The sequence below is a fragment of the Labeo rohita genome, chromosome 1 (assembly GCF_022985175.1).
Source record: "Labeo rohita strain BAU-BD-2019 chromosome 1, IGBB_LRoh.1.0, whole genome shotgun sequence".
Classification (NCBI taxonomy): domain Eukaryota; kingdom Metazoa; phylum Chordata; class Actinopteri; order Cypriniformes; family Cyprinidae; genus Labeo; species Labeo rohita.
In genome coordinates, this window is record NC_066869.1 from 37,082,223 (window position 1) to 37,370,580 (window position 288,358).

A 288,358-nucleotide genomic window follows, 5' to 3' on the forward strand; every position below is an offset into this window, starting at 1 on the left:
AGAGATGTGGGTGGGTGAGAGAGCGAGAGTGTTGGGGGCGAACGTAATGCTGGTAAAGGTCTGGTAAATCTGAATGGTTTGCTTTATTATTCCAGGTAAATAGACACAGGTTGGGTTGATGTGCACTGACGTCATCAGGTACGCGGTATGTTATTGTTGCTGATGACTTGGCATATCTCCAGTATACAATAACTTCAGCAACCAGTCTATACATACACACCTTGCGTGACTGACAGATTCAGTGTGTAATCATAATGTCTTAATATGCTTTCACTATGGAGCAGTGTAATGATAACAAACCGCAATACACTGACACACAAAAGTTTGAGATAATTAAGATAAAAAGTTAAATACTTTTTAAAATGCCTTAAATTGGTCAAAAGTCTCAAAGACGTTTAAATTGTTACAAAAGGTTTGTATTTAAACTAAATTCTGTTCTTTTACACTTTATATTCATCAGATAATCCTGAAAAAGTATCACAGTTTACACAAAATATTGTAAAAATGTTTTCAACATTGATAATATAAATAATGAACCAATAATAACTGAGGACCAAATCCGCATATTAGAATCATTTCTGAATGATCATGCGACACTGAAAACTAAAGCAATGACTGCTGAAATAATAAAATGCATTTTAAAATATATTAAAATAGAAATCTGTTCTTTTAAATTATACTAATATTTAACAATATTAGAGTTTTTACTGTGTTTGATCAAATAAAGGCAGCCTTGGTGAGCTGCCTTTATTTGATCAGTTCTTTCAAACTTTTTACCAGTAGTGTAAATATAGCTATAAATCATTAAATTATTTGACTGTTTAATCTAATATTTACCACGGGCCCTTTTGCCCCCAGCATGCTTTATGGACCTTGTACTAACACGATCAAACATTTAACAATAAAAAATTTATGATTTGTAAATTATGTAAGTTTTTTTTTTTCTTCACCCATTGTTACAGATCCATTCGACCTTTATCCAGGCTTGTTAGATCTGTGAAACTCTGTAAGGCGTGTCTTGTCAGGAAGGGAAAGAGGGAGAGATAGAGAGAGACAAACAGAGAAGGAAGGAAAGGGCGGAGAGGGAGAGGCAGGCAGGCACTCACACACCCAGCCCTTTCTCTTCTCTTCTGCCCCCTCCTGTCTCCGGTTGCGCGTATCTGGAGCCACCCTCACCTCCCGCGAGCTCCCGCCCGCCCGGCCCTAATCATGTGATAGACGCTCAATTCACTCAGGACACTTTAAACACTTGGACAAGAAGTTGTTTCGTAACTCTTGGGGAAGTTTTTTCGGCGTCAGTCTAAATGCAAGTGTGTCATTTGGATGTGTTTCATGCCATCGTGATCCGGGTTTGTTGCTGTCGTTTGCGGTCCTTCATAACGGCGCACTTTTAAACTTGAGGAATATTTACTGACAAGTAAGTTGCTTTATTCATTAAATACGATAGTTTGGCTTATAATAAGCAAAATCGAACCGTCCTGCTGTAGTTATTTCAGTCAGTCTTTATTTACTTGAATAAACAGGCTAGATAATGTTCCAATATTCAATAAGTAAAAACAAATCGTGTTTTTTAAATGTCTTCTGTTCGTTTTAGAAGGTTTCATTTTACACAAAGTACAGTGCTATTCTAGATGGTAATGGGTCAATGTCAAATATATATGGCCACAAAAATCTTTTAAGAATCTAGGTTAACGCATGCACCATGTTTATACGGAAACAAAAATGTAAACATTTTTTTCCTGAATGCAAACATGAATTTAATGGCTCTAAAATTACTACATCATACAGAACTATCAATATCATTTTTTATTTTATAAAAAAACTTTTGTAAACAATCCTTGGACAGCTAGACCACCTAGACATGTTTCGTTCAACAATATCACAAGTCAAAATTGCAAAATTAAGTAGGATATCCATCAAAGAAGAGGGGAATTCAAGTCATTTACCAGAATTGCATTTAAACTGTTTTTTAACCACTTTAAAAAGGACCGTGTCATTGACATCTGCTTGTTTGTTGTATTAATAACATTGGCACTTTTTTTTATTTTTTATTATTGTTGACATGAACCGGTACTGGCTCTGCCGTAGTTGTACCGATACTGTATTTATAGCTGGACTTAAATGTGAATCTTTTTTTTATCAGCACAAGTATCTTACATGATTTACAGTCTCTCTGTCCGTTTATGATCAGAGATAGCGCTTATATGCAAAAGTACATTTTAGGCAAATGAAACACGCTGTGTGCAGGATCATGTTGGCAAGTTCCTTTGGCTTAGTTGGATTTTTTTAACTAAACATTTATTTTTTCACCTTTCGGAGTTTCTGAATTTCTCTGCAACACTTTAAAATAAGTTTAAATGTTAACAAACAGTACTGCATTAAAATGCATGGCAGGTCTTTAGTTAATGTACATCCAAATAGTTAGAAATGTCATGACACCTTGATTTATATACTTTACATAATAAGCATGAACTATTGATCTTATAATCATATATGGTCACTTGGATTGTCCATTACAATTAATTAAAGTTTTGCCAAATGGTACATGCCATACAGTCAAAAATGTATTCAGACACCTTCAAAAATTCTCACATTGTCACATTTGCTATAGTTTAGAAAATGGTAATAAAATATGAGAACTAAAGAGTTAAACTGTGTCAGAACAAATTCATCTTGATAATGTTATATAACTTTGATAGAAAGGTATGTAACACAACATGGTCAGGTCAAAGTGTCAAATCACATTTTTTACTAGTAGTCCACTGTATCAAGAATTTTTGGGTGTATTATGTCACAGTTTACTTTATTTTGCTATCCTCACTTACATAAATGAACTATTGTTTCCTGTACCCACTAGTAAAAAAAAATCGCAAAAATCTGGTGTCTGCATAATTTTTGGTTTGACTGTACATAGTTAAAGGAAGAGTCCACATCCAGAACAAAATTTGACAGATAATGTACTCACCCCCTTGTCATTCAAGATGTTCATGTCTTTCTTTTTTCAGCCATAAAGAAATTATTTTTTTTGAGGGAAACATTTCAGGGATTTTTTTTTCCATATAATGAACTGCTATGGTGCCCTGATTTTGAACTTCCAAAATGCAGTTTAAATGCAGCTTCAGTTGATCCCAAATGTGGTTGTAAACAATCCCAACTGAGGAAGAAGGGTCTTATCTAGCGAAGCAATCTATTATTTTTATTAAAAAAATACAATTTAAATACTTTTTAATCTCAGATGCTCATCTTGTCTTGCTCTTCCTGAACTCTGTGTATTCTGGTTCAAGACAGTTAGGGTATGTTGAAAAACTCCAATCGTATTTTCTCCCTCAACTTCAAAAATGATTTTAAAATCATCCTACATTGCTGCAGAAGTACCAAAACAGTCTATGCAAAGTGAGCAAAAAAGGTAAAACAGCGATATAGGACGATTTTGAAGTTGAGGGAGAACATGAATTTCTGAAGAAAGAAAGACATGAATATCTTGGATGACAAGGGGTGAGTACATTATCTGTCAATTTTTGTTCTGGAAGTGAACTTCTCCTTTAATTAAATGGCTTCAAGCCATTTTCTGCAGTAAATGGTTTGTGATCAGCTAGGCCTGAATTTAGAATGTGTGGATTTTCAGCTATTCAAAATCTGAGCATCCTGCCTTTGCATGTTTTGGACTGTATGAAGCTTACGTTTACTGTATGTTCGCACATGGTTGATATGGTGTTTTTGGTGTAAAATCAAATACAATAAAACTAACAGTCAAAGTCCCAGGGTCAGTAAGGCTGTTGTATTCTGAGCTTTGTTTCAAGGCTGAGGTTTGCGTCAGACATTCCATCTGGCACATGGAGCCTCTTTTCCTGTTTTCAGCATTTGAGGGGAGGCTGCCTAGGGGGAGTACACACACACACACACACATACACAGACACACACACTTGCCTAGACCCTCCACCCACTCACACGACTCTTTCCTTGGATCAATACTCTGATGTTATCGCAATACACACACAAACACTCCACTACAAAAGAGGATCATTTTCAGAGCCGCATACCATTGTTCAAATGCTCAGCCCCTCTCTGTTTCCCCATGTCTTTCTTTCTCTGTTTCTTTAGTTTCAAGAAAGGCCAGAAGGGAAACCATGGCCCCCATGTAGCAGGGCTTCTCTATGTGTTAGTCCTACTATGGAAACAATAACACACACGCTGCGGCCTTCTTGTTAAATTTGGACTTGGGCCTAAATCTTTCAGTCAGATAGAAGCCTATCTGTAAAGTTTTTCACATAGTGATCATCAAGTTCAATCTCAGATCTTGTGCATCTCTCAGACACCTGGCACCTGGGTGAAAACCTGTTATCTGAGAGTGGTGGTTGTGTGCATTGAACCAGGTTTTGGTTTTACATGGGTTGGCTATTCGGTTTTGCACTTTGTAATTTTGGTCTTCGCATTTTCTTTATGTAAGCAATCCAGAGCATTTCGCTCCACTAGGAAACTGCATTAGAGCGTAACACTGGCATTCTGTGGTTTGGAGTGTGCGTGTATTTTAATGGATTTGCCTACTTCACCGGTCTGCAATGTTGAGTAAAGAGTGTGTGTAATTTGTAAGGTATCACACTTAGTAGATTTGACAGAAAGAGTTCATTGAACAGCATCAACTGAGGTTAAACGCACCACAACATTGAAGAAAAATAATTAATAATAACACTAAACCCAAAAGATACTTGGAAATATTAAACTTAGCCACACTGTTTAAAAGCTTTAACTTGTTAACAAATATAAAGCTGTTAATGTGATTCAAAAAACATAAACTTTAACTTCTAAATATGTGTTTTCAAGTATATATAACAGAGACAGAGAGACAGAGGATAGAAACATATTGTGCAATTCGCTTACAAAGACTATAATTATAGTAAAATTAAGTATTTGAACACCTCAATTTAATTGCTCATAGAAAACGATAATTGTTGGTATTTGATGTGTTATGAAGTCTTGCGCTAGTTGGCACTTCAGTCTCTCCATACTAACCGCATCTAGTGGAGCGTGCACTAACTTCCCTTTATTTTATGAGACTGTAAAGTTTAATTAACGATCTTGTGAGTTTTTCTTTCTCTGTGTGTGTGTATGTGAGTGTATTTTGTTGTTGTTAACAGTGAAAGGCTTCATGATTAATGTAACAGGTGCACTTGAACTCTGCCAAGCCCGCAGGACAGTTGTGAACACCTCACTTTACTTCACCTTATCATATTGACAGAATCCATATTGAGAAATTCAAAACAACATTTGTTTTTCCTTCCTGAGGACTGTCTGTGTGAGGGCGATATAAAAAATGTCTGTCTCTTATTTGGAAAAGGACTGTTTGTTTGACTAAGATTTCCTAAGAAGGAGCTTAAAACTTTGATGCTACTGCGGACAAGTTAAAAAGAAAAGCTGTGCTTTTTAAGTATACAAAGCACGTAAGTATAAACTACTGTTTAAAAAAGTGGGGGACAATTTTTCTTCCCCCGAGAAAATCTTATATTCAGCAAAAGCGCATTAAATGTTGTTCTTTTGAACTTACTGTTCATCAGAGTATCTTGAAACAAATTTATCACAGTTTCCACAAAAATATTAAGCAAAAATAATGTTTTTAAACACAATCAAGCATATCTGAAGGATCATGTGACACTGAAGACAGCTAAAAAAGTCATCTTTGCCATCACAAGCAAAAATTTTTAAAATATATTCAAATAGAAAACAATTATTTCAAATGGTAATAATATTTCACATAATAAATGCAGCTTTGATGACCATATGAGGGTCATTCTATGGAAATGTCCATTTTTCTGTCCCTAGCCTTTACAGAAATATTACACTTGAAAAACACTTTAAGGTTACAAGTTCTTTGTATTTTAAAATGAAACAATATAGTATTTGAACAATTATACCTTCTTGAGGCATTAATGAACAATATTTGTTTTTAAATCAATTATATAGAATTCCAAGCACCACAAAAAAACGCTCATCCCCACAACCATGTACAGAGGAAAAGTGCTTTATTTTAAGGTCAAAAACAGGTTTTTCCTACTATTTAAAACACAATAATGTATTCATAACTAAATATATGATGTAAATGGCATAAAAAACTAAATGCTGAATAAATATTCTAAAATATATGTATAAGTAGTGGTCCCCTGGAGTTGTGTCACTGGTGATACCGTTAAACAAAAATCATTTATTTTGAAATTAAAATCACACTGATGACATCACTTGACTTGCTGCTTTCTATTTTCTAAAGATCTATGAAAAAAGGCCCATTTTACGTCCACTGTCTCTTTTCAGTTATCAGAAATTTTCTCATTTATCTCATGATTTCATATGAAGCTTTTAGTTGAAATGGATTAAACTACTAAACTAGTGAGTATACCATGATTGACATCATGTGGTTTGATACCTTGCAGCAGCCATTTTGTTAAATGCATTTTTCATGAAATTGTCAGTGGTATTACTGTCACTGGTGTTACATTCCTTACGGGTAACAACAGTGAAGATCAGTATATCAGGTCTTATGTATGTCACTGGTGATTTTTTGTGTTACAGAAAAATATTTTCATTATTTTTCTGTTACTCTGATGACATGTGCTGAAAAAAAATCTAGAAATAATAAAAAAAAACTTAAGTATTGTCAAAGGTTACACCAGTGACAAAAAAATGGTACATGTGGTCTTTAAATAACTGCACAAAAAAGATCTAAAAAATCATTAAGCTGTCATTTATATGTATTCATAAAGTCAAAGGTAATCTAATAATGTAGTCTTAAATGTTAGAAAAATCTTGTCATACCAAAAGTGGACATTTCTGTAGAATGACCCATGACATGAACAAAAACATGAACAAATCTTACTGACCCCAAACTTTTGAACTGTAGTGTAGGCCTTTCTTACGAAGACCCGACTAACAAATACAACCCAATATTGTCATCAAAATATTAAAGAGGGTTCATCTCATGCAGTTTTCTAAACGTAAGGTTAGTTCAACCAATAATAAAATGCCTGTCATTATTTACTCACCCTCATGTCATTCCAAACTTACGTAACTTTTGTTTTTGTTCTAAATGGAACACAAAACAATCCATCCACTTCGGAATTCCGAATGGAATACGAAAGAACTATGATATGTTTTTGTCACTTTTGCTGTTTCAATGTATGGAAAAGAACAGCCTGCACATTCTGCTAAACTTCTCTTTTTGTCTTTAATGGAAGACACAGTCACACAGGCTTAACAAATGATGGCATATTTTCAATTATTGGCTGAACCATTCATTTAAAACACTACAGACATTAAGTAAGAGTCTAGTTACACATCCTTTCACATAGTGAAGTATTCATACTTGACCCTGAACGGCGTTTAACTCATCTGTTGTGACTTGTCTTATGTATTGGTGTGTCTCTTTATCTGTATGGAATTCTATACTCTTGGTTTCAGGTTTGGATGAGTATGTCTGTGTTTGTGTGTATGCTTCAATATGTTGTTTTGTTAACCCACACCTGACCCTGGGGGCAATGGGAGTGTTTCACAAGCTTGTGTGTGTGATCAGCATTGTCTCTTGTGATAGCAGTCCTGTTTATATATGTGTGTCTGAGGACTGAGGAGTGTTCAGTTTGCTGGGAGTGGATCTGGACTCAATGGACCTAGTATAGATTGTTCTGTATGTGTGTGTGTGTGTGTGTGTGTGTGTGTGTTTGTGTGTGCTAACAGCACCACCCTGGGTTAATGATTGTAAAAAGAAACTTTACATTCACCTCTCTCTCTCTCTGTTTCTTCCTCTGTCTCTCAGACTTTGGACTGTAAAAGCACTCACTTATCATTAAGTTAGTCTCATGGCTCACTGATGAAGTGTCCCTCAGCCCATTCCTGCCTTGAGTCCATGCACTCCAGTCCAAAGTTATTTTTAATTTCAGTTACCTTTCAGAAATAGAAATCGATCAGCACCTGTAGTACCTATAGACTGTAGCACCTGCATCTTTGTGTTAGGCTTTGTGGTCTCAAACAAAACACACAGACAGATCAACCAGTAAAACATATTTGTCTCTTTTGTGTTCACAAGACCACATGATCATATCTAAGATATCTGATGAGCTGGTATTGCTGTAGACCTTTTATCTTTTGCTTTATGTTCCTTTGTGCTTTGTAGACTTGTTAGCTGTGTTATTCTTCTACTATGGATGCTTTTGACCCTGTGAACTTTTAGAAAAGTCTCTTATAATTCATACTCTTACTAGCTTATTTAATTTGTTCACTTCCAGTATCAAGCAGTACAGGCATTTGACATTTCTCTGATTTAAACATTTCGGTCGCATCTCAAATCATGTATTGTGATTTAATAGCATTCTGTGGTGGAAATGACTTTTTTGGAATAAAATAGTTGATTTCTTCTAGATTTTTCTTTGCTGATGTCTCATATTTCATTTCCAGCATGCTTTGAGTACATTAACTTTAAATTTTGGCAAAAATAATGAACTGACGAACAATTGTGTAAAATGTTTTATTTTATTTGTAAAATGTAGGTATTTTCACTAAATTAAACTGGGTAACACTTTACAACAAGGTTCTATTAGCTACTGTTAGTTAATGTATGAATGAACTAACATGAATGAACAATGAACCATACATTTATTACAGTATTTATTAATCTTTGTTAGTGTTAGTAAATGAAAATACAGTCGTTCATTGTTAGTTTGTTAATTCACATTGCATTGACTAATGTTAACAAACAACTTTTGATTTTAATAATGCATTAGTAAATGTTGAAATTAGTATTAACTAAGAGTAATAAATGCTGGAGAAGTATTGTTCATTCTTAGTTCATGTTAACTAAAGTAGTTAACTAATGTTAACTAATGAAACTTACTGTAAAGTGTACCTAAAACTGCGTTTAACTCTTTGATTAGGATATCATACTTTACAATGAATTACTTAATATTATTTATATAAAAATAAATTTAAAGTATTTATTTATAAACTACTATTCAAAAGTTTAAAGAAATCAATTATTTTATTTAAAAAGGGCACATTAAACTTAGCAAAAGTTACAGTAAAGATATTTATGATCTTATAAAAAAATATATATATATATTTTTATATTGATTGGTAACACTTTACCATAAGTCTCAAGTCTCATTTTTAGTCTCAAGTCTCAATAAGGTTTATTAGTTAACATTAGTTAACTACATTAGTTAGAAACTAAGCATTTATTATTATTAGTTCATGTTGATTTCAGCATTTACTAATGCTTTATTAAAATCACAGTTGGGGTTTGTTAACATTAGTTAATGCACTGTGAGCTATCATGAACAAACAATAAAGAACTGTATTTTTTTGAATAACATTAACAAAGATTAATAAATAGTGTAATAAACGTATTGATTATTGGTTGTTCATGTTAGTTAATGCATCAATTGACACCTTATTGTAAAGTGTTACACTGTAAAAAAAATATTTCAAAAAGTTGTTTCAACTTAATATAATTTGTGACCCCGCTGCCTTAAATTTTTTATTTTAGTCAACTTGAAATTTTAAGTTACTTAATGTTGATTTAAGTGACAACTGGAATATTTAAGTTGACTAAGTCAGTGAAGTCAGTGGGGTAACAAATTATTTTAAGTTGAAAAATTTTAAGACATTCCACAAACATATGCAAAGGATGGAAGTTATCAGTTAGGTAATAAAAAAATAACTGAGTCAAAAAGCCCCTGTTGAAGCAACACCCTAAAATCAGGGAATTAATCATTATCTAAGAATGAAATAGTAGCATTTAATAGCAATACTGTGATGTGGCCTTTCTGTTTCCCAAGACCACTGGGTAAGTGAGTCAGGTGGAAAAAAGCACACTAATAGTGTTGCAATCTTATGTACAAGCACACACAAACACGGTTCATAGCCCTGGGCATTCTAACTTCCCCTGTACTTTAAGTGTTTAGTGTTTCAGCACCTCTCGCATGCTTCTCTGCTTCTGTGTGCTTGGAATAAAGAATGACTTCCTGATGGCTAACGACATGTCTCTAATTCTGGATTTCTTGTTACTAACTGATATTCTACTCATTGTTCTTTGTATTTTCCAGAATTCCAGCGGCGGCAGCCATGCTCAGGTGTGACCCAATAAAGCCAGACATGGTGAGTACAAGGGTAAATATTCTCAAATAAATTAGTTGTAAAGAAAAGGTTGGTATGATGGTACAAAAAAAGATCCCATCTACGCTATAATTTTTTTTCCAAAGTTTTATAAGAAAATCCTTTTTTTAGTTTTTCTACTTTTTTGTTTAATTAAATGTGTTCTTCACAATTATATGTCAAATATACTAAGTTTATGAGTGAAATGCATTTTTTACATCATTTTTTTTTTTTAGTGTACACTACCAGTCAAAAGTTTTTGAACAGTAAGATTTTTAATGTTTTTAAAAAAATCTCTTCTGCTCACCAAGCCTGCATTTATTTGATCAAAAATACAGCAAAAGCAGTAATATTGTGAAATATGTTTAATATTTAAAATAACTACTTTCTATTTGAATATATTTTAAAATGTGATTTATTCCTGTGATCAAAGCTACATTTTCAGCATCTTTACTCCAGTCTTTAGTGTCACATGATTGTTCAGAAATCACACTAATATGCTGATTTGCTTTTCAAGAAACGTTTTTATTATTATTATTATCAATATTTAAAACAGCTGAGTACATTTTTTCAAGATTCTTTGATGAATAGAAAGATCCAAAGATCAGCATTTTTATGAGATAAAAAGCTTTTGTAACATTATACACAATACCAATTAAGAGCTTGGAGTCAGTATAATTTTTTTTATTTTTGGGGGCAAAGAAATTGTAGAAATCAATACTTTTTTTTTTTTTTTTAGCAAGGATGCTTTAAATTGATCAAAAGTTATGATAAAGATGTATAATGTTACAAAAGATTTCTATTTCAGATAAATGCTGTTCTTCTGAACTTTCTATTCATCAAAGAAACCTGAAACAATTCTACTCAGCATATTAATAATAATAATAATAAAATAATAAGCAGCAAATCAGAATATTAGAATGATTTCTGAAGGATCATGTGACTGGAGTAATGATGCTAAAAATTCAGCTTTGCAGTCACAGGAATAAATTACATTTTAAAATATATTCAAATAGAAAACAGTTATTTTAAATAGTACAAATATTTCAAAATTGTACTGTTTTTGCTATACTTTGGATCAAATAAATGCAGGCTTGGTGAGCAGAAGAGTCTTCTTTAAAAAACATTAAAAATCTTACTGTTCAAAAACTTTTGACTGGTAGTGTACAGACCTTAGTCAGGGTAGCGCATTATTTAGTTTTTGACATGAATGAATCGTCAACACAGTCTGGGACCTTTATAAAGTGCGTGCCATTGTATCCCTCACAGCCTCGTTTTCATCCGTGTTAAATTCAATACGGTGTGTAACCTGATTAAAGTCTGTTAGCCAAAAGAAGTTGTTTTGGACTAATCTGAAATGTTCCTCCACCTTCCTGATACTTGTCTAGTTCTTCGCGTCCGGTTTATGTGATTTTAAAGAAAACAATGCTTCACTTTCCGTTTCCAATAACAAAGCTGCCTTACCAACTAACACACAATGGGCTGCCTGGCATAATGCCATCTGAGCGCCCTGGTTTTGGGTCATCGGTTTGTTTGTTGAAGCGCAGTATCCATGCACAGTCCTTGATTTCTTGGTAATAACACAAGACTCGTTTATAGAGACTAATAAGGATATTTTTAAATTGCATGAGAATATTATTAGGAGGACTTTACAAAACGTATCTCTAAAACTCATCTCGCTTGGTCTTTTTTTTTCTGTCTTCCTCTAGCTGCAGATGGACATGCATTCCTTTCTTATTAGGTTAGGAGTTTATATGGGGTGGGAAGTTGAATTTGGCTCCTACTCAGTCATTCAAAGTTAGTCTTTATAGTCCCCAGACTCACCCAGTGCAGCTGCTTTATATGAGTGCTTGTGTAATTATGTACATGTGAATGTGTAAATATGCTAGCAAGTTCACAGCGTGTTTAATGTCTCTCTCTGTCTTTCTCTCTCAGTCGTTGACTTACCCAGCATATTTGATTAAACCTGGACCTGAGGCATTCGGAGTCGTGTTGTCACCTTCCATGGTCCCTACTTCCACAGCTCACCTATACTCTCATCACTACCACCAAGCACACTACTCCTACATGAGCCCACCTCACACACACCCTTTGTCCCAGGATGTCCATCACTCCCAGAGCGAGCCTGTCGACTTATCCGTCAGCAAAAGATCCTCCGTTTCGTCACCTTCATCGTCTCTGGCATCGTCATCTCCCAGAGCCACTCCCCCATCCCCTTATGAGAGCTGCAGTCCGGTGTCACGTACTCGCCCCGGCTCTGGCTCGGGCTCTTTAACAGGAAGCACTTCCGGGTCTCAGACAAGGCAGTTGACCCCACCTCTGGCACTTCCCATGTCTCCGGTAAGAATAGTGGTGATGCCATAATGCGCTGTGGTAGTAGCTAGATACTGAATGATTACCATATTCCCATGCAATGGTATTTTCATGGTAATCCAGTGTATGTGCACAAAAAAACATTGTATTTATTTTATACAATTACACAATTTTTGTGTACCTACTATAAAAATGCAATTCATATGTACAGTGACTTGAGAAGTTGCAATAGTCTTTTCCTCCCTATTGTGATGTATATCCGAGTGAAATGGCTTTTGGAATGTAGGGCTGAATTTCAGCTTTCGCTGGGAGTTTGATTGACAGGCGATCTGACCAATCATAATACAGAGTCTGCCATTTTGTCCGACAAACAACCCAAACAGGAGAGGTAGATTAACATCAGTGGACTTTTCTGTATTGTTGTCTTTCCACGGTTGAGACAACATATCTGTAATGTTCATTCGTGTTTATTTCGTGCTATAACTTGTAGTAAAGAGGAAGCATTCACACACCACTTGAATTGAGACGATTGTGTTCTCAGGCCACACATGATCACTCAGTGAAAAATATATTGCAGAGTAGAGAAGACACTGACAACATGCCGATAGACAAGACAGAACAGGCTAATTTTGATATTAAAATCTCAGCTTTCAAATTTTGTCATTTTTTAAAGAAATTCAAACAATAAATATAATTTTTGGGGCTATTTAATGTGGCAGATCACTGTAGGGCCTCAGTTCTAGTGGTTCAAACATGAATCGACCTCTTTCTGCTAGTTATAGCATGAAATACACATGAATGAAGATCAGATGGTATGTTGTCTTAACTGTGGAAAGATGTCAATACACCATTTTCAAGTTCGACTCTACTGGCGTTAAATTATTAACTTTACTGTCTGTTTTGTTTGTCGAACAAAATGGTGGATTTGGCGTTATGATTGGTCAGATCATCTGTCAGTCAAATTCCCACTAAAAGGTGCTAAAAGCCTGGTCAGCATAGTCCAACACCTTTTTCGAGTTATACGTCATGAAGAGATGTCGATGAGAGAGAGAAGGGTTAATGTTTTTGATTAAAGATTACAAGTGCAAATGATTTAAAAAAAAAAATTATGTGCATAGTTAAAATCATTTATAATAAATACTTTAACAATGTGTAAAAATGTACAGTTGAACAATTGTAATTTTTTATTTCATTGTGACTAAAATTTCTGTTTTAAATTTATTTAAAAAGTCTTATTTTACTTATTAATAGTTAAAAGTACAGTAAAAAACAGTAATATTGTCAAATGTCATTACAGTTTAGTTTTTTTTCTGATTTCCGGATTTTTTTAAAAACATTTTTTAGGTGTAACTTCATTCCCGTGATGGCAATGAAGAATTTTCAGTGTTCAGTGTCATGTGATTCCTCAGAAATCATTCTGATATGCTAATGCTGATTATTATCAGTGTTGAAAACAGTTTAATATTTCTATGGAAACTGCAATGCATTTTTTCAGGATTCTTTGGTAAATAAAAACTTAAAAAAATAGCATTTATTTGAAATTGTTGTACTGTCTACTTTGGTAGATTTAATGCATCATTGCTAAAATAAAAGTAGATTTGAACAAAACAGTATATCACAGAAGGAATCCCTGTGATGTCTTATCTAAATCTTAGAGACCAATAGACATTTCTTGTGTTGTAATCCATCTGTTCGTTTTTTCTGGTTTATATCTGATGCAGGTTTTGACACCTATTGTTCCAGTACTTTCTATGCTGCAGACGTTACCTGTGCTCTACCCTCCCCCGCTACACCTGTCTCCCTCCATCATGATATCACCCGTCACACCTGAGGATCCTGCTAACCACAAACAGTGTAAGTAGGATTACATTATGTATCACACAGAGGGCTAATGCTTTACAGTAAAGGTACATGAATAATCATTAACTGATCCCTAAATTATTGCTTATTTCAGCAAAAACTAATGGTTAGTGAAGACATGAGCTAATCATGAATCAATTGAGTGAGTGCTATCTTTAACTATGACTGGAGTCATATGAATTCATGCATGAATAACAGCAGTAACTACTGTACATGTCAGTACATGTTTGATAGCTAATGCATTAAAGGGGTCATCGGATGCAAAATTCACTCTTACGTGTTGTTTGAACATAAATGTGTGTTGGCAGTGAGTGTACACATCCACCCTATCTTTTTTAAATCCCTATAAATAATAACTCCTTTCTCAAATCAAGCCATACTCAGATTCTTGGCTGTGTGATGTCACACCGACCAAGGCCGCTCCCACGATTGTTGATTGACACGGTCGTCTACCTTAGACCCACTCTGAGTGAGCTGAGTGACCTGTAATCTGTCCGCCATTGTTTTGACGCTGGAGCAGGAGCAGACGAGAATGTCTCCTAAGCGACTGAGGTGTTTTGTTGTTGGATGTAATAATGATCACAGCAGTCGTCATTTATTCCCGACATCTGAGCCGCTTAAGACATAGAGAATTACTTTTGTTTTTGAAGCGAATGCGCCCCTTGATCTTCCCAAATGCGTCTATGTTCACGCGAATCATTCGTGATCCAGCTTTACCTACAGAAGAAGTGAGTGTAAGGATTTTTATAAATCTTTGCAAATCGCCTTTCCTAATAATGTGCTAGTTAGCAAGTTCCGTGGCTAAATGCGACTAAAGTTTACAGTCTCAGAGAGAACCGCTCACCACCCTACGGAAGAGAGGGGCGGGGTGAGCAGTGCTCATTAGCATTTAAAGGGACGTGAACTTTCACTGTGAACAGAGCCATTTTTGAAGACATTTTAACCAAAGCATGTTATAGACTTTTCATTAAGACCCTAAAGAATCATATCAGCTTGTGGAAAATGGGCATCTGATGACCCTTTTAATTAACATTTAGGGTAAACTGAGTCAAACAGTCTCTAAAAGAAGGAATGAGACATATTTAGATTTTTTTTAAATAAATGTAAAGGCACAGTATGTGTTTTTGTGGTGTTTTTGGGATATTTTAATCAAAAAATCTTTTAATCAAAAAATTTATGCTTCAACAAGGTGTGAGTTGATAATTGTGCATGGGTAGTTAATAATGAATTAGTAATGATACGCCTCTTAAATTAAAGTCATGACACAATGTACTTACAAATCATTATCTAAAATACAAATTAGCATGCACTAAAAGTGTCATTCTTATGCAGGAATAAGCATAAATCCATATGACTCTTGTTGTAGTTAAGGATAGCACTTAATTGATTCATGATTAGCTCATGTCTTCACTAATCACAAACTCATGTTGAAGTCAGCATTAATTTAGGTATTAGTACATATTGTAAAGTGATGGGTGACAGCTGTAGTAAAAGAGCCTTACATATTTTTGTATATTTGATTGATTTGTCTCCTGTCTCTTCTCTTCAGTCTCTATAATGAAGTCAGAGAATCCCCCAGACAATTATGAGCTCCTGAAGCCAATCAAATCTGAGCCCCACCCTGAACCTGAACAAGCTCAGGTCATTACTTCCCACCAGTTATGAGAAATGAACCCTCAAACACACACATATGCTCAATTTGTTCTTCATTATATCACCATTTGTTTTCTTTTCAAACATCACAGCTTGTGCATGTACTATAAGAAGTTAATTCAAAAAATATATCTTACTAATAAGAACAATTTGGTTAAATGAGATGAGTTTGTGTATGTGCACACAGTCGTGCGTTTCTTTGTGAGACAGGTCACAGCTTGTCACTTTAAAGGGTTTTGCCGCATGTTTTACACACTTTTTACTCACTGTACATCTGTGCGTGAAAAGGACCTACTGGATTCCATATAGAAACCTGTAATTAGACACAGAAACAAATGCTACACACACTGTACACATAGTATCTATCTATCTATCTATCTATCTATCTATCTATCTATCTATCTATCTATCTATCTAACTATCTATCTCTTGTCTAGTAGTTCAGTAATACAAATATGCATGTGTGGTGTAATGCATCTATTTCTATATCTGATGTTTCTTGCTGTGGGTCTGATAAAAATCCCCCAGCATGCATTTCAGAGACAGTGTGGCTCCAAGTATTCTTCTAGCCCTCATGGGATGGGAGCATATCTGCGCTTGAGCGCATACAAGTGCATGCTTGAGAGTATGTGTAGACATTTTTGCAATCTTATTTTGTGCACGTTCACAGTGGATGTGTATGTGCGAATTGTCATCGGTTATGGACAGACTGTGTGACTAAGAGGAAAAAAGGTGGTGAAATACAGAGAAAGGAACAATGTTTATGAGGAAGGGAGGAGAAAGTGCTTGATTGAGAGAGGAAGGGAGGAGGCAGAGGTAGAATGATCATTTTATTTTGGGTGCGGTGGCAAAAAAAATAGCTACTTTTAGGGACAAATGTTAGGAAGTGGGAGAGTAAGTGACATTGTAGACGAAGACTGAAAATATGTAGCTTAAAACAGACAGGGAGGGTAAGGTGTACGGAGAGGTTTAATGGAGACATGAGGAAAAAAAAGAGAGAAAAAGGATATATTTAATTATAGGGTGTTTTTAGGCTGGAACTTACAGTTAAAGGTGTTCCTGTTTAATTAAACACATGGGAGTTTTTTCAACTGGTTTACTGTCTGCAAGTCGGAAATCTTAACTTAAAAGTAACAGCCTTTACGCAACAAGCTGCGCTTTTGGATGTATTATTCATGTTCGTTGCACAAACGATGCGGAACAAGTTATTCACTTTAGTTCCTTGTAGGTAAGGCCTAAGTGTGAGCAGTAATAAGGATTCTTGCAGCAAGATGATAGCAAAAGAATGTGTACTACAAATAAACAAAATCGAATGTGGAGCTACCTAAGGTCATAAATACATATAATTCTCCGGTAGCTTAATACAATTGTCTGTCCAGCTCGGCTTTGAGGTAGACTGTATGTTATGGTTCTGACCCCTGGTGGTTAAAGCAAGAGTTGCACTTCAAACACTCATGTTTCTTTTTGTTTATAACAGGGCAAACACACATTCAGTGATTGTACGTCGAAAGGTGGAGTCTCCAGATCCACTGAAGAAGCGTCGAATTCATCGCTGTGACTTCAATGGCTGCAATAAAGTCTATACCAAAAGCTCCCACCTGAAAGCTCATAGACGCACACATACAGGTAAATAGACAATATTTGCATACTTTTGTTCATACACTTAATTATTTTGTGACACTTTTTTGCTGGGATGTATTCTGATGTTTTTGTCAGGGAAACATTTTGTGTTTTTGAAAAAACCTACAGAAAAAAAGTAATTTTATTAAATATTAGTACAGTTTAATATAACAGCTTTTGATTTAAATATACAGTTGAAGTCAAAAGTTTACATACACCTTGCAGAATCTGAAAAATGGTAATTATGTTACCAAAATAAGAGGGATCATACAAAATGTATGTTATTTTTTAATTAGTACTGAATAAGATATTTCACATAAAAGACATTTACAGAGTCCACAAGAGAAAATAATAGTTGAATTGTTTTTTGTTTAGTGATAGTTGTTCATTAGCTGTTCATAGTGAGTCCCTTGTTTGTCCTAAACTGCTGTTCCTTTAGGTCCCACAAATTCTTTGGTTTTTCAGCATTTTTGTGTATTTGAACCCTTTCCAACAGTGACTGTATGATTTTGAGATGCATCTTTTCACTGAGGACAACTGAGGGACTCGAGGGTTCAAACACTCACTGATGTTCCAGAAGGAAAAACCATGCATTAAGAACTGGGGGGTGAAAACTTTTGAACAAATGTACATTTTTCTTATTTTGCCTAATTTCTTCATTTAGTACTGCCATTCAGAAGCTACAGAAGATATTTACATGATCCCCATAAGACAAAATAAGTTACATTTACCCTGATCCTCAAATTCAAAAGTTTTCACCCTCCGGCTCTTAATGCGTCATGTTACCTTCTGAAGCATCACTGAGCATTTGAACCTTTTGTTATAGTTGCATATGAGTCTCTCAAATGTCCTCAGTGTGAAAATATGGATCTCAAAATCATACAATCATTGCTGGAAAGGGTTCAAATACACAAAAAAGCTGAAAAACCAAGGCATTTGTTGGACTCGAAGGATTTTTGTGAAGAACAGCAGGTAGTTTAACTGTTCAGGACAAACAAGGGACTCATAAAACAACTATTACTAAACAAAAAAAAAGTTGTGGATCATTCAGGTAACAAAACAGTATTAAGAATCAAGCGTATGTAAACTTTTGAACTGGTGCATTTGTATAAATTCAACTATTATTTTCTCTTGTGGACTACATGTAAACATCTTTAATGTGAAATATCTTATTCAGGTCAGTACTAAATAAAAAAAACAAGCATTTTGTATAATCCCTCTTATTTTGGTCAAATAATTAACATTTTGCAGATTCTGCAAGGTGTATGTAAAGTTTTTGACTTCAACTGTATTTTCATAAATGAAAGTAAAGACATTTATATTGTTACAAAAGAGTTCTAAATGTCACTTTTAATCATCTTACAGATTATTACTGACTCAAATGAAGATGAAAATGCTCATTTAAATAAATAAATACACTTCTAAATGTTCTTCTCATCTCTTTGTGTGACCGTTTAGGTGAAAAGCCTTACAAGTGCATGTGGGAAGGCTGTACGTGGAAGTTTGCCCGCTCTGATGAGCTGACGCGTCACTTTCGGAAGCACACAGGTGTAAAGCCGTTCCAGTGCCCTGACTGTGATCGCACCTTTTCTCGCTCCGACCACCTCGCCCTGCACAAAAAGCGCCACCTGCTGGTGTGAGCTCAAGACTGCAAACGGTTAACGGAGCAGAAACTGTACCTTCGATTAAGCCGTTGCTCAACGGGAGCTTCATCTTCAGTAATGCCAAAGGCTGTTTTGTCTTTCCCGTCCCCTGCCTGTTCAGGAAACGATGCGTATGAAAAGAAAGAGTGGAGTTGATGAATCATACGATAACTCATACTTCATGAAATACATTATTGTCCAAGTGGATTTTGTCACCCTCACCATGGATATGGAGTAGCGCTGTGGAAATCGAAATCAAATGCCATTCAAATTCAAAGCAATAGGCACCTTTAAGGCTTTATCTTGATACCAAGCACTCTCTCTCTCTCCCTTGTCTTTTTATACACGTGTCTTTTGCCCTCTGCAGGTCAGAGAGCCCTTGTGCCACTTGCAGCACTACACAAACAAGCAAAATACATTTACAATAAGCCAGTAGCCAGTCACACACATATACACAAACACAACTTGGACAGTTTTAACATTGTTTTAAGATGCAAATCGGGTCAAACCTGCACAATGTGAATTTTTTTCTTTTTGTATATTATTCGAAAAAAAATTGAATGTGTATACGCAGATCTTGTATATGTATTCAGCATGTTTGTTTCATGTTCCAGTGTAAGGACCAAAGCTGATTGTCTTACACCCTCATATATTTTCTGAGATTGTTTGATTGGGTCAGTCGTTAAGGTCCATCCACACCAAGAACGATTATTATAAGCATGCATTAGCATGCAACTTTAAACGCTCAAGATCTTTAAAGAAGAATGGATTCTGTCTGGCTGTCAGTGTTTTGAAAGCAACCCCAATGAGATTGTATTCTTTTGGGTTTAGAACTATTTTTAAACTCTATATGTTTATTATAGTTATCGTCCTAGGTGTGAATCGGCCTTTATACTTTGACTCTTAAGAGTTAAGTTTAAAAAAAAAAAGTTTTTGGTTTCAAAAGTCGCTTCTGAGCACCCGACCTATTATTTACCTGGTAAAACAGTGGCTTGTTTTATTAATTGTAATCATGAATTAATACTGTAGTTTATTGCCGTAAGTACTATGTACTGTGTAAGTTCTTGCAACTATGCACATGCACAATTTACGATTTAATAATGACATTTTAGTAACGATTTTGCCCTACTTTTTAAAATACAGGTAGAAAGTGTGAGAGGTCAAAACGGTGTCTTGAATGCTGATAGGCTGGTCTGAGAATTGAACAATTGATCATCCAACACATACACGTTAGTTGCAAGGACTTATAGAAAGCTTAATTTTGCTTAATCTCAGCATTATTCATATTTGAATAATTTCTGTAATCATGAATATTCGTATAATCCTAAATGTTTTTTGTTGTGTCTTGTTGTATGTTATCAAATCCAGTGTCTGAGGCTCAAAAGGGTATAATGTTATTTCACTGAGGGGTGTTTAGGTTGAGAAATGTGATAAATGTGAACCATTCAATAAGGGGCATTATTTTATTAGAGTGAGTTCATCTAGGTTATGGGTAACATTGTCTTACTGCTAACACTTTGTTTGTGAGATATTTGTTAAGCGTGTGATATAATCATGGATATATGCAGGGACGAGTGTACTCTTGTTTTTCTGTTTGTAGGTTTTGCAAATCATTTTTACGTGAACAAATGTTGGGCAATGTGTTAACGGAAACAGTGCACTTTAAACTAGATTTAAAATGGCAAATATCTGTAAATGGGAGTCCATGGATAGCTTTAAGCTTTGGGCTGTGTCTCCGTAATTTTCTCTTTCTTATACAGCTTGTAACAAGACCGGTTTCTGTTTTTCTTTTCTCAACTGAAGGACAATTTTAAAGAACATTTTGAAGGAGGAAAAGAGCATGAGAATGGAAAAAGTCCTTAATGAAATGATTGAGATGAGTCAAACAAAAAATTACAGAGATAAAGGATGAAGCATTTGTTCCTTGGTCTGATGTATAAACCACAGCTAAGCTGTACTACACGTTGCAAAAATAATCTGATAAGATAGGATAATGGAAATATATTAATATATACATATATATATATTTATATATATTTTGAATGGAATAATATGACTGAATGGGCAATTTATAGAAAGCATGATTATGATATATTTTTAATCCAAAACAAATATGTGTTTTTTTTATAAAGATGTGAATTCTCTGTCTTTTCTGAATTACCTATATTTTCACAGTTCAAAGGGAATATTATGCTGTGTCATTATATCAAACTGTGAATTTAATACAAATTGTTCAGACACTTTTTGTATTATATAGATTTAAATATGTATCATTCAATAAACATTTTATGGTGAATATTTTGTACAAATGTGTTGTCATTGTGTTTGATTTTTAATTTAGCACCTAATTGCTTGAAAATGTTAATGTTCAGTGGCTGGTTGCATAAAAGGTTTATATATACAGTTTGTATATAAAGTTCGGGATCAGTAAGATTTTTAAGGTTTCTTGATGGAGTCTTTTATGCTAATTAGTGCTGTATTTATATTGTGAAATATTATCGCAGTTTCTAATATTGGTTTACTATTTTAATATACTTTAAAATATCATTTATTTCTGTTACGCAGCACTGACTTTTCATCAGTCATTACTCCAGTTGTCAATGATCCTTCAGAAATCATTCTAATACGCTGATTTATTATCAGTGTTGAAATTTGTGCTGCTTAATATTTTTTTGGAAACTGGGATACTTTTTACTTTCATTCTTCGATGAATAAAAAGTTAAAAAGAACAGCATTTATTCAAAATAGAAATCTTTTCTAACAATATAAGTCTTTACTATCACTTTTTACACATCCTTGCTGAAAAAAAGTATTAACTTCTTTAAAAAAAAAGAGAAAAAATTTACTGACCCCCAAACGTTTGAATAGTAGTGTATATTGTAACACAAAATTTATATTTTGAATAAACAGTGCTCTTTTTAACTTTTTATTTATCAAGAATCCTGAAAAAAGTGTCACAGGTCCCAAAAAATATTAAGCAGCCCAAGTGTTTCCAACAATGATTATAAATCAGTATATTAGAATGATTTCTGAAGGATCATGTGACACTGAAGACTGGAGTAATGATGCTGAAAATTCATTTTATTTTAAAGTATATTAAAATAGAAAATTATTATTTTAAATTGCAATAATATTGCACAAAATTACAGTTTTTTTCTGTAATACTGGTCTTAAGGCTTTTTTTAAATTGGATACATGAAAAGCTAGAGTGGTCTAATTTAAATCTGAAAAATAAGACTTGTTACTTCTTGGCTAACTGCTGACTGATTAGAATAAGCATTTAAGACTTTGTCTTAACATAGTTTATGCAAGTTTATGCATCTGGCCCCAGGACTTCCACAGTACTGGCTGTACATAATTTATAATGTAAATATTGTATTTCCGACCTGTTGCATACATCAAAACTAGGGCTCGTCCGGGATTTGAACCCGGGACCTCTCGCACCCTAAGCGAGAATCATACCCCTAGACCAACGAGCCACATGGCAAAAGCAAACCTGTATAACAAGTGACAAAACTTTAAGGTGGAACCAGATTTTGTAAATAACGTTTCATCACTACGAATACTGTTATAGTGACTAAACTATTTTCTCAGTGTTAGGAAAACATTTATATAATTTTATAACAGATTACTTATTTCGTTACCTCCAGTTCTCCCACTTGCAAAACCAACTCTGAAACGCAAAGCCACCTTAAAAGCCACCGAGACCAAACCGATTAATACCTCACACTGTTAGGAGTTTGGTTACAGTTACAGTTTGGTTTAACATTTTACTAAATGTGACAGGAATTTGATTTGCTCACTTATTTATATCCCTGTCTCCAAAGTGCCAAAAGTTCACGTGACGTCACTATCCACAGCGGCACGCGACCCTGCTGCCGACGTGGCGCGAGCTCGAGCGGAAGGGTTGCGGGAGCGCGACTGTCAGGAGAACTGGTAAGAAGGGATGAGCCTATGAATTAACTTGACTTATTTCAGAAGAAATACCGCTTGTGTTTATTTTGCCTATGTGTATTTTGCATGTTTATTCTGTAGAGTAGGCTACTTTCATCTGTCGCGTTTGTTGTTATTCTTTCACATCTAGTTAAGTTAAATTCGTTTGTACTGTCGCTTTTAAAGTGCTCGCATATATTTAAAACAAATTAACATTCTTCAAATAAAAAAGTTACAGTAAAAAAGTCAAATATAGCAGGGAAACGAATAAACGCTTTATAATCAAACATGGGCGTTTGATTTGAGCTATGCAGCGTTGGAGACATCATAAAACTGCATGCGTTTTTATTATTTAGAAACTGTAACATGTAACCTGAGGTTTATAATCTACGTTATATGCAGTTTCTGTATATGTGTGTTCATACACTGTACGTCTATTTACAAACTAAAGTTTGAATGTAGCTGTACGTGTATAAAGCAACCGCAAGATGGCGCTGGAATCCACATCAAACAAAGGCGTTTGACAGTGCGGCACCATTCAGGGACAGCGCTGGTACTTAGTGTGTGAATGCTGCACTGTGAGAATGCTTTTCTGTTCACACACACGTATTCAAATTGTATTTATTTGAAAAGTTTACAAAATGTTAATTATCCTAGCAGAATAAGAGGGATCATATAAAATGCATGTTATTTTTTATTTAGTATTTATTTACCTGAATAAGATATTTAACATATAATACTTTTACATATAGTCCACAGTTAAATAATAGTTGAATTTATAAAAATTAGCCTGTTCAAAAGTTTACATACATTTGATTCTTAATACTGTGTTCTTACCTGAATGATCCACAGCTATTTTGTTTTTTTTTTTGTCCTGAACAGTTAAACTGCCTGCTGTTCTTCAGAAAAATCCTTCAGGTCCCACAAATTCTGTTGTTTTTTTTAGCTTTTTTGTTTATTTGAACCCTTTCCAACAATGACTATGATTTTGAGATCCATCTTTTCACACTGAGGACAACTGAGGGACTCATATGCAACTATTACAGAAGGTTCAAACGCTCACTGATGCTTCAGAAGGAAAAACAATGCAATAAGTCAGATGAGGGTGCAGTCGAGGGTGAAAACTTATTGAATTTGAAGGAAAAATGTAACTTATTTTGTGTTCTGGGGAACATGTTAGTATCTTCTGTAGTTTCAAAAGGACAGTACTAAATTAAAAAAATAAATATATTTAGGCAAAATAAGAAAAATGTACAGATCTTCATTCTGTTCAAAAGTTTTCAACCCACGGCTCTTAATGCATTGTGTTTCCTTCTGAAGCATCAGTGAATGTTTGAACCTTCTGTAATAGTTGCATATGATTTCCTCAGTTGTTCTCAGTGTGAAAAGGTGGATCTCAAAATCATAAAGTCATTGTTGGAAAGGGTTCAAATACACAAAAATGCTGAAAAACCACAGAATTTGTGGGACCTGAAGGATTTTTCTGAAGAACAGCAGGTAGTTTAACTGTCAAGTGTATTGTACTTTTAAACAGGGTGATTTTTTTATAAATTCAGCTGTTATTTTCTCTCATGGACTATATGTAAATGTCTTTTGTGTGAAATATCTTATTCAGGTCAGTACTAAATAAAAAAGAACATGCATTTTGTATGATCCCTCTTATTTTGATAAAATAATGAACATTTTGTAGATTCTGCAAGGTGTATGTAAACTTTTGACTTGAACTGTATATCACAAAAGCATTTTAGGTTTTATACAGAGATGATGATAGTTGCTAAACCCAGATCTAAAACCGACCATGACATAAAACATTTGACACGATTGGATTAAAAACAAAATATGATGCCTTACATGCACATGTAGGTGTGTATTCACATTATGTTTGAAGCTATAATGTATTTAACCAACCTGACTGCAAATCTTTTTTCATTAAAATACCAGAATGCCAAGTCATCCTAATGTAATTTCTAGCATAATTTAAAAGTGATTGATTAAAAAAATTAATCCACTAAGACTAAAATTCCGCTAGATAAAAAAAAAAAAAAAAAAACTGAATTTCAGTTATCCAGGAAGATCTCAGCAAATTGTTCTTGATCGTTTTAGGATTGATTCCAAATTGTTATAGAAATTATATTAGCAACCCATTAGCATTAGTCTCCTAAATAATACCCAGTTGTTTTGTATGCACAACACAAGCCAACTTATATCTGCTTTTTCGAAAAATTTGTCTCTGAGCAACATATTTTATAATATGACTTGATATTTCAAAAGAACAACATCATTTTTCTTTTCACTGTGCTTGTGGTTTGTTTTTTCCTAATCGTCTGGGTCACTGATCGATTTCAAGTTATTTTGCAAACCTTAGTCAAAGAGTGTTTAGTCAGATGTTTGTTTGTTGTCAGTCACAGCCAGTCATGGCCAGCTGTTTACATGGCCTCTCATTACACTTTGTTTATCTATTTTTTTCAGAGCATCATGTCGCAAGATGAGACCGTGGAAGACTTCATTACAAAATCTCCCCCTTCCCTTCCCCCGACTGGCTCTGATGAAACAGGCACTATAGCTGCAGCCAATACAGATGAAGTCCCATCTGTATCACAACTCTCACTAGACACATCAGCTCCTGACTTGACTAATGCGGCTGCAGAAGAGCACGGCGCAACCAAAGGTGTTGAAGAGAAGCAGGTCCATCCATCAGAAGAAAAACCTGAGGGTCAAATGGAATGTGTGGATTCAGTGAGTTTGGATCCAGATGTTACACAGGAAGAGGAACAGGGAGCAGAGGTACATTTAATAGGGTTGATCTGTGTTTGCGCCGTGTTGCAAAATCTAAACAATATTTTTTTTTGTGTATTTTGTGGTTGCTCTTCGCCTGTGTGGATGTGTGTTATTAGCCCCTGGATGAGTCTAAACCTAAAGGATGGAGTAGTTGGGGTTCCTGGGGGAAGTCACTTTTGACCACTGCTACATCCACTGTGGGTAAGTCACCATAGCAACCTGCTACAGTGAGGTTGCAATAGTAAATCATACAGTAGATCCATCCACAGTTAAGTGTTAAGGCCAGTTCACATAGCACAAACACCAACAAACTAGTTGGCCATTGGGTTTAGAATTTTGTGAAAAATAACTGTCATGTTCACACTGCATCAGCAGACAATGACAAATGCTGACTGGAAATGTTAACTTGGGTGAAAACAAACTCAGACCAATTTAAAATTAATTTAAAATTAAATTATTTCTGTGATGCAATGCTGAATTTTCATCAGCCATAACTCCAGGCTTCAGTGTCACGTGATCCTTCAGAATCATTCTAATATGTTAATTAATTTTAAATGTTGGAAACAGTTGTGCCGCCTAGTATTTTTTTGAAACATGTGATACTTTTTTCAGGATTCTTTGATTAATAAAACATTAAAAATAATAGCACTTATTTGAAATAGGAGTCTTTTCTAACAATATAAGTCTTTACTATCACTTTTTATCAATTTAACACATCCTTGCTGAAAGAATGAAAGAAAGAACAAACAAATTAACAAATGAATGAAAGAAAGAAATAAAAATGACTGACCCCAACAACAGTAGTGTATATTGTTATGAAAGATTTCTATTTCAAATAAATACTGTTCTTTTTAATGTTTAATAGGGTATCACAGGTTCCAAAAAATATTAAGCAGCAAAACTGTTTCCAACATTGATAATAAATCAGCATATTAGAATGATTTCTGAAGGGTCATGTGACACTGAAAACTGGAGTAATGATGCTGAAAATTCAGCTATGATTCACAGGAATAAATTCAAATTTTTAAAGAATATTAAAATATTAAACCACTATTTTAAATTGCAATAATATTTTACAATATTACTTTTTTTAAAAATATTTTTTTAACAAACAAATGCAGCCTTGATGAGCAGAAACATTAAAAATCTTTTGAACAGCAGTGTATTTGTTGTTAATTTTGATCAATTTAATGCATCCTTGCAGAATTTATAATTTTATTAATAATTTTGTTATGAAAAATCTTACTGACCCCAAACTAATGAACAGTAGAGTATCCTTTTTTAATTTTTTTTTTTTTTTTGCAATGGTCTCCAATGATCAGTTATGTAATTCATGCAGTCAATGGAAAGATTAAGTGATTTAAACATATATTATTATATGCACACTTTCTTTCTTAATTTTCTTTTTAATTTATTTGTGTGTGTGTATGTGAGACCTAAAACTGAGAGACAAGTCTCTGTGATGACTTAAAGCACATCATAAATTAACTGTAATGTAATTTGAATGAACTAAATGCATACAGATCAAGTACAAGTTGCCATTCATATTGCACATGTGAGGCATAATACTAAAGAGCTTCTCAATGCAGAAAGCGCTATTGTCAGCTCAGTGTGTCATAGTCTAATAGTGTGATATTATTATCATCACAGTTGTGTGAATGTAAACTATTGGGACAATAAATCAAATTATGTTTCAATATCGGTTCTGTGCAGACTAAAGACAGCCATAAAGTTAAATGTTTTTCTACCCTTTGATTGTCCATAGGTCAAGGGTTAAGTTCTGTAAAGGAGAAAGCAGGTGTGGCATTACGAATCCGTCAGAGCTCAACATGTGAGGAGGCAGAAGAGGCCCATGAGCATTGTGGGACGGAGACAGCAGAGCACGCTCATTCAGAGGAAGTGCACAGAGGAGTGCTGTCAACCATCAGCAGTGCTGTTCAGAACACTGTGAGTCTGCACACTGAAACATAGACCATTAACCTTAGCATAATTTACCGTGATCACTGATATGTAACAAAATCAGCCGCAACACTTGATGAAATCTTGAGATGCATTTGAAATAGCAATAAGTCTCGGCTGACCGCTTGTGATTAAATCACCTAATGTGAATGAATCTTTCTTGTGCCTCCATTGTAGAAAAAGTGTCATGTTCATAATCATTTTTTCTCTCTCTCAATTTATCAGGGAAAGTCAGTAATAACAGGAGGTCTTGATGCTTTGGAGTTCATTGGAAAGAAGACCATGAATGTCTTGGCAGAGAGTGACCCAGGTTTTAAAAAGACCAAAATACTGATGCAGAGAACCGTCTCTTTGTCTCAGGTAAGATGGTCAACAAATGCTCAAATAACTTTTCTCACCATTATTATGTGTGCCTACAGCTGTCCTACCTCAGATACTAGAAGATACAGTGGTTTGTTGAAAAATTCAGCCATATTTTCAGTGTATGTTTGTGTGGAACTTATATTCTGTATGTGCTTCTGTCTGCAGATGTTAAAAGAAGCAAAGGAAAAGGAGAGAGAGAGACTGAGCAGTCAGATGGTCACAGAACCAACCGCCCACTATGGGATCTTGTTTGATGATTACCAAGGCTTGTCTCATCTTGAGGCATTGGAGATACTTTCCAATGAGAGTGAAGGAAGGGTTAGTAACACACACCACACATTTACCTATAATTTACCTATAATACCTTTTACCAAAGTAAAAACAAGCTTAAAGGAGAAGTCCACTTCCAGAACAAAAATTGACAGATAATGAACTCACCCCTTGTCATCCAAGATGTTCATGTGTTTCTGTCTTCATTTGGAAAGAAATTATGTCTTTTGAAGAAAACATTTCAGGCTTTTTTTCCATATAGTGGACTTCTATGGTGCCCCGAGTTTGAACTTCCAAAATGTAGTTTAAATGCGACTGTAAATGAACCCAGCCGATCGGTTATTTTCATAAAAATAATACAAGTAATATCATACAAACATGAGTGCCGGCCGTTTTCTGAATATTAGCTCGTGAGCGGGATCGCAAATGTTAGTCACAAGTTAATAATGAGTTAATAATAAGTTACATTTTAGACATTTCGCCACAAACAAATCATTCCAAAGATGGAGTAGACCATTTGTGCATCTCAGAGCAACAATGTTTTGTTCCTAAATTAATCTGTTTTTGAATGAATCATTTAAGTCAGTGATTCAATGATCCATTCATAAAGACAGCCAGTTGGGTCCATCCCAAATGGCACTCTTCATGTGCACTTGCGCTCTCGTGCTCAAAACAGCATTGCGACACGAAAGTGTAGACTCGGAGGAAGACTGCGAGGGTTTGGGTGCGACAGGGCCTTGCTTTGGTTGTTAAATGAATCATCTGATTGAAATGAATCGTTTGGTTTAAATGAATGACTCACTGAATCACTCATTAAGACAGGAGCTTCCCGCCATCTACTAGGGTTTTTTGAGTGTCATACTTATTTATCCATGACAGGCTCAAACCAGCATAAAAGCTCAAAATATTGTTTAATTATTGTCATCAAAAAATTTGGTCTTCAGCACCAAATCAGCATATTAGAATGATTTCTGAAGAATCATGTGACATTGACTGAAAACTGGAGTAATGGCTGCAGAAAACTCCATCACAAAATTACAAAGAAAGTTTAATGATAAAGTTTAAAATGTAATAATTCACAATATTACTATTCTACTGTATTTTTAATCAAATAAATGCAGCATATCTAATACAGTGCGTTAGACATGAAAGTCCTCCTTTTCTTCTTTTCATCTTGTTTCTCTATTGATTTCAGGTGCAGGAATTCTTGTCCACTTTGGAGGAGGAAGATTTGGAAGTTATGAAGAAGGCGCTGATTGCAATTAAAGAAATCTTCATCTCTCATGAGGAGGAGGAACCTGAAGCTTCCTCAGAGGAAAACGGTGAACTTTATTCACAAATTCAGTGTTCCACTCCTCTCTGTGAGTCTTCAAATGCCAAAACATAAGTAGACAAGTCAAGATCACAGTGAAATCTGGACCACAATCAAGATCCTGTGCTTAATAAATCTGTGTTACAATGGTCACACTCCCAATTATATTTTTAAAATCAAATCACAGTTATATAATAATCTACATAATTTTGTATTCTATAATTCTGGTTGAAATTACCATGTATTGGAAAACCTAATATTAGCAAATCTCATTGAACAAACACTGATTTGATATGACAGGCGACTCAGTCAGAGCACTATAAATATTTCAGTTCCTCCACATTTTTGCCCTTGGGTATTAAATTTACGTGATCTGTGTGTTTCAGCTGCTGATGGAGAGGAGTTTGTCAGTGTTCTTACAGAGCTACTCTTTGAGCTCCATGTTGCTGCAACTCCAGACAAACTGAACAAAGTACAGCCACACTTATACACACTCACTGCATATCCACATGCAACACAAATGTGTACCTACTCTTTCCAGCACATAAACATACATATGCTATTCACAAGCACAAACACTAATCATTCCGTGTGCCCTGCAGGCCCGCATAAAAGCGCATGACTGGGTGCGAGAAGTGGAGCAATCCTGGGAAGATGTCAAGAACGTAACAGAGAAATTAAAGGAAGAGAGCTCTACCACATCCCCTGCTCCAGAAAAGGAGGAAAGGAAAGAAGAAGAAAACAAAGAGAAGGGAGAAGAGGGAGAGGATGAGGAAAATAATGCAAAGGACCAAAACTCGGACGCTGTTGAGGTGAGAAATGTCTTGAATGTGTTATTATGTCTAAACTATATATATCCACAGATCTGTTTTTTTTGTTTGTTTGTTTAGCGATAGTTGTAGAGTCCATTGCCCACTGATCTTTCAGCATTTTTGTGTATTTTAACCCTTTCCAACAATGACTGTATGATTCTGAGATCCATCTTTTGACACTGAGGACAACTGAGGGACTCATGTGCAACTATTACAGAAAGTTTAAACGCTCACTGATGCTCCAGAAGGAAAAACGATGCATTAAGAGCCAAGGGTGTAAACTTTTGAACAGAACGGAGATGTGTACATTTTTCCTATTTTGCCTAAATATCATATTTTTTTTATTTAGTAATGCACTTTGGAAGCTACAGAAGACAAAATGAGTTAAATCGACCCTGATCATTGGCGCCGATAGCCTTGTGGGCAGTGCGTCGACATACAGCGCTGTTGCGCCTTGGGCGTCCTGTGTTCAAGTCCCGGCTTGCGGACCTTTCCTGATCCCGTCCCCCTCTCTCTCCCACTTAATTTCCTGTCTTTCTACTGTCCTATCAATAAAACAGTGAAAAAAAAATCTTTAAATTGACCCTAATTTTCAAATTCAAAAAGTTTTCAACCCCCGCAACCCAGCTCTTAATGCATTGTTTCTTTCTGAAAATATTATTTTTTTTTATGTTTTTAAAAGAATCCCCTGTTCACCAAGGCTGTATTTATTTGACTAAAAATGCAATAAAAACAGTAATATTGTGAAAAAATATTACAATCGAAAATAACTGTTTCTATTTTAATTTATTTTAAAATGTAATTTATTCAGCAAAGCTGAATTGTCAGTAGCCATAATTCTAGTCTCAGTGTCACATGATCCTTCTGAAGTCATTCTAATATTCTGTGTATAAATGTTTATTTAAATGTGTGTGTTTGTGTACTTAGAAGGTATATCTGTCATCAGTGGGCAGTCTTGCTGAGGTGACCGCTCGTAGCATAGAACAGCTACACAAAGTGGCCGAGTTGATTTTACACGGACAAGAGCTGGAGAAGCCAGCCTGCCAGCAAGCCAGTATACTGGTCAGGTGAGTTCCTCAGCCATTTGCTTAAGATGTTATTAGACAAGATTTTTTATTAGCTTTTTAGTGACTGTTGTATATGCTCAGGTTAACCGGTGCCATGTGTAAGGAGGTCAGATGCCTGGCCCGAAAGTTTTCGGACACATTACTGGCTGTAGGGGTGAGTCTGACTGACCTGAGCTCAGTTCATTCGGGAAGCATTATTGTTATATAACTGACCCTATTTAATTTCTTAATGCACATTCGTAGTCTTATTGTAAATGATGTAGCAGTTGATGTTATTCTGTAGTAAACAAATATTTGTAACCCTAGACCACAAAACATAAGTCATAAGTAGCACGGGTATATTTGTAGGTATATCCAACAATACATTGTATGGGTCAAAAATAACAATTTGTTTTTTTTTTATGCCAAAAATCATCAGGATATTAAGTAAAGATTATGTTCCATGAAAATATGTTGTGTTTCCTACTGTAATTAAATCAAAACTTAATTTTCTATTAGTAAAATGCATTGCTAAGAACTTCATTTAGACAACTTTAACTTAACCAACATTTATCTAATACTAGAAAGAATTTTTTAAATCTTTATTTTTCAGAACAGGTCAACACTGCCCTCTTGTGGTTTGGGAGCATTTCTGTTGTATTGCTTAAATTGTGTTGTATCTTAAAGGAATAGTTCACCCAAAAAATAAAAATTTTGTCATTAATTACTCACCCTCATATCATTGCAGACCCGTAAGACCTTCGTTCATCTTTGGAGCACAAATTAAGATATTTTTGATGAAATCCGAGAGCTTTCTGACCCTGCATACTGCAATAGACAGCAACCCAACTGACACGTTCAAGGCCCAGAAAGGTTGTAAGGACATTGTTAAAATAGTCCATGTGACATCAGTGGTTCAACTTTAATTTTATGAAGCAACGAGAATCAATTTTGTAAGCAACGTACCACAACGCACACGTTCTGTCACGAACACACAGCGAAAACTGACACGGAAGAGAAGAACTTGTTGAATAAAGTTGTTATTTTTGCTTTCTTTATGCACAAAAAGTATTATTTTACAGAACCACTGATGTCACATTTTAATGATGTCCTTACTACTTTTCTGGGCCTTGAACGTGTCAGTTGCATTGCTGTCTATGCAGGGTCAGAAAGCTCTTAGATTTCATCAAAAATATCTTAATTTGTGTTCCAAAGATGAATGAAGGTATTACTAGTTTGGAATGACATAAGGGTGAGTAATGAATAACAGAATTTTCCTTTTTGAGTGAACTATCCCTTTAAGAACCAGATTTACTAAATGGGGCAAATTAGCGCAAGACTACAATCCCATAAAAACACCAATGAGAGTGGAAAATACTACAAGTGATCTACTGACAGTGTGCAAATTACAGAACTCAGCCAGTTCATCTTAATAATTACCAAAGGAAGTGCAAATGAGCAACGTTCACAGCTGTGTCAAGTCACCCAAAAATGAAAATTGTGGCCTCATTTACTCACCCTCAGGTTGTACCAAACCTGTATGAGTTTTTTTTGTTTTTGTTAAACATAAAAGAAGATATTTCAAAAAATGTGGATGATCAAACAGTTGCTGGTCCCCATTAATGTCCGTAGTATAAAAAAATACACAATGGAAATCAACTAGAATCAGATTTTTGGGCCAGTGGTGTTTCACTTTCAAATACGTTACATTATCAAAGCATATGAAATATGGAAATAGGTTGCAAATGCAGTTATGCAAAGTGTTGTTATCATTAACTAAAACTAAAAATCTGTTTTGTTAACTGAAATGTATTTGTTATCGTCTCAAATATATATATATATACTGTTATACCATTATATATAAAATGTGTATACTGTTGCTTTTGGTAAAAGTATACATTTTTGTGCTGAAGTTTAGAATTGACATCCTTTTCTCTCTCTATTTTTTGACCCTTCAGAGTCAGAGAAAAGCAGAAGAAGTAAATCCTCTAGTGGACAGTGTGATGCTGGAGGTAAAACTTAATGTGATATATTTTTTCATAATGCACAGCTAGCAAATGAGGAGACTGTGATAAGGGACTTGATGATGATAATGATAATGACTGCAGTTATGATAATGATGACCCTTTATCACTGCACTATGTGTCTTGTTTTCCCAGGGTTGTAATAGCACTACCTACATTCACAATGCATTCCAGCTGCTGTTGCCTGTTCTTCAGATCTCGCACATCCAGACCAGCAGAACTGCGGCCAAGCCAGTCCCAGAACCAACATCCACAGAGTAGTGCCCTTATTCTGTTTGTGTGTTTCTGTCTGTATTTGTCGGTATATCTATGTTTTGTTTTGTGTTTGGGTATGTTGCTTCAATATGAGAGCTTACACCAAAAAGTGCAATTCTAGTCTATATATAGACTCTTACATTGAGATAATTAGGAAAATAAGATTGAAACTCCTAACTTATTTAGGAAGCTGCTTATGTATCATTCTTCTTTTTTAAGTTACTTTACCAAAAAAATGAAGATTATTAATGGTGTGTTGTATTGTCTGAGCAGATTTGGAAAATCTGCCAATTAATCGCTCAATCACTCATACACCATTACCAGTTTTTTGTTTTAAACAAATGAACCAAGAATATAATCTGTAATATAAATAACAGAAAAATAAAGACTGAAATTCTCAGTACAGTGTGTTTTTTTTATTTAGCATCTGTTGTGAAAATATTCAGTTTTCACAGTTCTCAGTATAAGTTACATATCTCATGTTGCTCATTGGACAGTACTCATTGACAAAGAAGCTTATTTATGTATTTAAGATGAAGTGAAGATAAAAGTGCATTATGGAAACATGAGTACTGCTTTAATAGCCACCACAGGAGCTTAAGACTAGTGCTATTATAATTAAGAAATCACATTAGTGTAGCCATTCTGCTTGCTAAATGGATATCGGAGAACCATGAACCGTGGTTTATGTTTTCAGGCTGGTCATAACAAATTTTTCCCATTCATTTTTTCAGCATTGGGAAAACAGACATTTTTGAGACTGTGTGAGTGACATAACACCATATTGTTATTAATATTCCTGTAGTTAAGATAACTCCAAGACTGTCGATTACAGATCTGTGGAAAGACCCTACAAAACACAACTTCCAGAAATTATTAGTTGAGGTGCTCTTAGTCTCTACCTGTCAATAATGTTGGACAGCGCATATATGGAAAGCTGGAAGATGAGTTTGGTGTGTGAGAAATATTCAAACTTCAGGCACATACTGTAAATCTTTCCAGTTCCAGTTCATGTTGCTTTGGTGGAAATGAAAGTGACAACTGGCACACTGAAGAGGCAACAGCAAGACAACCTCCAAAAAAAGAATGGTTTTGCTGCTGGTGGCCCCAGACAACTGCTTTCTCCTTATCCTTCCTGACTTATTTTTCTCTAGTTTGGTGTTTTGTTAAGAGTCTTTTTTACTACTTGTAACAGGAGGCAGTACCTGCAGCCAAATCAGGTTGAACAGGTAGTCCAGCTCCTCCAGGATGGCTCATCCATATGTGCTGATGCAAGGAAGTTTATGTTTCCAAGCACAATTTTAAGAGCATTTAGAAGATACTGGGGGACAAGGAGAGCAACAATCCAACAGCAGAACTGGTATCTGCTCCTTTGTGCAAGGAGGAACGTGCCAGAGCCCTACAAAATGACCTCCAGCAGGCTTGATAGTTCACCCCATGGTTCACCACTTGTGCCCTGTTCTCTAAACGATGAGAGCGGTGTCACATGTGACAGATGTAATGGAGTCTGGAGATGCTGTGAGGAACATCTTGCAACATCATCCAGCATGACTGTTTTTGTGGAGGGTCATGGTCTGGGAAGGAACATCCTTGAAGGGTCACGCAGACCTCCACACACTAGCCAACAATACCTGTGCTGCTGTTAGTTACTGGGATGAAATCCTCAGAGCTGCTTTCAGAACTTCTGCTGGTACATTGGTCCCTGGGTTCCTCCTGGTGCATGACAATGCCCAGCCAACTTTGGCCAGAGTTTGTAGATAGTTTCTGGATGACGAAGGCATTCATTGACTGGCTCTCAATTTCCCCAGACCTGAATCCAGTTGAGAACGTTATGCTAACGTCACTTACAGCCAATTTAACATGATGTTTTTCCTCTGAAGAAAGCATGATGAAGTTAACTGGCCTCTGTCGTGTTGTAAATAAATACATTTTCTATTTAAATAGATAGTTAATCCAAAAATGACAATTCTGTCATTAGTTACTCACCCTCATGTCATTCCAAACCCATACACTCTTAAAAATAAAGGTTTCTTTCTGTTTCACAAAAGGTTCTTTGTGGTGAAAGAAGGTTCTTCAGATTATAAAAAGGTAAGAAACAGATGGTTCTTTAAAGAACCTTTGACTGAATGGTTCGTTGTGGAACCAAAAACGGTTCCTTTAATTTTAAGAGTGTAATTTGTGTTCTGAAGATGAATGAAGGTCTTATGGGTTTGGAACGTCATGAGGGCGAGTAATTAATGACTGAATTTTAATTTTTTAGGTGGACTATGCCTTTATTAAAGTGCCTTTGCTCTTTTAGATTTAAAGGGTTAAAGCTCTCCATTTTCTTCATGACCAGAACATGAAAAAATGCTTCGATGATGCAGGTAAGCTGGAGATGGAAAAAAGAGAATGGAGAAGGGTGTAAAATGACAAGCACATCAAATGAATACCTCTGCTTCTGATCTGCTTCTACATGATAGTTCATTAATGAGAGACTGGAAACATAGTCACTTACTTGGCGATTCACAGTGGCCCTGTGCTGCCAGATGTTGGAGCTGATGTGATTTTGTAGACTCTGTAAGAATAAGAATATTTATTAAAAATGTATCTTGTAGAATTCTATAACCAAGGCAACATCAGATTGCCAGGAGGCCATCTGTAGTGTAATTTATTCTGCCCTGAGCAACATACTGGCATCAAAGATCTACCGATCATCAGCTTGTGTCATCATCAATGTGACCGGATGAGACATTATGCAATATTCAAAGAGTGTTTCAGGCTATACTGGAAAAGAACAAGTAGTGACATCAAAATACAAAATAAGAGTATACCATCAGACTGTGTTACATCAGCTGATGGATGAGGAAACCAGTGTGGATGTCTTTTTGAAGTTTTAATTTGCTTTGTAAAATCTCCACTTACATTGAATTTAAAGCATACAAATGCTATGCTTAATATTCAAAACACATGGAATGCTTGGGGGTTTTGATTTTGGGGCATTTGTTTTAATCCAAACTAATAAATTATCACTATTATGAAGAGGAAAACTACTTTTATCTTTTATTTATCATTTTTATAATTCACACTTTTTTTTCTTATTTTGCGTTTTTCACTTTATGATGATAGGACAGTTTATGGTTGACAGGAAGCAAAGTGGGAGAGAGAGGAGGTGGGATCAGGTAAGGCCCTCAAGCCAGGATTCAAACTTGGGACACCCATAGCACAACAACACTGTATGTCGGCACACTGGCCAAAAGGCTATTGTCGCCCGACATTCACACTTTATTTTAAGGTCCAGTTCTCACTATTAACTACAACTTCTGCCTTAGTGCTAACTTTTCATTTTAATGAGGTGCACACAGATCCTTTTATAGATATATTTACCTTCCTTTGTTACTGAGGCATCGCATTGCTTCCTTTCCTCATCTTCATTTTGCTGTTCTCCATCTGATGAGTTTTCTGGAAACAAGTAAATTAAACAAAAAGGATAAGTTCACTGCCAGAATAAAAATGTACTGAGAATTTACTCACCCCCATGTCATCCAAGATGTTCATGTTCTTTCTTCAGTTGAAAAGAAATTAGGTTTTTGAGGAAAACATTCCAGGATCTTTCTCCATATAGTGGAGCGACCGGGTCCACATTGCAGCTTCAAAGGGCTCTACACAATCTAGTAATGGTCTTATCTAGTGAAACGATCCATCATTCTCTAAAAATGTTTTTAAACTTCTACAATTTTTAACCACAAATGCTTATCATGCACTAGCTCTGCAATGTACGTCTATGACTTTATACATTGCGTAATCACGCTGGAAAGGTCACGTGAGGTTAATTCTTTGTCTGTGTACTCCAGTCGAAAAGGCAGGGTAGTGGTCTCATTTTCTTCAACTGCAGAATCATCTGACATCATTGTTTTACCTTTTTTTGTAAAGGGTGTTAGACTTTCTGTGCACATTTGCTTTGTAAACACTGGGTCAGTACCTTTGCCTATATCATGTGTGACCTTTCCAACGTGGCTACGTAATGCGTGAAGTCGAGCTAGTGCAAGACGAGCATTTGTGGTTAAAAAGTATATAATTTTTTTTTTAAAAGAAAATAACCGATAACCCTTGTTCCTCAGCTGGGATCGTGTAGAGCCCTTTGAAGCTGCTCTGAAACTACAATTTGTGTCTTCAACCTGTTGTTCCCCACTGAAGTCCACTATAAGGAGAAAAATCCTGCAATGTTTTTCTCAAAAACCTTAAGTTCTTTCGACTGAAGAAAGAAAGACATAAACATCTTGGATGACATGGAGGAAAGTAAATGATCTGGAAATTTATATTCTGAAAGTGAACTAATCCTTTAATTCAAAGCAGGTTTTAAAGCAACTTTCCAGGAAGTCATGATCATAATGTGCTTTATAAGGAATAGTTGCATTTAACAGATTAGAGCTGGGTTATAATATATTATTTGTTTACATTTTGTTTAAAGTTACTCTGTATGTAAGATCATTTCCAGCAAAATGACAAATGTGAAATTTGATTTGTTTATGTGTTGCATGTCCCATTCATACCTGTAGTCTCATAGATTGGTGACAATCCTAAAACATCAGAGACAATGACAAAAATTACACATATATACCATGACTATATTAAGGAATATCTGAATATATTGTATAGGAGTCCAGATACAGATACAATATACATACACATATGTTTTTAAGTATGTGACTGTATGCATGTGTGTGTGTGTGTGTGTATAGTTAAACCAAAAAGGAACAGAAAAGAATCATTCATAGCAAAATGTCTGTAAATGGTGACCACAACCCATAAAATGGCACACAAAGCTATCATATGACTCCATAAAAGTCACATATGTGCTTTAATGTCCCTTTTAAGCTTGTCATCCTCTGAACAACATCTACTTTCATTATTAGGAAATGAACAGCATAACCATTCTCAAAACTTCTTTATTTCTATCCCACAGAAGAAAGTAAGTCAAACTGGTTGGAACCGCATGAGGTGAGTAAATGATGACAGAATTTTCATCATGAGTGTCATCATTAAATTGCTCAAAGACCTAATCTGTTTGCCAGGCACCCGAAGTAGTTTAAGGTAGAGTTGCTTTTCGGGACTTACAGGCAGTTCATCTGTAATTATTGTACTCTGTCACACTGTATAAAAAATATCCACAAACTTACTGGTCTTGTGCATGAGGTCAGGTGCCTTCAGAAGTTTTCCTATGAAAATATAGAGAGTTACTGGTCTGGAGAATTTCTGTTCAAGTAAGGAAACTCAGTGCTGGTTAAAGATGTAAGGTTACTTCACAGCATTGTAATAAAGCACAGATGTCTTCTGGGTAAAAAGAGTGTAGAATGATAGTTTGTTTACCTTCTGTTCTCTTGCCCATTGAAGAGATCTCAGAGAATACTTCACCATCTGTAGAAATAATGGAGACTGAAATCTATCAAGCGTAAACTGATAGTTCACCCAAAAATGAAAATTCTGTCATTAATTACTCACCCTCATGTCGTTCCAAAACTGTAAGATCTTTGTTCATCTTCGGAACACAAATTAAGATATTTTGGATGAAATCTTCTTGTAGCTTCATAAAAATTACAGTTACATGGACTTTTTTAGAAACGTCCTTACTACCTTTCTGCACCGTAGTAGTTTCATTGCTGTCTATGCAGGGTCAGAAAGCTCTCAGATTTCATCAAAAATATCTTAATTTGTCTTGGGGGTTTGGAACGACATGAGGGTGCGTAATTAATGACAGAATTTTGATTTTTGGTATTGCCCTTTTACATATTCAGATATACCTTTTTGTAAATTATTTATTTACACAAATGAAGAACAATTGCTTTAACAAGGACACATTTGCTGATCACAAGACTTCAAGATTTTGCTTACCACTTATCTTGCACATTGCTATGGACACATCAGGGACTTTACTCGTTACTGAAAGTAAAAATGAGAGAATTAATTAGGACAGTTATAAAAAAGCATTGCAACTCTATAACTTGTCAGTGTCACTCACAATTTTCTTTTTGTTTACCAAGCTCTTTGAGCTGATGCCCACAGGCTAAAACGGGTACAGATGCAACCAAATTTGACCTTCCTAAAGCGAGAAGACCAAAATCAGATCCACATAGCATTCTCAATTACATTGAAAACATCCATGGACTGTTTGGCCTAACTAGATTTGTTTTGTAGACGTGATACTCACCTTTTCTGCTCCTAAAGATCAGGTTGCCAACACTCAAAAGGGTTACTACAACCACAGTCAGTACCAGAGCCAACCATATCGACGTGATCACACACCACCGGCCATCTAACAACAAGAAAAATAAAGTACAACAGCAACAGAAAACTTCAATGAGAGTACAGTAACATAATACATGAATGAAACATGAAGAAACAATACAGCATATAATATCACAATACTTAAACATCAGACGCATCAAGTTAGTTTTACACATACATTAACTTAAATGACCTTGTATGAGTCTGGAAGCGTGCTGTCTTAAAGGATTTGTGGTTTCGGAAAAGTCAAACACTGAGTAGCCTGGTTTGATGTTTTCCTATAATATATTTATCAAAAGTTAGGTTGAATTATGAAGTCCTGCTGTCTCCTTCCATGCCTGAATCAATAGACAGGATAAAAGACAGACTCAGCTCTCCTTCAGAAGGAATTTATGAGGAATGTTGAGAGACAGTGTAGCAGTGTGTTTTGGGGGAAAAAAAATATTGTTACATATTGTAACTTTATGTTGTAATGGCTGAAAGAAATATGTTTAGAAAATAATTTAATTATTATTACTAAAGTTTATTTATTTATTAACTATGTGTCTGGGTCTGGGAAAATTTCATTTACTTTGCTGTCTATGGAGAAAATATGGAGAAATATTTCATTTTGTGTTCTGAAGTGTGTAGAATGTTCTAGTGTGTAGAATGACAAACCGTTTTTTTGACCGTTTCTCACCTCTTCTTGTTTGCTGCACTGGTAATGCGGCAGATCTCGCTGTCTTATTGTGCTCCTGGTAGTAAAAGAGGAAACTGCTGGTGGTTGGTTGACACTTAAACTCATCTGTAGAAGCTGTTGCTCGGTAAGATTGTATAGATGTTGTGAGCGAAGAGGCCGTTGGGTTTGCAAAAGTAGTGTCTTGTGTTGGAGGGCTGGTGTTTTCTTGCATGGATATGTTCAGATCTGGACAGTTGCTGTTGTCTGGTGGGAGGTAGCAGTGGAAGAGTCTCTGGTCGTTTTGGGGTCCGGTGTATAGATCAGTGTTGTTGAGAACCGCAAACTCACTAATGTTCCATCCTGAGAGATTGCCTCCCTTCATTGCCAATACCACCATCAAATACTCGTCTATGAAATGAACAAACATGCACACAGTTACTGTTATTGGTTAATACTACACCAGGGTCAAAAATTAACTTTTTCATTAAGGGGCAATTGATTTCCAGGGGCATTTTTTTTTTTTTTTACATTCGTAACACCTTATATTCACCTTATTATTATAATCACCATATTATGTTGTCTTTAATGTCAAATGCTTAAATGTGGCCAGTTACTTTAATCAATATTTTAAACTATTGTCAATAGTAGACTGTTTTAACCTGTATAACCTGTAAAAAACATTATTGTAGAATAAATTATTGCTCTTTATATTGTAATAATGATTATTAACATCGATATAGAAAACAATATAAAACGTTTTTGTTTCGTTTTGGGCACTTACATTCTGGCTTCACAGACAAACATGTTGGTCCATGAAGTTAGCCTAGTCTAGCACAAATTATGCAAAAACTCCCGTTATAATCACCGAAGCTACAAAATTAATCTTTTATTTACATCGTATGTACACTGTTTTGTTTATAATGTTATTATAAAATAATAACAATTATAATTGTTTAAAACGCTTCTGATTGGCCAATGCAGTCCTAAGTTCAACAGCAATGCATTTGATTGGTTAAGGCTCAACGCTGCAAAGCAATCTCATGTAGTGTGAGCAAACACTAAATGTAATTCCCGCGAACTGACACTTTATATTCATTTTCATATATCATTTTAATCGCAACAGCCGTAATACATTGTTTAAAGGGGCATTTGTCTTGTATTTATGAGGCATCTTAGTTCACTTTCGTGCCCTGGTTAATTTCCCAGCCTGCTCTAGACAATACAGCAGTAATATTCAAACATAAAATAATAATAAACAACTATCCCACCTGACTGCAAGGTAAGAAGCTGCAGGTCCGTTTCAGTCTTACACAGATACCAGGCTTCAGCACATGGAAGGTCTACTGGAGCACACACCTTTGCATCATTCTCAGGTGTGCAAGGGTTAAATGGTTCACAGAGAAACTCGATTTGTAATATTTCTGATAACCAAAAAAAAAAAAAAAAAAAAGATTATTGTAAGATTGTAATAATTAACAACACATTCTGTATAAAATACATTCTGTGCCTACAGAAAAAAAAAAAGGAAAATCCTTTTTAAACCCATGGGCCCAAAATTAAAACCCATGTTAAACCCAAGTTCTGAAAAAATGTACCCTTTGTATTCATGCTGGTTTCATACATTTTATAGCGTTTAAAGAATAGTTATATTTTTATTTAAAGACTAGGTATTGTGGTATTAATAATAATTTTTCCCCTAACACTTTGAATACATACAAGTGTATGCATGTTAATCATCAGGTATCTGCTTTTGCACACACACACAAAAATAGTTCTACAGCCTTTCTTTGGGATGGTTGAGCTGCTATATAGCAGCACTACCATAAAGAACCTGTTAAGCCTAAATTGGCTCTTCAACAGTTCTTCGGAGTGGTTAAGGTGCTAAAAAACAGTGTATTTCATAAAGATAATAAGGTTCTCAACCTTTGACCTTTGGCCTTATAGCCCCCCTATTATTCCAGGGCCCCCACAAAACAGCTTTTGCTATTGTAGTGAATTTCCATTCAAAGCAAACATTTGAGAGTGCTGTAATATATATAAAATCTAAAGAGGAGAACTGGGTTCCTCTTATGGTTCTACTTAGCACCATTTGACAAAGGTGCTGTAGAGCTATGTAGCACTTAAAGGGATAGTTCACCCAAAAATGAAAATTCTGTCATTAATTACTCACCCTCATGTTCCAAACCTGTAAGACCATTGTGACGGATGTCACATGGACTATTTTAACAAAGTCCTTACTACCTTTCTAGAACTTGAATGTGTCAGTAGCATTCCTGTAGAAAGCTTTCAGATTTAAAAAATATCGTAATTTGTGTTCCAAGGATCAGCGAAGGTTTTACAGGTTTTGAACGACATGATGGTAAGTAGTGAATTTTCATTTTTGGGTGAACTATCCCTTGGTTCCCTTATGATTACAAGCCAATGAACCACTTTTACCACTTTTATATAATTTCCTGTTATTATTTTTGTTTCTCTGTATATTACTAAAGAGTGTTTCTGGTCACAGATGTATGCTTGTATGCATTTACTTATTTATTTACTTTTAATTAATAGATCATTGGCCTATCTATTATCAGACATTTGTTATTTGCCTTTAGCAGTATTAACAATAACACATCACTTACAAACTCTACAAACTCTAATAGAAAGGTTACAGCAAAACTGAACCCTTAATCACATGTACAAAATAACTACTTTGTTGCAGTTGCTCTTCCTGTTTTCTCAAACACTAGACACTGCCGCTGTTAGTAAGTTACTGTGACATTTCCTGTCTGAAAGTTACAAAACAACACGTCAACCTGACATAGCTTATATCAAAAGGAAAGAATGACAATGAGTAACTTACTCCGAGAAAACCATGAAAAAATGTATGCAAATATATTGGTATGTGTATCCTATGTGGTATTTGTGCACAGAATCTATAGACACACACACACACACACATTGAGGTTTTTAACACCTCTTACCATCCCATTTCCAGACCACAATGATGTAGTCAAGAGCAAACTGTTTTATCTTGTTTTAAACTTAGACGTACAAAAGGTACAATACACATACTACATCATGTATCTCTAAAAGACACTGACAAGTTTCACACTGTCAATCATACAAACATTTAACACACTTTGCTCTGAAACGCACATGCTCACACAAACCCATGCCACTGCCACGTTGCCCTCACTCATGCTTGCTCAAAGACCCCAAGCCATCTTACTCCACTGTTTATACTTACTTGGAAAAAACTCTGGTAGGCACAGGATGAAGGTGATAAAGAAGAGGATGCTGAGTTTGAAGGCACCTGATCTCGTCATGGTAAAAGGCAGTTTTGACAGAAGCTCCACAGTAAGGTCACCAACCTCTGAACTTGTTGACCACACATTGGAAATCTCATACAACCTCACCTTTGGCTTGTCCACTTCACCTGGAAAATAATCCTACATACTTAACATACAGACTTTTTTAGCGTCTCTCCTTCACGACTAACTAAGTCTTGATTACATGAAATGCTCTACCACTTCCTGCCCGTCTTCCTGTTTTGTGTAATTTTAAAAACAGAAAGAGCAAAGAAAGCATTTCAGACTGTAAATGTGTTGGCTAGTCTCATAAGGAGTTAAATAATTTTAAGAAATTACTAACTTAGTTGTATGATAAAATTATAAATAAAATAGACTTTTATTACATTATATTATATTATATACTGCTGTCATGCAGCGGTTTCATTAATTTAAAGAGATAGTTCACCCAAAAATGAAAATTCTGTAATTAATTACTAACAATTACGTCGTTTCAAACCCATAAGACCTTTGGAATCTTTGGAAATTAAGATATTTTTGATGAAATCCAAGAGCTTTCTGAATCTGAAGAATGTATATGCATTCATCGTGGTTCTCTTGATAATGGAGGAAGATGGTGACGCGGAAGAGAAGAATTGTTGAATAAAGTCATTATTTTTTATTTCTTTGCACACAAAATGTATTCTTGTAGCTTTGTAAAATTACGGTTGAACCTCTGATGTCATACAGATTTCAGTTACGTTTCTGGGCCTTGAACATTTCAGTTACTTTGCTGTCTAAGGAGGGTCAGAAAGCTCTGGGATTTCATCAAAAATATCTTAATTTATGTTCTGATGATGAACAAAGGTCTTACAGGTATGGAACGACATGAGGGTGAGTAATTAATGACAGAATTTTCATTTTTGGGTGAACTATCCCTTTAAATCATTAAAATGATTCATTTATAAAGTAAAATCAATACGGGTGAAAATCAGACTTACCAGCAGCTTCTACTTACTTATCTTACATACTTTTTTTTTTTTTTTTTTTTTTTTTTTTTTTTACATATTATTGTAGTAGCATGTTGGCTGGCTCATTATTTTAATCTGTTGACAGCCCCATTTTTTAAAAGTTAGATTCTTTTTAAGTGGTTTAACAAAGCAAAATCATTCAGGTACCCTCTGGCGCAGATATCCATAAACTCTTGGCAGAGTGAGTGTGTAAGGTTGTGTGTGATAGAGCCTGACGGACATTACCACTGCAAAGCAAACAGGTTTGATCAGGAACAGGAGTCTGAAGCATCCAGTTATCGTGGCAGGACAGGAGGAAGGCTCTCATCAGGACTCACACTGGGATTAGGAGGGCTCTCAGCAGCAAACACCTTATCAGCATCATCCAGTGAGCTGACTGTAGTGGACTACTGCTGCATTTAAACCTCATGAGCTGTATTTGAACTCTCACTGTTAAAATTCACATCAAAATATGAGACTTTCTCTCTCTCTCTCTCTATATATATATGATAAAAAATATAGTAACTATATTGTGAACTATTACAATTCAAAATAACTATTTCTATTTTAATATATTTTAAAATTTAATTCCTGTGATGCCAAAACTGAATTTTCAGCATCATTACTCCAGTCTTCAGTGTCTCATGATGCTTCAGAAATCATTCTAATATACTGATTTGCTCAAGCATGTTTATTTACTATCACTGTTAAAAACAGATGTGCTGGTTAATATTTTTGTGGGTTTTTACAGCATTATCCACCTTATTCTTCAATGCAGAAATATGCCTATAGGCAAGACTTCTGGTTCATTAGCCGCTATAGGGAAATAAAGAGAAGAATAACAACATGCAGTAAACAGTAAAACTGTTTGCACTACAAACCCATTGTGTTTATAATTAAGATAATACATTAAAATAATATGGTAAGACACACCAATTTGCAATATCAAGCAGCAAAACAAGCTGTTCTGTACAGCTAAAAATAGCTGAATGAGGATAAGACCGGAAGCCAGACCCATAACATTTACAAATGGCTGTGCGCACTCTTACTGCAAACATAAGGTGGATAAATGTATTTACCATCACCTGATTCACTAAAATAATTTATACCATGGTCTGTCTGAATACTTAATTCTGATTGGCTGGTATGTATGCATTAAAATGATTTAATGCACAAGTAGTTTCAAGTCTATTAGTTCTTTATTAGTGTGCTGCTTTAATTGAAGCACATAAACACACACACAGACGCATCACTTGCATCATAGTCTTTGCTTGCACACACACACACACACACACACACACACACACACGTTTGTTTTTGTGAATTGTGGGGACTTTCCATAGACTTATATAGTTTTTATACTGATTAAACGATATTGTCTATCCCCTAACCCAACCCTAACCCTAAACCTACCCCTTACAGGAAACACCATTTACTATTTTTACCGCAGGCCGGTCCCCAGAATGTCAGTTCTCTCTCTCTCTCAGTAATTGGTTAATTAAAATAAATGTTATAATTCTTTCATTCAGTAAATGTGATCTTACAACACTATTTCATCACTGTGTCTAATTTGAAGCGGGCCAATGAGCCGTAACTGACGAAAATAACATTCATTTTTACCCTTCCGGTCAAATATTGCACTGAAAATATCATTATGCTGGCAAATGACCATGTTATAAGTGATCATTAAATGATTTTAATGCACGGCGTGGAGTCCAAGAACCACCGACACAAAGTTATAATTTAATGCATCTTTGCTGAATAAAAAATAAATAAATACATAATCATTCTGACCGACCTTTCCACAAGGAAAGAATAAATTAATGCAATGCAACATGTTAAAATACTATTATTAAATATCAAAGTTGTATTACAGTAGTGGTTATCCAGTGCTTTCCATCAAATTATTTTAAATTATATAATTCTTATAAATTATACAAGCAAAATAGCATGTGAAACTTTAATAATAAATATTTTATGTTTGAAAACACTACTTAATAAACTCATTCCAAATTTTGCTGCTCGGGCTTTTCCCAAATAATGAATCAGATGTTTTAAATTCACTAAGGAGCTCAACACAAACAGTGAAATATGAGTTAGCATGTCTTGCTCACTATCATATTTAGGTCTTTTGAGTTCAGCTCTTGTGACCTATATAAGAGAAACCTGTGTAATGTATTCATGATGGATCATGATTTTTACTCATTTCCTTTCACTTCACTTTCAGATGGATGGATGATGATACTCACCCATGTAATGATCTTGACTGCTGCATCTGTAAGAATGTATTATGCATGCAAAGTGTCATGAGAAATTGAGTGCTTTTTTTTTTTTTTTTTTTTTTTTTTTACATTTCTAACAGTTATAAAAAAAAATCTTTAAAACTTTATATTAAAACTAACTATTTTGGATCTTGAGAATCAATGTGTGCCCATATGTGCAGTATCCACTAGGTGGAGGCACTGTTTTTCACCCCCTAAAAGTGTAAAAAAAGATAAAATTGATTACTGGTGTATGATATTGAATAGTGGGGAACTCTTTGTTCACCGCATTATCTATGAACAGTTGTCACACAATAACACGTGCAACTTCGATTTGAAAGTGCAACTTTTGTATTTAAATAGACAATCATAAGTAAACCCATGCAAAATAAAGTAACTCCCCCTTAAATAAAGTTACAACGTGAGGTGATAAGTCCACGTTTTAAAGCATGAGTTAATATGTTTTTTTGCATAACGTTACTTAAAGAATAATTCTACTTAGAGATGTACTGTTACAGCTTTGAGGGCTAGTCTTTACTCCACGCCTTTTCATCCAAAAGTGAATCGCGCGATTATAATCAGAGTTTAAAGAGCCGGTCTCTGTTCAACTGCTAAAAGTGCAATTTACATCCGAAATAAGCGATAAGAGCAGCTATTAACCCGGCAGGTAAGAGATCTCATTTCATGCGCTGTGATGTGGGGTTATTTTGGGTGACAGCCGAAGCCCATTAGAAATACGTGCAGCTACAAGTTCGCAGACAGTTATGCGGTTAAAGCGAAATGAATCAGCCCATAAACGCTTTTAAAACGCGGACTCATTCAGCAGGAAAGCACGGGGTTCTGACTGGCCTGCGAGTGCCGATAGTTTAGATAGAAAGAATGGATACATTAATGAACTAAAAGTTGTTTCATATGCACGATGAATTATTTCCTGCTTGGTCCAGCTATTCTAGCCAAGGACGTACAGAGAGTTGGGTTTTGCTGACACACTTAACAGGAAACGAAACTGTTTTGAAAAGTGTGTTGAGAAATACGTAATTATTTATTTATTGTAAACTTTAGTCTCGCGTACATGTGTTTACAATGGCAAGCAAAATTGATCACAATAGAGCTTGGAGCACAAGTACATGCATTTACGTCAGTATTGAAACGTCAACAGCATATACACTGTGTGCATAATTATTAGGCATGTTGATAATCAGGTCATATTTTTTTTACCAAGCACATTTTACCAATTCCAAACCACAATAATCTTAATAACTACTATTAATTTTGTATTTAATCATTTGTAAGTGATATATAACTGTCCGTGAAGGCTGCAAGTGAAAAACTCCTTATATTCAGGTGTGCATAATTATTAGGCATGTTTTCTTTTACAGATAAAATGAGCCAAAAAATTTAACCCAGACTGAAAAGTCCAAATTATTAAATGTCCATGAGAAGAATGCAATACTAATGCATTACAAGAATTTGCAAAGTTAAGGCTTGACCATTGGACAGCGAAATGCTTGTAGAGTCTGCATGGTCAGAAGAAACAGGTGGAGAAGAAAAGATGCATGTTAACTGCAAAAGAATTAGGAATTAATAGTTTTGGGAGTTCATGTTTAGCCTCCTATCCTGAAAAGTCTGACTTGCAGAGGTGGACTAAAATGAACTCCCAAAACGTACTGCCAGATTTTGGAAGATAAATTCTTGAATCAGAGGTACAAGAGGATGTGATGCTTGTCCTTCAAGAGTCACTCTCAACTTATCTGTCTATAAAGCCTATAAAAAAAAAAAACTGTCTTCATGTATTTCACAACACGTCAGCTTGTTATTCTTAAGTCAGGGGTATTTTTTAGGATTTTTTACCAAGCAAAGTCTCTGAGAACCTCACACATTGTACTTCTGAAGACTCCAGATAGGTTGCAGTTCTGGAAAATGGTGGCGCTGGAGACTAAACGGTTCCTGATGGTGTCACACCTAATTCTTCACCTTAATTCCTAATTCTTCTGCAGTTAACATGCATCTTTTCATCTCCACCTGTTTTTTCTGACCATGCAGACTCAACAAGCATTTCGCTGTCCAATGGTCAAGCCTTAACTTTGCAAATTCTTGTAATGCATTAGTATTGCATTCTTCTCATGGGCATTTAATAATTTGGACTTTTCAGTCTGGGTTAAATCTCTTTTTTGGCTCATTTTGTCTGTAAAAGAAAACATGGCTAATAATTATGCACACCTGAATATAAGGAGTTTTTCACTTCCAGCCTTCACGGACAGTTATATATCACTTACAAATGATTAAATACAAAATTAATTGTAGTTATTAAGATTGTTGTGGTTTGGAATTGGTAAAATGTGCTTGGTAAAAAAATATGACCAGATTATCAACATGCCTAATAATTATGCACACAGTGTATTTGAGCTATTTTCGAATTCCATAGAAATGTTTCTTTAAAAGGGGGAAAATAGTTTAATCTGTTTTCGTATAATCTAAATCTGTGGATTCACCAAGGCATGAGGCAAATCTCCTGTTTTCTGTTTGTTAAGCTGTGGATTTCTTGGGAAACATTTTTCTAGTTAGATGTTATAAATAGAGACGTTTAAGGGTAAAAAAGTCTAGGTTATTTGACACTAAGATGTCATATATACATCTCTGTGGACAGATGTTGGACGGATTTCAGGTGGATTGATATAAGCAGAAGATGAGGAAAAGAAAATAAACGCTTCCGTACCAGATACACCCACAGGAGCCCAGGTTTCCAGAGCCCTGTGTTTGTATTTTTAATTAGCGTCTGACTATAACCCAGCACTAAAGATAGAACAGAGAGAGCAGAGAAACAAGCAGAATGGAGATGTGCAGCATGTCCTTGCATTTGTTTGTTTTTTGTCCTTTATTCTGTGCCCCTTGTTTAAGCAGCAATGTTTCTCCTCTTGCATTGGTACCCAGGCTATGCACTAGGAAAACAAACAAAATTGTGTAAGTGTTTTTACACATTAGTGGTTTAGCTAAGTCACCATGAAATCAAATTGACATTTTTAATGGAATAGCGCAGTGCTTGTTATAAATGATTCATAAATTTTATGTGCCATCTAATGATTAATCAAAACATCGCTGCAACCCAATTTGCATACCATCAATCCTAAATAGTTTTCGAAATTAGAATTGGTGTGTCTCAAATCATAGTGTGCTGAAATGGAGGGCCGGTGTCTTGCAGAGTTTAGCTCCAACGTGCCTCAACACACCTGCCTAGACGTTTCTAGCATGCCTAGTAAGAGCTTGATTAGCTGGTTCAGGTGTGTCTAATTGGGGTTGGAGCTAAACTCTGCAGGACACCGGCCCTCCAGGACTGAGTTTGGGCACCCCTGGTTTACTATTCCCAGTGAGAATTTCAAGTGCAGATCCGACATACTCTGATGGTGAATAGTACCCACAACCGACTGTGTGTTGGATGAGGATTCGGTTAGAACTGCAAACACAAATCAAAAGAAAAATGAAAAAAATTTTAAATTACAAACATGGTTTATATGAGAGACCGATGGTAAAATAGAGTTTTAGATAAAGGGGTTTGAGTGATAAATAACCAGAGTATCTAACCTGATAAAAAATATTTATTTAATGTTATCTGTGTTTCATCTGCAACAACACTGTAAATGAATGTGGTCATTTTTAACACATGAGAAGAGTTCTTGGCATGAAAGATACACAACTGGCATATCAACATGCTACTGAATTTCTCTCCAGTACTGTAGGAAATTAAATTAAATGAAATATGGAGGATGTTAACTGTGACGAGATTATTGACTGGGCAGTTTAAATGATGATGGGATGCATGCCTACTAGGCAACAGAGTGGTCTGTTAAGGAGGCCTATATAGCGAAGTATTACTGTAAGTACTGTATGTCCCAAACCTGCAGCCATTAACTTCCCCTCCCCTTCACACTGACATCTCCTCTTTGATGGCAGGACAATTCAGCTCTTCCAGCAACTTGTCACTCATTTGAGATCACAGCAGTTAGCATGAATAAATGATCCAGTCCACTCCTGATGGATAAAATTACGTCCAACCACAGACTTTATGATGTCGCGATTGCGTTCCTGTGTAAGGGAGGGGTTGTGGGCGTTGCATGGTGGGTAAACATGCTACTTAAATATAGGACATTTATGGGACAGTTATTATTAGATTTTGTTTCTAATTTCTAATTTACTAAATTTAATTAGTTTGTTATTTAAACTTGAGTGTGGCAAACCATTTTTGAGTTCCCCATTTAAGTAGATAGGACTTGATATTGGGTGCTCAAAATAGTGGCAAACATGGGCAGAGTATGGAAGCCTTTTCCCACCGAAAAAATTGGAACTGCGAGATTTAAACTCGTGATTCTGAGAAATAATGTTGCAATTCTGAGAAATAAAGATCTAAACTCAAAATTCTGAAAAATAAAGTGAGAATTGCATAATATAAACTTGAAATTGTGAGAAAAATCCCCCAGCGTTGCAAGATTTAAACTTGGAATTCAGAGAAATAATGTTGGAATTTCTGAGAAATAAAGATCTAAACTTGCAATTCTGAAAAATAAAGTGAGAATTGCATAATATAAACTTGAAATTGTGAGAAAGTAACTCAGAATTGTGAGATTTAAACTCGGAATTCTGAGAAATAATGTTGCAATTCTGAGAAATAAAGTCAGAATTGCGATATATAAACTTTAGTGTTTATAGAGTTTATACCTCACAATTCTGACTTTATAACACAAAATTGCAAGTTATTAAGTGAGAATTGTGAGATATAAACTCACAATTCTGAGTTGAGAGTTTATATCTTACAATTTTGAGAAAAAATCAGAATTACTTGATATTAATTCAAACTGTGAGAAAAAATCTTTATTGCGAGTTTATATCCCGCAATTCTGACTTTAAAACTCATAATTGCAAGTTTATATCACACAATTCTCAGAGGAAAAAGTCATTTTTAAAAAGTGTGATTTTGTATCAATTCTGAAAAAAAAAAGAAAAGAATTGGGAGATAAAAAGTACCTTTTTTGTGTTTTTTATTCAGTGGCAAAATGGGCTTCCACTACACTTGAATAGACTTTCATTAAACAAACTTTTCATTGAAAGGTTATTGCAACTTCTGTTTCATGCTGGCATTAAATTCTGTGACTTTTTTTTTTTTTGAACCAAAAAGATTAATTCAGATTTGTTCAGTGATTTATAGAATTTCCAATTAGTCGCAATTGTCTTTTTATTTTGTGTACTCTGGGGTGTAAATGATTATTTCTGCTATTTTTCCTATTGGCCTTCTCTGCAGGAAACTTTGACACCCTAGTTTGGTGGCGAGTCAGTGAATTATTCATGTAACTGATTCTTTAAAATAACACTTTCATGCATTGAATGTTGATCTCTTGTTCAGCTGGTCAACATACCATTGTTCATGGACAAGATTTGTTTATTTTTGTTTACAAAAGAGATATTTTATTCAGCCGATGGCAGGCTTTCTTCCACACTTCTGATCAATTTTGTAAAATTCAGTGCTCTATAAAATGGTCTGATTCCAACCTTGTTGCAAAGGTTTGGAAAGGGGCCTTTTTCTGTTCCAGCATGACAGTACCCCTGTGCACAAGGCGAGGTACTGAATCTGGAGTAGAACCTTGACTAGTCCACACAAAGCCCAGACCTGGACCTCACTGAACACCTTTAGGATGATTTAAAATGCAGACTGCAAGCCAAGGCTCATCAGCCAACATCAGTACTTGTCTTTACTGTGTGTGAATTGGAACAAATCCCCACGGCCATGTTCCAACATAGTGCAAGCCTTTCCAGAGAAGTGGAAGCTTTCACAGTTAAGGAAAGAAGAACTTCTTATTAATGCCAGTGGTTTTGAAATTAAATGTCAAGCATATGGGCAAAGTGTTCGGCTGCCCGCAAACTTATAGCCATATGTTAATAGTAATCTAATCAATGTGTTTTCAAACTGTTCTCCTATAATCCTCAGAGCTCCTCGGGATTTGTTGATTTCTCACTGTGTCTGTCTGTGAAAAGAGACATTAATAAGTCATAGCAGATGAATTATGGATTGAAGTGAATTCAGCCTTGGAAGTACTATATAAAGGATGGACTGCTGGATTATTACATCATTGCAAAATGTGTTTGTAGAACACGTGCACTGAAAACACATGTGCATGAAAAGGATTTGAAGTCTATACAGCATAATATATAATGATAATAATATGATAATGTATTTCTTAACCTCTTAGATATGGCTTCCGAAGCAATATTTACGGCATCCATGCTGCATAGTGTTGTGAAAACTGGAAAAGATATTTTCCCAAAAATCTAAAAGTCCAAAAAAGCTGTAATGTGTCAGAATTATCGCATCATAACTTAAACTAGCAGCCCCTGCTCTACTAGTTTCCTGCTGATCCAGTACGGCTGCTGCTAACACTGGACAGATGTGCAGCCATTATGGCACATGTTTTCCTCCATGACAGCTCATGACTAATCTGTCCCAGTGGGCTCTGCTCTGCACTGTGTTACATACAAAACGCTACCTAATATATGCGTTATTGTTCGGCACAAATTGCCAGTTTCAGTGCTTCCTGTTCAGACATACTGTAGCATTCATAGTTGTTTCATATTTTGTTTAGCTAAAGCATTGTTCTCCAAAGTTTAGCTTCCATCTAAGAAGTTGAAAGCAGTTTGTATGCAGTTTTAGCCTCGTGCGCACATCATTTGCCTGAGTGGTTTTATTCAGTAGGTCACTGCTGCAGTAGATGTACTTCGTCCTCTGGAGTCAGATTCATTCTCTCTCTCTCTCTTTCTCTCTGATCAATTCAGCAGGCTTTAAGGTGACCTTTGTGGAGGAATGTTGGTGTGTTTGGCCCTCTGCATTTGTTCAGTCATCAAAAAGGTGGTTCAATACAGCAGACAGTTGCTCAGTAGACCAGCTTTGCATCGCACAGACTGTATTTCACAGGGTAATCGGAGACTCTGTGGCTTTTTTTAATAATATCTTTATGGATTTCTTCCTTGTCAGGTTTGGATCTAAAAATTCAGCCTTGATTATTGTTGCACAAAAGAAGGAATTGGTTTTCTCAGAACTTTGGCCTTGTGGTTAGTACATATTATCAGACAATAGAGGTTTGAATCTGTTAGTAATATAAGTTCCCTGTCCTTTCTCCACACATCATTTACAAAAACGGCATTTAAAAAGTGTTGACTTGATGGTTAGTGCATGTGCCCTACTACATCTCTGAGCTTTGGTTCATGTGTTCAAATTTGTCTGGCGTATGAGACTTTACAGTTATTTATTTATTTAAGATTTGTTTTTGGCATTTTCACCTTTTTTTGATAGGACAGATCAGAGCTGACAGGAAACAAAGTGGGAGAGAGATACTGGGCGGAATCGGGAAAGGTCCTTGAGTTGGGATTTGAACTCGGGACGCCCATAGCACAATGGTACTGCCCACAAGGCTATCATTATACATATTGGAAATTAAACTGCAAACATGATATGAAAGGTTTTTGGTTTTGGGAGTCCCCAGCAAAAGGCTGACATGCTTACAAGGTCAAAACACACTTTCATCGTCTTATAATATGCATTTATTTTTACCTTATTTGCTCAACGACTCCCAAACGATTCACTCAGTGATGCATTTTTCCAAACCCCTCCTTTGCTTGAAGCTAATCTGCGGTGATTGGTCCAATGACCCAGTCTGTTGTGATTGGTCTACTGCGTGCAGCGCATGTCGGAAACAGAACCCCCATCACCATTACATTAAACACCCAAACAGCCATGGTATATGCGTTAGCCCAACATAGAAATGTATTGATAAATCATTGCAGTTTGTATACCAACGTATTGCTCTATTCTTTATCATAACTCCAAGTAATAACAACAACAAACATTTCTAGATCATCATTTCTAGACAATTACGAGCGAACAGATATCGCTGTTAGCAGGTTAGCCAGAAACCTACAAGCTGCATGGAGCAAACACAACACACACAACTAAATATGTATTTTGCATACTACGGAGTACATAAGAGCAACAATTTTTAAAGGATTACTCCACTTTCAGAATAAAAAATTTACTGATAATTTACTCACCCCTTGTCATCCATGATTTTCATGTCTTTCTTTCTTCAGTCGTAAAGAAATTATGTTTTTTTGGGGAAAACATATTAGGATTTCTCCTTATATAGTGGACTTATATGGTGCCCGTGAGTTTGAACTTCCAAAATGCAGTTTAAATGCAGCTTTGAAGGACTCTAAACGATCCCAGCTGAGCAAGAAGGGTCTTATCTAGCAAAGCGATCAGTTATTTTACAAAAAAATATATATATATAGAGTTTATATACTTTTTAACCTCAAATGCTCATCTTGTCTAGCTTTGCGTGTACTCTGTGTATTTCAGTTCAAGACAGATAGGGTAGGTCAAAAAACTCATCTCATGTTCTTCTCCAACTTCAAAATCAATCTACATCACTGTTTTAACTTTTTTGTAAAGGCATTTGATCTTCTTTGCTTGTTCACTTTGTAAACACTGGGTCTGTACTTTTGCAGCGATGTAGGATGATTTTGAAGTTGGAGGAGAAAATGAGTTGGGAGTTTTTCGACATACCCTAACTGTCTTGAACCGGAATACACAGAATTCACGCAGAGCTAGACAAGATAAGCATTTGAGGTTAAAAAATATATATATTGTCAATTTTTTTAGAAAACAACCGATCATTTCGCTAGATAGGACCCTTCTTTCTTGGCTGGGATCTTTAAGAGCTCTTCAAAGTTGCATTTAAACTGCATTTTGGAAGTTCAGACTCACAGGCACCATAGAAGTCCATTGTATTAAGAGAAATCCTGAAATGTTTTCCTCAAAAAACATTATTTCTTTACATGAACATCTTGGCAAGGGGGTGAGTAAATTATCTGTAGATTTTTGCTCTGGAAGTGATCTTCTTTAATATAATACATTAAAATAATACAATACGACACACCAATTTGCAATATCAAGCAGCAAAACAAGCTAATTTTTACAACTAAAAATAGCTGGACGCAGATGAAACCAGAACCCAGATTTGCACCCACTCTTACTGGAAGAAAAATAAATCAAAAACAAATTTTTGGCCAAATTGTGCAGGCTTACAAATAAAGTATATGTTTTTATGGTAATTGTGATGTAGATCTGTCCTCATGGAGTGCGATCAAGGATGAATGACCACAACCATGATCACTAGCCTCAGTCTTCTGAAGTTTGACCAGATGCCTCATTTACAAACCACATCATAGGTCAGATTTTATCCTTTGTCTAAAGTGAGAAACAAATCGGCATTTATAACTTCAGAAACTCATGCATACTACAGCTGAAGAGCATATGTGCAAGTTGTTTAGAAATTAATTTGTATTAATGATTTCCCGAAAATAATTATACAGTATACGCCCACCAGACACATGGTTTCTGAGAGCATGCTTGAATTCCCTTGCCTGTTGATGAGTGCTGTACTTTTTCTGAAACATAAAGAGAAATTTGTGGGTGTTTTGTTGCTCTAATTATACATTTCTCAACATCATACATCCCCCACTTCTCTTGTGTCATTTCCTGTCCTCTCTCCACGTGTTAACATAGAAGTGGGCAAAGTGTTAATATAAAAGTGGGCAAAAACCAATCTGGTGGTTCTGAGTGTGTCACACGTAAAAATGTGTTATTAACCACCCAGCCAAATTTGAATGATAAAAAAAGTAAAAAAAAAAAAAAGTTCAAATCAAAATCTTCAAAAAATAAGCAGTATTCTCTGCTCGTAAACAATGGGGGCGTGTCCACTGTTGGCACTGAAACCACGCCGAAGGAAAGCCGCCGCCTCTTTTAACTGTCAAATAGAAATACATTTAAATAAGGAGGCTGAGCTGTTTTGTAAATTATTGCAGCCAGGTAATAAACATTTACGTGACGAATGCATAGCTAGTTAGCAAACTGTAGGCTGTAGTAACTAATGGTAATGGAAACATTGATGCTAATACACTCTAGTGTTAGGGGAGGGGCCATACTTAGTGGCTTCAGTGTGTCATCGAGACATGATTTTAGGCCCTCCCAAAAAAAAAATCCTGTTTTAACGGTCTATCTCCACAATTCAGTAAAACATAGTCTTTTTACTTATTTTAAACAGTAAATTTCTAACATTTATAATGTTTAGAAACAATTCTCTGAATTGCCTTTGCATGGACTTAAAGCTGTGGTGCTTGTGTTTGAATCCTATTCTCCACTGTCATATAATTAAATGTGGCAAAAAGACCACAAATAAAATGAAAACATATGTTGCATCAAAATGACTTTACATGGATGTCAGTGTTTTTATCCATAAATGACATTTTCCAGCACCACATCCAACAAATGGCATGTTTATATAGCTGCTGGTCTCATTTTAAATCCTGATTTGCTTACATGTACGTAAGTAAAGTCTCGGAGAGTTGAGTATATGCAGTATTGCAAATCATTATATTGTGGTTTTTGTGTTAATTTGTTAATCGGTGCTTCTCAGTGGATTGTGGACTGAAATGCAGACAAGGGACAGATGATAAAAGATGGCAGGGAGCTGTCTAAACACACCAGTCCCTGTCAGCGCAGATGGAGGCTGAATGGCAGACTGAAAGAGGAAAGGGATTTTCTTGGCATTAAAATCTTTCTTTTCTTGGCAAGAGCTCTCTCTTTGCTGGTTGTGAAGGTCCAGGGGCGGAAAATTGGCTTCTCAGACTCACAGATGGTCTAAGCCTCAGTCTACACATCCACACACACACACAAATTTTGAGTTTCTGGTACACCGTTGAAGTTCTCCCCTCCTTTCTCATTTGCCAGTAAATGTTTGTCAGCTAATCTTGTCATCGAATGGGTATTACACAAGTGTGTCTGTCAAAATTATGCTTGTACTCTCATGTAAGTCGACCTCACACCACAAAATTTTGACCTCTTGAGTATGTGTGTTTGAGAAAGTGTCGACGCTGTCACTGCATTTTGCGTGTGAACATATGGAGGGAGCAGAGCATGAATATGCACACACGTGCACACGGTGAGCGCGTGAAAGCCTTGTCTCAGATTTTAGATGACATTATGTTGCCAGGCAGCTTTTCTCTGCACACCAGTACTATCTTTATTAATATATTTTTCTCAGCCAAGAGACATGTGAGGTCCCGGCTGACACTATTATCAGAGGACTAAAATACTTGAAGTACTTGAATACTTTTACAAATCTAAGAAAAAAATGACGTGGTACAAAGTAAATGTTTTTATAGTAATTGTAATGTAAATCTGTCCTTAACTTATTAAAACAGTTCTTTATGTCTACTGAGGTGAGTCATTTGGATAAGTCAGGGATGAATGACCACAACTGTGGTCATTGATTTTTATGAAAAAGCATCTGTTCAGTCACCACACATATAGTGATGAAGACAAACTTGACTTGAGTGTGAACACGGTTGGTGATCAGTCTCTATTTTCAAGTGTCAGCTATAAAATCAGCTTATGCTGAATTTAACGTTTAGCAATTTCAGGTTTCATGATATTGGTCTCTGTTTAACATCTGCTGTGTTCTAGATTCTTACGTTTATGCATCTAATTCGTTTAATGAAAAATCTGTTCTGTCTTTTGATTTATTAGTCTATATCTGCCCCTGCTGAAAAAAAAAAAAAAACAAGCTAAAACCAGCCTAAGCTGGTTGGTTGGTTTTAGCTGGTCATCCAGCCTGGTCATAGCTGGTCAGTAAGCTGATTTTAGAAAGGTTTTGACCACTTCTTTAGCTGGTCAGGCTGGGAGTCCAGCTGGAACCACTTTCTAAAACCAGCCTAGCCAAGCTGGGAGACAAGCTAAAAACAACTACTTCCATCTTAAACCAGCTACGGCCAGCCAACCAACTTAGGTCAGATACTTTGTACTGATAATTTGATGACAAACGATCTTTCTGTTCTGGGTGTTAGAAAAGTATGTTCTGTATAGTATGAATGTGTGTAGTATGAATGCAGTTCAGATGTACATGTTATCATTAGTTATTTCCATCACCCTGTTTTTATAAAAAGCGCCAAAATTTTTGACGCTCGCTTGAGGTGGTAAAATGCAATGGGCTAATGCAAATAATGAGTTATGGAAACACATTTACTGAATAAATTCCTCCATTCCTCCAAAAGTCATGTGACTTTGTACTATGAGATGGCATAACCTGAGTGGACCGATCTTGTTGCACAGCATCTGAAAAGTTATTATGGTCATTCTTAAATCCCTGAGCAGGGATCAGTCGTCACTGACTTACAAGACTGCGTTTCAAAACAGCAGGCATCCACCTCTGAAAGCAATGACCGCATTTATTAAGGCACAAGTAATTTTTTATTATAAATGAAAATTATTATATTCAGTGGCTTCTCCTGTTTTTCTTAGTGATGCATGGTGGACGTTTATCAGAGATTGACGATATTGTTCTTTTTGACTTACTGGATAGAAACAATGCTTCATTCACAAATGTTTTATGCGATATTACAGTTTGGCGCATAAGTTAAATTCACAAATTTAGATAGAAACCCAGCTATTGTAATATGACTCATGGTGTCAGTTGCATCACTTCACTGCCTTTCACAACTATACTCTCCTGTGGCTTTAAGCTGCATTTCCATTACCCTTCAGACTGCGCAAATTAAAATGGTGAATTGAAAATAAGCCCAATTGAAACACGTCAGTTTCACAAAAAAATTTTTAGGCTTGAATGAGGTGGTTTTTCAGGCAATTTGAAACAGGGATATTTTGCAAAACTGCAATGAAAACAGTTTTTTCGCATCATAATATAATGCTTGTGTTTATACCAGCTGCACTGCAGCACATTAAAGAAGAAGCTCTCTGTGCTGCTTAGCTTAAGATGCAGTCTACGTCTATTTCTGATGGCTAGTGTGCTGACTGCGATATATGTAAACCTACCAACATTGGACGTCATGACATAGCGAGAGAAAAGAATTAAGTTTTAGTCGGGTAACATTGGTTAATGCAAAAGCCCTCATTTCGTGTTTTTTTTAATCAACATTTATAAAATATTGCAAAAATTTTGCGCAAATCTGTAATGGAAAATAAATTACTATTAATGGCAAGAACATCATTTAATACACATTCCATGGTAACATTATGGATTTCTAGACATATCATGTCCACATATTATGATGTTACTATGGTAACTTGTCTGCATTAGCCAATATCGTGGTACATGGAATAGGGTAATGCAGACAAGTTACCATAGTAACATCATGATATGTGGACATGATATGTCTAGGAAGCCATAATTCATATGTACTTTGAGTTAACATGGTACATGTGTAAGAAAATCAAAAGATGCGTCCCAAATCACACTTATGCACTGTTCTATTAACATTAACGGTTTGTAGTATATATATAGTGCGAGTGGTGTGTTCACACTGAAAGTTCCAAAAGTGGCAAGTGTCCTTGGAAAACTTCGTGAAGTAGTAGGCCATTTGGGTACTTTTTGTGTAAGCCTACTGTTTTGTGAATCCAGACACTACACATTTCACATACAATTTTTCGCAGATATAAGAAAAGTAAGCATATTCAGATGCAGGGTATTTGATTTAAGCATTTAAATACTTGAAAATTATATTTGGTGGATTTACGCTTTTGTTCTCTTTGACTCGTTGGATGGAAACAGTGTTAATTTTTTTTAAGCAATATTCCAATTTTGTGCCTAATTTCAATTCACAATTTCAAGTTGCGCAAATGAAAATAGTGAATTGAAAATACGCCCAGTTGAAACATGTCAATTTGGCAAAAACTCCCATATATAAATTTCAGGCAATTCAAAAAAGCAGTATTTCACAAAACTGCAATGGAATTTTTCTTTTTTTTTGCATTTACAGCTCACTTGGCGTACATAAAAGTACATTATCATTCTTTAATGTACTGTAACCTCCAGGAAACACCTCATACATGGCCACTCTCAAGTATAAGAGGCTTTCCTTGCCATTAATGCTTAAGTAACCCCTTATCCAACTCGGCCACTGGAGCTGATCGCGGCCACTGTACTCAATGCTTGTGTTTATACCACGCGGCACGTTACAGAAGAAGCTTTCGTGCTGCTTTGCCGAAGAGTTAAAGAGCTGGTATAAGCCATGACTTATTGCGAGAGGAAGAAATTACATTTTTGTTGCATAACATCATTTCATTTTGTAGGGTGTTTCAAAAGCTAAGAAAACTTAGCATTTATATACTTAAGTTTGTGTTTGTCAGCCTGTGCTGTATTTTCTTTTTACCTTTTGTAGTTTTGTTGATAGATTTAATACTTTTATTCAGCAAGGGTGCATATAATTGATCACAATTGACATTTATGATGTTACAAAAGAATTCTAATTCAAATAAATGCAGTTCTTTGTATTCATTAAAGAATAAAAAAATATATAATGTTATGTTCAGTAATAATTGAGCACTGATAATAATTAAGCACCAAATCAGCATATTAGTATTTTTGAACGACTGTGTAACACTGAAGACTGGAGTAATTTATACTACGTCTTAAAAATATATATATATTCACATAGAAAACTTATTTAAATTGTAATAATATTTCACAGTATTACTGTCTTGTAGCAGTATGTACAGCATGTGAAAGCACTGGCTGTAATACTTAAATACAGTACAAAATAATGAAATGAAATCATCTGCAGCTGTTCAGATAGAGAAAGAAAATGCAAATGATAGAGATGAATAGAACAAGTTGGAGACACTGAGCAATAGAAGTGAAAGGGGCCGGGAAATTGGACTGCAGAGTCAGCGCTTACCTGACTGTCTCTCCTCTTCTGTCTCTTTTCTCTCTCACACATCATTCATGCTCAACATTATAGTGACGCATCAGTTTGTATGCAGGTCAGACCCCAGGTGTAAATGTTCTCATTCTAGCTCTTGTGTATGTGCACGTGTGTTTCCCTCATGGCCGATAGAGAGGGGAAACCTGAATGATCTGTTTATTTACAGCATGAGGCTGCAGTACTATTTATGATCTTTAAACGATAAGCCTTCGGGAGACTCGTAAAAGAGAAGTGTGCGTGTGAGTGGGGCTCGACTCTAGTAAGGCGAGACTGGGGACAGGAATATTTATTTATTTGTTTATGTTTAGAGGGAGAAGGGCATTGTAGGAATTCAGTAATTCAGGGTGTGCTGTGCTTTATGATCTTTTGAAGATGCTCCAGGTCTTTAGGGTCTAGAGGTTTCTAGCTTGTGTATTAATTTTATTTTAAGACCTTTCTGTTTATCCCTTCTTTGATGGAAAGCAAACAGTGATCTCCTGATCTCCAGCACTAACCTCCAGGGTCTTTAGCACCGCTGCTGTGTGCACGGTTTATCAATACCATACAATTTTAGCTATGAAATATTATGAGTCTCATCAAGGACGAATCTGTCTCCTAGGAAACATGTGCCTTGCAAATACATAAACACACACTCTTCCTTGTACGTGCAAACACACTGTTCACACTTTACAAAAACATACTGTGGCAGTATTAGATTGTTATATTATTTAACATATGCCTACTGCATTATTTTATTCAATATACCAGGGTGTTTTAAAAATAAATTACTATTAATGGCAAGAACATCATTTAATACACATTCCATGGTAACATTATGGATTTCTAGACATATCATGTCCACATATTATGATGTTACTATGGTAACTTGTCTGCATTACCCAATACCGTGGTACATGGAATAGGGTAATGCAGACAAGTTACCATAGTAACATCATGATATGTGGACATGATATGTCTAGGAAGCCATGATTCATATGTACTTTGAGGTAGAATATTATATGAATACCAAAAATAGCATTGAGTTAACATGGTACGTTTGTAAGAAAATCAAAAGATGCATCCCAAATCACACTTATGCACTCTTCTATTAACATTAACGGTTTGTAGTATATATAGTGCGAGTGGTGTGTTCACGCTCAAAGTTCCAAAAATTAAAAGTGCACTTTAAATACCCAAATGATGCACTTAACCGAAAAAATGAACATGCACTCAATTTTTAGATTTTAATTATAATGACACATTAAATTGCTTTTATTTTTGTTCACATTTTCATTTTAATCATGAAACTACAGAATGACAGAGCAGTGTTTAAAAACTAAAAAAATTCTTAAAAACCAATCAATCTTTTGGACTTGCGCTGAATGACACAACCGTCTTACCTTAGATTACCAATCCCTGATCTACCTACATGAGTCTGTGTTCGCGCGAATCATTCGTGATCCAGCCTCACCTACAAAAGAAATGGTTGTTTTATGACTCATTGCAAATCGCCTTTCCTAATAATGTGCTAGTTAGCAAGTTTCACAGTTAAATGCGGCTAAAGTGAACAGTACAACTGGTCACCCCACAGAAGAGAGGGGCAGAGCTAAAAAGGGCATTGTTTTACACTACCATTGAGAAATTTAAACCAAAGTATTTTTGTCGAAGACCCTAAAGAATCATTTCAGCTTGTGGAAAATGGCCATCCGATGACCCCTTTAAAATATTATTGTGGTACACTACCATATATAGAGTTTGGATGCATTAAATTGATCAAAAGGGACAGTAAAGACATTTATAGTGTTACAAAAGCTGTTGTTCCTCTGAACTGTATATTCATTAGTGTTGATACTAGCAATAATTTTGGTAATCGAGTAATCCATCGATTATTCTGACTATTAATCGAGTAATCAGATAATTATGCTAATTTTTTTTGAGGTAATAAAAATAGACCTAAGCTAAAATAGCTTTCAAAATAACTTAAAATACATATATAATAGCAATGAGGCAATAATAATTGGTTAAAATAAAGTATCAAAAGCAAGTAATCACATGGTTTTATGTATAATCAATAGAAATGCCTGCAGTTTTTACACATTACTACACAATCTAATCCTTGTTTAATACTGACCAAACAACATGTATTTCAAATGTCAAATTCTTTACGACAGAAATGCTACAGCCACATTGATTTCTTAATTTCTTCAGTTAGCAAGAAAGATAGTAATGCATTCTCCCGTGTTTGCATAGGTTTATAAATTATTTACCTTATAAATCTGATGAAATGGCAAACGTTGAATGTTATTGAATGTGAATGATATATGCAGAGATGGAGTCTGGAACGTCCCTAATGATAACAGTTTGTGTGGAGCGGCATTTGTATCATTTGAATTATAGCGTTTGTGAATTCACAATAGCATTATGTCTTATGATTTTTAAATGGGTGTAATATTTCATGCAGTAGGGCTGTCAAACGATTAATCGCGATTAATCGCATACGAAATAAAAGTTTGAGTTTGCCTAATAAATGTGTGTGTACTGTGTAATTATTATGTGTATATATAAATACACACAAATTAATGTATATATTTAGGAGAAATGTGTTATTTATGTACAAAATATTTTTATTTATATATAATATAAATTATAAACAAATTATAATAAATATATATGCCTGTAAATATTAACATTAACATTAACAGTAAATATATACATGAATGTGTTTGTATTTATATATACATAATAACTACACACAGTACACACACATATATTAGCCAAACTCAAAGTTTTATTTTGTATGCGATTAATCGCGATTAATCGTTTGACAGCCATATCATGCAGCCTCGAACGATTCTCGTACGTGGAATGTGCTACTTCCGGTGTTTTGCCAGTTATTCGACATGGGCAAATTGCAGTCAAGGTGCTCATTTTTTTTAATCGAGTACTCAAATTGAAAGGAATTAAGACAGCTATAATATTAATCAAAGAATCCTAGGAAAAAGTATGACATTTTAGAATTATTTCTGAAGGATCATGTGAAACTGAAGACTAATGGCTCATGAAAATACAGCTTTGCCATCACAGGAGTAAATTACACTTGAAATTACACAATTACAAACAACAACAACAACAAAAAATCTTAAAGGCCCTAAACTTTTGAATGGGAGTGTAAATTAGTGTCCAAAAATCTGTGGTCATGGTAACAAGAGAATTAACATATTCCATGTACCATTTTATTAACTCTTAGGTAGAATATCACGGTATTGTGATGGTACCGTTACATGACAAAAAACAAACAAAAACATGATATTATTGTGAGCATCTCCGAAAACAATATTATCACGATACCATAGAAATACTATTATAATGGTACATTTCCAGAACAACATGGTATTGACATGATATAACCATTCCATGTACCATGGTTGTAGAATACCATGAATATTATAGTTTTATCATGGTACATTGCCAAAAAAAAAAACAACAACAAAACAAGGCATTCCCAGGGCACATATCCAAGAAATCATGGTCATTTCATTGTACTTCATAATTACATTGTATTGCTAATTACATTATATTTCATTGTACTTGGTAATTTCACTGTCATTTGAATGTAAGGCTTAATGTTTGGACTGCCGTGCACATATCCACACATTCTTTAAATGTCCATCCTGGGCTTGAGTTACAATAGACATCCTGAGGATTTTCAGGCTCTTTAGTGTATAAAGCAAAAGAGGGATTGTTACTGGAGGTGGTCTGCCTGCCAGATGTGTTCAGTCTCTTAACCACAGGCCTGCAATGGTTTGTTTCAGGAGGAAATTCTTCTTTTTTAAATCCATTCCTCCGTCCATCTCCTCTGACATCTAAACCCTGCTGGCTCGCCCCGCATCACCTCTATCTGCATTCAATTCCCGCACTGCTTCCTGTTCAGCTTAAGGGAGACCAATATGAGAATCAGTAAAAGGAAGGCTGTGCAGAGGATGAAAATGTCATTGCTATGTGCAAAATGGACCTGGTGATATTTTGGCTGATGAGTTTGGAGCGAATGGATGGGGGGTGTGTGTGTGTGTGTACATCCAGATTTGTCCTATAATTTCATCCAGTGGCAGTAGAGGAAATATGAATGCACCAGAGCAGGAAGAATGCAATTTGGAACCGAACACACTCTGAATAGTAAGATGTTTGCGTGTGTATGTGGTCTTTTGAAAAGCAGAAATGCATATGTTATCGTCATGCTGCGTGTGTGCTGTTGCATGACTGTAGTTTCAAGGAAATGTGTGTCGTTTTTTTTACCCCTTAAGGAATGAAACATATTTCCTCCCATGACTGTTGCAGACATGAATCAAAGCAATGAGACATCTAACCTCTCAGCCCAGTTCAGCTTTGTGTTTGTGTGTGTGTTTCAGTGATAGATGCAGCCAAACTGAAGTTTGAAATCTGTATAATAGCATAACCTGATAAGAGAACTGACATTATGGTTTGAGTTTGTGTGTGTGATGAAAGACAGAAAATGAGGATTCTGCTTCCCAACCAGTCATGTTTGTAGTGTCACTGTTTAACCCTATATTGGACAAATTGTGTTTTTCTTACAAAGGATGGACATATGTTTCATTTTTCAAAACGTACTCTACCAGGCAAATGTTTTTGAACAGTAAGATTTTTAATGTTTTTTAAAGAATTTTCTTCTTCTCATCAAGCCTGTATTTATTTGATCCAAAATACAGCAAAAGCAGTAATATTACTATATTAATATTACTATTTAAAATAACTGCTTTCTATTTGAATATATTTTAAAAATGTAATTTATTCCTGTGATCAAAGCTAAATTTTCAGCATCATTTCTCCAGTCTTCAGTGTCACGTGATCCTTCACAAATCAGTCTAATATGCTGATTTGCTGTTCAAAAAAACATTTAATAGTATTATTATTATTATCCATATGTAAAACAACTGAGTACATTTTTTTTCAGGATTCTTTGAATAGAAGATCCAAAGATCAGCATTTATCTGAAATAAAAAAACTTTTGAAACATTATACACTATACGATTCAAAATCTTAGATTTAGTATATTTTTTTCGGGGAAAGAAATTATAGAAATTAATACTTTTATTTAGCAAGGATATTTTAAATTGATCAAAAGTGATGATAAAGACATTTATAATTTCACCAAAGATTTCTGTTTCAGATAAATGCTGTTCTCCTGGACTTTCTATTTATCAAGGAAACCTGAAAAAATTCTACTCAGGTGTTTGCAACATAATAATAATAAAAAAATTTTTTGAGCAGCAAATCAGAATATTAGAATGATTTCTGTAGGATCGTGAGACTGGAGTGACGATGGTAAAAAATCAGCTTTGAAATCACAGGAATAAATTACATATTAGAAAACAGTTATTTTAAAAAGTAAAAATATTTCAAAATTGTACTGTTTTTGCTGTACTTTGGATCAAATAAATGCAGGCTTGGTGAGCAGAAGAAACTTCTTTAAAAAACATTAAAAATCTTAACTGTTCAAAAACCTTTGACTGGTAATGTATGTCACAAAAGTACTTTATTTTGTTTTCGTTGCACACAAAAAGTATTCTTATAGCTTCATTAAAATTACGGTTGAACCACTGATGTCACGTACTGTTTTAATGATGTCCTTTCTACCTTTCTGGGCCTTGAACGTGGTAGTTGCATTGCTGTCTATGCAGGGTCAGAAGGCTCTTGGATTTCATCAAAAATATCTTAATTTGTGTTCTAAAGATTAACGAAGGCCATGGAACGACATGAGGGTGATAATGACAGAATTTTCATTTTTTAGAAAGTAAAAAAAAAGTGTCAAGAAATACAGGACCTTTTCTGTAAAGGAATAATTTACACCAAAATGAAAATTCTATCATTATTTGTAGTTTTCGCCATGTCCAAATCCATACGACTCACTTTCTTTTGTGGAGCACGAAAACAGATGTTCTGATCGGCTGGAGAAACAGCGTTTTGTTTCTTGCATATCTCACCTGTGGATGTTGCATGTGTGTAGGTTTGTTTGTACTACTACAGAAATCCTTCTTTTTACATCACAAGAAATGCTGAGTCATGCGATAGTTTAATTAGTCTGCTCAGCGTCTCCTCCATGTGCCAGTTTGTGTGATATATTTGCTGGAGAGTTTTGATTTACATGCAGGGAAGATGAAAGATGAAATTAAGGGGCAGGAAGAAGGAGAGGGAGAGAAAGAGAGAAGGACTGGATTAACCTTGAGAAAATAAGTAGGGGCCATAAAGAATAAATTGCTTAATCATCCTTCCCATCATTCAGTGATGTTTCTTGCAGTCGCGCTAGCCATAAAGCTTTGTGACAGCAGTGTGTCTGTACAAGTGTGAGTGTATTTATGATCACACGTATAGAGGTTAACACTCCTGTCAGACTTGATTTCTCCAGACCTGTATCAGTGTGAAATAAAGCTTTGACCATCACAGGGTCACCGCTGACTCTCTCTCAGAAGCTAGTATGACTACTGACCTGAGACCTGTGTTTTCACTCACTGCAGTCTCCGTTCCAGCTGATAGGAGTGCAGCATTGCTGTCAGGGAACAAAGCACTCTGGGACAGCATTAAATTCCTCCTTGTATTAATCTCCTCCTTCACACACAACCGCCACAAATACAATCCTTTAAAGTGACAGTTCACCCAAAAAATAAAATTCTGTCATAATTTTCGTACTCTCATGTTGGTGTAAATCCCTTTGACTGTCTTCTGTGGAAAGCAAAAGATGATATTTTGAAGAATACAAGCAGTGTCAATTCAAAAAAGCACAGTAAAAGTAGTTTGTATGACTGGTACTGGTCCTTTTGAAGCCTGTTTGTACTCTGAATAGGTGTGGCAGATTGCAGACTCAGAAGTAAACGCCCACTGGTGTGATTGGCTAATAGTTGTGTATGTTTGACAGCCTACATTCTTCGCAGATGAATGCTGCTGTGATTTAGGTAAAAAATGCATAAATACTCAGTACATATCACACTCAGTACTTTACACACTCAGTACGATCTGTAATAACAGACAAAGCAACAGTTACATTTGTGTGTTGCGACATTATTGTCGGATCCATTGTGTTAGAGCATTCCCTGTGGTCCGTGATCCTTGCCCTCTGAGTGCACAAATTTTCAATGGCCACATCTGTAGTAGTCACAGCAGCAAAGGACTAAGTTCTCACTGAGGCGGTCTGGAGCTCAATTAAAAATAAACTTTATCCACCCTTTCCTAGCATTGAGATTACAAGGAAGGCAATGCAATTTTTTTCTTTTTCTACAACTTGGCACTGAACAGCATCCCCATGTCTTCGGAGCGTTCTTTATTGTATAGTTTTTGCGTAGACCTGCATTCGTCTCTCGTTATTTATTTAGAGTACATACACAATTTGGTGGGTGGGGCTAAACAGACAGTGATGTAGAAGCAGGCATGGATTTTCTTCTGCAGAGGCCACAATGTGGCACATTTAACTGCTGTTTTGGCAGACTGGCTTTAATATAAGTTCTTTTTGGACTAACAAGAATGTTTTGAGTTCTGAAACATACGTAATGTTTTCATAGTACAATGACCTCTTATATGTTAAAAGATCAAGGGAATTTTGATTTCTCAGTTCAGACCTTTTTAACCTTCAAGCATCCTTCGGGACAAATTTGGGCAAAATCATTTTGTATAAAAAAAAAAAAAGCTCCCTTAATATGAGCGGTACGACATTTGGCTACTTTTTTTTTAAGTTTGCACCCTGAACACGTACCAAAAAACTCGACTCGATTAGCAAAGTTAAGTGGTTTAAAAAAACAAAACAAAAACTCCTTAGTTTGTCCTATGTGGACCAAAAATGGGCACCCATAGGAAATGAATGGGAAATACTAAAATTCATTTTTTGCATTTTTTTGGGTTAATTGTCCAATAAACCCAACACAATGCAGAGCATACATATGCATAAATGAAGGTGTGAGTCTATAGAACATTCATAGTGTGGCAAACACTCACTCACACATGCTCACACACACAAAAACACACACAAAAACGCGCAAATCCATATACAAAGCATTGAATGAGCCTATAACACAGCAAGTTTTTTATTTTTAATTTTTTGAATAAAAACAGTTGCTCACACATACAAAACTAAAGAATTGAATCAATGAGTCAGTGACAGAGCTTTTTTTATTTGGTGCACGCACTTCAAAGTCAGATCAATGTTTTAAATTCTACACTTTAAACTTGTGATAAAATCTAAAACTTGGTTAAGTTTGTTACAACAATGATTTATAGATTTCAGCCATTGAGTACTATAGCCATATAGTGGCTATTGATATTTTTGTATCATCATATGTAACCAAATGTCAGCAAATTCACCAGAATTTTAGGTTTTGGCTGTCTGAACTTACTGGAATGATTTTTTTTTTGTTTACTGATGTATAAGAAATAAAAAATCACAAAAAATGCATAAATTGATAGTTTTTATTTAATCACATTTGTGTTATTGTGATATGACATTTATTTAAAAAATAATAATAATTGGGATCACACCTGAGGCCTTTGTGCCCAAATTTGTCCACGAAGGACAAATTAAAGGCTGCTAAATGAAGGATGCTTGAGGGTTAAGTGGACTAAATGGTTGGAAAAATTCGGAATATGTCAGGGCATGAAATGAACGAATCATTTACAGTACGATTAATAACATTTAGAAAATGGATGAATTTTAATTTCATACTAACTTTAAGTGTTATGGCAGAATAGATCATCAGATTATCAGTGAATACATTTTGCTCAGTTCCTCACACAGAAGTTGCTAAAATAACGTCTATGGTGCTTTATGGTGCTCAGGCGTTTGCCTTAAGTGTATAGAAAACATCTAATGTATCCTAAAGAACAATTCCAAACACATTTATAACAACATGAGGATGAGTAAATAATGACAGATGATTATTTTTAATTTTTATTTTTAGAGGAACTATTCCTATACCCTGCACATTTTTCAAGCAAAGTACTCATTTCAAGCAAAAGCTATATTTGGGAAGCATTATGGGCATGATGCTCTAAAATCTGCCTCTTTTGCATTATGTGGTTTGTATTTGGTTGCCCTGATGAAAATGATTCAGCTCAGAACTAGTGATTTTCTGAAACATAATGATAAAATGAAGGAATCCTAGTCTCCACTCCACTGGTTTACTGATGTTGTGCTGCTTGTTGGTGGCACTCGGGGCACGTGGGTCTGGCTGTGTTTATTTTATGTGCCCTTAGAGCAAACATCTGTGAATAATGTTACAAAAGCAGGCACAAATTCCAGCTCTCTGTTGTGGTTTGCATGGCCTGAGTTGAGACCAAATGCCCAACTGATCCTACTGTGAACGATTTACCCGTTCTGTCCCACAAACTGCAGATTGCAATGGATGGTTGGCATCACATTCACTCTTGCACAGAACGTAAATTAAAGACAGGTTTGTGGCCACGGGAATAAGCTATAGAACCAAAACTCCTCCCTTCCCCCCTCTGTTTACTTTCTTTCTCTCTTTCTTCTCAGTATTTTGTGGGACAGCATATGTAGTACAGTCGTTTATGGACTCTCTCTACTTTTGCATTGTTGCCTGCTAAAATAAAACAAAAATCTTTCGACACTTAAAGCTCAGTTTCTCTCATTCCCATTATTTGTCCATTGTATTTCCTGTGGATGTGTACTGTTGTGGTATTAACAAATGTGTGTGTAAGAGATATTGAGCTTTAATGTGTCGTATTGATTTTGCAGAGCGGTTGTCTGGTTTGTATTTCTATTGACTAAGTGAGTTCTAAGTATAAAAGGTCATGGAATCAACAGGCACTAAATGTGAGAGGCGTGTGTGTGCTAAAAATGGCAAGTTGGCGTATTTGTCACAATACTAATTTTTAAAGTGCGGTGAAATAAAGGTTACCTTGGAACTCTGGGGGTGATGCTGGTGGAGCAGTTTTGCTGGAATCTTTGCTGATGTGCAATGCTGCAGTGCTTTATAGTTTTACCTTAAAAAGACAGTGTGGGTGTATTATGTGATGGTAAGCAGTTAATGTAGGCTTAAACATACATTTCTTTTCTTTTTTTTTTTTTAAATAGATGAGGACCTTCTTGTAGATTTTTATTGACTAATGAAATACCCACAGCGCGTCCATTTATATACCAATGTGGTGTTACTTTTTTAAAACAGTGCTAAAGTTCAATAAGTACATTTTAGTGTCATTTTACACCAGCAGTTATAAATCAAGCTCTGCTGCTGTTTATTCTTGATCTGTCACTTGGTTGCATTCAGATAGGCATAGCTGAAGCTGAAAAACAGTGAAACAGTACAAATCTAAATTCACAGTGTTAATAAAACATTAGGCATTAAAAATGACCTACTACTTCCGGTGAGATTCTGAAGTGCGCATTCAGTGGACACTTTAATATCCCATGAGACCACTGGAGAGGATTTGTAAATACAAGTGAAGCAACTAATGCTGGTAGGTCACATGACAATGACAACATGACAAATTTAGTGGATTACATTCATAATGTACTATGGAGGAACATATTCAAGAAGTAGCCTGTAGTAGCCTTTTTAAAACAAACAAACAAGCAAAACAAATGTAGAATTTTTTTCCAAATCGTGGTTTTTTGAGTTGATTACAAAAGGTAAAAATTAGATAATAAAAGAGTAAAATTATGATTCCTCATTTCTGGATCATTAAAAATGTTAATTATTTTACCAAAATAAGAGGGATCATTTTGTCTTCTGGGAAACATGTAAGTGTCTTCTGTGGCCACTGAAGGCCGGTTAAAAATATGATATTTAGGCAAAATAAGAAAAATGTACACATCTCCATTCTGTTCAAAAGTTTTCACCCCCCACCCCCGGCTTCTCAATAAATGTATCTTCCTTCATAAGCATCAGTGAGCGTTTGAACCTTCTGTAATAGTTGCATGAGTCCCTCAGTTGTCCTAAGCGTCAACAGATGGATCTCAAAATCATATAGTCATTGTTGGAAAAGGATGTAAATACACAAAAATGCTTGAAAACCAAAAAGTTTGTGGGACCTGAAGGATTTTTGTGAAGAACATTGGGCAGTATAACTCTTCAGGACAAACAAGGGACTCATGAACAACTATTACTAACTATATATATATATATATATATATATATATATATATATATATATATCTTAAGAGGCTATTTCAAGTAAATATTTTAGGTCAAAGGGGTTCTGTCACAAAACATTTGAGAATTCCTATTTAATGATATTTATAAGTGTTTTTAATTACTTTATTTTTCACAAAATTTTAATTTGCAAAAATAAATAATTAAGTGCTTTAAGTAGGCTATTGATAAGCTATTCTGATAATAGACTATTCATAACATAACATGTTTAATGTAGACTACTTCACATGTAATTTTCTTAAGTCATCATCGTGACATTATCATGTCAATGAAATCAGGTCAATAACTGATTTGGCATTTGGCTGACAGATATTATCTTGGGTATTTTCTATATTCATGAACGCAGGTCATTGAAAAGTGTCATTAGAGGTTTTTACCGCACAGATTACGTCTTTCACTCTGTGTGCGAGAGAGAGAGAGAGAGAGAGAGAGAAAGCGAGCAAACGAGTGAGTGTGTGTGAGAGAGAGGTGTGTATTTCCTTCTGCCCCTCCGTACTCAGTCTCACTCTACACGTCGTCTCCGTGATCTTCGCCAGCAGTGCACGCGTGCTCCGTTACCAAGACAATCACGGATCACGAAGCTCGTCGTTCCATCCCCGCGTCTCCCGTTACCGGAGTCTCGGGAATGTCGAATCCCAGGAAAGACTTTGACGTGAAACAGATCTTGCGCATCCGCTGGCGATGGTTCGGCCACCCCACATCTCCTCCTTCTCCCGGTAACCAGCCTTCGGGAGATCTCTTCAGCAGCAGCGGTGGAAGCAGCCGGGGGACCGGAGGCTCCTCATCCGGCGGTGACCAGCCCTCCCTCGGCGGCTGCAATAACTCCAACGCCGCCGCCGGTGCCAGTTCGAGTAACGGCAACTCTTCCTCCAACATAAACAACAATCGAAAGTTTGGAGATTCGGGTCCAAACACCGGGCACTCCGCAGCAGCAGCAGCGGTGGTAGTTGCCTCCGCGTGTCCTCGGTCCATGAGCCAGCAGGAGTGCCGGAGCTCCCCGCCGGCGCCTTGGGTCTTCCCAGCTCATTCGCGCTCCAGCGAGAGCCTGGAGCCGCTCCTTCAGCAGCAGCAGCAGCAGCAGCAACAGCAGAAGCAGCAGCAGTCCACGCGTATAAAAGACGCCCCTGCCCCTGGAGACGAGGAGAACAATAATAACGTGGAGTCTGACTCCAGCTCTTGCAGGTATGGGAAGCGTTACTGGTGTGGTTCCAGTCGGGCACAGCAGGGCGCTTGTACTGAGCTGGTACCACTTCACAACAGATGCATCGCCAGCTGTTTTCTGTTAAGATTAAACTATGTTACCAGAGCTCTCCCTTTTGTTTCTATACTCTCTCTCTGTGTGATAAATAGTGCATATGGTATATTCAAATATTTAACTGAATGACATCAAATATTGCTTTTTATTAGGTACATTTTTAACTTTTAAACACTCACAGTGTATACCAGTGTGCTTGCATTATTTATTTTTTTTCCATTAATGTGGATTGCATTACAATTTTCTGTTAGTACATATGTAAAATATGGAATTTAAATACAATCTATAATAGTAAAGTACATTCTGTGTGCTCTTATAGATTATGTTGGAGAAATAGTCATGTTGTTGAGTATACAGTGCACTAAAGTATGAATTTAATGCAAAATAACTGGGCAGTTGATATGATTTTTTTTTCTGATACAGTATTTTCTGCAGTGTGACAATTATTTTATAGTTATTATGCATGAAGATTTTAGGATCTCATATTAATAAAAAAAATATATGGAATATTTGTGTACTTATAAAAATTAATTTGTCACACCACAGGAAAACTGCACCTCTGCACCTCTTCTGGTTTATGAGATTGAATTGACTGGACATACATTTCATAGCTTTTTTTTTTCTCTTTTTCTTTTTTTTTTTTTTTAAATATTGTCTTGATGTGTCCTATTCATGACAATAAGTGGTGACTAAAGATGTCGAACCTCAAAAAGGATACAAAAGTACTGTAAAAGTCTAACTCTTGCATGTTATATTGGTCCTCTGAAGCCATACAAAAGTCTGCAACAAACATGCAAGACCTTTATTCATCTTTGGAACACAAATTAAGATATTTTTGATGAAATCCTGAGAGCTTTCTGACTCTGCATAGACCGCAATGTAATTACTAGGGCTACCCTCAACTAAAGATTTTTCTGGTCGACTAGTAGTCATTCATTTTAAGCATTAGTCGACTATTAGTCACACACTTATTAGTAAACCATCGTAATTATAAGCCTATAATTGCCTACATAGCCTAATAAGCGCTCAGGTGCACACACACAAAAAAAAAGCTTGCCACAACATACCGGCAGATGTAATAATTATGAATGTGTCAGGGAAAAACAGCAAGGAGATTGCATTAACGTTTTAATAATTCATTGATAAACTACTGCTTTCTTTCGGCGACACTGTCTCATCATCTCCGCAGTACTAGTGATGCACCTGTATACATGTTTTAGACAGATTATATAATCTGAGAATATTTGTTTTCCATTGAATTGGTTCATCTGAAAGTAGATATTTCACTCTCTATAGATATATTTTTCATATCTGTAAGGCAAGTGTACCTGGAGTTTTGGAGTTTCATGCTCAAGTTCACAGAGACCGAGACGACAGAACATTTTTGATTTCATTATTTTAAAAATGTCATTTGTTTATAAATCAGACATTCTTACAAATCTCGTGATTGTTACATGGAAGTCTAGATGTCAAGATTTTCAGAGTCTGTATCCAGTTCTATGGCTCCAGAAGACTTATTGGACAGCTATGATGTATGAAAATGGTTTTTGCTATTTTAAAGCTTGACCTTTTTGAAGAATCAGTTTTAATTTAATAATTTAATGAAAAAAGACATTGTTCATAATTTGTATTCCACAAAAGAAAGAAAGTCTTGGAACAACAAGGTTTCAGAAAACAATGACTGTTTTCATATTTTTGCTGAACTGTCTATGTGTGACAGAGATTTTAAATTTATGCTGCTTTTGTTGCATCATGACGACATGAAAATCCATTATCTTACCTTTGATGCATTAGCTCACTTACTATACGCGTAGTTGAGCGATTATGATGTAACTTCCACTAAACACTTTTGCCTTGGTGATGTGTACATAAATTGTGTGGAATGTTCCTTCACAGATCTTTAGCGTGATTAACAGCTGTGAGTCTTTTATGTGAGAATTCGAAAGATGAAAACAGAAAATAGTCTTGTGAGGTGTTGCAATGCTTTATGAGATTGCAGAACGTTACAGTACACGCTTTATGTGATTGAAAAGAGGCTGTGTATGTGCAAGCGTGTCTGGCTTCCTGATTTGATACTCCATTTTTGGGGCTTGACGACTCATTCTGTGTCCGACGCTTAGTAATGACCTATAAATATGTGCCAGCAGCAGTGTTTCTTGTTTGATTGTGCTGTAGACTTAATACTCTGATACTAGCCTGTATGCCAGTGGGTATGTTTACTAGGGTTTTTTGTACGTGTGAGTGAAGGATGTGGGTCTGTCAGTGTGGTGAAGCTCTAAAAGGCACTTAGTCACTCATCACCTTGGAGACGGTACATTGAACCTATTGCTTCTGCTCCTTACAGTTCATACCAGGAAGAGATAACTGCACAAACACATACGCAAGCAAAACTGACTCTAAAAACCGTGAGAACTCTCTTCATGCTCTCGCATGGACACTTTGATTTGACATGAAATTTCTAAACACAGTGCACACAGTGATTTTGTTTTTCTGTCCTCCAAAAGTACTTTAGTAAAACTGGCCTCTCCTCACCCTGTTCATAACATTCACTAACCACATACGCATGTGCTTTCAACCACTACGTCTTTGTTATTTCAAACAGGAGGTTTGTTATAGTTGAAGCACAAATAGGTAGTGACTATTTGAGGATTCAAGTGTGACTCCATAAGCCTCCAGGCCCTGGGGCTGTTTATGACTTACAAGGAAGTGTAAGAGTGATGGAAGGAGAGAGAGACAGGAAGATGAAGAAAACCGTCTAGCCGACTGAAAACGGCAATTACGATGTTGAGATAATGGGGCAAAGCATCTGATATCCGTTGAGCATTCAAACCAGGGCTCTCCCCCTCTCCTCTCCTTCTCCAGCTCACACTTCCATTTATGTCGGCACACATAGCACACGATTTATTCTACTCGCAACTATAGAGCAATGGAGAGTTAAGATAATGCTTTATTTTGTGGTTACATTTTTCACTTTATTTCTGGAATTAGAGAAAGATTGGTTTTATTTTGATCTTTCATTTATATTTATTCACCCTCAAGCTATCCTAGGTATATATGACTTTATTCGTTTAGATGAATACAATCAAAGTTATATTAAAAAATGTCCTGGCTCTTCTAAGCTTCATAATGACAGTGAATGGGTGTTGAGATTTTGAAGTCCAATAAAGTGCATCCATCCATCATAAAAGTAATCCACACAGCTCCGGGGGGTTAATAAAGGCCTTTTGAAGCGAATTGTTGCGTTTGTGTAAGAGAAATGGAAAACTTTGTATGCACGTTCACGAGAGAGTGGCATTCCAGTGGATGACATAGGATGTAGGCTTAGTGTAAGCTCTGATGAGAATATGCTAGTCTCGTGAAAACCAGGTTTTGTTTACAGCAAAGAAAAACCAGTCTCCACTTGGCTTCCTCTGAGATTTTTCTGTACAAATCCTTGTTCCTGTAAGGATATGGATATTTTTTCTTACACAAACACATCAATTTGCTTCAGAAGGCCTTTATTAACCCTCCGGAGCCATGTGGAGTACTTTTTTTTTTTTTTATGATGGATGGACGCACTTTATTCATCATTTTGACGTACAGGGTCGTAGAAATTCAGTCAACATCTATTATTACCCATATTTTTAATTGTTTTTATTTTTGTTCATGTTTTCATTTTTAATTCGGAACCTACAGGATGATATAGGCATAACTTTTAATATTTTAGTGACAGCAATTTTAATATATTCTCATTTTTATGAACCAATATCGATTCGTAAATCCCAATCTTTTGGTCTGTTCTGTTTGTTTTCAGTTGATGAATAAACAGTACATAGTGCGGCTCCTATCTAATAAATTGCAGTAGGCTGAGTTTTGTGTTACTTTTGATATGAAACAGTATCAGATTTCAAATTCTGTCCATTTCGTTAGGAAATTCAAGCAATAAATACCGTTTTGGCACTTTTTAATGTGGCGTGATAGGTCGTTGTAGCTTCTGGTGCGTAATCAAACGCATAGCAAAAGACTCGTGACGGTTTCATTTTTGTTCTGGATCCAGTGCTCTGCTGCCACACTGAAGTGCACTGGCCTCCAACTGGACAGGGGTGGGAATTACAGTTAGAGGTTATAGATCACCCTCAGTGTAATCTGTCAGACGGACGACCTTCAGATTTTTCCGTCACTGATAAAAAGTGGTTTAATCTGGGTTCATTCTTCAAATGAGGTTTGTTCCCACGTATCGCACAGGTTTATTTTTGCACATCAAGCGAACATGGCGAACTTCTATTTACCATTATGATGTGTCGGGGTTCATTTCTTCTATTCAGTCTGTCGTGGTCAGATGCAAGGTTTAAAAACATGGTGAAAACACACTGGTGCAGAGTTGGTACAAGCATGTCCACATCGCTATGATCAGAACTGCTGTTTTCTCATCAAACTGCTGTTTACCCCAGAAAGGTAGTAAGAACATTGTTAAAACAGTCCATGTGACATCAGTGGTTCAACCTTAATTTTATGAACTTATGATAATACTTTTTGTACACAGAGAAAACAAGAATAAGACTTTATTCAACAATTTCTTCTCTTCCGTGTCAGTCTTCGATGCGCATGCACAAGATTATGCTGACACAAAAGAAAATAAATTGCTAGTGATAGATATGACTGAACAAAGGTAAACATAAGGATAATAATCTAAAAAAATCAAATGAAGAACATTTGTAACTTTACTATTATGATATAAAGATGAGGATCCTCAGTGTATGTCCAGTTTTGTAAATGCTTCACACTTGGTTGTGTGTAGAACTTTCAGTACACTGGTGAAAAATGTAACAATGGAAAACAATCATAATATGAAATAGAAATCATTCAACTTTTCCCCCCTCATTTTCATTGTTCTTATGGTAGAGTTTCTTAACTCATATTTGAACCCTCAAAACAGTATTATCCTTAAATGTTACTTGTCTCAAGAGCTAGAAAGGAGCTTTTGGGTTTATGGATAAAAGCATTTAAACGAGCTTAGAAGGAGATGGATTTATAAAGGCTATTTTTATACCAGCTCTATCGGACAGGTTAAAACTTGTTTCTTCTATGTGTCATGATTGAGTTTGCTCGTTGGGAATTGAATTGATATTTTGGATGGCTTGTCTTTAATTGCCCACATAACACCATTTCCTCTTTCAGTTCCTCTTCCTTCCTTTTCCTCTTTCTTTACCCTTTTTATTCTCCTTTTTTGGCATTTTATGTCTTCTCATCTGCATGAAGCTGTCAATATGAATGGGTGGTTATGTATACCCATTTGTAGAAAAAGACTCAGAGTCTTGTAAGATGCTGTTTGAAATGCATTTACATAATTAATGCTCACCAGACTTTTCTAAAATGTAAAATCCCTCTTTTTCCCTCTCCATCTGATATATTCCCCCCATTCCCTTCTGAATTGGCCTATGGAGGCTTAAATCGAATCCAAGATCTCCAAATGGTGCCGTAATCCCAGCTCAAAACCATTCTGAAATGACAGCAGATATCAGTGGAGCTCATTAAAGCTGGGAAACCACCTCTCTTCCCGTTAACCTCAACTGAAGTGATCAGACATGAATATGCATTTATTAACTTTTCATTTTGAAGGACTGAATGTCAGATCTTTTGACAGCATGAGGTTTAGGAAATAGAGCAGAATACTCATAAAATGAAAGAGAGAGAGAGAGAGAGTCTTTTGCTTAAAGGCATATGGAAACCAACAATGGTGTAGAGACTGAAATACTGGAGTGATTAAGTTTCCAAGTTAAACCTACTCATAACTTGGAGTAAACTTGCATTTTAAGGAGGCTATATATTATGATGACAGCATTAAACTTTCCAGTTAAATTTTATTGATTTTTTTTTTCTGCCTGGGTTTGTTTAGATGATTCACATAAAGGAGTGGTTTTAATTCTTTGTAACCGATTTACTGAGACAACATACTGTTGTTTGTCTGTTTTTCAGTCAAATGTAGAATTTAATTAATTATTGCTTTAGTTTGCTCGGTTACAGTGCTGCACATGCAATCAATGTGACATAAAAACAACAGTGGAGCGTTTTATCATGTTACACTGGTATCTGTTGGAAAAAGAAGCCTGTTACTGAAAATCATGTCTGTGGATGCTGTCATGCTGTAGAATTTGGCTGCAGTAGCGTCAAATCTTTCAGTTACTGTTACTTCCCAACATTTGATGAAGAACAGAGGAGGAGGAAGACAGGAAATAAGGAGGATATTCAATGAAAAGGAAGCTGAGGGAGTAAGAAAAAGAGTGCAAATATGAATGGACGAGTGCCCACTGGGGATGTTCAGGAACTGGCAGGTGTTTATCTGCCTTTTTGAGATAACTTGCTGCCGCTCTCCTGTGTGTTTGCACTCGTGCAGGGGTTTGTGTGATGTTTACTTTGGTAGGTCGTGTTTGGAGGATTGTGAATTTGCTTGTGTGTTTGCTGTGTATATGATAGAAGTGTGTGTGTATGTGTTTATGTTGCCTCTAGTCTCTGTTTTCATATGAGACTAAATAATTTTGGCACTGAGAAGAGCCAGAGGCTGAAAACCTGCTACCCAAACTTACTAAAGCGCTTAAGAGAGGGAATCTCTGCAGTTCGTCTCGGCATCTGCATGCTTGCTACTGTCTGCTTCTCTTATTTTCAAAATCCCTGTATTAAAAGAACAGTTAACCCAAAAATAAAAGTTCAGTCCTTTACTCACCCTCACATTGTCTGAAACCTGGCTTTTTTTTCTGAGGGATTTTAAAGAATTGCCGATACTGCTCTTGTCCAGTGTTGTGGTACTTAAGACTGGTTTCAGAAAATGTCTAAGACCCTGTCTTCATGGTCTTAGACTTGGTCTTGTTATGGACTCAGTCTTGACTCAAACTAGAGATCTGCAACAATGTGGATACATTGTTTAGTGGTCTGAAAGCATTTCCAAACAAAATGCTGTTGTTTGTCTGATTTTCTGTTTAGTCTTTTCTAGTTTTATTTTACTTTTAGAGTTAGAGTGAAAGCATTTAACTTTTCACACTAACAACTGAGTTGAAAACAAATGTGTGGTAAAATGTGAGATGTAAACAACAGCTTGTTGTTTGTGTAAACTGGTTTGAGGATTCACATAAACCAGTCCATTTTTAACTGTTCCTGAACCCTTTGTTTGACAGTGACGATGGTATTGGTAGCCTGGTAATCAACAGTAAATAAAAAACGTGAAAGAGAGCATCAACAGAAACAGCCAATTAGTCACATGGGTTTAACATTCACTCCGGCAGAATTTATATAGCAAATGCGTTTCCATCTCCCATTATTTGCATTAACTCTTTTTCACACAAGTAAAAAACCACCTAAAGTGAGCGTAAAAATGTTTTTACGAATTAAGGGATTTTTTCCCCTTGAAATTAGGTATTTCTATCATTAGTTTCTGACGCGCATAAAAACACAAGCAGGGTTTCCATTACAGATTTGTGCAAAACATTTACGATATTTTATAGACTAAATGACAATAAAAAACCTATTGCAAATTGAAGGCGTTTCCATTAACCAATGTTATGCTGCCAAAATATAATTTTTCTCCTCTTGCGATAATTCATGATGACAACTCTGGGTAGATTTATGTATATTGCATTTTAATCAAAGGAGACGTCTGTGTTTGTCTTGGGTCATCGGATGCCCATTTTCCACAAGTTGATATGATTCTTTAGAGACTTACTGAGAAGTCTATAACATACTTTGTTCAAATTTCTCAGTGGTAGTGTAAAAAAACACCCTTTTTACCATGTCAAAATCAGTCCTTTTTAGAGCGAGCTGTTCTGTTGCATTTGCCTTTAAATGCTAATGAGCTCTGCTTACCCCGCCCCTCTCTACTGTGGTGTGACGAGCTGTTCTGTTTACTTTAGCTGCATTTAGCCGCAAAACTTGCTAACTAGCACATTATATAAGTAAGGCGATTTGCAAAGATGCATAAAAAAACCCTTATACTCACTTCTGCTGTAGGTGAAGCTGGATCACAAATGATTTGTGTCAACATAGACGCATTTCTGTAGATTGCCGGGCGCATTTTCTTCTAAAACGAAAGTAACGTTAATCCTCTGCGTCTTCAGCGGCTCAGGTGTTGGGAGTAAATGACTTCTATGTTCATTTATTACATCCAACAACAAAACACCTCAATTGCTCAATTGGAGACATTCTTGTCTTCCCCTGCACCGGAGTCCACACAGTGGCGGTCTTAAAGGGGTCATTGGATGCAAAGTTCACCTTTTCATGTTATTTGAACATTAATGTGTGTTGGCAGTGTATGTACAAATCTACCCTATAATGATAAAAATCCATGCAGCGGTTTTTAATTACTCTGTAAATATAATATTCCCTTTTTCAGATTGAGCCATTCTCACATGCCTTTTGGTGTGGCGTCACACTGACAGAGGCCGCTCCCACGATAGTTGATTGACATGAGCATCTTACCTCAAAGGTTTTTTTTATGAATCTCTGCGATCACCTTTCCTAATAACATGCTAGTTAGCAAGTTTAGCGGCTAAACGTGGCTAAATGTGGCTAAAATAAACAGGCTCATCACTCCACAGAGAGAAGAGAGGGGCGGGGCGAGCAGAGCTCATTAACATTTAAAGCAGCCTCGACCAAAACGGGATGATTTTTGCAAAGCTGATTTTGGCAAGGTAAAAAGGGTGTTGTTTTACACAACCATTGACTATTTTCAACCAAAGTATATTATAGACTTTTCATTAAGACCCTAAAGAATCATATCAACTGAAAATGGGCATCCGATGACCCCTTTAACAATCAACTATCATGGGAGTGACTTGGTCGGTGTGACGTCACACCGACAAGAAGTTGAGAATGTCTCGATTTAAAAAAAAAAAAGGGGGATATAAAGATAAAAAAAATACCACTGGGTGGATTTTTATCATTATAGGGTGATTGTGTACACACACTACCAACACACATTTATGTTTAGACAACATATAAAAGTGAGTTTTGCATCCAATGACCTCTTTAAATGAAGCAGCGTGGAAAATGTTTTTGGGGTGCTTCTGAAATGTGAGTGGCTGCGATCAGCTCAGGTTGCCATGTCGGAGCCATAATGCAGTGTAAAAATGGGGTTATCCAAGAATTAATGGTAAGGAAAGCCTGTAGTTTTGTAATATTCCTTTTTCGAATTGCCTAAAAAACCACCCCATAAAACTTTTTTGCGTTACATGGGAAAATGTATGTTTCCATTGGGTGTATTTTGAATTTTTAATTTCAGTTTGCGCAATTTGAAGGGTAATGGAAACGCGGCTGTAGCTACTGATGCAAAACTTAATTTCAGAGGAAAGTATATTTACACTGTCTTTAATGTGTCTCGTCCTCAGACTTGAATGTGCCGGTCCCAACTACAGTGCTGCACAACAGAATAGATTATGCATAAAAAAGGACTAAAACACTACAACTTGAGCACTATGTTCCAGGTTTTCTAAAACCATATGATAACTATTTTAAGAGACAAAATTGAAAAAATTATCTAAATATCTTGCCCTCTGCCATAGCTCTCAAATCCCCATGAAAACTGTTCTCCATTATTTTTTTTCCCATCCCTCTCATTCTTTCCCTAGGGTACTCGATAGACCAGGTTTCTACACTCATCTGACTGCAAGTGTTTAATTGCTTTTAAAAGATTTGGAGCTGAAAGCTCAAATATACTCACTCTCTCATCATCTCACCATCTGTCTTCTTTTCAAATGGTTGATTGAAAGCTGCGTGTGTGCGAGTGGGCTCCTTTTTGAACTTTCTGCTTGAATGAAATAGATTTTCCATTTGATCATGGTCTGTAAGGCTGAGAGATCTTGGCTTATAAAAGGTTGTAGTTTGACTACTGTTATCTCCTGCTGCTGAGCACATTGAAACCCCAGAGACCCTTACTGTGACACACTGCTTTTCACTTTACTGATATTTGCCAATAGTCTGACCTCTCAAGACCTTAGAAATGGATCTGCCTTCAAGTTGTGTCATTCCATAGAGATATTTTAACTTTAATATCGATTTAAGTTAGCAGCTTCACATTTGTTCAGTAAAAAATCACCCTTTTTGAATGGTTGAGCATTACTGCCTTAAAATCGAATGGTGTTAAATTATGATTCTAACATGTCAGCCAAATTACAGTTTTAATCCCAAACAGAAAATTCCTTACCTTACAAATGGGTCTACATTAACAATGCCAAACAATATCTAATACCTAGGGCCTATAATGAACACCTGCCAAGCGTTACTGAGAACATGAAATGGTTTTACTTGATTCTAATACCATTTATTACAACAAAAATCTGCTTTGGATATGCATTTCATTTGTTATGTAAACAGCCAGTGGGTAATTAGACAGATTTTGCTGATATAGCAGTCTCACAAACCTGAAGATCTGGTTCTCAATAACGGACATAGCTGAAAATGTCTTGCATTGCCGTCCTTAGGCGTATTTGACTGTTAACTTGTGATTCATTTAAAGGGAGCAGTTAGAGTTTACTATCGGCTTCACTGCAGGCTCACTTGCCAGCTATTGTGATTAATTACAGCGAGAACTATTCATTATCAAGGATCCTGGATAAATCAGAAGCTCTGCGGCCTTGAATGTGGACTGAATTTCTACTACAGGGATGTGTTCACAAGAGCACCATTAAGAGAGAGAAAATAAGTGTGAACATGGGAAATGGGGATTGCAAGGCAATCTGCAGAGACGGGGAAAGAGAGAGACAAGAATGACAGGAAACGAGTGATAAAGGGAGGGAGAGAGAGAGTGAGAGGCAGTAGAGACGGCAGCCGTTTGGGAACAAGCTAAATTGCTTTGTGTATTTCATGGCCAGCTTCATCATCAAAGCTAATTACTAACAGCTCTCTAAAGCCCTCTATATTTATCCATCCATTGATCGTGTGCATGTGTGTGTAATTTTGAGTGTGTGTAGCCCTAATTTTGCAAGGAAAGCTTACGGCTGTGTTTAAAATGATTTTTTTGTGCAAAGAAATTTGTTACTGTTGTTCTAGTCTTTGATATTTTAGTCCAATTAAGCTTAGTGTTTGAACTGACATAGAAGTTACCGGTAATGTCAGTACTCAAGGCCCATAAGTTGTAGACTTGGGGGGCCCCCAAAAATTTCTTTCAAGCAGTGGCTCTTACAAAGATGGTTCACCCAAAAATAAAAATTGTCATTAATTACTCACCCTCATGGTGGTCTAAATTTGTAACACCTTCATTCATTTTCGGAACATTCCAAAGAAGGTTTGGAATGACATGAGGTTGAGTAATCAGTAACAGAATTCTAATTTTTCTGTGAATTATATTCCTTTAATTCTAATAATAATACTTAAAAAAGAGAAGCAGATACAAAGACTATAGTGAACATACAGCTGAAGTCAAAAGTTTACATACACCTTGCGGAATCTGCAAAATGTTAATTCTTTTACCACAATAAGAGGGATCATACAAAAGGAAACGCAATGCATTAAGAGCTGGGGGGGTGAAAACTTTTTGAATTTGAAGATCAGGGTAAATTTAACCTATTTTGTCTCCTGGGAAACATGTAAGTATCTTCTGTAGCTTCTGAGGGCAGTACTAAATGAAAAAAAAAGAAAAAGAAAAATATCTTTAGGCAAAATAAGAAAAATTTACACATCTTCATTCTGTTCAAAAGTTTTCACCCCCAGCTTTTAATGCATCAGTGAGCATTTGAACCTTCTGTAATAACTGCATATGAGTCCCTCAGTGTGAAAAGATGGCTCTCCAAATCATACAGTCATTGGAAAGGGTTCAAATACACCAAAATGCTGAAAAACCAATTAATTTGTGAGACCTGAAGGATTTTTCTGAGGAACAGTGGGCAGTTTAACTGTTCAGGACAAACGGAACTCATGAACAACTATCACTAAACAGCTGTGGATCATTCAGGTAAGAACACACAGCATTATGAATCAACTGTATGTAAACTTTTGAACGGGGTCTTTTTTCATCTATTATTTTCTCTTGTGGACAATATGTAAACCTGTTTTAAATTAAATATCTTATTCAGGTCAGTACTAAACAAACAATAACATGCATTTTGTGCGATCCTTCTTATTTTGGTAAAATAATTAACATTTTGCAGATTCTGCAAGGTGTACCGTATGTAAACTTTTGACTTCAGCTGTGTTTTTCCTAAAGTCTTATGGTTCAAATTTGCATGTGAATTTTCTAACCTGTGCATGTGTGTTTTTCAGGACGTCTAACAGCAGTGCAACTTTGTCCTCATGTGCGTCGATGGAGCCGTGTGTGTCAGATGAGCATTTCCAGGCACACAGTCATGCTGAACACACCTTCAGACGGATGGAGGCCTACCTGAGGACCAGGAAACTCTGTGATGTTGTCCTCCTCGCTGGAGACCGCAGAATACCAGCACACAGGTAAGAAAACATTACACACACATGGTTCACTGAATTCCCAACCAAGCCTTAAAATTTTGTGCTACAATACAAGCAATAGACTAGTGTGCAGCAAATAATGGTGGAGCCTTCTCTGTGAAACATTGTAAAGACACTACGAATGATATCACATTCTCATGTAGCTGAACCAAATAGCCCCAAACTAAACTACAAATCCGTAAGTAAATCCAGTGACAGGTTTTTCTTCAGCGTGGGGCCTCTGATAAGATCTGAGTACTGTAGATACAGTCCATGCTGCTGAATCATAAATGCCCTGGAGATGCTGGAGATGAGTGATGGTAGTTACAATTTATTGCTGAATGTAGCAGCAGTGGCACATTTATAGCACAGTTCATTGTCAGCAAGTATTGCACTTTCTGAATTTGACGAATAAAACTTTGAAACTGTCATGGTATTATTTTGAGGATGGTTTTTGATAGTTATAGAGATGGAAAAGAGACAGAAGGATTTATAACTAAATTGAAATTAAAAACCAAAATATAATATAAAAAATATATATTCAAGCGATTTAAGGCATTTAAGCACAAATGAAAAGAGACATTATTTAGCAAGCTTGTAACCACCTAATGATTTAAAAAGGCATTTTTGGCAAATCCAGGTAATTTACCATAGAAATATTATGTTTTTTAACAGTCATGACTGTTAGAGCACCAGCTGTGGTTAGATCTTCTTAAAACTTTGCATGCTTGTTTAGAATCACCTGACTCATGTGCTTACCAGTTTTGTGAAGTTTTTAGTTTTCTTTCAGGCTTTATAGGATTTTGGCTAAATTTGGACACACCCCTTTTCTAAACGACCTCGTTATAGCCTCCCAGTGTTTTTTTTTTTTGATAATTATTGACCTAGATAGTCCAGAGAATTGTACTGTTTTTTTTTTTTTTTTTTTTTTTTTTTTTTCCACGTCAAAGCAGAGCAAAAAACCTAGAACTAGTTTGCGAAAGTTTTTTTTGCAAAAAGGTTTTTGACATCTACTCAATCGTTTAACAAACGATTGATTGACAGCAGTGGTTCTAGAGGCAAAGTTCTCCGGAATGAGGAGTTCTATCATATGATATGAATAGTGCACATATGTGCAAAAAACATGCAACATACTGTAATCGTTTATGCACTTGAAAAATGCAATATCACCCCCAGTAGCCGATTTCTTTCAAATTTCTCTCAGACCTTTGGGGCCATGAGTCGAACAGTCCCACTGAGTTTCACTCTGAATGGCCTCTGCTAACCTTGTCTAACAGGTGCTTAAACTTTGTAGGCCACTAGCAGCCATGTTTTCTGAGATACGCAAATGTGCTTATAGACACTTTTGGTACTTTGGCCCAAGACCATGCGCACTGATTTTTATGTTGACAGGACGAATGGTTGGGCACTTATAGACATTTTTATATTTTTTCCCCCCTCTAATTGCCCCTTTTTCCTTGTTCAGGAGTTATAGGCATTTTAATAAAAGTGGCCTTGCCTCTTTCAAATGTTTTGGCATCCCTTTGCCACGGGGAGTCGAAAGTTACACATTTTTTAATAACTGTTAATATTCACTCTCCAGAAAATCTTTCTGCATTGGTTTGTTTCCAAATGGGGGAAGAAAACCTAGCACTAGTTCACAGAAGTAGGTTTTAAAATATCGTTTTAAAAAATTTCTTAATCCTAAAAATTAAGAAATACCCAAAAATTTTTCCAGTTGACTCTGAAGCATGTGTTTTGTCTGGCGTGAACCAAGGATTGCAATGACATAAGACACTTAAGTCTGCCACTGACAGTTTAGGAGTTATGAGTGATTTTTGTACTTTTGTTCGCTGTAGCACTCCCTGTCAGGCCGGTTGGGGTGAACCTTGGTCACGTTGTAGGCGGTGTAAGTACTACCACCCCTCCAAGCTTTAAGTCTGTACGACTTTTGGTTTGGTCTGCACGATCAGTTTAACATAAAGAACACTGATCCGTGACCATTCTAACAATTACAATATGGTTTCAACGCTACGTACTTGAACCACTACTAAAAATGAATGTGTTTGAAAGGGGAAAGTGGTTCATTTTAGACTATATTCAGCTTCTGAGTTTGAAATATTGAGTATTGAGCGAATGTCATTTAGTTGTGACGTGCATGTTTTATATTTGCACTGCACGGAATATGTCCGATTTTGATATTATTGATGAGCATTGTTGCATTTGACAAGCAAGGTTCCCCTGTGATGCTGATGGATTGACAGCCGCTCAGCCACCATTTTTCACGTGAGAGTTGCTAGATTTATGGAGAGGTGGGCGTTTGAGATGTGACCTCAGACACAAACGGCATCCATTCTTACTGTGTGTCAATGTTAAATGATTAAGCTATTTATATTTGTAAATCAGTGTTGTGGAATAACAGTCTCAAAAGCTATTAAAAATGCAAAAGTGCATTCACATATATTTTCAGTTCAGAGTACAAATGCAAATGACTCTGCATTTATGTATTCAGTTACAGATATGAAATCATCTGTGTGGATTGTGTAATGTACGTACAAAACATAGATTAGAAAATATTTATTATAAAATGTATTTGTGCATTTGTATTTGTGTTTTTTTTTTTTTGTATGCCTTTTCAGTGCATGGAACTAAACCAAAATTCAATCCTTCATACACAAGTGCACACAGATTTTAAACATTTAATTAATATAAATTATATGATATGAGTTTTTGGTGATTGTTTTGGAATTAAAATTATTCAACGAACAATTAACCTTGCCTACCTGCAGTTTAATTGATAGGTGTGTAGGTCATAGGATATTGAAAAACAAGGAAGGGAAAAAAAAAAACTAATTATTTCGGTTTCATGATCTTCATCAGACATTTAACGTTGATACTTTTTACAAGCTGGGATGGTGTACAGGATTTTTTCTTTCATGTTAAATTAAAATATCACTGGTTTGGCCGATACCCAATAAACTTACTCTTAAGATCTTACAAAAAATTGCACTTCTAATCTTCAAACGGTTTCTGCTACATTGGCAAATTTGCTAAAAAGTAACCATAGACAAAACTTTTAAAGATGCGAACTGTTTTGTACATCTTTAAGTATTTGAAATGGGATGTAAATTGATTCAAATATTTATTTATTTTTTTTATCTCTTTTTATTTATTTAATTTTTCTTATTTTTATTTCTTATTTTTTGTAGTTAACATGTTACTGCATTTGGTTTAAAGGAAGCTAAATAATCGGCCTATTTGTAATAATTAGGTTCTGTAACAACATCCTTTACTCATAGAAAATGGCAGGTTTTATTTCTCAAACTGCATTAAAATTCACTGGAAATACACTCAGAGAATTTAATAAACAACTTTCACATCATTTTTACATTAACATTTCTATGCATGACAGTATTTCACTCATGGGAACAAGTTAATTTTCACCGTAGATATAATGCAAATGACTTTACCTTTGTTAATTTGCTATTTGTTTTCATTTATAAATAAATTACCCATAGAGATGGTCTGTCTTCAATATTTACTTACAAACGCATGCTTCGCTAGGGACTTCCCTGTGTGTCAGCTCCAATCCAATCAGTTTTTGGTAAACACACGGAAGAGAATGTAGCGTTTATGTTGTCATATTGAACAAATGTGTTAATAGAACAGAAAATATATTAACTGCAAGTGTTAACAAGCAAACTTTCACAGCTCTATCCTTCAAAACCAAAACCATTCTCTAATCTAAGAATCAGCAGCACATTGGCATTCCATCTGCTCTTCTCTGATCTGCTCATCCTCTCCTCTCCTTCATTATTTTACCCTTCTCTTTGTGTTGTTTCCACGTGTTTGTTGATGGCATAGTTCTGCTGATTGCAGGGGTGCCTCAGGCAGCTGGAAGGTTTTGCTGGTGTTTTATTTATAATGATGCACACACATACACTTTATAGCGAATAGCCTTTGTACTTCTTTTTTTCTAACTAGAGCACCATCTGCAACCTAAAATCCCTAAAATCTTGCTTCAGCACACAGACTTTCAGGCTGCCGTGAGAAAGAGCTTACAAGAAAGCTGAATCAGTCATTCAGTGACACCCTAATATGAGTAAAAACAGAGAACTGCTATTTTGCTTTGTGTGTAAAGTGAAAGGTTTAAAAGCAATCTGCTCAGTGATGAAAGTGTAGAACGAGAGAGTGAAGGAGAGTGGCAGAGGACAAATGTTGAGTGTTACTCATGCTGCTAAATGAGTCTCGCAGTCTCTAATGTACTTTCACTCCCCGCTTCTGTGCTGAAGCCTCATTTGTGGTCTCTTTCTTTCTCTTTTCGTCTCTCCCCTCATTACTTCGCTTTCATCATAATTCTTGCGTGAGTATTCACCATTACCAGCTTCATATGTTACCATATCCCTATGTTTGAATGTACCTGCTTCCAGTGGTGCCAGAGTGAGGCAACACACTCTCAAAACAGTTTTTAACAATTTCATGTTAAGGCAGATTCATCTCATTTCTACATTTTTGAAATTGAACCAAACCCATTTTAGCTGCTCAGTTATTTTTTTTTTTAAAGAGATAGTTCACCCAAAAATGAAAACTTTGTCATTAACCCTTATGCGTCAATAAAAAAAAAGTAGGTCCATAGGTCCATGTCAAAAAATCTCACATAAAAATTTGAAGCTACGGAGCAAGTGTAGTTTGGTCTCATTTTAAAGAAGACCCATGGCAGATTATTGTTGAAGTAGTAAAAGTTTAAAAAGTGAAACCAAAAAAAAAGTTTAAAGTTTTAGAAGTTTCTGAAAATGCTTTATGAACGATATTTTATATAATATATATATATTTTATGAAACATGTTGAACTTGCTAGAAAATCAAAGCCATAAATCTAAAGAAATTCTGTTCCAAATTTGAGGTTGATATCTCAGAAAATGAGCTTTCAGTAAGATTTTGTTTGGGCGCAGTACCAGATTTTCATCATTAGGTGCACACAGTGGTTGGATTTGTGATTTGCAGTTTTTTCTATTTCAAATATTACAAGAACACACATGCACACACAAAGTTTATTTTTTATGACACACATACAAACCGCACTCTGCACACTAGCTGCATTATTTATCCAATTGGCTCTATAATATGCAGAAGCAGAAAACAGGAACAAAGCGAGTATTTGCTTTATAGGCCATGCCTGAAAAAATGGCACCATCTGGTAAAAAATAGTAAAAAATTACATTTTAAAGCCTTGCCAACAGAATGAAATCATGTTAAAAAAAATGCAACATTTTACAGTTAAATGGCATTGCGATTAATGGGTTTTAATGGTTTCAATGGGGACATTTGTCCTTAAAGGAGAAGTCCACTTCCAAAACAAAGATTCACATATAATGTATTCACCCCCTTGTCATCCAAGATGTTCATGTCTTTCTTTCTTCAGTCATAAAGAAATTATGTTTTTTGAAGAAAGGATTTTTCTCCGTATAACGGACTGATATTGTGCCCTGATTTTGAGCTTCCAAAATGCAGTTTAACTGCGGCTTTAAACGATCCCAAATGTGGTTGTAAACGATCCCAGCCAAGAAACGAAGCAATGATTTTACGCAGCACCTGAAAATAGGCTAACTTCTGTTAACATATCCAACGTGACCACCTGCTTGCACAGGGAGACTATTTTCAGGTGCTGCGTAATATCATTGCGCCTGCTGCACCCGTGGTACGGCAGCAAAGTTCCTTGATTATTACGCCGGAATGAGAGTATAGTTCCCAGCCATATCGGCCTAGAAGATTGCAACTTTTCATTTTCCGTCGGTCTTAGTACACAATGTAACTACAGAAGAGTCAAGTTTTAAATAGGAAAAATACTTAAACTCTTTGGACATTTTTGAGGGAGATGCTAACGGTCTAATCAGATTCAATAATCTATGCTAAGCTATGCTAAAAGTGCTACCGCCAGACCCAGAGATCGTCTGAATGGATTCAAAAACTGTAAAAATCAACTGTTTAACTCTAGGGGAGTTGGAAAATGAGCCTATTTTCAAAAAAAAGTGGAGTGTTCCTTTAAGACCTGAATTCAACCTGATCTCATAGCGAAAACATACCTGGGGGAACTTTTTTGCGAGATGCGAATTATGTACCAATAAGTACATCAGAAATCTCCACTGAGTGGCGCTAAAAGAGTGTTAGTTTTTTCCCCCAGAACAGATGAACATACATATGATACGTTTTATGGTAAAGGCTAGATGGTACACAGATGTACTGTACAGTAATTACAATTATTGAGCTACCAAGCAAGCTTGTTACATTAAGTATTGTATCCATTTGTGTTATCCTGTCGTGTACACCTACCCCAACCCTAAACCTACCCTTACTGTAAAAAACAGTGTTGGTGGCATAATCTGATAGGTAGCATTATTTGTCAGAACACCGGAAAGTGAAACATATGGAGCTGTAATCATAACTGTGTACGAAAATGATTAAAAGTGCTCGCTGTTTTACCGCCTCTAGTGTTCATTTCTTTTGGAGACTGCAGTGATATGTACTTGTAAATATTTTGCGTCTCGCAAAAAAGTTCTCCCAGGTAAGTTTTTGTCATGGGACCAGGTTGCATAAATTACTGTGTTTATGAGAAAACCTGACACAAATAAGTGTGTGTGTATTTAACCATTCAAGGCCTATAAGGCGGCCAAAATAACTCAGTATTCCCACACACTATGAGCGCCATCTTTACATGCGTGCTGACAGAGTTTCTCAGACAGCACGCATATAGCAAAATGAGTTCTCCTTCGCCAACGATTGCGTTATAATAGCAAAAAATCACTTGTTTTTAAATCGCAATGCTTAAAAATGAGTGCAAACAAATAGTTAAATGAAGTAGGAAACTCTATACAATAGCAAATGGCAATAGTTTAGCCATATGTGTTGAAACTGATTCAGAAGAGAAGAGTGAATTATGCAGGGTTGCTTACAAGTCAGTGCATCAGAATGGTAATGCACAACCTTAGACACGTAATGGTAATTGATATCATTAGCCTTTGACTTGACTGCATTATCAGACAGCTAATAATGTGTTGCTAATGTTACACAAACCATTTTCTCCTTCACCATCCTAGACAGCTAATGATATAAAAAAGTCTTTTTTTATTTCTAGTTCAGTGTTGGTGTGGAATTTATAAGGTTTAGTGGCTGTCAGTTGGTTTGATGTATTTAATGTTAGCGATTTATCAATTTTTTTATTAATCTTATTAAACACAACCAGCAAACATGCAAGCAGAGCAATAAAATTGCTTAGTAACTTAATACATAAAGCAAACAAAAGCAAACCTCACAGAGTTTGCCTTCATTTCAAACAGTAATACAAGCACACACACACTCAGCTCTTTGATATAGTAATTAGCATTTTGGCTATGAGTCTAATAGATTTAAAGCCGCAAGCTTTGACTGAGTGTGTGTGTGTGTATGTGAATATCTTTGTCTGCAGAGCTGGATTTGAATAGGAAATCCTCATTTTACCATGCTTCAGTTAACAGATCCTCAAATCCTGTCTCTCACTGTAATCTCTCGCCCACTCTCTCTCTGTTTCTCTAGTTGTCTGTTTTCTTTTTTAACTTTTTATCATGCTTTACCTGCAGCACACAAAAGTGTCTATTCAGTCATCCAGACGATGAACAGTATGCGTAAAAAAATGAGAGCATGTAAAAGCATGTGGGCACTCTGTGAGATATCGTATCATAATGTTTCTCTCTCTCTTTCTGTCTTAGACTGGTTCTCTCATCAGTGTCTGATTACTTTGCGGCAATGTTCACCAGTGATGTCCGAGAGGCAAAACAAGAGGAGATCAAAATGGAGGGTGTGGATCCAGATGCATTATGGGTCTTGGTACAGTATGCTTACACAGGTGTGTGTTTATCTGGAAGAGAATGTTAGGAATGCTTGGTTAGATGTACACATTAGATATACACTATAGCCCTGTTTGCACTAGTGCATTTTCATTTTAAAACAGTGTTTTAAAATGAAAATGATTCTCATCTACACTGACGTTTTTACTGTGTTTTAGAAATTACCTCTGTCCACACTACACAAAAGAAAACGCATGACACATGACCATTTATAATGAGTGTGATTTTGTCTACACAGTCATCAAGGATACACAGAGTAAATGTGGGCAGCCATGCTATCATTTTCAAAAGTATCTGTTTTGGTCCGTTTACACTGAAATCCAGCAGCTGAGTTTTCAAAGTAAAACGGGGTCTGCAGCGTTTTCTAAAGCCTCAGTTTTCGTGGGTCGAAAACACTGGGGTAGTGTAAACGACAAGTGTAACCGTAGCAAAAGTTTTGCATTTTAGAACTAAAACACACTAGTGTAAACGTAGAATTTTTAAATCAAATGTAAAATTTAAAACGTAACCTTTTTTAAAATCAAATGTAAATAATGTTGTATTTTCTTGGTTAAATAAACATTACTTACACAAAAGAGTAAAAAAAGAGTCTATTGTACAGTTTTACATTTAACAATGTAATTAATATTCTATTTATTAATGCCAAGTGTGAATCTCATCAAATTTTTAAGCATTTTACATTTATTCCAAAATAATAACTCAAGGCAGTAACAATTTAAATAATATACTTTATTTGTGAACTTAAGTTTAGCTATTCTTTTTAATAGTTAACTATTTTTATATTTTTTGGATCATCAGCCATCAAAGTTTGGTAAATATTAGTCAAAGACGTGGAGATTTACTTTAAATTTCACCAAGCTGATTGCTCACTAAAAATGTTTTCATGCCATTTTAATTCTTATTTTAACATAAAAAGTTGTTACAGTTTTATGCAAAAGTTTGTGAACCCATTGCAGAATCTGTGAAAATGTGAATAATTTTAACAAAATAAGAGAGATCATGCAAAATGCATGTTATTTTTTATCATAAGATATTTTACATAAAAGATGTTTGCATATAGTCCACAAGACCAAAAAATAGCTGAATTTGTTAAAATAACCGCCTTTGAAAGTTTGGGAACCCTTGTTTTTTTTTTTTTTTTTTTTTTTTTTTTTTTGTGATGGTTGTTCATGAGTCCCTTGTTCGTTCTGAACTGTAAACTAAACACTGTTCTTCAGAAAAATCCTCCAGGTTCTAAAGATTCTTCAGTTTTCCAGCATTTTTTGAGTATTTGAACTCTTTTCAGCAGTGACTGTATGGTTTCAAGATCCATCTTTTACACTGAGGACAATTGAGGGACTCGAACACAACTATTAAAAAAAGATTCAAACATTCACTGATGCTCCAGTAGAAAACACAATGTATTAAGAGCCGGGGCGTGAAAACTTTTAGAATTTGAAGATCAAGGTAAATTGTACTTAATTTATCTTCCGGGAAACATAATGATAAACAAAATGATAATTCAACAAAATAAGAAAAATTTGGACATCTTCATCCTGTTCAAAAGTTTTCACCCCCCAGCTCTTAATGCATCGTGTTTCCTTCTGGAGCATCAGTGAATAACTATTTATAACATCATCAACTGATTTTGTGCTCAATATAATCATTTCTGGTTAACTGGTTCTAAATAAATACACGTTTTTCAACAAGAATTACACACCGAAACTCATCTGTTTTTCTGCAGGACGTTTGGAGTTGAGAGAGGACACTATCGAGAGTTTGTTGTCGGCTGCTTGTCTTCTGCAGCTGTCTGCGGTGGTTCAGGCCTGCTGCAGTTATCTAATGAAACAACTCCATCCATCCAATTGTCTGGGCATTCGATCTTTTGCCGACGCTCAGGGCTGCCTGGACCTCCATAAAGTGGCACACAACTACACCATGGTGAGCAAACACACACATTGAGAACAGTTAAAAAACGGACTTAATTAGAGCAAAAGATATCCTGGCGAAGTCAAAATGAGTTTCTACTTCAGGAAAGTGAATACTAAACCTCTTTGTTTTTATCTTCAATGAGCACCCCTCTCTCTCGGCCTCATTTTTCTTCTTTTATCACTTTTCTTTCGTTCCGTTTTGTTTGTCCTTCTCCCAACCAAGCGCACACTGAGGGATTTATCATCCGCAGTTCACCGAGTCAAAAACTTGGAAGTGATTTAGAGGACATTATTGCTTAAACTTACAGACAAGCTATCTTTCTTTGTTCGTCCTTCAGTGTTCTATGTGGGCGGCTACCTCAGTGAGTGTGTGTATTTGTATTCATATATAGGCGTCTGTGTCCATCTGGCTGTCTGTGCCTGCGTCTGTGGGTTTACGAGTGGGCAATTGAGCCCGTTTTAACAGCCGTGGAAGCACTGGTGCTGAAAAAGTTCCCTGAACGAGGCGAGTGTGTTTAATTGGACATGCTACTGTTCCTCTTCGCAAATTTTCCGCTCAGCGTTTGATGTTTCACTGCTCCTGAGGGAAACTCATTCAAGAAAATATAACCCATAATAGCCCGCCCACAGTTCACAACAGGGGGGTTGTCATGGAGACTGCACTGAAAACTTGTATTCCATTTTCCATCGGTGCCTCTGTTCCTATCTGGCTTTCCTTCCCTTGTTTTTATTTCATCCCCCCCATCCCCCAACAATGCAATGATGTCCAGTTCCGTTGTCCACTTTGTATTACTACTGTCTTTCTGGGATATGTTGTCATGTTAGGTAGCAGATCTGCAGAGAAATCAAACAATGCAAAATGCAAATTCAAAAATGTAAATAACAGTATAATCATGCATAGTTATGCAATCATGCATATATGCATATATAGCAAACTAAATATTAATATCAGATTTTTACAAGGGAGGAGAATACATTTAAAAAATCTGGCTCCTAAACCAAAACAACTAGTCTGTGCTGTGTGGGTGTGGTCTGTCTATGTGGGATAAATGTTATTGCTAGTCACATGTCTCTTATTAAGATGCTAAAATGAATTAAAATATTACAAATAGGATTAAATATATGAAATGATTATTAATACTATAGTATTAATGCGTAATGCATGTGTGTACGTGTGTGTGTGTGTATCTACTGTTTAAAAGTTTGGGGTTGGGAAGCTTTTTGAATGTTTTTGAAGTTTTGAAAGGAGTCTTTTATGCACACCAAGGCAGCAGTAAAAGCAAAAGCAATAAAATCTGTAATATTGTGAAATATTATTACAATTTAAAATAGCTGTTCTCTGTTTTAATATATTTTAAAATGTAATTTATTCCTGTGATGCAAGGCTGAATTTTCAGCAGCTATTGGTCCAGTCTTCAGTGCCAGATGATCCTTCAGAAATCATTACAATATGCACATTTTATTTTTTTCTTGTTATAAATGTTAAATACAGTTGTGGTGCTTAATATTTTGTGAAAACCATGATACATATTTCAGTGGATATTTTTTGTTTTATAAAATAATGTTGTTTTTTTTTTTTTTTTTTTTTAGTAATTATAAATATCAGCATCCTTGCTGAATAAAAAATTAATATCTTTCAAACACACAAAATACTGACACAAAACTTTCAAACTGTAGGATACAATATAGTAATTTTTACATATTTAGTTATATTTATTGCTGTCGAACGATTAATCGTGATTAATTGCGATTACCCGCAATTAATTAAATCCAAAATAAAGGTTTTTGTTTACATAATATATGTGTGTGCACTATTTATATTTATTATGTATATATTTATATGAATATAATTGATATATATATATAAATGTTTTTAATATATAAACATAACATATTTTTAAAAAAAATATATATGCATGTGTGTGTGTTTTATATATATATATATATACACACATAATAAATATAACAGTACACACACATATATAAACAAAAACTATTTTGGATGCGATTAATCATGATTAATCGTTTGACAGCTCTATTATTATTGGTACTCATTACGTAGCCTGTGTTATGTTATAAAATTATGTTGTTGTTCCAGAGTGCCGTTTGACAATGTCAATTATTTTGATTGTGTTATTATTGTCCAAGACTGTACTGCCATAAATTGTGTCAATGTGGCTAAACATCTACAAGCCCAAACCTGATATAAACATTGCATGCCCCTGATCTACCATTTACATCTCTGTTCATTTCTTTGCTGGCAGATGCTGTCTGTCAAATCGACTTAGTAGACTGTGTGTGTTTTGTATGTTGCTATGCTGAAAGCATAGCACACGCACACACACTCTGATAGTCTACGCTTTGACAACCACATCCTTGGTTCGATCAACCAATCCAGATAATCTCTCTCTGTCTCTCTCTAGGAGAACTTCATGGAGGTCATGAGGCATCAGGAGTTTCTGCTCCTGCCTGCATGTGAGGTAGAGAAGCTTTTAGCTTCTGACGACATGAACGTACCAGAAGAGGAAACTGTGGTAACAGCCCTGCTTAGCTGGGTCCGTCATGATGCTTCTTCGCGTCAATCACAGCTTCCTGCGCTTCTCGCTCACATCCGCCTACCCCTGCTTAAACCACAGGTCAGTCAACCATACATCCATCTGTCCATCAGTCAACCAGTCAGCCAGTCTTGTATTCTGCTGTGCTGTTACTTGCTCAGACAGCTTGATCAGTATACCTGTAAATCCACATCAGAAAATCATTAATCTGCATTAATTCATGTATCAGCTAATCAGTTAATTGACTGATCAGTCAGTAAACCGTCAGTCACAGTAATTAATCCTCATGTGCTTCTTGAAGTTCTGCAGTAGAATGCTGAACAGCCTTTGAGATTTGTGAAAGTCCTTTTTTCGGCCCATCTTTGTAACATCCCTAGGAACAGTGTTGCTTTAGTTCAAATAAAGATATACACCTGTATTTGTTGGTGTGATCCAGATAATATCAAGGGCCTGATTTACTAAACAGGGCAAATTATCATTAGATTAGGTTAGATTCCATAAAAGCACCGATGGGAGGGGAAAATTTTGTGTGTGATTTACTATCAATGCGCACATTAAAGAACACACACGCAGCTAGATCATTTCCATAATGACCAGCACAGCGTAAATTACCGCCTAAGACATGCTTTTTTGAGCTTTAAATAATGGCACAAATACCAGTAATCTGACGAGCGCAAACGTTAGTAAATCGCGTTGCATGATTCATTTTAATACTCTCCTCCAATTAATTTTGCATCTGAATGGGAAACTCCTACAAATGCATATTTAATAAGGTCAGGCGCAAAAATAACTGTCTTTACACCTTTTCAGCTCTAATTCTTAACTGTCTTTCAAAAACATTAAAAAATCTTAATGATCCAAAGCTTTTCAGTGGTAGTGTGGGCTAACACAGGTGTGAATGGTTAACTGACATCACATGCATGCAGTTGCATTGTGTGTAATTTCTCATCTCTCAAAAACTGACCTGAAAGAAAAAACTGCCTGTGAAATAAGTCACAAACTAAATTTACTTTTAAGTGATAGATCACCTAAAAATAAATGTTCTGTCATTGTTTTTCCAACTGAAGTGCACTTATTCTAAGTGGTGATGTAATTTCAACTGAAACAGGAAGACAGGGTGGGACATATCAATCAGCTCTGCCCCTTTTTAAAATAGCCAATAGCGTTTCATTTATGTCTGCTCAGGCTAGAACCGTTAAGCTTGGTAAAGCTGCATTTGACAGTTTATGACAGTCACAGTCTAATAGGTTAGATTCAATATGAAACTCTCACTAAACAAAGTAGTCATCATAATCATGCTGAGGCTGTGTAGTTTTAAAATTGTTTAATATATGCCGACTCGCGCAAATGATCCGCTTCATGGATCTCTGAACCGGAGCCAAAGTTTTTAAGTTTATTCTTAAAAATAAAGGTTCTTTATTGCCATTGATGGTTCCATGAGGAACCTTCCACGTCCATGGAAGCACTAAAGCTTCTTTATAGTGGAAAAAGGTTCTTTAGATGTTCTTCACACTAAGAAAAAATGGTTCTTTTAAGAACTGGTCACTGAAAGGTTGTTTTGGGAACCCAAACTGATTCTTCTATCTATGGAATCATTGCAAAAACACCCTTTGAAACCTTTATTTTAACGAGTGTTGTTCCAGACATGAATGGATTTCTTTCTTCTGCTGAAAACGAAATAAGATATTTTGAAGAGTGTGTGTGTAACCAAACACTTTTTGGTCCTCACTGACTTCCATAGTATTTTCCATATTATTGAAGTCAATGGGGACTTGAGGGTGAGTGAATGATGTCTTTTTTTTTTCCTGCGAACTCTGCGTTAAATTTCCTTAATTACCATTATGAAATCATTGTTCTTGCATTCCACTGTGAATTTCATTCTGACACATTCTGTGTGTTAATGTGTAAAGATGAGCTTGTGTAGCTAAAAGCCTTTGCCTTTATGTGCTCGCGTAGAGCTATGCTATTTGGCCCTTATAGTATCTGTGGTCTTTATGTGTGTGTGAAGGTCAGTGCTGTTCTGCTGGGCTATGAGGCTGTGTACTCAAAGATGGGATGCATTTGGAGCCTGGAGAGTGTGATAAGGATGTTGTTGCGTCTCTTTCCCTTATCACATTCTTTCCTTCTTAAACACGTACATACACTCCACTGAAAGGGTTTTAGTTGTTGTTGTTGTTGTTGTTGTCTTCTAGATGTTATAAATACATAAAATAAGTAAATAGTTGTTTATCTGTTTTAATCACGTTTGTTAAAAATCCCGTCCTTTTTAGCATTGCATTGATTTTCCGTTTACTGCAAGACAAAATCAGTGACATTTATGGTTAAAAAACAAACAAACAGTTAAAATATGTAAAAAAAATATGGTACCAACATTTTGCGTTTTACGTTTTATTTTAACATTATTTTACTTTAAAATGACATAAAATGTCACAGTAGATCTATTAGGTTTTCATTGCATAGATTACCATTAAACTTACCATTAAACTTTTTTTTGCAGTATTTTTACAGTGTTGATATTGTAATCACAATTATTCACTATGATTTATAGAATTGAAATATTTTTTGCATTTGTGTTATTTTGTATGGAGCAGCTGTAATTCTTTATGTAAGCTACATATCCAAAAGAAGCTAAGAATGGTGTTATTTATAGTTATTTATATGATTGTGCAGTCCTACTGCAGCATTTGATTTTATTGTCTGTGGGCACAAGACATGATATTCACATGCACATGCAGTTTAATTGAGCTTCTTTCCCCTTGGAGCTCAAAGCTTTGCACTTTTTTTCATTTTAAATGCATGATGAATTCCACTGAACTCCCTCTTCTCGCTTTTTTTTTTCTCTTTCTACCTTTCTATTTTCCTTTCCTCCCCCCCTTTTCTAAGGTGAAAAAAGAGAAATATTTAAATAATTCCTGTTGAGCGTTCTCCCACTCGTGGCTGGCTGAGCAGAGTTTGTTTGGTTCCATCTAAATGTAAATTGCAGGTTGTTCTGTGCTTTCCAGTGAAGAAAAAACCTTTAAGCCACCGTCCAGCCATCCTAACTCCAGAACATTCATTTGGCTTCCTTTTTATTCACGTTCAGTGGAGTGATCGATTTTGGTTCATGACAGATGCACTCGTTCACTGTATGTGACACGAGCGCTTTTATGAAAGAGGTGGAAATGATTAGCTTTTGTTTTTAGCACAAAGAGGAGAAGGAGAAAGGGATGTGTTGAGATGGGGTTGATGGATGGGGAGTAGGTGGGTGGTGAAAGCAGAGACTGAGGAGGTGGAGGTGGTGTTGTATAGGCGGAATATTCAAGCTCTAACTAGAAAACTGTTTTCTGAGTGCAGTGATGGATGTGATTATGGATTCAGTGAGCTGGTACTGAATGATGGTGTGCACACATGGATATACATACAGATTCATATCTCAAGCATGGCTGTATTAAACAAATGCTGAATGAAACTATATCGTTATCGTGACATATAAGGATGTGCTGAATGTGTTGTGTGGCCGTCTGCATGCATTTGCACTTGCAAGGTGGTATGTGCTAGTGTTATTTTATTATATGAAGTATACTACTGTAGTGTTTATTAAAGGAGAAGTCCACTTCCAGAACAGCAATTTACAAATAATTTATTCACCCCCTTGTCATCCAAGATGTTCATGTCTTTCTGTCTTCAGTCGTGAAGAAATTATGCTTTTTGAGGAAAGCATTTCAGGATTTTTCTCCATATAATGGACTTCATTGGTGCCCCAATTTTGAACTTCCAAAATGTAGTTTAAATGCAGCTTCAAAGGGATCTAAAGGGATCCCAGCCAAGGCAGAAGGGTCTTATCTAGCGAAACAATCTGTCTTTTTTTTTTTTTTTTCGGAAAATAAAAATTTGTTTACTTTTTAAGCACAAAAGCTTGTTTAGCACAGGCTCTGGGAATGCCGTTGTTTCTCATATGGACGTCTGTAAAAATAATTTACATATCACCTCAGTGATAAAACTCAGGGATTCAGCGATTTATTCACCTGCATGATTTGTCAAAGATATAGACAGAGAAGTAGCTCGGGCTACAATGTTTTTCCTCAAGACTCAGATGCAGTTTTGTTTATTAACCGCTAGAGTACCACAAGTTACAGACTGCAGCTTTAATGTTTTGAATTAACTCTTATTTTTATATTTTTAGTTTTTATTTTAATTTTAGTTTAAGTTTTAGAAATTTTATGTGCTTTGTCATTTTTTTCTTACTGATGCGTTCATTCATTTAAAAAATAAAAAATTGTATGCCTTTATTTTTATTTCCATTTTAATAATGTTAGTACTTCAGCTTAAACTTATTTCAGTTAGTTCAAATTTATATTTAATATTTATATTTAATTTTAATTCAGCTAAACAATTTTTAATAGTTTTTAGTTTTAATTAACAGTAACAACATTGGTATGTACAGGGTTTATCGTAAAACTCACCAAATGCGAGGACAGTAACGTTTAGAAACTACCACAAAATATATGGTTTAAAGGAGTAGTTCACCAAAAAATGAAAAAAAGCATTTTTCTAAGGAAAGTCATATGGATTGGAATGACATAATTACATTTTTGGATAAAATGAACCCTTTAGGTTCAGGCACACAGGCAATTATTTTCCGTCTTTTTACCGGTAAAGCACCATTCAGACATCAATTTCAAAATACCTGCAAATTTTGTGTGATCATTAACCAGAAATGATCTCTAAACAGCTGGGCCTCCCGGAGTTGTGGTTATAAACATGGGCTACGTACATACTGCAAGTTTCAGGAGTGACAACCGCATTTAAATGTGCGAGTAAATCCCGTAAATGATTAAAATAGCAACATTTTCGCGTCTTGTGGGAGTGAATAATAACTTGCTGTAATAACTAAGCTGTTTAATATCTGCTATCTTTTAGCTAAAGACTCTCTTTGTCTGTCGATTTTAAATAAACTGCTGTTGATAGATGTGCTTGGTTTTGTTTATGCTCAGGAGGCTGCTTTAGAGAGCTCTGCCTTGCAGTGTTGCCATGTCCTTATATTTACAAACGCTTTTAGGCTCATAAAGCTAGGCACTTTATGGAGTCAATAAGGTGGTCTGTTTCTGTAAAGCTGCTTTGAAATAATGTGTATTTGAAAAGCACTGAACAGACAAATTTGACTTGATCGGATGCTAAATTTTTGCTCGCCTTTGGCAGGTGTGGCGAGAAACTAATTTTGGGATCTGGCTATGTCTGTGTGAGATCTTACAGAGTGTCTCTATGGGGCTATAGCACTGCAGCAGAATACATTATGGCGTTATTACTGTGACTATCCAAGACACCCCTCTAATTAAAACCTCCTCAATTTACTAGCCAGCTGAGAGAGGGTATAAACAGGGCAGATGAGAGGGTGAATGTGACGAACGAAGACTCGTTAACAGGGCCACGAGAGGTGTCATTTGAAGAGGATTACGAGAAAAAGAGAGACACAAGAGGAAGAAGTAGAAAGAATGTCCCGTGTGATGTTTATGCATGAGGTGGTAATGATTTAGAGTTTCATTGAACTTGTAGCAGGAAACTGGTTGTGTGTGTGTGAGTGTGTGGCTGTTTTAGCTTCCTAAAAGCTTGTTTGCTCAGGAGTAGTAACCTATATAAGAGACTCTGCATTCTGTTGGAGGCCCAGAGGGACACTAGCTCTGGCTCTCCCTGGGATTCCCTCCTTTAAAAAGGAATGTAGGTAGGACCTTTTGTCAGAAGTTTCATCAGAAGCTTGTTTCCTCTCTTCATTGTGTCCCCTGAGTCCTCTCCTCAAGGTCTAAGAAGCTGGGAAGGACTCACTACTGTCGGGTTATCAAAGTGTGTCTTTAAGTGGATGAGGGTGAGGGTTTGGTTTGGGAGCCTGTTTATTATGTAGCTCTATGCGGCTGTGGCGTTAAAGATTTCCTGTCAAAAAAATGTGGTGTTATTGGAAATATGAAAAATGTGGTATTTTAATCGAAATTAGTTTTCAGGCCGTGTGTGCCAGAAGTAAGCTCAAAATAACTGACATTTTCTTTTGAGTTTTCCCCCCCTCAAATTAGAAGTTTTTGAGAAACCAGAAGGTCAGTGAACAAACATGCCTGTTTATTTACAATGTTGGGAGTAACTAGTTACATGTAATAAAATTATGTAATTTAGTTACAAAATAAATATAACTGTAATCTGTTAGTTACTGAGAAAAGGTGTGTAATTAAATTACAGTTACTTATGAAAATATTAACCATTAAAAAGAGGGTTACATCTGAATATTTAACACACAGATTTGATTGATATCTTTTCCAAATTGCACTGACTACTCTAAAATACAATACACCAATGTTTCAGGAGAGTAGGACACAGAATAGAACACATGCTTATTTGATAACTGTTTTATTTCATATTTGGTTTTATGTATATAAAACCAGATATATTGTGTATATAAACCAAAGTGTTGTTTCAAGCCATTTTAAATCTGTATTTAACCTCAGAACAGTCTCAAAGTAAAAGGAGGTGCTAAATAAAATTAGAATCTGAATTCAAATGATGAAGGATTTTGAAAATCTGATAGAAATCAGTGTTGAGTACTACTGTAAGGTTAACCCTTCCTGCTTTAAATGTTATAAAATAGTAAACAGTTGAAAACATTCATTACAAATTTAGAAAAGTAATCAAATGTAATCAGTTACATTAAAAACGTTACACTACTAATTACATTTTAAATAGGCTAACTTATAATCTGTAACCTATTACATTTCCGAAGTAACCTTCCCAACTCTGATTATTTATCATGGTTTCCACAAAAATATTAAGCAGCACAAGTATTTTCAACATTGATAGTAATAAGAAGTGTTTACTTGAGTGCCAAATCAGCATATTAAGATGATTTCTGATGGATCATTTGACACCGACTGGAGTAACGACTACCAAAAATTCAGGGATAAAAGCATTTTGTCATTTTACATTGTACATTTGACTGTTTTTATAGTATTTTTGGTCAAATAAATGCAGTCTAGTGTGCATAAAGTGTGCCTCTTAAAAAAAAAAAAAAAAACTTAACTGCAAACTTTTGATTGTTAGCGTATATACCCAAATACAATGGTTATCTGAAACCATACATTTTCACCCATCACTTTTTTTGTAAATCAACACAAAATACATTCATATATCAAAAATGTATAACATACTCATCGAGAATGAAAACTTTTCATTTTTCTTCTTCTTCATTAAGTATATTTTAACCCTTCTTTTTAGACTTTTGTCTGTGGGAACTTATGAAAATTTGACCGTTCTTTCATGCAAAGTTTCCCCAACTCCAAGTTCCTGGACTTCAGTTTTTTAGGTCATACCACAGATGTTCAAATGGATTCAAGCCTGTTCTTTCATAGATTTTGCTGTGTGTTTTGGACCATTGTTATGGTGGAAAATTAGTCTTTGCCATAAACTTAGATCTTTAGCTGAAACATGTTCTCCTCAATAATGTGCATCTACTTAACTCTTTTCATGTTGTTCTTGATGTCAAACTTGTGGGTTCCTCCTGCTGAGAGCAACACCAGAATATAATGTTGCCACAACCACCATGCTAGCTTGCTGGTCATGGTGTTACTACTGTGTAGAGATGTATTTGACTTGTGCCAAACAGACCTCAGATTAAACCTCATTAGACTGAAATGTCTTTTTTATTTCCAACAGTATCCAGCACTGATGCAACAGCAGTTTTACAGTTTTCTTTCTGCCACTCCCTTGCAGATGCCAAATCTATGATGAGATGACTGGACTGTTTTGTTCATTTCAGACAAATAACTCAGTGTCAGTGTTGTGGCTAGACTCACCTCTCTTACAAATACCCTTTTTGTCTGAAAGGTTTAAAGCTTTTACTAATCTTGAAACTAATCTTTTCCAGTATAAATCAACATCTTGAAGTGGTTTCAGTTTTTAGAGACACAAATAAATAGCGGTGGGTTTATGGTAAACACAAAGGTGCCTTAAAGTGAGCGGAAGTGTATTCTATAACAGTTTATCATGTAGAGATAAAAAATAAATTAACCAAGTTTTAAAAAAAGTATATTTTGCAATATTTGAGTGGTTAAGATAGTGAGTTTGGAGCATGAATTTGTTTTGCCCAACCAATGGCAGACAGGGATTGTGTTCGGGCTGTTATTTTGGAAAGTCATTATCCTTTCAATTCCATTTAGTAGCGATTCAAAACTGCAACAACCCACTGTTTTTTAATGCTTATTTTTAAATATTTTATTTGTGCACAATGTATACTGTAGCCTACATACTGTAGATACATTCACTTTATTTGTTTTTCATAACCTTCAGTTTGCACATTGGAACACTGGAATATCTTTTTTGCATTCAGTAAAATACTGATTTAAAAAAAAATCGGATTAGTCAAATAAATAATCGACAGAATAATCATTAGTTGTACTCTCTAAATAGGGAATTTCTAACAACAACAACAACAAAAACTTGTAAGTAACCAGGCTAACAAGGAAATTGCTTTGAGAAGGTGTTCCCTCCTTTAAACATATTTTATGATGTGTTGTTTTTGGCGCAATTGGTTCATACAGTTATTGTACGTTCTTCATGCAGTTTTTAGCCGATATGGAGGCAAATCCATTGCTAAGAGACAGTGTGGAGTGTCAGCGACTGGTGATGGAGGCCATGAAGTATCATTTGCTGCCAGAGAGACGGCCGCTTCTCCAGAGCCCGAGAACACGTCCACGCAAGGCCACTGTGGGGGCACTTTTTGCTGTGGGTGGCATGGATGCCACAAAAGGTATTCCTTTCATATCCTTTTTTGTTCTTTCTAAAGTTCTTAGCTTTTGTGTTCTAAAAGTATCTGGGTTGATAACACCTGCCTGTCAGTCTTTCTCCATTAGTGCAGTGGACTGCTGAGACATTACGATTTTCAGTGGATCAGACAAAAATCAGACAAAAGTTTGTGTTTAAATCAGTGTCCTTTTTATGGTCTGATGGAAAGGTCTGATCTTTTACATACTTGTAGATGTGCTCTTTCAGTAGGAAGGCCTGAATTATGAATTAAGTGAGTCTGAAGGTGAATGAGCTGTGTTGTGTTAATGGTGAATCATGTAGGTGATTCATATGATTTATAGTTTGTATTGACTGGTGTATAGAGAGACAAGTGACAGCGCAGTTTGTTCCGTTCGTGTTCTTCATCGGGATTTCATAATATTTCTTAGTAAAGAGTTCAAAGGCATGAACCAAACCACCAAGCTCTGAGATGAATCACAGGATTACAGACTTGGATAAGAAGCAAAAAAGTCAGACAAAGACTCTGAAATCCATAGGAACTTTGGAAATCATGAAACTGCAAAGTACTTAATCATACAGTATAAAACTTGCGATTTATAAATATTTTATGTATAAAAAAGAATATATTTACATTTAATTGCAAAAATAATCAAATATATCCTGATGCATTGTAACGTTTGTAATTTCCAGTGCTTCATTTGTGTGAGTTCACTACTAGGCTGTTTTGCTGTGCTTCTCATTTCTATAGTATTGACATCTTGACAAGTTCTTTATGCAGAAAGTGTATTGGATTTTTGCCTCTGGCACTGAACGTTGCACTAGTGTGTAAAGGGACTGAACCCATTTTTTTAAAGAAGTTCTATAGATTTCCTGCTGATCCCTACTGTGGCTTCTCTAATCTTATTCATTATATGCAACTGCCCGTTCACAAAGGGCTTGATTGACAGGCGATCTGACCAATCATAATGCTGAATCCACCATCTTGTCTGACAAACAAATCAGACAGGAGAGTAGATTAACTTCGGTAGACTTAAACTTGAAAAATGTTAAGTATTGACGTCTTTCAACAGTTGAAATAAAATAAAAGATAATCGTTTCACATGCCTCTTGAACTTCTGTCACGACATGTTAAAGAGCCACAAAATGGTATTTATTGTTTGAATTTCGTAAACAGATTACAACATTTAAATGCTGAGTCCTAGTTTCACACCAGAAGTAACCTGCATGTTGTCAGTTTCCTCTTTGCTCTGCGGTGTATTTTTTTACTGCGTGAGAACTTGATGTGTAGTGTGAAAGTGGCATGGCTTGTCAGCAGTAGTGACTACGGAGGGCGTTTTTTTTTTTTTTTTTTTTTTTTCCGAAGCGTCAATTACAGTACTTTTTTTTTTTTTTTTTTTTTAAGAAGACAAAACAAGCTGGATTGATAGAATAGAAGCATGGAGACTTCCACGTGCTTCCACAGTTTGGTCCTTAGTGCTTTATACTTCCTGTTGTTTGTCTCCTATTTTAGCTTATTAACTCAGAGGTGATGTTTCTCTTAAAAACAGTTGTCTTTTTTGTCTTTCTTTTGTGCTTTCTTTTGTGCTAAACAGCCTTAAAACAAAATAAATTTACCTTTTTATTAAGACTTTCTAAAGATTTTTAATATTGTGAATGTATTTTGTTTTTAAAATGTATTTTTATCTATGTAGATTTTAGAAGTATAGACCTTTTTATTTAATATTTACCATTGTTGTGTTTGTGTACAGCTCTATTGTGGCTTCCAGATTAACCATATGTGTTTTAAAACTGATTGTAATTGTTTTTATAGGGGCCACTAGTATTGAGCAGTACTGTTTACGGAGGGACACATGGCGGCAGGTGGCTGTCATGAGTGGAAGAAGGCTGCAGTTCGGTGTAGCAGTTCTTGATGAGCGCCTTTATGTAGTTGGGGGACGAGATGGACTCAAGACTCTCAACACAGTGGAGTGTTACAACCCTCGCAGCAAGAGCTGGAGTGTCATGCCCCCCATGTCCACACACAGACACGGCCTAGGTGAGGAATAACATCAATACATTTGCATTTAGTGTCCTCATTGTACTCTTAATAATAATTCTCATTTCTTGCTTGACACAATATTTAGAGCCCTATGAAATCAGTTTTATTTTTTCCCCAATTTCTGTGTTTTCTATTTTAATTTTTCTGGATTCTGTGTTTAATGATTTTATACAAATTTGTGATCTAAAAACAATATTTAAACTAAAACATGAAGTGATATTCCTTTAAAAAAATAAAATGTTTTAACACACTTTATTATTGTTAAAACAGCTTTGAGAATTACATTCTACAGTAAAAATATATTTCTGTCATAATTTCTCCAAGTTAAACTAAACTTTTATTTTGACAGGCTGTGTGTATTTGATAAAACTTTTTTTTATTTATACGAAAACACACTGAACATGCCATTTTGTGGTTTAATATTAATAGACACTAGTCTATTTAATTATATAATGACATTACACATTACAGTGTACAGTGCCTTGCAAAAGTGTTCATACCCCTTAATTTTTTTCACGTCTTATGTTGCGGCCTTATGTTAAACTGCTTTAAATTACTTTTTTTCCCACATCAACTTACACTCCATACACCGCAATGACAAAGCAAAAAACAGATTTGTCACAACTTTGCAAATTTATTAAAAATAAAACTGAAATAAGTACATTGCATAAGTATTCAAACCCTTAACTCAGTACTTAGTTGAAGCATCTTTACAGCCTCAAGTTTTTTGGGTATGATGTGACAAGCTTTGCACATCTGCATTTGGAAATTATCTGCCGTTCTTTGCCTCACCTCTTCACCTCTTAAGCTCTGTGAGCTTGGATGGGGGCTGGCAGACATTTTCGTGTTTCTCCATAAATATTTGATTGCGTTCAAGCCCAGGCTCTGGCTGGGCCACTCAAGGACATTCACAGAGTTTTCTATAAGGCATTCTTGCTGTGTGCTTAGGGTCATTGTCCTGATGGAAGGTGAACCTTCTGACCAGTCTGAGATTCTCTGGACTGAGTTTTCATTAAGGCTCAATATTTTGGTGCACTAAGCTTTTCTTCTACTCTGACGAGTCCCTCAGTCCCTGCCACTGAAAAACAGCCCCACAGCATGAGGCTGCTACCAGCACACTTTACTTTTGGGATGGTACTCTGCAGGTGATGAGCAGTGCTTGGTTTCCTTCAAACATGATGCTTGAAATTGAGGTTCATCAGACCAGTGTGTTTTTATGTGTCTTCACTGAGCAGAGAATTGAGTTTGGCCACATCACCAGAAAGGCCGGATTGGGGGATCTGCATATATGATCATGGAGCTCAACTAGAGTGACCATCAGCCTCTTGGTCACCAGTCTAACCAAGCCCCTTCTCCATCAGTTGCTCAGTTTGGCCAGGAGGCCAGCTCCTGGAAGAGTCCTAGTTGATCCAAGGGTCTTTCATTATGAATAATGGAGTCTACATGCTTCTGTGAACCTTCAATGCAGCAGAATTTTTTTCTGAACTCTTCCCAGATCTGTGCCTTGTCGCAAGCCTGTTTCTGAGCTCTGCAGGCAGTTATTTTGACCTCAGGACTTGTTTTTTGCTCTTGTATGCATTTTCAGCTGTTTAGACCTTTTTCTGAGAGGTTCCAAATCATACGCATTCAAATAAATTTGCCACAGTTTAACTCCACTCAGCGATATGAATGCTCCTGAGCTAAATTTTAAGTGTCCCAGAAAAGACTATGAATACTTGCGCAATGGAATCATTTCAGCTTTTTATTTCTAATAAATTTGCAAAGTTGTAACAAACCTGTTGTGCTTTGTGATTATGGTGTATGGAGCCTAGATTGATGTGGAAAAAAGCAATTTAAAGCAGTTTAACATAAGGCTGCAACGTAACAAAAAGTGAAAAAAAAGGGGTATGAATACTTTCGCAAGGCACTGTATATTTTGTGTTTATGACTGGATTCCATGCTTCTGTCCATGTTTCTGCATCACAGAAATCATAAAGCCCCACACAATATTTTCAAGCATATTTCACATGAAGAATCTTTAAAAGACATTTGAAGGCTTATCTGCGATCTTTGATCATTGGTTTGTGTATTTGTAGGCGTTGCAGTGTTAGAAGGCCCCATGTATGCAGTGGGAGGTCATGATGGTTGGAGTTATCTCAGCACGGTGGAGCGCTGGGACCCTCAAGCTCGCCAGTGGAGCTTTGTTGCATCCATGGCAACACCTCGAAGCACTGTGGGAGTTGCAGTGTTAAACAGCAAGTAAGCATTGACAGCATAAATCCATGCTTCTAGCTGAACAGACTCCATATCTGCCATTAAAATGCAGTCTGTCTGTTTAATCTATACCATTCTTTTTTCTGTCTCTTTTTTTAAGGCTATATGCTGTGGGTGGTCGAGATGGAAGTTCATGTCTGAAATCAGTGGAGGCTTTTGATCCTCACACCAACAAATGGAGCAGCTGCGCTCCCATGTCGAAACGCAGGGGCGGTGTTGGCGTAGCGACGTGGAATGGTTTTCTGTATGCTATCGGTGGCCATGATGCCCCAGCTTCAAGCTTAGCATCTCGACTGTCAGACTGTGTCGAAAGGTAAGAGGGCCAGAATCAAAAGGTCAGGAATAGAATCAACGTTCAGGGAAAACATATAACATATAAACTGTTTTTTGTCAACAAAAGAGAAGGTTTAAAAGGCTCCCCGTCCTTTTTTTTGCCAAAATAAAAGCTTGATGGTTTAAACATTAAGACAAATATAAGATATTAATATTAAAATTGTAATTTTACATTTGTACAGTAATTTAAATTTTACATTTTAAAGAAAGTTTTCTTGTAGTGTTAAAAATCAATAATCGATAAGCCTATTTGTGACCCTGGACCACAAAACCAGTTGTAAGTAGCACGGGTATATTTGTAGCAATAGCCAAAAATACATTGTATGGGTCAAAATTATAGATTTTTCTTTTATGCCAGAAATCGTTAGGATAATAAGTAAAGATCATGTTCCATGAAGATATTTTGTAACTTTCCTACCATAAACATATCAAAACTTAATTTTTGATTATTAATATGCATTGCTAAAAACTGTATTTAGACAACTTTAAAGGTGATTTTCTCATTTTTTTTTCTTTCAAGGTGATTTTTTTTTTCTTGTTTTTTGGACCCTCAGATTCCAGATTTTTAAATAATTGTATCTTGGCCAAATATTGTCATATCAATGGAATAGCTTATTTATTCCATACATCAATGGAAAGCTTATTTATTCAGCTTTCAGACAATGTATAAATCTCAATTTCAAAAATATTGACCCTTATGACTGGTTTTGTGGTCCAGGGTCACATTTATTTGCCAGTCCTATCCCATGCAAAATTATATGGTTAGTCACTTGAAACCTGTTTTTGAGTCACAGCCTACCAGAAACTCTGCTGTAGATTTACCTTGATATTTATGATTTAGCAGACAGGTTTTGAATGTACTGTGGAAAATGGCAGTATATGTTGTTAAATATAGTCATATGCTATAGTTAGGTCTGAAAGCCCAAGGAGAACATCAAAACACCAAAAGACAATACAGAATCCCAGAACAAATGTGTTTACATCAAAGTGCTACAGATGAGTCCCTGAAGAGAAACTGACTCTGAGCACTGTACAAACTTGTAGTGTAGGTTAGTGAAGGGTGCTTCCTCTAATTGTTCCATAGCTGAGAGTGAGTCAGAGGATGTGGGCTCTGATAGTTTTGTGACATTCATTGCCATTTGTCTCTGTAGAGTTCTTCTTTTTTTGGTGTGTCATTTAGAGACCATGTGTCATAAAACCACCCATCTTGGCACAGCTTCATTCTCACCACCAATCATAAAAAGACATAGAAAGGTAGTAAGGACATTGTTAAAATAGTCCATGTGACATCAGTGGTTCAACCTTAATTTTATGAAGTTACGAGAATACTTTTGTGTGCAAAGAAAACAAAAATAACAGCTTTATTCAGCAATTTCTTCTCTTCCGTGTCTGCCATTCAGGAGAGTACCACTCGAAAAGTATTCTCATAGCTTCATAACATTATATAACCACTTCATAACCACTGATATAAGCACTTCATAACCACTGATGCCATATGGACTATTTTAACAATGTCCTTACTACCTTTCTGGGCCTTGAATGTGTCGATTGCATTGCTGTCTATGCACAGTTAGAAAGCCAAAAATATCTTATTTTGTGTTCCAAAGATAAAGGTCTTGCAGGTTTTAAATGACATGAAGGTTTCATTTTGGGGGGAACTAAACCTTTAGTACAAATTTGTTTTATTATTGTAGAGTTTCTATAGAGCTGAAGGAGCCAGAGTTGCATCAAACTAGTATTTGACACATTCTAGTAATTGATCGTGTTGCTTAAGTTGCACTTCTGAAATGTGCCAGCGTGTTATGTGTTTGAGTCTATTGATTTGGGCAGCAGCAACTTCATGATAAGTGAAGCCTGTGTGGGAAGTGCCAGTTATTCCTTTATCACACCATTTGAGCACCACATGACACTGGAGCTTGTTTTAATGAAAAATTTTGAGATTCCGTTTGAACAGAAGCACAGGTGAAATTCCTCTTGTGATTTATGCATGACATTGTGAAGAGAGACTTTTTATCTTAGCCTTAGAGTTTCTAAATAAATGAACAGATAAAAGCTTTTCTCTGAGAGAAGGAACACTGTGCTCCACAACATTTGGATTTTATGAGCTGCTTTGTGTTGTAAGTACATTTATCTAATGCCAGCCAACTGGGATCATTTTTCTGGGTGGTTAGTAGGCCTCTGAGTGTGATTTCCTTTTGGTCATGTTTTGGAGTGTATTTGGTGTTTTGTGCGACTGACTCATGCTCATCATCTTCTCTCATCTGTCAATCTCTCTGCTGTTGCATCTTTGTTTAAAAGAGCTGTCTGTTTGCTGAACAGTTTCTTGCACCCAGACTGCTCTCAGTCTCTGCCAGTCACCGTTTTCTTGGCAGGTCCTTCACTTCTGACAGAGCCACAGATGCAAGTTTCCTACCTGCATATACCTGTTTAGCTGCACAGTTTTGCTCATTACAGATTTTGTAATATTTCTGAACCTTTTTAAAGTCTTTTATATGTACTAAAAGTACTTTAATGGTTAAATTACATTGTATGAATCAAAACACGTCTAATTAATTGAAATTAGTGAAACTTGCGCAATATGACAGCAATTTATTATATATATATATATATATATATATATATATATATATATATATATATAATAAATTATAATATATATGTTTTTAAAAAAATACATTTTTAGGGCCCTATGAAATGCGTCCCCCCACTCCTCAAATTTAGTTTTATTTGTGCAAAATTCAGTGTTTTCCATTTTAATTTTCTGGATTCCATTTAAATGGTCTAATAAAATTTTAGGTGGCCTTAACTACTATGTACTTGTCAGGGGGTGTGGGTTGCAGGGATGAGAGTGAGGACTCAGGGCTTTATTAATCAAATAAAACAAAAACAAACAAAAACTACCCCATAGGGGAAAACACACTGGCTAGGCAGGACAAGGCTTGACAAGAATGACAGGACACAGCAGGGTATATACAACAATGAACTCGCACAGAACGCCAACTGTTTGCTCCCTATTGAGGAGAACATAAAACAAGACAAGAACATGACGGAACACAAAACCAACACAACCATGACAGTACTGACAGAAAAGGGTCAAACAAAAGAGACAAGGAAGGGTGGGAGGGAGGGAAGCCAAGCCAGTGCCAGCAAGACAGCCCAGGAAGTCTTTGGAAGTGTCCAGGGAGGGACGGGAGGGTTAAGCCAGGGAGACTCAAACAGTTCTAGAGTCCCGGCAAAAAACCAGGGCGGAGCTGGAGGAACGGACCAGGGAGGCTCTGGCTGTTCTGGAGTCCTAGCTGAAGGCTAGGGTGGGACAGACCACCCTGAGTCCTGGCTGATGCCTAGGATGCTAGGATGTAGCCGGCCAGGCAGGCTGTAAGGGCAAAGCCTGCATCCAGGATGGAATCGGCAGGGCAAGCGGTCGGGGCAGAGCTGACATCAAGGCCAGAGCCAGCTGGGCATTCGAGGGTGGAGCCAGCATCAAGGGCAAAGCCAACATCAAGGGTGGAGCTGGCAGAGCAGGAAGCTTTGGCGGAGATGGCAGGGCCAGGAGCTTGGGCGGAGCCGGCAGGGGAAGGGGCTCGGGCTGAACCAGCAGGGCAAGGAGCTCGGGCGGAGCCGGCAGGGCAAAGAGCTCAGGTGGAGCCGGGAGAGCAAGGAGCTAGGGAGGTGCCGGCAGGGCAAGGAGCTTGGACGGAGCCAGCAGGGCAAGGAGCTCGGGCTGAACCAGCAGGGCAAGGAGCTTGGGCGGCGCTGGCAGAGCAAGGAGCTTGGGTGAGGTCGGAACAGCCTCTCGGTTGGCAATGAGTTCTGGGACAACCTCAGAGGCTGGAGGAAGTCTTCTTTCCAAGACTAGGGCGCTGCAGCATTTTCGGCCACCTCTAGTGGTGCTGCAGTCTCTGTGGCCACCACCGGGGGCGCTGCAGCTTCTTTGGCCGCCACCAGGGGCACTGGAGCTTCGTCAGCCAGAGGATTCCCCTGACGAGCCAGCAAATCAATGAATCCTCCAAACGTCAGGTGATCCAGCTCCCTCATTCTCCACCAATTGAGAGGCTCATCCAGGCACTATTAAAAAGGTCCTTGAGGGCCGCATCATTGAATCCCAGCCCTTCTGCAGCGCCGCTGAACTAGGGGGCAAACTGCCTCAGTTCAGTCCCCTGCTGACGGAGGGAGCTCAGGGCCTTAAACTGGAAAATTTGATGGAAGGGGGGGCTGGAAAGAGTGGAGGCTGGTGGACGGTGTGAGAGCTTCCTCTTTTGAGTCCTCATCTTTGGTGAGTTCATTCTGTCAGGGGGTGTGGGTTGTAGGGATGAGAGCGAGGACTCAAATTGCAGGACAGAAGGGCTTTATTAATCAAATAAAACAAAAACTACCCTGTAGGGGAAAACACACTGGCTAGGCAGGACACAGCAGGGTCTATACAACAATGAAATCGCACAGAACTGCAAACACAAGGAGAATAAATAGGAAGCAAATGAGGAGGGTAACGAGAAAACACAGGTGGGCCAAATGAACCAATAATCAGGTAACAAGGTGGGCGGGGTTAGACAAGAGACATGAGAGCACATGGCACACAGAAACAAAAACAAAAGCCATGTGCTCGCACAAAACAAAAACACAAGCACATGGCCAGCAAAACAAGAATCATTAGCCATGTGCAAACAGGGCACGAACACGCAGCTAATAAGGACACTCACTAGCCGTATGTTCACACTAAACATGACAAACAAGAAAGCGCGCAGCCAGTGAAAGACACAAGCTGTGTGCCACATGACACAAGACAAAAAAGCAAGACAACAGAGCAATGAGAAAGCACGACATGAACCGCGTGCCAAACAGAACAAAACACACGTGGACAGAGGAGCACACGGTCCGAGTGAACTCGAGTCCGCACGCTCCCGCAGCACGACAGAACATGGAGCGTGAGTGTCCGAACCCCAACACAAAACTGAAACTTGAACAAGACATGAGTGCTGGGATCCGAACACAACTCTCCAACATGAAACAATGCACGCAGACAAGAGAACGCACTCACAAGGAAACAAGACAAGGAGGGAGCATCAGGGCTCCGTCACAAAACCCACAAATAAACTAGACAGAAGTGACAGAACCCTGACAGTACTTACATAAAAAAATAAGTACAATGTATTTTATTGTGTTCATATTGTATTGCTAAACACTTTTACTGCTATTGAGGTGGAATATGGGTAAGGTTAGAAACAGATTTGGTGGTGTGGGTAGGTTTAAGGGTGGGTTAAGGTGAAAGGGATGGGCCAACAGTGTAAGTATAAATGTAATTACAGAAATTAATCACAGATGTAATTGAATCAAATGATTATTTTGAATGTAAGGACACAGTAGTTAAGGCCACCTAATATAAATTGGGACCATTTTTTAATTATCAAAAGAATTTTAACCCTCAACCAGTGTGATCATTCTTGGCTAGTCCCTGAAGCATACGATCACACCCATGTGATTAGAACGTTGAGCGCATCACGTGATGAGCTGTTGAATTCAAATCTGCATGGCACAGAGCCAAATCAGACGCACTGATCTCCTGTCATATTGTCACAACTATTCAGTGTTTTCAACCATATAATGCTTATTTTAGGTTCCAGACATTTAAATACACATAAGAACTAGCAAAACCATACAGCTGTAGTTTGTAAAAATACACGCTGATGTCTATGGAAGCGACAATAATGATCCTACAAATATAATCTGACGGCATGTTTTATTAATATCATATACACATTGTGTGGGTAACTATAAAGTTTAATCTGCTCTTCTCCTAGTTCACCGGAGACTTACTTTAATGTCTTTCAGAAGGAGAGGATGAATTTGCCAGCTGTAAACTAACATAGCGGCGCCCATCACCCGGTATAGAGCAACTAACGTGGTCATTATAAAAGTGTTAAACTTCCTAATACATGCATTTATGTAGATGCGCTGGGCGCATTTCTTTAAAAAAAAAATGAAAGTAACGTTAATCCTCTGCATCTTCGGCAGCTCAGATGTTGGGAGTAAATGATGACTGCTGTGTTCATTATTACATCCAACAACAGAACACCTCAGTCAGTGGCGTAGCGCAAACTGCGTTGGCCCACCCGCAAGAGTGGAGGCGGGGCCCCTCACCGCATAATTAGATGGGGGATTCACCTTTTCATTCAAAATCGTGAATTAGTACTGTGGAATTTAATAGTATGTAATTATTTCGTATTTATTTATTAAGAACTTTTCACAAAAAAAAAAAGAATAAAAGAAACACCAACAATAAAACAGCAATTACATTAACTTGGATACCGTGTACTTCTTGCTGTCGCCTCCTCTGTAATATTTTCAGTGCTGTGACAGTCATCGTCTGGACCGTGAGATCCGCTTTTAGCATCTGAGTCCATGTCTGGCGTATCATTCACCACAGCCGCGCCCGCGCCCACATTAGAAGCAGTAATGTCCGTGATGACACTGCTGGCAAACTCCTGAGTAACGTTACCCGTGCTCTCGCTCTCGCCGCTCCTTCCCGCTGATTTGGAAGAAATATGGATGAAATTTTCGGTAGTTTTGCATTGAATTGCTCCTTTCGGTGTTGGTTAGTCCGTTTTTGAGCTCCGCTGACATATTTTCTTTTACTCATTTTGCGCTCATAAGCTTCACTCTCTAAACAGTTGCGGAAATTCTTAATCGTGATTGGATAACAGGACAACGGATATGGTCATAATCGCCAAACACGGTAGGCTGCAATTACTACCAAAATAAAAGTCCTATACGTTCACGTTATAAAAACGCTTTAATTATTTATTCGAGTCAATTTTTTGGGGGCGCCCCCCACAACGCGGGCCCGTCCGCTACGCGGGCCCGTCCGCTACGCCACTGACATCAGTCGCTCAATCAGAGGCATTCTTGTCTTCCCCTGCACTGGACACAATGGCAGTCAGACTGTTCTCAGCTCACTCAGTTCATTTAGGGCGGGTCTAAGATCACGCCAATGTCAATATCGTGGGAGCGTCCTTGGTTGGTGTGACATCACACCAACAAGAAGCTGAGAATGGCCTGATTTGAAAAAGGGGATATTACTTATAAAGATTTAAAAAAAAAATACCACTGGGTGGATTTTGATCATAATAGGGTGGTTGTGTAAACACACTGCCAACACACATTTATGTTCAAACAACATGTAAAAGTGAGTTTTGCATCCAGTGGAAAAAAGTAGTCTTATATTGTGTTTAGTAGAACATTGGTAGAAAATACATTTGTAACATAGAATAAAATGGTCAATTCATTTTCTACGCTGGGGCTAATTTCAAAACTGTCATTTTATGTATCCAAAATACAAATAACTAAAATATTTTGCATAATGTAAGAATGTTACGAACTGTTCATAAATGACACACAATAAATATAAAAAATTGCATTTGTTTTGTTTTCTTAACACATCACATTTTGCATGCTTTGTGTCAAGCACCTAACTAGCACTGTTTCCTCCTAACTTTTGATAGAACTTTATTGTTCAGTGTGGTGAAAATGACAACACATCTGGAGTGCCATCTGGGTTTAGTCATACAATCCAGATTGAAGGTGTCTGCACACCTTTGAGTGATTTGTTAGAGTATTTAAATATATGATTTATGAATGAAATATGTATCTATGATTAATAATGGATTTAGTGAAATTTTTATATGGTCTCGTTGCCAAAAAAGCTAATTATATGACACTTGAGGTACAGCGAGGGCAGGATCTAGTGAAATATAAATGTAGTTAATATTTGTAAATCAACATGGCTGATTTCTGTGTCAATCTAATTACTCTGCTTTACCCTTTCTTTCAGGTACGACCCAAAGACAGACATGTGGACAGCAGTAGCTCCCATGAGCCTTAGCAGAGACGCTGTGGGGGTGTGTCTCCTGGGAGACCGTCTTTATGCTGTTGGCGGTTATGATGGTCAGGTTTATCTGAACACCGTGGAAGCCTACGACCCCCAAACCAATGAGTGGACGCAGGTAAACACATACAGTTTGTGTAAGTCTGTCTGCCTGATTTTCTTGTATTATCTTCCCCCTTCAAGTCTCACTTGCAAGTAACAGCTCCGTTTTCGGTTATGGTGCGATTCTGCCTGGTTCCTCCTGACGCTGTTTGTTTACAGTGCTGTTTGTTCATTATGTAAATGCAGGCTCTCCATCATTCTGACAGAAGGACAGCTCTTCTTTGCATCACAGCGTCTGTTATTACCTCGCTATAGCAACCGGCTGATTTCTCCTGGGCTTCATTTCTTGTTGTTTTTAGGCGACGTTTCCTTCGCCCACATGCTGAGAGTTCATATTGTTTCATTTGTATAAAACAAGCCTCGGGATGTGTGTGGGTAACGACGTATGTTTGTGTGTGTGAGTGGGAGAGAGAGCAATACTGCAGTGTGTGTGTTGACGGAGAGAAATTGATTCATCATTGAGAACATCAATCCCATAAATGCACTGCTGTTTGTGAAATCGTACGCATTCTCTCTAATTGGGATTTGTGTTTTTGTTTTAGGTGGCACCATTGTGTTTAGGTCGAGCCGGAGCTTGTGTGGTTGCAGTGAAGCTTTGAAATGCCTCCTGCTGTCAATCATCTCCATGGTGACCGTCATACAGTACAAGCCTCCAGTGCTCCTGTTGTAGTGTTTCCAGACAGATCTGAGCATCTGCTGACCAGAGCAGAGAAAATCACATTATTGACATGCAGCTGAATACTCAACTGTGGTCTTCCTTTATGCCTTCTAGTACGTATTTTTCTATTAAGAGCAGTTTATTTTATGGCTGGTCACATCAAAAGTGAGACATCCTCTTGTCTGTCTCTAATGAACAGGGTTTATTTGATTTATTGTCCATGTCCATCCATTCATCTATCTATATACCCCTCCATGTTTCTGCTCCCTCAGAATGCAGGGCCCAACAATATACATTTTGAATGAGTTATAAAGTCAGATTTGTAAGATATAAACTTGCAATTCAGAGAACATATCAGTCTTTTTTTATCCCAAACTCAAGTTTATATCTTTCAATTTTGATTTGTGTGAAAAAAAGCGAATAGCGAGGAAAAAAGTCAGAATTGCACATTTTTTTTTTATTTTATAATTATATAATTACAATTATAAGATTATATCATGCAATTATGACTTTATGAGGAAAAAAAGTTAGAATTGCGAAATACAAACTTGCTTTTGTGAGAAAAAAGTCAGAATTCCGAATTTTTATCTCGCAATTCCAACTTTATTTCTCGCAATTGTGAGTTTATATCACACAATTCTGAGGCAAAAAAGTCAGAATTGTTCGTTTACATCTTGCAATTCTGACTTCATAACTCGCAATTGCCAGTTTATATCTTACAATTCTGAGAAAAAAGTCATTATTACATGAGAAAAGTCCAAATTGCTAGTTCTTATCTCATAATTAATACTTTCTAATTTGCAATTGTGAGTTTAGATCACAATTCTAAGAAAAAGAATTGCATGAAAATATCAGAATAGTGAGATATAAACTTGCATTTGCAAGAAAAATGTCAGTATTGTGAGATACAGACTTGCTTTTCTGAGAGAAAAAAAATGTCAGAATTATGAGTTTTTAGTTCTCGCAATTGCGAGTTTATATGACAATTCTGAGAAAGTCAGAATTGCATGAACAAAATCAGAATAGTGAGATATAAACTCACAATTTCTAGAAAAATGTCAGAATTGCGAAATTTTATGAGGAAAAAAAATCTGAATTCCAGAATTTCAGAATTGTATTTATCTTGCAGTTCCAACTTTATTTCTCACAATTGTGAGTTTATCTCACAATTCAAAGTCATAATTGCATAAAAAAAAGTCAGAATAATGAGATATAAACACACAGTTGCAGGAAAAAGGTTTTATCTCACAATTCTGACTTTATAACTCTATCACAGTTCTAAAAAAGAAAGAACTGCTTAAATTCAGAATAGCAAGATGTAAACTCGCAATTGCAATTGCGAATTGTTTTTATTTTGCAATTCTGATTTTATTTCTCACAGTTGTAAGTTTATATCAAGCAATTATGAATTTATAACTCACAATTGTGAGTTTATATCACAGTTGTGAGAAAAAAGTCAGAATTGCGAGATACAAACTCGCTTTTGTGAAAAAAAACAAAAAGTATTTATTTCGCAATTCCGACTTATTTCTCGTAATTGCGAGTTTGTATCATGCAATCCTGAGAAAAAGTCAGATAAAATATTGTGAGATAAAAAGTCACAATAACCTTTCTAAAAACATTTCAAAAATCTTGCTGAACCCAAAATTTTGAACGGTACTGTGTACTGTATCCATGTATGTATATACATGCATTTATTTGTTTACAACTAATTATTACACCTAGATAGTATTACTTTGGTAGCTTGTTTGCATCACCCAAATTTACAACTATAATAATTAAGACATCACAGTGAAGAAACAGAGTGGAAATTATTTAAAATAAATACTCAGAGTCAATTAAAACTAACTATAATGTGCACAGCCTAATTTTCTCTGTAGAAATGGCCTGTCGTCTAAGAATAGCTGGAGTGCAGTAAAGTATCTCTAGGGAAAAAGATTGCTAGAAAAGTGTGTATGTGTGTGTATTTCCTTCCGTCTATTTTAAAATCAACCATTAGTATCAGTTTTAAAGAACAGCAAGATCAGAACAAAAGGCCTGTAGTAGAAAAGAGAGATTTTAAGATTTGATCAAACAGTACTGATCAATGAGCAGCTTCTGCTACAGTCGAGCAAATTTGTCTATATTAGACAGGCAAATATAATAGAGAGTATGAGGAGAAAACATAAGAGAGGAACGTGGGTAGAAGCTATGGATGGAAGAACCAGAACTGGGTAGGAAGACAAGATACTCAGAGTGGAATTCACTTCGACATTATGCCTGTCGTATTTGCGCACGTCTTCGGTTTATATTTAATTTACCTGCCCAAACACAGTCAGAGCAAATCAGCAATATTGCATGTGAATATTGTAATTATACCTACAAGGGAGTAACACAATCCTTCATTATACCGTGCCCTTATTCCCCAGCTCGCTTCAAGCTCAGAGAAAGAACATCATAACAAGGTCTAATGCATATTCAGAACTCTGAATCATTCTGTCTATTTTTTGAATTTAGAAACATCTCAGTACTCAGTGGAGGAAGTTAACCACACGAACTGAGATCCTCTTCCCCTGCTGAGCAAAGGAAAGCTTTAGTGAAAGATTAAAGAAGATCATTGTAAATAATGGTTATTGTGGGGTTTTTCCTCATGGCTTACACAATGTTTTATTTATAGGATTTCTATTTTTGCACAGTGATTCATCTCCACAATAACAGCTGGATTCTGGGTCACTGTCCATTTAATGGAAATAAATTCTGCTGGGGAGCAGAACAAAGGCAAAAGACCAGATTAACCAAGATTTAGATTTACATCCCAAATTCAATCTCTTTTTCAATGAACCGCAGATATGTGGAAAATTATATAATACACAAATATCAAGTTCATCAGGATGAGACATTAACATTCAAATTGGAGAAACTTTTTAATGTGCAGGTTTGGGATATTATTTCAGAAAATTAATGATTTTTAGAATCTTCCTATCCTTCATGTGCACTGCCAAATCATTCTTTTAAGCCCTATTCGGACAGGACTAGTTTTCTAAACTACGTTTAAGTTGCGATTCTTATCACCCGATGTGTACAATTTTCATGCACTAATTTGGACAGGACTAACATCTCCGTGTTTATCACAGAGGTGGGAGGGTCTATTTTGTACAATGTAAAAAGTTTTCACCAGTTTCAACTTAAAAAACTTAAGTTCAGCAGCTGCCTTAAAATTTTAAGTTAAATCAACTTAAAACTACAAGTCAATTTAACTCATTACAAAAACTTGTGAGTTGAAATGACTTGTGCTTTTAAGTTCATTTAACTTAAAATTTTAAGGCAGCTGCTAAACGTAAGTTTTTAAGTTTAAAACTTTTTACAGTGTACAACTGGGCATTGCAGAGATCATGTGGTCTGTATGCGCGCATTGCGTGTCGTCATTCGGATTGATTATCATTTGTATAGTAGCCAGTCAACTGTTTACGTGATCTGGCTCTTGATTTTATTAGTATTTCTTTGCTAGGAGGCAAACACATCAAAAATGTATGTGGTAAGAGCATCTGCGGTAGTTTGAGTTGGCCAAAACACACAAGGCAACGCGCTGTGGAAAAAAAATATTGCCACCAAACACAGACAGTCAGAGCATCACTGACAGGGTTGCCAAGTCCACGGTTTTACCTGAAATCGGGATACTTTTACACTGTTCCTACAGATTGTTTTTGAAGTGCGCTACTTCGGAAAGTCATTTGGACGGACTGGATGGGGACCACTGACAGGGGAAAACCGCAGAAAAAATATGATTGGGCTAGTTATGATTAGCCATTTGGCTGGTTTTGTGTTGCAGACCTGGCAACCCTGATCACTGAGTTTGCCGAAAAACAATAGTTAATTTGCTCTGGAATTATTACAGAGGTTGTGTGAGACAAACACAGATGTGACAGATTCGGATGGGAATAAAATTGTAAAGTTTGTCTGTGAAACACAAATTTCTCTAACACCCCCCTTTAAAACTAGTCCTGTCCGAATAGGGCTTTAAACAGTTTTTGTCACTGTTTTTCAGTACAAATATCTAAACATTCTTACAAAATTAACTTATTTGAGAAGCAAAATAGTTTAAGAAATTAAAGAAATAAATTTGCTGAAAATGTACTCCCCATCAGACCATCCAAGATGTAGACGAGTCTCTCTCTTCATCAGAAAAGATTTTGTGGAATTTGTACATCAAAAAGTCAGAAAATGTATCTGAAATTGTAGTTCTTAAGCCATTGGCAGTTAACTATAGCCAAATTCAGTGAGATTTCTGCAATAAACAATGAAAAACAATTTGCCAGTGGGTTTAGAAAATAAACGTAAACATGTTCTCTATTTTTCTTCCCAAGTACATTTATCTTGTTCAGTGGATGTTATAAAACCAGCTGAAAAAAAAATATTGATTGAAGTAATTTTATTTTTGCAGTATACCCAGAGCATTTTCTTTGATAGTGAGATTTTTTTATTTGATTTTATTTATTTTTATTTTTTGTGCTGTTAGATGCAGAATCAGTAGAGAATTTAAAAGCAACTCTTTGGATGCACTTGTTCATTTTGCACAACTGTCTGTTTTCCACTCAGGGTGTCTTTTTCTGTTTAGGGTTCAGGGTTTCTGTTTACCAGTCTCATTTTTTCTCTCCTTTTTTCAGTCAGGTGTGTGTGTACATCTACCTGTGCTTTTCTGTGGTTGTCTTGGTAAAAAGTGTCATGTTTTTGTATTTATATTTGTGTGTGTGTGTGCCTGTGTGTTTTTGTGGCACGCTCTTAAACCCCATACTGAGTACAAAGTGTAGCTTGAGAAGTCAGAGAAAACATTTTTGGTATTTTGATCTAGTTTTCTAAATCCCAAGATCCATTTCACTGTTTTAAATGAAGAAAGAGAAGTATACAGAGTAGCATATGAAAAGAAACAAAGAAATGATGGAACAATTTAGATCAGAGCTATTAAAAGTAGAAAATATATATATGAGAGAGTACGACATACCGTTTACAATAGAATATTCACACTAGATTCTCTTCGGTCAGTCGATATCAGAAACTGTAAAACCGTTATTGCTGTAGAGTCTTGTTTTGTTATACTGTTATTAATTTTATATGTTACCATTGTAGTGTCTGTACATCATTTTGTCATACTTGTGCAGCTATGAGATTTATGCGACATAAGATTTTTAAATTATATTGGTTTGGTTTGTGAGGGACCATCAAAATTACACAGTCATATGCTATATCTTTAAACATCATGTTGGTCAGTGTTATTTATATATTATTGCACATTTAACATGCCTAGTGTCTGAGGTTTAGTTTTTTTTTTTTTTTAAATGTTGAATACATTTCAAAATAATCCAGTCACCAGAGCAGATATTACATTGGCTAATCATATATTTGCTTCATTTGTTTTGGATACCTTATACACTACCAGTCAAAAGTTTTTGAACAGTACAATTTTTCATGTTTTTTAAAGAAGCCTCTTCTGCTCACCAAGCCTGCATTTATTTGATCCAAAGTACAGCAAAAAGAGTAAAATTTTAAAACACTTTTACTATTTAAAATAACTGTTTTCTATTTGAATATATTTTAAAATGTAATTTATTCCTGTGATCAAAGCTACATTTTACTCCAGTCTCTAGTGTCAAATATATATATATATATATTTGACACTAAAGACTGGAGTCTTTATATATAAAGACTCCAGTCTTTATATGGAGTCATATATATATATATATATATATATATGGAAATAAATTATAGGTAATAATACTTTTATTTAGAAAGGATGCTTTAAAGTGATCAAAAGTGACGAGAAAGACATTTATAATGTTACAAAAAATTCTATTTCAGATAAATTCTACTCTTTTCAACATAATAGTAAATGTTTTGGAATGGCAAATCAGAATATTAGAATGATTTCTGAAAGAATCATGTAACTGGAGTAATGGTGCTAAAAATTCAGCTTTGAAATCACAGGAATAAATTACATTTTAAAATATATTCATTTTAAATAGTAAAAATATTTCAAAATACTGTTTACTATTTTGTACTTTGGATTAAATAACTGCAGGCTTGGTGAGCAGAAGAGACTTCTTTAAAAAAACATTCTGACTGGTAGTGTACTGTATATTGGGAATGTATATCATAAGATACTACAGTAAGAAAAAATTATCACATGTGGAAAATGTACAGTGTACAGTACAGCACATATTTACTCTATACAGTATTAAATTGAACCTTATGAAAAAAATGTAAACAGTTTGTAAAAATGATCCCATTTAATTCCATTGTAAACAAATTCCTTTGATTTAATTGTAATTACATCTGGCAACACACACAATGTCATACAGTATATATGCTCAGACTATTTATACATTGATGAGGCTGCATTACATCTAATTGTGCAACATTATCACTGAATACACTACTGTTCTGTGTTTATTTTTTCATCTTTTTTATAAATGCTGGAAGCTGTGTCAGTGAAAAGAGTGATCCTCAGGAGGAATCTCTCTTAAATGTTATGCATATTGTTGCATATTGTTATGTATATGTTGTAGTTTGATTATGGATGCATCTCTCACTCCTGCAGAGCTTGCTACCTGTATGATGATGGGAGGCATGCAATTTTTTATTGTAATATGAATTGCTGTCCATGCAATTGTTTTTCTTATGCAGTACATTTCACAGTGTATTGTTTTATTTATGAATATTTTTGGTTATTAAACTGTAAAAGAATGTCTTTTGGCTTGTGTTTGTGCTTTAGTATTGCGCATAAACACACGGTGTATGCCAGCGGCAGGCCTTCTGGGTCAGTGGCTCAACGGCCCATTAGTTATCACCGTGATTCAGGTGCACAAGAACTAAATCAGGCCTGACAGAAAGAGGTGGGCAGCCGCACTACTGGGCCTGACAAACATCTGACCATGCTGTTCCAGAGGTCATCCCCTCATGTATCACTCTGTGACCAGTAGAAGAAAAGAGTTAAGGATGAGATGAACTCTGGGTCAGTGATCCAGCTTCATCAGTGATTCATTCATCCCTCATTCCCCTCAGTGCAGTCATTTTATTTTAAGAAGACTTAAAGAGATAGTTCACCATAAATAATAAATTCCTCATATTGCTCCACACTTTAGTGCTGATTTCGTTAACTAAAGATATTATTTTTAACTGAAACAAAGCTGAAATAAAATCTAAATATTAGCATGTCATTAAAAATAAAAATATCAGTCTTACTTGCCACAATGCCATTACTAAGTTAATACATCTTAAACGGAAATAAAGCTAAATGAAAACTGAAAATATACAAATAAAAGCAGCTAACTATATCAAATTCTAAAACATCACATTCAAAAATATTTTTTACAAACAGGTAATTAATTTTCCATCATATTATTTATTTGTCTTGTTCTTATTAGGCAGATAAACGAAATTGAAACTACCTGAGTGAAAGAGAGGAATGGAAGAAAAAGCTTGTATCCGGCCCTGGGACCTTGTGTCATATTTCTTTTTTAGACACTCAGGCTTTTTTCTTTTTTAATATAGATGTAAAGCAGGTATAGTGACACATATTACAAGTTAAAAGACGGCTGAAGCAGTGTAATATCATACTGATGTAATTGGGTTATGTGTCTGTCTTATTAAAATTTACACACATTATACACAGCACACAGTTAAATGTATACATTTGAAATTTCACATATTGTTATACTGCCCCCTTGTGGTCTGTGGACAGGACTTTATTTTTCATCGCCAGAATATTTAAAGTTAAAATATGCACTGTGTTTAAACAGAAAAAAATCTTAAAAGAACTTAATCCTGATGGATCATAAAGAGTTTATTTGTACAGTAGTATGTTTCGAGAAACACAAGAAGCACAGAGGGCATGTTTTGATCCTGGAATGCTGGTTAGGTAGGTTTTGATGATGGTTTATGCTGGTCCTTAGCTGGTTTAAGCTGGTCCTTTGCTGGTTTTTCCTGATTTCATGTTGCTGGTCAAGGACCAGCATGAACCAGCAAAGGACCAGCATAAACCAGCATCAAAACCTACCTAACCAGCATTCCAGGATGAAAACATACCTACCAGCATATGCTGGTTTTTTCACCAGGGTGAGTACTGATGAGTATCCATCAGTAACTTTTTTGCTTATTACGAGTCTTTTGTCTATATTATTGCTTTCTCCGGTGAAAAAGTTGCCTCATTTGAACCAGGAGAGAAATGTATCGTTTACAAACGAGTTTAATCGTTTAAACGAGTTTAAACGAGTTGTATCATTTCTAAAACACGTTTTAAGTTAAAACACCTTAATGGTGGATTTCTTTCAAACACACTTTTGTTTGCGCCACAAAACATTAATTCATCGACTAGAATTGTGTGTATTACTTAGGTTTTTATCAGCTGTTTGAAATCTCTTTTTGATGGCAGTATTCATTGCAGAGGATCAATTGGTAGGTGATGTAATGCTGAATTTCTCTAGATCTGTTCCGATGAAGAAACAAACTCATCTACATCTTGGATGGCCCAAGTGTGAGTAAATGCTCCAAACAGATGTAGTGCCTGACACTGTCATTCAGTCATCTTCACAATACATCACCACAGTAAGTGTCTACCAACCTCACATTTTCAGTCCCGCGGAGAGAATAAACTGTCCCTGCCAGCAGCACTTAGACTGCAGTGCTAGAGTTCACACACAAAGACAAATATTAAAGTTGCTAATGGCCTACAGGATCTATTGTTCACCTCCTGTCACAAATCCCCAGTGAAATACTGTGGAATATCCATGAATACAGTTCATGAAAAGGTTCTCAGTGGTAATACTGAGGGAGGTTCTCACCTCCTGTCTGCTACAAGTCTGAGGACTCTGAATTCACTGCTACTGATCAGTCTGGCTGTCTCACAGGCCACAGCCATGTGTTGTTGGGGAGCAGGACAACAGGAGAATAAAAACTGTTCTAGAAAAGAACATCTGCCGAATAGTTTGAAATAAAATAAGCATTGTGCTTCAATGTTTTATTAATAATTGATTAAATGTAAATGGAATAGGGGAAAAATATATGCACTACCAGTCAAAAGTCTTCTTCCATTCAGTCAGAAGTCTACTTCCATTTTCTTCTCCTTCTGATAAGCTGCAAAGAACAGGTCTTTGGTTGTCCGCCTTGAGCTGTTTTGCTGCTCCAAATCCTTGAGTCTCTTTCCCAAAATCCATCTTCTGCAAGGCTGTGGTCAATCCATCAATGGAGGATGAAGGGGGCCCAGTTAACCCAGCAGCATTCTGGCCAAAGAAAACCTGGCTGGTGTGTTGGCTAAAGGCATGACTGAGGTCAAGTAGTTGAAACCTCACATAATTCATTGTGTTCTGCAGGGCAAATGGCTACAGCTCTAATTACTGCACTGGACGATTTTTTTTTTACTAAAAAGTAAAATTCAGCTGTTGTGCTGCCACAGAAGACAATTTCAGCATTTCAATGCAATAACAGTGACTTCAGCTCTCTATTACTAATCTTTCTCATAATTCAACACTTTGCAACACAAACGGTCCGTTTCAGTATAATCAAAATAAGCAAAGATTCTATTTTAGAACACATCACTTAAGTATCAAATACCAGAAATGTTACAAATTAACAATTAATTTACATAAATATATACCAAAACCTACGTGTGACTGTAAATTGGGTTATTTTAGGTTAAGGTGTTGGCTGTCAATCCATAATGCCTATGCCTAATTGTTTAGGAATAGCAGTACAGCCTATCTATCTTACTGTCTACTTGCTGTCTCACAGACCTACGATGGCAATTCCTCACTCCACACATCCAAATGCCCATCAAAGCATATCACCGTATAGACGCAACAACTATGACTTCACCACAAGAAAATGATCATAAAGATTATCACTATAGATTAAGCTGATATTGTCCATAAAACAGTCTGATAAACAAGAGCATAAAGCACTAATCTAAAGTCAGTCTTGAAAGATATTTCGGTGAAACTCTGCCCATTCAACACTGCTGTCTGATCTAATGATGCGCTGCCTTCAAACGACTGCAGTGTCGATACACTGTACCTCAACACTACTTTTTTGTATATGATGTGAGTTTGAATGACTTCACAGGAACTGACTCTCATTAACTGATTTTCCCCGCATCCAGCAGAAGCTCAGAGATCTCTAGAGAAATATGGTGAATGTACATGAAAAATACTTCAAAGGCATGTCTGTGACTCTTCTTAGATGTCTGCAGACTTAATTTATTGGCTTTCTCCATAGGTCTCTCTAAGGCATATATATAGCTGATGGAAAAATATATGTGAAACCCTTGGAATTATGTCTAATATTCAGGAGCGTCACAGTTAAATCACTCTCTTGAAGTCATGATAAAGAATTCTATAATAAAAAATCCAGGTAAATTCAGTTCTTCTTCCAACTGTATATGTGAGATGTGACCTGCATAATATTATGTAGAGCTTTGTGGAAGCACATCCAGCATTCCAACATTGTTCATGCATTTGTGTAGGCAGTGAAGATGCTGATGAGTTCAGAATGACAGGGTAAGAATGAACTGTTGATGTCTTCTGTGACTCTTTACTGGGCTCGAACTTTTTTTTATATAGATGACCAGTCAGCAATTTTGTACTGCAAGAATGATATTCCAATTACGGCAAAGCAAAATCCATTTTAAGTGTAGAGACAACATCTTGAATATTAAAAATTACAGTGTGCAATTAGATTCTCGTTTCTTTTTTGTCACGTATATGAGATGTCATAAACATTTTCATCACATCTAAAATTGTGCACTGTTAAACAGCATACTAAATGTAAATACATTTTTAAACAGCATCAGAGAAATCCATAAGTAATCTACACGACTCCAAAACATCAATTAAAAGCTGTGTGTTTATAATAAACAAATCCATCATGAAGATGTTTTCACTTCAAACCTAGAATCATCTATGCATTTTTGGAATAAAGTGTCCAGCTCCTTTGACTATTCATAATATTGCTTTCTTCAGAGAAAAAGTCATATTGTCTGAATCAGGAGAGAAATCTGCCCAGATCAAGCACCAGTTACAAGTAAAAATGGCGTAAAACAGTTACATTTGTCATTGTGATTTTAATGTGAGGTGACAACAGGGAATGGACTTTTTCACTGGAGGAAGCATTGTTATGAATTATGGACTGGTATTGATATTAAAGTTAAAATGTCTTTATGGATTTGTTTCTTACAAACACAAAGCTTTTCACAAAGATGTCAAATGATAGACTGGAGTCGTGTGGATAACTTGTGGATTATTGTGGTGTTTTTATCAGCTGTTTGGACTGGTCATAGCACCCATTCACGGCAGAGTCACGCCCGGAAGTCACGCCCTGCTGGCTCGCTGCTACATTTCCGGTATTTGGTGTTTCTAGTCAAATTAACGTATTTTAGGAGCTTATAATATAACACTGATCACATGAAAATGTTTTATAAAGCACATGGCGACATAGTTTCATCACTTTACGGTGTGGAAATGACCTCTTTTACCAGTAACTCACCTGTCATAGTTTAATAAGTGGGACGAGATCTGATTTTTCTCCATATAATGGACTTCAATGGGACCCAATGGTTTTCAGGTCCAAATTGCAGTTTCAGTGCAGCTTCAAAGGGCTCTACACGATCCCAGCCGACAAAATTACAGAAAGTACACCGTATTACAAAAGTACACCTAGCAGCCTCAGGTGTGTGCACCGGTAGGTAAAGCAGATGCACCATCATGTGACAAGCAGCAGAGGGCACAATTGGATCATATTTATTGAGGCCAGATGAAAACTTGAAGCATAATGGGAAACAGCTATCTAAAAAAAGAAACATCCACATTCTCTTTTAATATTTTATTACATGGCAAAATGTATTTATGTAAAAAATACCTTTTAATCTTATCTTGATTTGATGTATTGTATATAACACATATTTAGTATTTTAGTTTGTCTTGGTAGTAAGTTAGTGCTGTCCTAAATGTGTTAGCATTCTTATGCCAGTCATTCACCAGCAGATGGCAAAGTTTACTGTGCTACAATAACCAGAACTAAATTAGAGGTCAAAGAAAGGTCAACGACATCAGCTTCTTATTACTGATAAGAACACAGGCTCACATGTTTGCACTTGTGAATCTGAAGCTCATGGTTAATCTCGAGTGAAGCCAAAATCAGATTATTTTATTGTCTTGTGGTTTTGAGCATAAGGTACATCATTATTTATTAATGTGGTTCTGATTTATGACTCTCATGTGTTCCTCCTGGAGCCACACACACACACACCAATGGGTGATGGTGTCCTGTGGCTGTGACAGGTGGATAAAGGCTTTAGAGTTGTCTTGCTGTCTCCCACATGGTGTTTTTGGGATTAAAATAAGACGTATATTCACAGGAACAAAATTAGAGTTATCAAAATATTGCTCTTTTACAAAAAACACACAGCTATGTAAAGAAATAATAATAGAAGTTAAGATGCTGAGATAAATGGTCCTGTGGACTTTTATGACAAAATTTTGCTGTAGTGGAAATGATGTCAGAACTAAGGGACAGTTGTCATTTAATAAATATTAATATAAATCATTTTCACACAGTAATTAATAATAATATTTTTTAAACTTGCTGTATTCAGTGGCATTCAATCAAACAATCTTAAATTACAGTGAGACAGATGTTCGCAGCTGTAAATGGCAACAGTATTTCATCTCTCATTTTCCCATCACCCTCACTTTCCCTCCTTGGGAATGTCTCATACAAAAAACTGAAGCAAATAATTTTGCATGAGTTTAATGCATAGCCCATTCATTGTAAATGTACAAATCATTCACAGTTAAGTCTCCCTTTAGACCACCTGACAGTTGGAGGAGAGACAGAGTGAGAGAGAGACACCATAATTAACTGCTTTCACGACTAGAGCCATTAGCAGCGCAGCGCTACATTAAAATTGCATCGTAATGGCTGGAGGCTGACAGGCTGCTTGAACAGTGGATACATCTGAGTTCTGCTGGGGGTAGAGTGCTGATGGGACATCACAAGCTCAAGTTTTTGAACTTAAGGCGAGGAGACAGCACGTTCTACTTAGGATGTTTTGAGTATTTAGGTTACAGTCACAAAAGTGGATGAGACTGTATGAGTGCCGTCATAGAATCCTCTGCTGAACAACAAATGCTATAAAGATGTACACTTTAAAATACATTTAAAATAAATAAAATCAATATAAATATGAATAAATAATATTAAGCTAGTTTTTCATCAGTATACTTTGGTTCAAAAAGGTAGGGTAGTGTGGAAAACTCCATCTCAATTTCTCCTCCAACTTCAAAATCATCCAGCATTGTTGTTTTACCTTTTTTGTAAAGGCCGTTTGACTTTTTTTGCATGTTTGCTTAGTAAACGCTGGGTCAGTACTTCCTCCTACGTCATGCGTGACCTTTCCAACGTGACAACGTAATACGTCACAAGCATTTGTGGTTGAAGGTTATACAAATTTTAATTTTTTTTTAGAAAATGACCAATTGCTTAACTAGATAAGACTCTTATTCCTCGGCTGGGATCGTGTAGAGCCCTTTGAAGCTGCACTGAAAATTCTATTTGGACCTTCAAACCATTGCGTCCCATTGAAGTCCATTATATGGAGAAAAATCCTGGAATGTTTTCCTCCAAAAATTTAATTTCTTTTTGACTTTTTTATTCTGGAAGTAAACTAATCCTTAAATAGTCCTTGTACCTTGCCGTTTTGTCAGATTTATTTATTTAATTTTGTGATAATTTTGTGATAATCTCCTCATAGCTGGTTGGCTTTGTTTATGGCTATAACAAAGACTTATTAAGAAGCCCTATGTGAAAAATGAATGGGAAAAATACTTCCGGAACAATGCACCACAGAAAAAGTGGACAGGCACTAGCTAAATTCAAATGCCATTACAAAAGTGCAAGTGCAAGCCAAAATTCGAAGCCTACTAATTAATAGCTACTAATTAACGACATGTGCTTAACATCTAATTATTGAATGACTTGTAAACACATTTTAATAGTACTATGACTTTAAAATGTAATATGGCCATTAGACATTGTTTTTTGGACATCAACTCCTTTTGTTTTTAAATGAACCTGAGAATTGGTAGCTAATATAAGTCATAATATCATAAATGATAGAGTCTGGTGTCCCTTGTAACAAAAGATATACTGTGTACTATTGCAAAACAAGATATGATTTCAGTTATAATCCTACTACACATTTTGCCTACAAATCTACATCACATTTGAAAGCCTTGCCAAAATACAGAGAATGGGGTAAAACAAGGGTAACATTGGCAGTGTTTTTGAGGAATTTGATGGAATGTTTGGGTTTTAATTTATACGACGAACTTGTGGAGTTTCTTCTCAACAAGTAAGCTAAACTTAATGTTAAAAATGATTCCTAAATGAGCCGTGACGCGGGAAAATGGCGTTTTAAAAACATGCTTCATTTTTTTTGTAGTTGCGCAGAAACTGCGTACTCCAGCTTCAACTTATGACAACTTACATTACAGTTTTTCTCAGTCGCTTTGGTGCATTTCTCAAATCATCCTTAACATTTGCAAAGAAGTATGTGCATTTCTCAAAACAATTCGTACAAACAGCACAACACAATGGATTACCTGCAAAAGTCTGTAACTTACTCAAAATCTTTAGTTCATCTATCAAAAGTAAGTATGCATGTCAATAAACATATCAGTGCCATCAGAATGAAAAGTCCTTGTGTCATTGTTCACAAACAAGATAGTCAAAATGCTTAGTCATGTTGTCAATCAAACAGTGTATTCTATTAGCATTACCTGATGTAAACTATAGCAATCGTTTGCATGACAGTTACTGTATTGGAATGCAGAAGGGTGCAATTCTTATGTATGTCATATATCCATTTCAAAAATACAAATGTACACATTACTGTATGTGAGATTTTGATTACAGTTTTTCTCAGTCGCTTTGGTGCATTTCTCACAACACTATTTACATTTGCACAACAGTTAATGCATTTCTCAAAACAATTAGTACAAACTGCAAAACCTAGTTGATAACCTGCAAAAGCGTGTCACTTGCTCAAAATGGATAGCTCATTCCTCAAAAGCAAGTATTCATGTCAATGAAAGTGTCAGTGTCATCAAGATGAAAAGTCCTGACACCATTGTTTATGAACAAGATAGTCAAATGGCTTTGTCATGTTTTCATTATGACAGTTTACTCTGTAAATTTTTTCCTATGCAAAAAAGTCAGATTTTGGTGAAACTTCCTGAAAATGCTCAAGACAGCACTATATACTATTTGCACAGCCATTTGAAAACTACAGTAAAGCTAGACATTACTGTATTTAGTGAGGTATCTGAGTACAAGACACTGAATATGTATGTTTCACATTTTTACTGCATATGCTCTTTGCAATTCTAATTTATTCAAAGCATTGTGCAAACGAATAAATACACCCTTATTTACAACAAACATAAACTACCTTTGGGTAGAGCTGTGCACAATTGTAAACAATATTGCAGTACATATTGGAACTGAACCTACAACATACATAGGTCTGTAAATCATTCATGCACATTTGCAGAAATTGTTCAATTTAGAAGACATTTTCAGGAAAAAAAAGATTTAAAATTTTTTATAAAATTTGCTTGACAGATTTTGACAACTAGTTCAACATTTTTGTATGTAATGACTCAAGCAATGAAATGAGGACTATTAGTTTTATATGGAATGACTATTCAGCATTCACAAGTTTAGTTAATTTTGACTGACATGACATAAGCAAATGATAATGTTATAAAACAGCAGAGAGTTGTATGAAAGCAATTGATGCATGTCCAAAAGCATTTGCAATTTGTTGGAAGGAATGAGAAACTGCTACTATGATGTGCACAAATGACTAAATGTTGTGGAGGTTGAAGTAAATGTTGTGCAAATGTAAATAGTGTTGTGAGAAATGCACCAAAGCGACTGAGAAAAACTGTAAAAGAGACTGGATAGGACAAAAAAAAAAAAAAAAGAAAAAAGAAAAGAAAAAACACATTACAGAGTCATTGTGATAGACAAGAAAAAGAAATATCCCTGATAGTACACGTACATCACTAAGACGTCTATTTCACGTCTACATTTACATCTGCAAGATTTATTTTTTAGAGTGTTCGCTCATCTGCACGTTTCCTACCAGGTGTCAAATAGACTTTTATTAGACGTCTTTACTGTAAGATGTTTATGATTTAGAGTGTATGTAAAAGTGACATCTTACAGATGTCTGTCAGATGTTTGTACATGACAGATGCACAAAAGCGAAAATACAAAATTAGAAAGGCAAACACAGGAATCACCCCTTAGGCAGAACTTCGCTTTCGCATGCAGCACTCTATGAGGAATTTCAGAGAACTGGTTTGTTATTGTTTAATCTACATTCCCTTATTAGTGAAAGTCAAGATTCACCTGCACAATGCATGGCAAATTTATAAATAGACTAACAGGAATGTGTAGAAAATATACTTGACAGTTTATGACAACTATATCAACCATTTTGCATTTAATGACTTATACGATGAACTAATGACTAGATATTTTGAGGGGTAAGACTATCGCACAGAGAACTATATAATACATTTTGAACAACATGACACTAGCAACTGATAATGTAGGAAAACGCAGACAAATGTACAAAAACCATTGCATGAATGTACCAAAGCAATCGCAACTTGTTCAAATAAATGAGAAACTGCTATTATGATGTGCACAAGTGACCAGATGATGTGGAGGTTGAACAAGTAGTTTTGAGAATTTCATTTCTGATCTGAGAAATGCACCAAAGTGTCTGAGAAAAACTGTAATGTTAATATTAAATTAGGATAGAAATTAATTCCTATTGGCTGACGCAATTAAAATAGCTACGAAACTGGTTTATTTACGAACTGATGAATTGACTTTGTTCTATCATTAGAACTAATTTTGGAACTAATTTTGTTATTATTATTATGATTATGATGATGATGATGATGATTAAAGTAGTTAAAATCAGTCTCTATCACGGATCCTACATTTTCCCGAATGGAGCGATGAAAACTGAATAAAGCTTCTTTTAGGTCGGATAAATAATAATGAATGAGCGGATGAAAAGTGGCTCAAAGAGATGGAACGGGTGAATGAAGGCAACATTACCGATGACGACCACAGGGTGGCAACACACAACGCTGCAATTAATCACATGTTCACAGGAGCTTTGAAGTTGCCCGTGGATGTCATGTACCAACATTGTGATGGGTGCACACATAGCCATAAAAGTGCAGACCCCGACACACGAAAGCCCCGACGAGAGAACCAAGGAAAGTTGTCCGGGGCGTGCAACTTATCCAGACCACACGAAGAGATGACATCCAGCCGGAGAGACGCGGGCAACCTGAATTGCACGGTTTATTTTGTTGATTGAGAAAAGTTTCATGAAGATATACAATGTTTATGAATGGGAGTTCTCTGAACAGCTCTGCACTGGACCCTAGCGAGCAAGCACTACACCGGCCGCCCTGGGTCACTACTACTCTCGGGTGTTTCCTCATATTCACTATAGTGGTGGATATTTTAGGAAACCTGCTGGTGATTTTCTCCGTCTACAGAAACAAGAAACTTCGAAACGCAGGTGAGTTGAACGCACGAGCTTGCAAAGGTTTGACACGCGTGTTATTTTGACAGTAACTGCTGAAAATTTGCGTTTGAAGCATGAAGACAGAAGAGGATACAACAAACAACACAGACAGTCAGGAATCAGAAAGGAGAGCGCGCACGCATCTCTGATATACATGCACGTTTCATGTTTCCATGCAATCGCATCGAAGGTGTTGTGTCGAAATCTGTACACCAATGTTTCCTTAACGCTAATATATTGGAGAATTTGTTTTAAATGCAGCCAGGTTGCACTTTGAACTCTAAACGTGTGCGTGTTTTTACGCACGGCTGTTTGCAAAAGTACCATCATAATGAACAGGAATACCAGCGCTGACAACTAGAAAATAAAAGCTTGTATAACAAATTAAACGTTATAGTTTAGTTGATTCTATATTTAAGTGTTAATGTTGCAGAGTAATAATAAATACAAAGTAATTCATAGTACTAATTAACGACATGTGCTTAACATCTAGTTATTTAATGACTTGTAAACACATCTTAATAATACCATGACTTTAAAATGCAATATGGCCATTAGACATAATGTTTTGTGGACATCAACTCCTTTTGTTTTAAAATGAACCTGAGAATTGGTAGCTAATATAAGGCATAATATCATAAATGATAGAGTCTGTTGTCCCTTGTAACAAAAGATATACTGTGTACTATTGCAAAACAATAAGATATGATTTCAGTTTTAATCCTACTACGCATTTTGCCAAATCTACATCACATTTGAAAGACTTTCAGATCATGTCTGGCAAAGGTTATTGTAAATTTAGTTTTCAAAACCATTTTCTGTAACAGCAACAACAGTGGGCGATTTCAGCAACAGTTCTTCATGCCTTGTCAAAACTTTTACAGTATTTAATCTTGGTAAGCCGCCAAAATTGTAGGTGGTGAGGCACAGTGGTAAAAAAAATATTACTTAAGCTAGTCAGTGAAATGTTGCAGACGTGAACCTCACAACCAGCAATCCAAGGGTCATCGTCACCTTGAACCCTTAAGCGAGGGACCCCAAACTGGTTGCTCCAGCCTAGTGATTCTCCCTGTGTGCATGCTTGTGTACACAGTTTTTTTTTTTTTAATCTTTTTTTACTTTGTTTTTACCATTCAGAACCAATAATTGAATACCAGATGAGATGCAAAATACAAAAACTGTGCACTAACTTTTGCATATTTAAAATAAATCTTGAAATAATGGACAAGAAAATCTATATAATCATCTTTAAGTTGCTATTGTTGAAATTCAATTGTAATGGACATTAGAAATATTTGTTAAAATAATCCTAAACATATATCTTTCTATCAGTAACTATTTTATTGTGCGTCCCTGGCAAACAAATCAGTTCTGAAGGGGTTAAAGGAATTATGTTGGAGACTCCATATCTGTGTACCTGTCAGCAGCTGTGCTTTGGGTCTTCCCTCTCTTTTGCTCTGTCATCTTGTGAAGTTGTGAGATTGTCTAGGCACATTAAACCCTGCATTAAACTCTTATCTGAACTCACAGAGGCTGTTTGCTTGTATTAGAGAAAATGAACGTTTTCGTTGGATTTGATTGACGTGCATTGCCGGATATATGGCAGTTTATTTTGGCATTCATCTGTCCACATCAGTATGATGTGCCATGGGATTGTATTTCTTATCCTGTCAATCACAGAGTGGGAAAATAACACACGAACAGGAAACCTGTCCAAAATCTGAATATTAGCAGATAAGTACTGGAAAACGTGACTCATATAGACTGGTTAGAAAAACAGCAGACTCAATTTAATTAAGCTTTGACCCACATTGTGGATATTGACATTTTTCCAAGGCACTCATTACATGTGTGTTGGGAGCGCGGACATTTGGGACGTAGAGAAGTTTATGGAAAGAGCGCGACGAATATCTGCGCGCTCAAGTTTGTCGTGCTCGCGTGCAGGTGGAGGCCGTTTCTGTTCCAATGTCAAGTTCACGCGCTCCCCGCTGTCAGTTCCCGAGCGTCTTTGCGCTGTCCCCTAATCGCAGAGCTTGCCGCATGTGCGTCTCTAGTTCGCCAAGGGAAACACGTGATTCATGCTTTCATTCATTTGATATTACAGTTTTAATCCTCTATTTAATTTTAATCCACAACAATCAAACAAATCAAATACCAATGTGCTTACGCAATGCATTGCATGTACATATAATACAACACTGGTAAACCCATGTACTACACACATTGTTTTGTACTACATACATATGCAGAAAATGCATATATTTGTTTTTGCATTTATGAGTTATCTGGGATTATGTGTTGGTAATCTGGAAGTTTTTGTAAAAATCATATTTATTAGTAACTAAATAATTTTCTGTTTGAGAAGCCATCCACAGATGGTGTTTTACAAGAATCCACTGATGAAACTGGATTAGTATTGATTACCTATTAGTATTCTAAGAGATCGATAAATCAAATGCAAACTGATGATTATTTATTGGTATTTGAAAGCAATATTGCAAGGTCAGGTGGGCTTCTGAGAAAGAGTTTTATTGACTGTTGGAAATGATAGGAAGCCCCTGAGACAGACAGTGGAAGACCAGATTGCTCAGCTGGAGAAAAGAGAGTGTTAGAGTGGTTGCAGACTTTTTTACTAGGGAAAATGTAAGAACAGGTTTGAGCGATCATGATAAGATTAAAGAAACATCCTGACAAAGCTTTAGTCTGATAAGTTATGTTTGGTTATTGTTGAATGGATGCTGGAAAATGTCTGTAATCCATATTAGTCATTTATGATCAACAATTATTTAATTAGCATGGCCAGTTAATCAAAAATTACAATTAAAATGTTTATTTTTTTTTTTTAAAAAAGGAATAATTTACAATTGGCTTATTTGGAACACGTATCTTGTAGAACCTCTCTGACTTTTCAGTTTAAAGCAGTTTAATTTAGTCAGTTTTTGACAAAACATGACATGAATGTTTAGAAGAGAGACTGATTCCATTTTAATATCCACTTTATTGTTTGTTTGTTTGACATTTCCCCTACATGTAAAGCAAATCTTAGGTTGATGAGTACTTGAGTGCTTTGAATATTGGAGAAATAATGTAATTTGTCAAATAAAGCTCATGTCATTTTTTTTTTTTTTATACCCTTTGGTATTAAGGCTTGCATGGCTTCATATAGCGTACAGTAAATTATGTCTTTTACTGAAATATGTAGTAGAAAACCAATGAATGATTTACATTATTTAAAAATAAACATATTTTGGACTATGGGGCGCCATTATTTCGATGACGTGAAATTGTTGCACTCAGTGAGCTACTGGCGCTACCCATTGCTATTTTTATACAACTTGAAAAATAAAAACTGATATGATGAACACAGCTACTGAAGAAGCTTACAGGTGGTGATGGATACAAGTGTAGGCTTAAACTGAATGCCATACCATCGTTTTTTCCCCATAAGGAGTCTAAACACCATGGAAATCGAGTGAAATCCACAACAAGATACTTCTTCAGTGCCAGGATGGCATCTAGCGTCTCTAGTGTCTGCCGTTTGTAAGCTCTAGCTGTGGTTACTAAAAGTGGAGGGAACAAAGACGCAGGTCTTTAGGAAGTTTTATTAATCTACAGGTATGTTCCCATTCTTTTCTCCTCTTCTTATTGCTAGAAAATCAGTGAAGACTTGCATTGCTTCTCTTGTTGCCGTTCGACTGAAAATGACAACCAAACGCCGCACAATGTGGCATTGTATCAATATTTTTGTTGTGGTAAAAATAGCTACAAGGTAGCGCCAGTAGCTCACCGAGTGCAAACATTTGGCACCAAAATCAAAATAATAGCAAATATTTCTTATTTCATTTACGTTATATTAAGCCATACAAGTCTTAAAGCTCTTAAAAGGACACTTAAAGGCTCCCTACTTCACTTTTTTGCTAGTTAATTTGAAAGCACAGTTTCGAAAAGGGCTCTTCCCTCGCCAGTCACTGTTTTTATTTAGTGTGGATTGGCTCACTTAAAGGTGCTCCTTGTATGTTGGAGTCACAACTGGTTTTTGTCCAGCAGCCCAGAGGCAAAGGAAGCAGAACAAACGGAGACAAAATTTTACCCCCGCCCCCCCCCGGCCACTTTGCACCTGCTGGGCTGGCTTGACATCTGAAGAAATGCACAAAACACACACAAGATGAACAATTACTACAGAGACAGCCGAGGCTTCCAATCACAAAGTCCCTCCTTGAAATTCAGAATGATCAAAGCAGCCACCACAACTGCTGGACATATGGCTGTCCTCTAGTGCCAGATGAATGAGTGACAGTGTGTGTTGGGGGAGGAGTGCTGTGCCACTGCCTGGGTGATTGCAGTGCTCACCCATAATCTGGGACGTCTCTCTCTCGAGTCATTGTACGTGTAGCGGGCGACCAGAGCCTTGTTTTTAGGTCAGAAGAGGATGTGTGTGGTGTGTGTAGTTGCGGAGAACTCTTACTGTATGCAGCCCACAGGCTTTAGCACACAGCTCAGGTTTACACTGTTTGTACACTTATTTGTACAATTGGTGCTGTTGTTCGCAAACACACTTTTACCTCTGTTGAGTGAAGACAGTGTAGTAATTGGATGGAAATGCTTTTGAACTTTTTTACAACAACAAGTGTCAATGTTTTTAGTGCAATGAAAGCAAAGAAGTCATATTTTTGGTGAGTCACTTGTTATAGTTTGAGGTTTGGAGTTGGTAAGATTTTTTAATGTTTCTGAAAGAAGTCTCTTATTCTTATCAATGCTGCATTAATTTGATATAAAATACAATAACAACAGCAATATTGTAAAATATTAATACAATTTAAAATGACTGTTTTCCAGTTTATGTATGTGATGGCAAAGCTGGATTTTCAGCATCATTGCTCCAGTCTTCAGTCACACACGATTTTTCATAAATCATTCTAATGTGCTGATTTTGTGCTGAAGAAACGAAAACAGCTGTTGTGCTTAATTTTTTTTTAATGGAAAGCGATACACAAAGATTCAGTTTATTTTATCCTTGCTGAATAAAAGCATTTCTGACATAGTTTACTCACCGTCATATTGATCCAAGCATGTAGGAGTTTCTTCTGTTGAACACAAAAGAAGATATTTTAAAGAATGTTGGTAACCAAACAGCTGATGGCAGCCATTAACTTCCACAGGTTTTTCGTTCCATATTACAGAAGTCAATGGCTACCATCAACTGTTTGGTTACCAATATTCTTCAGAATATCTTAACGTGTTTGATTTCAGCAAAGCACTTTGGTTAAACCCATTCAACTTGTTTAAAATTCATGAGCCCAATGGCTACCAGATATTATTGTTACAGACACTCAATGCCTGTTTATTTTGACTGAAGCACTGAATGACCCAAGCATCACCACCACAAATGTCTCAGCCCTCACCACCAGCAGTTAATTCTCCAAATAATGTGTTCTGTTTAATTAGGAAAATATGCACTTTTTGTTCATGCATGGTAGCAATAACATTTAATTTTTTCTAATTAGGTTCTATTTTAAGAAATATTTGATTGACTGATGTTTTATAGACAGTCCCTCACCCCTACCCCCCTACACACACAGAGTTTTGAAGTAATTCCTATGCCCCTGTTTATCCCTTATACAACTAAAATTAATATGAATAAGAGCCTACAACTGCAAGCAGCGATTACTGGGGTTCAAGCGCTTTAGGGCATTTAAGCACATTAGAAAAAAGACATGACATATCTTTAGCAAGCCTGTAACGACTTAAATCACTGATTAAAAAGAGCGTTTTTGGCAATTACAGGCAATTTGCCATTTACCATTTTTGACATTTATGGCTGTTATAGCACCACCTATAGTTCGATGTCCATCAGAATCATATGCTGCATGTGCTCATCTAACTTTGTGAATTACCAAGTTTATGTTTAAGAATTATACCATTTTGGGTGTATTTGGCAATGTGCATTTTCTAAATGACACTGTTTAAAACGTTCAACATTTTATTTGATAATTATTGACCTAGAGAGTCCAGACAATTGAACTGCAATGGCTTTAAGATTGAATGAAAAACCTAGGACTAAGTCATTTTTTTTATATAATCTTGAATAATTCATGAACAGTTTGATTGACAGTAGTGGTTCTTGATGCAAAGTTGAAAATGAGGAGATCTGTCATATGATATGCATATTATGTGTATGCATAAAACGCTGTGTGATTAAAGAGGTGTAAAACTCATTATTCTTTCAAATTTCTCACAGACTTTAAGGGCCATGAATCAAATGGGCCCACCGAGTTTTCGTTAACCTTGTGTAATAGGTGCTGAAACTTCAGTGGCATTTCAATTCCATGTTTTTTGAGATACGCAAATGTCCTCATAAACACTTGTGACACATTGGACAAAGACACTACATACCATATTTCAAGGCGATTGGACAAATAGTTGCACAGTTATATCCGGTTTTTTTTATTTTTATTTTTTATTTTTTTACTGTAACCCCAGATTGAAAGAGAAGAGATCTCTTTCCATTCCATTCTTTTAGTAAAAGCTGCTCTGCTCCTTACGAACATTTTGGCGTTCCATTGCAAAGGTGAGTTGAAAGTTAACTTTTTTTATCTGTTAATTATTGATAGCTACTCTCCATAGAATCTTTCTGCTCTGGTTTGGTTCCAATTGGGTTAAAGACCTAGGACTAGTTCGCAAAAGTAGGTTTTTAAAAAAATCCAATTTTGAATCCAGCATGCATTTTGTCCGTCGTTAGCCAAGGATTCCGACAATATAAGACACTAGAGTTTAGGAGTTACAAGCGATTTCTTACTTTTGTAGCGCCCCCGTCAGGCTGGTTGGGGCAAGCCTTTGTGACTTTCTGGTTGGTGTGAGTACTACCATTCCTCCAAGTTTCAAGTCTCTATTTAACACCACAGATTGTGTAGAAAATGAATATTAAGTTATCAGCTAATAACTTGTATGGACCCAATATATTGTGATTTTCAATGTACTGAGCTTGTTTTGTTTGTATGTATTTGATAACTGAATTGTATTGTAAATGTATGATGTCTGCTGCACTAGAAGTGCTGTATTAGCTTCATTTCTGCTTGAGTTGTTGACAGTGTTCTCCCTCTGGTATTCACCTTTAAGCCTGATATAATTTGTTTGTCACAGATTACTTTTTGTTTGCATTGGCTGACTCTTGTTTTCTTGTCCATTTTCTGGTCTTTGCTGGTTTGTTGCTTGGGTTTATACACACAACACATTGTTTCATTCGCATTGCCGCTGCTATTTATTACAGCGGTTGTTTATTATTGTAACATTTTGGTGCGTGGGTGGGGGTAGATGAAGGCTATGTACCGTAAGTGAATTGTGGGAAGTATTTGCTGTCTATAATAAGTTTAGCCTAGGAATTAGTGCAGATGATCACAGTGATGTCCTTTCCGAAAATATTCCAAGGTCTGAAAGGAAATTATTACTTGCCCAAACCCTTAGACGTGGTGTTTACACTTCTCTGTGGATTGAAATGGATTTGTGGTGGTGGGTCACCACTGGTTGTGTGCTGCTGAGTTTAAAGGAAAGAATTAAAGATCCCAACAGCAGCCTACTTCCTTTCATTGCGACTTTAAACCCTGTCCAGTGGAGAAAGGTGTGGGACTGGCTTCAAAAAAGACAGTCTGAGGGATTTGAGATTTGAGAGAGGTTTTTACACTCAGCACGGAAGGAAGCACACTAGGGATGCTTGCTTGGCTAGTATATGTGTTTGTACTGAAGTGTAAATATGAAGGACAGTGGTGACTGAAAAAGTGTTTTGGACCATGCCAAAAATAAATGGCTTTCAGTACATAGAAAACAGGATAACAGTCAGGTGAAATTTGGAAATTGATAGTCTATATTAATTTTACTTTTATGAAGAAGTGTTGGGCTTAGAAAGTTTTTATACTGTTTCTTTTAAAAAAACAGAGATACTCTATTTTATATTTTGTTGTCCTAAAGGAGAAGTTCATTTCCAGAACAAAAATTTACAGATAATTTACTCACCCCCTTGAACATCCAAGATGTTCATGTCTTTCTTTCTTCCGTGGTAAAGAAATTATGTTTCTTGCGGAAAACGTTTCAGGAATGTTCTCGATATATTGGACTTCTATGGTGCCCGCAAGTTTGAACTTCCAAAATGCAGTTCAAATGCAGCTTCAAAGGGCTCTAAACGATCCCAGCCGAGAAAAAAGGGTCTTATCTAGTGAAACGATCGGTTAAAAGTCTAGCTCTGTGATGCGCGTGTGAACTTTGTGTAATCCAGTTCAATACAGTTAGGGTATGTCGAAAAACTCCCATCTCATTTTCTCCTCCAACTTCAAAATCGTCCTTCACTGCTGTTTTGTCTTTTTTTGTAAAGGGTGTTTGACCCTTCTCACACCTTGCACTTTATAAACAGTGGGATGGTATACTTCTGCAGCGATGTAGGATGGTTCTGAAATTGGAGGAGAAATGGGAGTGGGAGTTTGAGTTTTTGAGATGGGAATTTTTCAACATACCCTAACTGTCTTGACCCGGATTAGAGTTTGCAAGACAAGCATTTGATATTATATAACCGATAATAATATAATAACCGATCGTTTTGTTAGATAAGATCCTTCTTCCTCATTTAGAGCCGTTTGAAGCTGCATTTAAACTGCATTTTGGAAGTTCAAACTCACGGGCCCCATAGAAGTCCATTATATGGAGAATATTCCTGAAACGTTTTCCCCAAGAAACATAATTTCTTTATGGATGATGAAAGAAAGACACAAACATTTTGGATGACATGGGGTTGAGTAAATTATCTGTAAATTTTTGTTCTGGAAGTGAACTTCTCCTTTAAGTATAAAGCTTTTAAAATGGGGTCCAGGGACCACAAGGAGGAGTCCACAAAATTAAAATAATTTGATATTATGGTTTCATATTGCTTTTTTATGTTGGGAATAATAGCCATTTATTGTAAAAAATTTTATAAAAATAAATTTGAAGTGATTAATACATTAATATATTTAATACTTTAATAGTCATTTTAACACAAAGTAAACATTTTCCAAATAATATCATTATTTGCTTTTGAAAAGTGTCAGTATACATCATATTGTTAAAAAAAGCTGCTGCTTTATTTTAGGAAGTAAGGCCCTTGTGAATGGATCACAGCACTTGGTTGTCCTTGGCATTAAAAAGCCAGGCCATTGAAAAATTGTCTAAAACGCCATAGTATGTCAATTTATTTTGAGAGTTACTGTGTCTGCAGTCTGCTAGTTGTTGTAAAAATCCACATTTAATATCATGGTTGAGATATCTAGGAATCAGAACTAATGTGTTTCCATTAGGCAATAAGCTGAACAAGGTAACTGTCCCATCTTGACTCTTTAAGCTTTTACAGGCTTATAGTGTGTTTCAAGGGAGAGTTAAAGTAGGAGTGCACTCTACTGTAAGAAACATCCTCTCGTTTCATGCCCCCATACGCCTGAGCCCTCTGCACATTTTAGGTAAAAACTTTTCGGTTCTTTCCTCGTGTGCCCCACTAACCATATCGTAACCTTAAGCGTTTAGGACAAAACTCAAAAGTGATTTCAGTTCAGCTGAATTTTTTATTCACTTCTAAGGACAGACACACTGTCTGTTCTGTGTGAATTTCATTGCTTTCCTAGATCTTGAAAGAAACGTTTACGCAAAAATGAAAATTTGCTGAAAATGTACTCACTCTTAAGCCATCCAATATGTAGATGAGTTTGGTTCTTCATTGGAACATAATTGGGGACATTTAGCATTACACCACTTACACCGTCAGAATGAGGGTCCAAACAGCTGAGAAAAACATCACAGTAATCCACAAGTGATTCAAGTAATCCACAAACTTAAAACGACTCCATCATTAAGATGTTTCTAATTTCAAACCACTTTGTCCAGTATATGAGTCCTCTATCCATTATATTGCTTTCTCCAGTCAAGATGTATTGCCTGATTAAGGAGAGAATATGCACAGATTAAAGGAGAAGTTCACTTCCAGAACAAAAATTGACAGATAATGTACTCACCCATTGTCATTCAAGATGTTCATGTCTTTTTTTCTTCAGTCGTAGAGGAACTATGTTTTTTGAAGAAAACATTTCAGGTTGTTTCTCCATATAATGGACTGCTATGGTGCCCCGATTTTGATTTTCCAAAATGCAGTTTCAATGCGGCTTCAAACGATCCCAGATGCGGTTGTAAACTATCCCAACTAAGGAAGAAGGGTCTTATCTAGCAAAACGATCAGTTATTTTCAATAAAAGAATACAATTTAAATACTTTTTAATGTCAAACACTCGTTTTGTCTCACTCTGCCTGAACTGTTTTTTTCTGGTTCATGACAGTTAGGCTATGTCGAAAAATTCCCATCTAATGTTCTCCCTCAACTTCAAAATGGTCCTATATCGCTGTTTTACCTTTTTTGTTAAAGGTGTTTGATCTTCTTTGCATGTTAACTTTGCAAAGACTTGGTCAGTGCTTCTGCAGCGATGTAGGATGATTTTGAAATGATTTTTGAAGTTGAGGGAGAAAATACGATTGGAGTTTTTCAACATACCCTAACTGTCTTGAACCAGAATACACAGAGTTCAGGGAGGGCAAGACAAGACGAGCATTTGAGATTAAAAAGTATTTAAATTGTATTTTTTCTTTTTATGAAAATAACTGATCGTTTTGATAGATAAGACCCTTCTTCCTTAGTTGGGATAGTTTACAACCGCATCTGGGATCGTTTGAAGCCGCATTGAAACTGCATTTTGGAAAATCAAAATCGGGGCACCATAGCAGTCCATTATATAGAGAAAAATCCTGAAATGTTTTCTTCAAAAAACATAATTTATTATTATGGCTGAAGAAAGAAAGACATGAACATCTTGGATGACAAGGGGTGAGTACATTATCTGTAAATTTTTGTTCTGGGAGTGGACTTCTCTTTAAGAACAGCCCAAAACTGTTTTAAACAAATATGTTAGGATTTTGATGTGAAAGAACAACAGGGGATGAACTTTTTCACCGGATAAAGCATTAATATGCATATGGACTGGTATTTTGGCCAGAGTTTAGAGTTAAAATGCCTTAATGATGGATATGTTTCCTACAAACACACAGCCTTTCACAAGACATTAACTGATTGACTGAAGTCATGGGGATTACTTGTGGATTGTGTTGTTTTTATCAGCTGTTTGGGCTCTCATTCTGACGGCACCCATTCACTGCAAAGGATCCATTGGTGAGCAAGTGATGTAATGCTAAATTTCCATAAATCTGTTCTGATGAAACAAATGCATCTATATCTTTGATAGCCTGTAGGTGAGTATGTATTCAGGAAATTTTCATTTTTAGGTGAGCTAGTCCTTTAAGCATTCAGTCTTTTGAAAATATGAAGTCTTTAGATCTGGCTTTACTACTGTCAGCACGTACACATTTACTAATTAACAGCATGTGGAACATCGCAGTGGGAATCATAATCACATCCACGTGCTAAAACTTCACCATATAAATGCTGATTTGTCTGATTGTAACTTTTTTTTTTCTGTGCTTACAGGCCCTTTCCAGTTTGGAGAGGGATATATAGGGCATTCGATCTGTCAATGTTCTGTCTTTCTGTTCTGACAATTGTTAGCAATAATAAGCTGAGAGGCTGGTAAATTTCAGCTGGTAATATGTGCTTCTGTTCTGTCATGTCCTGCTGTGCTCAAGTGTCTGCGTTTGTATACACGGCTGCATCTGTAACCCCCTGTAGAGCCCAGGTGTTCTGTCTCACACACGCAGATGAGTGTGTATACGCAAACACACACAATGCGTGGACCAGCACTTCTAATAAAGATCACAAATTGTGCTAAATCACATCTCTGAATAAATACTAGAACAGTATACACCCCAGGGCTGAATACCAAAGCACGTGTTAGAGAACATTAGTTTTAAAAGTCATGTTACATTATTTTGTCACTCCCAAATGTGTAATTATTTATGTTACATTGTTGTTTTTTATGGAAAGTAATGCATTACTTTTGCATTGCTTTTCTACTAGACAGTTACCTGAGGTGCTCTCTTGCATCTAGAACTGTAGTATTAAGTGATTTTTGTATCAACCAAAAGAATATTTTTATTATGTTTAAGTGTCTGATATGCAAAACTATTTTTTGTTTTAAATTATATTTTTGCTTTTTGACACAATAAGTAGTCATCATTATACTAGATCTTTAGCAATAAAAGTATAATATGCATTGTAAATAGTTCACTAATAGATATGGTTACTATATTATACAAATGGTTTTCAAATCTAAATGGTCGAAGTGATTTTCATTTTTGTTTTGATCTGTGTCTACATGTTTTACTTATAAATAAATTACTGTTATATTTGACTTTTTACATTGCCTTTAAAGTTGTCCAAATGTCAAAGTTCTTAGCAATGAATATGGCTAATCAAAAAGTAAGATTATATATACTAACAATAGGAAATGTACAAAATATCTTCATGGAACATAATCTTTAGATAATATCCTAATGATTTTTGGCATAAAAGGAAAAATAAATAATTTTGACCCATACAATGTATTTTTGGCTATTGCTACAAATATACCCGTGCTACTGGTTTTGTGTGTGTGTGTATATACATACATACATACATATATATACATACATATATGCATATATATATATATATATATATATATATATAAAATATAATATTATTATTTATTTATTTATTTATTTATTTATTTATTTATTTATTTATTTATTTAAGTATTTTAAAAAGCAATTTATTCCTGTGATGGCAGAGCTGAATTTTCAGCAGCCATCACTCCAGTTTTCAGTGTCACATGTTCCTGCAGAAATCATTCTAATATGATTATTTGGTGCTTAAGGAACATTTCTTATTATAATCAGGTTGAAAACGATTTTTCCTGCTTAATGTATCAAAAAAGGATCACAGTTTCGCTGATAAAAAGAGATGAGCACCAAATCCGCATATCAGAATGACTTCTGAAGGATCATGAGCAGAGAGACTTCTTTCAAAAACATTAAAATTCATAATAATTCAAAACTTTTGACTGGTAATATAAATGAAAGTAGGAGTTTTTTGAAAAAATAACAGGTTTTATGATGTAAAGTCGGCATATTACACATCAATACAACTAAAAACTGAAAAAACACACAAAAGATGTTTTCTGATATCCCATTTGTAAGCCAAATGTTTGAATTAGTTCTTTGACCTCTACAGTGTTTTAATGGTCTGCTCCACATCACTAAGATCAGTGTGATCATTTTTCCTGCTATGCTGTTAACACTATTTTCAAGCAATTTGCAGCTTGTTGTGATTAAACTTCCTTACTGTTAGATGTGATATGAATGAATGAAGCATACCGTATGCCTCTGGCTTGATGTGAGTGGTGCTAATGGAGCAGTGTGTGTGAGTCTGTCAGTGAGCATGTATGTTTCTGCTAATGGACAGGGTGTAGTGCATTGAGAATTGTGTGCATGTGCATATGTATGCATGTGTATATAGCTGAAGCAGAGCAGTGTGATGACTGAACGGAGTCCTGTGTGCATGCATGCGCAGCTACTAGAGGTGAGAGACAGTGACCCGAAAAGCAGTCAACATGAAAGGCACTGAAATCACTCATGCCTGCAGTGGGCATCGCAAAACATGTTCTTTAAAAGGCACGACACTCGTAACACACAGCCCAATGTGTTCGTGCAGAGACGCTTCGCTGATGCACACTTGTTTACTCTCAGTCTTTTGGGTTGCACCCCCCCCACCTTTTTCATCTGTGCCTATCCGCCTCTTTCTCTGTTTTTACCTCTTTGTGACCCCTTCTCCCCCCCATTCGTTCTCTCAGACATATTTTGGTTGGGGTGTGCTCATTCTTTGTGACATTTTTGTCTATGTGCATCACTCTCATTCTGTGCCCCCTGCTGCTGGAGGAAGTTAATGTGTGTACACACACACACACACACACACAAACACACCTGTACCTGTTGAAGAGCTCTGCCAATAGTGTTTTACATCAACACAATCTCAAAAGCATGAATGGTGAGTTTGAAAAAAAATGAAAAAAAGCATGTTTGATTTTATCAAAATGCAATTAATTTTCTTTTTTGCTTAAAGGAGAAGTCCACTTCCAGAACGACAATTCACAAATAATTTACTCACCCCCTTGTCATCCAAGATGTTCATGTCTTTCTGTCCTCAGTCGTAAAGAAATTATGGTTTTTGAGGAAAACATTTCAGGATTTTTCTGCATATAATGAACTTCAATTGTTCCCCCCCATATTGAACTTTCAAAATGCACTTTAAATGCAGCTTCAAAGGGCTCTAAACGATCCCAGCCGAGGAAGAACTGTCTTATCTAGTGAAACGATTGGTCAAATGTGTTTACTTTTTAAGCACAAAAGCTTGTGTAGCACAGGTTCCGGCATGCGTGTTTACGACGTACTATTAAATCATGTCGAAAGGTCACGCCCAGTGTAGGTGGATCTATAGACCCAGTGTTTACAAAGCGAACCAAGTACTGCTCCCTGCAGAGCGAATGACCTGCAGCTCCCCCTCTCTGGATGTCCAGCTCCACCTCTATGTGAACTAATGGGTGGTAAGGTGTGTTTCTCTACCCGTTACCTCCAGTGAGGGGGAGCTAGAGCTCCAGCTCCTCCCATTTGGCTCTGCAGCGAGCACCCTCTCAAGCGAACGCGCAAAGACTAAGAAAGTGCAAGTAAGTCAAATGCTGTTTACAAACAAAAAGGTATAATGTGTCGGACGATTCTGAAGTTGGAGTTGGAGTTTTTCGCCATACTCTGCCTTTTTTAGCCGGAGTACACAGACGATGAACTTAGACGTGATTCTAAGTTCATCGTATCATTTTACATCAACTCGTTCAGCAAAATGTTTGTATCAATGTTTGTATCTTTTTTTTGAGTCATTTCGTTAATTTTAGCAAAATCAGCATCATGTGAGAGCCCCATAAGATGAACAAACTACTTGAAAAACCAGAAGACTCGAAACAGGTGAACTAATTAAAAAGTATACAAATTTTTATTTTTCAAAAAAAAAAAAAAAAAAAGACTTATTGTTTCGCTAGATAAGACCTTTCTTCCTCGGCTGGGATCATTTAGGGCCCTTTGAAGCTGCATTTAAACTACATTTTGGAAGTTCAAAATCGGGGGGGGGGAACAATTGAAGTTCATTATATGCAGAAAAATCCTGAAATGTTTTCCTCAAAAACCATAATTTCTTTACGACTGAGGACAGAAAGACATGAAAGACAAGGCTCGCGTTTTGAAATGGAAGTTAGCGACAGATTCAGTAATGTTCGCCTTAGTTTTACTGTTAAAACAGCTTAAAAATTGGTTGTATTTTACCTATCAAAACACTAGGAAAATTATCAGTGAGCTGCATTTACTTTTTTTCAGACATTCTTGGTTGCTTTGTTATACGTTTAAAGAAAGAGTTTACCCAAAAATGAAAATTCTGCCATTAATTACTAACCCTCATGTCGTTCCAAACCCGTAAGACCCGTAAAACCCGTTTCATCTTAAGAACGCAAATTACGACATTTTTGATGAAATCTGAGAGCTTTCTGACCCTGCATAGACAGCAACGGTACTACAATATTCAAGGCCTAAAAAGGTAGTAAGGACATCAATAAAATAGTCCACGCGACATCAGTGGTTTTATGAAGCTACAAGAATACTTTTTGTACACAAACCTATGCAGGGTCAGAAAGCTCTCAGATTTCATAAAAAATATTGTAATTTGTGTTCCAAAGATGAACAAAGGTCTTGTGGGTTTGGAAATACATGAAGGTGAGTAATCAATGACAGAATTTTCATTTTTGAGTAAACTATCCCTTTAAGGATGTTTTTATTTTTTTTGTTATCTCAAGTATTTACATTGTTGACTTCTGAAATCCCAGGAATAATGATAGCAGTCTTTCTACAGTATCCTCAGCACTGAATACCATCTTAGTACAGTACCCTCAGTACATCTGTGCACATGATCCGTTTAGAGCACTTAAGCTTCGCGTAATTTTCACGGCGTGTGAATGTCATAAAAACTTGGTCAAAAGCCCATCTCAGTGAGGTATTAAGGTACATTTACTGGTGCCATTACAGTCATTACACTTGTTTATTTCTATATCCAGCATATTGGATAAGTGCATCCGAACACATCATCACTTTGGAAATCACTTTGGCTCCCTCATCCATCCCACCCACTCTGCAAACAGACTGCTGAGGAACGCTCGTTATCCCTTTATCCAATCATTTATCCATCTCTTCCTGTCTCAGGACCTCGCACGGAGCGCACATGCTGTACAGCATCAATGTGCATGCACACAGTCAGGTCTGCAGCTAACTGACAGTGAGAGAGAGAATGAAAGGAAGAGAAAGGGATGATAAATAAAGCTTCAAAGAACTAAAGGACAATAGCTCTATTTTACCATAATGTTTGAAGTCAGATTTTGAAATCAAGTGCTATTTTGTTTCTCTGTCATTTCGGAAGCAATTGTGTATGTAAAAAAAGAGGAGGGGGCAGAGTGAAAAAGGAAGCTTATTTTTCACAGGCTCTATAATGGAAGTGGCCCTAAATTAAAGTCAGAAATAGGTCATATAATTCTGTAGCTGATGCATTACCTGGGAATCTCATAGACTGTAGAAGGGTTGTTGTCTGCATTTTTCTTCTCCTGCTCTTTTTCCTCTGTTCTCCTCCACCCGTAGCTATACTAGAGATGCATGACTATGAGATACTATGGCTTTTTAATGGTTTCTGTCACAGGTCGGACATACATTACTGAAGCCATTAACAACACACCCCAGAGAAAACATAAAATTCCTGTTCTCTTGACCTACATACACCTCATAACTGGCTTATCCATGGACATCACCCATTTCTCTTCATGCTCATGGTAAACATTTATTATTGCTCAATATGGGCATTTTGTACAAGCCAGAAACATAATTTGCTTTTTCTCATATTAATCTAATTGAATTTAGTGATAAATCTAACAAAATGTATGCTCAAAATAATCATAATAATAAAGTTATATAAAACTAAACGTAAAAAAGTATCTGGACTGCTGCTTAGGACTATTTAAGGTGGTTATAAATAGAGACAGAGACAAATAAAGAGAGAGGAGATGAATTAAATGGAGGGAGACTGGCAGAAAGAGACATAATAATAATGAAAAGCAGAGAAATGTCTTGTCATAACAATAACACAAGCTTATCTTATTTTATGCCCTGTTCTCTTGCATTCTTCAGAAGCGTTGTTCTAAATTGTCTTTTATCTTCTTCTCAAAACACAAAAAATGCATAATTGCCTGTGTTTCTGTATTTATGTGTGTCTGTCAGTGTTTGGCCATCTACGTGCATGCAAGAGAGACAGAGATAAGGAGACACCAGGGAAATAAATGTATGAAAGTGAGAGATAAAGTGTAAGAGCGAGTTACAGAAACTGTGATATTTCCTAAATGCAATCATGTGCTTTGAGCCTTGTAATGTGCTTGAGTGACATATATCTATCTGTCTATCTATCTATCTGTCTATCTATCTATCTACATAAGTGGATGTAAGGGAAATTTTATTATTATAGATATTATTTACTTTACCAGAGAGTGTTCTTTAGACTTTCTGAATGCTTTATCAGTATGCTTGAGTTGTTTTGATGTGCTAAAAGAACAACAGGAAATGTATGTGTGTGTGCAGACAAGTGTGAGTGTAGAGACCCAACGTTTTAGCTTTTAAGATGATTTGCATTAAATATTTAGAAACACATCTAAGGGACATAGATACCTTAAAGGGGTCCTATTATACTTTTTCACTTTTTTAACTTGCAGTGATGATGTTCAGTCAATCAGTGATGTTCTTTGCTTGTTTTCTGTAGCTGCATTTTGAATAACTAAGGAAATGTAAGCATTATAATTAGTAATGTTTTTATTCAATTGTTTTATTCAATTCAATTTAAGTCTTATTAAAACCATTACGCTGCTTTTAGCTTTATGCTGGAGCTGGTTCCAGGCAATGACACTATGTAAATAATTAAATAAATTAACACAATAATATCGTGTCTGCGATCTCGCAGGCTAACGATAGGACCCAACACTACTGTATTAACTACTACTATTAAGGCCTCCTGTAGCGAATCAGTGTGTTTTTGTAAGAAAAAAAAGAATCACTTTAATCTAGCTTGCGCTAACAGTTGTACACGGAACTTGCTGTTTTGACTAGGGGTGTGGCAGTACTGAAACACTGTCTAAGCTGTTCGCCAATCACAACGCACTGAGACAGCTAACCAATCACAACACATTTAGTTTTTCGGAAGGCGTTCCTTCATCACACCCGGAACTAATCAAGCCATTTGTGCCAAAGGTATTGTAAAAATGTGAATTATGTGAGAGCATGTTCTAGTACACCCCAAAACAAAATTAAGACTTTGTAAAAGAGCATAATAGGACCCCTTTAAATGGACACATATGTGGAATATGCGTTATGGTTGGATTAGATAGAAGCATCCTGATTTGCTTAGGGCATAAATGCTGAGTCAACCTATTTCCTCTTTGTCGCACTCTCCAGCTGACTTGAATGGCTGTGTGACTGTAGACCTTTCTGTAGACCTTTTAAATCTGTATCTATCTTTCTGTCTGTTCATCTATGTGTCCGTCTGTCCATCTGTCTGTCCGTCTGTCTGTGTCTCTGTCTGATGACAGATAAACAGACAGACACACAAACATACATACCGTACATAGACTGTCAGTCTGTTTGTCTATCTGTCTCAAAGGTATGCTTGACTATTTGTCTGTCTGCATGTCTGTCAGTCAGTCCATCAATGCATGTATCCGTCTATGTTTCTGTCTGTCTTTCTGTGTATCCCTCTATGTATCTGTCTGTTTGTCTATCTTCTATTCAAAAATCCTTTAAAACCACACTAATCCATTCCGTTTAGTAATTTTAGCATTACTGACATGTAAACACTTCAAACCTTGAACACATTCTTACTGTTCTATAGGATGAGTCACTCTGATCTTGTACTTCATCATATTCATGGTTTGGACTATACAGGGATAGAAAATGACAAGAGATCAGGTAAAGTGTGCTGGTGTGCATGAGTCACAAATGTTTAAATAAGCAACTGCTTTCTTTCATCTCTATCTAAGTAAAGCATATGAATAACCATGACTCAGGGTGTCAGGGTGACACATTGAATCACCTGCATACTTTTAGTAAAGCTTGCTTTTACTTGCATGTATATAATGTAAAATGCATCATGTTTATATATTTGGATGAAATGCACAGGTCTGTTTGTGGATGTATATTGTTTACAGAGCAGCCCCAGTGTTTTCAGATTTGTATTGATAGACTCAGCAAGGACACACACACACCTGCAGTAAAAAAATCGAAATTTTATTCAGTCTAGTCTTGGACAGTGTGGACTTGTATGGGTAAACATGCTGTTAAAATGCATATCATGCGTATCATTTTAGTTAAACAGGGATAGACTGACACCTACCACAAAGAATCATAGTCAGCAGTTCTGTCCTGTCCCATTTTGTGAAACAGTGTGCGTGTTAAAGACTACATGGTGCACAATGAAAACCAGTATCCAAAAAATTATAAATGTATTATGTAAGGCTTTAATGCACATGATTGTATAATGATCACATCCATACACAACCTTTTAAAAAGCTTGGGGTCAGTACTTTTTAAATAAAAATGAATACTTTTATTCAGCAAAGACAAAAATTGTTCAAAATTATACGTAAGATTTATATTTTAAAATAGAACAGCATTTTAAAATTCTGTTCATTAGAGAATCCTGTTTTCTCATTAAGAACTGTGGGAAGCGAACAGTTTTTATAAATTGATTTATTTTTGGCATTTTTTGCCTGCATTAGGATAGGACAGTCTGGAGCAGACAGGTAGTGAAGTGGGAGAGCGAGTGGGGGGCGGGATCAGGAAATGTTCTTGAGCTGGGATTCAAACTCAGGATGCCCGTAACGCAGTGTCAGTGCTCTGCACACAAGGCTGTTAGTGTCGACATTGATCGTAAGTTTTAGTTATGAATGTTTTTAATTATGACCGTACAATTCAGTTTGCAAATATTTTGTGTACTGTTAATGCATTAGCACTATCCATCTGTGTGTCCGTCAGTTTGTCTGTGTCTGTTGGTTTATCTGTGTGTCTGTCCATTTGTCTGTCTGTCCATCTATATGTCTGTCCGTCTATCTATGTGTCTGTCCATCTATATGTCTGTCTGTCTGTGTGTTCGTCCATCTGTCTATGTGTCTGTTGGTCTATGTGTCCGTCAATCTGTCTGTCTGCCCATCTGTCTGTGTCTGTCCAGTTGTGTGTCCATCTTTTTGTCTGTCTGTCCATCTATTTAAGTGTCTGTCCATTTGTCTGTCTGTCCATCCATCTGCATCTGTCTCTCAGTGTGTCTGTCCATTTGTCTGTCTGTCCATCTATCTAGATGTTTGTCCGTCTATCTATGTGTCTGTCCGTCTGTCTGTCTACTCATCTATCTGTATGTCCATCCATCAATGTGTCCGTCAATCTGTCTGTCTGTTCATCTATGTGTCTGTCCATCTTTGTAAGTGTCTGTCCATTTGTCCATCTGTCATCTATCTAGATGTCTGTCCATTTATCTGTGTCCGCCCATCTGTCTGTCCATCTGTCTGTCTGTCCATCTGCCTATATGTCCATCCTTTTGTCTGTTCATCTATCTGTATGTCTGTCTGTCCGTTTATCTATGTGTCTGTCCATCTGTGTGTCCGTTCATCTGTCTCTCTCTCCATCTATGTATGTGTCTGTGCATTTGTCTGTCTGTCCATCTATCTAGATGCCTGTCCATCTATCTATGTGTCTGGCCATCTGTCTGCCCATCTATCTGTGTGCCTGTCCATCCATCTGTCTGTCTGCCCATCTACCTATGTGTCTGTCCATTTGTCTGTCTGTCCATCTATCTAGATGTCTGTCCATCCATCAATGTGTCCGTCAATCTGTCTGTCTGTTCATCTATGTGTCTGTCCATCTTTGTAAGTGTCTGTCCATTTATCCATCTATCTAGATGTCTGTCCGCTTATCTATGTGTCCGCCCATCTGTCTGTCCATCTATCTGTGTGTCTGTCCATCTGCCTATGTGTCCATCCTTTTGTCTGTCTGTCCATCTATCTACGTGTCTGTCTGTCTGCCTGTCCGTCTATCTATGTGTCTGTCCATCTGTGTGTCCGTTCATCTGTCTCTCTCTCCATCTATGTATGTGTCTGTGCATTTGTCTGTCTGTCCATCTATCTAAATGCCTGTCCATCTATCTATGTGTCTGACCATCTGTCTGCCCATCTATCTGTGTGCCTGTCCATCTACCTATGTGTCCATCCATCTGTCTGTCTGCCCATCTATCTATGTGTCTGTCCATCTATCTATGTGTCAGTCCATCTGTCATCTGTCTACAGCTGGGGTGTCCAAACTTGGTCCTTGAAGGTCGGTGTCCTGCAGAGTTTAGCTCCAACTTCCCTCAACACACCTTTTTTTTTTTTTTTTTTTTTTTTTTAAAGTTTGGGGTCAGCACTAGAAAGCTTATCGTTTTCAGGAAGTGGAAATGAGAGAGAAATATGTTGCATACAACTTTATTTTCATCAGAATACTCTTTTGTTTTTGAATGTTCATATACACCCTTTTACATACAATATGCAGCAATACATATGTTTTTAAAATTCAGAGTCCACTCAAACATCTAAGATAAAACATTAAGACAACATTAAGACAAGCTATCCCTGAAGCACTGTCTCTTTACTGTCTCAGTGCTGTAGCTTCCAGCTGCATGAAGCCAGCTGATCCATGTTTTGTCTTACCTTTATGCAGCTGTGTGCTCAGTTGATATATAAAAATCCAGTCTTTTTGGCAGAAAAAAAGTATTTTGAAAATGAAATTGTAAGAGAGAAAAACAACCACACAACATTAATTTTTTTTCCAATGTAAGCAGATTATCTATGATCTCTTCAGGTCAACTGAGGCTGAATACGTCTGCTTAATAAAGCAAAGATTGACAGAAATAAGGGAATCAGTCTGCTCGCCAATCAGATGAGATGTTGATCCCAGATGCATGCCATGATCATAGTATATGTGACAGTGTCACTAAGAAGAATGTACTGTATGCATTGGTGCGATTTCACACATGCGTGTGTTTGCTTGTTCCTTCTGTTTGCTCCATCTTCTATCAGATTCATTAATTTATTTAATATTTTTGCCTGTCATCAGAAATCCCATCTGCAGGACCAGTGAATCATTGAAATAATTTTGCCTGGGAATAAGGTTTGTACAGTGGCTGAACGGTTTCTGCCCTCCTGTAATGACTCTGGAAACTTAAAGAAAGTTACTATAATTTTTTTAAAGCCAATGTTCAATCCATTTTACCGTATAGGGAATAGAGTGGCTATCTGGTTATTTCTCTTCCTGGTAGATAATGGTGTTTTTCCCTTCTACAAAATAAAACCATTGCAGCAGTTATATATTATGCTAGACATTTTGATGAAGTAAACACAAAACTATACTGATTCTGCTGTCAAGAAAACTGGATTTCAGGTGGTTATTATAATTTTAAATTATAGTAAATATAAAAGTGGGTACTATAATTTTTCACCACTCTGGTTTCTTAGCAGCAGCCTACTGGACGTATTCCTGGAATCTGGATGTGTGTCCTAAGGGCTTTTTGAGAGACATTGTCCACTTTGTTATACAGTATATAAGTGGTCCCTTATAAAGTGCTTCCTATATGAAGTGCTCTTGAAAAGCTAGCAGGCGGAAATGGGATTAATCCAATCTTTAAGAATCTGTCCAGCCCAGTAATTGCAAATTGGAGCTCAAGCCTTGGTAATTGGTTTTATGAAGAGGAGCAGTAAAAGAGGGAAAGTGAGAAATCATCCTTTCTCTGCATTATATTGATACAATGAAGCTTGTATTTCCCATAAAAAATATCACCTGAGTTCATTTATCTGTATATTACCAGTTAATCCTATTTCAGAGGAGTAGGAGTAGGATGTACACATAGCTTCAGTGGCGTTAAGGTTTAGCTGGTTAGCATGGCCTCATTAGCCCCTGCAGGTAGATGCTGCAATCACAGACCTAGGTTAACGAAAAAACATCTTTCTTCTTAGATTTAAAAAAGCGGTATATTCTGACAAAATACTTTTTGAATGCAACGTGCATTATACATCAGCAATAATAAATTATAATATTACAGGTGTTTTTTAAAAACCGAGACTCTCTGTGAGAGTTTTTCAGAGGGTTGCCAAGTCTGCAGATTAAAGTAAAAAGTTTAATGTGATTTGGCTAGTTTTGGGCTAGTTTTGAATAGCAATTAGGTTGGTTTTGTTTCAAAGACCTGGCAACCCCTGTTTTTTTTTTTTTTTTAAATGCCTGTTTCTTTTGGCTGAGCTGGTGAAGGGTGTAGTCGGTGCCATCAGTCATTCACTGTTGTTATAATGTAATTTTTCATTTTGCTTCAGAGTGATTGGGAGCATTTGCAAGACTGGTGATTGGCACAAAAACATTGAGTCCAAAATTGAGTGCCTGTAAGCAAAGATAGCAGTTTTCAAATCATGTATATCTGGGTCTTGTGCCAGCCAAGCAAATACCATTGAAATGAGAGGAAATTACTTACTGAGAGTTTGCTGTTGAGTTTTTAATTCTCTCGTCCTTCAGTAACAGCCTTGTTTCAAGGCTCACATTACATCATGAAATTCTCACAAAATAATCTGTGCTGAATAGGTTCAGAATGAGTCATCATAGCAGTAATAAATGATCTTTTTGGTGGCCATTTGGAGACTCAAGCTCTTCATCTCAAAACAAGTGGGAAAATTTCCTTGCACATAAAATGACCTCATTAAGACGAGTGTGGGATTTTATACTTTATACTCTGTGAAATCTGCTACTGAGAAATAGGAAATGAAAGAGCTGAGAGGTGTGGAGTTTATGTGAAATTATTTTTAAAATGTTTTCAGCACATTTGCACATTTCACCAAGTCAGGATATAATGGTTTTAAATGCTTATGCTTCAGAAAAAGTTTTTTTTCTTAATGTGGAAGCCCACCTCAGAGCAAAAGATGCAGATTTATACCTCACAATGTGACTTTGTATCTTGCGGTGTGACTTTATTCCAAATTTAAAACTTTGAGACATTGGGTTGTTTCACAAAAGTTTTTTTCTAAAAAAAAGGACTGTAGAAATGAGAGCATATTGATTTTTGTATCATTTTTGCTATTTATTAGAGAGACAGTTTGAGGGAAGCACAAAGAACCTTCTAACTTTAGTATGAAGGTCTTGTTTGGGTTGGTGTGGAATGATTTTAGTTTCATGTCTAAATAACTGTCAGAACAGATGTGGACTTGCGACACTGTAAAACAGAGTTTGTGCTGTCGATTGTTACAAGAGTCTGTATTGTACAGTCTGACATAGTACTTGAGTGGGCCTTGCCTTTTCACCTATTGTTCAATGCTGCATCTTGCATTGAGTGGAGATGCCTGGAGGGTTTGTTTGAGTCATGAAGTGTTGTGAAGGTTATAGAACCAAAGCAGAGTGTGTTCTTTATAGCAGATGCCATTGTATCCGTGCTTTAAACCTGCCTTGGATCAATGGTCCACAGTTATCTCCAAAGTAATTTCACAACCATGTTTACTGTGATTGGGAAAGTTAGAAATTTTATAATCGTTTTTGTAATTGCCATTTTTGAAATGGTTGCACTGTATTTATTTTGGTATTTTAAATATTCACACACAAAGATTCCACAAAGCAGTTTTTATAGTTATGCAAAATATCTGTGGTGAGACTTTTTTAATGGAAGTGGGATTTTTCCACCAATTTTTTTGCCTACTTGGTAGAAAGTGTGCAATAAATAAGGTGCATAGTTTAAAGGAATAGTTTTCAAAAATGAAAATTCTGTCATTAATCACTCACCCTCATGTCTTTACAGACCTGTAAGACTTTCATCTTCGGAACACAACATAAGATATTTTTGATGAAATCTGAGAGCTTTCTGATCCTGCATAGACAGCAACGCAATTACCACGTTCAAGGCCCAGAAAGGCAGTAAGGACATTGTTAAAATGGTACATGTGACGTTCCACCATATTGTTATGAAGCTACAAGAATACTTTTTGTGCTCAAAGAGAACTAATAAAAAATAACAACTTATTACTATTCAACAATTTCTTCTCTTCTATTGTTTTATCAGTTGAACCACTGATGTCACACACATCCCTTCTGCCTAAAATGTGCCCAGTCATGCTATAAAAATTACCAAGTCAGTGTATAATATTCATATAATATTCTTTGGAAAATATTTGCATTCTAGTGTCACACAAATTATTTAAATTTTTTACACTATTTTCTTGTGGGCTTTCATCTCCTCTTGCAGTTTGAAAACCACTGGTGTTGCTAACTATTTTTTTTTTTCTTTCAAATATGGATCTTGACTGTCATTTAACAACTTTGTTATTAGTACCTTACATCATTTAAAGCTAAAGATTCAGTGGATCTTCTCTAACACTCTACCTGACCTAGCAATTATGAAGACTGCAGTAACTTGCGTTTCTTTGCCTGGAGGCAATATTTTTAAAAACTGTGATCTGAAAGTCCCATATCACTCACACAGTCACTTATATAAGCGCTGATCAGGCCTTGCGTCATGCAAGAAGAAATAACTGTGCCTCTTCTGATACTGATTCTGCCACTTAATGATAATTTAACAGCTAATGGCAAATGCAAGGCGTTAGGGCTACTGTAACTGTGGATAAAGAGACTGATAGTTCTCTTTGGTTTCTGAGCATATGCATCCTTTTAAGTAATACTATACTTATAAAAACATACCACTTGTGTGAGAGACAAATAAAAGAGAGAAAAAAGTATTTCTGTCTTTTTCAGGTCCTGTGATCCCCTAAATCTTATTATATGTGTGCACACACTTCAGACACATCAAAATCCATTTATGTGTGATCTAAAGGCTAGAAATTGAGAGTACCTCGGAGTAATGGACATTTTTCAATCTCTAGCCACTTCCACTGCTGGGTTTTACTGCTGCTGTTATGATGTACTGTACCTTTGCCTGATGTGAGCTGCATTATAACATCTCTCACTGGAAGTAAGAATTGCTGACACTGAGCACCTCTTAAAGGTTGATTGTCCTGAAATCATGGACTCATAACATGGAATGTTCTGGAAACAATCTTCTTCCTTATCGTTCATGCTCAATAAATGTGTTTAATGCTTTTCTAGGACCTTCTCCAACCCAAATCATAACTATTACTCACAGCAGCACAAAAGGGCGAGAGACGCAATATTGTTCCTGCTGACCCTAGTCACATTCCACTTACCATGACCTTGGAGGATTCACTTGATGTGTTAGAAATTCTAAAATTATTTCTGCTATAAATGTGTGTCTATATATAATATACTGCAGTGTATATTATGAAAATTTGATAAAGATGAACAAAGGTCTTGCAGGTTGGAATGACGTGGTTGGGTGACAGAATTTTTAATTTTGGGTAAACTATCCTTTTAAGATTATTATTAATACTGTTATCTGTAGTGTAACTTTATTTAAAACAATAGAAGTGGCAGTTTAAGTTACATTTCTAAGCTAGTGTATGTGGAAATGTCTGAGAGCTAATATGCATTGGATTCATTAGTATCAGATGTATGTGTACAGTGCTGAATAGACCCATGTGTTCTCTCTGTAGAGCTGATGAGGTGAAATGAAGAAGCGCTGTATTCCTGACCCTCATAATATGCTCAGCTCTTCAGCCTGCAGCCTAACAGTACACGCACACACACAATGAATATGCGAAATGTGTAAAAGGCATGCTTGACTTCTCCACACTCTCGTCAGCAGTTACCTCATGTGTGCTTGTCTGTTATTCAATGTAGCACGCATTTCCCTGCCGCTATCATAATTGTAACTCACAAAAGCTGGTTGCTGGCTGCTTCTATTCCAAAAAGTAAGTAATGTTGAATGTGTTTACACCATGGTTGTATGTTATTTGCTCCTGTCTGTTATAGTGCATTGCTTAGTTTGAAAAGGAAAAATGCCACTTCAAAGGAGAAGTCCACTTCCAAAACAACAATTTACAGATAACAGTGTACTCACCTCCTTGCTATCCAAGATGTTCATGTCTTTCCTTCTTCAGTGGTAAAGAAATTTTTTTTTTGAGGAAAACATTTCAGGGTTTTTCTCCATATAATGGACTGGTATGGTGCCCTGAGTTTGAACTTGAAGTGCAGTTTAAATGCGGCTTCAAATTACCCCAAATGCGGTTGTAAACGATCCCAACCAAGGAAGAAGGGACTTATCTAGCGAAACAATTGATTATTTTCATTAAAAAAACCCAATTTAAATACTTTTTAATCTCAAACGCTCATCTTGTCTTGCTCTCCCTGAACTCTGTGTATTCTGGCTCAAGACAGTTAGGGTATGTCAAAAAACTCCAATCGTATTTTCTCCCTCAACTTCAAAAATCATTTCAAAATCATCCTACATCGCTGCAGAAGTTCCGACCCAGTCTTTGCAAAGTGAACATGCAAAGAAGATCAAACACCCTTAACAAAAAAAGGTAAAACAGTGATACAGGAAGATTTTGAAGTTGAGGGAGAAAATACGATCAGAGTTTTTCAGCATACCCTAACTGTCTTGAGCCAGAATTTCAGAATAAAACAGCACCTTGTTCCATGTACTATTCTCTGTACCTTTAAAATGTTAAAACACTATGAATTTTCACTGGACTAAAAAAACAAGTGCAGAGAGGAACATTACAGAAGACCATCACACGCCACTGCTCTTGGAGGACATGCTTGTTTGAGTAGGACAGCCTAATGCTTGACACTCGAGTGGATGAGAAGTAGAACTGACAGTCCTGTCAGCATGAGGACTGACAGAGTGTGTGTGTGTGTGTGTGTGTGTGTTTGTGTGTGTGTGTTCGGTGACTTGGGCTCAAACCTGACATCTGACAGGGTGAAGGCCTTAGTAGCGCTTTGCGTATTTCTCTGTCTCCACCCCTCTTTCAGTGTACTTATGAATGTGTGTGTGTTTCAGAGTCTGTGGCACGGATCTGTCAGCTTGTGTCTTGCCAACTTTGCTCCGAACTTGCCTGACGCAGAGTGTGACACCACCTGTGGTGTTTTGTCATCTCTGCTCACTCACAGGAGACGCTGAGCTTGTACGACAGGTACCGTCACACCGTCCGCAAGCTGCGGCATAACACCGGTGACATGAGGTCGTATCGTGCTGGAGCAAATGATCCAGGAGAGTGTGTGGGCGTGAGAATGTAACTGTGAGAATAAGAGCACATAAAGTGTTAGTTGGAGCTCCCTTTTATTGGATAGTTCAAATGGTGGTCTCTTTCATGTTTTGTTTCACCATCAGGACATTGCCAACAAGCCAGGTGCAAAAAGCTAATTGACTTTTTTTTTAGCATTGTTTGAATGAGACATTTGAGTTTCATCATATGCAGATATTTGTAAAAAAAAAAAAAAAAAAAAAAAAAAAAAAAAAAGTGAAAGGAGAATAATGCAATGAAAGAGGAGAGAAGTCTGTGCATGCGTCATGAAGAAATCTGTTCACCCCAGCAATCTCTGCTGTCCTTAATTCAAGCAGGCAAGCTATGCCAAGAGACAAAGAGAAAAGAAAAAGACATGACTGAGCAGATAGGATATGAATTGTTCTCGTCTTTTTCGGTTACAATTTGGAATGCTTGATAGCGTCTTTGAACTGTCTTTTTAAATAGCATATAGAGTGTTTTTTTTTTCTTAGCATTTTATAAGGGTGTAACAGTACACAAACATGACAGTTCAGTATGTACCTCGGTTTTGACGTCACGGTTCGGTATAATTTTGTTTTTTTACAATTAAGAGCCCAAACTTAAATTTAATTACTATTTATTTTTAAATATAATAATCTACACTCAACTTAAAACAATTGTATGCAGACATGTAAATTGCACATAAAACTTCTGTTTGTTGTGGAAATATATTCAGTTACACAGTGGCTGTCATAACTTGTTTCAAAACAGATTCATTTAAACATACATTAAAAAATTAAGACATCTCTAACAGGTAAAGTAAAATATAGAGTATAAAACCTAGTATTTTGCGAAATGCTCTTCTCTATACTTCATTTCTCTAGTGAAATAACAAGCTGTGGACACTGATGACTTGCCTGTGGTAAATGAAATGCTACATGACATTTGGCTTAGAAGCTGTTTTATTGACTTCTTTCCACGGTTGACTGATTGAGCGATTACATGAGGCATGATATGTTCATTCATGTTGATTTCGTGCTCTGCTGTTTGAATGGACCCCATTTACACTGCACAAGTCTGCGGGGCGTTACAGCTCCGACACGGCCACCGGAGCTGATCACGGCCATTTAGTCAATGCTTGTGTTTATACCAGCCGTGCTGCGGTACGTTTCTGAAGAGTCCCAGAAGCGGATCTCTGAGACGTTTATACAGCGATCTGTCATGCCACATCAAAGACTGTCAAAACACCATTTATTGTTTGTATGTTTTCCTGGGGAAAAAATGCTGTATTTGTTTGGTACACATGCGTATTAAAAATTATGGTATGAACGTTTACAGTTACACCCCTAGCATATTATATAAAGTGTTTCTTAAACATTTTGCCCCTGTTGTTAAAAATTAAATGGCAAATGTTTGGATTAACCCTTTGCAAAAACCTGCTCCCCATAGTCACATGTCATGTTCTCACGCTGTGAAAAATGCATTGCGGCGCAAAGAGGACACTGACAATGCCAACAGACAAGACAAAGCAGGCTACTCTTGGTATGAAATAAAGTGTCAATTTTGTCTTTTTTAAAGAAATTCAAACAATAAATAATGTTTTGTGGCTCTTTAATGTGTCATGACAGATCTCTGTAGCACCGATCATCTCTTACTTTTTACTATACAGCACAAAATAACAAACATGAATAGCATCAGAAGGTATCTTGTTTCAACTGGGGGACGATGTCAATAATTTTCTAAGTTCAAGTCCACTGACAATAATCCACTCTCCTGTCAGGTGTTTGTCAGACAAAATGCAAGATTCGTTATGATTGGTCAGACTGCCTATCAATCAAGCTCCCAGCAAAAGGTCAATTATGACACAACTGTTTGTTTTAAAATTTAAAAAAAAGAGAAAAACTGTTTGATTCAGTTATAGACAGTGGTTTCACACAATTGAATCAAGTTATTTGGACATGTCTAATTTTAGCTGAGTTTTCTCAGATCACTTTAGCTGACCGTACATGAAGTATTTGAGAGGAAGTAACAAGTAAAACGCTGAGTTTTGCCAAAAAATAAATTGATCATGTCAAGTCAATTTAAGATGATGCAATTGAATTTATTCTTGTGGAAAGTGAGAAATTGCTTGGAATTTACAGATCTGTGGAGAGACCTCTGTTTTTTTTTTAAGTGCTTGCTTTTCATTTATGGCCCTTTTCCACTGCATGGTACGGCTTGGTACGGCTCGCTTTTTGGGGTTTGGGGTTCCACTATGTACAGTATCTGGTACCTGGTACATTTATTTGTTTTTTTATTTTTTTATTTAGTAACTCCTCAGTTGAGGTTCCAAGCGATACTAAAATGTGACATGTGAACACTGCAGATCCTCTTTCGATTAAATAAAGGCCAAATCCGTCGAAATCTTACCAAATTCCGTTGCCATGGCTTATCGCGAGAGGAACAAATTACGTTTTAGTCGCATAACATTGGTTAATGGAAATGCTGTCATTTTGCAGTACTACTTTATCGACATTTATAAAATATCGCTAAAGTGTTGCGCTAATCTGTAATGGAAACGCGCCTAGTGTCATTGGCTTTGCGACACAAGACACCAAAACCGCTAGATTTAAATAGTCAGCAACAGCCACCACAGTATCATTTGTTCACATAACCATTGCATGCATCTTGAAAAAAAGAAATGACTATAGCATGGTCCGTGGACGAGGTGGCGGCACAACTACAGCAATCAGTCTAGTCCCACTTGTTTTGAAGCAGTACTAAACTACAGTGGAAAAGCAAACCAAGCCAAAGTAAAGTGAACCAAACTGAGACAAGTCATACCACGCAGTGGAAAAGCAGCATTTATATGGGGTAGTCTTTTTAAATTTAAAGTGAACAGAAGCCCTTTAATGTGAATCTTACTGAGCCCTGACCATTTTGGGTTGGTTTTTACATATTTTGGTTGTTAATGTTAATTTTCGTGTTAATGTAAGTAATAAAAGGAAACACATTATTGGATTAGGAACTGGACAAGGTCATGTCTGAGCTGATCAAATTTATAACTTTAATAATGGATGCTGCTTTGAAAGTTTCTGCCAAATACGTAAATGTAAATATTATTTGTTTGGAAACGACAGACTGTCTGAATGATCTGTGAGCTGGGATACAAAAATGCAGAAATATGAGGTGTACTTTGCACCAAAGCCCTGGAGCTGTCAAAAGTCCCCATTTATTTGTCAGCAAAAGTCAGCCGGTTGATGTAAAATACGTCATCTGGCAGACTTTTGCTGACAAATAAACAGGGATATCTTGGAGCAAGTAACATACGGAAAGAGTACACGTTGTTCATTTACATATAGACGTCATAACCATACAAAGAATGATTGAACATTGGTGAACTAACCCTTTAAATAGCCATTTTATGTTACACAGGCAACACTTTCAAAATACAAAATACAAAATTAATTTTTGTACATTTGATCATTTTAAATGAAAAGGCATTTAAATGTACTCCTATTACAAACAAAGGGATTGCACTTTACTGACTTGATTAACTTGAACTGTGTGCATAGAGCTATTAAGATGAATCCTTGTCTCTGTTTGGCTTCTAGCAGGTGAGGAGACTCAGACAGATAGTGAAAGGGGCCTCTGGCAGCAGGGAGGAAAGTAAAGCACAGGGAGCTGCTTCGAAAAAATTACCCACAAGTTACCCACAAGTTACCCAATTCAGTTTCAATGAGAGTGGTGGCCGCAATCAAGCAAAATTGCTTAGAATGTGTGATAGGTTAGAAAAATACACATCTGAGAGCACCCTGTGCTGCCCTAGGCAGTTAGCTCTGTCACTTACAGTATGTCCGGATCCTCCACTGCAGCTTAAACGAGCCAGTTTGCCATTTTGAGAATGTCTTCTACTGACATTTTTAAGATTAGTGATGTTATTGCTAGAATTTGAAGTTTTTAATGTTTCCCAGCATGTTCTCTCAGAATCCTATTTGTTTAGTAACCGTGGTACACTAGTTTCACTAAGTGTAAATAAATCATATTTTGTTTTTGTAATAGTTTAGATTTTCCATGTTTTTTACAAAATTCTCTTCTGCTCACCAAGCCTGCATTTATTTGATCCAAAATACAGCAAAAGCAGTAATATTGTGAAATATTTTTACTATTTAAGATAATTGCTTTTCTTTCTAAATTTATTATAAAATGTAATTTATTCCTGTGATCAAAGCTACATTTTCAGCATCATTACTCCAGTCTTTAGTATTACATGGTCCTTCAGAAATCATTCTAATATGCTGATTTCCTGTTCAAGAAACATTAGTGTTATTATTATCAATATTTAAAACAGTTGAGTATTTTTTTTTTCAGGATTCTTTAATGAATAGAAAGATCCAAAGATCAGCATTTATGTGAAATAAAAAAGATTATTACACTATACTGTACCATTCAAAAGCTTGGAGTCAATTTATTTATTTATTTATTTTGGGAAAGAAATGATAGAAATTAATACAGCAAGGATGCTGTAAATTGAACAAAAGTGATGTTAAAGACATTTATAATGTTACAAAAGATTCTATTTCAGGAAATTGCAGTTCTTCTACTTGCTATATTTATCAAAAACACCTGAAAAATTTCTACTCAGCTGTTTTTAACATAATAATAATAATAATAATAATAATAATAATAATAATAATAATAATAATAAATATTTTTGAGCAGCAAATCAGAATATTAGAATCATTTCTAAAGGATCATGTTAATTATGCTAAAAAAAAAATCAGCTTTGAAGTCACAGAAATAAATTACATTTTAAAATGCATTCAAATAGAAAATGATTATTTTAAATATTTCAAAATGTTACTCTTTTTGCTGTTCTTTTGATCAAATATTATTATATTTATAGTGTATTTATCATATTTTAGCTACTTCTGTTTCGTTTCTAATTCATGATATGTCACAATAAACACAATAAACACATGAGCTTTCTCTGTGCAGTATTTTTTTTTGAACTCCATAAATTAACACCTTCATTATGAATACATAAATATATGAGCCAAGTAACTCAACTATGCAGTAAAGACATCTATGAAAACATCTTTTGACATTTATTAGACATATAGATTGTGACACCTGTAATATAGATTCACCTCACCTTCACCTCACTGTTTACGAGATTCATTATTGTGTGCTAAAAGCTGCATGTGTCAGAGCATGTTGTATTTACAGTCATCCTTCACACACAATGTCATATAGTCTTTAAGCGTGTTGAGGTAATTCTGATTCTAAATATGGCCGCAAAGCTTCTGGCATCTGCAGTTTCATGCCGCATGTGTCTACACACTAATGTGTTAATGTGTATGCCCTTGTTCCTCAGTTTAACTCCACACTAGCAGCGTGGCATCATGGTTGGAGGGGTTGGTTTTGAATTTCAACGCTGTTTACTGAAGGGAGTTAATCAGGCAGATTACTGTGCTTACAGTCCTCCATGTAACACCTTGTTGCCTCTGAGTGCAGCACTAAACCCAATGACTGAAAACTATTTGACCTTGGTGCTTTGCCTGTGTGCCCTTGGGGGAATCCATGACAGTAAAAGAGAGCCATTTCCATTCAGATGCATAAATAAAATTCATACTTCCACTTTTACTTTCTTCAGCCTGTGTATATGAACTTCTAAGGAGGAGTACTGCTATTAATATTCATACAGAGCCATCAAAGTAGTGCTTTTGTTTTCAAACAGACTCAGAATTGCTGTATACAAAGCGTGAGCGGGCGAGGCAGGGGCAGAGAGAGAGGCTTGTCATTACTCTCTGAACTGACTGCCTCGTTCATAAACATGATATCAGTATCAGCCCAAATCGAATAACTTCACGCAGGGTTCCCGTTATGGTAGACTGCATAGGTGAAAGGGCTTTTGCTGACACAGTAATCAGCTTGGAGAAAAACTAGAGGGCTATTTCTGTCACAGGTTCCCTGTCCTATTTTTGTCTCAGAAACACACATAAATGGACCACAGCCAACTATGTGGGTGTTGAAAAGGAAGGGTAATTGGTTGATAATTAGCTGAAAACCTAGAGGTTTTCATTTTATTGACCGTAATTGCAGTCATTATGAATGTTATATTCAAAGCCACCCACTTGCTGTTTTCCACTCACAGTCTTTGCCATTCATTTTGTGGGGTTTTACTGCAATGTTAATCTTTGTCAATGAAGTGTTAAGAAATCTTTCTCATTCTTGAGTTGTGAACACACACACAGGGCCAATTAAAAGGGCGATTCTGTGCCATGTCATGCAGAGATTTGAAAAGTTGATTCAAGCTTGTAGCATAAGGACCATCCACAAGACAGATGGTGATTCATGCAAAATAAACATCTAACTGAATAGCAAATCATACAGAATTTCATAACGATTTTGATTCTGATTTCACTTAGCGATTCCAATTCATTACTGATTCCATTAACAGTTGTTTTTGTTATTCTTTTTGCGGTAAAAAGAATGGAAATGGGAAAACAATTCTTTTTTCATTAGCTACCCTGTTTTGTCAGTTTAAGATTTCAGACAGCATGAGAGTTATAACAAATCAGACATGCAGTACTGTTTCAAAGTTTGGGGTCAGTAAGTTTTTTTATTCAGTGAGCACACATTACAAAAGATTTCTCAAATAAATGCTGAGCTTTTAAACTGTTAGTTTGTTCTTTCTTAAACTTTTTAAACAAATAAATGCAGCCTTGGTGAGACAATAGGAGATGTCTTTCTAAAACTTTACAAAAATCTTACCGACTTGTGAATGGCAATGTGGTTTGCATTATACATTTTCCTGCTTAGATTTATTGTGGGTAGCTGTTTTGAAAGTTATCAGCATTGGAAGAAAACCATAACCACTTTTTTTGAATATTGAGTAACTGATTATGATTCATTTAGTTTGTGTTAAATGTATTATGCATATGTCAGTATTACAAAACCTTGCATTTTTCTTATCTACATCAGCCATTGATAAAGCTGTGTTGGTTGACCACGATTTTAAATTGTTGCAATGAATGAAAGTTTTAAAGGGAACCCTGGGTATTAAGACTTGTATTGACTTTTTTTTTTTTTTTTTTTTTTTTTTTAACCACAACTTGGAAAATAAAATACTAATACGATGCCACATTGTGCAACAAGAGAAGCGTTGTAAGTCTCCACTGCTTTTGTAGCGATAATGAGAGGATTCCTCTGGACGAATAAAATAGTGTCTTTGTTCTCTCTACATTAGCCCATATGCCTTTGAGGTCTTAAGTAGACCAAAGATACTGAAAGAGCTTAAAGGAGACATATTATGCCCCTTTTTACAATATGTAATGAAAAATCTCAGGTGTCCCCAGTCTGTGAAGTTTCAGCTCAAAATTATTATAGAATTTTGAAAATGCCTATTTTGAGTGGAAGCAGAAACAGGCTGTTTTCGTGCATGTCTCTTTAAATGCAAAATGAGCTGTTGCTTCCCGCCCTGTAACTACTAAAAAACATCTGTTTTGGTTCTGATTATCATGTTGTCCTTTTTCATGTTTTCTGGGTTGATAGATGCACTGGGGACCCAATTATGGCACTTAAATACGGAAAAAGTAGGATCTTCATGATATGTCATCTTTAAAAAGACAAGAAACGCTAGATGCTATCCTGGCAGGATGTAAACATGCCGACACTTGTTGTGACGCTGTAGCCACTGAAAGAGTTTTTCAGCGCAGAATCCATTCGATATCCAGGGGCATTTAGACTCCTTTTGGGGAAAAAAACAATGGTACAGCATTTGGTTTAAGCCTACAATTATATCTGTCGCAACCTGTAAGCTCTTTCGGTAGCTGTGGTCATCTTATCACTATATATATAGTGATATGTGTATATATATGTATGTATGTATGTATACACTACCGTTCAAAAATTTGGGGTCATTTTTATTTTCTTTTTTTTTTTTTTTTTTTTTTTTTTTTTTTTAAGAAATTAATACTTCTATTCACCAAGGATGTATTAAGTTAATAATTAAAAGTTTATTAAAAGTTAATAATAAATAATTTACATTGTTATAAAATATTTATATTTTGAATAAACACTGTACTTTTTAAACTTGTTATTCATGAAAGAATCCTGAAAAAAAAAAAATCACAGGTTCCAAAAAATATTTGGCAGCACAACTGTTGATATTATCAAACATTGATCATTCTAATAATAAATCCGCATATTAGAATGATTTCTGAAGGATCATGTGACACTTAAGACTGGAGTAACAGCTGATAAAAATTCAGCTTTTCATCACAGGAATAAATTCTATTTTAAAGTATGTTAAAATAAAAAACATTATTTTATATTGTAAAAACATTTTGCAATATTACTGTTTTTTTTCTATATTTTTAATTAAATAAATGCAGCCTTGATGAGCATAAGAGACTTCTTTAAAGACTATTACAAGTCTTACTGATCCCAAACTTTTGAACGGTAGTGTATGTTTTGGCAAGTTGGATCTAAACTTATCAGGGTATTGGTCCTCCAGAAGCAGGATTGGACACCCCTGCTCTTATACTGTATGTATATCACTATATGTATATTTTATTTTGGTGTTCCATCTGCATCCGTGGAAGAATGCAGACATTCCAAAACCATATGACTGTTGAATTAAATTTAGTCATGCTGTTATCCCTAAAATTTACATATATCACTGAACCCATTACAAAATCATATCCGCCAATCTATTTGGAAAACTTTTTCCATTTCAAGAGTTCAGGAAGAGTTGTTTATATGTAAAGCAGAGTGACATTCATGATAATGTTTCTACACTAACACCGTATTTATAATGTTAATTGCGAAGTAGTCCAGTGTAAGTGTAATGTATGCGTACAATTACAGTGCTGTATCCTCTGTTGATGCATCTGTAAAATGGCATGCCTTGACATATTGAAATGGAGTCATATTCGTGAGGTGTTATCATATATTAACATACATTATCCTGAAGGTTATGCATAATCACCTGCCGCAAGGAAGAAAGGGAAGCTGACCTTGTCGATATGGTGACCTGCTGACCAATCTCTGAGCTCTGACCCTAGGCATTCTGCTTTAATTGAGACAACATGGCGTTGCAAGGATATTGGCCGCACCTGACGAGTCTGACCATGCCCGAAGCATGACCTTTTAACATGTGAATGGCCATTCTGTACATTAGATGGAAGACCATGACAAGTGTAGATGAAGTGCACATGCTAATGTGACTCACCCAAGCTGGAAGATTGCAAAATTTTTAGTGGTTAGAGGGAATGTCAGAGGACATTTGTTTAAGGGTGGTTTCACACTCATTAAAAGTACTGGGACCCATATCTTTCCGGTAATATGCTTCTGTCACTTGTCAGTCTGGGTATTGCTTGTATCCTAAAATCCCTCAAGGGACAAAATTTAAGAGTTTTTGACCCAACTAGAAAGAGTAATGGGGAAAATGGGGGAATGTCTTCCTTGAGCCAGAGTACTATCTCCCTGTAAGCTAAATAAAATGGTTTGAGTGACACCTTAATCGCTCTGATAACCCAAACTCACAGCCAAGGAAAACCAAGCCAGTGGCATTACATTCCCTTGGGACTTTGTCAAGGACAATTCTTTGATTTCTTCCATTCCTTCTGTCCGTAAGAATGAAGGCTGCCTAGCCTTCAACATGTACCCCTGTTAGTCACAAATAAGCTGAGTGCACCAGTGAAGTCGTCATGGAGACAACCCAAGTAACCTCTGCTGTCAGTGTGCATCAAGACTTAACCTGTAATGGCTCCATCCGAGGTCTTGAGTTTAGGACAAACCGTGACTGCTGAGTGATTTGAAACAAACTTGTTTTGTGAACTTTTGAATGTCTCCATGGGAAAGTGTATGTTTAGAGTCAGTTAGATTCACCCCAAAAATGAAAATTCTGTCATCATTTACACACCCTTATGTGATTGCAATTCTGTATGATGTTCTTTGTTTCTGGACTGCAGAATGAATTTTGAATGATTCAACAGTTTTTGTGAACACAGGCACATTGGAAAACATTGTTTTATTAGTGTTTTTCTAAAAACTCCAAAAACTTACCGATACATGCAATTCACACAAAAATTCAATTGTGATTACTAGGGGCAGATTATCAGTTAATAAAGACTAATTTTCACATGTTTTTTTGCATCACACTATGTTATGGCCTTTAAAACAGTTTTACCATAGTGCATGATTTAAAAAATGAATAAATTTTGATGTTTGCATCACATAAGCAGCTCGATATTTGGATTTTCTGGTGTAGTAAACTTGCTCAGAAGCTCACCTGGTACAGCTTTCGCTTGTGGTATATGGAGATGGAACACAACCAATGAAAAACAATTCATGATAAAAGAGCTCAGAGATTTTGTAGAAACAAGCTAAATTGGGTATGTGTCAATATCACCATAGAGTGCCTTTCAACGCTCACAATACTCAAAAATTTTGGTCTTAATATCCCATTCACTTTGTCATGTCATAAATAGTAGACACTCAAGTACTATAGAAACATGTTAGCTGAGCTCCCACACATTTTTTTTAGATCATTATGGGCCATTATTCAAAGCATAAACCATGAGATATGTCCACCCTGTCATGGACATACAATATATATTATTGTCAAATAAGTTTTCATTGCAATATTAAGATGCAAATTATATTTTCTGAAAGGTATAATGTCCCTTTCCTAAACAGGGTTATTTGTTTGCTTACAAATTATAAATACATAAAAGATTTTATGTAAACCATGTGTTTTTAAAGAAACATTTCATACATTTCACACATGTATTTTGTCTTATTTAGGGAAAACTGATATTTGGATGCAGTTTTTTGTTTGCATGTTATTGCCCACACACCTAGCTATTGAACACACTGGATTTTATAGATATAATTGAATTATTTTTTTAAATATTATTTTAAAATATCAAGATGACAGGGTGGACCAGCACATGACAGGGTGGACACATAAAGCAGAACAAACAAAGCGTGACAAATATATGACAATGAAATATTTATCCAACTATCCAAAAAAATAATATAATACTAATACATAATATAATTACATTCTCAATCACATTAATATACAACCCCCAAGCCTCCAAATTCATTTTAGTTTTTAACAATATTAACTACAAATGAATGAATGTCCATCCTATCATGTGTATGTCCACCCTATCAAGTATAAGTGGCCGACAGGGTGGACATTTTGGAACAACGACAGGGTAGGCATTTTGAGCTTCAATTAGCATATTAGCTTACAACAAACTGTGACTACCTAAATAGTTAGTCTGGTTGTCGAAGGGGATGGCCTTTTCTTAAAGGGGTGGATTCCCCAATACGAGAGGGTGGACAGCCATTCAAGGAACATGGACAAACTCTTCTTTTTCTTTTTTATTAAATAAAAATATTGTTTTTATTACAAAATAGTCAATACAACCAAATTGAGTAATCTCTTATTTAACAAAATATTAATAGAGGAACAAAATTTTTAAATGTTATGATTTGACTATATTCTACTGAGTAAAATGACACACATCCTCCTACATAAAACTTTTAAAAAATCTAGAAAAACTGAAACTGAAGATGTTTTTACTGCCACTAACTGGACAGTTCACTTTTAAAAATGCTGCAAAATTTGAAACAAGCTATGTACATAATATTTTATGTAAAAAAATGTTGGCACAAACAGGTTTTTCCAATAAGTCTCGATTGCTTTTTGTCCATATAATTGAAATGTTTTGTTTTAACATGTTCCACAAAAGAAAGAACATGATATAGGTTTGGAACAACAGATTTACAATACATCAGCTTTACAGAATATAAGTAGAAGAAATGGGGGCGGAGCTTCTATATGCCTCTAGAAGGATGCTCAGAGAAATGACCTTTGGTATTTAAGAACAGCCAAGGTTATTTGCCTGAAAAGCAAGGATGATATTTGTGCAAATGGTGAGAATGTTGCGTGCATGTACCCCTATGTGGATGGCATGTCAATGGTGTGCTTGAGGGGATATGTGAGTGACAGCTTTGCTTCAGGCCACTGCAAGCTAATCGTCAAGACAGACCACCATCATCCGCGAATTAGTGCTTTGGTTCTACACTTTGACAAGACTACTGACACGTGCTGACATTGCAAGAGGGCTGCGAGACAGCTGACACACAAGGACGGGTTCATGTGCGTTTGTCTCAAAGTAAAATTAAGACCTTTTCATTGAAAGTCCACCTTAAGATGATATACATGCTAGTGACGTCAGTGGAAAACATTTGATGACGTTTTTTTTTTTTTTTTTTTTTTTTTTTCTGCACTCTGTCAGACGAAGAAACCAGAAAACAAATATTAAAGTCAAATTAATCTTCAAGATAACAGTGAAAGTTAACATTTTCCAAGGTTTTTACATGAACCTCTGACTGAGAATACAAACAAACACAAAGGAAATTAAAGCTGCAAGTAGCGTTGAAAGGGCCCTTGCACCTGGGCTCACCACCACCTGGTGGCTTTAGGAAAACAGCGAACGGTGAGCAATATGCATTTAAAGTGGTAAATACAGAAGGAATATGTCAAAGTAATTTATATGCCAAACTTCCTGCTACCAGGTGGTGGTGCTATGACTATAACTGGATATTGGTATGTAGATGTCATCAGGCCAACACTTTAATAAAACATGAAGTTTAGTGCACACTGAACATGGTATGTTTGAGTTAATGCAAACATGATGTATCCTGTTGCCAGCTGGTGGTGCTATTATTATAACAGAATATTGGCCTTTAGATGTGTTCAGGCCAGGATTCTAATCAAACGTGTGAAGTTTGGGGGAGATCGGACATTGTATGGCTGAGTTATAACAACTACTATTACCATGGTGAAACATCAAACTTTGTCAGGCCGCCATAGACACGGCATTTAAAGAAAACTCTAGATCTTCGAAATTTAACATTGCAAAGCCCTTTAGAGTACAGTGGCCAAATAAAATGTTGATGTCATTAAATGTCTATCAGAAGTTCATTACAGCATAAAACATGCCACTTCCTGTTGCCAGCAGGTGGTGCTATGACTATAACTGAATATGATCAAAATTGTGAATTTTGGGGCTGATCGGACATTATATGCCTGAATTATAACAACTTCCTTTTTCATGGTGAAACATTGAAGTTTGTCAGGCCACCACAGACACGGCCTTTAGCGAAAACTCTAGATCTTCGCAATTTAACATCACAAAGGGCTTTAGGTCACACTGACCTAATTTGGTGTTGATCTGTTTAAATCTCTAGCTGGATTTTGTTTAAATACAACTCCAGAAAATGGCAAAAACAGATCTCTTTTATCTTTCTTTCCCTTTTGTGAAATAAGTGCTTTTGTAATGTAATAAATACAAATATATAGTATTGTATTTATGTATGAAACATAAAACATCTGTGTTACCATTCACATGCATTTTCTTACACAATCTTAAGAGAAAAGGGAGTGCAACTCGGCTGCAGCTGCCTTTAATGTTTCCCTCTTGATTACAATGTTAGTTAATTATTTCAGCTTTACACACAATGTCAAGTCCTTGTGCCTGGCGGCAATTAGAGATGTGCATTCATTAAAACCGCCCGTGTTCTTTCTCTAATGCAGCCATCAGCTATAGACCATGCCTAACCATCCACACAGTGAGGGAACCTAATTAATAACCGCACACTCTCACATTTATAAACACACGTGCACCCTTCTTTATAACGAATGCACATTCCGTGAATGGATGGAGACAAATATTTGGTGTACAGCTCATGCATGTGGGGCAATAAAAGCTTTAATGAACTCCTGGAAGATTTAGTAAACATTCTGTTTACATGATAAAAAGAGAAGTTGCTATGTAGGCTACATCTAAATGCTGAAAAATGCTGCCTCTGCAGGCAGCATATGGACAACAAGGCACGTCCGAATCTAATGATCATGTCGCATCCTGTTTACTGAGATACCTTCATCTGATTGATTTTTGAAGGCAGCATATCCTTCGCTAGCCACTATCCTGTCTGTTCGATTCTGTGACATTTGAGCTGAAAAATAAAAATGCCATCAGAATGTTGCGTTTGGTGGCCAGTTTGTGTGTTAAATGTTTTTGATCAACTTTGTCATTTCTAGTGAAAAATTATTGTAGAATTAAATGTTTGTTTAGTTATCACCACTCATACAGAAATGTAATATACTGTATATGTTACCCGTAAGGCTATATATTAATTTCACATTCACTGGGTGGATGAAGAGATAAGTCTGTAACATATATTAAATAGTAAATCCATAGTAAAACTTGTGATGTACATGTTAATAGTAGCTACAGTTGAAGTCAAAAGTTTACATACACCTTGCAGAATCTACAAAATGTTAATTATTTTACCAAAATAAGAAGGATCATTCAAAATGCATGTTATTTTTTTTATTTAGTACTGATCTGAATAAGATATTTGACATAAAAACATTCCTGTTCCAATGTTTACATACACTTGATTCTTAATACTGTGTTCTTGCCTGAATGATCCACAGCTGATTTTTTTTTTTTTTTTTTTTTTTTTTTTTTTTAGTGAGAGTTGTTTCCAGTCCCTTGTTTGTCTTAAACAGTTAAACTACCCAGTGTTCTGCAGAGAAATCTAGCAGGTCCCACAAATTATTTGGTTTTTCAGCATTTTGTGTATTTGAACCCTTTCCAACAATGACTGTATGCTTTTTAGATCCATCTTTTCACACCGAGAACACTGAGGGACTTGTATGCAACTATTAAAGTAGGTTCAAACACTCACAGATGCTTCAGGAGTAAACACAATGCATTAAGAGCCAGGGGTGTAAACTTCTGAACACAATGAAGATGTGTACATTTTTCTTATTTTGCCTAAATATCATATTTTTCTTTTCATTTAGTACTGCCCTTCAGAAGCTACAGAAGATACTTACATGTTTCCCAGAAGACAAAATAAGTTAAATTTACCCTGATCTTCAAATTAAAAAAAGTTTTCACCCCCTGGCTCTTAAAGATGGATTGCAAAATCATACAGTCATTGTTGGAAAGGGTTCAAATACACAAAAATGCCAAAAATACCAAAGAATTTGTGGGACCTTAAGGATTTTTCTGAGGTGGGCAGTTTAACTGTTCAGGACAAACATGGGACTCATGAACACCTATCACTAAAAGAAAAAAATCACAGCTGTGGATCATTCAGGCAACAACACTGTATTAAGAATTAAGTGTATGTAAACTTTTGAGTAATTTTTATAAATTCAACTAACATTTTATTTTGTGAACTATAAACGTCTTTTATGTGTAATGTCTTATTCAGGTTAGTGCTAAATAAAAAATAACATGCATTTTGTATGATCCCTCTTATTTTTATAAAATGATTAACATTTTGCAGATTCTCCAAGGTGTATGTAAACTTTTGACTTCAGCTGTATATGATGAATTTGTTATATGGTATTATATGTGGCAATCATATATGTCAACAATATACATTATATTTATACATGCTTAACTTTATTAAAACAGCATATATACAAAAATATGTATATTTAAATAAGCTTTTGCAATAAATTAGCTATCTTTTTTATTTACGTATATAATATTAAAGGATTAGTTCACTTCTAGAATAAAAAAAATCCTGATAATTACTCACCCCTACGTTATCCAAGATGTTCATGTCTTTCAGTTGAAAAGAAATTACAGTTTTTAAGGAAAACATTCCAGGATTTTTCTTCATAAGGCAGACTTTATAGTGGACTTAAAGGTCCAAATTGCAGTTTCAATGCAGCTTCAAAGGGCTCTACACGATCCCAGCTGAGAAATAAGAATCTTATCTAGCAAAACGATTGGTCTTTTTTTTTTTTAAATAAATTTTTCCGTACTTTTTACTCCCAAATGCTTGTCTTGCGTGTCTGTGATTTCACCCATTGTGTAATCACGTTGGAAAGGTCATGCACGGTTAGTTTTTTGTCAGTGTATCTCATTTTCTCCTCTAACTTCAAAATCGTCCGACATCATTGTTTTACCTTTTTTTCGTAAAGGGCATTTGATTTTCTTTGCATGCGTGCTTTGTGAACACTGGATTGGTATTTGTGTCTACATCACGTGACTACATACTTTTTTGAAGTCCAACTATCGCAAGACGAGCATTTGTGGTTACAAACTTTATAATTTTGTAGATTGTGCAGTCCACAATATGTCCAAAACTGTGTCAAAGACTCCTGAACCTGTATCTCTCTCTTTCTGTCTGTTTCTCAGGTAACATCTTTGTGGTGAGTTTGGCGGTGGCGGATCTGGTGGTGGCAATCTATCCATATCCACTGGTCCTGACCTCCATTTTTCACCGGGGCTGGAACCTGGGATACATGCACTGCCAGATCAGTGGCTTCCTGATGGGCGTCAGTGTAATCGGCTCCATATTCAACATCACCGGCATTGCAATTAACCGCTACTGTTATATCTGCCACAGCCTCAAATATGACAAGCTCTACAGTGACAAAAACTCAGTCTGCTATGTATTGTTAATCTGGGCTTTGACAGTGCTTGCTATTGTGCCCAACTTGTTCGTAGGCTCCCTGCAGTATGATCCAAGGGTTTATTCATGTACGTTCGAGCAGTCTGCGAGCTCGGCGTACACGATCGCCGTCGTCTTCTTCCATTTCATCCTTCCCATCATGATCGTCACCTACTGTTACCTGCGAATCTGGGTTCTGGTCATACAGGTGCGACGTCGAGTAAAGCCCGACAATCGTCCCAAGCTCACACCGCACGACGTGCGAAATTTCGTCACAATGTTTGTTGTTTTCGTGCTTTTTGCTGTATGCTGGGCACCTTTAAACTTCATCGGGTTGGCGGTGGCGATTTCTCCAGAGCGTGTGGTTCCTTTAATACCTGAATGGCTTTTTGTGGCAAGTTATTTCATGGCATACTTTAACAGCTGCCTCAATGCAATCGTATATGGAGTTTTAAACCAGAACTTCCGTCGTGAGTATAAGCGTATTGTGGTTTCGGTATGTACTGCAAGGATCTTCTTTGGGGAAAGTTCTAATGAAGCGCAAGAAAGACTCAAAAGCAAACCCTCGCCACTCATGACCAACAACAATCAGGTCAAGGTGGACTCTGTGTAAAAGTGTTTGTGTAAGATGTGAAAAAAGAAAAACAATCCTTGGTTTAAACTAAGCAGATTTGATTTGGAAAAAATCTGATAACCAAATATGTTGTCAGGAAGCAGCGTCTAGCCCTGAAACTGTGATTTGTTGCCTCAACACAATCAAAACAAACAGGAAAATTATTATTATTGTCTTTTATAAAGCACTTTTTGCATTCTTGGTCAGATGTACTTGTATGTATGTATGTATGTATGTATGTATGTATGTATGTATGTATGTATGTATGTATGTATGTATGTATGTATGTATGTATGTATGTATGTATGTATGTATGTATGTATGTATGTATGTATGTATGTATGAATTCTTTGTTTAAATGTTTACAGTACTTGTATCAGCAAATCTATGTAAGACATACTTTGTGTAATTATTTTATATGAGTAATCTTTGTCTGAGGAGAACAAAAAACAAATATAAAGGTATGATTGATATATTACTGTATATATAAATATATATTGAGTGTGTTTCACTGATGTTGATCATTCGGTGGAGAACGAAGAACAATGTTGTCAAAATGATGCCATGCCCATCAGCATATCGCTACAATGCCTGGCCACAAATGTGACCGAAACTTTATAAACACTACCAAAAGAGTTTGTTACAGAGTTTACTGTTTTGAGATGACCTCACCCGGTTCAACACTGTTACTCTACATTTGAGAAAGCAATACACCTGGATTGCTGCTTTCCCACAATCCCCTGCAGATATGTTTGAAAAGTATGGGGTTTATTTTCTTTAGGGTTTCTATCCCTTCTTCTTGCTATTCTTTTTTTTTTTTTTTTTTTTTTTTTGTTTTTAATTGTTTTCATTTTTACCACTAACCGTCTTTGTCTATTTAAACATCTCCTTATCTTCTTTCTTTATTTTTCTTTGTATCTTTCTCTTTCTCTCCACTCTTTGTATGCATGGATCTGATGACAAGTTCATATGCAAACTGAGTAAAAATAATAAAGTAAAATGTTTTGATGAATAAAAAATGAAATAGAAATTTCTGCAGAATTTTGTGAAATTTATATATTATATGTATCTCGAATACGTGAAAGAATTAGACTATGCACTGCCAAAAAATAAATAAAATAATAATAATAATAATAATAATAATAATTATTATTATTATTAATAGTGGTAGTAATTTTATTATTTACTATGTTTTGACTTTCTGGTAAAAATGTAATATTTCCCGATTATTTAATCATTCCATCATTCCTAAGATAAAAGTAAATTATTATTTTTTTTTTTAAATAAGACTTATTTCCTGAGAATATAGTACGGTGCAAAAGTATTAGGCCATTCTTATTTCTTAGTTAGGTTTCTTCAAGAGTCTTGGATGATGGAGATCAAAATATCACTGAATTATTACAATTAAAGGCAAAAAGGATGTTTGGAAATGTAAACTGATATTTCCTACTGACACGCTACAGCAAAAGATAGAAACTGGCTTAAAACCATTATTTTATTTTATTTTATTTTAGTGAAAATACTAATGGCCTAAGACTTTTGCACAGTACTGTATCTTGAGTTATGTATATATTTTTTTTATGTCATTGGAAATCTTTTTTTATATATAAGCATAAATCTCACAAATTATTATTATTATTATTATTACATTAATACATGTATTAATGAAAATAATAAAAATTTGGCATCTTTTTTAAGATATGGACATATTTTTACTGGAAAACAACAAAACAAATACTAATTAATTGTTTTTCACTGCCATTATTATTATTATTTTTTTTTTTGCAGTGTAACTGAATAATATTACGCCAACCATTATTATGCATCACCATTTGAATAACAGTAGAAAATGTGACAAAATAAAGGTAGTATCACTAAGTATTAAAGTACAGTATTAGATTGAAGCTTATGTAATAGTTCTAGCTGAACGCCAACCATTGCTCTCTCTCTCAGAATCATGACACATTGTGATGACATCATTCTGTTTAATCCAAGCCAACTGACTGAACCAGTGCGTGAGAAAATGAATGAGCGACATAAAAATGCCAGGATTTACACTGCCCTCTAACAGAATTATGCATTAATCTGAGCCTCTCCTGCGTTTATCGCCCTCTGCGACCAAGAGATTCATATCTATGTATAAAATTGAACGTGTTATGTGGAAGGAGGGGTGATTTACTTTGACCCCATCCAAGTATGGTTATGGTTGGAACATGACTTGGTCAAATTTGTGGAGGCTGTAATTTACAGTGGTTGCAATTTCTGCAAACTGCAATATTAAGATAAACAAATTTGTGTTGATTTGCTGTTTCTTGTAGACAAAATATGGGCTATTTTAAAGCTGGACGTAGTGTAATCAGGGTTTAGTGTGTTGTAATATGATGATATCAGAGCTGATTCAGAAATAGTCCATTTAATTTGAGGTATGAGCCTGTAAGGTCTGGATTCCCAGACAGAGATTAAAGCTATTCCTAGACATTTCCAGTGGAGAATCACCTGTAGAGCAGTTATTTGACCCAGTTCCGTTGTTTTGTGTCTAAGCAACAAACCGCAGTTGTCTGTGTATGGATTTTGCACAACCACACTTTGCCACTAGAGAACGCATATTAAATTCTTGCCAACCTTTGAGTGAGAATCTGAATCATCTGTATCATGTGGATTGTCATCATAACCTTGCAAAAAATGTACACAGTGTACATTTTAGTTAAAGTTAAAATGTTTTTAAAAGAATGATGCTGCATTTATTTAATCAAAAATAGGGTAAAAACAGCAATAATTTAAAATATTATTACAATTTAAAATAAAAATATTTTCTGTTTGAATAAAATGTAAATTATTATTCCTGTGATGAGTGTCATCTTCACATGATCACAGTGTCACATGATCCTTGAGAAATCATTTTAAAATCAAGAAACATTTCTTGCTGAATGCAAAGATGCATTAAATTGTTTAAAAGTGACAGTAAAGATATAACAATTTCATTTTAAATAAATGCTGTTCATTGCACCTCTTCATTAACTGAAGAATCCTTAAAGCATTCCTACGAAACCATTAAGTAGCAAACACTGTTTTCAACATTCTAAAATAACTGAGCAAAAATAATACATGATAATAACAGAGCATCAAATCAGCATATTAGAATGATTTCTAGAGAATCATGTGACACTAAAGACTGGAGTGATGGCTGCTGAAAATTCAGCTTTGCTATCACTATCTTTGCTATTTTTCTTTCTTTCTTTCTTTCTTTCTTTCTTTCTTTCTTTCTTTCTTTCTTTCTTTCTTTCTTTCTTTCTTTCTTTCTTTCAGGGATGCCATTAGTATTTCTAATGTTAATGAAGCATTAGTCAGAATAGGTAATTTGGCCTCTTCCTTTAGGTGTTGGCTTTGTTTGAACTAAGTGAATCTGGATCCAGCATTCACGAAATTGGGTCCAGAACCAACTTTAGTTAAAACTTCAACTGCATTCACTTTTGCATGAAATTCACTGGCATGCAAACCCACTGACAGCATGGGAGAGAATCATAGCCCTGTATGATTGGATGCCAAACTCCTGTGAAAAAGAAAACATCCTGGGGCACAAGATGTGTTTATTTTACACAGATTTGTCCATCATTTATCCATCACCATCAAAGTTCTTAATAATTTACACTTACAAGGAGGTCTGTATATTATAATAGATGCTCAGCTGGTTCAAGCTTTCCTCAAAACACTTAGTTTGGCATCTAGGTTGTTGTTGAGCCAGTCCCTTAAGCAATAAAAATGGCATGTGATTAAGAAATACATGTGATTGGCCGGAGTTTGGCTGCTTCCTGTAGTAACACTTGTGCTGTGTTTTCATACATTATGAGTGATGACATGGACTGGATACCATATTTGTCAAATACACTAATGTTTTCATGTAACAAAAGCGTAGAAACACTTTTTTAAAAATACTTTTATGTATTGCTTATACAGTGCTTGTATGTACAAGAATAAATTTCATCATAAGGCAATACTATCTAAATACCAGTAAAGTTGGTCTATATTTTTTAATCATTAGTCTACATGAAAAGAGTTTTTACTGCTATAAAAACAGATTTTTGAGCATTAGTGAAACTGAAGGTGTCAGAATATGCATATGTATATTGCATATGTTATAGTGACATGGCATTGGTGCAGTTTCAAGTCAGATGAGAGGCAGACAAAATTTCTAACAGGCATGCACTGTTTCGCATGCTCAGCCTGAAGGTGAACACATCTAATCTGAGGCCCAGAAAAGTTACATCAGTACAATTGGTTGGGTTGGTTTAATGGCAGCACAGAAATAATCACAGTCCCACAATTACAAACTGTTCACTAGTAACTATCCTTTTTTAACTGGTCAGAATACACATCTACTTTTGAATAGCTAAAAGATCCAAATTTGGGTCCAAATGGTGTTGTTATAAAATCTGCCAGCAGGGGAAGCTGGTCCATGCTAACCAGACTAACCCATTTGGGTATTGGTGGATCAAAGACAAATCCCCTGTCAAAATACCCTCTTGACCACTTGACTACTTATATGGTGTATTTCCTGTATTTGGCCCAAGTGAGCATGAATACCACAATCTGTGTAGAACTTTTCATTACCTGATGGGACACACTTATAGTGTGGTAAAAATGCAAGTGTTTACGGAGATTTATTTTTAGTTTTAACCTTGCATTTTAAAATAAACTTCTAAATGTTTGGTAGTCTCTATAACAGATGGCAATTTTATTTGTGGTGCTTCTAATTAATTGATAAAAAGCAGTTGCAAATGATGTACAAAATAAATATACTTACCTTTGCACCAATACAATGTGCAACAGTTTGTTTTACTACCAAATTATTCATAATATCTAATTATTATTATTAATATTTAACTTAAATTGGAAAGGTTTCCGTGATCACTCATGAGATCTCAGGAAAAAGTTTCACAATTTATTCCAAAACATGATGGGATGATGGGATACACTAAGCCTGGAATACCTCTCCAGAGCGGTATTCAAGATAGCGTGGATTTAGTGTGCATTAAGGGCACTGCGCTTTGGCATTATTAAGACCTGGGACAGTCTTGAACAACTACTTCTTGTCACATGCACGTGCTATCAAGTGGGCAAGACCGCAAGTGTGGGTATTTGGACTGGGTAAAAGTTCCCTCAAGGGAAACACTGAACAAACAACTTACATTGATTAATTTCTTCTTTGAGGTTTATAGCAGGGACTGCCAAAAAAACAAACAAACAAACAAAACATTGTTCATTAAGTGACAACTCTATGTCAACTCACTAGTTAAAGACACTCTTTTTTATGTGTTCCGTAACTTCCTGCCCCAGATCTATCACTCCTTGCTCTGGGACCTCATATTTATTTATGGAGCACTGGGTGTAGGTATTTACTTTCTTGAAACCTATTAGAATAGAGGATTGCAAAAAAAAAAAAAAAAAGATTAATAATTAGGTGTAATTTCAATATAAGGATGCTATGAAATATTCTTTCATATGCCAGAAATATGCTGCTTCATATTTTAATTTTAAATGAGTATGAACAAGGACGCACTAAACTGATCAAAAAAGTGACAAAGTATCAGAGAAATAAATTACATTTTAATAGGTTCAAATAGAAAACAGTTTCTTGAATTGTTATAATATTCCAGGATATTACTGTTTTTACTGTATTTTGGTCAGTTAAATGTAACCTTTATGACCACAAGAAAAAATACCTCATTAGAAAAATATGAAAATGGGAAAAGCCAATAATGGGTTCAACATATGGCTTAAATGCTTTGCAGTGTATTAGCAATCAGAACTTTTTTGTTTTAATCAGTGGTTGTACATTTTTGTTTTATTTTAACCTCTGCCTACTGAGGAATTCATCTGTTGTGTCTCAGTAATGAATGGAAGTAGAGTCAGAGCTGAATTAAATGAGACGTGAAACAAGTCACATGACAGGGCATGTATCATCCAGATTGGCTGCTGTTGCTTAGTGGCAGCCATGTTGATTAGTGATCAGACTTTTCACACAGAGACACAAAATGACCTGAGATCTTGACAGGTGAGTAATATACTGGTAGATTTGTTAAGATGCAGATTTACTGAGTGACGATTTCAGTTCACATACCAAGAGGGCGTCCTCCAGATATCTGTGTGTATTCTGTTTTTCAGCAGTATGTAATTCTAAGGCCTATTTCACATCGCATTACCATGCTTAACAGCAATTATTGAAATTTCACAATATTTGACATTCCTCTGCAGAAAGAAAGAAAGAAAGAAAGAAAGAAATTGATTTCTGGGTTAGTGCATTTCTTTTAATATCATCCAGAAAAAATGTTGTATGGGGAGTGGGCCACTGAGAATTATTACAAACTTAATCATTTTGAAATCTAATTTACATGAGGAGGTAGATCACATTTACATTTAAATGAATCTACACAGAAGTGAAACTTCAGAGTGATTTACTAAAAATGTCTTTTTTGTGTGTTCATACTTTATTCCATTATTTTATATTATGGCATAAAAGCCTGTAATGAAAAGACTGTGTTAAGTGTTGATAAATAGGTTTACAGTGCATTGTAAATGTGTTTTCTGATTAATTGAATGCTTTGTGCAGTAAAAATAGGCTCAGTGGTGAAACTCCTCAGGCACCACATGCTTAAGCGTGCAGTGTGAATACTGTAAGCAGTTAATATTTATATATTAACAGAAATGGATATGCACTGCTTATGCTAATTTTGCAAGCTGCGTGAAACAGACCTAAGGGACTGCCAGAAAATTGAAAGTAAAAAGAAAATGTTTTTATTATTTACAATAAAGCACAATAAGCCTAGTTCTGAATGTGTTGTGGGCATGCATGACATATTGCACCCACATTTTGGCTTGAGCCTGTGTAAAATATATAGTCGCAGTTCTTTCAGCATGACAGATTGAGCTTGGTAATGCTGGTGATTGCCAATATGAGTAGTGCAGTTTCATATGATTTTTTTATTCCTTGCTGTTTTTCTTTTTGTCCTGCATTCGTCCACCTTATGGTTCTCCATTCTTTCAAAAGATGGCAATTCACCCACACACCATCAACCAAGTGAACGACTATCTGAACTCGGCTCGGCTTCATTGCTCTCAGTGTTGAAGATGGATAGGATCTGTGAAAAGCTGGAAAGAAACTATAGGTAAGAACCAGATTACTGTGAGGTCAAGCACAGACCAAAACGGATATATAATAGTTTGCATATCAAACCTGGGTCTTCAGTTAATTTTGTAATTCAGTCCTTTGTAATTTCACTTTGAATGATGGGAAAGCTGACAGACCCCTTTAATATCTGATGTTAAACATCACCATCCTTCCTCTTGTTCTGCATTCATATCTCAGTGACTCTCTCTCCTTTCTCTTCTTCTTTCCCACTCTTTCTCTCTCTCTCTCTCTCTCTGTCTCATTTTTATATTTTTTTTTGTTTGAGCCCATGGACAAGATCTCTCATCAAGGAAAGAACTTTTATTTCTGGGAGAAACTGACACACTCATTAATGCATTTTAATGCATTAGCCTCCTTAGTCAATGTTTAGTTTAAAAATTGTAATTGCTGCATAGCCTATTAATTATCAAAATCTTTCTGTGAAGTGGGCAACAATTTAAAGGGGTCTGATAGCTGATATGATTCTTTAGGGTCTTAATGAAAAGTCTATAACATGCTTTGTTAAAAATCAAAAATCAGCTCTGCAAAAATCGTCCTGTTCTGGTCGATGTTGCTTTAAATGTTAATGAGCTCTACTCACCCACCCCTCTCTTCTCTCTGTGGAGTGATGAGCTGCTTTACTTTTGCTGCATTTAGCCTCATTTAGTCACTAAACTTGCTAACTAGCACGTTATTAGAAAAGGCGATTGCAAAGATTCATAAAAAAATCCTTAAACTCACTTCTGCTGTAAGTGAAACTGGATCACAAATAATTCGCGCGAACATAGAGGGATATATGTAGATTGGGAGGCACATTCCCTTCACAAACAAACGTAATCTGCTGCATCTTCAGCGGCTCAGATGTCAGGAGTAAATGACAACTACTATGTTCATTATTACATTCAACAACAGAACACCTCAATCGCTTAGAAGCCATTCTTGTCTGCGTCCCTGTTCCGGCATCGAGACAATGGTGATCGGACTGTTACTGCTCATTTAAGGCAGGTCTAAGGTAAGACGGCTGTGTCAATCAACTATCTTGGGAGCAGCCTCTGCTGGTGTGTCACACAGACAAGAGGCTTGATTTGAAAAAGGGGAAAATAGTTTTACAGATTAAATAAAAACCACTGGGTGGATTCTTTATCATTATAGGGTGGTTGTGCACACACACTGCCAACACAACATTTATGTTCAAACAACATGTAAAAGTGAACTTTGCATCTGATGACCCCTTTAATATTAACCATTAAATATAATGTTTTGACTTAAGACAGTCTGAAACAGAAATAGTGACCGTTTTTTGTACCCTATTGTGATGTACGCTGCCTGCTTTTACACTGTTGCCATGGGCTGAAGCAAGCCCAACAATGTGAGCCCCTGGAATGCTAATTATCCCCTGTGTATTTTACTCCCTGGAATGTGATTGGTCTAGTTTTGAGTAGCAGTTGATGGGATTTGTTGTGAAAACCTGGCAACCCTGGCTCATACCTTTTTTTTTTTTTTTTTTTTTTAGTAAGGATGCTTTAAATTGATCAAAGGTGATGATAAACATTTATAATGTTACAAAAGATTTGTATTTCAGATAAATGCTGTTCTTCTGAACTTTCTATTCATCAAAAAAATCTAAAAAAATTCTCAGATGTTTTCAACATCATATTGATAAATATTTTTTGAGTAGCAAATCAGAATATTAGAATATTTTCTGAAGGATCATGTGACTACAGTAATGATGCTAAAAATTCAGCTTCGAAATCAGAGGAATAAATTACATTTTAAAATATATTCAAATAGAAAACAGTTATTTTAAATAGCAAAAAAATTAAAAATTTTACAGTTTTTGCTGTACTTTGGAACAAATAAATACAGGCTTGGTGAGCAGAAGATACTTATTTAAAAAAACATTTAAAAATGTACTGTTCAAAAACTTTTGACCGGTAGTGTCGTCTGTGTAGTGTAAACAGAATTCACAGAAATTATTAATTTCTATTACTTATGGTACATGGTGTTACTAAATGTTTTTGTTACATAAATCAAACCATGAAGTTTGAATGATTTTTCTTATTTTGTATCTGATCAGTCACATACCACTTTATGCCCATGTTTACCTGTAAATCCACGTGCAATCAGCTAGTCTGATGTAAATGCTTAGGTGTAAAAGTGGTCAAAGTGACATCATCTGTCTGCTTAACCACATGCACACACTTCTTCATCAGCGATATTTTTGCAAACTCCATTACTCTGCCGAGTGATGCGGGACAGGTCTGATAGACGCTTATGAATATGCAACAAGAGAGATCTCAGGAGAGATGGCCCCACAACTTCGAACTGGGCTCCTATTTGCACCCTTCTAAACAAATATTTGCATATTCATAAATATTTCAGCACTGACCTAGAACTAGATGTTGCATTTTGGAGAGATTCTAAGAAGACCTATTATACCAAACAGATGCATGAGCAGCAACATGGGAGAAATAAATAATTGAATCAGCTGCACTCTTTGCCAGATTTAACCCCAAGCACTCAAAAAAAAAAAAAAAAATGGTATTTGGCCATCATGAATAAGCACGAGGACAGCTGGCCATCTATCACCCTGGAAATCAAATCACTGTGGCTGGAAACACTCTGCAGGCTGCATATAGATTAGGATTAGGAAATCCCGGTGTGAGGGAAATATTAATCCCTGCTGCAATGAAAGTGTCTTGTTAATCACTTACCGGTGACAGAGATAAAATGACCTAATATGGAAATATAACAGCTCACGCAACATGATTCCCAGTGATAATGTGGTGGAATTATGAAATATGTAACGTGTGTCTGTTTTTATTTTTATTCTGCTGCGATCTATCCATCGCAAGCTTTGAGGTCATCAAGATCAATCCGATATCCTAGACGGCGCACGTGCGTTACTGTTTCACAGGGCAACACAGCCAGTTTCAGCTTTGACCTGCCCTTGACTGTATTCCAGAGGCAAATCCACAGCATTCCCCAGCTGCAGGTGTTCAGGGTAGATTTCGGAGAACTTACTCTCCGTGCATAAAAGCTACGCAGGTAGGGCTTTCCCTCCTGCTATTTTAAACAGGATCTACATCCGCTGTAGATGCAGGCAACTGCCACCTCTTGAGTATTGCCTTTTTTACTTAATGCACACGAAGTAAAAGAGGTCATGGAATCAAAAACAGACAAAGTTCTGAAACCTTTTTAATCCCATAAGCACAAGTTTTCTCTAAAACTGGTTTTACCCAACTAGATTCACCCGTTGACTTTGAGGATGGAGACTGCAAGTCAGCAGATTTTGCCCCAAGCTTTATGGCAGATGAAAGCAGAGCTCTGATCCAAGAGGACAGCAGGACCTCTGATATCTGCTTTTCACTCAAACTCACCAGAGTTTGCCCCTGATAAAAAGAAGCTGGTTTTAAAGCATCATATACTTAACATATTAATATTCTCCATCTATGACAGAAAAACTGACACTGAACAAGCATTCGGCAAAGCATTGTAGTTCTAGCGTTGAGCTTTTGTTGTATTAATTTGCACATGAAGAAAACCTAGGGGTGGCTGCAGGCTCCCCAGACAATTTGAAGTGTGCTGAGATTTGATCATCTACATTAGACAATTATTTAATCTGCCATTATGCTCCATTACCAATGATTTAGATGTAGGCGAGCCTGTGACTCATCTGTCACCTCTCTCTCTCTCTCTCTTTCACACACACATTTCTTAAAGTCTGGCAGACATGGTTGTGTTGCTCCCACAGAACAGAATTTTACTCTGCTGGATTTGTTCTGCTTCACTGGAGCTCCTTACGTTCACCACAGTGCAGACTTTGGCTGAATTAAATCTTATAATTATTGGGCCAATTAATTTTTCTAGTCATCCATATCTAATTCCCCTTTTCTGGGTTCTTTCTATCCATCTTTCTCCTTACAACCAGAAAACATTCTGCTGAACGGAAACAACACTACTGCTGAAAAGTCTTGGGTTGTACAGTAAAAAAAGTGATATTGTGAAATATTATTATAATTTAAAATAGCTGTTTTCTATTTTGACATATTTTAAAATGTAATTTATTCCTGTGATGGCAAAGCCTGATTTTCAGCAGCCAATTAGACTGGAAAAAATCCAGTTTCTTAGTGTCATATATGCTGATTTGGTGCTCGAGAATCATTTACTATTATTAATATAAATTGTAAACAGCTGTGCTGATTTTTCTTTTTTCTTTTAGTGATGAACAGAAAGTTTAATATAACAGTATTTAGTTGAAATTGAAATCTTTTGTGACATAAAAAATGTTTTATTGTCACTTTTATTATTTCCTATGGAAGCCTGTTTCTGCCACTGAATAAAAAAAGAAAAAAGGTAATTGCAACTTTTTATCTCACAATTCTGACTTTTTTCCTCGCAATTGTGAATTTACATTTCACAATTCTGACTTTTTCCTCATAAAGTCAGAATTGTGACATAAAAAACTAGTTCTGACTTTTTTCTTAGTTATATATAACTTTATAAATTGCAGGAACTGAGGAACTCAGAATTGCAAGATACAAACTCACATATGTGAGGAAAAAAGTCAGACTCGCAATTCTGACTTTATTTCTCGCAACTCTGATTTTATATCCGGGTATTCTGACTTTATAACTCACAATTGTGAGTTTATGTCATGCAATTCTGAAAAAAAAATCTGAATTGTAAGATAAAAACATTTTTTGTTCAGTGGCAAAAATGAGCTTTCATAATTTACTGCATCCTTCCTAGATTTAGCTAGATATATGTATGTTGAGAGTCAGGCATAAACCACACACCCTATACTGTGTATATAAATTCACTGTAAATATAAATCAGTTATGCACTTCTAAAGGATCTTTTCCACAAATAGGGTACAAACTAGGCCCATAAACACAATTTTGATCAGTGAATGCTGCTGCTCAGCCTTTAGAAATTGTTGACTGTCAGCATCAAGAAAGGTCAGTTTAACATTATTATTATTACATTAAGGGCTGGTTTCACAGACAGGGTTTAGACTAAGCCAGGTTTAGGCCATAGTTCAATTAGGACATTAAAGTAATTTTTAGAAAAATGCCTTAGAAAAAACATTACTGAGACAAAACAAGGACACTGACAAATTGCAAGATCAGTACAAGTTTCTTTCAGTTGAAACAGCTTAGACATTTTAGTCTGGTACTAGGCTTAAGCCTTGTCTGTGAAACCTGGTGTAATATTATTTAACATGTTTATGTTTACATTTTAGCAATTCTGTTACAAAAATGGGGACATTTTAAAATTTGAAAAATTTGATCCCCCCCCAAATAACATTTAGTAATTTAACCCTTTCAGACCTGAATTTTTTTCACTGGACAAAAAAAAAAAATGTCCTCTTGATATTTGCTCTTCTCCAACATATAAATGAGTCTAAAAAAAAAAAAAAGATTTGTGCAAAATCATTTTTTATTAGATTTTTCTCATGTCCACTACAATGGACGCCAGGACTGAAAAAAAAAAAAAAAAAAAAAATCCGCATATTTTAACCATACATAATAAGTAGAGTTTGTGCACTATAGTTGAACTAGTGTTTAAGATTTTGAACAGAATACATATTGTAAGAATGAACAATGCCATAAGAATGTGGGAAAAAGGTAAAATGATATGAAGTCTCAAAAAACTTGTTTTTTGGTTGAAGTGGGTGAATCTGAGTATATGTATAAATGTCTTTGTGTGTATATGTATGGGTTTATGTGTACTTGCTGATTGTTTTGATAAATATATGATTGTGTGCATTATAGCATCAAGGCATCGGTGTGTGTGGAGGGGGTGTGAGTGTGTGTGTTGCTTTGTATTCACTGATCTCATCCACTATGGCTGTTTCTCAATAAAACCAATGAAAAAATGACCTACAGATTATAGTCACTCTGAAGACATAAATGAAATCATATTAATATTAATTGCATTAATTAACATCAATGTTCATAAAACATTGACACTTGAATTTGTACTTCTGTATTTAGCTTTGAAATGCTTGCACAAATTTCTCAATCTGTTATACAACTAATTCATGAGGTTCCTGCTAAGACCTGATGTCCATTGTGATGGACAGTAAATTTAAAAAAAAATCCTGTGTTCTGCAACTCTGACAGATCTTCAAAATAACTTTAAATATTATCATTTTATAGTCTTAATTTTACAACCGGTGCAAGTTGATGAGTCTACCATTAACATAATTCTGCATATAAAAGGTAAAATATGAGGTTCCTCCTCTTCCTGTCTAGTTGGTTATCATGTCTCTCTTTTGTGATGTCTGTAGCTCAATCAGAATAAGTTAGGAGTCAGATCTTCACTGCAATTGGTTGATCAGGGACCAATCAGTGACCAGGCATTGCTCATATTTTAAAAACATAACATTTTATTGGTTTAAACAAAAAATCATGTGATGTCCATTTCAATGGATGCAGGGTCTGAAAGGGTTAAAAAACAAAAAAATAAAAAACATCATATTTGTTTAATGAAATCTGATACTTGTTACTTACTAATTTTACTGATTCCAAAAAAAAAAAAAAAAAAAAAAAAAAAACAAGCATACGCCACACTTTCTTGCAAAATGTGATGTCCATAGCATTTTTGCTTTTGGCAACCATTTGTAAGGTGAAAAAGCCATGTATTATTCCTTAATCAAAAACTGCTACAAAGACATGATTCCCATTTTCCTCTGATCAAGAACTATTTGTTCAATTCATATAGATTTTTATATGTATGAAAGATTCTGAAGACATTATTTTATGCATAATCCTGATTTCAAGGTTAGAATTATGGCCAGTGACAAAAGAAAATGCAAATATGACCCACATTTTTTGCTACGCCTGTGGGTGTTACTGTATCCAAACAGCGACGGAAAATTACAGATTTTGCAAAATAAAAAAAAGCTTATTTAATTATATCCTTATGTAAAATTAATTGACACTATACATTTTTCACCTACAGATTCTGCTGCTTTAAAGCTGACACATATAATTAGAAAAATCCTTGTTATTATTTTGTAAAAATACTGTACATGATGGATATTTTTAACTGAGCATCATCTTTTTTTTTCTTCTTCTTCACAATGCAGGGTTGTGAAATAGACACCCACACTTAAATATTTAGTAGAGGCAGGTTTGAGACCAAATGTTATGTTATGTTATGTTATTCCTTTTTCTTTTCTTTCTTTTTTTTTTCTCTCTCTCTCTTTTTCTCTCTTTTTTATAATGGGGTAAAGTTATAAGCTACTTTTTTGTAATTCAACTGAACTGATTATAAATGTTTTTACTGAAGTGATTTGAATATCAGTTTAACCAATTATGTCAAAATTAAGACTGATTTTTAAATGTTGGATATACTTCATAAGGACATAGTTGACAACAAAAATGTGATGCTCTGATTATTTTGTTTGCAAAATGTGTGTGTGTGTGTGTGTTTTTCCCCCTACTGAGTGACTGAATGAGTGACCCTTATTAAAAGTGAACTCATTCCAGCTCATTCTGGCAGGCCCTGCTGCTTCCTTCAAAGTACTGCATCATTTGATGAATGAATCCAGTTCTTTAGAGGATTGCAGTAATACTCGGTCATTAAAATTAAGTGGACTAGTACACCCTCATGAGATGAAACATTTACCATTGAAGATTTTCTAATATCAACATGTTCTGCTGGAGCAGAAAATGAGTGTGTATCTAAGCCGTGTTGGTTAACTAAATCCTTCACGTTCAGACACTGGCATCTGCGAATGCGCGCACACACACACACACACACACACACATTTTCTTTTTTAGCCCACATTATCCCTTCTAATCATTTTGTGGCTTTTCAGCTGTCCTCTATTTTTAGCTTCCCTCATGCTCTGCGTCACAAACCAACCTAATGTCATTTCCTATCTAATCACGATCAATACACATATTAATACTGCCCATCTCTCACCCAAAAGAGACAGACTGCTAATTTCGGCCTTTGTAGCTGAAGGCGAACATTTCTTCCATTTAAACACCATTTATTGCTACTGTTTGGACGGTGAAAAGACATTCTATAAGTGTGCTGCTCTTCATTCAAAAAGCCTTTTTATAAACAACACCTGATATCATGAGCAGACTAGGCTAGTTTATCAAGATAGTTGTAGTGTTTTCTGAAGGCTCTGTCATAATTTGCTTTTATAGAGGTATAAATTATCTCTCCTGACCTGGATTCCCAAGAACTTTATTGAGATGCCAAGCGGACCAAATTGGAAAGAAAAGATAAAAGAAATGTGATGAACAGGGCATTTTAGTACCCTAACAGTTGAGCTGAGGTACTTAGACTCAGAATATGGACTCACACTTGAACTCGGATTTTAATTATGAATGGACTTGGACATAGACTCTTACATTTTAGACTCAAAACAGACAAATTGATGTCATTCATACAACAGGAAAGATAAAAATAAAGTAACAACATAAAATTAAGAAAAAAAAAAAGGACTTGTCACTAACTTGACAAGGTGCGCTTGGACCCATGACAGAAAATGAAACATTGGTTAGTAAGAAATAGTAACTGTTGACACATCCTGTATGTCTGGTCTGGTAGATATATTTTCAAAACAATGTTTACATGTCTTGTAGACTACAGGCTTGAGTCTTAAAATTATTTTCTGTAGAAAAATATTGAGCTGAACTGGTATTGATCCTGGAAAATTCCTGTAAGAGCAAACTTTAGAGATACTGTATTGCTGAAATAACTAGAGAGAAACATTTAAGAGTGTGTGTAGAATCATGCTGTCCTTACTGTTGGAAACATTTCAGTTTTGGGATTCATAATCCTGGATGACTAAGCCTTAAAGAAAATAGACTGTAACATGATCCAAAGCGCAACTGTAAGACTATCTCACTGCAAGCGTAAATCTGAGAGTTGCTCGGGGTGCTGATTATATTCTACAGTAAAGGGATAAATCCAGCATTTCTTTTGCAGAAACCTGATATGACACCAGTGACACCAGTGATTTAGTCACACTAAAATGTCATTTACATAGACTTCTATTATTTTAATGTAAAGTTAAGTTTAATTACTAAAGACAACCCCCCAAAAAGTTTAGAATTTGTAGAATTTCTAAACGTGGATGGAACATCGATGACAGGCCCTTACAACAGGCCAATTGATGTAAAACCTGTCACATCAATATGGATGTAGTGTCAAATAAAATTCAGATAAAAGCTAGAGCAGGAATGGATAACTTTGGTCCTAGAGGGCCACTGTCCTGCGGAGTTTAACTCCAACCCACCTGAACAAAATAAATAATATCTTCAAGATCACTAGAATGCTACAGGCAGGTGTGTTTGATTAGGGTAAGAGCTAACTCTGCAGGGCAGTGGCCCTCCAGGGCCAAAGATGCCCATTTCTGAGCTCAAGCATACTTTGTAATTGCTGCGCCCAGACATGGCCTGACCTTTGCAACTAGTGGGCGTGGGTTTCTGACAAATGGATGATGTTGGGACGCAAGTGAGTCCAACACACAGGCGGAATCAAAAGCATCCGACCCTTAACATTGGGTTGCTGACCAGTCGATCAAACAAGCTAGCCACAACACTAAAGCAACGTTGTGTCGTCATCTGCACACTACAAGAAACTCACTGGAGCGGATCAAAATTGACCTACAATGGCAAGGGCTATAGGGTCATCTACAATGGCAGCTCAAGGACCTGGAGTAGCACCGGTATTGTCGTTTCACAGCCTTTCTTTGATGCAGCCACTGAAGTTCAAAGCTAACACCTTGGAAAAGTGTTCAACTGTTCTTCATGAAGCCATATGGCATATGCTAAGAACTCATAGAATAGGTACAGCTGCAAGCTTCAAGGAATCAAAAAGCCAGGTGCAGGCAATTGCTGAAACAATGGAGGAGTTCAATATTACCATGGGCGTTATTCCCGCTTCTATTCATTCTTGTGATGGACGTTGTCATGTGAGACCAACAGTAGCCAGCACCATGCACACTTCTCTATGTGGACAACGTTATTCTTGCTGCTGAAAAGAATGCCAAATTTGAGCAGAATGTCCAGGGATGCAGCAACCACCTGACTTTTGGCCTATGCCTTAACAGTAAAAAGACGGAATACATGACGACAGACCCGAATAAGCATGGTACGATCAAGACTGACAGCACTGACCTGCCAAGAAATGAGACATTCAAGTATCTTGGCTCAACGTTCAGTTGATGGAAGTAGGGGTGTGCAATATGACGATTTTGGATTGTGAACGATGAAAATGTCTCCACGATCTGCTTTTTGAGAAATATCGTAGTATTGTACTATTCTATCAGCTTCAGTTCTGGCGCCTCCGTCTCAATATAACAGTTACAGTACAACGCAACACATTCACATCAGTGTTAGCGGTTGAGTTACACTCACGGGACACTGCACTTATTCACAATCATAAAAGTGCATTATTTGCTTTAAAGTCTTGCTGGTTAAACATTTCATACGTGTGCTGCTCCAACACTGCCTTTCCAGTGTGCGTACCCGCACACATTAAAATGCACAAATAGTGCCATTACTGAACTAAGTTATGTATCACGTCTGATTGCGCTAATACTGTCAAAACACACAAGGTTTACACAGTTGCTTATGTCTGAAATAAAAGTAAACAATTGAGAGAAAAACGGATGTGTGCCTGTATATTAGATGCGTGCAGCTCTTAAAGGAAAGGGAAAAAGGGGAAAGGAAATGACGTGTGGCCAAGTATGGTAACCCATACTCTGAATTTGTGCTATGCATTTAACCCATCCAAGTGCACACACACAGTAGTGAGTAGTGAACAAACACACGCATACACGCACTGTGAACACACACCCGGAGTAGTTGCTATCGCTGCTATTATATTAGTTATTTCAATTTCTTGAATGCTACTGCTAAATACACTTACTGTACCTGAAAAATAAAGCACTGAACCATGAAGTCACTGTGAGGTGGTGCACAACAGCCAGCTTCACATGCGTTAGGAAGACCTCAAGTCAAAGATCTACTCTACTCATACGTCCTTTTGCTCTTTAGGACTGCTCATTGCAGTGTTAGCCTGCAATGAATGAAGTATAACACATGCCTCTGTGTTATGGAAATGAAAATGCTGTGATGGATCTAGGACATCACATGTTTCAACTATGCCTGTAATTATGATATTTGGCAGGTGTATCTGACCAGTTATGTGAGGCCTGGCTCCAGTGGTAAGACAATGTCCTGCACGCTGACCATGCAACTCTTGCCAAAATGAGCCTCCACCTGGAAGTCAGTGGAAGGCGACCTAGTGGATGACTGAAGTGGTGCTGACTTCATGAACTTTGTGCCCTTTTGGAAACTTTCACCAAATGGAACTTTCATCTGATTTTGCTAACTACTTTTTCTGTCCCCAAAGTATGGATATGTTTGACACACATACACATAATTTACATCTGCCATTATAAACCAGCTTAATAATACCCCAGTCCTCATTATTGAGATTAGGAAAGTAGAACACTCACATGCATTCATATACACACGGGTATGCAATATGCCAACAGATAATACTGGAGCTGCCCCTCCTCCATACATGCATACATACACTCATATTGGAATGATAAACAACCACAACCCACAACACACAAGCTAGCTTAATAAGCATCCAGATATCATGAATTCACATCATGCTATTTAGCAAACTGCACTCTTCTGATAACAGATGCTCCCTGGGCCGGGCAGCTGTAACTGGGTGCAGATAAGACGTAATTATAGCTGTTATTAAACAGATGAAGATAGCTTGTATGTGGTGGCCGTGATTGTGTGTTGAGTTTGGAGATAAGCAAAGCAGGTTATGTGGGTTACCTTAAAATGGGATATGCATATGAGTAAATAATTTTATTGCATATGTGTAGTGTGCAGTTGAGGTAGGATGTGAGCATGTGCATGTGTGAGAAGCATGTTCAGTACAGTATAAGAAGATATTTTTGCACTCTGAGGTTCATAGAGGTGAAACAACATTGCACTGTAACTGCAACATTTTACTTTATAGTACAGAATTATGTTTCAAATGGACCAATTAGTGGAATATTACCTGAAAAATAATCTGCATTAATGGCCTCAGGCGATTTACTTAAAGACTGTAATTATGGGTCCATAAATACATGTATTCAATTGTTGGTATGCTTTTAAAGAAATATGAAGTTGAAATGGGTTTGGTCGTTAATGAAATTACCTAGAGCAAAAGAGGTTATAATAATATATAATCTACATGGGCATCGTCTTGATGGTTGAGTGTTAAACTGTGTCCTAAATCTGAAACAGCTTAAAAATCTTAATAAATAATATAATACATCTTATATACATTATAACAGCATAATAAAGTAGCTACTGTAATAATTTACTACAGTTTTAACAAATCACATATTTTACATAAAACTTATTTTAAAATGCCATTTGTTAAAATTATGCATTAGGTAATTAGCTTTTTTTTAAAATATCGAATTACTTATTGCATATTCAAATTTTCAAACATGCATAATAACTTCAGGAATTTACTAACTTTTAATTAAAGGGGTCCTGTTATGCTCTTTCACAAAGTCTTGATTTTGTTTTGGGAGTGTACTAGAACATGCTCTCATGCTTGGTGGATCGAAAAACATTTACATTATTACAATACCTTTCTTCCCAGCCTGTCACAAATGGCTCGATTAGTTCCAGGTTTAATGAAGGCCCACCTTCCGAAAAACAAAATATGTTATGATTGGTTAGCTGTTCCACTGCACTGCGATTTCTGCTACGCCCCTTGCCAAAGCAGTTAGTGCAAGCTAGATTAAAGTGATTCTTAAATTTTAAATATGGATATGTTTCTAACAAAAACACATTGATTCACTACAGGAGGCCTCTATTGACCACTATTGAGGCCTCTCGATGCTGCTACCGCTGCTGCTCACAAAAAGATAAAATATTTTTTTCTTTTGCGGCGCCTGCGGTGAGCGCCATGCTCGTGGGAGCCTTCGCGCCACCAGTGAAACCGCCCAAAGAACATCATCACTGATTAGCCTAGCCTATTCTAGTGCAAGTTTATGCATTTTAAAAAAACACTCGCATTGTGAAGAAGCTGTCTAAGTTACACTGCGGCACGTTAAGTCAGTTCTTGTGTTTATACCCACCACGCTGCGGCTTGTTGAAACGGCTCTCTGTGCTGCATCGCTAAAGTTAAGCTAATCCTCCACCTCGTCCCTACCCACCCCCCAACAATTTGAATTTCCGTATAGGCCTTTTTTTAATGATATTCTAATGGACTGATGTGTGACATCATAGCATGTTGAAAACAAACGATGTAGTGCAAAGGAGCCATTCGTTGTAGTTCTTAAAAAGAGATTTAAAAAAAAGTGAAATATCTCCCTTTGGAGTGGACTTTGTAACTTAGATCTTTTTTATGCCCAAAGATGCACACCACACACTGACTAAAATTCAAAAAGTGAAAAAGCATAATAGGACCCCTATAATTCTGTTTTATAGTAGGCATTTCATAAACTGACTTTCCGAAGAGGTCAAACACTAAGCTACTCTCAAACATTGTTTTATTGCTATGTGTCTCAATTTGGAAAAGTTGGACATTCTTAGTTTGGAGTGGGACTGGCTGTTTGTCCTAATCAAAGAGTCATGGTTTAGTGGATTAGAATTGCAGGTAACCCCCAGCTGGTAGATGTCATAACTGCATGTAAACAGTCATTCTCCACTGTCATTTCGGAGTATTCATGCATTTTTTGAAGTGCAATTTTCGATTGTTATTCAAAATTGCATTCAGACTTGTCTTGTCATGAACAGTCATGATTTCAATGTTTAAATGACAATTGAATTCTATAATAGATGGAAACATTTTCAGCAAAAACAACTTAAAAACAGGTCTGCTTCACAGACAGAGATATCGTATGGCTTCAGAAGATTTGCACAGGCAGAATGATCTATGGTGTTTTTGGAGCCTGACAGTAGATCATTGTCCACTTTTACTGGATGGAAATGAATGAAATCAGCTTGGACATCCTGGACTAGTTTAGTCTTAGGAATCAAATGGAATCCTCCAAAAGAGCTAAATACAGCACCAGAGTGATGTTTGCTGTTTAAATGTTACCAAAGGTTGCTAGAGTGACATTTCTTTATAAAGAGTATGTAGGTTTGGGAAACCTGTTGGCGAACATTGGAAATCACTATTTTTGCAATTTGTTTGATGTTCCTAGTGACACAGAAATTACATGCTGTTATACAAAGACATGACAGAACACAAATATGTTTAGTCATTAGGTCTGTTCACTGAGCACTGTTTCACACATTCACTGACAGGTGAGAAATCACTACATGTGTACCTGGTAACACCTTCAGGCAGTGTTTCAGACTGATAGGAACAAAAACTGCTCTTGAGCAGTCGGTCATATTTATTGCGATCTGCGAGTTATATTTACTGGGATTCTGCTTGCCAAAATTAAAAAAAAAAAAAAAGTTCTCAGAATAAGGCTTCACTGAATTTGTGTGAGGATCAGTCTCTCCTGGGAGCGGTCATTGTTTCGATATATATGCTGAAGTGGTGTAAGGGGCATTCGGTGCTTTGGCTGTCAGAGAGCAGCACGTATCTTAGTCATCAATCTCTTAAACCACCATCAATGCATTATTTAAAGTGAAGTCCAGTCATATTTTTATTAACATGTGCAAGGGTATATTTTTAGCATCTGGGAGAGAGGAAAGAGCACGCTTGCATGAAAGGTTAATTGGGTCACGGTGGGCAAAGCCAGCTCATCTGCTCAAATTGGACTATTTGCATAGTTGTGTGTAAAAAGAAGGGGTTCTCAGTTTTTGAAAATTAGTTTCACTTTGAAACTACAAAAACTTTTTCACAATCATTTTGCTATACTAATTGTCAGTCAGTATTCTTGTCAAATTTTTCATTTAATATTGAATTAAGCAGATATACTACGTTATTTTAGTCATGTAACATATGCTTATGTTTAAAGCATGGTCAGAAATGACCTTTTCCATTAAGGGGCTATATTTGTCTGCTAGAATTGTTTTTAAGGTCATTTTTATACCTTTGTATGGGCAATTGTTATAGTCCTGCTCAAAAGTGGCAACAATTCCATAAAGTAAATAGCCTACATAAAATACATGAATAATAAAATGAACAGAACAGGAACTTTTTAGAGGGTAGTACTGCAATTTCATAATTAATTTCATAATTAATTTCATAATTCATAATTAAAAAAACAAAACATTGCTGTCAATTATTCTTGATATTGTAGTAGTATGTGTTAATGATAATTAATAGAATACATTAAAAATAAACATTTCTGTGTTTTGGGAACAGCATGTCATATTCTGCCTAAACAGACAAAACCTAAGTGTAATGCTGTAATCTACACTTTTCATTATTTTCACATTTCACTTTATAATTAGTTTTACCACCATTTATCGTTTATTTTTAGTTTTGTATTTTTGTATTTAAACAATATTAAAGGGCAAATTGAGAGTGCAATTCCAAAACAGCGCTGATGGGAGCGAACATTTCTGCAGGTGATGTACTAACAATGTGCAAATTAAAAAACACAGATGCAACATCTCATTTACATATTGACCAATGCAATATAGCAATATAGCACAAATTGCAAATAAAGAATAAAGAAATAAAGAAGCCACAGTACATTTAAAAAACAGGGCAAAAAATTAAGGTTTTCTCGAAGTTTTGATAGACCCTGGTATTGCGTGGCACCTAATTGAGGGTTCCAAGTTGTCTTTTATTTCCTGAAGTAAATTTAAAAAAAAAAAAAACAGGACATGCTTTTTTTTTAGGTGCTTAATAATGGCGCAAATGCTAGTAATTTGACAAGTGCAAATGTTAGTAAAACATGTTGCGTGATTTTATTTGAATACTCTCCTTCCATAAATTTTGCGTCTGAAAGGGACACTCCTACAAATGCATATTTAATAAAGTCAAGCGCTAAAATAACTGTGTCTACGTCTTTTCAGTGCTAATTCTTAACTTTTTATTTTATTTTTTTTTTTAATTCTTAACTATGGTTTGCTCTGGCGCAAACTGTTAGTAAAACTGGCATTTCACATTTCACAGTGACACAAGGTCTCACAGAGACTCACAAGATCAAATGTGACTAGAGAAGAAAAACACATGGAGGACGATCAACGTTGTCAGCTGGCTCTCCAGGCACGCTTTCTGTTACTGTGAAAAACAAAATAGAAAAAAAAGAATATGGCTGATGTTCTTTTATAGTACTCTACTTTTGCAACATGTTTGTGGCTGCCAGCTATAGGAGCATGAAGCATTTGGTAGTTGACGCTTGCACACACTCACTGGCTATCACAGGTATCTCGTCAGAGTCAACTTAATCAAGAGTCAACCTAATCAAGAGTCGTAAATATGAAACTTGCTTGATATTTCTGATATCTCTGAGTTTGGGGACACTCTGTCTCGATTGCGAGCAGTTAAATAATCATTTTGGACAAAAAAAATGTTTGTGACGAGCCAACACGTTCTTACTCCCAACTCTTCACATATTGACACTTGGTCAGGATCCTTTGGCATCGCTTTTTGACGCTCAAGGTACCTCTTTAGCGTCACTTTTGGACATGCAGGGTCCTCCATTGATTTCAGTTGTTTGCCTTAATTTCATGGCTTGCATGCATTTGTAAAAAATATAAATAATTTTATATAAATTTTTACTTTCATTGGAGCACCTAACACCACCCCTACCCTAAACTTACCCACTTCTGAGCAATATAAAACATCTAACAGGCAAATATAAGTACAGTCACAGATATTTATTGCAGAAACTGACCATAAACAAGCAGTATAAAAGCATTACAAACAAGTTGTGTTGCATTCAGAGTCTTCTGAAGTCACACGATATATTTATGCAAAGAAAAGAGTAAAACATAATGTTTTAATCACTGAAAATGATCCCGCTCCATTAACACGCTGACATCTCATTTAAAAAGATACTCCCAAACGTTAGCGTGATGCAGTTGGTCATGAGACACACAAGAGCCAATGGCAGTTCACAACCACGCACAAACAGACTGAGCTTTACAGCGGACAGAGACGGCGATTGCGTTTATTCCTCTCACAAATCAATCGTTTTGCATTTTTGCATGAAGACTTGGAATGTTAATACTTTTTGAATAAATTATTACTGTAGCTGTATCTCCCTGTTATATCTTATCTGTGTTTTATTGACAAATGGTAGGTTTAGGGGCAGGGGTTGGTTTATGTGCTAAGTAATGTAATGCAAATAAAACTGTTGTGACTGGTTACACTGAAAAAATCACACCCCAACATATATGCAATAATGGCAATATTATTACCAATATATAATTTAATCATGATGATAAAATTCCATGATGACATAATGGGGACCCTGCACATCGAAAAATATCACTAAAGGGGTACGTCAAAAAGTGACGCCAAAGGCTCCTGACCAAGCGTCCATATGTGACGAGTGGGGAGTGAGAATGCGTTGGACGAGCCTTGAATTGGGCCACACCACCCCACTGATCGTTCGGGGGTGCGAATTGGGCTTAAAACGTATGGCGGCTTAAAATGTATGGCAGCCTAACAGAACTGAGGGCTACAAAGCAAACTAATAAACAGGTTAGAGAACTCAATAAAACAAGGAACCATGGAGGAGCTGATGGTGGGAAGAACCATAAGGGAGCAAAGCCAAAAGCCACTGTGATAAGCGGCCCGAAATGGAGTCAGAGGGAAAAATGTGCCCGACCAAGCCCAGAAGTCCATGGTGGAGGTAGAGCGATGACTGACCTGTGGGATCTGGCTCACACAAATGGTCAAACTGGGCGGCAGGCTTTTTCTTGTGAAGTGGGATCCATTTCGTAGAAGATCCAAGTCCACATACTCAATAAACGTCCCTTGAGGGCCATCCCCAAGCAGGCGTGCTTTCATTTGAGTGTTAAGTCGTGCCTGGAAAAACACACAGAGGATGTCATCATCATAATGGTGGAGATGGATGAGATCTACAAACCTCTGTGTGTGCTCCTCAAGGAAGCGATCCCCCCGGGGAGAGGAGGAAGAGGATTTGCTGCAAGATCCATGAGTCCTTTCCTTGCTTTGGTATTCTGTTACGTATAGGATGAGGAAAGAAGACATGTATAGCATTTATATAGATGTTTAGCAGAGCAGATCCAAAAAGCAGCTTAACTTTAAAAGAGAAAATCAAAAAAGAGTGATGCTGGTGTAATAGAAGTAGCAGTAAACTAGTGTAACCTAATAGTACTTCAAAATTTATATAATACATTTGTAAATATTTTTGTTTCTTAAGCTGTGCAAACACAAATACTGTTAATAAATTTGAGTGTATATCCTTCTCTATTTGTTTCTTACAAGTTTAAAAACATTTTACGGATAAGCATTGAAAGAAATCTCTGTAAACTTAACAGAAAATGTTCTTTTAGGTCCCTTGTTTTTTTCTTTCTTTTTTCTTGCAGTGTGTTTCATTTTAGCATATTTTATAGCAAAAAAGCCACAAACCCTGGTTTCTGGTCTCGTCTAATGTGTTTGTGTCACCCGTTCAGGCTTTTAAAACCCTCAAATTTTATTCCAGTTTATTGGATACCAAACTGAGGGCATAGTCATTTTAAAAGAGTTCAACACTGAAGCAGGATGATCACCAAAGTGCCATTATATTGCTGAGAAGAGTTAGTCAATATTAAGACTCAACCTTTTTCTCACTTCATGAGTTCTCAAAGGACTACAACTTGTGAATTGGTAATGTGCCACTATTAGGGCAAGAGCCATTTGTGGCTTCAATATTTCTTCAACGTCATCACCAAGGAAGTCTCAGAAGATCACCGCCTGACTGTGAAAAGATAGTTCTACATGGCATCTCACTGTGAGTTTTACACAAAACACTTTGCCAATTAGCTACACTTCTCAGATTGAATAAGAAGACCATGTAGTGGGAAGGGAATACGAGAGCAAAAAAGAGGACTAGGAACTGTAATTGGGAACAGGTGGGCAGCGAGGAGAACTCTGCTCTGTCAGTTTCTAAAAGGTCTGATCTGAAGGTGCAAGACAGAGAAAATTCAAGCTGTGAAAGTCATTATGTCGGTTAATAGATTTTGCGTTAACACAGGTTGTTGGGGCTCTTCTCTTGGTGGCAGTCCATTTACCGCAGAAACCCAACAGGTGTAACCCCGTCACAAGTCCTTGGCTTCACCCTGTAAATTTTGACAAGTTATCCACATGACTCTGCCCTGCGTTATATGCTAACAGACATCCTGATCCTGTTACACCTTGTCAAATTAACAGCTGTCAAATTCTATTTCAGATTATTCAGTCATGAATTGTAAGAATCCCAAGGAAAAGCCACTTAGGGAATTTGTTATATTACTTTAAAAAAATCTGACAAACAACACACACAATATAAGTGTAATATCTGCATTAAAAACAGGTTTAAACAAGGTCATTGACAGAAAAAGTATATGCAAATCACTAAAAATGATCTCTAAAGAAGGTTAAGAGGGGGCAGGTGAACAAATCACTGCAGATGTGGGTTTGACCTGCACTGACATTAAAAGCACCATATTATAAGGTGTAAGTAATTTTTGCTAGTTTTACATGCATGTTATATTGATATGACTAAAATATTCATATGTAAATTATTTAAAGTATATTTTTTCAAAAGTAGTATTCAGTCCTTAGTGAAATCAAATATTTAGCATGTCTGCATATTTTTGTTCTGCGTTTATAGTTTTGAAAATGGGGTCAGGTTACTTGCCATCTCTGTAGTAATTTCTGAGTAAAAACAGTTTCAAAGCTAATTTTGTTGAATGATACTACATGTATCAGCTGCTATAAACTTGTCTCACAAGTTTCTTAAAGGAATAGTTTACCCAAAAATGAAAATACTGTCATTAATTACTCACCCTCATGTTGTTCGAAACCCATAATATTTATTTATCTTCAGAACACAATTAAAGGTGTTTTTGATGAACTCTAAGAGCTTTCGGACCCTGCATAGACAGCAATGCAACTACCACATTCAAGGTAGTAAAGATTGTTAAAACAGTCTGGTGAAGAGCCTGTGCACTTGAAATGTCACACACTATGTAAAAGTTTTTTAATAAATTTGTGATACTTTTGGAGCTTTGGTATTGCTGGAGACTGATGCGTGTGCTTTTGTTTGCATTTTAAAATAGTCCATGTGACTTCAGTGGTTCAGCCATAATTTTATGAAGATATACTATTTGTGCACAAAGAAAACAAAAAATAATGACTTTATTCAGAAGAATTTTCATTTTTTGTTACATTTTGGTATAACATAAAAGGTTCCACAACTTGGACATGAACTAAACTGATAACAAACTGATCTGGTTTGGAACTCTACAAACAACAGATATATTTATTATCCCATGTCAAATCCATCCACAAGTTAAGAATGATCAGGAGTCTGTCCATGGCAATTAGGGGACAGTAGCAGATTGATCAATCAAACCTCTTACCATAGTTGTCAATAAACAGTATTGGTCTCTTGACATTGTTACAAGTAATCAACATAAAGTACCTGTTGGCAGTGATTACTGACATGACCTTCTTAAAGCCTTCAATGCCACAGTGTAATGTTTTACAAGGCCCGGTGTCATTTAAAATGGGTGCCATTAAAAATGCATGGAGACTGAAACAGTTGACAGGCATATCTCACCTCATAAACCACCCGTTGCGACTATTCACTTATGAGCTTTGTGGTTCTGTTAATACTTGTTCTCCTAGATACTTTTCAATCTTGTTGTATGTGGGAAAACAGTATATGCTTATAGAGAAAATGTAAATATGCAAATTTCTCATTGTGCTTGGAGGACTGTGTAATGCAGTTTTGGATGAGGCCCAGGTAGGCCAAATACTCTATATGTTGCCCTTTACAAGGATAAAATGCCTGGAGAGGGATGTCAGGTTTAATGCTGAGGTGTGTGTGTTTTAATGGCATATGGGCCAGCTGAACCTTGCTGTATGTGGCATATGCTTCACTTTCTGTAGTTTTACTTTTTTCCAAGCCCATCTGCACCACCACACCCCACTGAGGAGGACAGTATGAAGGTCATTAGGAGTGTGTGTGTTTCTAAGATGTCTGTATTCAAGCTATTCATAGTCTTGTTCCTCTCCATCTGGGAGAGTTATACTGTACATCCATAGACTCCTGCACAGACTTTTAGATCTTCTGTTTGGGGTTTACCAGCTGTCCTTGGCTTAGATTATATCCTCCATGGGTGGTAGATCTTTCAGTGTTATGGATGTGGAATCCTGGACCTGTCTTCTGCTAAGCCGCTCGAAAATCTTCTCCATATCAACAGTACTTTTTTTTTGCACTACAGTATGTCTGCTTTTCTCACTGTTTTAACTTGTGTTTTGTCAATGTGATAATTTTTTTTTTTTTTTTTAAAGCTTGACAGCAGCTGGTCCACTTTAGTTTTATGAAAAAAGGAGTATCAAAGGAGTATCAGTATCAAAATTTTGTTACCAACATAGTTAAACAATTCAGTGTTTCCCGAAACCATAGTTCAGACGAACATTTGCAAACAGCATTGCAAACTTATGTGGTTGGAATTACAGCTCTCAACCTGTGGTTGGAAGCATAGTTTCTTGTTAGCAAGACATATAGGCTTAAATAAATTATACTCTTGGGCACAATAAGCAAGCAGTACAATCTATATCTTCTATTCTAAGTCTAATATGCATTTTAATCTATGTATCTTTGTGCATCCTCAATGAGCACTGTTTTGGAAGAATGCACAGGGAACCCCGGAATATGGCGTAAGAGGGAACCCACGATGAATCAAACATCAAATAAAATGAAATGACAGGGAACAAAAAAGAAAATTAGTCATATGGTGCCATGTTCAATACAACAGCATCTTGGAGATCTCTAATCAGTTAAACAATAGAAGTTATTACTCCACCACATGCATGTGATATCATTAAAATGGCCCTAAATTGTTGAATGTGGTTCAACTAATGTGGTTCAAAGAGCCAAAAAATCAGACTGAATCTTTTTTGAAAACTTGCAGTGTTACATATCATCAAGAACACAATGCTGCAGACAACAGGTAGCTAAATGCTGTTATTATTGATGTTTTCATGTTTGTAGATATTTTTACACTGCTTTTTAAAAATGCTGGGTAGCTGGTGTTTCGTATGTGTTTGGCCAATCAGTGGACACTTATGTCACTGGTAGTTCTTATAGAACTGTTTTGGACCCTACTATGAAGTAGGAGCTAATGTAGTTCCCCCAAATGTTGTTCCTAGAACTAAATATGTTCCTAGTTCCTGCAGTGCAAATACACCAACACTCTTAAAAATAAAGCCTCCAAAGGGTTGTTTTTGCAGTGATGTGATAGACTAAACATTTTTGGTTCCCCAAAGAAGCTTTTAGTGAACAGTTCTTAAAAGAACCATTTTGATAAACATTTTAAAAATCTGAAGAACCTTTTTCTACTATAAAGAACCTTTTCTGCATTTGAAAGGTTCCATGGATGTTCAAGGTTCTTCATGGAACCATCAAGTCCAATAAAGAACCTTTATTTTTAAGAGTGAAAAAGCGTGGAAAAATTCCACCAATAGTTCTAGGAACTATAAAAAGGTTCCTCTGGGGCGAAAGCGTCTTATAGGTTGCATGAAATGACCTTTAACATCCATGTAACCTTTCCATTCCGCAAAAGATTCCGTAGAGTGGAAAAGCATTCTTTAGATTTGTAAAATGTTCTTCACACTAATAAACATGGTTATTTTTAAGAACTGTTCACTGAAAGGTTCTTTGGAAAACCAAAAATGCTTATACTATGGAATCACGGTGAAAACCCCCTTTTGAAACCTTTTTTAAGAGGCAAAGTAGGGGAAAGTATATATATATGTAGGGTTATATATATATAACCCTACATCTAAATCTACCTCTCATTTTTAAAACACTTTATTCGGTATGATTTATAAGCTTGTTTCCTCATGGGGACCTAAAAAAAATGTCTCCACAAGGTGAAAATTTACTTGTATTACTGTACTTGTGGGGACATTTGGTCCCTATAATGTAGTAAATGCTAGTAGACACACACAAAGTAGGTTAACAAGAATAATATGTTATTATCTGCAATTTGAGAGAATAATATGAGAGAGTGAATTTGAATGGAAAGTAGTACAAACCCAAGAGTTTTCTCTGTTGTTGGCAGGCCCTGACTCACACCCAATCCCGATCTTAGTTATTGTGTACATTGCGCAGCCAGCATGATTATGATTAAACCCCTTTTTATAAATATGACCCCTAAAGCCTGAGACGCATCACATGAACACTTATACGTGGTCAAGCACGAGAGTCCTGTGATCCAGTCAACAGCAGCATGCGAATGGGAAAGGCTGTTGCTGAGGTGAATTAAAAAGATAAACCTCATGGGGGAAGATTAAGGGAGTTGGAGAGAGACGGAGAAAAGAAGAAAGAACAGAAGGAAAGAGAAAAACAGGTCAAGAGAAATAATGAGTGGCAGGTAGAGAAAATGAATAAGAAATGAAACGTTGAAGGAGAAAAGCAAAAAGCTGGATAAGGACGAGTAGACTGTCAGACCGTGTGTGTGTGTGTTTGTGTGTGTCTGAGAGATTGAGAGAAAGTCTGTGTGAGCTACAGACAAAGAACACCAGAGGCACAATCTAAGAATAAGACCTGACGTGTTGTCTACTGTTGGTAGGCTTCATTGCCTGGCTGACATATTCGGTACCGGACGAGAGGACATTCATATGATGTCAGCACACATTCCCTCTCACACATCAAAACCAGCAGAGCGGCCCGTCTGCAACGATGTTTCAGTGCCGTGTCCTGTATGGTCAGCTCGTAGACTCAGACTTTGCAAAGCGTTTAGCACTTGCTAATGCTGTGGGCATATGCCAGTTTGTCAACATGATCACTGACTGGAGCTGAACTTCTCAGTTAGCCAATGGCCATTTTTCGTTTGAGAATAAGTGCTGAATGTGATATCTGCTCAAGAATATCATTTTTAGCATTTTCAGGGTCTGTCTAATAGTGTAACATTGATCTAAATTTGTTTTCAACAAGAATGAATCCATTATGAATGAGAAAACTGTGTTTATTTAATAACTTCTGGGACTTTATAACCTCTACAGTGCTAGTACATGTACATTGAGATATGGATATGGAGCAGCCCACTTTGCATATACAGTACATCGGTGCATATCTATTCCCACACAATTATAGAAAACTACTGATTTAATCATCTTGAACAAAAAAAAAAAATAAATATTTGTAAAATTTGTCTCTATTAACTTACCTCTTAATACATTTTTTTCATTGCATGTGATGACTACATGATCCTGGCAATTTTGTAGTGCATAGTGCATATCGACAGATGTTTAGGAAAATGCTATGGTAGCTGTTTTCCTTTAGATCAGGGAAACTTTAGCTTAAATATAATTATTTTTTTGGTCTTTTTATCCCTTTTATTTAAAGAAAGAGTATAGAGATGACAAGAAATGAGAGGCAGAAGAGAAACGGGATCTAGAAATGTCACGTGAATGTCACATGAATGTGAATGTCACGACACAAACACTTTGACTCAGTGTGTCACTTCGTGCATATGTACAGCTTGGTCACGTCTCCAACATGATTTGATTAAAAACTGTTGCTTGACTTTCTTGTTTGAATTTGGTCAATTTTTATCAGATGTGTAAATAGTTGGTTTAGCATATTATCAATAGAGGCTTGTTAATAACTTTGCTCTAAATTACTTTTTTCCACATCAGTCTACAGGTTTGTAACAACTTTGCAAATTTATTCGAAATAAAAAGCTGAAATGATTCCATTGCATAAGTATTCATACCCTTTTCTGGAACGCTTGAAATTTATCTCATATTGCTTGTAAATGTTACTACACTTTGAGTGGAGTTAAACTGTGGCAAATTCATTTGAATGAGTATGATTTGGAATGGCACACACCCCCTCAGAAAAGGTCTAATAGCTGAAAATGCATATCAGAGAGAAAACCAAGCCCTGAGATCAACAACTGCCTGTAGAGCACAGAAATAGGCTTGCGTCAAGGCACCGATCTGGGGAAGAGTTCAGAAAAAAATGCAGATGTGTAAAGGTTGTCGCATCATATATAAAAAGACTTGAGGCTGTAAAGGTGCTTCAACTAAATGCTGAGTTAAGGGTATGAATATTTATGTAGTGTACGGTAACACTTTACAATACGGGTGCACAAATATGCATTAATTCATGCTTAACTAATGCAGAGATAATCATGAGTTAATGTATAAATCATGAAGAACTAAACCATTTATTAATAATCACTTCATCAAAAAACAAAAGAACATTCTATATCTAATTATTTGGTAATGATTAATCAAAGCAGACAACTGGAAGTTGAAATGCATGGCTCCAACTCGTTGAGACTAACTAATTCTAAATCCATAACCACAATGACATATTACTTAACAATTAATTAATTGTTCTGTGCCTCAACAAGTAAAGTCACAACATAATGATACCTTTGCAAATAATTAGCTAATTCAATGATCATTAATAAGTATTTGCAAATCATTAATAAGTATTTAAAACAGACAACTGGAAGTGGAAGTACATAGCTTCGACCACTGTGGTAATTAACATATGAATTTACATCTATTAGTTAATAAAATAAGTTATTAGGAAATTAATACATTATGACACATTTAACTAATAACAATTTATTGATTACTTAATCAATGAATCATATAGAATGTTCATTAGTTGCTGATGTAGTAATCATTAATAAATGTTTTAGTTCTTCATGAATTATACATTAACTTGTGATTATCTGTGTATTAATTAAGCATGAATTAATGCACATTTATGCACACATATTGTAAAGTGTTACCCAATGTACTTATTTCAGTGTTTTATTTTTAATAAATTTGCAAAGTTGTCACATCTCTCTTTGTTTTTCATTATGGTGTATGGAGTGTAAATTGATGTGGGGAAAAAGTAAATTAAAGCAGTTTAACAATGAAGGGGTATGAATACTTTTGCAAGGTACTGTATATCTTAGTACAGTTTCCAGTTGAAATGAGCACTCACAAATACTTTTTATTAGTTTTCACACGAATTATACAGGCACAGATTATTGATTACTAATAACTTCATACACTTTTACCATACTGTATGATTTGTAAACAAACGCATTTTCACGTTTGCATCACATAACCAGCTCCGTATGTATGTCTTTTCTGACATAGTAAACTTGCTTGGTAACTCACCTGGTACAGCATTCACTTGTGAAACACAACTCACAATAAAAGAACTCAAAGACTTGTAGAATCAAGGTAAAAATTGTATGTCTACATTAATCTATATTAGCAAATGCATTTTTATGTCATGACTGGTTTTGTTTGCACTATCAGTTTTAATAGGTTTAAGGTTGGGTTGTAAATGGTTCTCAATTTTCAAACACAAAAGCATTAACATTTTAGCGCCACTTACTTGACATTTCATTTACAAACTGGAGATTTATATAAAAAGTGTAGCGAAATGAAGAAGCAACGTCATTTTGTAGAAATTACATCACAGGCACATATTTCCAATCAGCCTAGGTTGGATAAAAAAGTACAGTGGGGAAAAAAAAAGTAGTAAATTTGGACTCTTGTGTTCACTGTGTAAAATGTGAGGGAGCACAGCTACACTGCCTTCTTAATAAGCCTTAAATCTCATCTTCATAATTGCTAAGTTAATTTTGGAATTTCTATAATTGTTGAGCCGTACTTGCTAAATAATTAAGATGACCTGGTGTGCACATGATATGTAATAAGGCACATTTTACACTTTGACTAAGTGTAAAATGTGAAGATAACTGTGAAGATATCTCATGCTGTCTCAAAGTCTGGTTGACTGGACTCAGTCTAATGTGGCTACAACTGTCAGCAGCATACAATAATGTTCGCTGCCTAGAAGTTCAACATTAAGGGAAGGAATAAAAAGAAGAGAGGTAGGACAGAGGGAAAGCCAGGACAGCTCAGTTCCTTTGGGTCTCGGCGGCTTGTCGCCCGTAGTAAAGAAGTCACTCAGGGTTTCTCGCACTGAGTCCTGTGGGTACTGACGCTAATATGAAGTGTCCGTGCTAGCGACAGCTTTGGGAGAGAGATGGTGGAGCGCAGAGGCTTTAAAGCCCTTCTCTGTTTAAAACCCTTCTTGCTCACAGAGTCCTCATTGCCTGAAAACGTGCATGCTGTTTTTAGAAAGTGCCCTAACTCCTCTGTTAAGCTGTCTGCTTTGGGAGGTGGCTTTGTTGGATAAAAATAGATATGTTCATGTGGAGTCCTCTAAATATTTGATGCAGTGTAATTTGTTTGCGAGGACCAAGCAACAAGTCAAATAACAGCCAATGAAACAATGTGAAGGGACTTTTCTAAAAATACATACAGTACAGCCTGTGCTCTCAAGGCTGAAGCTACTATTGATTGGAAGAACTTGCTGAAGTCAGAACTGTCCTAGAAGCAAACTATGTTATGAAGATATGAACTTAGAGCTGCAACAATCATCCTCCCTATCCTCAAGAGAAACATCTTGAATGCCTGAGCAGCATTCAGGTAAACACTGAGGGGTAGTCCTGGAACCCGGTCTGGACAAGTCATAGGCAGAGTTATCAGCTTTCCTTGTGGCCTGGATGTTAAACCAATTTCATGCGCAAAGTTGACATAATTACATATTTTCCAGTCCATGGGACATTTTGAGTCATAAATATGTAGAAATGAAAATTACCTGAAACAAAAACCCACATTACACCAACAGAATTCGCCCAAATGCTGTCACAACTATTCAATCACAGTTCATTTTGCATATTACATGTCATATAAAACTAGTGCTTTCAAAAAAGCTCTGATGCAGTGACACATGGACTTCGCAGGACCTCTGAATGTGTCCTATGGTATCTGTCATCAACATATTAGCAGCAGATCCTTCAAGTCCTTAAATGCAAGTTCTGAGGTGGGACCTCCATGGATTGTATTTGTTGATCCAACACATCCCACTGATACTCATTTGGACTGGAGAATTTGGAGGCAAAGGCAACACCTTGAACCCTTTTGTCATGGACCATGCAACTCTTGCATTGCTCCGTGATCCAGTTCTGGTGCTCACAAGCCATTGCAGGGATTTTTCATCAGTGGATGAGGTCATCATGCACTGTAAAAAAACAATTTGTTGTGTCAACTTAAAATAATTTGTAACCTGGCTGCCTTAAAATTTTAAGTTCATTCAACTAAAAAAAAATATTATTTTATTTTATTTTATTTATATAATTATTTAACTTGAAATGTTAAATTATACTAAGTGACAACTTAGATATTTGAGTTGAATCAACTTAAAATTTTAAAGCAGCTGGGTTACTTACCCATCTGTTAAGTTTAGCAAACACAAATATCTAAGTTGTTACTTAGTACAACTTAACATTTCAAGTTGACTAAACTAATTTTAGTTGACTGAACTTAAGATTTAAAGGCAGCAGGGTAACAAATAATTTTAAGCTTACTCAACAAATTGTGTTTTTTATTTTTTAGAGTGTGGGCATTCTGACTGGTCTTCGACTACGCAGAAAACTGTGATGCACTGTGTGTTCTGAACCTTCCTATCATTGCCAGCATTGTTTTTTCAACAATCTGAGCCACACTTAAAAATCTTAAAAAAGGTGCTTTAAAAGGTTCTTCACAGCAGTGCCATAGAAGAACCATTTTTGGTTAAAGAACCACCTCTTTCTTTCCTTTTTATAATCTGAATAAACTTCTCTTGCCACAAAGAACCTTTTGTGAAAGATGTTAAAGGTTCTTTATAGAACCATTTAAACAAAAAATGTTCTTCTATGACATCGTGGAGCACCTTTATTTTTAAGAGTGTAGTAGCTTTTCTTTGTGATTGGACCAGACGGGCTTACTGTACCTTCGCTGTCCTTGTGCATCAGTGCGCCTTGGGTGCCCATGACCCTGACACTGGTTCACTGGTTGTCCTTACCTGCACCACTTTTGGTACTATCACTGCATATCGGGAACACTCCTCAAGACTTGCCATTTTGGGGATGCCCTGATCCAGTCGTCCAGCCATCACTATTTAGCAGTTGTCAAAGTCAGTCAGATCTTCTCACTTGCCCAATTTTTCTGCTTCCAGCACATACAATTTGGGAAGTGAATTCAAGAATTGAATTGAATGCTTGACAATAAATTAATCAGTGTTATTCACTTTATACCTGTCAGGTGTTATGGACGATCAGAGTGTATGTGTATGTACATCCCAATTCCAGAAAAGTTGGGACGTTTCGTGAAATGAATAACACTGATTATCTCTTCATCATGGCACCTGTTAGTGGGTGGGATATATTAGGCAGCAAGTGAACATTTTGTCCTCAAAGTTGATGTGTTAGAAGCGGGGAAAATGGGCAAGCACAAGGGCAATGGGCATGGTGCCTGTGCTGACCCCTGTCCACTGCCAAAAGTGCCAACGTTGGGCACGTGAGCATCAGAACTAGACCACGGAGCGATGGAAGAAGGTGGCCTGGTCTGATGAATCACGTTTTCTTTTAATTATGTGGATGACCGGATGCCTGTGCGTTGCTAACCTGGGGAACACACAGCACCTGACAAACAAGTCTGTTCCACGGAGGCTCCATCTTGCAACTTAGAGGACTTAAAGGATCTGCTGCTAAGATCGTGGTGCCAGATACCACAGCACTCCTTTAGGGGTCTAGTGGAGTCAATTGTAACATCTCATTCTGTTCTCTTAATGTTTTTGTGTGTTTCAGATTCTTATTTGTTATCTTTAGTTACTTATCATGCCCTAGTTTGCTCTCATAGCCACTGATTAGATTCACCTTCACTCCATTTAGTCCTTTTTTATTCCCAGTGTATTTATGCCCTGAGTTTCTTATGTTCATTGCTCGGTCTTGTTTATATTTATGACCCTGGATCACAAAACCAGTCATAAGGGTCAATTTTTCAAAACTGAGATTTATACATCATCTGAAAGCTGAATAAATAAGCTTTCCATTGATGTATGGTTTGTTAGAATATGACAGTATTTAGTCGAGATAAAACTATTTGAATATCTTGAATCTGAGGGTGCAAAAAATGAAAATATTGAGAAAATTGCCTTTAAAGTTGTCCAAATAAAGTTCTTAACAATGTATATTACTAATCAAAAATTAAGTTTTCATATATTTACAGTAGGATTGTACAAAATATCTTAATGGAACATGATCTTTACTTAATTTCCTAATGATTTTTGCCATAAAAGAATACAATGTATTTTTGGCTATTGCTACAAATATACCCCAGCGACTTAAGACTGGTTTTGTGTTCCAGGGTCACATTTGAAGTGTTTGCAGTGTGATTCTGCTGCGTAACAGCTGTGTCAGATTGCAGAGTAAAGACTTTGTTTAATTTTCATTGTAGTGTGCTTAATTGTGGGCACCATGCTGTGGCACAAATTAGGCATTATCTAATTATATTTTCATACATTTCTAGAACAGAACTCTGAGCACCGGATAAAGCAGGTTCAAATTTTTATTTTGTTAACATACTGGGTTCAAGGTTTTTACATCTTTTGAAAATCTATTTTATTTTAAGAAAAACTACATTTTTAGGAATATAATGTTGTATAAATTGAAACAAATAATATATATATATAAATGTGCTACTGAAGTGGAGACATCTGCATGAGAAAACAAACTCATTTTGAGAGAACAGATGGATATTAACTGGAATTTAGCTCTATGCAAGTAGATAAAGGGCAGTGCATTTGAACAGTGTATTTTGGATGTTTTCTTTCCACTAGCCAATTTACTGGTGAATGAAAAAGCTTTTCTTTCTTTCTTTTTTTTTTTTTTTTTTTTTTTTGCAAGTCCTGCTGTACACAAGTAATTTAGGTGATATTCTGAGCTAATTTATCACACATTCACAGCAGGTGTATGTGATTGCGTCTGCTCTAAATTCCACCCAAACCTCTCATTGGAAATTATTTTGGTCCTAACTGCTAACTTTTTCTAAACAACTCCCTATGTTCTGGGCCGGATTAAACATATGGGCATTTGAGCACGAGCCCAGGTGCATGTCATGACATCCAAAAGACGGCACCACAACATCCAGGAGGGCACTACGCCAATGCTATATTTCCCTCTCTAGCCTCCCCATCCCACTTCGAATGCTCAATCTGCACATGAATTTCCTCATCTTCCAAAAACCGAACTTGGAGGTTAAAAAAGCTTACAGTGCTGGTAAAATGAATGAAATCAGTCAAATCAAAATAAATAATAATAATAATAATAATAATAAATAAATAATAAAATACAGTGTGCTACTTAATAAGCTTATTTCTTGGTTTATCCCAAGGTTATTATTGTTACCTAAAACTAAACTAATTAAAAAACATTAAAAACATTCTGTCTAAACAAACATTCTTATTTTTGTTTGCTAAAATAACTAAAACTAAGTAAAATAAAACTAATAAATGGAAATGAACGTAAAAACAGTTTATAACTCTATGCTGATGGCCTTGTGGGCAGCGTGCCGATACACAGTGCCATATCAGCTGTACTCTGTCCTATCATCAAACAAACAAACAAACAAACTAACCAAAAAACACCAAAAATAAATAAAAAAAAAAAAAAAAAAACTATTAAAAATGATAAAAAAGCATCACAATTATAAAAAAAACTTTAACTAAAATTTAAGTAAAATCACAAAATATTTAAAAAAAAAAATCTAATTCAAAATATTACAAAATATTAAGAAAAAACTATAATAGTATATCCTCCAGTCTTCACTGTACCTCACTGATCACCTATAGCATTCCTTATAGCATGTCTTACCATAGCCAGAGAAGATCAGTCTTCTGTCTATTAGCACTTACTCAAAATTAAAATACACAATGTTGGTTTTTTAACCTTTGTGGTAGATATTGCTTGTCATGAGCTGTAATATGCTTATCTATTGTAGAAGATTAAGTATAGTCAATCTAAGTCTAGAAAAGCGTTTTAAAGGGCAATAGCCACATATAGTTTAATTAGAACAACTAATCAGCTAAAATCACAGAGCCTTGATTTTTTTTATTTTTTTTAATTAATTAATTTATTTTTTAAATGATACTACCCTGGTTTCAGAAAGATTACACACAGCTTCTCTTTCCACTATCTGCTATTTACTCTTTGATGATGGACTAAAAAAGCAGCATTAAAGCCTGTAGATAATAATTTAGTGTGGAAGCCAGAATTTTTGTTTGAAACAAAACCATGTTTCTCACATAAAAATAAAAACGGCAATGTGCGTGACAGTTTAAATCTCATGAATTTTTTTATGAGGTGGATATTAAAAACATGCTCATTCATCGGCTCTGTGGTTTCGGCGCTGAGTGAAGCTGATCTATTTTTAGCTGTCTGTTGCTAGATTGTGCAGCATGTGAGCCACAACCCCCCAAAGCCATAGATAACAAGGTGGAAAATAGGGAATGTCACCAGTGACAGGGCCATGTTTCCTATGATTGTATGAATGTTTTAAAAAATATCTCTGTGCTAAGACACAGCAATTACAAAAACTCCACACTTTCTCTTCTCACCTGGAATGATCCGATTTGTTAGTAGTCAAAAATGATAAAAAAACGAGATATTTGGGAGAATATATTTTTATCCTCCGTCTGCTGAAAAGATATGGCTAAAGGTGTAAGCAGGGCTGTTTGATGAAATGTGGTTAAATCCAGCATATCAGTTTTTCCGATTACTTTCTAATATACAACTTTGATTACAGTATGCCTTGTCCAAATATATTTATGCAGATAACCTATAGCAGAAGACCACATATAAAAATCCAGTGGGTATATAGAATTAGAAAGTGCCATAAATGTATTTTAAAATGTATTTATACTATAAAATATTTATTACACTTTCATAAAATATTTATTACACTTTTTTTCTTCCATTTTATTATTGTACATTTATTCAATTAAATATTAATAATATAAATATAGATGCAGATTTATTTTTGGTTTTTATAATTTTAAAAGATTGAGGCGTTATAGTGATGTTTTCCCTTTAGTTTTCCTAATTTAAGAACTTTTACAATTTAAATTTTTTTCTCTGTTTTTTATTATTATTACTTTCATGGTAATTTTTCCAAAAATAGATAAATGTTCACCAGATCTTTTGAAGGGATTTATGACTGTAAAAGTGTATGTTAAAATAAATAAATAAATAAAATTCAATTACTTATGTTAATAGTTTTATAGTTTTTGTGTGTGTGTGTGTGTGTGTGTGTGTGTGTGTGTGTTATTTACAGTGAAGTTGCTAAAATCAAATCATTGCCTGCAAAAGCTTTTCTCCCTATGCAGGTTCATTTGGGTATTCTGCAAATTGAAAGCAGCTTTTTAAGAGACCTCTTGCAGGGGTCTTGTTTTCAGCCGCTTTAACTCTCTGGAGATGGAATTAGTGTATTTTAAATGTGTCTGAACTTTGATCTTTAACTTTAAAGGTTTGTTCTCTCATTGAATCAGCGAATATCTGTATGAATGGTATCATAATATCATCACTGCTTCTAAAATATGCAGAATGATGCAGCCATAATACCAAGATGGTTTCAAAAGCTATTAAAAAGCAAATAGCTTCATTCACCTTTAGCATTTTCCATGTAGCATAGTGACTTGATGCGATTTGAAATGAGAAGACTCGCCGCTGTTGCACAGCCGTGTCGTCACTTCGACGCAGCCTATGTGTCAATCAAATGACTATCATCAAAGCATTCCAAGCGCAAGCTACATTATAGTCAAGGATGGAGAGATAACTTTAATAAGAGATACGGCAACGAGGGAGACAGCCTGGGCTGGCAGGCAAAATATGTGAATTGGCAGGTGTCAAATCTCCTTTAATCTGACTAGCAAATTTGAAATCCATTCATTTCAGTGCAGGTATTCACACACACTTCAAACTAGTTGTTATCAGATTTATGACTTTACTGTGATTGATGAATTATAGTGCTCACCCTAAAAAATATAGATGCCTGTTCAGCAGTGCGCATATATTGACACAAATTGACACTCAGTGGGATGGGATTATAAATAAAACTCAACAGTAAAATAAATAAATAAATAAAAATCTAATTTCTTCTTGCATGTTTTATAACATTTTCAAACTGAAATATTTAGTCAGTGAGACCACGCTAAAAGCATCTAGAATAGAACATGAATCTGACATAGTATTATTATGTATTGTTGTGTATCTAAAATAAAATGTCCAGTGATTGGTGCTAAAATGTTAATGCTGTATCAGTATGTGTGAGATAAATTAAACATTTTACAAGTAACCATGACATTTTAGCTTGCTTCTCAATGTCTTTGAGCTGTTGAGAGTACCCGAGCACTTTGCATTGCAAGTGCAATATTGTACCGAGCAAGTTTACCACATTAGAAAACCTATATATATATATCACATTAACCCATATTCATCAGATTTATTTTTTTTTATTTGCACATCATGCACTGTGGTAAAAGTTTTTTGAGGTCATAACATCTTATTGTGCAAGGAAGTGTGGGGCTGAAAGCCGTGGAAGTGAAACAAGGCCACTGGAGCGAATGCTAATGTGAGACAATCGCGACACATGGCTCGAAAACAAGTGAGCTTTTATTATGCCACAGTCGACCGCTTCCGCTCTTTCCAGTCATGTGTATGTATAGTAAAGCAGCACTTTTTTTTATCATACTAGATACATTTTAGTGTGTTGGAAGTTCTGTTGTTCTCATTGGCAGGCAACACAGTGACAAGGGACTAGTGATTTTTGGATATTATACAGTGCTGCTTGAAAGTTGGTGAATCCTTTAGAATTTTCTACAGATTTTCAAGTTTTGAAAATTAGCAAAGAGAACCCAATTTCATGAGATGAAAATATATATTTTGTCATCTATTTATTATAAAAAAATTATCCGGCGTTAAATATATGTGAGTTGCAGAAGTATGTGAATCTATAGGATTAGCAGTTAATTTAAAGATGAAATTAGAGTCGGTCCATTCAGAAGTGTTTTCAGTCAATACAATTAGGTGTCAGTTTATGCCCTGTTTTATTTAAAGAACAGGGATCTATTGAAGTCTGATCATGTTTGTGAAAGTGAATCATGGCACAAACAAAGGAGATCTCTAAGGACCTCTAAGGTTGTTGTTGTTCATCAGGCTGGAAAAGGTTACAAAACCATCTCTAAAAAGTTTGGACTTCACAAATCCACAGTCAGACAGATTGTGTACAAATGGAGGAAATTCTAGACCACAGTTACCCTCCCCAGAAGTGGACGACCAACAAAGATCACTCCAAAGCAAGATGTATAATAGTTTCAGAGGTTGCAAAGAACCCCAGGATAACTTCTGAGCAACTAAAGGCCTTTCTCACACTGGTTAATGTTGAAGTTCATGAGTCCATCATCAACACTGAATAACCATGGTGTGCATGGTTGCAAGGAGAAAGCCGCAGCTCTCCAAAAAACACTGCTGCCTGTCTGCAGTTTGATAAAGATCATTTGGACAAGTCAGAAGGCTACTGGAGAAATGTTTTGCGAACAGATGAGAATATAATTTTGGACCAAAATATAATTTTGAAAACTGCATTCCAGCATAAGATGGAATTGATGGATTGATGGAACAATAAATTCTGAATTATACCAGCAAATTCTAAAGAAAAACAGAACATCTGTCTGTGAACTAAAATCTAAAGAGAAAGTGGGTCATGCAGCATGACCCCAAGCACACGTCATTCTACCAAAAAATGGTTAAAACAAGAAAAAAGGTAATGTTTTGAAACGGCCGATGTTTATTTATAAATGTTGTGGAAGGACCTGAAGCATCAGTTCTTAGGAGGAAACCCACCAACATCACATGGTTCAAGTGTTTCTGTACTAAAGAATGGGCTAAAATTCCTACAAGTCGTTGTGCAGGACTGATCAGCAGTTGAAAAAAAAAAAAACATTACCTGCAGATATTGCTTCAAAAAGGGGTCAAAAACAGATACTGAAAGCACTTCGCAAATATTTAACACTGGCTCATTTTTCTCAATAACTAAATGACAAAGTATATATTTTTGTCATGTTTGTTTGATTGGATGTCAACTTTAAGGACTTGTGAAAAATCTGTTGATGTTTTGCATTATATTTATTCAGAAATATAGAAAATTCTAAAGGGTTCACAAACTTTCAAGCAGCACCGTAATAAGAAAATCTTACAAATTGTGCCTACATATTGGCAGGACGGATGATATTGAAGACTCCATAATCTCCCCCTAAATTTTCTTGAATTATGCAAATCTTTTATAATGATGAACATATTTCTGAATAGTTTAAATGTAGTTTGTATTTCACTGGTTGTTTAATGGTTTTAAACAGTTTAGTTGTTACTTCAAGTATTGCTCAGGACAGGTTGGGTTGTGCTGTAGCGAAACACTTCTGTGTGACTGTGACGTTCTGTGTGTGACTGCAGAGTGACTAATGGAGGATACAATGACAGAGACACACAAAAGCAAAGCCAGCTAATCTCCTTCTCGACTAGCATAGACCGTCTAATGAAAAGAAAATCTCTTCGTCTCTCTGTCTCACCCATTCCTCTCTCACCTAGTCAAATCTCTCTGGCACTCTTTCTTTCTGTCTTTTTTATTCTCTGGCACTGTTTTCTCATGTAATAAATATACCCTTCCTCTGCACTCTCTCACCCACATAAAACCTTGTCTCCCACTTAAGCTTTTTTTTTCTTCTTCATCCCTCCTTTTTTCATCATCCATCCTTTCACCAACAGTGCTTTGAGTTTTGAATTTCAAACTGGCAGGATTAGTGAAGGTGGTTTTCACAATGTGCTCTCTCCGTTCAGACAAACTGCAGGCCAACAGGGCTTTAATGAGATTTTTAAGGACCTTTTACTTTCTGTTTTTCTCTCTCTCCCCTTCCTCCATCTTTCAGTGTAAAAACAGCTACCTCAGTCAGGAGAGTGCAAACAAACATGTGGCCCACAGTGGAGAAAGAAAAAATACGAAAGCAGATGATGCTATTCCTTCTTTTGTCGATCTTTTCTCTCTCTGCCTGTGTGTGTCTTCTATCTGTCTCTCTTTTTTTTTTCTCATGCATTCTCTGCAGCTCTCCCCCTCAAAATACAATTATCTGCCCTTCCAAACGCACATCTATGTGAAAGCGGGAAGCATAGGGAGAAATAAAAGGAAGAGAGAATAGAATGCATATTGCAGTGGATGGAAGTAATTGCAGATTTTTTTTTCATGTTTTGAAGTATAGGAAATAGGCATATGTGTCAAGCTGCAACCAAATTGTCACTCAGAGTGAGAGAGGAAGAGGCACAAATAGAACGAGAATCATTTCACAAATAGAATCCTCTGAGGTGAACACTACAAAGGAGACTGAACACCCGAAACTGAATCTTAAAGGAGCAGTTCACACAAAAGTGAAGAATCTGCCATTATTTAGTCACTCTCATGTAGGTCCAAACCTGTATTCTGTTATTTTTCTCTGGAACACAAAAATATGTATTATGCAGGTTTTGCCATACAACAACAGTTTTATAAAAAGCCTAAAAAGAACCATAAGTTTCATAAAAGCAGGCCATATCACCCATGCTGTAAATTCCATGTCTTCTGAACAAACAGAAATTGTTGTGTCTACCCCATGTACCATCTTGTCATTAATAAGCATAGTCCACAAAGACACAGGTGCAGATTTTGGCAGATTATCAGTAAATAATATTTCACCCAAAAATGAAAATTTGCTGAAAATGTTGCTTGAATGGGTGTTGTCAAAATGACAGTTCAAACAGTCGATAAAAACGTTGCAATACTCCATAGTCCATCAATTAATGTCTTGAGAATTAAAAATGCTGAGAATTAAAAATCAATCCCTTTTTACATGAGAAAACAGTCCAAAACAGTTCTAAACAAATATTTCTGTTGATTTTGATGTGAGAGGACAAGAAGACATGGTCTTTTTCAGTAGAGAAAGCATTTTTATGGATTTTGGATTGGCCAGAAGTGATGGTTTAAAGTTAAAACAGATCGTTTATTACAAACAAGTAGATTATTGATTACTGAGAACTCTCATTCTGACAGCACCCATTCACTGTAGAGCATCCTAAATCTGTTCAGATAAAAAAAAAAAAAAAAAAAAAAAAAAAAAAAAAATCTACATCTTAGATGGCCTGAGGTACATTTTTTTTTTAACAATTTTTAAATTTACATTTCATTTTTGTATATAGTAATTTACACTATAGTATTTTATGGTGTTTTTTTTTTTTTTGTCCAGGAACAGGGATGGGCAACTCCAGTCCTGGAGCTTTCATAAAACAGACGTACCTGTACAATGGCATGCAAAAGTTTGGGAACCCCTTGCAGAATCTGTGAAAATGTGAATAATTATAACAAAATAGGAGAAATCATACAAAATGCATGTTATTTTTTTTATTTAGTATTGTCCTGCGTAAGATATTTTACATAAAAGATGTTTACATATTGTCCACAAGACAAAATAGGCTGAGATTATTAAAATAACTTCCTTCAAAAGTTTGTGAACCCTTGGTTCTTAATACTGGGTGTGGTTACCTGGATGATTGACACATGGCACTGTAATTTTCAGTCAATCCTAAAGAATTTGGTTCGTTGTTTCAGGTGTTTATTTATGGACTGAGCTGGTCTACAGTACCCAATTTTAATTTTGGAATTTTTTACCATGTCCATTGTAATGCAAGAGCTATGCAATTCTTCAAAATGTTCAGTTTGGAACAACACTGAGGCTGAAATAATGCAAAAATGTTCATTTTTGTTAGTTTGTTGGTTTGAAATGCAACTTTTGGCACCAAACCTTTTAAAGACCTTTTCTTCCTTTGACTTCCACTGAAGTCTATTTCCATGTTGTGTGTGTGTGATGTTTTACTTCCATGTCATCTTTCATGCATGTTATGTGCAGTCCAAGTCCAGAGAGCTAAACTTCAAAAGAAAGAGCATGCATGCATGAGTGTATACACAGTGTTAGCCTTGCAAGCATAGCAAAATTGATTTAAACTGAGATTTGATTGATCAAACCACTGCAGTTATTGATCAGCCTTTCAATTTTCACGTCTAAAGGGTGTGATTATACAGTATAATGCAATTATTGATCCTTGTGATGTGATAACATGAGTCAGTCACTGTGTTTATTTACATTTGTTTACATATAGTTTGCATTTTTACTTTGAAATTAGTAATTGAATTATTCTTGGAATCGTTTTAGTATCACTGAGATACTGTTATATTTTTCATTATTTTGAATCAGTTTTTAATTTTAATCTTTTAGTGATTTTGTTGTGGGTTTTATTAGTAATTGTTTTATATATGTCTATGTTTTTATTATAATTAAAAAAAAAAAAAAAAGTACTAGCTCACTTAAAATATGAACAGTTTGTGCTGACCACTAAGTAATTCAAATTGATGTTGTCAGAATTATTATTATTATTATTATTTTATTTTTTTTTTTTGGTATTATTTTATTATTTACTGTGTATATATGATTGATCAAGTTTTATTATCTATATTAAAGTAGACCTAAGAGCTATTTTTAGTTCTGGGTTAACCAGTTAAGAACCACTTTTAGTTATTTTAGTTATTTTTGTTTGTTTATTTAGTTGTAGTTATTTTAGTGCTTTAAACATAAATTAGAAATTTGTTAAATATAATTTAATAAAAAATATTATTATTATTATTATTACTTAACAGTTGATACAACACCGTTTCCATATCACCGAATGTCCCAGTGAGCACCTTTGGTTGGTTCAGCTGTCAGGAAGTGGTAGCAACATCAAACCTTCCCTGTTTAGAAAAGGCTGACCTTCAAAACACTACACACAAACAAAAGGAGATATCTGAGAAAAAACACTTTCAAGGAGATGCAGAGTTCAGTAGCAGCATACAGAGAAATCGTGCTCTAGTCAGCCTTATCAAGTGTTCTGCTTTTCACTGGACTTTATGGAAGAAGGCACCAAACAAGATGTCAAACACAACTAATAAAATAGCTTAATAGTGACCCTGTTGTGACATACAGTAGAAAACATTTTTGAAAGAGATATTTTTTGAGTGTATACACACAAATCCATTTCTCCACTCGTCCAAAAAACAAAAAAAACAAAAAAAAAAACAAAAATTGCATTGAAGTATGGCGGTGGAAGCATGCTGTGGGGCTGCTTTTCATCAGCTGGAACTGGGTATCTCATTAATACTGAAGAATGGATGGAGCAACCACTGGCAAATTTTCCAAGAGATAATGAAGCTTAGAAACAAGTCTATTTTTCAGCAGAACTGCTCACAGATTCCAATTTCGAGGCCAAATTCAATACTTTGGCCCAAATCGAAGTCTTGTTCCAACATATAGTGGAAAGCTTCCCAGAAGAGACCCGTTATTGAAGTCAATAGTTTTGAAATTAAATAATCAGCAAGCACATATGGTTAGGGTTTTTGGGTGTCCTTACTTTTGGGCATAAAGTTTATTTAACAATTTTTCAGATAAAGTTCAAATAAATATATGACAAGGAGCTGTTTTTCAGGACTTGCGATTCATTACAATGTGAGAATTATTAAATGATTAAGCAGATTTGCAATATTATTTCTGCTTGCGTTGGTGTAATTTCTTGATGACACTCAGAATGAGGTATTGACATCAATAAAAGGGTCCAGCTAAGGTGCTGAAAGCTGTTTTTGCAATCAATCTAATGGCATCACCAAATTACACGAAACAAGATTAAATAAATCTAAATTATTAGTTCTGTATGCTGAAACTCAATCTGGTGTTTACTTATGTTTCATGATACAATGCATCTATTTGAGTGACTCAGTTATGGATTTTCATTTGTATATTGTTTACTAATTTCAGAAACATACTTGCACAGCTCACAATAGGAACCTTGCAGCACTCAGTGTCTAATTTATCAGCATCTATAACCAATTAAATTTTCCTTAAAGGGATCGTTCACCCAGAATTGAAATTCTGCCATTAATTACTCACCCTCATGTCGTTTCAAACCTGTAAGACCTTCGTTTATCTTTGTAGCTTAATAAAATTATGGTTGAATCACTGATGTCACATGGTCTATTTTATCGATGTCTTTACTGCTTATCTGGGCCTTGAATGTGGTAGTTGCATTGCTGTCTGTGCTGGGTCAGAGAGCTCTCGGATTTCATTAAAAATATCTTAATTTGTTTTTTGAAAGTGAGCGAAGGTCTCAAGGGTTTGGAACGACATGAGGGTATGTATTTAATAACAGAATTTTCATTTTTGTGTGAACTATTTCTTTAAATTGTTTATTTTGTACCAGCATTGATCTGAAAAAAAAGTTGCCTTCTAACATCGTGTCAACTTTTTGCCCTTGTGGGCTTCATTCATGTTATCTTACTCTGTAGTCACTGTCCTTGTCCTAGTACTGGTGAATGAGACTCAGACGTGACAGTCAGCATTAATTCATCCATTCTCACATGACTGCATGCATAATTCTCACCCAGTTACAGATCCATAATTGCCGTTCTCCTTGCTTTAATAAAGACATTGTAGCACAGGATGAGAAGGTCACTGTGCAATGAATCAGTACACTGATCTATTTTCACCTACATCATATAGTGTGTAGAAGTGTGCATGGTTTTCTTAGAAAAGCCAAGAACAAGAGAAAAATAAAGAGGTGGAGTGAATGAAAAGGGATGGCTCTTGTTGTCTTCACAGACTTGGACTGAAATTACAATCTGTTCCCAATCAAAGAGGCCTGCAGCTCATTCTAATGGCTGTCCATTCACATTCACCACCATTCTTCTTAAGTGTAGGAATTTACCTTCTCTATTTGGCAAAAGTTGTCACCTCTTTATTCTCAAATCAATGCAAGAGTTGTACTTGTGTATATGTGGGTTGAATAGAAAGAGTCTCAGCTTTTATACGTCTCTGCATTTACATTTTTATTGATTTCTTTGGACACACACACCACAGCAGTCTCACAGTTTATAAACCATAGAGGACATATCACTTAACATTCTATAAATTGTGACAAATCACAGCTATAAATTCAGCAAAATCTCTTCTCATCCAGCTTTTCATGAACTCGTTGTTTAGAGGGAGTAAGAGTTCATTTAGAATGATCACGAATGGGTTTCCTGAATTATTATTATTATTTTTTTTATTATAGCTGGACCCGCTAACAGTTTACTTTGAACTAATACAAAAAGATGCAGTAGTTTTATTATGTGGTGACAAACACACTGTCCTATAAATGTAAACTCAGATTTCAGATTTTTCCCTCTCTTGTGCAATCGTGTCTGCAAATCAACGTTCTGCAAATCTGACTTTATCCCCCTCAGAATTCTGACTTTACATCCCACAGTTTATCCCTCAGAATTGCAGGGGGAAAATTGTGAATTGTGGGGTATAAACTCAGAATTGTGAAATTATTATTAGAATGTATTTATTTATTTTTTTGCCCATAATATGTAATATCTAACACCTTAGTAGCCTATTTTTTATATGCACTGTATCTTCCATTCAGTCTATGCGTTTTGAATGGTAGAGAATTCAACTTTTAATTTTTTTAAAGTAGTAGAAAAGGAAGAGGATTTTATTTTATTATTTATTTTATTTAAAACGTTATTTAATTGCAGGGAAAAAAACTATTTAAACTATTCTTTTTTTTTCTAAATAGATTCAATATATTATATTATATTATATTATATTATATTATATTATATTATATTATATTATATTATATTATATTATATTATATTATATTATATTATATTATATCATTATATACAGGTACACCATCTCCTCTTCTGTGCTTTTACATATCACCAAATAGAAAGATTCCTACTTTTAATAGGCAATGAGAGAAGAACAGGTGTTTTCTCACAATGATCACTGCACCTGAAATGGTTAAAGAATTGGTTGAAAATAGCAAGTAGTTGAAAAATTTTTTGTCTTCTTCCTGAATGACCAAGGTTTTCAGATGTTCAAAAGGAGGAAGGTCTTCGCTTTCCCGAACAGAATAAAAAAGTAATGTATGAAGAACATTCCTACTGATTGCCCAAAGTAAAACTGAGAATGTGAGACTAAGGGAGCGAAGAGCATCATTAACCCCACTGCCCTTTGGCAGATTTGTTATAAATCTAATGGAGAGAATATTGCTCCCTTTTCCCTTCCTGCAGCACTGATATGATTGTTTCTTTCTTGTAACTGTTCCTACTTTCTCCTTAACTTTGCTGCAGTTTGTGCGTTCTCTTAGGCTAACTGTCTAGAAACAAAGATGACAAATCAACTTTTCACACAGAACAGTCAAACTTTTGTTTAAAAGAACTTTACTTGTCAAGATTGAGAAACCATTAGAAGGAAATGAAAGTGATTTGGCTTTTTGTATTGTCCAGATATGCCAGGTTCTGCAGTGAAAGGGCGTACAGAAACAGTACAGACCTTTTATAATACTTGTTCTTTTTTATGTATTTTCTTTAGAGAATTGTGAATCTATCATACTAAGTTAGTACAGTATTCCTATAAAAGTGATATGCATGCATCAGAGCAGCTAATAAACACATTAAACGTTGCTAATGGGTTGAAAGGTGGGAACTACAGTATTATTCTAATATGCTGATATCTACTATGATTAATTTAATGCATTTTGTGTCAGCTCCCTCTTTTTCTTTCGAAGCGCAAGAGTTTGAAAAGCAGATGTGATCTTATCTAATAACTCATCTTAAACTAACCATAAATTTGTAAAGATTTGCAACTTTATTATCTTAATATCATCTTAATTTAACATGGAATCTGATGTCAATCCTATTCTTTAAATGCTACATAAAACTCGATGTGTTTTAAATTTCAGATGGGGAATTAATTTCAGATCACTAATTAAGTTGCAACAGAATTGGATCATTAATTCAAACACAGATCACAATAATAAAAAAAAGCACAAATAATGCTCAGTGTGATGCAAGAAATGTTAATGTTTCAGTCCATTTCTTTACAGAAAATGCTGCTCTGCTGGACATTCTGTAAGAGAAAAAATGAATTTGTGTTGTCATAATGTCAGAAAAAGAAACCCAAATCTGTTTACTACATCAGAATAAAAAAGCAAGGTAGAGGGGGCCAGAAGCATCACCACCAAATTCTTTCCTCAGATTATTTCCAATTGGTTTCTGATCACCTGAACTTACTAAGTCACTGTGATTGTGAACTCATTCTCATTTACACTGATAAACAATTTAACATAAAACATTTGGGGTTATTATGAAATAATAACCTTAATGAATTAAAGTGTTTAGGTTCTCAGGGGGTTCCAGTTAGATACAGTTGAGGTCAAAAAAGTTTACATACACCTTGCAGAATCTGCAAAATGTTAATTATTTTAACAAAATGGGATAAAAAAAAAAGTGGGTTCATAAAGTGGGGGGTGTAAAGTGGGATCATACAAAATGCATGCTATTTATTATTTAGTACTGACCTGAAAAAGATATTTCACATAAAAGACATTTATATGTAGTTCACAAGAGAAAATAATTGTTGAATTTATTAAAAAATGACCCCGTTCAAAAGTTTACATACACTTCATTCTTAATGCTGTGTTGTTACCTGAATTGATCCACAGTTTGTTTTTTTTTTTTTTTTTTTTTTTTTTTTTTTCATAGTTGTGATAGTTGTTCATGAGTCCCTTGTTTGTCCTGAACAGTTAAACTGCCAGCTGTTCTTCAGAAAATTTTTTTAGGTCCCACAAATTCTTTGGTTTTTCAGCATTTTTGTGTATTTGAACCCTTTCCAACAATGACTGTATGGTTTTGAAATCAACCTTTTCACACTGAGGACAACTGAGGGACTCAAATGCAACTATTATAGTAACTATAAGGTTCAAATGCTCACTGATGCTCCAAAAGGAAAAACAATGTATTGAGATCCGGGGGGTGAAAACTTTTTGAATGTGAAGATTAGGGTAAATTTAACTCATTTTGTATTCTGGGAAACATGTAAGTATCTTCTGTAGCTTCTAAAGGGCAGTACTAAATGACAGAAATATTATATGTAGAAATAAGAAGAAATCTTCATTCTGTTCAAAAGTTTACACTCCTCGCTCTTAATGCATAGTTTTTCCTTCTGGAGCATCAATGAGCATTTGAACCTTCCGTAATAGTTGCATATGAGTACCTCAGTTGTCCTCAGTGTGAAAAGATGGATCTCAAAATCATACAGTCATTGATGGAAAGAGTTCAAATACACAGAAAATGCTGAAAAATCAAAGAATTGGTGGGACCTGAAGGTTTTTTTCTGAAGAAATGATAGGAACTGCTCACTGCTAAATAATTTTTAGGTTACACTTTATTTCAATAGTCCACTCTAGACATTCTACTAACTATAAGTAACTTTGCAACTACATGTCAACTAATTCTCATTAATTTGCAACTACATGTCTACTAACTCTCAGAGCAGACCGTTAGGTTAGGTTTAGAGTAGGTAGAATAAGTTGACATATACTTGCAAAGTTTAGAAGTGTTAGAAGATATTAAGCAGGCAGTCTACTAATACTCTAATGACTAGTTGACATGCAAAATTACTTACTGTTAGGAAAATGTCAAAAAGTGGACTATCAAAATAAAGTGTTACCAATTTTTTTAGTTGTCATCACTACAAAGCATTTTCACAGTCCTCATTATATAACAAACAGGCCTTTACTTCATTAATAAGTAAGTGGTAAATGTATGTGGGAGTGAGTAATTCTGGAAGGACAGTCCAAGCCTCTCTTTTACCCTAGTTTTCTACATGAAATTTTCAAAACAGTGGGGATTTCAATTTAGATCTAATTCTTACAGTCCATCTCTGTGTTTAGAGCGTGCCTGTGGGAACCCAGCTCTTGAATATTGATTTCTAGGAAATAGCAGCGGAGGTCTAAACCCAATGATCAAGTGCTAATACAGGGAGGAAAGATGCATCCCTGCAAATGGGCCTGATTTTGCTCTAGTCATCAAAAAAGTCAAGGCAGCATTCATAATACATTCTGAAACATTTCACATAGCCAACAGAGAAAAAACAAATTGAATGGATGTCTAAGAACCAGAAATGGTCATTGACTGTAATCTCCAAGACACAAAAGCTGAGGTATGAGATATTCTGAATGCATGAGGGCCATGAATAAATAAACCTTCTTTGCTTTTTAACTACACACGACTGATAAAGAGGGCAGAGCGACTTGGTGAGAATGGACACATTATTTGAATACTGATGTTTTTCTCTCTTTTTCTGTCACTTTGTCTTTTTATGTGGGCTTTTCCCCAAACACCTTATTGCGCTACTACTGATACTCCTCATTCAGATTAATTTTTAGCCAGAAGAAGCTGTTGGAATGCTTTTATTGTTTATGGTTAAGACAAGTCTTATGAAACCGAATATACTAGAAATACCTCCACAGACATGCTTCTGTACATATAACATATATGCAATAACCCTCATATATAACATACATGACATTACCACATAACGGATCTATACAGGTGGAGCTGGGGAAGGTGGAGGGTTTGTGAAAAGTGCTGCAACTGCTACAGCAAGGTCCAGCCAAGTATTTGAATGTTGAGCAGCAAGCTCATTGGCTGCTGATGTGAAAGACACCAATCAGCTGTGCCATGAGAATAATCTTGTGATTATATCAGATTGAGTTAGAATCTATTGGCCTGCACCATCTAGAGTCTATGACAGAACTTTGTATTTATTATTTCTTTGTGAGCCGTCTATTTCAAAATGTTTTCATATTCATGATAATGTGCAATCTTGAACATTATTGCATGTGATTGCTGAAAGAACACAATGAAGCTTGTTTGTATGCAGCAGCGTCTGCAATTGCATGCATTTGTGAATGCACATTTGGGGCTATGCATGTGTTCATGCTGAGCTTTTGGACAGAACTTGACCTCTTTGACCTTCACCTGTCCCCATTTTGAAGTGGCCGGCAACATTCTGTGAGAGCTGAGTCAAAACAATGCTTATCTCTGGGGCATTAACTTCATTAGGACTGACAGAATCAGTTCATGCATCAATGGATGCCGTGACCGTTTCCACCAAACCTGTTACTGATCTTGACGTTGCCTTGAGCTTCTCCTCCAATGTGAGCACAGAGGTTCTGTTCGGTTGCAACTCTAAATAGCATTAGAGGAATACTGCATCTATTCTGTCATCTTCTCATGTTGTTTCTTTTCCCTGGAGACAGTCTCTAATCTCATCTCATTTTCTTCACAAGAAACACGGCTCTCATTGTTGAAATAAATCTGAATCAGATTCATTTTCCATGTGGGATACGGAACTTGTGTTGGTATTTTCAGTGTTGAAAATACTAATATAAAAATTATTACACATTCTTTAAAATGTTAAAACAGATTTTCTTTTACATTTCTTTCAATCTTTTCATGCTACGGACATTTATGCTATATCAATTTTTTTGTCGTTGTTTTTTTGAAAGAGTTTACACTATTATTTGTCATGTAGCAATCAAACCAATGATCTTTGCCTGGTTAATGATAAAATGACAAATTTTTCATAGCTTTATTCTCTGGTTTCTAACAGTTTCATTCATTCACTATTACTTTACCTTTTTCGCCATGTACCGTATGTATGAGTGTGTGTGTGTGTAAATGCATGTTAGCCTAGTTATGTATTAGTGTTTATTTAATAAAACCTTTGTGCACAATTACAGAGTTTGAGTCTGTCACTGCTTGTAACAAGCAGTGCTTTTAACAAGCAGTTCTTGCTACATGCTCTAATGCATTAGTACTGAAAACAGTTTGTTCCCATGGCCACAAAAATAGTATTTCTCAAAGTTAATATGAAATTACACTGAATGTTCATTGGACGAACATATTAGTTGATGGTAATATCAATTCTACTACAGTTACTTTTGGCAGCTGATATAAATAAATGTAATTAATTAAAATTAAGTGTAATTATTTATATACATTTCCCTTTTGAGCTAATTTGTTACCATATGCAAGCCAACAGCTGCTGTAAATTTGAGAGTGAAAAAAAAACAAAAAAACAAAAATAATCCTTGCAGCTCCTCAATGTATTGAGGTCTTTTGAAGTGAACAGCAAATTTTTTTTGAGTGAACTTCTCTTTTAATGTTAGGTTATGTATTAAAGACTTCATCAGATGCCCATTGTCAACAAGTTGATATGATTCTTTAGGGTCTTAATGAATAGTCTATCCACAAGTTTCCTATGCCCCATGAGGCCTTGCGTCAAAAGTGGGAGCGTCTTCCAGTTCGTAGTAAATAAGCGGGACGTGACACTCACTCATTCAACAGTTGATGGTAGTGATGGGCAAATGAAGCCTCGTGAAGCACTGACATTTTGCTCTGACTGTTTCGGGAAAAGATTCATAGCTTTCAGTGTGTCGAAAACGGCGCGATCTGGTGGTTAGTAAAAAATAGAGCAGCCAAAAGCCCGTGAAAAAAACACTGTCGGACGAAACATCACGCATTCTACAGATTGACTCATGTTATGTGCACAAATATAAGTCTAACAGAATGTGTGTTTGTTTGTTGATAAATTGTTGATAAATTCATTTACCCATTAAACTGTGGCATTAAATGCTAGTACGTATATCTATATGATGTAATAGAAGAACAATTTATACATTAAGTGCATATGGCAAATATTTAATTTTCCTGAAATAATTTGTATTTTTCATATTACTTGTATGACTGTGTATTTTAAAATATAAATGAATAAGTAAGACCTGGGGGTTCGAACCAACACACAAAGTGAATCGCGCAAGGGACTGGAGAGAAAATGAGGCTTTCCCTGTGTCCCAATGTGCATACTATCCACTCTATCTGCCCTAAATAGTATTGAAAATTACTACTATCACATATAATTTAGGATAGATAGTATGCACATTGGGATGCAGGCTTTGTTTATTTCATGATTTCTACGTTAACAACACAAGCCTCGAATCGAGGCTTCATCTGGCACACCGCTTAACACAAGCTCCGATGCCTCGGTTCAAATGTCACATCACTAGTTAACAGTCATTTAAGATTTAGCAATCCAAACTTGCTGACGATGTGGGAGCACAGCTTCGAACAGCACGTGTTGTCCCTGAACACCGTAAGGACATCTCCCTTTTTAAAACAACACCCTTTTTACCTTGTCAAAAACAGCTCTGTTCACAGCAAGCTGTTTCAGTGCATGTCCCTTTAAATGCTAATGAGCACCCCGCCCCTTTCCTCAGTGGGATGATGAGCAGTTCTCTGAGAGACTGTAAACTTTAGCCGCATTTAGCTGCTGAACTTGCTAACTAGCACATTATTAGGAAAGGCAGTTTACAAAGATTAAAAAAAAAAAAAAAAAAAAAAAAAAAACTTTTACTCACTTCTTCTGTAGGTGAAGCTGGATTACAAATGATTTGTGCGAACATAGACGCATTTAGGTATATCAGGGGGGTGCATTCCCTTCAAAATCAAAAGTAATCCACTGCATCTTCAGTGACTCAGATGTCAGAAGTAAATGACAACTGCTGTGTTCATTATTACATCCAACAACAAGACACCTCAATCGCTTAGGAACAATGGCGGACTGTTTATAGCTCACTCAGGGTGGGTCTATGGTAAAACGGCTGTGTCAGTCAACAATTGTGGGAGGGGCCTTTGCAGAACTATGTCACTCTGCCAAGAATCTCAGAAAAGCCTGATCTGAGAAAGTGATAATTATTATTGGGGATTTAAAAGAAAAAAAGCACTAGGTGGATTTTTATCATTATACAGTGGATGTGTACACTGCCAATACACATTTATGTTCAAACAACATGTAAAAGTGAATTTAGCATCCGATGTCCCCTTTAAGTAATGTTAACTAATGGGATCTTATTGTGAAATGTTACCAAATAGTTTCCCTTGATAAGCACTTTCTTTTCAGAATTTCTCTCTGGGACTACTTATCCTGGATTGAATTTGATCTGTGTTATCTAGTAGACTGATCACTATGTGCTAAAAGGCACTAAACCAGAATAAATTCCACTTTTTAGAAGTACTACTGTAGGTTAGGGCTGTTTAAAGTTCAAGAAGGAAAACTGTATGCATCTAAAATGGCCCAGATTAGAGCTCCATGGTTCAGGGAGTGTTCATGAACTCAAAGCATCAACACACAATCTGTTTCTCTGAATATTCAGAGAGCTATTAGAATATTCACATCAAAAGCAATCCAAAGCATTTGTCAGAGTACATTTCAAAGCTCTGACTGAAAGACTGAAAGTTTGCCAGAAAGTTTAAAAATTACTTTTTCAGCTAGAGGCAATGGCGATGCACATTTTTTGGGGGAAAGAGACAGATGTTGCTTAAGACATTCAGACTTTTCAATGGATTAACCTTGATAAAATCTGATTTATAATAAATTAAAGGATTAGTTCACTTTCAGAATAAAAAAAATCATAATAATTTGTCTGTTTTTGTCTGTTTTTCTTCACTCAAAAAGAAATTGAGGTTTTTGAGGAAATACACACTGTACATTTTTAAGTTCTCCCATCATGCAATTTAGTCTTCCCTACAATAACTCTTTGATTTTGAGGTCTAGTTTCGCAACTCACTTAGGACAATTGAGGACATGTGACTACACAACAAGTTTTTCTTTTGGCATTTCTTTTAAATATCTTTAAATATCTTTCTTTTAATATAAAATTTTAAATATCTTCTAGATCCTGCAAGGGATATGTAAATGAATGGGCACAGCTCTAAGTATATTCAAACTAGTATAAGAGAAACTGTTGAGTGAAAGCAAAGCAGTTAACACTGAGAAGATTTTTTCTAAAAGCTAAGCTGTCATACTCTGCAAATCTCATTACATTAATAAGGGGCAGAGTCTCCTTTTGCAGTCATATTACTCCAGTTGTTCTCAAGTTTGATATGTCATCTCCCTAAGACATAACTACTGTCATTTTGACTCTTTTAATCTGTCAATCACATCTAGAGGAAAAGAGACAGTGAGTTAGTGTAAGTGAACAAGAGACAAAAAAGTTGTTTGCTTCCAGATCCCATCAGACCCTCTGGCTGTCTCTCCTTTTCCCATCATCATGTCCCTGTCACCCTTACATAATAGCTACACATAATCTCCTGTCTCCTGTGAGTATTTATAGACCACAGAATCTGGCTGTTTGAGAAACAGTTATCTTCACAAATCCTGCTTTAAATGATTATGGGAAAATCCTGCATTTTGCAGGAAGTTCCATGTTGCTGCCTCCCTAACTGTGACAAGCAAATCAAATAGGTGGACAACTAAATCAAAGCGGTAAGACGGTCCATGGGCTGTCTCATTTGCAGAAATGGAGACATCCTCTGTGAGTCTTTTCTGTCTTTAGAAAAGGCTGACCATCTTCCTGTGTACTGGAATGTCTGCAAAAATAGAATCAGGTCTTACACAGATCAATAATTGAGTGTCACCTTTAAAATTATGCTTGACGTAGCGGTGCCAAGTAAAAACCAGGTTGATGGCTGTCATGAACAATATAATTTTCTGGTTTGGATGGGTAAGGTAGTAGAGTTTGGTTTGGTGTTTTGCAAAAGAAAAAAATGTGCTTGTCATTTCTTTACATAAACAGTACAATCCTGAAAGTTGTTGTACACAGCATAAATGGTCATAAATGGTTTGTATAAAATATATTCAACAAAATTTCAAAAGGGACTGTATATTTTTTTTATACATTTTAATTTTATATTGAATAACGTTATATATAAATTGAAATTAACATAAAGCACAGTATTTTTAATTTAAATATTTTATGTAGCACAAATATTTATTAGATTTATTAATAAATATGTGTAAGAGTATTTTCACACCTGACTAATTTGGAGCATTTGTTGGCACATTTATTAACTCCACTAATTTGGTTGGTTATGCATATTTGAGCATTGAAATCACACTGATTTCTGATCCGCCCCAAAATAATTCTTCTAAGATTTCGGCCTGATTGAAAATGAATTCCAGTCCGACAAACAAAGCTATGACCTATAACTGAGAATGGAAAACGTGTTGTGTAAAAAGCAATAGGGTCTAATTTTATGAGTGAGCACATTAATTATCACAGTTTAAAACCAAAGAGTGCCTCTTCATCTTAAAATGATGTTTAATATTTTTTTTTTCTGACAAAGCCTTGATTCCAACTGAAACTGATACATTTATAAGCTGTCATGATCTTCAGTCATCTCACTATCACTGGTCACCTCACACTACATTTCCCATAATTCCTCCTGTATAATTTATCTGTTAAAATCCCAGCAAATGATCTAACAATTGATATTGAAATATTTGCCTTTTCCATCTCTTTTAACAGTGATTTAAAGGGCACATCGGGTGCCCATTTTCCAGAAGTTGGTACGATTTTTTTAGGATCTTCATGAAATATCTTCTCAGTGATCATGTAAAACAACACCATTTTTACCTTGTCAAAAACAGCTCTGTTTACAGCGACCTGTTACGATGCATGTCTCTTTAAATAATAATGAGCTTCTGCTCACCCCACTCCTCTCTTCCGTTGTTTGTGTATTCAGTGGCACATTACCATCAAAAACAAAACTAATCCACTGCGTCCTCAGTGGCTCTGATGTCAGGAGAAAATGAAGACTTGTTCACTTTTGCATCCAACTACAAAACACCTGCGTTGCTTATGAGATGTTGTTGTCGTTACAGCTGTTCGAGCACAGAGAAAATGTCGGACGGCATACAACTGACTGAGGGCAGATATATGCTAATACAGGACAGTCCATCAAAGTCATGGGCGGGGTTTGAGCGGTTTAATGTCATAACCAAAACAAAACGGCTTAATAATTGAGGCCGTTTTTTTGACAGTTAAAAAAAGGTGTGAACTGACTTTTGTCATTGTAGGGTTTTATGCAAACACCACGTAAAAATAAATTTTGCATCCGATGTCCCCTTTAAACTGTAGCTCTCAAAATGCCAATCAGCTGACTGGCATGAACCATCCTGCCACAACATCTCAATTGGATTTTGGATAGGACTTTGACTTCTACTGACAAATCCACTGATCTTCTTTCTCCTGAGCCATCTTTTGGTAGATTTGCTTAAATCCTTTTGGTCATTGTCTTGGTAGAAGACCCATTTTTAACCCAGCTTTAGCTCCTTGACTAATGGCATGATGGTCTGTTCAGGCATCGACTGGTATTTCTGAGAGTACTACAGTCCTGAAAGTGTGGAACTGTTCAGGTCTAAAATATGAAAAATTGCCACAGATATTTTCACAATCCCCCTAATGGTCTATAAGCATAATTTATTATTATTTTGTTTTTTTGGTTGTGTACCAAGTGTTGATTTTTTTTTTTTTTTTTTTTTTTTTTTTTCATTACAGTGATTACATTTACATGCGTCTACATTGAATTTGAAACATCTTGAAAATGTGTCTTTGGCAGCACTTTATTATAGGGAGCAATTCTCACTATTAACTAGTTACTTATTAGCATGCCTAATATTAACATACTGACTGTTTATTAGTACTTAGAAAGCACCTATTCTGCATGTCCATATTCTACATTTTAAGGAGAATTAGGAGTTTATTGAGGCAAAAGCTGTAGTTAATGGTTTGTTAATAGCGAGAACTTGACCTTAAAATAAAGTGTGACTGTTTCTTTTAAGTTTGTCCAAGTGGTAAATCTTAAGGCAGGCACTAGTTCTAATAGCAATTAGGGGTCAAATCAAGGGAGGTGTGCAAATGTCAATTTGGCATTTACCTTTCTTGTAGGTCCTGGCATATTTTTGAAGGAGGTCCACTTTAAAGCTGAGTTGTCTTGTAAATGCTTCATTTGGTATCCAATTAATTACTACTTTCTTACTTGATTTAACCAACGCAACTTGGGGTTTCATTATTTTACCAATTGATTTTGTTTTTATTCTTCACACATGATTTCTTCCTAGAACAAAAACAAGAAAAATGTGTGCAGCAGTAGAATGTCAGGCTTTTAATTTGGCTGGTGAGTCTTTGATTTTACCACACACATCCATTTAAAACTTTTAAGTACAGCGAAGGTCAAAGGCCAGAAAGGTCACCAGAGGTCAGAGCTTTACTCGTTATAATTGAGGCAAATATCAATGATAAACTCCTCTCCTTTTAAATGAACCCTTACGATGGCTTCCGGTCTGAGGTGGAATCTTTTCCCATCACCTTTACATTTGCTATTAAGTGAACTGGAAAGGTAATGGCCGCTTTGCCAATGTCATATTTTATTCACCGCTGTATCATCCTTGAGTGATACACTTGTCCTTTTGTGCTTCTCAGCCTGATAGGTTCATTAACAAAGAAAGGACTTAAAATAGATAGCCAAGCGACTAGTCTACTGAAAGTAATAATAAAAGCTTTGCCATTTGTGTTTGAGTGCTAGCAGCTTCTCATTAATTCTTGGGGTTATTGCACTTGCAACAGACCTTGAGTGATCTGTAAGATATGCTCATTTCGTTTTGAATATGATCTGTTTTTCTTATCATGGGAAATAGTTTATTTTTATCGTTATTGGATAATTGTTCATTTGTGAATGACTCTCAGGTAAAGTGCTCCACTCATGCTGACTAGTGTCAGTGTGCTACTGCATAGCTTTTATGTGTCTACTATTATTGGTGTGAGCGTGCGGCAACGCTCCGTTAGCAAGACACCAAGTGATTAACATGCACAAGGAGTGCCAAGCTGTCAGACTGAGCGGAGACTGGAAACGTTGAGGTATGAATAATTAGAGAAACGAGGGACCGGGCATGATGACAGGCCATAGCCTAGGCAAGAAGCTCAGAGAATTGAACCTTTGAACAGGGATGTCTGAGACCTAGCGGGCCGTGGCAGGGTGTTAATATCAGTACCTTCCCAGGGCAAGGATTTTACGCTTGAATATTCCACTCCTGGAAAGTACGTTCGGAAGTTCTAAGCTTGATTTGCCTCAACCTATGTAAATGTGCCATCGAGTAAACTCCAGTGTGCCATGCTTGGATGTAGCTACTGGCAGCCCGTCTTTTTTGAATACAATTACATCCAGGTTGTTGTCAGCTTGCTGACTGCGATTACAAACACGACATCCGTGATTAGACATCAATCCAGTCGTTTAGAAACCCCAAACTCGCTTGAAAGGGAAATCCACTTGACAATAAGAGCCCATCGTCTTGCATGTCATGCAGTCCCGAGCTGATCCACATACAGCATTGTGTTTGAAATAGCCTCGGGTTTGTATGAGTCCTCTAATCATCCTTAACCATATTGGGTCACACCAGGCCAGTCTGAAATCCCAACGGTTTAAGCCTTCGCTGGTGGAACTTTAATTGGAAGGTAATGTCTCATCTGGCCTTATACCCTAGGAGTCCACAGGGAATTATCCCTTACAGAATGGCATGATCTGGGATTGTCAGGAGAAAATCCCCACAAGAGCCACGGGCTGTCAGAAGCCTACTTTACCGTAACTGAACAGGCTAAACGCCACATTGATTGGGTAAGTCAGCAAGAGCTGAATGTTTTAATTGTTAATTACGACATAGTTTCTCACTGTAGTACCAGTACACTGTAAAAAATTAATGGAGTATATTTTGCAAGAAAAGAGCGGGTCATATAGGTTTTCCAAAAATATATTTTTTGCGGTTTGTAATGTAGCTATCCTTCAGTGTGAACAGTCTGCAAAGTTGTTGAACAAAAAAGTGCATTATGCATTTGCCTGCAGAATACAAACAGTCTGACCTGCCCACAAACACTTCCATTTGTTAGTGTGTTTACATCTTGTCGAGAAGACTCTGTGTTCTGCGCTGTGAAAGCAAGTTTGTTTTGTTTTCATTGCTGAAAGATGATGATATGAAGAATCAGTAGTTAAAATAATTTTTTTTCCACGATACCACAGTAATACAATTCAAACCTTTTCGTTGTGTGCTAGTCATTTTACAGAAGACTGCTTCTCTAATCTTGGCTTTTATCTTCTTTGGCTTCTAATCTACTTTATTTGGACCAACAAGCATCTTTGAACCACAACCTGTAAGTACGATTGGTACGTTATATGTATATTTTCAAGGGAGTGCTCACAATACCTATTTTTTTGTGCTAATATGTAATGTATACCTAATGCAGTTTTAGGTTTCTAGATAAACCACAACATTACTGTCTTGCTGAAATAGTTCTGATAAATCGCTGTGAACCCACTATTTCCTAAGAATGTGTTGATGTAGACTGTTGTTGTTCTAATTATTTAGTTTAATAATAAAGTAAACAATATAGGCATATTTTGGTTTACAAACTGTGTAGTTTCATCAGCTAGTCATGTTAGCACTCGGCTAACGTATCCACCATCAGCTGTGGGCACGATTCGCTTGCATAAGTGTTAAACAAAATGTTTTTGTCATTATTTTAAGAACGGATTAGAGCACTATAATATTATTTTATGTAAAGGTACAGGGTTGCCAGGGTTTTACAACAAATTGCGTTCCGGGGTGTAAAATACATGCTTTTTGTTGGGGTTCCCTTGGTAAATTTGCATTCCAGGGGCTAAATATGACGTTATTGGGGTTGCTTTAACCTGCGACATCAAAAACAATTGGCAACACAGATGGTAGCGCTCGCTCAAGTACTCCTCCCTGTGCCAATCACAACAGGCTTGGCCATCTGACCAATCAGAGCAGAGTAGGCTTATGGAAGGGAGGGGTTTACAGACCTTTCGCTCAGAACTGTTTAAACAAACGTTTCAAAAACATTGACAGAAAATTACAATGTTTTTAGACTTTAGATGCATTTAAACCTGTTGTAGGGGACTCCAACTCTATATAATACCATATGACCTGCTCTTTAAGTCTTTCTTCTTCAAAGAAATTTATCATTTAATGTTTTACCATTTCTTTGTAATTATTTGTGAAATTTACTAGCTATTTCTAAGTGAAATTAGTTCCAAAGTAAATCCTACACAAAATCTTTTTCAGTGTTTGTGAGGTACATTTTGGTTATTTTGGAAATATTGAATACGGGAACTATTTGGTATTTTGTGTGTGTGTGTGTGTGTGTGTACCTAGTATTCCCTACATTATGAGGACCAAATGTCTCCACAAACATAGTAATACCACTAAATGTTGACCTGACAGCTTATAAATCATTTAGAATTGAATGTCTTGAAAATCTAAAATTGCAGAAAGTTTTGTGTGAGGGATAGGGTTAGGGTAAGGGAATAGAAAATACAGTTTGTACATAGAAAAAACATTACGTCTGTGAAATGTCCCCACAAAAGATAGAAACCATATGTACAGTATGTGTGACTTTGTTTTTATATCTGATGGGGACTTGAATACACAACAACTCATGGGAACTAAATTGAGGTCACCATGGCTAAACAAGTTTATCTATCATATAAAATGAGATTTTTAAAATTATTCTTATTATTTTGAGAATATAAAAATGCAGAAAGTTTTCTGTGAGGTGTACGTTTAGCTGTAGCATTGGGTATTGCGATAGAATATACAGTTTGTGCAGTAGAAAAACCATTACGCCTATGGAGAATCCCCACAAGGATGGCAAACCAGATGTGTGTGTTTTGGATGCAAAACAGCAAAATCTACTGCAGAATCACAATTATAAAAACACTGGGCACTTTCCACAAATACAGTACAGAATAAGGCTTGTATAAGAATGAGATAAAAATGTTTTTTCTTTTTTTTTTAAGAAATGGTCAGTGAGAAGTGCTTTAACATTTAGAAAGTGGATGAGGTGAAATTAAATATAATATGTGCAGTTGTGTTTTCTATTGATTTTTATATTAGTTTCATATGAGACTTGTTGCAACCCTGTTAGCAATAACTGTTTAATCCTGAAAACCCTGATTTTTTTCTAGAAATAATAACAAAAATAGAAGAAAATTATACAGTATCAAGGTCTCATGCTAAATGTAAAACATAGTAAATTCAGCTAAGCTGTTCTCACTAGTAACTATGACTTTTGCCTTAATAAGCTTTTAATTTGCTGCTTATTAATGGTAAGATTACAGTTATTACATTTAGGTATGGGGCAGGTTTAAGGGATCTAAAATATGATCATTAATAGGCATTAATAAGTACTTTACCGCTTTATAAGTACTAATAATGCTAGTAAAATTTTGACATTTTGTGATTTAAAATGTTGGATACTGTTATCCGCTATCTATATCATCTTTGGTAGCTGATCTACTTCTTAAAAGAAAAACATGATTTTTACTTCTGATGTTTTAGACTTGTTTTGGGCCACATAAGACATGGACTGATTTGTAGTCCTGAACACCGTGAGATGGCATCACAGCAGGGCATTTTAGGACAGTAAGCAAGAGAACAGATGAGAACTGAGAACCGCTGCATGTGGCCAGGTAAACAAGCGTCTTCCTCTGTCTCCCTCTCTATAACTCCACTTTCCCCCATACCAAATTTGCCACTTCAACTCACTTTACTCATCCCACTCTCACTGAGCGAGTTACCACTACTTTTCCAGACTCTTTTGATTTCAGCTTTTTGTTCATTGTGATTCCTTTCATTCCTTTCGCCCCTTCTCCTCCACCTTCAGCCTCTGTTCTGTTTGTCTACCTCTCTGTTGTGTCCAGGGCACTTGAAAGGTAAGAGAAATAGCCAGAAGTCCCCCTCATCAAAGGTGTTTCATTTTATCTGTAGCTGTGGGAAAGCCAGGGATCGCTACTCCTTTGATTCCTGTGTGTTGAAAGTACAATTACTCATCTTCATCTTAGGGCAACTGATCCAGGCGCTTTGAGCCTTCAGAGTGGGAGAAACTAACGGCAAGCAGGTATTCGTGAATGGGAGTCTGCATGCAGTTCAGTAATCTTCCACCTCTTGTTACATGCTGGACCATTAATGATTGGGGTGACTCTGCTAACAGCAGGTGGTCTTAACCCAAACAGCCTGAATTGTATCTGAATTCTTCTGGTAATGTGAATGTTCTTTTCAAAACTACTTCACTTTTCACCTTGCTTTGCTACCATGATGATTAAAGTGACACTGTTGACCATGGACTCGTGCCCCAGTCTCAGACCCATGCAACACCCTGCTGATCTGCACATGATGGCCAACTGGTTCAGAATGGGCTAGATCCTATCAGACCCTCATCAAAAAGCATTAGATGTGAAGGGAATAGCTTTTTCACTCTCCCTTTTGCCCCTGATCTTTTCATGTCACATCGTTAAAGCAATCACAGAATTTGTGAAGGTTACACATCCCATAATGCGTTTGTACTGTATGTCTCCTTTTATGCCTGCATAAACCTAATCAATTTAGTCTATAAATACCACTTTTTGTGGTGACTCTTTCATGACCAGAAACACAGAGCATTCCATTAGGAACAAATCAATGAGCAGATGTGATGAGAAAGCCCCATTTTAAGGATGATTATGTGTTTATGATGCTAAGGCATGCTCATAGAACAGTATCACCTTCATAGGAGATGAAATTTATAGGTCAGTGCTGATTTATGTGGTGAGTGATATCACTTGTGAAATTTGAACGTAAATCTTGCGTGTTGTGAAAAACAGGGTCTAAAATGAAACAAGTGCCAAATACCAGTAAATTTCGGATTTGGCGATGAAATAAAATGAGGTAACTTGGTTGACAAGTAAATTTAATAGTAACTGCCAAATAATACATGATTTAAATTTAAATGTACAGGATAAAATCTCAAAGATTCAACTCGTACTCTGTACCTATAGAAAATATGGACCTCCTGTATATTAAGTGTACTATGTACTAACATTTATATTAATTATTTGATGCAACGCACTTATTGTATACTTACATGTTTTTACGTCAACATATTTAAAAATACCTTACTGTAATTACATTGTAATTACATTATATTGTTTGTGCAGTGGCATCATTTTCTGTCCCCCTGTTTATACCTCACTCTTTCTTTCTACTGTATTCATTCCCACTTTTCCTCTGACAAACATGAATAACAAATAAACAACAGTATATTTATTAATGTTAACTTAAATTGATAAAAAAGGTAGACTATTTGTAGTTCATTATACCTAATGAATTTACAAATTGAATTTAAATTGATTTTATTTTAAAGTGTTACCGTGTGTTATGTTATGTTAAGATTTAAGCGAAGAACCTCTCCTTGTTAAACTCAATGCATTGCTCAATGCATTCAACTGTACAGTGTTTTTTTTCCCTTGTGTTGTTGGCCAGCTGTGTAATGTACTTCTGAGGCCACCATAGTCCTCGTCATCCACTCACCCTTGTTTAAATAATTCAGACTGGCGTGTCATCCTGCCTGCTCAGGACTTTAATCTTAATGACATGAGAGGAATGTTAACTGAAGCGAGGGGAGAGGGATATGGAGATGATGAGTAAGACAAAAAAAGGGAGGGACAAAGAAGAGGGCTTAGATGGAGATGAAAACAAGCACAAGTGAGTAATCGGAGAAGTGGGAAGTGACGTCAATGAAAAAGACTAAAAGCAATGTAAAGAAAGACAGGAAATGGAAGTGTAGGTGAAGCACACACACACACACACACACACACACACACACAAAAAGACATACTGCTTATGATGTGAATCATTATAATGGGCACTAGCAAAGGCCTTGATCCACTCATAAGGGCTGGCAGTTTTGTTTTTGTTTTTTATATGAAGTGCTATTTTTGTTTTTACTTACAGGTGAAGTATGTAGTTTCTGCACTAATAGTGTTAGTGCAGTCAGGGGCAGTCATGGCCTAATGGTTAGAGAGTCGGACTTATAACCCAACGGTTGAGGGTTTGAGTCTCACGTCCGGAAAAGTGGAACCAAGCAGAATTTTGAAATGTTTACTGAGTGGCACTAAAAGAGCGTTCCTTTTTTTTTTTCCCGGAACAGATGAATGTACATATGGTACGTTTTATGTGACGTTGGTAATGTATGTGTCACTGCAGCTCTGACTTGAAATGTCCATTGAGTGCCACTATAACTCTAATGCACCGTGACATTTTAAAATAACGTACCATCTGCGCTACACCTAAACCTACACGATAGTATGAGCAAAAGTGAATGTGGTGTAAAAACACAATCGCAAGCATGCCGTTTTAGCTTGTTTTTCAATCTGTCATCTTTCAACTCTTTCATTGTGAGTCATGTTTTTGACAGGATTTGTACCCAAGGATTCCATATCCTAAGTCCAATTCCGTGCCGAGCAGATGTGGTTTTGTGGGACAAGGTTATTACGTCCGGTAAGCAAAACATATGGAGCTATAATTCTAACTGTGTACAAAAACAATTACAAGCAAGTGCTCGCTGTTTAACCGCCTCCAGTGTTGGAAACTGCAGTGATATGTACTTATTGGTACATATGTTGCGTCTTGTGAAAAAGTTCCCACAGGTATGTTTTCGTCATGAGATCAGGTAGTCCTTATGATTATTCTTATTTTATCTCAGACATGACTGTAAAGAGTTGTTGTAAAAAATAGAGTTTAGCTTACCTGTCAGGCAGAAACTTTGCAAGTTTGGTGTTTTGACTGAAACCCAAATATTTAATTAAATTCCTTCATCTTGTAAAAGCATCGCCACTGTTTACCCTTGTTTTACCTCATGATCTGTGTCTGTGTATTTCGACAAGTCTTCAAATTTTGGCTTACACTTCTGTAACCGAATCTGAACTTCTTTTCTCATATAATGCATCAGCTATGGTTCCACATTAGCTAAACACCCTCTGGCTCAGCCTGCTACAGTAGCCACGGCCCAAACTCTCGCTATTGGTTGAAATGGAAGAAAATTGACAGATCTTGATTTTGATGGTCCCTGGGAGACTCAGTGTTTACACTTCTGGGGGCATATGTGTAGTACTCAGTGAACAATAAACTGGGTTAAAAAGTGTATTATACACACATACTACTAGGGTGACCACCCATCCCACTTTGCAGTGTACCACACAGCATTTTCACCCCGTGTGTAAAGGATGTGTGGACATATGACAATAGATGTAAATCAGTATATACATAGCATAACAGCAGTAAATGTATCTGTCTCACACATGTCCCGCATTGTCCCGGAAAATCACATCTACTGTCCCACAGCGGGTCTATTACCTGGTGGTCACCCTACTTACTTCTGAACAAGGGTAAGGATGGACACCCTGAAACTGATGAAAGTTGAAAAACTAGATAAACGTCAAAAAACTGGTACTTAAAACATGATGGTGGAAAGCAGAGATTTAAAAAAGTAGGCTTATTAGTTTGAGGAGTATCTACAGTAAATGAGCGTAAAAGCTTTAGGGGCTTCTGACAATGACCCTGTGATATTTAGCTTAGACCAGACAGCTTCTGATGAGGTCATTAACTAATTAGCCAACCACACTTTTTGCTGCATCCAATGCCTCTGAGCCCCCAAGGGTCTGATTTTAATCTGTTAAAATATAGTACTGCCGTGAGGGATTTAGGAGCATTGCGGTTACAGTGATGATAAAGACCCTGGCTTAAACCGTGAGAAAATATCCTTTTTGAAAGAGCCACATGCAGATATATTGAATAAGACAGGCGCACAGGGCAAAGCTTAACAAATGTTGCCTTGGTGCCTCTTCTAATAAGAAAAAAAAAGTTGAATGATTAAACATTTATTTCAAATAAATAATAAAAAAACCCCAACAACAACTAGAACTTAGTTCAAGGAGAGCTAAAGGTAGAGAAGATACACTACAAATCTGGATATACTACTGTATATATTTAACATCAGAAAAAATGTAAATTATGTAAAAAATGTAAACTAAAAAAAGTAAATATTTACTCACTGTTAACCCTTACTCATTATTTAAGTTGGTTAATAGAATATTAAAATGTCAGTCAACTAATAAATTAATCAATATTTTTATTTTTATAAACTGCGTTTAGAAAACTGTTTTATGGACAATGTATTTTTCTTTCTTTCCAGAGAGGAAAGTCATAGATTTGAGGGGATGAGGTTGAGGGTGACATGAGGGTGAGTAAATGTTAACCGCATTCTAATTTTTTTGGTGTCTGTCCCTTTAAGAAAGGTGTTTGTGTGTATGCACCTCCATGTGGGCCCCACTATTTCTGATTTATATGCTAATGCAAAGGATTTGACAGCAATATGGACAATCATATTTGAATAACCTGCTGTTCTCCCTGGAGTGACTAACTTGTTCTAGCTTCGCATTTTTCAGAGCAGACAGAGGATGATAAGCCACTTTCTATAATTGTTTAGCTAAAGTAAGAGAAAGAGAGAGAAGGCACCAGATTACAGGGCTATTCCTTACAGATTATAGTGCTACTCCTCACAAACCTGTTTCAATTACTGCGGAAGTAACAAGCATTTCATCCCTGCTTACACGTTTCTCGTGACCAGAGACACTTAAGATGAAGTTACTCAGATAAAGTTACTTCAGAAAGAAGGTGTAAACAAAAAAACTAATATTGCAAGATTTCATGAGAAACAGTCTTTTTTTTTTTTTACTTACAGAAAGTGCAAAGCTGCAAGAACATACTCATTACGAAAGCCTCCAACTCACGGTTGTGAGACCCAAGGTAACCAGAAATCTAGCTGTTCTTTTATTGTTCTTTTCTCTCATCTGGCCTGTGTTGTGCAGCTGGATGGTTGGGTTATTGACTGAATGCCGCAGTAACATGATAGAACACCTTCATTTATCATGTATTTAGAAATAGATTGAAGATAGATTGAATAAAGGGATGAGTTTGTGAAGGAGAAAGCGAGACTGTCTGTCTTTGTTACTTTCCATTTAGCAGACACTTTTCATCCAGAGAGACTTATGCCACACTAATTGCATGGAAATTCTCCCTGAAGGAATCAGAGGTTAAGTGTCTTGCTCAAGGGCACAGTGATAATTGGACTGGACTCTGACCGCGTCCTGGGTCACTTTTACTTAGGATTGAAGCAGCATACTTTACAGACCAGTTCCTTGAAGAATATCCTAGTTTATTTCCAGTTTATTGCCTGTGTATTTTTTTCCATACTGCAACTAAACTTAATTAATGTAATAAATATATTACATATAAATAAAATACATTTTTTTCTAAGTAGAAACATATGTAATATCTCAAACTGCTTCAGTTCTTAATTGCTCAATTTACAAATATAGCTGCAAGCAGCAATTAAAAGGGCCAAGCACAACAGAGATAAAATGAAGAACTAAGGAGCTGCCTTTAATTACTCAGTAAAGACCAAAGTTCTCCAAACCCTGCTCCTGGAGAACTACCTTCCTGTTCCAACCCTGCTTCAACACACCTGTCTGTAATTAAGTAGCCCTGAACACCTTAATTAGCTGGTTCAGGTGTATGTGATTAGGGTTGAGGCTTAACTCATCAGTATGGTAGCTCTCTAGGAGCAAGGTTGGAGACCCCTGTTAAAGACATTTGTTGATACAGCAATTTACAAAATTCTTGCATAGAAAAATTAGGTATTGCTTGATGCGGTATGCCATTTCAAACTGGTCAGATGTTATGTAGTAGGTGGCACTGTTCAGAGACTACTCATGTCCCCTCAGGTCATGCTTGTTATAACACATACCAAGTTTGGCCAAAATCTGTCAAAGTGTTGCAGAGATATAGTCTTATGTCCATTTTTGCACAAACTTCGTCAAATTCGTTAACATACTTTGCGAAAACAGTCTGGAATATCAAATAGCTTTCTCCCAGCATTGTCTGAAGATGACCTGAGGCAATTTTGGTCAAAATTAGACAAAGTGTCTACGACCAGTTCGAAAAAGTATTGTTTTGCAAAATTCTAATTTGCGCAAAAATCTTGACCCGTAGAAATGTACATTTTGGTATGCATTCGACTCCTCAGAAGAATCAAAGTATTTTGCTTCTAGATTTTGCTGTTCAAAAGTTATGAATGAATAGAAGAAATATGAGTGCAAATTTGGCCTGTTGGTGGCGCTAAAGAGTTTGAGATAGAGTCTCCATATTTGCTATGGTTAATATTGAGACTATCTTTGTGCCAAATTTCATAACTTTCCACAAATGAAAACTAATGGATACAATAGGTGCCTAAGCACCTTTATGCTTGGCCCCTAATTACCAAGAATTTAAGCTAGGAAAACTTATATTTAAACACTCAGACAAACCAACCTTATTTGAGGATGGATGTAAACAGAAAATGAACAATGCAAGATTTTACGAGAATAATAATTGAAAAATTCTAATTTTAACTAAAGCTAAAGTTTGTCAGGCCACCACGGACACGCCCTTCAACGAAAACTCAAGATCTTCGCAATTTAATGTCAATAAGGGCTTTAGATTGCACAGAACGAATTTGGCATTGATCTTTTTAAATGTTTAAATACAATGCCTGAAAATGGCAAAAATGGCACAAAACTTGCAGAGAAAATCCAAATAACAGACTTCCTGTTGGGTTTCGAACTTTGTACCGGGGGACTTTTTTTGTAGGTATTGGTGTGTTACATGTGTCTACCGAATTTCGTATATGTATGAGGAGCACTTCGTTGAAATTTTATAGGTGGTGCTATCGAGCCATTTTTCCACACCCACTTCTAAAACCCATATCAGATATAAATTTTCATCACTTCAGGCATGTGTGCAGAGTTTCATAAGGCTCCCAAATTATTACGGAGAAGAAGAATCTGAGCAATTGCAATAGGGAACCATCGCACCATCTGCCCTAATAATGATTTTAACTAAAAATGTATTTCACGTATGAATGAATTACAGTACTTAAAACAGACACACAACCTGTGAAGCAATTAGCAACTAACACTCATTTGTGAAGACATTATTATACATAAAATAAAGATATAAAATAAAAATAAGGTGTGTCCATAAAGCTTGTAACTGCTTTGTGTGTGTGTTCCTTATGAGCACACCGCCAGTCTCAGAAAACCTGTCAGGATAAACAACACCCTGTGCAACAGCGTGACTCCTTCCCGTAGAACGAACACACAGACGCACGCTGCTTAACATTCTTGTCTTTGCTGTCTGCCTCCTTGCCAGATCAGAGAGGAGGCATTGGACACATGCTTGATCATTTGTGAAGAGATGGAGAATATAAAGCATGTGTGTATTTGGCTTGTTGTTTTAACATGTTTAATGCACCACACACTAGAGGGTCTCAGTGTGTAAAAAAAATAAAATAAAATAAAATAAAAAACTGACAAAACTGACTTTTTTTCTGAAAAAAGTTATGGAGCTTTTTCTTCCTGTAAGAGTGTGCGCAGCCATTTGTAAATTGTATGGGTCTGGATTCCAGTCTCATCCGCATCCAGTTATTTTTAGCTGTACAAAACAGCTTGTTTTGCTGCTTGATATTGCAAATTGGTGTGTCTTACCATTATTTTAATCTATTATCTTAATTATGAACACACTGGTTTGTAGTGCAAACAGTTTTACTTTTTACTGCACGTTGTTATTTTTCTTATGTCCCTATAGCGGCCAATGAACCGGAAGTCTCACCCATAGGCTTACTTCTGCGTTACAGAAAAAGGTGGATATTTCGAGGAATTGTTTCCCATACGATGAAAGTCAGTAGTCACTAAAATATCTTATGTTCAGCAAAGGAGAGAAAGTCATAAAGGTTTTAAATGACATACGGGTGCAAATGATGACAGAATTTCTCTTTTCTTTTGCTTTTTCTTTTTGAGTGAATTTAGTATCTATTTAATGTGGAAACTGGAAAAAGTAATAAAAAAGGTAACTGTAACTTTTTTTACCTTTTACTTTAAAAAGTCAGATTTGCTAGAAAAAAAGTCAGGATTTCGATATATAAACGGACGATTCTGACTTTTGTTTCTCAGAATTGTGACATAAACTTGCGATTGTGAGTCATAAAGTAAGAATTGCGAATTAAAAACTCTCAGAATTGTGAGATATAAAGTTGCAATTGCAAGTTATAAAGTCCACTTTGGAAAAAAGGCAGATATTTTCTCAGAATTGAGAGTTTATATTCTCAGAATTACGTTATATAAACTCACAATTGTGAGTTATAAAGTCAGAAATGCAAGATATATACTCGAAATTGTGAGAAATAAAGTCTACATTGTGAGACATAAACTCAAAATAGCAAGAAATAAAATCCAAATTGCCAGATATAAACAATATATTTAGTAAGAAATTTATAGTGGAAGGAAAAAAAGTCGCAATTACCTTTTTTTGTTTTGTTTTATTCAGTGGCGAAAACGGTCTTCGATAATTTAATACACCTCAGTCTGAACTATTAAGTTATTGTGCAACATGTAATGTCAGGTGTTATGACAAAAAATACATTTTTACTTTTTGGTGAACAATAACAACCTTGGCTTGACGTGGTCACTATGAACATTTTGTTTATGGCAAGAACTGTAAAATCTTTTTTTAAACCTTTCTACAATTGTGCTGTTGTGTGGTGGAAAAACAACCATGTGTTTAGAACTGAATGAGGTCAGAATAAATAATTTCAGAATTTATACAGAGTTTTGTTGACTATTTTCACATTTCTTTTGACTGTTATCCAATTAGGAGACCCATAAATACACAAATATTCTCACACACGACTTCACAGTTGCTTTCACTTCCCAGATCCCTCATCTCCCTGGAGGCAAATGTCCTCTGAGTTTGAGATGCACTTTCTCTCTCTGTCACACACCTGCACATACAGATTAACCAACGGTGCACATACCAACAGACACACACATTCATTTCTGTAAAGCTATTTAACAGCAGACTCAGAGCATTAATTTGTTCCCCATAAATATGCAAACATTAAGTCCCTGTGAAAGATCCATACACGTTTGTTAGATCAGTACGCACACACACGCTCTCTGCGACTGTCCTGAACCTGCCACAGCTAATCTGTCTTCATGGGGAGGAAGACCTCTGGTTGCCTTTACTACAACAACTGGAGCACGCACGTATTTGAGTGAATGCGTGTGTGCTTTGACAAGCCGCAGGCAATCCACGCGATTCATGCATTTCACTCATAAAAATATGAATGTGACTTTCTAAAAATAGATACACTCTCTTGTTCAGCGTCTAAACGAATTGAGTTGTTTTGTTGTTTTGGAGCATGCCTTGGTGGAGGCATGCTAAAAATAGAAATGTTTACCCCATAGATTCCTCCTCAAGCATTGCCTTCTCACCTTGATTACTCATTCACCCATTCTTTTTTGAATAGAAAGGAGACCTGAGAAGAAATGAGAGGCTTATTTTCATTCATTATAGACTGTAGAATGTACTCACTGACTATTACATGAGAAAAGGGGACAGAAGCGCATCTTTCTGCTCTGTGGTTGTATTAGCATGCGAGTGTGCGTATGTGACAGTATGAATACGGATGCGTGTGAGCTTTTAATTTCCCTGCTGTACTAGCACACTTACATGATGAGCAGCCTTTCTCAGTTGTTTATAAACAAACACAAACATTCATACACCTCTGAGGGCATTTTATCAGGTTTGGAAACTTTGAAGAAGTTGGACGTTCTTGGATCCGCTTACAGTAGAATTGAATTATTCCAGGAATATAAGAAGAATTACATTTTGAACTGCTTTTGGAAATCCAGTCAAGGTGATTTCACATTCAGTTAGTACTTTGAGTGCGGTGAAACATCTGGAACTTGCTACAGTAATAAGTGATTCATGATGTCTGGCTCTGAGTGCCCAAGACTCATTTCGGTTGCCAGATTTGCAGTAGCTGTCTAGTCAAAGACTGTCACGCATGTAAACAAGCGCCCAAGAGCATGCAGTTAGTCCACTAAACTAAAATGAGTAGAGGCTGAATTAGGCATTTGAATAAATGGACGTTGTTTTATCTTTTGTGGTGTGAGAAACAAGAGGGCTGTTGGATGAAAAGGGCATCCGCTAAGCCTGAGAAATCCCAGCATGAAACTCAGGGACACTGCAGTTGGTACATGCTTGGAGAAAGGTCAAACTGTAGTCAAATGTGTCCACTTAGAGAAGGACAAACTGGACTTATAGTACACACACATATAAAGTGGTGTGGCGTCATTCCCAAATGTTTGAGTGTCTTTGGACGTCTTTGTGTCTGTATTTCAGCAACAGAATCTCATTTAAGTGTAAATGTGTTTCATTTTTGTCTCTCGACTGGTGGTACTTTAAATCTCATATAGTAAATGCACCCTGACCTTGTTCGTTGTACCATCACCTCTCTGGAATATTTGACCAGTGTTTCCTTAACCTCCACATTGTATGCTTTCTCACACAATCATACACACACACACACTGGTGCTAATGCCTGCCACTTTTATAACCATCATTGTGCATGTCCATATGCCGTAGGGAAACCTTTCAACACCTCTAGACACCACCCACGGTTTTCAATTAACTGTCCGTCTGAGACAGATGAGCGTTTTCATGAAGCATTCAGTTAGACGGCTCTGTTGAATCACATTAAAAAATGAATTACATGTCAGCTGACACTTTTTTCTTTAAGCCTATTTGCCTCTTTCGAATCTCTTCAAATTTATGAGAAATCAATATGTTTAACTCTGAGAAACAGAGGACATTTTTGCATCTTTATCATTTTAGTTGAGAATCTAAATTTTCAAATCAGATGTTCTTACTTCAGGCCCAGGAATTTCCAGGGCTATAATCACCATATACATCGGTGGACAACCACAGGAGTCAACTATTTTTTATTTCCTCATAGCCTATGTATTTGGTTACAGCCTTGTACAGTTACTGTTTAAACAGCTATTTATCATTTTTAACAGTATCACAATAAACTTATTATTTTAGCCCCATTATTTTATTTTATATTTTAAAATCTCTCACCAAACCTGCATTTATTTGATCTAAAGTAGGGCAAAAACAGTAAAATTCTGAAACATTTTTACCATTTAAAATTACTACTACTATTTTAAATAACTTTTCTATTTGAATATTGTTTAAAATGTAATTTATTCCTGTGATCAAAGCTACATTTTCAGCATCATTACTCCAGCCTTCAGTGTCACATGATTTGAAATGAATTGAGCTTTGAAATCACAGGAATAGATTACATTTTAAAATATATTCAAATAGAAAACCTGCTGTACTGTATTGTACTTTACTGTACTTTGGTTCAAATAAATGCAGGATTGGTGATCAGAAGAGATTTATTAAAAAAAAAACACAAAAAAAAAAAGTTACAAATCTTTTAAAACTTAAATAAAAAAACCCAAAATGACTGGTAGTGTATATTAAAATTGTATGTATGCATAATGTATGTAATGCATAATATCTATGAATCCTCTCTGCATCATTTATTTCACCAAAGATTAATAACTTAGCTGTTTCATATCCTTTGGTTTATTAATTTAGCAATCCATTACATTTCTCATTTCAGCACTTTAAGGTCTTGCCATAATGATAATGATTATGATTATAAATTCTATTTATCCTTATATGTCTTCCACATCACTAGCAAACAGAACTCACAAAAATCAAATAACGTAAATCTAATATCCTGTGAGAAAGGTTTTCCCTATTGGTCAGATGCTGTATAGGGGTAAATGGATTTGGTCCCACTGTGGTCCTTGATCAGAGCTGTATTAGTTGGTGGGTTATGTGACTGTATTAGTCTGAGTAAATGTTTGCTGTCTGTGCTGTCCATGCCCTTTAAATGCCTCTCTGTCTTCTCTGAGAGTCTTGTATGTACACACAGATGAGTGATATCTTATTAAAAGACTGATATGTTTTTGCTTGGAGAGTATAGATGGCCTTTGCCATTTGGATCTACAAACATTTTTGTAGAAGAATAATGAAGTTCACATGATCCCTGCAACCTTTAAGCAGGTCTATAGATGGTGGTTTTAGAGAGAAAAATGTGATTTTACATAGTGCTTTGTCATAAGAATTGGACATGAATTACAACTGACAGTTTTAACAGGCTCATCAGAGAGATTTTGTGATGTCCTACATCTGGTGCAGGTACCTCGGGATTCTTGTATTTCCACATTCTCTAACAAAGAAAAAGTGATCAAAGCTTATCTGTACTTGAGAATCTTCCTCAAGGGTATAATGTCAGTGATCAGAGAAATACTGTTATATACTGAAAATACTGTTAAATACTGTTAAATACTGAAATACTAAGTCTTGTTAGTTGTTATATGAATGTAATATTATAGTGCATGCAGGCTAATTCTGTTTACAGTTTGTTTAGATGATCTCTTATTGCATTTACAACAATACAATAACAGTGGACAGCAACAGTAAGTAATCAATTACAGGGCCAAGCATGACCTACAGTATTTGTACTTACAAGCAAAAGGGACAGTGTTGCCACTGAAGAACGATTGTGGGTTCCCTAAAAATCTTTTAAAGAACAGTTTCAACATAAAAGGTATAACTTTAAAACCCAGTACGAAGTTCACACCTACAATCTTTGGGTTCTCAGCATAGAAAAACATGCCTGCTGCAATAAAATTGGAGATTTATCCAAAACAGATTAATGAATTATGAGACGAATTATGTTGATCGTTGTATGTTCAAGGAACTACGCACAAAAAAGTCTTTAATAGCTTTTTGCTCACCATTGATGGAATTTTCCCAGCTTTTCGCGTTTTCACTTTAATATGGTAGGAGGAGCTATTACACATCATCTGAAATAGTACTGAATCTCTGGATCAAAACACGGCAAAGAAGCACTTATGAAGCTGTGTCGTGTCTGTAATATGTATAGAATTTTTGTTGCTATTTCAAAATGTTTCTCTTGATTTCATTTAGTCAGGAATTATAGTTTGGGAAAAGTCTTAAATCTGTGCAATGTCACAATAACACAGTAACAACTTATGCAAGTAATAAAAATTACTTACTCATCAGAAATTATCCTCTCTGCTGGCTTAAGCCGCACATTGCATCGCCTTCCTCTTCTGAGGTAAATTCTGACTAATTCCTCTCAGTGGGTTTTCCTGAAATGAAAAGTAGACGAGATGAACTTGATAAATCTTCACGGTATGTTTACGGATGTGGGCGTTTATAAGTTTGCAGGTCTCAAATGGATGATTATTGTATGAATTGCATGCGGGCGTTATCGCATTACAGTTAATTAACTATTTGTTTTCAGCATGACTGACTTCAATTAAAAATAGACATTTCAAGTTTTCTACACATATGTATTTATCATGTCTGTAAGGCAAGTATTCACTGAGATTCAGGTGGGGGTTTTTTATGTGTCTGTGGAGAAAGTTGACAGACCGAGATGGCAGAGAGCACATTCTGTTTTTTTTCTTTGTTTTACAGAAGCACATTGTTTTGTTGTCTGACTACACACAAATAAAAGTTGACCCTTTTCCATTTCAAATGATGAATTATTTTTATATGTACAATATGTACTTATATGTACAATGAATCAGTATTTTTGGTCCTTTTCGCTGTCTTTAACAAAAAACATGACAAAGCGCACTGGCACGGTTTTCGACCCCAGAAGGTCAAGGTCCATCCCAAACTTTCCTCTAATTGGAAATTGCCTCGAAGGGACTGGAGACCATAGTCTTCCAGTCAGAACTCACACTGAATTGCAGCCTTTTTGTTTTTTGACAATATTGTTGGTAATATATCCTAATTGTCGATTCCATATACGAATTTAAAGACCACTCATAAATGAAAAAAGGAAATTCCATGTGCTCCCATTTGTTTAATCCCAATATTACTTAATAAAGCAGAATGAATTTAATTGTGGACTTTAATCAGCTTCAGAAAAACATGTACATAATTATTAACTATTCTCAAATGTACCAGACTATTGTTGGTTAATTCTACAGGGCTAGAGACATGTTCTGTGAACATTTTTACTGGGAAAACCTAGCCGGCTCATTGTATATCTTTCTAAAATGTTGGCAGAGTCTAGTAATGCCCCCTGGCAGGACCCCTGGAGTTACACGATTTAAAATCTGCCATCTTTGCTCATAGCAGCTCAGGTTATTTTGAGCCAATCACCTGAGCCATGAAGCATATGACTTGCATTAATAGGTTTTCTGGGAAAAGGGAACTCACAAAAGAAGAAAAGCTCTTCTATAGATGTGTTATATAATATTTAGATTATCCCTCTCTGTCTTATGTAACCACTTACTTGAGAGATGGGTCAAAGATCTGTTTATTAGATGGAGTGTCCTCATTCTCTCAGACACAAAATGTTCTGTGCAATGAGTGTGTGTTTTACAGCTTAATAGCTACACACATACTCCGCCTGAATTCAGCTGATACACGTTCATGTAATATAATCATTCACAAATGCATCTTGGGAAATAATGCTTGAGGCCAAGCAGAGTTTTGTACTGTAACATGACTTGCAAAAACAATCATTGAGAGACGTTTTGTGGGAATGTAGTGTTAGTATGTGTTCTTAGTATGACATATTGTTTAGGGTTTGAGAAATTAGGGTTTTAGCAGAAATTAGATTCAGTCCCTGAGTGATGCAGCACTGAGGGAAGGAAGGTCAGGGTCATCTCATTAAGAAATCCCCATCACTGTGGTGATAATCAGTGTTCCATCTGTGGCACCAACCTTGCCTAAAGCCACACTGACCCAACATTCCCCTTGAGATGTTAACTTTCAACACTGGCCATTTCCATACAGCAATAAGGTGTAGTAGAGGATGCTGCAGTCTCCTACATTTGTATAGGCAAATACTGGCTTTCTAAAATGTCTTAAATTTTAAATACTGTCTTCAGTATTTTAGCAGAATAATGTGGTTGTGAGGTGTGCTTTTTAATGTATTATTATTCAAAGAACTCTTTAATAGGAAGCTCAAAATTACAGCATTTATTTGAATTAAAAACATATTTTGGAATATTAAAAATTTATAAATTTCTTTAATATCACTTATTAAACATGTATGTAGCACATGAGGGAGCACAACTATGTGGCAGTGTTTCATTTATACTCCATATAATCCACATGGAGACCAAAATTAACTACGTGATTAAGTATAAAATGGATGTCATTGACATTATCATAATTATAACTTATGGAAATTAAAGGGTAATTTTGTGTCTTTCTAAATGTAATTTAAAATCAGTAATTTCCGTTGTCAAACTTCAGATGGTGTGAAAAACCCACACAGACAGCTTTACTGTCTGCTTACAAAATCCTGCCAGCTAAATATAATCGTGTTTTCTGGGCGCGATTCAGAAGACTGATTAGTATAATTACCATATTTCATGTTTATTGGAGTTTCAGACATTCTGAGACTAATTGCATACTACGTTATTGACACATACAAATGAAGGAATTGCAAATGATGTCAAAATGCTGGTGCAAGATCAAAGCTTTAATCACAACATGCAGATCACAGAGTCATGGACACTTGGATTGGTCTTTTTCCTTATTGCAAAATCTATATGAAAATTTGTATTAAGTTAATAAAGAACAGATCAAACTGATGGTGCATTAATTAGTTTCAAGCGTTGACCTTTAAAAGGATAGTTCTCTCAAAATGAAATGAAAATTCTTTGTATAGAAAGATCTGCATCAGTATTCTGTTAAACTTTTTATGCTTAAAGTGGTGGGGGAAAAAAATGATAAACATGATACTCATGATACGACAACAAAGATTAAAACAAAACCCAGCACTGGCGATTATCAAAATGAGTATTCATTTTCCAACAAGCCCTTAACAGCCATATCCTCTTAATAACAGGCTAAGACAGGTATGACCAGGGCCGCTTATTAAACTGCTAATTTATTCTTAATTTGCATATCATTAGCATACAGGCTCATTGAATTCAAAAGCCTGGCCATAAAAACAAAAAAGACAAAAACAACCTCTGACCTTCTTTGGCCTTCTGATTCCCAAACAGCATGTTCTGTTATTTTATCATTAATCACCTCTTCACATTCTCATTTGCACAAGAAAAGGGCTCAAAGAAAACAGATCGGGTTAGAGATTGAACATGCAGACAGAGGGGCGATTACATCGGCTGAATTACTAATGAAATCGAACTGCTCAAGCGTCCAGGCCTGTAGGCCACAGTGGAAAAAAAATCTCATTACAATGAAAAGAGGTGCTTTGGTGGGGCTGTTTTTTCCTTTGCATCTTCTCACGCCTGTATCATGATTGTTTATATATACTGACAGTTGGCTTGTGCATCTAAGAATAAAGCAAGGCTCTTATTCAGAAGCAGCTTTAATAATAAATAAATAAAGACATTTTGTTCAGTTTATGGTTCTTGAACAACTGCATTTGTCTATGAGTGCAGATGAAACCCTGTGCTAAACTACTCTGACAGTGATTCTTGCACCACTAGTAAATTTACAGCACCATTTCAAGAGAACTAATGTTAAGTTGTGAGTCATCAGAACTGAACTGTGAACTGAACAGACAGCGCAACACAACAAATTAGTTTTTTTGATTTTGAACAGACAGCACAACACAGCAAATGAGTTTTCTTGATTTAAAACCGGAAACTGCCTCGAAGGGACTGGAGACCATAGACTCCCAGTCACAACTCGCACTGAATTGCAGCCTCAAAAAAATGTGAAATGGACTGTGTAGAAAATCTGAGAATAAAAAGAGCTGCATAATTTCTTGATTTAAAAGCTTTTTCTCAAAAGCGACTATGGATGCAAGTTCTGCATTCTGTCATTATCAATAGAGTTCGGTGGAACTTAAGACCATAGTTATTTAACAATGCTTTTTGGAAACACACCCCAGAGTGGTTACTGAACTAACATCTGATTCACTCATTAAAGGCTTACTCCACCCCAAAATGAACATTTTGTCATTAATCACTTACCCCCATGTCGTTCCAAACCTGTAAAAGCTTTGTTTCGTCTTCGGAACACAATTTAAAGTATTTTGGATGAAAACCGGGAGGCTTGTGACTGTCCCATTGACTGCCAGGTAAATACCACTGTCAAGACCCAAAGTATGAAAGACATCGTCAAAAAATGAAATACGTTTTCTACGTATATTTACGTTTTGATTTGAACGAAAACAGCGTATCTGGTATACACAGTTTGCGTCCAGCAGATACTCTCCAAAATAGTGCTACGTTTACGTGGAGACGAATTGTTGAATAAAATCGATTGAATTTTGATTGAACCACTAATAAAGTCCTCCTTATACCTAACCCCAACCTTAACTGATAACACCGGTAAGGCATGCTATTTTCCACTGATTATTTCTATCATTTTTTATGTAAATTAAATGCCATTTAGGTAAAATATGTGCTGTGAAAAGGGAGAAGAACAAGTTTGGCAAAAGGTGGATTCGAACTCGGGTCAATCGCATCAAAAAAATAATTGCTATGCACCTTACTACCTACCCTACTGGAGGTATTGTTTTATAGGTGTCTTTTGTAATGTTTTCTAACCCTACCACATATTGGTGGGCGGAGTTAGTGTAAATAGCCTCTGCTCTCATGACTATTCATAGCCATGTTTCATTAAATTGTTCTCTCATTTTCATTAAATTGTGGCCACATTGTACTAATTTGTTCCCTCGCTTTGATTTGGTTAAATTGTGGCCATGTTGTACTACTCCTTTCCTCATTTTAATTAGTTACATTTAGTTATTTTAATGTAGTGCAGTATAATATAGAATTGCTCCTAGTTAAGTAACTCACACACATCTACACTCTTAAAAATAAATGGTTTGTTCACACCGATACTATAGAAGAACCATTCTTTAAAGAACCTTTTTTTTTTCCTTTTACCTTTTTATAATCTGAAGAACCTTCTTTCACCACAAGGAACCTTTTGTAAAACAGAAAGGTTCCTCAGATGTGAAAGGTTCTTTATGGAACCAGACAAAGAAGGTTCTATGGCATTGTGAAGCACCTTTATTTTTAAGAGTGTAAGCATCATCACTGGCAACTCTGCTCTGGTGCCTGCACGTAGGTTTGGGATGCTCACTTTCCTTTAGTTTCCATCCTGTTTGTTTACCACCGTCAACAGAAGTTCAAATAGGGCATAACGACCTTCAACCACTTCCTGTTTCTCTTCGACTCTTTTTACTCTTACTCTCTGTTTGTCCTCTTTGTGTCTTTCACGCACAAGCACATTCACCCCTCAGATCACACATCAACAGGAAATGCCTCACAGACTCCACATTTTTGAAAGCCCAGCACACACACTGGTCCGTCTTCTCTATGTCAGTGAAACTGAATATCAGTCAGTCATCTCACTGATACACCAGCACTATAATTCCTTAACATAGAGAAATACACTCTTCTATATGGCTAATTGGAATGGCATGACAACTGATGTGTGCACTTCTAAGCCTCCTTGGTCATGATTAGAGTGAGGAACGTGCCAGTGAGACTTGACAAGACTCCAATTTTTTTAATATTATTAAATTAGGCGGAAATCAGATGGCCACATAGCTGATGTACGCCCACATAATTTATAAAGAGAGATCGGATCTATAGTTAATTATGATTTAACAGCACATCTCTGTATAGCTGAGTGACTACAAGCTGGGTCATGATAATTGGCATTGAGCCGCAGCTACGATGTGCTGTTAAATGCACAATACTGCACCGCTGACCTGTCTGTTTATATTAGTGATATTTTCTTATTCATTTTCTCTGGGAAGTTTAAAAGCGTAAGTGATTCTGCATAATGTCTTTCTCTGTTTTGAATAAATTTAGTCTATCTTTATAACCTTTGAAATAAAGGGCTGCAATCCCAACACCATCATATCTTTATGTTATCAGCATTCCTTTGTGAATACGTGTGTTGTATGGTTAGTTGTATCGCTATTGATTGGCAGGTTTGGGCCCAGAGGAAGAATAACTCTCAGAACGCTAGGAAATAGGGCAGCTTAGATCTTATGTATGAGAGCAAACATGCTCTCTTGACTGACACACTGTTCCTGACTCACCTTGATCTCAATAAATTCCTAATGAAAGCCTGCAGGTAAAGCACTGACATAGTATCAATAAGCCACATACAACTGTATAAATTTGCAAAGCTAATTTTAAAGCTGTAAGTTAATGTTTTCATTTTTTATTTGCATTTAAAAGAAATGTAAAACATCAATGCAGTTAAACATGATCACTGACTATAATAAGGGATTTTCGGCTTTTCATACCAAAGATTTATGGTTGATGTACCACCTTCATGCTTTTGTGAGTCTGTAGTCTTCATTTTGGTGGTTCGAGAGTGTTGTTTCTGAGAATGGTTTGTGTTTCATGTGTATGTGAGAGAACATGAACATAGCATTTTCTATTCATGTGTGACTGTAAATTAGCAGAAGTGTAAGTGTAAATATGGAGGAAACGAGAGGATGGTTCTGTACTTATAAGCACATTAGGGGTGCAATCAAAATTCAGGGGCACTTTTTTATTTTTTTAAACAATTTAACATTCATCAGGCAAATTAAATTACTGAAACTAAATATGTAAGATGTACCTGATACTGAGGTACCAAACGACATCAGCCCATGAATATCTGTAAAACAAAAAATACAAATGAACTTTCCATGAACATTTACACTCTATTTTTAATTCTATTTTAAATATATATATATATATTTGTGACCCTGGTCCACAAAACCATTCACAATTAGCACAGGTATATTTGTAGCAATAGCCAAAAATACATTGTATGGGTCAAAATTATAAATTTTTCTTTTATGCCAAAAATCATTAGAATATTAAGTAAAGATCATGTTCCATGCAGGTGCTTTGTAAATTTCCTGCTGTAAACATATCAAAACTTAATTTTGATTAGTACTATGCATTGCTAAGAACTTCATTTTGACAACATAAAAGGCTTATATCTTATATATTTTTTATATTTCTTCAATATTAAATTATTTATGTGATGGCAAAGCTGAATTTGTGCTACTTACTTATATTTATTTATTTATTTATTTATTTTTTTTTTTTTTTTCTGGATTCTTTGATGAACAGAAAGTTCAACAGAACAGTATTTATTTGCAATTAAAATTATTTATTTTTGTAATAGAAATTATACTGTCTTTACTGTCGTCAAGTGCCAAACAGGAAAAAATTATATAAAATCTGAATATATAGTTAGCAGTAGTTTTAGTGATATGCTATTTACACTAAGTAAATAGCTATAGACTCTATTTACACTATGTTAAAGTAGCAGGATTTTCTGCTATTTACACTACTTATTGCAAAATAGTGGCAATGATCTGCACCTCAATATTGTAGTACATTATAAAACAGTATGCAATAATAAAGTATTGAGTGTAAATTATAATTTTAATTCAAATGAATAAATGGATGACATCTTATTGGGACAATAAAACCCTCCCTACACCTACCCTAACCCTACCCGATATTTTATTTGTAATTATTTTTGTAAATATTTTTTTTTTACTTTTTGATTATTTCCTTTATTTCTATTGAAAATAAATGCCTTTCTGATGTGATATGATATGAGATTTGAAAAGGGAGAAAAAAAAAAGGCGGGTTCAAACTCAGGTCAGTCGTGTCAAAATGACAACACGCTTTACCATCTACACCACTGGAGCTGACAATTGACTGTCTTTTGTAGTATTTGACTAGCCCGTTAGCGTAAACAGCTTCTGCAACAAGGTGGGCTATTTACACTTATTGTAAATAGATACACTGATATATGGCATATATTTACAATTTACATTTGTATGTTCAGATTTTCTATAATTATTTCCTGTTTGCCACTTCATCTTCTGTCTTTTTTTGATCAATTTAATGCATCCTTGCTGAATAAAAGTATTAATTTCTTCAAAAAATAAATAAATAAAAATTAAAACTTTTGAACAGTTGTGTAGACTGAAGATTCAGTTTTGATTTTGAGTTATATTGTTACAGATGACTGAACTACTGTAACAACATCTATGTATCTCAAAACAGTAACTCTAGTTTTACAAGACAGATACTGTAGGCAGCTACGGTACCTTGCTTTAAAACTTGAGGTCTAAGTCAAAATCTATTATTCACAGCTGTTACAAAAATCCCAGTTTCCCCTACTAAGTAATCACACAATCCTATTGACATGCTCTCCTGCTGTGTGTCTCTGGCTCTGGAATGGGGATTGGAGGGCCGGGCCTACAATGATTCAAGGGGAGGCCGATTCTTCATTATAGTTCCCTAGTGAGTGTCATGCTGGTCTCATCTCCTCCTTCCGTTACAACCTTTTTCAGCTCCAGAGTTGGAAATGCTTGCTACTTTGTCACGCCAGAGGGAGTCCACCTCTTCCACACTAGTATTCTCTCCAGGCTCTCTCTGACTCTCTCCTGTTCACCCCATGGTAGCTACAGAGGAGCATGAGTGTGTACAACAGCCTCAACCAAAAACTCAGGATGATGCCCATTTATATGCTGCACTCATCCGCTCAGCGGCTGTCCTGAACTTCCCCCATAGATGCACTGTCCCCACTCCAGACCGCCTACAGCCTCCGGGCGGGTCGGACAGAGAGAGACAGCCACCACTGTGTGCTGAATATTCCCAACTGTGCCATCTCCACTCATTCCGTTGGCAGGTTTTCCATTTCTCTGGCAGGGATTGAAAACAGACACAGTGTGACCAGTGTGACACACCTCAGAGAGGCATTTATTTTAAATAATTTTATTTTAAATTAAAGTGTCCAAGGGTGAAAATGGAAACAGAAAAAGAGTGTGATGTCCTTATCATGCTGTTTTTTGTTTCGGACATGCAGAGGAGTCACTGGTCATCATTTTTAGCTTTGATAATGTACACATCCATTAGTTTGTTCTGAATAGCATACAGGGATATTCCAATAATTGTACACTATATTACACTCTAATAAGCCTTAATTTTGATATTACTGAATATGACAATTAATTAAAATAAAAATGCATATTAAAGGCAGAAACTATGAATTATAGAATGGATTTAGGAACATTTTTTGGGATTATATGGATGTTTTATCTTATGTAATGCTTGTGCATTTACACAATATTGAGAGTGGGCTTTCTCTTTGTCATCATTAATATCATTATCCGCATGCTTCTGCCTTTTTCCTCCATCACAAATTGCCATCTGTGTCAAAATTGACATTTAAACTCTGAATGCAAGCCGTCTGTTGTCTATGCAATATTTCATAGTCTTTTTTCTTCATTAACACAAGAGATAGAAAAAGCATCAACATGACAGCAAGTTCAGAGAAGCACATGACAACTTCTCCCTTGTCTCATGTTTCAACATACTGTAGTCACAGGGAAGGAATACGTTACGCAGAGAACTGCATGTTCCAGAAGGATGTGTACTGTATTTCTCCAATTTATTTATTTATTTTTCTCCTGCCAGGGAGTTTGAGATCATTACATCACTAATAAAAACATTCCACAAAAAATAAATAGAGAACGGATGTGTTCAAAAAAACTGTACATTTTGTTTAGCTTAAAAAAAGGAATGAGGAAGAAATGAGAAACTATGGGGGATAAAGGGAAACAAAAATGTCACTGACCATGAACCATGATCCATTACTGTCGTTACAAAAAAAAAAAAAATTTACTTATTTAAATAAATAAAAATTCAATCAATGGCTCTTTCCGAGGACTATAAACTCATTCTTCTCCTTAACATTAAAGAAAAAAAATCTGAATTTAATGATCTATTCAAAAGAATAAGAAGCAAGTACTCTCTCCCTTTCAGAGGTGTTTTAAATTCAAGTCTGTCATTTGGTTGACTTTAGCTGGGGCACCTGAGTGAAAAATGACACCCTTCAGAGAGGACAGATGCAATGCATCTTCTCCATTAGCCACTTTGCAGTGCTTTAGCCTGGTTTGTCTCATAAACGGAAGTGCTTTTGTGGACGTGTAACAAGATGAAGTGTTATGTTTGGAGGAACCGCAACCGGTCACATACCGCTACAAGAGTTCCAGTGTCACTGCTGTATAGCTGTTACACATCTGAGGTGCCTGTTGTGAAGTTAATAGAATGGAGGCAAGAAGAAGACAGGTACTAGAAGAATTTCCAGAATCTTTAGTTTTAAGTGGCAAGGTGACTTTTATATTTCATCTGCTAATTTTGTATGAAAATCAAAGAATAGATTTATTTTAAACATTAAAAAAGTTAGCTGTGATGTTATTGGTGGCCAAAAACATTAAATTATTTTGCAACCTTTTTCTTCACTAATATTACTGTGAACAGAAGAAATGTGACCCTGGACTACAAAACATAAATAATAAATAAGCTTTCCATTGATGTATGGAAAAGACTTTTGTTAGGACAGGACAATATTTGGCTGAGATTTTAACTATTTGAATATCTGGAATCTGAGGGTGCAAAAAATCTAAACACTGAGAAAATCCCCTTTAAAGTTGTCCAAATTAAAGTTCTTAGCAATACATATTAATAATCAAAAATGAAGTTTTGATATTTTTAGGAAACTAAATACTTGATATATTGTATGAAATTTACAAAATATGTTCATGGAACCAGATCTTTACTTAATATCCTAATGATTTTTGGCATAAAATAAAAATCAATTATTTTGACCCATACAATGTATTTTTGGCAAATATACCTGTGCAACTGGTTTTGTGGTCCAGGGTCACAAATGGCAACACACAATATGTCAGAACAAGTCCTGCCTTTAAAATTAAAAAGCATTGGAATAGCATTCGCATTGCACTTGCTGGACCAAATTTGAATGTAATGCTATTTAAGGATAAGAAACAGCATATATCAGGTTTTATTGTTAATTTAAAATGATATTTAAATGTGAATTGTGATCCTGGACCACTAAACCAGTCTTAGGTAGCACGGGTATATTCATAGCAATAGCCAAAAATACATTGTATGGATCAAATTTATTTTGATTTTTCTTTTATGCCAAAAATCATTAGGATATAATGGATATAATGTAAATGTCCTACCATAAATATATCAAAACTTAATTTTTGATTAGTAATATGCATTTCTAAGAATTTCACTTGGACAACTTTAAAGGCAATTTTCTCAATATTTTGATTTTTTTTTTTTTTTTTCACCCTCAAACCCCAAGATTTCTAAAATCTATTCAAGATTTGTCAAGATTTTCAAATAGTTGTATCTTAGCCGAATATTGATATTGAACATAAATATTAATATACATTAAAAAACTGATTTTGTGGTCCAGGGTCACAATTTGGCAAGCAGTTTTTGAGATTTCAGTGTTCCCCATTCAAGTTGGTTTTGCATGCCTGGAATAGTGGACGTTCCTTGAAAGGGACTTTTTCTAAACTTGTAAATAAAACAATACTTTACAACAATTCTGTAATCATTTACTCACCCTCATTTTGTTCCAAACCTCTATGACTTACTTTCTTCTGTGGAACACAAAATAATATTTCATCGGATTTTGTCCATAAAAAGAAAGTAATTGGGGTACAAAAGAACTCTGGACTCCATTGACTTTCACTGTATTTTCTGATTTATGGAAATGACTTCCTATCCCCAAAAAAATTAGGTAAAGCACAGTAACGAAAATAGCTGTGGTGTTATTGGTGGCCAAAAACATTAAATTATTTTGCGACCTTTTTACTTAGTCTGTCTATACCAAGACGTTAACTAATATTTAATTAATGAACACATAAAGAGTGATGTATGTATTTCAAATATTTCATGTGAGCTGGCAGATGAGTCATGACAAGCATCTATTTGTCTCAAAACAGCCATTTAGAAACATTGAAACCCCATCATGTATAATTGGTCATTCAGCTCAACCCTTTAGAAAATAGACTTGGAACAGTATAATTCTATACATTCACATCCAATGATTCATTTTTCACAGTCATTTTAGATAATCAATGCCTTTAATACGACAGATGTGTTTTTTGTGGCATGGCTGGGTCAGTGGGTCAGAAAGGCTGAATTGGATATTGGCACTTCAGCAATACAGCTCTTTACTATGAGAAAAGGAACAAAACATGCAGACAGGACGGTGTGTATTTACGTGTGACATTTAAGTTTATATGATATTAAACAATAATAAGATGATGTAAAATGATGCAGCTACACTGAAACATATGGTCACAAGTCCTAAAATGAAAACATTCACAAGTTATGACTCACAAATATAAAAAAGTTAATACCATTTTTTCATAAAAAGTTTTGGTTCAGTAAGATTTTTTTATTTTATTTTTTTTTTTTTTTTCAAGGTAATGCTTTTATTCAGCAAGGACCAAACTGATCAAAATGGACAGTAAATACATTTATAATGTTGCAGTTTTATTTCAAACTAATTCTGTTAAAAATATTAATACAATTATTAATACAATATATTTTAATATTAATTAGCAGTTGTTTTAAATTTAAATCTGAATATAATATTATTATAACAAGTGACTATTTATATACAGTAGAAACAATAGAAAATAATGGCACTTATTTTCTACTGTTGTGTTCCATTCCACTAGGAATATCTGATTTTCTAACTTCCTACCTTGAAAATTGCTATTCAGTTAAACTTTGTCGAAAAGTTGTGTATTTATAAATAAACTGAATCAGTCTAAATAATTCAAGTTTATTGATAATATTCATGTTGAGCCTTCCTCACCAGTCCTAAATCACAGACGGCCACAATTTTGGATTTACACATTTCAAAATCATTTTATTACAAAACTTCAAACTATATAACAAACTTCATTAAAATTGGGTTTACATTCTCTTTTTTTTTTTTTTTGCTGAAATCATATTCACCAAAACCTGTCACACACAAAACAAATGATACAACAAATATTCTTATGGCTAAACACATAAAGACATTTTTCTAATCACACACTCATTTCCAAAAGCAATTCAACATACCGCTCTTGCACACAAACACACTTATACTGTCTGCCCCATTACTCACACCCATAAACACTAACTCACTCTAAACATTGAATAGTTATGAATAGAGCCTGGCTCTTATTAGATTACAGATGCCACCTGTGTGTGTTTGGCTGATTTCTAACATATTTCTGTCCTCTCTCTGTTTCTGTCTCTCTCTCTGCCTGCCTGCTAATCTCCATATAAGCACTCTCTGATCCACTTTCTCTCTCCTCTCTTCTCACGGGGGCATGAACGGACTGATGGGATAAAATAAAGCAGAGGGGAGAGGAGGACAGAGACAGCAAAAGCCAGACACACAGTGCAAGCATGTCAGCAGTTTAAGTCTAAACTGTCTCCAGAGAAACAACTATATCAGCTTATAGGAGGCTCAAAGAATATCAGATGAACAGCTGATGTCTCAGACTCAGACACAGCATACAGGAAAATGTAGTGAAAGATTATTGCAGCAGCTGATGAAAATAGCCTAACGGGATTAAGTAAATGAATATGAGTTCTAAGTTGGAACAATAATGTGACTGCTTTGAATTTTTTTCCCCACACAGACATATTTCCCTCTACATTTAAACTTTTTTTTTCTGTTTCATAAGACTTAAAGGTTTACCTAAAATTTTAATATTGTCATTTTTATATATAGGGGTGTACATACATCAACACATAGCCTATATTTATGCTTTCATTTCTTACACAGTATTACAGTTGATCTAAAATGGCCATTATGCATTAAAGGACAAGTTCACTTCCAGAACAAAAATTTACAGATAATTTACTCACCACCTTGTCATCCAAGATATTCGTGTCTTTGTTTCTTCAGTCGTAAAGAAATTGTTTCTTGAGGAAAACATTCCAGAATTTCTCTCCATATAGTGGAGTTCAATGGTGCCCCCAAGTTTAAACTTCCAAAATGCAGTTTAAACGCAGCTTCGAATGGCTCTAAACAATCCCAGCCGAAAAAGAAGGGTCTTATCTAGCGAAACGATCTGTCATTTTTGAAACAAATTGACAATTTATATACTTTTTAACCTCAAATGCTTATCTTTTCTCGTCTCTGTGATCCGCATGGCTCTGTAATTCGGGTCAATACATTTAGGGTGTGTTGAAACACTCCTGTCTCGTTTTCTTCTTCAACATCAAAATCATCCTACATTGCTGTTTTACCTTTTTTTTTGTAAAGGGTGTTTGATATTCTTTGCATGTTCACTTTGTAAACAATGGGTCGGTACTTCTCCAGCGATGTAGGATGATTTAGAAGTTTAAAGAAAACGAGAAGGGAGTTTTTCGACATACCCTAACTGTATTGACCGCATAGACCATTTTTTTAGTTACATGGTTTGTTATATTTTTGCATTTAAGAATGTTAGAATACATGTCATAAAATAAAATAAAATAAAATATAGTTGCAACATACTTTCAGCCCACGGTTCCCAATCAAGTTTGATAGTAAATACTTTGGACACTTCTGTTTTAAACTGTGTATGTGGTCACTAATCTTGTAACAAAAAACTGCTTCATAAGTTTTTCCTTTTTTGTTCCATAGAAAACACACATAACAGCATATAGGTTTGAAGTGGTGAGTAATTATCTACAATTTGTTTGTGTGTGTGTGTGTGTGTGTGTGTGTGTGTGTGTGAGCTGTTCTTTAAGCCTCAGAGCTGTGTAATTTGTTTCACCTGATCTGAGTTTCACACCCGGCTGCTTTGGAGCTGCATTTACAGCCTCCTGCGGGAGCCTAACAACTCAGCAGCCTTCAAAGAACTGCATTTAGACTGACTGATGGGATGAGAAACGACAGCAAGCGATCAACTTCTGTGTCCTTCACTCCGTCTCTCTCTCACACACTCCTCTAACACATGCTCTCTCTTTTTGTTGAATTAAGGTGCAATTACATTAAAAGGGTCATCGGATGCTAAGTTCACTTTTTCATGTTGTTTGAACATTAATGTGTGTTGGCAGTGTATGTACAAATCTACCCTATAATGATAAAAATCCATGCAGTGGTTTTTAATTAATCTGTACAAATAATATCCCCTTTTTCAAATCGAACCGACAGAGGCCGCTCCCACGATAGTTGATTGACATGAGCTCTTACCTCAGACCAGCTGTCACAGTCCAGTAACTTTCCTTGTTTCGATGCCGAGGCAGGGATGTAAGTTAGACAAGAATATTATTCGATTGAGCAATTGAGGTGTTGTGTTGCTGGATGTAATAATGAACATAGTGGTTGTCACTTACTCCCGACATCTGAGCCGCTGAAGATGCAGTAGATTACGTTTGTTTGTGAATGGAATGCGCCTCCTGATCTACATATATCCGTCTATGTTCGTGCGAATCATTCATGATCCAGCTTCACTTACAGCCGAAGTGTGTATAAGCGTTTTTTATGAATCTTTGCGATTGCTTTTCCTTATAACGTGGTAGTTAGGAAATTTAGCAGCTAAACGCGGCTAAATGCGGCTAAAGTAAACAAGATCGTCATTCTACAGAGAGAAGAAAAGGGCGGGGTGAGCAGAGCTCATTTGCATTTAAAGGAACAACCCCTTAGAATGAGATGATTTTTGCAGAGCTCATTTTGACAAGTTAAAAAGGGTGTTGTTTTACAAAACCATTGAGAATTTTTAATCAAAGTATATTAGAGACTTTTCATTAAGACCCTAAAGAATCATATCAACTTGTGGAAAATGGGCATCCGATGACCCCTTTAAAATGTCTTTTGCTTTCATTTGTATGCACACAAAAAACATGAGGGTTGAAATGCAAGAATGTGCATTCAGATTCAAGCTTGTTAAAAACTGACAAGCACAAAGGCTAACTGAATGCAAATATTTATTTATCTAATTTCATTTTTATATTGGCTCAATACAAAAATGTTCTATTTCTTTTGAATTATGTTTATTGGGGTTAAAACGCAGATGCCCCTCACAGTTCTGAAAGAAGGCTTTTCACTCTGAGAGCTCTTGGATAACTTTATCCGCTGAAAGTGGTTTTCATCCACAGCAACAGTCGATCAGCTTTGCAGCTATAACCTCTCAAAGATGGACAGCTAAACTGGAGATTGTCAGAAGGCAAGCGGTTAGAATCGTAAGTATTTAATCTGTTTAGATCTCATGAGTTACTCAAAAGCTTGATAAAAATGTTTGCTGTTAGTCTGAGGTGTGAGGAGATGAGGTGGTATTATCTAGGACAGAAGGCAATTTCATCACAGCTCTCTCAGCAACACAATTGTAGGAGAAAACTCTTAAATATATATACAGGGCTCTACGGTGCGAAAATTTCATTTGCGACTGAAAACTACTGCGTGCGACAATGAAAAAATATTTAGGAGCACCATTGCGACTGACCAGATCAGCATGTGTTTGCGCTGAGGGGAGATTCAAAGGTTTCTACATGTTTTTGCATGTTGAGTAATGTATCACAGACATATCTCATGAATCCTTTCATAAACAAAGTGTAGAGAGAGTGTAAATAAGAGAGTCATTGCACAGTGTAGAGAGCTTCGTTGATTATAATGGAACTGAGATTGCGATGAAGATGAGTAACAGCGTTTAATGATTATTAAGGGAGTTTGTAAATGAGATATTGATTTAATACAACAGTTAAATAACAAGAGGTTAGTATTAAGTGACTTGCATTGCCTGACTATTTGCCTGATTTAGCTCTATTTTGTCATCAAAAAATAGTCTGAAACAAGTCACAGCTGAGCCGCTGCACATCTCAAACACAGCGGTGTTTCCTTTATAAATGAACGTGCGTTTTTAATCGATTCTAGTGAGTCAGTGATTCAATTACCCATTCATAAAGACACTGAATGAATCAGCCGTTCAAACGAATCATGAATCATGAATGATTGATTCAGTAATTAAATCAGTGACTTGCCACCACATACTGGCAGTTTTGTTCCATTTTTTTAAAGTAACTTTTGAGTTATTTAAATTTCATATTTCTGTATTCAAAATGTTATGTTTAAAACATTAATCCCATCATGAATACATGAATTTGCCACCTCTGAGCCTCATTAAACATGAAAATACACCTACAAGCCACTTTTGTGTTCCTCTGTTCCACCTCTGTAGTACAAATTAATTTTGTTAACACTGATTTCATTTGATTGGTAACTTATTCATATTCTACTTGTTTTTATTCTGTTGTTTTAACTAGACATTTTAAGAAGCTTATAAAATATAATTTTTAAAATTTCAACATAAAAGATGACATACTTTTAATAAAGTTAGAAAAATGCCATTACAAAGGTGAAAACAAAATTCCCATTTAATTCACTTTAAGGAATCTCCAAATATTTTGACTGTGCACCTGATTTTTTAAAGTTAGGAGCACAAGTGCTCCTTAAAAGAGAGCCCTGATATACAGTAGTAATTGTGTCCTGTTCATGGAAAATGACTGCTATATTCAAAATACCAGGTAACAAAAAGCCATATAAGAAAACTGACAATTCAGAAAATAATTAACGTTGGCAAGTAATAAAAATTAATATTGCTGCAACTGTGGGTGCACACCATTGAATAAATGGACTGAGTATTATGTTGATTTATCAATCTGTTTATGAATAAGTTTAATTGTTTAGTGATTACCATTGTTGTGATTTAGAGCTTCAGTAAGTTGGTTCATAGTGCAGATGGTCCTTCAATCCTGAAATTCTGGGATAAAAGCCCAGAGTAACTGGCTGCTTACTGAGAGCTGCTGACTGGAAACATCTGTAGAAAAGGTGAACTGTCCACTGATTGATAATCAAATAGGAGTGAAGCAAAGAATAAAAAGAGTTACAGTCAGCTCTTTAAGCTATTTGTTTCTAACTGTTCCATCTCTTCTTCTCACCTTTATTTCTTTCTCTAAATGAGCTGTGCTTTCTTGGGTGAGTTGTTTTCTAGTAGTGGTTCTTGACTGGCTTTGCTTAGATCCAAGTGGCGACCAAACAGTACTTTTTTCTTTTAGTTTCCTTAAAATCAGATCTTGAAATGTATTAATATTACATGAAATGCACAGACAACCATTTGAAAAACACTTATTATAACATACAGTATGCCAGTGGTTCTTGACTGATGGACCACTATCTAGATATAGATTCTAATAGGGTTTTCTAATAGGAAAAACAAAGGTAAAGGTAAATAATACAATGAAACTAACATATAATTGTGCATTTTGTAGGAGTACAAAATAAATAAATTGACTGTTAAAGGGATAGTTCACCCCAAAATTTAAATTCTGTCATTAATTACTCACCCTTATGACATTCTAAACCCGTAAGACTTTTGTTCATCTTGGGAACACAAATTAAGATATTTTTTTAATGAAATCCGAGAGCCTTCTGACTCTGCATAGACAGCAATGCAACTGACATGTTCCCAGGCCCAAGAAATGTAGCAACCCTAAAATTTCAAGATGCAATTTTTTGCCCAACCTTACTTATTTGAATCAGAATATACAGATGATAAGAGACAGATGAACATTCTACATCAGAACGCCGGCTCCTGTGTCAGCAGCATCACATGCATGTGTTGTGTTACTGTTGTGAATGGCGGCAGAGGCTGAAACAGAAGAGAAGAAATTATTGAGTAAAGTGGTTATTTTTGATGTCACATGGGCTATTATAACAATGTCCTTACTACCTTTCTGGGCCTGGAAAAATTTCAGTTGCATTGCTGTCTATGCAGGGTCAGAAAGCTCTCGTATTTCATAAAAAATATCTTAGTTTGTGTTCTGAAAATGAGCAAAGGTCTCTTAGTTTTAAAACAATATGAGGATGAGTAATTAATGACAAAACTTTAATTTTTGGGGGATGAACTATCCCTTTAAATAGGGTTTCACGTTCAACATAATTTTGGCTGACCAGTGATCTGGTAAACTTGCATGTGCATGTGCGCAAAAACCAGAATACAAGTACTGGCTACACACATATCACTCAGTGATACAAACGACTGTACTCTGTTCATTCTCAGTCAAGAGCAGAGATCTCAGAATTCTAACAACAAATGTCTATCATAGGTAATTGATACATTGCAAATAAATATTTTTTCCTCTATACTTTTCAGTGTAGCCCATTTCTACAACATGACATTAATCATAACCTTTATGATCTTTCTTACAAATACCCTATGGTATTAATGTGTATTGGCCAAAATATTGAATTGCCATAGACGGAGGCTCTGCACCCAAGGCCCAAGGCTTATTGCATCAGTGGTGTAGAGCATCCTTGGGCAGGTATTAAAGAACTGGAGGGGAGCATTGATCCAGCAATGATGTTGTTGGATGACATTGAAAGGTAAGGTAACCTACTGTAACTAAAGTTTAATTCACAGAAGTAAACACATATGGAGTGAAAACACAATAATTAATTATATTTATGTTTAGTGAAAGACAGTTATTTTAGAATGCTTGAAAGAATGAATGGATACTGATATAATTAACAATGCAATAACATTTTATAAAATAATGAATATTTACAACAAAATATGAGAAACCTTTCACTTAAGTATGTTTTAAAAAACATTTTATTTAATTTTAAAATGTAATTTATTTCAGTTTAATCTCTATAAAACTTTGCGCAGGTTGTGCAGGATTGCACAGTCTGTGGTAACATAGCATGGCCTCTCTGCGATTAGCTCTACTTCTCCATGAAGTACATAAAAGCACTGTTTTAGTCGTTCAATAACCGTTTTCAACAACATTGCGAGTTCTCTTTGTTTGCTGACACTGTTAAAGCAATAGTTCACCCAAAAATTAAATTATATAATATTCAAAATAACTACAAATATGAGTTAATGTGCTTGTAAATGTTAATGAAGTTACTGAATATTACATAATGATGAACATTTTAGTTAACAATTTAAAATGCACAAATGTTATTGAACTTCGATTCATTCCAAACCCATAAGATCTTCGTTCATCTTCGGAACACAATTTTTTTAATTAAATCTGAGAGCTTTCTGACCATGCATAGGCACCAACGCAACTTCCAAGTTTAAGGCTCAGAAAGATAGTAAGGACATTGATAAAATAGCTCATGTGACATCAGTGGTTCAACCTTAATTTTAGCCACGAGAATGCTTTTTGTGTGCGCAAAGAAAACAAAAATAACGACTTAATTCAGCAATTTCTTCTCTTCTTTGTCATTCTTGAATGTGGTAGTGGCATTGCTGTCTCAGGGTCAGAAAGCTCTCGAATTTCATCAAAAATATCTTAATTTGTGTTTCGAATATAAATGAAGGTATTATGGGTTTGAAACAACATGAGGGTGAGTAATTATTAACAGAATTTTCATTTTTGGGTGAACTATCCCTTTGAATGAAATAATTTCAATTATAAACGTAATCATAACAATTTAACAAATACATTAAATGCTAAAAATGGTAAATATTGTAAAAATAAAATAAAGTGATATTCATCTTGGTTTTCAACATTTTCACATATTTTCATTTTCACTTCATATCGTGCATGCATGTTCGTCAGTGATGCACCATCACAGAATACGGTGGTGCGATTTGACAAGCTTTGTGACAACCTTCAATTTGAACTGAGGTTTTAAATTTTCCTTCAGAAAATGGGTGCCTTTATGGATTTGTGGTTTCTTTTTTTCAACCTGTGACACACATCGACCAACACAATGACTGTTTCCCTTTTTTTCATCAAAGAACCTTTTTCCCTGCTGTGAGTTCCCTTTTATCATCCATGTGTTCATGTGATTACATTTTAAGTAATTGTTTCCGGCCAAAACGTTCATAGTAATACATGTTGCCAATTTAGTAGTTCTGCGTTCATCCCATTGAATCTAGCCTTATACGTGTGGGGGTCAAATAACACTTTTGAGTCAGCAGGACACGTGTGCTTGGGACACATTTATGAATGTGATGTATAGCCTTCAACAACAATCTGCACACGTATGACCTCAAATCCCATTATGACGTGGTGTCATTTTGGCATAAAGCAAACACACACACAACAATTAAGCCACTTCCTTAAGTCTCGCTTCCATATCTCTGGAACTACAAATACACAGGTGTGTGTACATGCACATTAATCCAGTCATTTACACTTTGATGCTTTCTTCATGCGTGTTGACAGATGTGATGTGAATTGTAATTTATCATACGTGTACTGTATTGGTCGTAGTATATATTGGCTTACACGCCTGATGGCAGCTAATAATCTCTGGAATAGTTAAACGCTCATCATTTACTCACATATGCATAAATTTTGTCCTCCAAAAGAGCATATTTTCCCTTACTTTATAGTATTTTAGGTGTGGAGCATAATTATAGTAGCAGGCTTGTAATGCCAACCTATTCAACACTCATCAACAATCTTTCTTCCTTCACACACACTCATTTTTAAAACTCCTGCTGGTGTGTACACTTGGGGTTGGCACAGGTTTTGCTCAGGTCATGATCGATCTTTTGGATGTCTAGCAAGCAGCTTAATAAATCAGCTTGCTTTTTGCTGCCTCTTTTGTTTAATTCATCTTCTCTGTTGCTCTGAGAAAAAAGCATGCCTGTGGACCTACCCAGAATTCTCACTAACCTGAATTTTCAAACCTGGGTGTTTTTCCAGCTACGGGAACATTTGGCCCTGTGGGTTTTTAGTAAATAAATACATTTTATATATATACATACCAGTGGCGGCTACTGGTCTGTCAAATAGGGGAAGCTCATTTTCGGCCTACATCATAAAATTGTCTATTCATTTATTCACAAGAATGTGCTTTATTGTCATAAGTAAGTCACAATGCAAACAATCGTAAAAAAAAAAAAAGCTTTAGTTTTATTATGCAAAATATGATGTATTTTTTCTTTTAGTCAGATGCTACTATATAGTATAAATATTTTGCAATTTAAATAAGGTTATTATGGAGATTTATTTATTTATTTATTTATAAAGTATTTTAATAGAAATATAAGGTTTCATTATGTTATGTTAAAATTTTTCAAGATTACTATATATATATATATATATATATATATATATATACATATATATATTATATTAATTTATAGTCATCCTCCATGTTAATATTTAATGTAGTAATCTATATATATATATTGATTACTACATTAAATATTAACATGAATGAATGAATGAACGATCTAAAAAAAATATTAAACTCTGTAAAAGTGAAACAAGGAATGTGGTGTATAATTGTGTGAAATGTATGATGAAAATCAAGCAATTTCGCCAAGCAAATATAAAGAAATAGGTTGCAGCAGTTTTTATTTCGACTCAACTTGAGAAATCCGCGATGGGACTGAGCGCGAATAGCTTCAGCGATTCCTTATAGTACAAAATCGCTGTCAGTCAAAAGGAGATGCAATCTTTCGACAGACCCTCCAATCATGACGCAGAAGCTCGGAGTCCAGGCCAGCCCACTCCTCATTTGCTCCTCATTCACCCCCAGAGACGCTGAGCGTCCGTGGGCGGGACATAATCGCAGCGTTTATCCAATGACCGTCTAGTTTCAAAGCACTGAAAAAAAACGTTCAAAGCAGCCGCATTGAAGTCAATGGACGCTGGGCTTCAACGGGGAAATGCACTGTGACGCTACGGGAATGTATGAGAAGAAAATCAAGTCAGCCGACCTGCTATATCTAACTGATTCTGAACGAACTCGTCTTTGAGATAAACGTTTTCTAACGCATTTTTAGTCAATAAAATGTTAATACAATAGTACATAATTTGACCATTAATTTTGTGACATTATAGGGGAAGCTGAGCTTCCCTTGCAGTCTTAAAGAAATCGCCACTGATACATACACATAAATACATATAAACACACAGACAAAATTATGGTTTGAAAAATGTATCTGTCTAAAATGCATGTACATTTTGGGTATCCAGAAATAAAGTTCACAACTATAATCATGCAAAAAGTATTTGGACAGTTAAGTCCAGGGGCGATTATATCATATTATATTATTGTTGTTTTATAAAATAAAAAATGTTTGACTAATAGGGGTGGTATACTATATTCATTGCAATATTCCACTGTATTGTATAAATAGGTATAACATTTGATTACTGAATAAGCCAAATACAAGTCTTTCTGATCTCACACACACACACCTGTTTACTGTACAAATACAAAATTTTACTGTTTGCATTTCTAGTACAAGCCTTTCATTAGCTGAAGTATGCAAACCTCTTTGCCACATGCACTAGAAACTTTTGAAAGCTAAATTTTCAAATGAAAATGGCCACATGATCGTTTTATAAAGTATGCGTTTATGTGCTTCATTTTCGCTGGAGGAAACAGCTGTGGTGTGATGAGGGGTGAACACAGTGAAAACGTAGGCTACAGTAGATGGGGAATCGATTGCTCCCCCCATGATATTGAATTTACTGTCTTTAAACTGCAGAGATGCAGATATTATAACAATCTAATCGATAAACACAGACCTTGACCTTTGTTTTTCGCTCTGCGCCACCGCGGTCTGCAAATTGAAGAACGCCCCTGGTGAATAAAACATGTTTTGATGCTGGTTTAAGCTGGTCCTTAGCTGGTTTATGCTGGTCTTTAGCTGGTTTATGCTGGTCCTTTGCTGGTTTATGCTGGTCCTTGACCAGCAACATGACCAGCATAAACCAGCAAAGGACCAGCTTAAACCAGCTAAGGACCAGCTTAAACCAGCATCAAAACATACCTACCAGCATATGCTGTTTTTTTCACCAGGGGCATTGAAAGAAAGACGGGGAGGAGCTGATCGAAGTCTGCTGCAATTTTCTATAGCGATAGGCTATAGCGATAGAGGCTGTTTACACTGAGTGCAAATAGCAATAGATGCTACTAAGTGTAAATAGCAATTACTGTAGAAAACTTATTTTCTTAGCGATTGATGTTATTTACACTAAGTGCAAACAGCAATAGATGCTATTTACACTAAGTAAAATAAAAGGTTCTATTTACACTGTGCAAATAGATAAAGATTGTATTTACACTGTTAAAACAGCAGGATTTTCTGCTGTTTATAATACTTATTGCAAATAGAGGTAATTATCTGCACCTCTGTATTGTTGTACGTTATAAAACAGTATGCAGTAATAACACATTGAGTGTAAATTATAGTTTTAACTCAGATTATTTAATGGATGCCACCTTATTGGGACAATAAAGCCCTCTCTACGCCTACCCTAACCATAACTGATACTTTATTTCCAACGCTTCAATTATTTCCTTAATTTTTATTGAAAATAAATGCCTTTCCCTTATGAAATGAGATTTGAAAAGGAAGAAAAAAAGTTTGCCAAAAGGTGGATTTAATCTTGGTTTGATCGCTCTGAAAAGACTAAGGTATGCGTTTTACCAACTGCACCACTGGAGCTGTTGTTTATCAGGTGTCTTTTGTAGTATTGACTATCCCAATCACATGTTTGTGGGCGGAGTTCGTGTAAATAGACACTCCATAAAGGTAAAGGATATCAAAGGCATTCACAAACAAATTATGACAGACCTTTTCTCAGAACTATGCCGGGCCTTTTCTCAGAACCTCCTTCAGCAACATGCGGCACCTTCCCTGCAAGCATCTCGTAATCAGCCTGCAATTTTCATGCAAGACAATGCCACCCTGTCACATTGAACTGGCAATTCCAGCTGCAGTGCAGAACCGACACCCCACTGACAGTCTTCAGATTATAGGATAGGTTAGGATAACTCCAAATAGGACTAAACAGTGACCTTGAAATTTAGGAAATTGTAGGTTGTTCTCTAATTTTAATCTCCACAATAGAGCTGCAACTAACAAACATCTTTTTGAGAAATGTTTTGCTTAATGTCTGTGTTATGTGCTGAGTTTGTGGTATATTTAAAACAAACAATGGTTTAATATTTGGTTATATGATGTGATTTTACTAATTTTTCACTTCAAGCAATGATCACTTTTATAACAGATTTCTTCAGTTCAATTCATTTAATACAAAAATCCAACAGATACCCATCTTTTATCTTGCAAAAATGGCATATTCTATACTGGAATTTGCTGTTTTTGTGTTGTCAAATTAGATAAATGTAAGATTTTGCTCTTCAGATTAGTTCTAAAATACAAGTTTCTATATATATTTCTTATACAACTTTGTCCAAAATC

The 288,358-nt window shown here is 35.9% G+C and overlaps 5 protein-coding genes and 1 non-coding gene across 8 annotated transcripts; 4 read left to right on the forward strand and 2 right to left on the reverse strand.

The window, feature by feature from the left end:
* The first annotated feature begins 1,174 nt into the window (after positions 1-1,174).
* klf3 (Kruppel-like factor 3 (basic)) lies at positions 1,175-21,171 on the forward strand. The gene is made up of 7 exons (XM_051111908.1): positions 1,175-1,417; positions 10,083-10,134; positions 12,067-12,471; positions 14,166-14,298; positions 15,854-15,945; positions 17,373-17,583; positions 19,036-21,171. The coding sequence occupies exons 2-7, from the start codon at positions 10,102-10,104 to the stop codon at positions 19,215-19,217; spliced, it is 1,056 nt and encodes a 351-aa protein (XP_050967865.1). The 5' UTR covers positions 1,175-1,417; positions 10,083-10,101; the 3' UTR covers positions 19,218-21,171.
* Positions 21,172-22,627: 1,456 nt separating this feature from the next.
* Positions 22,628-22,699, reverse strand: trnap-agg (transfer RNA proline (anticodon AGG)). The gene has a single exon. It is a non-coding gene; the product is annotated as a tRNA-Pro (tRNA).
* Positions 22,700-23,032: 333 nt separating this feature from the next.
* fam114a1 (family with sequence similarity 114 member A1) lies at positions 23,033-34,372 on the forward strand. Of its 2 annotated transcripts, none has more exons than XM_051114131.1 (13): positions 23,033-23,156; positions 25,623-25,937; positions 26,048-26,132; positions 27,697-27,878; positions 28,116-28,250; positions 28,419-28,571; positions 29,719-29,884; positions 30,222-30,307; positions 30,438-30,647; positions 31,575-31,714; positions 31,796-31,868; positions 33,652-33,705; positions 33,853-34,372. In XM_051114131.1, exons 2-13 carry the CDS (start codon positions 25,629-25,631, stop codon positions 33,976-33,978), a joined length of 1,719 nt encoding a protein of 572 aa, XP_050970088.1. In that variant the 5' UTR covers positions 23,033-23,156; positions 25,623-25,628; the 3' UTR covers positions 33,979-34,372. The 2 variants fall into 2 exon arrangements, with proteins under 2 accessions (XP_050970088.1, XP_050970096.1); XM_051114139.1 differs by having other exon boundaries at positions 29,719-29,845.
* On the reverse strand, positions 33,875-44,406 carry si:dkey-192k22.2 (uncharacterized). Its single transcript, XM_051114150.1, has 12 exons — positions 44,127-44,406; positions 42,163-42,315; positions 40,916-41,302; positions 40,160-40,264; positions 39,971-40,051; positions 39,844-39,891; positions 39,322-39,369; positions 39,132-39,170; positions 38,505-38,531; positions 37,339-37,413; positions 36,470-36,529; positions 33,875-36,343 (listed from the first exon to the last, which is right to left on the reverse strand). The coding sequence occupies exons 1-12, from the start codon at positions 44,203-44,205 to the stop codon at positions 36,282-36,284; spliced, it is 1,164 nt and encodes a 387-aa protein (XP_050970107.1). The 5' UTR covers positions 44,206-44,406; the 3' UTR covers positions 33,875-36,281.
* A 3,568-nt stretch (positions 44,407-47,974) lies between these two features.
* Positions 47,975-128,125, forward strand: klhl5 (kelch-like family member 5). Of its 2 annotated transcripts, none has more exons than XM_051109026.1 (11): positions 47,975-48,104; positions 86,882-87,064; positions 94,782-94,918; positions 96,643-96,839; positions 99,253-99,465; positions 107,959-108,145; positions 109,952-110,176; positions 112,255-112,417; positions 112,533-112,745; positions 120,591-120,762; positions 121,289-128,125. In XM_051109026.1, the coding sequence occupies exons 2-11, from the start codon at positions 86,922-86,924 to the stop codon at positions 121,343-121,345; spliced, it is 1,707 nt and encodes a 568-aa protein (XP_050964983.1). In that variant the 5' UTR covers positions 47,975-48,104; positions 86,882-86,921; the 3' UTR covers positions 121,346-128,125. The 2 variants fall into 2 exon arrangements, with proteins under 2 accessions (XP_050964983.1, XP_050964973.1); XM_051109016.1 differs by lacking the exon at positions 47,975-48,104 and adding an exon at positions 72,635-74,586.
* A 10,491-nt stretch (positions 128,126-138,616) lies between these two features.
* On the forward strand, positions 138,617-185,497 carry mtnr1aa (melatonin receptor 1A a). Its single transcript, XM_051105600.1, has 2 exons — positions 138,617-139,042; positions 183,561-185,497. The coding sequence occupies exons 1-2, from the start codon at positions 138,859-138,861 to the stop codon at positions 184,427-184,429; spliced, it is 1,053 nt and encodes a 350-aa protein (XP_050961557.1). The 5' UTR covers positions 138,617-138,858; the 3' UTR covers positions 184,430-185,497.
* The last annotated feature ends 102,861 nt before the right edge of the window (positions 185,498-288,358 follow it).

Bases quoted from the DNA above. Each gene is read 5' to 3' on its own strand.
- klf3 (XM_051111908.1), top strand. From the start codon at position 10,102: ATGCTCAGGTGTGACCCAATAAAGCCAGACATG. The intron at 14,299-15,853 runs GTAAGTAGGATT...TCTTCTCTTCAG, and splicing joins TCCTGCTAACCACAAACAGT to TCTCTATAATGAAGTCAGAG. The intron at 17,584-19,035 runs GTAAATAGACAA...GTGACCGTTTAG, and splicing joins TCATAGACGCACACATACAG to GTGAAAAGCCTTACAAGTGC.
- fam114a1 (XM_051114131.1), top strand. From the start codon at position 25,629: ATGTCGCAAGATGAGACCGTGGAAGACTTCATTACAAAATCTCCCCCT. The intron at 25,938-26,047 runs GTACATTTAATA...GTGTGTTATTAG, and splicing joins AAGAGGAACAGGGAGCAGAG to CCCCTGGATGAGTCTAAACC. The intron at 30,308-30,437 runs GTACAGCCACAC...TGTGCCCTGCAG, and splicing joins CTCCAGACAAACTGAACAAA to GCCCGCATAAAAGCGCATGA.
- si:dkey-192k22.2 (XM_051114150.1), bottom strand. From the start codon at position 44,205: ATGACGAGATCAGGTGCCTTCAAACTCAGCATCCTCTTCTTTATCACC. The intron at 41,303-42,162 runs GTGGGATAGTTG...TTCATTTCATAG, and splicing joins GCTTCTTACCTTGCAGTCAG to ACGAGTATTTGATGGTGGTA. The intron at 40,265-40,915 runs GTGAGAAACGGT...TCTTGTTGTTAG, and splicing joins AGTGCAGCAAACAAGAAGAG to ATGGCCGGTGGTGTGTGATC.
- klhl5 (XM_051109016.1), top strand. From the start codon at position 74,030: ATGTCGAATCCCAGGAAAGACTTTGACGTGAAACAGATCTTGCGCATC. The intron at 74,587-86,881 runs GTATGGGAAGCG...TGTGTTTTTCAG, and splicing joins TCTGACTCCAGCTCTTGCAG to GACGTCTAACAGCAGTGCAA. The intron at 112,746-120,590 runs GTAAGAGGGCCA...CCTTTCTTTCAG, and splicing joins CTGTCAGACTGTGTCGAAAG to GTACGACCCAAAGACAGACA.
- mtnr1aa (XM_051105600.1), top strand. From the start codon at position 138,859: ATGTTTATGAATGGGAGTTCTCTGAACAGCTCTGCACTGGACCCTAGC. The intron at 139,043-183,560 runs GTGAGTTGAACG...TCTGTTTCTCAG, and splicing joins CAAGAAACTTCGAAACGCAG to GTAACATCTTTGTGGTGAGT.